This window comes from Delphinapterus leucas, chromosome X (genome assembly GCF_059928025.1).
Source record: "Delphinapterus leucas isolate spDelLeu-1000000601 "Yukka" chromosome X, BTC_Dleu_Yukka2, whole genome shotgun sequence".
Taxonomy (NCBI): Eukaryota; Metazoa; Chordata; class Mammalia; order Artiodactyla; family Monodontidae; genus Delphinapterus; species Delphinapterus leucas.
In genome coordinates this window covers 76,279,181-76,567,538 of record NC_143150.1, presented here as the reverse complement: position 1 = coordinate 76,567,538, position 288,358 = coordinate 76,279,181, and the positions used below count along the sequence as shown (strand labels likewise).

Below are 288,358 nucleotides of genomic sequence, written 5' to 3'. Positions count from 1 at the left end.
CACTCTCCTCCGAGGCTCTGAAGCTTCCCCCCTCCTCTACCTGCACTCTCAGCCTGCAAAGAGGCTTCCTAGTGTGTGGAAACCTTTTCTCCTTCACAGCTCCCTCCCAGAGGTGCAGGTCCAGTCCCTATTCTTTTGTCTCTGTTTTCTCTTTTTTGTTTTGCTCTACCCAGGTACATGGGGAGTTCCTTGTCTTTTGGGAAGTCTGACATCTTCTGCCAGCGTTCAGTAGGCGTTCTGTAGGAGTTGTTCCACATTTAGTTGTATTTCTGATGTATTTGTCAGGAGAAAGTTGATCTCCACGTCTTACTCTTCTGCCATCTTGAAGCTCCTCTCCAGAATATTGTTTTGATGAAGGTAGATAGCCAGGTAGAGCTCCTCTCTCTGTTTATCTGTTCTCCCACACAACAGAGAGTTTGAAGAGTTGGAAGATTGATGTTTGGTGTTCAGGAGTGTCTTCTCCTTTTGACAATGATCAATTTGTAGGTTTTGAAGTACATTCTTCCAAAAATAAACTAGAACATATCCTCTCAAGTCATCTGGCACTGAGTTTTCTGCTTTACCTCCTGAGGACTGGCTGGGGCCCCAAAATAAAGGAAATGTAAGGAACATTTATTTATTGTGCACCTACTAATTTCCAGACTCTTTCCTAAAACAACTCTGCAAATTACATAGTATTAATACTGAATTTAAATTTTATTGGTTTGTATATATGTGCTAAGATCATCATTATTTATGAGGAAACTGAGACTCAGAGAGAGGAAGTGACTTACTCAATGTCACACATCTTGGCCAGATCCAATATATAACCTAAGTCAGTCCGACACCCAAACTCTGTTCTTTTTCTACTATACCATGCAAACCAGCCATTATTCTCTGGTCCCTACAACTTCTGGATTAGAGGAAGGAATAAAGGTTTATATCAATATTTATGAAGTTTTAACATTAGCATTTTAGCCCCTTTAGAGTTCCTGGAGTGTTTCATTCTGGGGGTTTGGGGTACAGTGAGCCATGAGGCTTTTTTTTTTTTTTGGCCATGTGACATACCTTTTCGAAGACCCACTTGTTCCCTGTGAGCTTATTGCTCTACCCACTACAGTGTCATGTATGGTAACTGTCCCCAGCCCATCTCTGTACCATATTTTGGCCCTCTTAAAATTGTCATGCTTAGACTTTGGATGTGGTGTATCCCAAGCTGGAGTCTGTAAAGTTCCCCTCAGGAAAGTCTCAGGCCCTTCTCTATGACATAGAAGAGTAACAATTTTATTTTAAGATATATAACACATTAAGAAAAGTGACAGGAGTGAGGGAGAGAGAAAGGAAGGTACAGAGGGATTGAGCAAATGAGGAGAGGAATATAAATGACAATATACAATAATAAATAATAGTTTCCTTTCTTCTCTCTCTCTATAAACACTATAGTTTAGTTTAGCCTATTTTTAAATTTCATATGAATGGAATCATATACTATGTTCTCTTTTGTGTCTTGCTTATTTCACTCAATATTATGAATGTGAGATTCATTCAAGATTTTGGGTATTACAGTTATTCATTCATTCTTGTCAGTCATCATTTTATTGAACAAATATGCAAAATGTAGTATAACCTATGAATTTATATGTCCCCTTTATATAGGGCCATGCAAATCATGTACCTATTGCTCCTATTTTAGTTTATGTTCTGTGGAAGTGAGTATGAGCCTTAATTTCTTCATCAGTAAAGTGGAGATAACAGAACTAGCTAACTCATTAGTTTGTTGTGAGAATTAAGACTCAAGACAGATACAAGTTTAGCATGCATAATGCCTGGATGGTGCTCCTTTTCTTCCACAATGAGAAGCTTCAATTCACAGAACATGTGGCTTTGGAACCAATGCCAGATACTTGGCATTGATTTCTAGTTCCATTTCCTCTGTTGTCTTTTTCAAGCCTCAGTTTGCTCATCTGTAGGATGGAGATTAATAACATTCTCCACAATGGAGAAAAGATGGTCTCTTCAATATGTGGTGATGGGAAAACTGGACAACTACATGTAAAAGAATGAAATTAGAACACTTCCTAACACCAAACACAAAAATAAACTCAAAATGGATTAAAGACCTAAATGTAAGGCCGGACACTATAAAACTCTTAGAGGAAAAACATAAGCAGAACACTCTACACCATAAACAACAGCAGGATCCTTTATGACCCATCTCCTAGAGAAATGAAAATTAAAAACAGGGGGGGACCTTGAAGATGGCGGAAGAGTAAGACGCGGAGATCGCCTTCCTCCCCACGGATACACCAGAAATACATCTACACGTGGAACAACTCCTACAGAACACCTATTGAAGGCTGGCAGAAGACCTCAGACCTCCCAAAAGGCAAGAAACTCCCCACGTACCTGGGTAGGGCAAAAGAAAAAAAGAAAAAACAGAGACAAAAGAATAAGGACGGCACCTGCACCAGTGGGAGGGAGCTGTGAAGGAGGAAAAGTTTCCACACACTAGGAAGCCCCTCCGCGGGCGGAGACTGCGGGAGGCGGAGGGGGGAGCTTCGGGACCGCGGAGTAGTGCACAGCGACGGGTGCGGAGGGCAAAGCGGGGAGATTCCCGCACAAAGGATCGGTGCCGACCGGCACTCACCAGCCCGAGAGGCTTGTCTGCTCACCCGCCGGGGCGGGCGGGGCTGCGAGCTGAGGCTCGGGTTTAGGTTTTGGACGGAGCGCAGGGAGAGGACTGGGGTTGGCGGCTTGAACATAGCCTGAAGGGGTTAGTGCACCACGACTAGCCGGGAGGGAGTTCGGGGAAAAGCCTGCACCTGCCGAAGAGGCAAGAGACTTTTTCTTCCCTCTTTGTTTCCTGGTGCGCGAGGAGAGGGGTTTAAGAGCGCTGCTTAAAGGAACTCCAGAGACGGGCGCGAGCCGCGGGTAAAAGCGCGAACCCCAGAGACGGGCGCGAGCCGCGGCTAAAAGCGCGGACCCCAGAGACGGGTGCGAGCCGCGGCTAAAAGCGCGGACCCCAGAGACGGGCGGGAGACGCTAAGGCTGCTGCTGCCGCCACCAAGGGGCCTGTGTGCGAGCACAGGTCACTCTCCACACCCCTCTTCCGCGGAGCCTGTGCAGCCCGCCACCGCCAGGTTCCCGGGAACCAGGGACAACTTCCCCGGGAGAACGCATGGCGGGCCTCAGGCTGGTGCAACGTCACGCCGGCCTCTGCCGCAACGTCACGCCGCCTCTGACGCCGCAGGCCCGCCCCGCCCGCAGTGCCCCTCCTTCCCCCCCCTCACCCCCGGCCTGAGTGAGCCAGAGCCCCCGAATCAGCGGCCCCTTTAACCCTGTCCTGTCTGAGCAAAAAACAGACGCCCTCCAGCGACCTACACGCAGAGGCAGGGCCAAATCCAAAGCTGAGCTCCTGTGAGCTGTGAGAACAAAGAAGAGAAAGGGAAATCTCTCCCAGCAGCCTCAGAAGCAGCGGATTAAAGCTCCACAATCAACTTGATATACCCTGCATCTGTGGAATACATGAATAGACAAGGAATGATCCCAAATTGAAGAGGTGGAATTTAGGAGCGAGATCTATGATTTTTTTCCCTTTTCCTCTTTTTGTGAATGTGTACGTGTATGCTTATGTGTGAGATCTTGTCTGTATACTCTTGCTTCCACCATTTGTCCTAGGGCTCTATCCGTCCATGGTTTTTTAAAAAAAATTTTTTTCTCAATAATTAATTTTAATTGTAATAACTTTATTATACTTTACCTTCGTTCTTTCTTTCTTTCTTTCTTTCTTTCTTTCCGTCCTTCCCTCCTTTAGACAACGAATCACCCCAAATTGAGGAGGTGGTCTCTGAGAGCAAGATTTATGATTTTTCCCCCTTTACCTCTTTTTGTGAAGGTGTATGTGTATGCTTCTGTATAAGATTTTCTCTGTATAGCTTTGCTTCCAACATTTGTCCTAAGGTTCTATCCGTCCCTTTATTTTTTTTCTAAATATTTTTTAATTCAATAACTATATTATACTTTATTTTATTTTTACTGTATCTTCTTTCTTTCTGTCTTTTTTCCTTCTTTCCCTCCTTCCTTCCTTCCTTCCTCCCTCCCTCCCTCCTTTCTTTCCTTCTTTGCTTCTTTCTTCCTTCCTTCCTTTCCTCCTTTCCTTCTTTCTTTCCTCATACTTCTACTAATTCTACTTTTTCTCCCTTTTATTCTGAGCCGTGTGGATGAAAGGCTCTTGGTGCTCCAGCCAGGAGTCAGGGCTCTGCCTCTGAGGTAGGAGAGCCAACTTCAGAACACTGGTCAACAAGAGACCTCCCAGCTCCACATAATATTAAACGGTGGAAATCTCCCAGTGACCTCCATCTTAACACCAGCACCCAGCTTCACTCAACGACCAGCAAGCCACAGTGCTAGACAACCTATGCCAAACAACTAGCAAAACTGGAACACAACCCCACCCATTAGCAGAGAGGCTGCCTAAAATCATAATAAGGCCACAGACACCCCAAAACACACCACCAGACGTGAACCTGCCCACTAGAGAGACAAGATCCAGCCTCATCCACCACAACACAGGCACTAGTCCCCTACACCAGGAAGCCTACACAACCCACTGAAACAACCTTAGCCACTAGAGACAGACATCAAAAACAATGGGAACTACGAATGTGCAGCCTGCAAAAAGGAGACCCCAAACACAGTAAGATAAGCAAAATGAGAAGACAGAAAAACACACAGCAGATGAAGGAGCAAGATAAAAATGCACCAGACCTAACAAATGAAGAGGAAATAGGCAGTCTACCTGAAAAAGAATTCAGAATAATGATAGTAAGGATGATCCGAAATCTTGGAAGTAGAATGGACAAAATGCAAGAAACAGTTAACAAGGACCTAGAAGAAATAAAGATGAAACAAACAATGATGAACAACAAAATAAATGAAATGAACACTACTCTAGATCAGATCAATAGCAGAATAACTGAGGCAGAAGAACGCATAAGTGACCTGGAAGATAAAATAGTGGAAATAACTACTGCAGAGCAGAATAAAGAAAAAAGAATGAAAAGAACTGAGGACAGTCTCAGAGACCTCTGGGACAACATTAAACGCACCAACATTCGAATTATAGGGGTTCCAGAAGAAGAAGAGAAAAAGAAAGGGACTGAGAAAATATTTGAAGAGATTATAGTTGAAAACTTCCCTAATATGGGAAAGGAAATAGTTAATCAAGTCCAGGAAGCACAGAGAGTCCCATACAGGATAAATACAAGGAGAAATACGCCAAGACACATACTAATCAAACTGTCAAAAATTAAATACAAAGAAAGCATATTAAAAGCAGCAAGGGAAAAACAACAAATAACACACAAGGGAATCCCCATAAGGTTAACAGCTGATCTCTCAGCAGAAACCCTACGAGCCAGAAGGGAGTGGCAGGACATACTGAAAGTGATGAAGGAGAAAAACCTGCAACCAAGACTACTCTACCCAGCAAGGATCTCATTCAGATTTGATGGAGAAATTAAAACCTTTACAGACAAGCAAAAGCTGAGAGAGTTCAGCACCACCAAACCACCTTTACAACAAATGCTAAAGGAACTTCTCTAGACAAGGAACACAAGAGAAGAAAAAGACCTATAATAACGAACCCAAAACAATATAGAAAATGGGAATAGGAACATACATATCGATAATTACCTTAAATGTAAATGGACTAAATGCTCCCACCAAAAGACACAGATTGGCTGAATGGATACAAAAACAAGACCCTTATATATGCTGTCTACAAGAGACCCACTTCAGACCTAGAGACACATACAGACTGAAAATAAGGGGATGGAAAAAGATATTCCATGCAAATGGAAACCAAAAGAAAGCTGGAGTAGCAATTCTCATATCAGACAAAATAGACTTTAAAATAAGGACTATTACAAGAGACAAAGAAGGACACTACATAATGATCAAGGGATCGATCCAAGAAGAAGATATAACAATTGTAAATATTTATGCACCCAACATAGGAGCACCTCAATACATAAGGCAAATACTAACAGCCATAAAAGGGGAGATTGACAGTAACACATTCATAGTAGGGGACTTTCACACCCCACTTTCACCCATGGGCAGATCATCCAAAATGAAAATAAATAAGGAAACAGAAGCTTTAAATGATACATTAAACAATATGGACTTAATTGATATTTATAGGACACTCCATCCAAAAACAACAGAATACACATTTTTCTCAAGTGCTCATGGAACATTCTCCAGGATAGATCATATCTTGGGTCACAAATCAAGCCTTGGTAAATTTAAGAAAATTGAAATTGTATCAAGTATCTTTTCTGACCACAATGCCATGAGACTAGATATCAATTACAGGAAAAGATCTGTAAAAAATACAAACACATGGAGGCTAAACAATACACTACTTAATAATGAAGTGATCACTGAAGAAATCAAAGAGGAAATAAAAAAATACCTAGAAACAAATGACAATGCAGACACAACGACCCAAAACCTATGGGATGCAGCAAAAGCAGTTCTAAGGGGGAAGTTTATAGCAATACAAGCCCACCTTAAGAAGCAGGAAACATCTCGAATAAACAACCTAACCTTGCACCTCAAGCAATTAGAGAAAGAAGAACAAAAAAACCCCAAAGCTAGCAGAAGGAAAGAAATCATAAAAATCAGATCAGAAATAAATGAAAAAGAAATGAAGGAAATGATAGCAAAGATCAATAAAACTAAAAGCTGGTTCTTTGAGAGGATAAACAAAATAGATAAACCACTAGCCAGACTCATCAAGAAAAAAAGGGAGAAGACTCAAATCAATAGAATTAGAAATGAAAAAGAAGAAGTAACAACTGACACTGCAGAAATAAAAAAAATCATGAGAGATTACTACAAGCAACTCTATGCCAATAAAATGGACTATCTGGAAGAAATGGACAAATTCTTAGAAATGCACAACCTGCCAAGACTGAATCAGGAAGAAATAGAAAATATGAACAGACCAATCACAAGCACTGAAATTGAAACTGTGATTAAAAATCTTCCAACAAACAAAAGCCCAGGACCAGATGGCTTCACAGGTGAATTCTATCAAACGTTTAGAGAAGAGCTAACACCTATCCTTCTCAAACTCTTCCAAAATATAGCAGAGGGAGGAACACTCCCAAATTCCTTCTACGAGGCCACCATCACCTTGATACCAAAACCAGACAAGGATGTCACAAAGAAAGAAAACTACAGGCCAATATCACTGATGAACATAGATGCAAAAATCCTCAACAAAATACTAGCAAACAGAATCCAACAGCACATTAAAAGGGTCATACACCATGATCAAGTGGGGTTTATTCTAGGAATGCAAGGATTCTTCAATATACGCAAATCTATCAATGTGATAAACCATATTAACAAATTGAAGGAGAAAAACCATATGATCATCTCAATAGATGCAGAGAAAGCTTTCGACAAAATTCAACACCCATTTATGATAAAAACCCTGCAGAAAGTAGGCATAGAGGGAACTTTCCTCAACATAATAAAGGCCATATATGACAAGCCCACAGCAAACATCATCCTCAATGGTGAAAAACTGAAAGCATTTCCACTAAGATCAGGAACAAGACAAGGTTGCCCACTCTCACCACTCTTATTCAACATAGTTTTGGAAGTTTTAGCCACAGCAATCAGAGAAGAAAAGGAAATAAAAGGAATCCAAATCGGAAAAGAAGAAGTAAAGCTGTCACTGTTTGCAGATGACATGACACTATACATAGAGAATCCTAAAGATGCTACCAGAAAACTACTAGAGCTAATCAATGAATTTGGTAAAGTAGCAGGATACAAAGTTAATGCACAGAAATCTCTGGCATTCCTATATACTAATGATGAAAAATCTGAAAGTGAAATCAAGAAAACACTCCCATTTCCCATTGCAACAAAAAGAATAAAATATCTAGGAATAAACCTACCTAAGGAGACGAAAGACCTGTATGCAGAAAATTATAAGACACTGATGAAAGAAATTAAAGATGATACAAATAGATGGAGAGATATACCATGTTCTTGTACTGGAAGAATCAACATTGTGAAAATGACTCTACTACCCAAAGCAATCTACAGATTCAATGCAATCCCTATCAAACTACCACTGGCATTTTTCACAGAACTAGAACAAAAAATTTCACAATTTGTATGGAAACACAAAAGACCCCGAATAGCCAAAGCAATCTTGAGAACGAAAAAAGGAGCTGGAGGAATCAGGCTCCCTGACTTCAGACTATACTACAAAGCTACAGTAATCAAGACAGTATGGTACTGGCACAGAAACAGAAAGATTGATCAATGGAACAGGATAGAAAGCCCAGAGATAAACCCACGCACATATGGACACCTTATCTTTGATAAAGGTGGCAGGAATGTACAGTGGAGAAAGGACAGCCTCTTCAATAAATGGTGCTGGGAAAACTGGACAGGTACATGTAAAAGTATGAGATTAGATCACTCCCTAACACCATACACAAAAATAAGCTCAAAATGGATTAAAGACCTAAATGTAAGGCCAGAAACTATCAAACTCTTAGAGGAAAACATAGGCAGAACACTCTATGACATAAATCACAGCAAGATCCTTTCTGACCCACCTCCTAGAGTAATGGAAATAAAAACAAAAATAAACAAATGGGACCTAATGAAACTTCAAAGCTTTTGCACAGCAAAGGAAACCATAATCAAGACCAAAAGACAACCCTCAGAATGGGAGAAAATATTTGCAAATGAAGCAACTGACAAAGGATTAATCTCCAAAATTTACAAGCAGCTCATGCAGCTCAATACCAAAAAAACAAACAACCCAATCCAAAAATGGGCAGAAGACCTAAATAGACATTTCTCCAAAGAAGATATACAGAATGCCAAGAAACACATGCAAGAATGCTCAACATCATTAATCATTAGAGAAATGCAAATCAAAACTACAATGAGATATCATCTCACACCAGTCAGAATGGCCATCATCAAAAAATCTAGAAACAATAAATGCTGGAGAGGGTGTGGAGAAAAGGGAACACTCTTGCACTGCTGGTGGGCATGTGAATTGGTTCAGCCACTATGGAGAACAGTATGGAGGTTCCTTAAAAAACTACAAATAGAATTACCATATGACCCAGCAATCCCACTACTGGGCATATACCCTGAGAAAACCAAAATTCAAAAAGAGTCATGTACCAAAATGTTCATTGCAGCTCTATTTACAATAGCCCGGAGATGGAAACAACCTAAGCGCCCATCATCGGATGAATGGATAAAGAAGATGTGGCACATATATACAATGGAATATTACTCAGCCTTAAAAAGAAATGAAATTGAGCTATTTGTAATGAGATGGATAGACCTAGAGTCTGTCATACAGAGTGAAGTAAGTCAGAAAGAAAAAGACAAATACCGTATGCTAACACATATATATGGAATTTAAGGGGAAAAAATGTCATGAAGAACCTAGGGGTAAGACAGGAATAAAGACGCAGACCTACTGGAGAACGGACTTGAGGATATGGGGAGGGGGAAGGGTGAGCTTTGACAGGGCGAGAGAGAGTCATGGACATATACACACTAACAAACGTAGTAAGGTAGATAGCTAGGGGGAAGCAGCCGCAAGGCACAGGGATATTAGCTCGGTGCTTTGTGACAGCCTGGAGGGGTGGGATAGGGAGAGTGGGAGGGAGGGAGATGCAAGAGGGAAGACATATGGGAACATATGTATATGTATAACTGATTCACTTTGTTATAAAGCAGAAACTAACACACCATTGTAAAGCAATTATACCCCAATAAAGATGTTTAAAAAAAAAAAAAAGAAAATTAAAAACAAAAATAAACAAATGGGACCTAATGAAACTTAAAAGCTTTTGAATAACAAAGGAAACCATAAACAAGATGAAAAGACAACCCTCAGAATTGGAGAAAAGATTTGCAAATGAAGCAACTGACAAAGGATTAATCTTCAAAATATATAAGGAGCTCCTGCAGCTGAATATCAAAAAAACAAACAAGCCAATCCAAAAATGGGCAGAAGATCTAAATAAACATTTCTCCAAAGAAGATATACAGATTGCCAACAAACACATGAAAAGATTCTTAACATCACTAATCATTAGAGAAATGCAAATCAAAACTACAGTGAGGTATCACCTCACACCAGTGAGAATAGCCATCATAAAAAACTCTACAAACAATAAATGCTGGAGAGGGTGTGGAGAAAAGGGAACCCTCTTGCACTGTTGGTGGGAATGTAAGTTGGTAGAGCCACAATGGAGAACAGTATGGAGGTTCCTTAAAAAACTAAAAATAGAACTACCATAAGACCCAGCAATCCTACTACTGGGCATATATCCTGACAAAACCATAATTCAAAAAGAGTCATGTACCAAAATGTTCATTGCAGCTCTATTTACAATAGCCAGGACATGGAAGCAACCTAAGTGTCCATTGACAGATGAATGGATAAAGAAGATATGACATATATATACAATGGAATATTACTCAGCCATAAAAAGAAATGAAACTGAGTTTTTTGTAGTGAGGTGGATGGACCTAGAGACTGTCATACAGAGTGCAGTAAGTCAGAAAGACAGAAACAAATACCGTATGCTAACATATATATGTGGAATCTAAAAAAAAGTGGTTCTGATGAACCTAGGGGTAGGACAAGAATAAAGACACAGACGTAGAGAATGAACTTGAGGACACGGGGTGGGGGAAGGGTAAGCTAGGACGAACTAAGAGAGTAGCACTGACATATATACACTACCAAATATAAAATAGATAGGTCGTGGGAAGTAGATCCAGGGAGAGCAGCTTGGTGTTTTGCAATGACCTAGGGGCTTGGGATAAGGAGGGTAGGATGGAGATGCAAGAGGGAGGGGACATGGATATATACATATGCATGTTGCTGATTTACGTTGTTATACAGCAGAAACTAACACAACACTGTAAAGCAATTATACTCCAATAAAAATGTTAAAAAATTAATATCCCCAATCATCAAAATATATACAAATATTGAATCATTATGATATACATGTGAAACTAATATATTATGTCAAATATATCTCAATAAAAATCCCCCAACCAATTTTTGTTACAGGTTTCCTATTAAAAAAAGTATGATACCTGGCAATATGGTAGGCAGTTGGCAGAGTTGATTTTTTAGACACTCTAGGCTGTGGTTTTTAGAAACTACACCGTACATATGGTAAGAGAGTATCAATCTCACAGCTTAGCACAGACAGGCAGCAGCTAACTGTGAAAATGAAGCACATTGAAATGGTGAGGCTATTTACCTGTGGTCTGACCTAACCTTGTTTAGAGAGGGGAGGGAGGACAATTTGGAACAGGATCCTGCAAAAAAATAAAGAAAGTCTAACCCAAGATGCATTTTTTCTCTGAGTGGGGGATTCTAATGAGTGAGTGATCTAAAGAAAGTATTGTTATTTTTACATTTGTCTTACTGTGATAACCAGACATGAACTGCACAACACTGAATCCTAAAGAGTTATATGTTGGCCAATCAGAAAGAGTTTTGCCAGGTGTTATTAATTATTGTACAAAAGTTCTTCCTTCCTCCTCGGGAAATTGACTCAACCCTGTCAACACTTTCTATTTGCCTTTATGAGTGATAAGCAGTGTGAGGCCTGGACTACTTTTTTTTTTTTTTTTGCGGTATGCGGGCCTCTCACTGTTGTGGCCTCTCCCCTTGCAGAGCAACAGACTCCGGATGCGCAGGCTCAGCGGCCATGGCTCACGGGCACAGCCGCTCCGCGGCATGTGGGATCTTCCCGGACCGGGGCACGAACCCGTGTCCCCTGCATCGGCAGGCGGACTCTCAACCACTGCGCCACCAGGAAAGCCCATGTTTTTGTTTTTGTTTTTTTTCCTGGACTACTTTTATACCCTCCCCACCAAATGATTTTTATCACAGTGGGGTGAGTTATCTGTTTTACCTCTTCCATGTCCTAGAAGCCAGAGCCTGGACCTTTTCCACTGAACCAGGTCATCCTTAACATACATCAAATCCTAAAGGTCATTCTGTTTTTTTCTCAACACTCTCCCTACATATTCTCCCACCTTGCTGTACTCCACCCTGCTCTATCGCCTAGACATGAATAAAATAGCTGTTCAGAAGCTGTGTTGTAGCAGAGTATGAAAGATCAACTGATGGTCAAAGGGAGGCCTCAAGAAAAGCTCTGGTCTGCCAGAGATTCAAGAGGCTTGAGTCTTCCATTAGCTCACCTTTGATAAGTCACTCCTGTATTCTAGGCCTCAGCTTCTCCATCTGTCAAGTGGACATAATAATATTTTCCCTGCTCTAAGAGCATTGCTGAGGATAGCTGTAAAAAACTTCTTCAAAATAGAAGCCCTCAGTATATGTAAGGTATAATGGCAACAACCAACATTTATTAAGTGATTTATTAAGTGCTTACTATAAACTAGTCACTCTGCTATGTTCTTTATACACAATATCTTATTTATCCCTCAAAACATGAGGCAAACAAGATTACCATCTTAAATGTATGAAAGTAGTTTAGGCTCAGAGAGATGCAGTTACTTGTCCCAAATCATATGGCCAGTAAGTGGGAGAGCTAGGTTTAAAGCCAGAAAGTTGGACTGTAGGCCCCCATCCTCCTAACCACTTGCTACACTGGCTCTTTACTGTTATTACTACATTACTCATGCCTTCTTATCTGCTAAAGTCCAGCTCAAGTCCATCCCTTTCAGGAAGCCTTGTCTAACCAATCCAGCCATTAGTATATACTCCATCCTCTGAGCCGTTATTTATGGTATGTGGCTAATTTGATGTCTAGCCCTATTGCCTTATCACCTTTATCATATTGTTATTTAGGTTTTTCATAGATGTTAGACTGACCTTCTCACATATACTTTAAGGTCACTGGAACACATATCATATCTTACACTTCAGTATTCCCCATAGTATCAAGGACAAGGTAGCATCACAAACTCTTGGAAGTGGAAGGGATCTGAAAGATCTTTTAACTGGGGCTCTTTTCTCTTTTGTCTAACTTTGGTGAAATTTTTAAAAAAAGTAATAAAATCAGGAAGATTATCTTCCATCCTCCTAAAGATGCACATTTTTATTAGTACACTCATGAGTTGTTCATGCATTCATTCATTCGACCAACAATGCTGTGGTATCAAGTGTTATGGCAAGCAGTAAATTAAAACAGAATCAAAACAAAACCCCTGCCCTAAAGGAGCTTACAACTTAATAGAGGAAGGTAGATGTGTATGTTAATATGTGATACAAAATATTTAAGAAAATACTTAAATATTTAAGGAAATATTCCAACTGGAGTGGGATAAATAGTTTGAGGAGTGGGTGAAAATTTTGGTATACCTGATGTAGGGAACGGGAAGGCGGGCTGACCTAGGACACATTAAAATGATTGTGAAGTGTAGCAATGAAAGCCCAGTTAAGGATGGAGCACATAGATTTTGTAGGGCCCTAATATGGTGAGAAGGGAGCAAACAGCAAGGGTTCTCAAACTTTTCCCACTGAAATATTCCTGAAGTGTGTGTGACAGGAACAATAATTAACAATTTCTGAGCACTTACCATCCTCCAGGCACTGTTATAAATGCTTTACATATGCTCATTCATTTAGTCATTACAACAATTCTAGGGTTAAAGAGTCTATTCTATTCTCATTTTACAGACAAAGAAACAGAAATGCAGAGGTTATCTACACTGCTAGCAAATGAAAAAAAAAAAAAAATCAGGATTCAAACACAGGTGGTCTCAATCTGAGTCCACACTTGTAACTACAACACTACAACTGTCGCTTATTACAGGGCAGTGAATATCAACCCAGGCTGGAGTGGGTGTGGAACAGAATCTCTGGGAAGGAGTTATATTGACTTTGAATATTCCTTCCTCACTTCACCCTACCCCTCTGGACCCACCATCCTGGATATTCTGAGATAATCCTTGGCTGAGAATCTTTTATCAGCGTGAGTGTATGTAAAATACAAGTGGATTATGTCATTAAAGTTATGGTTAATATGATGTGTTGTGGGGTCTAAGCTCCATAGGGAAAGAGGTAGAGCCATACAAGATTAATTGACTAGGAGGAAGTACCAGGGTAATCAGACTGGTGTTAAAGAGGAAGAAAATACATTGAGTAGGAACCAAGGAGAAAGCTAGAAGGATAAAGGATTGTGGTCCAAGGAAGAAAATGTTATTTAAGATTCTGTAAGTGGATCAATTCCAGGTGATGACAAGATCCAAAGGGTACCCTGAAATCCATATGATATTCATTTTTCTTTTTTAATAGGCATATCACACTGTTTATTCTTACTGAACTTTCTGACAACCAAGATTCCTAAGTTAAACTTTTCACACATACTGGGCTATACCATACCACTTTCAACCTGAACTTAGACAATTGTATTTTTGGATTCAAATGGAGAATTTTACTTTATAATCATTACTGTATTTGTCTTAATTAGATCAGTTTGTGGACATATTTTTTTAGACCCTCTTTTGTCATCAAGCTTATTTTCTCTTCCTTCCAGCTTCATAATATTCCCACATTGGACATACATACCTTCCAGACATGCCTCCAAGTAGGAATTAAATGAATATTAATCAAGCAAGTTAATTAGAGAAAAAAGTCTGTCAGTACCATCCATGTGCAAACCCCTATATTAGATGCTACTGAAGGGCATGAAATAAATATTCAATCCACTAATTAACAAATGTCATGATAAGTTTCACTCTGGGAGAAGTATCAAGAGATGAGGCACTGACATTTATTAAGTGCCTATGATGTGCTAGCCAGTAAACTAGGCAAGTTACCTATGATAGCTCATTTATTTGTCACAATAACTATATGTGACATATATGGAAACTAAGGCTCACAAGGGAATAAACATTTTAAAGTCATGAAGATACCTAAGGCAGCCCAGGGACTTAAAACTAGTTCTCTCTGGCCCTAATGTTCACCTTTCTTCCATTACAGCACAGGAAGGAAGATAAAATTCCTGCATTGGGGCTGCTCACATCCTAATTTAAAAAATAATTGTTCTCTAATTATTTCATATAAAAGTTTTAAGGGGTAAATTGTCTCTGCCCAAAGAGAAGTGACTACCCATTTTCGACAAACTAGGAGTCAAGTGTAGTAATTAAAAACACTGATTATGCAGTCAGATAGCACTAGATTCATCTATCAGACATAAGTTGAGTGCTTACTATGCATTGGGGACAATACATAGATATAAACAAACATATGAAATCCCTGGTTTTATGGAGCTTATAGTCTGGTACGGGAGAAAGGCAATAAATAAGTCAAAAAATTAAGAGACCTTTAGAATGATATCAACTACAAGAATGAAAGAAAGGGAGGAAGGGAGGGAGGTGGGAGAAAGAGAGGAAGGAAGGAGGAAGGAAGGAGGAAGGAAGGAAGAAAGAAAGAAAGAAAGAAAGAAAGAAAGAAAGAAAGAAAGAAAGAAAGAAAGAAAGAAAGAAAGAGGGAGGGAGAAAGAAAGAAAGAAGGAGAGAAAGAAGAGAATGAAAAAAAAGCAGGGAAAGCAGGGTCGGGAAAAAACAGTGATGGGGTATGTGTATATGTATGCTATTTTAGAGGCAAAGAAAGCCTCAAAGTGACATCTGAATTGAGATTCAAATGCGTAAAGGAGTCAGCCATGAGAATAAATCTGGGGGAATAGAGTTCCTTACAGAGGGAATAGCAAATATAAAGACTGTGAGGTGGGAACACATTTGAAGCATCTGAGGAACAGCAAGAAATATTATATTGAGCAAGTTAAACCTGGTCCTCATCATCATGTGTTTGTTAAATTCACGGCTCTCTACTCTGACTCTAGCCCACTGGCTCAGCAAGAAAGCCAATGGTCTGGGGCAGGATGCAGGGAGAGGGGGAGTTGTACTAGATGATATTTATGATGTAGGCAAGAATTTATTTTTCCTCTTCTGTAAAGTGGGGATAATAATAGTACTTACAAGGGGTAGAGCAAGGACTAAATAAGATAATGCATGTTAAGAGCTTGATCCAAATCCGGTGCATGGTAAGTGCTCAAAAAATGATACATGTCATTATTGTTATTATTATCAGGCTGACCATGCCTAGTTTTGCCACACAAGTGGCAAGGTCTGAATTAGAGGCATGACTTGGTGAAGGAGACACGTGTGAAGCAGGCAGAGACCAGAGCATTAGCAGAGATGAGGCAGCCAGAAATAGGAAGTAAGATCTGCATCTTTCACTGGCACAAACAGACTGGAGTGATGTCATATAGAATGACCCATATTTGGGATGGGGAAGAAAGACTGGAACATTGGCAACAGGGCTGAAGACTACTACATCATGATGGTTCACAGGAGGAAGGGCTCTTGCCTGAGAATTAGGAGGCTTTATCTTCTCATCTGTAAAATAGGAATAATAACTACCTCACTGAATTGATAAGATTAATGAAAGCACCTTGTGCACACTAGACATGTACGAGGGGCAGAAAACATTTTTTTTGTATTCTTCCTGCTTCCTCCCATCCTTGGGATGGAATAAAAAGGCCAGTTGTCTATTGTCAAGAACTGGTGTGTACGAAGGAGCATTTGGGGCTACAGCACGCTGTTGTTTATATGATATATGCCCCACAGATGCAAATCACAATTACTAGATGACATTTAAGACAATTGTTTCATACTTCCTCTGTTCTCATCCTCATTTGTTTATTAAATTTATGTATTTCTACTCTGACTCCAGCCCATAGCTCTGACCCTATCAGAATTAAGAATTCTCCCACACTTCCTCCTTTCTGCATTTGGGCCCCTGACTTCCCTACATTTTGATTTTCCATGCCTCTCTTGTCCTCTGTGCCTCCTTATTGTTTAGAGGGATGATGATAATTTCCTGGCCCTAAATAATCCACCTTCACTCTTCCTTCCATACTGAGGCAAGGAAGTAAGAGAATGGAATGTGTGCATCTGTCTATACATGGTCCCCACCACCAGAACAGGGCCACATTGTCATTGCCTAAATGTTCATTGTCTGTGAATCCATCTAACAGGGAAGATGACTCAATACTAAGCCTTCCCATCTCACAGCCTCCAAACACACAAATAGATTTATTTATTTATTTATTTATTTGTTTACTTACTTATACTTAGGTAAGTAGGGAGGTGTACGGGAAAGACTTCTTCGGTAATTCTTTCCTGAAGCCAAAATTAGTCTGCACTGCAAGGAAGAGATGAGCTTAAATGTGGAGGGATTAGTAGAGCTAGCTTCGACCAAAGTCAAGAGAATAGAGCCAGGAGGAATGATGCAAGAGGATACACATCATTTTAGCTACTTCCTGGAGCTATATAAGGTATAAACAATAAGTAATTAGAAAGCACTTTGGATTAGGGCCTTCAGTTTGTGTCTAACTACTGGCTGAATCTCCTCTCTGCCCTCCAGACCACAGGTAATTGACCTTAGCTTGAAATCTCTGGAAAAAGAAATTAACCAGCTGTGTCACTGGTACCTGGGAATGTATGTTGACACAAACCAGAATACTAAAGAAAAAGTGCATTAAATACATTATTCCGGGTTGACTGAAGTTTGTGGTTTGATAGCTTTACTCTGGGCTCCAACAAACAGATCCTCAGTCCATCAAACAACATTAAGGAAACTGTAGTATTTTGAGTCTGAATAAGGAAAAGGTTTTCTATAAATGCATTTGTTTTATTTTCCTGTACCTCACTTATGCTTTTTATGTACAGTGTTGATATTTGCTTGCTAAGATTGTTGAAAGTGTTTATAAGCAATGTTCACTTTGATATGGAACTCATATCAGTATGATGACAAAGGGTCTGCTGTATATCATCTTGTGAGGAGATGCAGGAAAGGAAGTTCAGGAAACGATGAAATGAACTGGATCCTTAGAAAAGAGGGAAAATGGTATGTAAAACACAAATTTTACAATTCCAGTAAGAAGTGAGAACTGGCTGAAGATCAGGATATATTGGAAATTAACCAACAAATTTTTGGGGATTACATATAACCTAGGCTGTCTGCCAACTTCAAAGAACAACTTTTCTGGTATAACCCTATTAGATGACACTCAGGGCAATGTAAAATGTCTCCTTGCCCTTGCACTCTTCTTGCCAGAACAGATCCAGGGCCCTTTGAAGAGAAGATAGTCACTTTCCCAGGTCTGAGAAAAGACTGTGTTTCAGGTGTCTCACTGTTGTTACAAAGCAATGGTGCTGGTATCCATTTTTGGGAAGGCAATTTTGCAATATGTAGTAAAAAATGTTAGAAATATTCATGGGCATTGATCTAGTAATCCCACTTCTGAGAATCCATTCTAAGGAACCATAGAAAAGGTATAGACATAATTTATTCATTAAGATGTTCATTACAGTGGTGAGGTTTATAATAGTAACACTTTGCAAACAATTTCATCGCAAACAATTTCAATGTCCAATAAACCTGTTCAGGTTTAAATGAATCATAGCTTGATGGGGTATTATGTAGCTATTAAAATGATGTTTACATGGAACTTTAAAAGCAAAATTAGAGTATATTTCTCATATAAAGTCATATAAAATCACACAAATATACATATAGTATGAATGCAACTATGTAAACAGTAATGTATAGAAAACAGATTAGAAGGAAACATATCTAAACATTAATGATGATTTTCATTATTTAGTAGGACAATGAATGATTTTTCTTTCTTTCTTTAATTTTTGTATTTTTCAAATGGTCTGTGGTGAGCATATATTGATCTTAAAATCAGGGAAAAAAAGGCTGTCTATATATATCAGTTTTAAGGAAAACAATGGAACAGAGACCTTCAAGATGGCAGAGGAGTAAGACATGCTGATCACCTTCCTCCCCACAAATACATCAGAAATACATCTACATGTGGAACAACTCTTACAGAAAACCTACTGAATGCTAGCAGAAGACCTCAGACTTCCCAAAAGGAAAGAAACTCCCCATGTACCTGTGTAGGGCAAAAGAAAAAACAAAAAAACAGAGACAAAAAATAGGGATGGGACCTGCACCACTGAGAGGGAGCTGTGAAGGAGGAAAGGTTTCCACACACTAGGAAGGCCCTTCAATGGCGGAGACCAGGGGTGGAGGTGGGGAAGCTTCAGAGCCACAGAGGAGAGCACAGCAAATGGGGTGCTGACGGCAAAGTGAGGGGTTCCCACACAGGGGTCAGTGCCGACCAGCACTCAACAGCCTGAGAGGCTTGTCTGCTCACCCACCAGGGTGAGTGGGGGATGGAAGCTTAGGCTCAGGTTTTGGAGGTCAGACCCCAGGGAGAAGACTGGGGTGGGCTGTGTGAACACAGCCTGAACGGGGTTAGTGTGTCACAACTAGATGTGAGGGAGTCCAGGAAAAAGTCTGGAACTGCATAAGATGCAAGAGACCATTGTTTCAGAGTGCGCAAGGAGAGGGGATTCAAAACACCACCTGAACAAGGTCCAGAGATGGGTGCGAGCCACAGCCATCAGTGCAGACACCAGTGATGGGCATGAAATGCTAAGGCTGCTGCTGCAGCCACCAAGAAGCTGGTGTGCAGGCACAGGTCACTATCCACACCTCCACTCCTGGGAGCCTGTGCAGCCCGCCACTGCCAGGGTCCCGTGATCCAGGGACAACTTCCCCGGGAGAACACACGCACCTCAGGCTGTTGCAATGTCATGATGGGCTCTACCGCCAAAGGCTTTCCCCCCCTTCCGTAACCCTCTCTCCCACCCACCCAGTCCTGAGTGACCCAGAGCCCCTAATCAGCTGCTACTTTAACACCGTCCTCTCTGAGGTAAGAACAGATGCCCTCAGGCGACTTACACTCAGAGGTGGGGCCAAATCTAAAGCTGAACCCAAAGAGCTTTGCGAAGGAACAAAGAAGAGAAAGGGAAATTTCTCCTAGAAGCTTCAGGAGCAGCAGATTAAAACTTCACAATCACCTTGATGTATGCTGCATCTCTGGAATCCGTGAATAGACAATGCAGCATCACAAAATTGAGGCGATGGACTTTGTGTGATTTTGTATGTATAGCTTTGCTTTTACCATTTGTCCTAGGGTTCTGTCTGTCCATTTTTCATTTATTTTTGGATAGCTTTTTATCACTTGTTATCATTGGTGGATTTGTTTTTTTGTTGCTCTCTTCTTTCTTTCTTTTTTTAAATTACTTTTCAATTGTTTTTAATTTCAATAATTTTTTGATTTTTTATTTTAATAACTTTAATTTAATTTTGTTCTTCTTTTCTTTCCTTTTTTCTTCCTTTTCTTCTGAGCTGTGTGGCTGATAGGGTCTTGGTGTTCCATCTGGGTTTCAGGCCTGTGCTTCTGAGGTGGGAGAGCCGAGTTCAGGACATTGGTCGACCAGAGACCTCCCAGCCCCATATAATATCAAACAGCAAAAGATCTCCCAGAGATCTCCATCTCAACACTAAGACCCAGCTCAACTCAATGACCAGCAAGCTACAGTGCTAAATACCATACACCAAACAACTAGAAAGACAGGAACACAAAGCCACCCATTAACAGAGATGCTTCCTAAAATCATAACAAGGTCATAGACAACCCAAAACACACCACCAGATGCGGTCCTGCCCACCAGAAAGACAAGATCCAGCCTCATCCACCAGAATACAGGCACCAGTCCCCTCCATCAGGAAGGCTACACAACGCACTGGAACAAACTTAGCCGCTGGGGGCAGACACCAAAAACAATGGGAACTACCAACATGCAGTCTGTGAAAAGGAGACCCCAAACACAATAAGTTAAGCAAAATGAGAAGACAGAGAAACACACAGCAGAAGGAGCAAGATAAAAACCAACAAGAACAAACAAATGAAGAGAAAATAGGCAGTCTACCTGAAAAAATAATTCAGAGTAATGAGAGTAAAGATGATCTAAAACCTTGGAAATAGAATGGAGAAAACATAAGAAACGTTTAACAAGGACCTAGAAGAACTAAAGAGGAAACAAACAATAATGAACGACACAAAATATGAAACTAAAAATTCTCTAGAAAAAATCAATCTTAGAATAACTGAGGCAGAAGAATGGATAATTGAACTGGAAGATAAAATAGTGGAAATAACTACCACAGAGTAGAATAAAGAAAAAAGAAAGAAAAGAATTGAGGACACACTCAGAGACTTCTAGGACAACATTGAATGCACGAACATTCGAATTATAGGGGTTCCAGGAGAAAAAGAAAGGAACTGAGAAAATATTTGAAGAGATTATAGTTGAATACTTCCCTAATATGGGAAAGGAAATAGTTAATCAAGTCCAGGAAGCACAGAGAGTCCCATAGATGATACATTCAAGGAGAAACAAGCAAAGACACATATTAATCAAACTATCAAAAATTAAATACAAAGAAGAAATATTACAATCAGCAAGGGAAAAACAACAAATAATATACAAGGCAATCCCCATAAGGTTAACAGATGATCTTTCAGCAGAAACTCTGCGATCCAGAAGGGAGAGGTAGGACTTATATAAAGTGATGGAGGGAAAAACCTACAAGCAAGATTACTGTACCGAGCAAGGATCACATACAGATTCAATGAAGAAATCAAAACTTTACAGAGAAGAAAAACCTAAGAGAATTCAGCACCACCAAACCAGCTTTACAACAAATGCTAAAATAACTTCTCTAGGCAGTAAACACAAGAGAAGGAAAAGACCTACAATAACAAACCCCCCAAAATTTAGAAAATGGTAATAGGAACAAACATATCGATAACTACCTTAAATGTAAATGGATTAAATGCCCCCATCAAAAGACATAGACTGGCTGAATGGGCACAAAACCAAGATCCATATATATGCTGTCTACAAGAGACCCACTTCAGACCTAGGGACACATACAGACTGAAAGCAATGGGATGGAAAAAGATAGTCCATGCAAATGGAAATCAAAAGAAAGCTGGAGTAGCAGCTCTCATATCAGACAAAATAGATTTTAAAATAAAGACTATTACAAGAGACAAATGACACTACATAATGATCAAGGGATCAATCCAAGAAGAAGATAGAACAGTTGAAAATATTTATGCACCCAACATAGGAACACTACAATACATAAGGCAAATGTTAACAGCCATAAATGGGGAAATTCGTAGTAGCACAATCATAGTAGAGACCTTTAACACCCTACTTTCACCAATGGACATATCATCCAATATGAAAATAAATAAGGACAAACAAGCTTTAAATGACACATTAAACAAGGTGGACTTAATTGATATTTATAGGACATTCCATCCAAAACAACAAAATGCACTTTCTTCTCAAGTGCTCAGGGAACATTTTCCAGGATAGATCATATCGTGGGTCACAAATCAACCCTTGGTAAATTTAATAAAATTGAAATAATATCAAGTATCTTTTCTGACCAAAGTGCTATGAGACTAGATAACAATTACAGGAAAATACATGTAAAAAATACAAACATATAAATGCTAAACAATACACTACTAAATAACCAAGAGATCACTTAAGAAATGAAAAAGGAAATCAAAAATACCTAGAAACAAAGGCCAATGAAAACACAATGATACAAAACCTATGGGATGCAGCAAAAGCTATTATAAGAGGGCAGTTTTTAGCAATACAATCCTACTGCAAGAAACAAGAAACATCTCAAATAAACAACGTAACCTTACACCTAAAGCAACTAGAGAAAGAAGAACATAAAACCCACAAAATTAGCAGAAGGAAAGAAATCATAAAGATCAGAACACAAATAAATGAAAAAGAAATGAAGTAAACAGTAGCAAAGATCAATAAAACTAAAAGCCCATTCTTTGAGAAGATAAACAAAATTGATAAACCATTAGCCAGACACATCAAGAAACAAAGGGAGAAGACTGCAATAAATAGAATAACTAATGCAAAAGGAGAATTAACAACTGACACTAGAAATATAAGGGATCATGAGTGATTACCACAAGCAACTATATGCCAATAAAATGGACGACTTGGAAGAAATGGACACATTCTTAGAAAAGCACAACTTTCTGAGACTGAACCAGGAAGAAATGAAAAATATAATCAGGCCAATTACAAGCACTGAAATTGACACTGTGATTAAAAATCTTCCAACAAACAAATGTCCAGGACCAGATGGCTTCACAGACGAATTCTATCAAAAATTTAGAGAAGAGCTAAAACCTATCCTTCTCAAACTCTTCCAAAATATAGAAGAGGGAGGACACTCCCAACGTATTCTATGAGGCCACCATCACCACGATACCAAAACCAGACAGAGATGTCACAAAGAAAGAAAACTACAGGCAAATATCACTGATGAATAATGATGCAAAAATCCTCAACAAAATATTAGCACACAGAATCCAACAGCACATTTAAACGATTATAAACTATGATCAAGTGGGGATTATCCCAGGAATGCAAGGAGCCTTCAATATATGCAAATCAATCAACGTGACACACCATATTAACAAATGGAAGGAGAAAAAGCATATGATCATCACAATAGATGCAGATAAAGCTTTCAACAAAATTCAACACATATTTATGATAAAAACACTCCAGAGAGTAGGCATAGAGGGAAATTTCCTCAACATAATAAAGGCCATATATGACAAACCCACAGCCAGCATCACCCTCAATGGTGAAAAACTGAAATCATTTCCACTATGATCAGGAACTAGACAAGGTTGACCACTCTCACCACTATTATTCAACATAGTTTTGGAAGTTTTAGCCACAGCAAGCAGAGAAGAAAAAGAAGAAAAAGGAAGCCAAATTGGAAAAGAAGAAGTAAAGCTGTCACTGTTTGCAGATGACGTGATATTATATATAGATAATCCTAAAGATGCTACCAGAAAACTACTAGAGCTAATCAATGAATTTGGTAAAGTAGCAGGATACAAAATTAATGCACAGAAAGCTGTGGCATTCCTATACACTAACAATGAAAAATCTGAATGAGAATTTAAGGAAACACTCCCATTTACCATTGCAACAAAAAGAATAAAATACCTAGGAATAAACCTACCTAAGGAGACAAAAGACCTGTATGCAGAAAACTGTAAGACACTGATGAAAGTAATTAAGGATGACACAAACAGATGGAGAGAAATACCAAGTCTTAGATTAGAAGAATCAACATTGTGAAAATGAGTGTACTACCCAAAGAAATGTACAGATTCAATGCAATCCCAATCAAACTACAAATGGCATTTTTCACAGAACTACAACAAAAATTTCACCATTTGTATCGAAGCACAAACACCTTGAATAGCCAAAGCAATATTGAGAAGGAAAAACGGAGCTGGAAGAATTAGGCTCTGGACTTCAGACTATACTACAAAGCTACAGTAATGAAGACAGTATGGTAAAGGCACAAAAACAGAAATATAGATCAATGGGACAGCATAGAAAGCCGAGAGATAAACCCATGCACATATGGTCACCTTATCTTTGATAAAGGAGGCAAGAATATACAATGGAGAAAAGACAGCCTCTTCAATAAGTGGTGCTGGGAAAACTGGAGAGCTACATGTAAAAGAATGAAATTAGAACACTCCCTATTACCATACACAAAAATAAAGTCAAAGTGGATTTATGACCTAAATGTAAGGCCAGACACTATAAAACTCTTAGAAGAAAAACAGCTGGAACACTCTATGACATAAATCACAGCAAGATCCTTTTTGACCCACCTTCCAGAGAAATGGAAATAAAAACAAAAATAAACAAATGGGACCTAATGAAACTTAAAAGCTTTTGCACAACAAAGGACAACATAAACAAGATGAAAAGACAACCATCAGAATGGAACAAAATATTTGCGAATGAAGAAACTGAGAAAGGATTAACCTCCAAAGTTTACAAGTAGCTCATGCAGCTCAATAGAAAAAAAAAAAAGAAAGAAAAACGTAATCCAAAAGTGGGCAGAAGACCTAAATAGACATTTCTCCAAGGAAGATACACAGATAGCCCACAAACATATGAAAGGATGCTCAGCATCATTAATCATTACAGAAATGCAAATCAAAACTTCAATGAGATACCCTCTCACACTGGTCAGAATGGCCATCATCAAAAAATCTACAAAAAATAATGCTGGAGAGGGTGTGGAGAAAAGGGAACCTTCTTGCACTGTTGGTAGGAATGTAAATTGATACAGCTACTATGGAGAACAGTATGTAGGTTCCTTAAAAAACTGAAAATAGAACTGCCATACGACCCATCAATCCCACTACTGGGCATATATCCTGACAAAACCATAATTCAAAAAGAGTCATGTACCAAAGTGTTCATTGAAGCTCTATTTGCAATAGCCAGACATAGAAGCAACCTAATTGTCCATCGACAGATGAATGGATAAAGTAGATGTGGCACATACATACAATGGAATGTTACTCAGCCATAAAAAAACGAAACTGAGTTATTTGTAGTGAGGTGGATTGTCCTAGAATCTGTCATACAGAGTGAAGTACATCAGAAAGAGAAAAACAAATACCGTATGCTAACACATATATATGGAACCTAAAAAAAAAAAGTTTCTGAAAAACCTAGGGGCAGGACAGGAATAAAGACATAGACGTATAGAATGGACTTGAGGACACGGGGTGGGAGAAGGGTAAGCTGTGACAAAGTGAGAGAGTGGCATGGACATATATACACCACCAAATGTAAAATAGATAGATATTGGGAAGCAGCCACAAAGCACAGGGAGAGCAGCTCGGTGCTTCGTGACCACCTAGAGGGGTGGGATACGGAGAGTGGGAGGGAGATGCTAGAGGGAGAAGATATGGGGATATATGTAGATGTATAACTGATTCATTTTGTTATAAAGCAGAAACTAACACACCATTTTAAAGCAGTTATACTCAAACAAAAGATGTTTAAAAAAAGGCAATGTAATGTAGCCAAATTTGCAGAAAAGTAAGAATAAAAGATAAGTTTAAGATAAAATGCACCCAATAAAAAATAAAGAAAACAGTTGTTCCTTGAAATTTATTTTTTTTCCCCTACGTGGGCCTCTCACTGTTGTGGCCTCTCCAGTTGCGAAGCACAGGCCCCAGAGGCGTAGGCTCAGCGGCCATGGCTCACGGGCCCAGACACTCCGTGGCATGTGGAATCTTCATGGACCAGGGCACGAACCCGCGTCCCTTGCATTGGCAGGCAGACTCTCAACCACCGCACCACCAGGGAAGCCCGAAAATTTTTTCTTTTCTTTTCTTTTTTTTTTTACATCTTTATTGGAGTATAATTGCTTTACAATGGTGTGCTAGTTTCTGCTTTACAACAACGAGAATCAGTTATACATATACATATGTTCCCATATCTCTTCCCTCTTGCATCTCCCTCACTCCCACCCTCCCTATCTCACACCTCTAAGTGGTCCCAAAGCACCGAGCTGATCTGCCTGTGCTATGTGGCTGCTTCCCAATAGCTATCTATTTTACATTTGGTAGTGTATATATGTCCTTGCCACTCTCTCACTTTGTCACAGCTTATCCTTCCCCCTCCCCATATCCTCAAGTCCATTCTCTAGTAGGTCTGTGTCTTTATTCCAGTCTTACCTCTAGGTTCTTCATGACATTTTTTTCTTAAATTCCATATATATGTGTTAGCATACGGTATTTGTCTTTCTCTTTCTGACTTACTTAACTCTATATGACAGATTCTAGGTCTATCCACCTCATTACAAATAGCTCAATTTTGTTTCATTTTAGGGCTGAGTAAAATTCCATTGTATATATGTGCCACATCTTCTTTATCTATTCATCCAATGATGGACACTTAGGTTGTTTCCATCTCCTGGCTATTGTAAATAGAGCTGCAATGAACATTTTGCTACATGACTCTTTTTGAATTATGGTTTTCTCAGGGTATATGCTCAGTAGTGGTATTGCTGGGTCATATGGTAGTTCTATTTGTAGTTTTAAGGAACATCCTTACTGTTCTCCACAGTGGCTGTATCAATTTACATTCCCACCAACAGTGCAAGAGGGTTCCCTTTTGTCCACACCCTCTCCAGCATTTATTGTTCCTAGATTTTTTGATGATGGCCATTCTGACTGGTGTGAGATGATATGACATTGTAGTTTTGATTTGCATTTCTCTAATGATTAATGATGTTGAGCATTCTTGCATGTGTTTCTTGGCAGTCTGTATATCTTCTTTGGAGAAATGTCTATTTAGGTCTTCTACCCATTTTTGGATCGGGTTGTTTGTTTTTTTGTTACTGAGCTGCATGAGCTGCTTATAAATTTTGGAGATTAATCCTTTGTCAGTTGCCTCATTTGCAAACACTTTCTCCCATTCTGAGGGTTGTATTTTGGTCTTGTTTATGGTTTCCTTTGCTGTGCAAAAGCTTTGAAGTTTCATTAGGTCCCATTTGTTTATTTTTGTTTTTATTTCCTTTACTATGGGAGGTGAGTCAAAAAGGATCTTGCTGTGATCTATGTCATAGAGTGTTCTGCCTATGTTTTCCTCTAAGAGTTTGATAGTTTCTGGCCTTATATTTAGGTCTTTAATCCATTTTGAGCTTATTTTTGTGTATGGTGTTAGGGAGTGATCTAATCTCATACTTTCACAGGTACCTGTCCAGTTTTCCCAGCACCATTTATTGAAGGGGCTGTCCTTTCTCCACTGTATATTCCTGCCACCTGTATCAAAGATAAGGTGACCATATGTGCGTGGGTTTATCTCTGGGCTTTCTATCCTGTTCCATTGATCTGTATTTCTGTTTTGTGCCAGTACCATACTGTCTTGATTACTGTAGATTTCTAGTATAGTCTGAAGTCAGGGAGCCTAATTCCTCCAGCTCCGTTTTTCATTCTCAAATTTGCTTTGGCTATTCAGAGTCTTTTGTGCTTCCATACAAATTGTGAAATTTTTTGTTCTAGTTCTGTGGAAAATGCCAGTGGTAGTTTGATAGGGATTGCATTGAATCTGTAAATTGCTTTGGGTAGTACAGTCAGTTTCACAATGTTGATTCTTCCACTCCAAGAACAAGGTATATCTCTCCATCTATTTGTATCTTCTTTAATTCCTTTCATCAGTGTCTTATAATTTTCTTCATACAGGTCTTTTTTCTCCTTAGGTATGTTTATACCTAGATATTTTATTCTTTTTGTTGCAATGGTAAATGGGAGTGTTTCTTGATTTCACTTTCAGATTTTTCATCATTAGTGTATAGGAATGCCAGAGATTTCTGTGCATTAATTTTGTATCCTGCTACTTTTCCAAATTCATTCATGAGATCTAGTAGTTTTCTGATAGCATCTTTAGGATACTCTGTGTATAATATCATGTCATCTGCAAACAGCGACAGCTTTACTTCTTCTTTTCCGATTTGGATTCCTTTTATTTCCTTTTCTTCTCTGATTGCTGTGGCTAAAATTTCGTAAACTATGTTGAGTAAGAGTGGTGAGAGTGGGCAACCTTGTCTTGCTCCTGAACTTACTGGAAATGCTTTCAGTTTCTCACCATTGTGGACAATGTTGTCTGTGGGTTTGTCATATATGGCTTTTATTATGTTGAGGAAAGTTTCCTCTATGCCTACTTTCTGCAGGGTGTTTATTACAAATGGATGTTGAATTTTTTTGAAAGCTTTCTCTTCATCTATTGAGATGATCATGTGGTTTTTCCCCTTCAATTTGTTAATATGGTGTATCACATTGACTGATTTGTGTACATTGAAGAATCCTTGCATTCCTCGAATAAACCCCACTTGATCATGGTGTATGATCCGTTTAATGTGCTGTTGGATTCTGTTTGCTAGTATTTTGTTGAGGATTTTTGCATCTATGTTCATCCATGATATTGGCCTGTAGTTTTCTTTCTTTGTGACATCCTTGTCTGGTTTTGGTGTCAGGGTGATGGTGGCCTCAGAGAATGAATTTGGGAGTGTTCCGCCCTCTGCTATATTTTGGAAGAGTTTGAGAAGGATAGGTGTTAGCTCTTCTCTAAATGTTTGATAGAATTTGCCTGTGAAGCCATCTGGTCCTGGGCTTTTGTTTGTTGGAAGATTTTTAATCACAGTTTCAATTTCAGTGCTTGTGATTGGTCTGTTTTAATTTTCTATTTCTTCGTGATTCAGTCTTGGTAGGTTGTGCATTTCTAAGAATTTGCCCATTTCTTCCAAGTTGTCCAATTTATTGGCATAGTGTTGCTTGTAGTAAACTCTCATGATCATTTCTATTTCTGCAGTGTCAGTTGTTACTTCTCCTTTTTCATTTCTAATTCTATTGATTTGAGTCTTCTCCCTTTTTTTCTTGATGAGTCTGGCTAATGGTTTATCAATTTTGTTTATCTTCTCAAATAGCCAGCTTTTAGTTTTATTGATCTTTGCTATCGTTTCCTTCATTTCTTTTTCATTTATTTCTGATCTGATCTTTATGATTTCTTTCCTCCTGCTAACTTTGGGTTTCTTTAGTTCTTCTTTCCCTAATTGCTTTAGCTGCTAGGTTACGTTGTTTATTCGAGATGCTTCCTGTTTCTTAAGTTAGGATTGCATTGCTATAAACTTCCATCTTAGAACATGTTTTGCTGCATCCCATAGGTTTAGGGCTGTCGTGTCTCCATTGTCATTTGTTTCTAGGTATTTTTGGATTTCCTCTTTGATTTCTTCAGTGATCACTTTGTTATTAAGTTGTGTATTGTGTACCATCCATGTGTTTGTATTTTTTAAAAAAATCTTTTCCTGTGATTGATATCTAGTCTCATAGCATTGTGGTTGGAAAAGATACTTGATACAATTTCAATTTTCTTAAATTTACCAAGGCCTCATTTGTGACCGAAGATATGATCTATCTTGGAGAATGTTCCATGAGCACCTGAGAAAAATGTGTATTTTGTTGTGTTTGGATGGAATGTCCTATAAATATTAATTAAGCACATCTTGTGTAATGATCATTTAAAGCTTGTGTTTTCTTATTTATTTTCATTTTGGATGATCTGTCCATTGGTAAAATTGGAGTGTTAATGTTCCCTAGTATGGTTCTGTTACTGTTGATTTCCCTTTTTATGGCTGTTAGAATTACCCTTATATATTGAGGTGCTCCTATTTTGGGTGCATAAATATTTACAATTGTTATATCTTCTTCTTGGATTGATCCCTTGATCATTATGTAGTGTCCTTCTTTGTCTCTTCTAATAGTCTTTACTTTAAAGTCTACTTTGTCTGATATGAGAATTGCTACCCCAGCTTTCTTTTGGTTTCCATTTGAATGGAATATCTTTTTCCATCCCCTCACTTTCAGTGTGTATGTGTCCCTAGGTCTGAAATGGGTCTCTTGTAGACAACATATATATGGGTCTTGTTTCTGTATCCATTCAGCCAGTCTGTGTCTTTTGGTGGGAGCATTTAATTCATTTATATTTAAGGTAATTATCGATATGTATGTTCCTATTCCCATTTTCTTAATTGTTTTGGGTTTGTTATTGTAGGTCTTTTCCTTCTCTTGTGTTTCTTGCCTAGAGAAGTTCCTTTAGCATTTGTTGTAAAGCTGGTTTGGTGGTGCTGAACTCTCTCAGCTTTTGCTTATCTGTAAAGTTTTAATTTCTCCATCAAATCTGAATGAGATCCTTGCTGGGTAGAATAATCTTGGTTGTAGGTTTTTCTCCTTCATCTCTTTAAATATGTCCTGCCAGTCCCTTTGGGATTGCAGAGTTTCTGCTGAATGATCAGCTGTTAATCTTATGGGGATTCCCTTGTGTGTTATTTGTTGTTTTTTCCCTTGCTGCTTTTAAAACATATATTAATATGTTTTCTTTGTATTTAATTTTTGACAGCTTGAATCATATGTGTCTTTGTGTGTTTCTCCTTGGATTTATCCTGTATGGGACTCTCTGTGCTTCCTGGACTTGATTAACAATTTCCTTTCCCATATTAGGGAAGCTTTCAACTATCATCTCTTCAAATATTTTCTCAGTCCCTTTCTTTTTCTCCTCTACTTCTGGAAGCCCTACAATTCAAATGTTGGTGCGTTTAAAGTTGTCCCAGAGGTCTCTGAGACTGTCCTCAGTTCTTTTCATTCTTTTTCCTTTATTCTGCTCTGCAGTAGTTATTTCCACTATTTTATCTTCCAAGTCACTTATCCGTTCTTCTGCCTCAGTTTTTCTGCTATTGATCCCTTCTAGAGTATTTTAAATTTCATTTATTGTTTTGTTCATCATTGATTGTTTCATCTTTAGTTTTTCGAGGTCCTTGTTAAATGTTTCTTGCATTTTCTCTCTTGTATTTCCAAAATTTTGTATCATCTTTACTATCATTATTCTGAATTATTTTTCAGGTAGACTGCCTCTTTCCTCTTCATTTGTTAGGTCTGGTGGGTTTTTATCTTGCTCCTTCATCTGCTGTGTTTTTCTGTCTTCTCATTTTGCTTATGTTACTGTGTTTGGGGTCTCCTTTTTGCAGGCTGCAGATTCGTAGTTCCCTTTGTGTATGGTGTCTCTCCTCAGTGGCTAAAGTGGTTCATTGTGTTGTGTAGGCTTCCTGGAGGAGTGGACTAGTGCCGGTGTTCTGGTGGATGAGGCTGGATCTTTTCTTTCTGGTGGGCAGGTCCACATCTGGTGGTGTGCTTTGGGGTTTCTGTGGACTTATTATGATTTTAGGTAGCCTCTCTGCTAATGGTGGGTTTGTGTTCCTGTCTTGCTAGTTGTTTGGCATACGGTGTCTAGCATTGTAGCTTGCTGGTCCTTGAGTGAAATTGGGTGTTGCTGTTGAGATGGAGATCTCTGGGTGAGTTTCACCATTTGATATTACATGTAACTGTTAGGTCTTCTGTGGACCAATGTCCTGAAGTTGGCTCTCGCACCTCAGAGGCCCGGCACTGACTCCTGGCTGCAGCACCAAGAGCGTTTCATCCACACGGCTCAGAACAAAAGGCAGAAAATGTAGAAAGAAAATAAAAATGAAAGAGGATAAAAGAAAATAAAATACAGTAAGGTAAAATAAAGTTATTAAAATAAAAAGTAATTATTAAGAGAAAAAATTTTTTTAAAGTTAAAAACAAACAAACAAAACCTGGACGGATAGAACCCTAGGACCTATGGTGAAAGCAAAGCTATACAGACAAAATCTCTCACAGAGGCATACACATACACATTCACAAAAAGAGGAATAGGAGAAAAAATAATGAATCTTGTTCTCAAAGTCCACCTCTTCAATTTGGGATGATTCATTTTCTATTCAGGTATTGCACAGATGCAGGGTACATCAAGTTGATTGTGGAGCTTTAATCCACTGTTTCTGAGGCTGATGGGAGAGATTTCCCTTTCTCTTCTTTGTTCGCACAGTTCCCAGGTTTCAGCTTTTGACTTGGCCCCGCCTCTGGGTGTAGGTTGCGGGAGGGCATCTCTTCTTTGCTCAGACAGGACGGGGTTAAAGGAGCTGCTGATTCAGGGGCTCTGGCTCACTCAGGCCTGTGGGAGGGAGGGGCATGGAGTGCAGGGTGAGCCTGCAGCGGCAGAGGCCGGCATGACGTTGCACCAGCCTGAGGCGTGTTGTGTGTTGCCGGGGAAGTTGTCCCTGGATCCTGGGACCCTGGCAGTGGCAGGTGCACAGGCTCCCTGGAAGGGAGGTGTGGATAGTGACCTGTGCTCGCACACAGGCTTCTTGGTGGCGGCAGCAGCAGCCTTAACGTCTCATGCCCGTCTGTGTGGTCTGCACTGTTAGCCGTGGCTTGCGCCCGTCTCTGGAGCTCCTTTAACAGTGCTCTTAATCGTCTCTCTTCACGCAGCAGGAAACAAAGAGGCAAGAAAATGTCTCTTGCCTCTTCGTCTGGTCCAGACATTTTCCCGGACTCCCTCCCGGGTAGCCATGGTGCACTAACCCCTTCAGGCTGTGTTCACGCTGCCAGTCCTCTCCCTGCACTCCCACCGAAGCCCGAGCCTCAGCTCCCAGCCCCCGCCCCCCATGGTGGGTGAGCAGAGAAGCCTCTCGGGCTGGTGAGTGCTGGTCGGCACCGAACCTCTGTGCGGGAATTTCTCCAGTTTGCTCTCTGCACCCCTTTTGCTGTGCTCTCCTCCGCGGCTCCAAAGCTTCCCCCCTCCACCACCCGCAGTTTCTGCCCATGAAGGGGCTTCTAGTGTATGGAAACCTTTCCTCCTTCACGGCTCCCTCCCACTGGTGCAGGTCCCGTCCCTATTCTTTTGTCTCTGTTTATTCTATTTTCTTTTGCCCTACCCAGGTACGTGGAGAGTTTCTTGCCTTTTGGGAGGTCTGAGGTCTTCTGCCAACATTCAGTAGGTGTTCTGTAGGAGTTGTTCCACGTGTAGATGTATTTCTGGTGTATCTGTGGGGAGGAAGGTGATCTCTGCCTCTTACTCTTCTGCCATCTTCCCCTAGATCCTCTAAAATTTTCTTTATTAACTTGTGGTGTGTTGGGATGGAAAAGAGAATTCCTAGAAAAAGGAGGAGTCTGAAGTGGAAGTAGTTAGTGGTTCTGCAGTGTCTCCCTAGGCATAGAGACCTGAGTCTTCTAGAAACATGTACAGTGACCTGAAAAACTTTGGTACAATTTGTATTGATACCACTTCAGCTTATCTCAAGTTCCTTGTCAAGTATGAAGACACAATTCAACTTCCTGGTCATCTAATACAGCTAATCATGAATATGTATTAGAGAATTCCTGTGTCATTCAAATAAAACTCAGATGTCTCGTCTAGGATTAAATAACTTTGGTGTCTTCAGCAGTATGAGAGATTGAGTTTCCTCACTTGTCCAAGACCAGAATCTTGTATCTATAGCCTAAAGAGACCAAATTCTGTGGTCCACTATCAGAGTGAATGAACTAGAAATATGTTTTATCCTGGTCAAGTATTACAGTTGATAAAAGTGTCAGTTGTCCCTGTGTTATAATTAGGTTGACTATGTCCCTAGATCCTTCCTGCCAATCAGCCCATGGTTGGGTGAAACAATGTGGCCAGCTTGTGTGAAAAATCTTAGCCAGTTCAATCTACTGACTCTGTAGTCCATTGTTTTCTAGTCTTGAATCTTGTGGTTAATGTTGAAAAATCAAGGTGAAAGATTACCACTGCCTATGTAAGCCTTTGTAGGTATTTGGCTGTAAGAGAACTTTATCGGCCAGATGTTGATCATAAGGGGGAGTCTTTCCCCCTGTTCTAAAATGGATCAGTTACAACAAATAATAATAATGGTTACATGACCATCACCTGATGGCCATATCTATTAACAAAAGATCCTACTCCTGGGCTTCCCTGGTGGCGCAGTGGTTGAGAGTCCACCTGCCGATGCAGGGGACGCAGGTTCATGTCCCAGTCCGGGAGGATCCCACATGCCGTAGAGCAGCTGGGCCTGTGAGCCGTGGCCACTGGGCCTGCGTGTCCAGAGCCTGTGCTCCGCAATGGGAGAGGCCACAGCAGTGACAGGCCTATGTACCACAAAAATAAATAAATAAATAAAAATCCTTCTCCCTTAAGATCTGAGTGTGCAAACATGAAGATATTCATTTTTACATCACACACTTAGAATGAGAAGAGAAGGGAAACCTCTCTAAAAAAACCCCCCCAAAACAAAAAAGATACCACTAACAAATACAGAAGAGATGATAGAATTAAAAAGCAGAAGAAAAAATGTTAAGAGCAACTAAAAAGTAGAAATAGGGAAGGAGATCAAAATGGTGGAGTATAGGACGTTGAGCTCACATTCCCCCAAAAACACATCAAAAATACATCTATAGGTAGAGCAGGTCTCTCTGAAAGCAAGCTGAGGACTGACAGAAAGGGTCTTCTACAACCACAGCTATAAAGAAAAATCCACACAGATTCAGGAAGTAAGGGAAGAGATGCAATCAGGTAGGGACCCACACCCCTAGCAGTGGACACAGAAGAGGAGGGGGATATCATGGGCTCAGGGATCTTCCCTGGGGAAAGAGGGGTTAGAGCCACATATTGGGCACCTCAGCCCTGGAGTCCAACAATGGAAAATCAGTCCCCTTAGCTGGCTTGAAAACCAGTGGGACTTACAGGAGGGCTGTAAGAAACCAAGACTCCATTTGTGAAGAGCACATGCACACACTTGCTTACTCCCAGGAACAAGGGAGAGGAAGCAGAGTGAAAACATCTGGGGCTCTAGCCACATTCCCATGACTGCCCCAGAAAACACCTCAGCCTGCACTGAGTGCCTGCTCCAGCCCCTCTTGCTCCCTCACAGCTCTCCATAAAGGTGAAGGCTGCCATCGCCAAGGAGAGAGTGCACATTTAGAGAGAACATAGCCAGCTTGGACCTCACCCTGCCTCTGAACAGGGTGAAGGCAGTCATTACCAGTACACATGCAGAGGCAGCAGATTGAAAACTGCCTGGGGCTCTGACTGACTAGCCTGGATCATCCCAGCACAGACCCTGGCCCATGCCAGCTGCTGGGTCCAGCCCCCCGGCTCTGGCACCACTCGCCATTGGGGTGAAGATGCCATTGCCGAGGAGACTGCACTCAGACCTGGTCTTGCCTCTGAACAGGGCCAGAGTGGCCATTGCCAGGGTGCACGCAGAGGCAGGAGATTGAGAGTTGCCTGGGGCTTTGAATAGCTTGCCAAGACTGTCCCATAGAATGCCTCACTCACATCAGGCACCCACTCTGTTCCTTCTTGCTCCAGCACTGCTCCCCACTGAGGTGGAAGTGCCATTGTGGGGTGGGGGGAGTGCATGCACTTGGAGAAAGTGGAGCCCGCTTGGACCTGACCCTGCCTATGAATGCCGAGAGGGAGGCCCTTGCTGGCACATGGCAACAGTGTACTGGAAACTACCTGGGGCTTTAACTGGTTTTTCTGAACTGTCCCAGCACATACCCTGACCCACACTGCCCACCTACCCCAGCCCCTCTTGCTCTAGTGCTGCTCTACAATAGGGAAGAGGTGCCTTTGCAGAGGGGGAGGGGAGGGAACCTACACTTAGAGGGAATGGAACCAGCTTGGACTCAGCCCTCAGGGCTTCTGCTCCAGCACCTTGGGCTACAAATCCACCTCATATAGGGCAGTGACTGCCACTGAACACAGGAGAAGTCCTGGCTCATACCTGGCTCTGGATCTAGTCCCTCCATCTCCATCCCTACCTCCCACCAAGGTGGTAACTGCCAGCAAACCCTGGGTGATGACCTGACCTGTGTTCACTCAGATCTGGCTCTCCCACCAAAGCCACTGGGTACATGCAGACTGCACAGGGACACTCTCACACAAGGACATCCCTTCAAACTCATGATAAGTAACTGTTTCACCTACTTTCATAAAGACAGATAAAATTAAGCAAAATGAGAAGAGAAATGTATTTCAAACAAACAAAATAAAAGACACGAAAAAAATCATGAAAACCCTACTAAAAGAAGAGATAATTTACCAGATAAAGGTTAAAGCATTAGTAATAAGAATGCTAACTGAACTTGGGAAAAGAATAAATACAGTGAGAATTTTAACAAGGAAATAGAAAATATAAAAAAGAACCAATCAGAGCTGAAGAATACAATAACTGAAATGAAACATACACAAGAAGGAACTAACAGTAGACTAGGGGATATAGAAGAACATATAAGTGATCTGGAACATAGAATAATAGAAATCACCCAATCAGAACAGAAAGAAGAAAACTTTTAAAAAATGAGGACAGTCGAAGAAACCTCTGAGACAACATAAAAACATACTAACGTTCACATTATAGGGGTCACAAAGGAAAAAAGAGAGAAAAGGATAGACAATATATTTGATAAAATTATGCCTAAGAACTTCATGAACCTGAAGAAGGAAACAGATATCCAGGTATAGGAAGCATAGAGTTCCCCAAACAAGAATGAACCCAAAGAGACTCACACCAAGACAAATCATAATTAAAGTGGAAAGTTAAAGATAAAGAGAGAATTCTAAAGGCAACAAGAGAAAAAGAGTCACGTACAAAGGAACTCCGTAAAACTATCAGCTGATTTTTCTGCAGAAACTTTGCAGGCCAGAAAGGAGTGGCATTATATATTTAAAATGCTGAAAGGGAAAAACCTACAGCCTAGGATACTCTACCCAGCAAAGTTACCATTCAGAATTGAAGGAGAGATTGGAGAACTTCTCAACAAGCAAAAACTAAAAGAATTCATCAGTACTGAACTGATCTTACAATAAGTGTTAAAAGGTCTTCTTCAAGTGGAAAAGAAAAGGCTACAACAAGAAGAATTTATAGGAAATGAAAAATCCAATTAGTAAAGGCAAATATATAGTAAAGGCTGTGGATCAACCACTTAAATAAATTAGATTAAAAGATAAAAATTGTAAAAGCAGCTGTAATTATAATAAACAGTTAAGAGATAGACATGACAATGTAAAATACAGCATCAAAAACACAAAACGTGGGGGAATGGAATAAAAAATGTGGAGCTTTTATAATGTGTTTGAACTTAAATGATTATCAGTTTAAAACAAGTATATATAGTTATGGTTCAATATATATGAACACCATGGTAACCAAAAACCAAAATTCTACAATATATATGCAAAAACTGGAGAGAAAGGAATACAGCATACCACTAGAGAAAATCATCAAACCATAAGGGACTAAACTAAAAAAAAGAGGAAAAGAACAGAGAACTACAAAAACAACCAGAAAACAAGTAACTAAATGGCAATAAGTACATACCTACCAATCATTACTTTACATGTAAAAGGACTAAATGGTCCAATCAAAAGACACAGAATGTCTGAATGGATAAAAACACAAGACCCATATATATATGCTGCTTACAGGAGACTCACTTCAGAGATGAAGACACACAGTGAGAGGATGGAGAATAATATTCCATGCAAATGGAAATGACAAGAAACCTGGGGTAGTAATACTCATCTCAGAAAAAGTAGACTTTTTTTAAAGTCTATAACAAAACACAAAGAAGGGCATTATATAATGATAAAGGGATCACTACAAAAAGAGACTATAGCATTCATTAACATATATGCATCTAATATAGGAGAACCTAAATATATAAAGCAAATATCAACAGATATAAAGGGAGAAATTGACAATAATACAATAATAGTGGGAGACTATGACACCCCACTGACATCAACAGATAGATCATCCAGACAGAAAATCATTAAGGAAAGAGTGGCCTTAAATGATACATTAGACCAACTGGACTTACTAGATATCTACAGGACATTCCATCCAAAAACAGAAGAATACACATTCTCTTCAAGTGCACATGGAACATTCTCCAGGAGAGATCACATGTTAGGCCATAAAACAAGTCTCAACAAATTTAAGAGAACAGAAATTATACGAAAAAACTTTTCTGAACACAACATTATGAAAATAATCAATTATGAGAAGAAAAATGGGAAAAACACAAACACGTGGAGACTAAATAGGCAACTAAAAAGCCAATGGGTCAATGAAGAAATTAAAGAGGAAATAAGTAAATACCTCAAGACAAATTAAAATAAAAACACAACTTTCCAAAATCTATGGGACACAGTAAATTCATTTCTAAAAGGGAAGTTTATAGCAATACAGGCATACCTCAAGAAATGAGAAAACTCTCAAGGAAACAACTAACCTACCATCTACCATTTAAAGGAATTAGAAAAAAGAAGAACAAACAAAGCCCGATGTCAGCAGAAGGAAAAAAAATAATAAATATCAGAGAGGAAATAAATGAGACAAAAAAATAGAAAAGATCAATGAAACCAAGAGTGTTTTTAAAAATATAAACAAAATAGATAAGCCTTCATCAGGCTCATTAAGATAAAAAGAGAGGACCCAAATAAATAAACTAAAAAAAGAAAGAGGAGAAATAATAACCATTATCAGAGAAATATAATCTTAAGAGAATACTACAAACAGGTGTATGCCAACAAATTTGGCAACCTAGAAGACACGGATAAATTCCTAGAAACATACAACACCCAAAACTGAATCAGGAAGAAATAGATAATCTGAACAGACTGATCACTACACTGGACAGCTTCACAGGGGAATTCTACGAAACATATAAAGAAGAGTGAATATCTATCCTTTTCAAACTATTCCAAAAAATGAAAGAGGAGGAAAAACTCACAAACTCATTCTATGAGGCCACCATTACCCTGATCTGAAAACAAAGACACTACAAATAGAAAAATATTACATTTCAAGATCCCTGATGAATATGAATGCAAAAATCTTCAACAAAATATTAGCAAACCAAATTCAACAATATATACAAAGGGTCATACACCACGATTAAGTGGGTTTTATTCCAGGGATGTAAATATGGTTCATTATCCACAAATCAATCCATTTGTTATACCACATTAACCAAAGGAAGGATAGTGATCACCCTAATAGACAGAGCAAAAGCATTTGACAAAATCCAACATCCATTTATAATAAAAATTCTGAATGAATGTGTTATAGAGGGAACACAACTCAACATAATAAAGGGCATTTATAACAAAGCCACAGCTTACATCATACTCAGTATTGAAAAGCTGAAAGCTTTTCCTCTAAAATCAAGAATGAGACAAGGATGTGCACCTCACCACTTCTATTTAACAAAATACTGCAAGCCCTAGCCACAGCAATCAGACAAGAATAAGAAATAAATGGGATCCAAAGTGGAAGAAAATAAGTAAAACTGTCACTGTTTGTAGATGACATGACACTATGTATAGAAAGCCATGAAGTCTCCACCAAAAAAGCTATTAAAAGTAATATATGAATTCAGTAAAGATGTAGGATACAAGATTAATACATAGAAATACATTGCTTGTCTATACACTAGTATGAACTATCAGAAAGAGAAAGCAAGAAAACAATCCTACTTAAATTGTATCAAAAATAATAAACTAGGAATAAAAAAGACCCATATTCTGAAAACTATAAAACTATGAAGATAACCCATGTTCATGGATTGCAAGGATTAATAATGTTAAAAGAGCCATACTACCCAAAGCAATCTACAGATTTAATAAAATCCCTATCAAAATACCCATGACATTTTTCACAGAACTAGAACAAATAATACTAAAATTAATATGGAACCACAAAAGATCCCAAATAGCCAAATCAATCTTGAGAAAAAAGAGCAAAGTTGGAAGTATCATGCTCCCTGATTTCAGACAGACTACAAAGCTACAGTAATCAAAACAGCATGGTACTGGCACAAAAATGGACACATAGATCAATGGAAAAGAATAGAGAGCCCAGAAATAAACCCATGCACTTATTGTCAATTAGTCTACAACAAAGGAGGCAAAAACATAAAATGGGGAAAACACAGTGTCTTCAATAAGTGGTGCTGGGAAAACTGAACAGTTACATGAAAAATAATGAAATTAGAACATTTTCTCACACTATATACAAATGCAAGCTCAAAATGGACTAATGACATAAATGTATGACTGAAAACCATAAAACTAGAAGAAAACATAAGCAGAACACTCTTTTACATAAGACACAACAATATTTTTTGGATCTGTCTCTTCATGCAAAGATAAAGACAAACAAAAATAAACAAGTGGGACATAATTAAACTTAAAAGCCTTTGCTCAGCAAAGGAAACCATCAACAAAACAAAAAGACAACCTACTGAATGGGAAAAGCATTTGCAAGTGATATGTCCAATAAGGGATTAATACATAAAATATATAAATGGCTCATATAACTTAATCTAAAAAAACCCAAACAACCTGATTTCAAAATGGGAAGAAGACCTGAATAGACATATTTCCAAAAAAGACATATGGATGGTCAACAGGCACATGGAAAGATTCTCAAAGTCAGTAATAATCAGGGAATTGCAAATTAAAACCAAAATGAGGTATCATCTCACAACTGTCAGAATGACTATCATCAAAAATACCACAAATAACAAATTTGGGTGGGGATGTGGAGAAAAGGGAACCCTAGTAGTGGGAATGTAAATTGGTACAGCCACTGTGGAAAACAGTATGGAGATTCCTCAAAAACCTAAAAATAGAACTACCAAATGATCCAGTAATTCCATGTCTGAGTATATAGTCAAAGAAAACAAAAACACTAGTTTGAAAAGATATATGCACCCCAATGGTCATAGCAGCATTCTTTACACTAGCCAATATATGGAAGCAATCTAAGTGTCCATCAACAGATGAATGGATAAAGAAGGTGTATACATATATACAATGGAATATTGCTCAGCTGTAAAAAAGAGTGAAGTCTTGCCATTTGCAACAACATGGATGGATCTGGAAGGTACAGTGCATAGTGTATTAGTGTAATACGATATGCAGAGAAAGACAAAAACTATATGTTATCACTTATATGTGGAATCTAAAAACCAAAGTGAATGAATAAACAACAGAAACAGACTCAGATATAGAGAACAAATGAGTGGCTACCAGTAGGGAGACAGAAGCAGGGAGGGGCAAGACAGGGGTAGGGTATTAAGAGGTACAAACTGCTATGTATAAAATAAATAAGATACAAGGATATATTGTACAGCATGGGGAATATAGCCAATATTTTATAATAACTTTAAATGAGTGTAATTTATAAAAATATTGAATCACTATGTTGGACACCTAAGACTAATATAATATTGTAAATCAACTATGCTCTAAAATAATTAATTAAGTAATCAATTAGTTTTTAAAAAAGAAAATAAAACAGGGATTTCACATCCCCTTCCTGTTCTTTCTCTGTCTTTTTGCCAGTTCATATCCCTCTCCTGGATATTTAAACATTAGAAATCCTCAAGTCTCAGGCCTCTGCTCCCTTTTTTTCTGAGTCTGTATTCTCTCCCTGGGTGATCTCAACCATGTTCTTGGTTTCATCAAGAAAATTTAACTAAAATTAATGTCATCCATTGCAAGAGGCATTATTATTTTATGTATCACCAAGAAAGTAAAAAATGTTTCCAATTAAGTTATGATATCTAAAATCATCTATTTGCACCCCAAATTTGTTTATCTTTGTAGTATTCCAAACTCAGAAAATGATACCACCATTTACTTAGTTGTTCAAGATAAAAACTAGGAACCTGGGACTTCTCTCTACCTCGCCACCTCCTACCCTCATATCTAATCTGTCTCTATGTCCTATTACTTTTACATCTTAATTAATCCCTTAATATACTCCTCTCTCTGACCCTTACTGTCACAAATCCAATAGAAGCCACCACCTCTCTTGCCTCATTTACCTCAAAAGCATCCTAACTTGCCTCCCCAATCTTCTGATATGCTATTCAGCAGGCAGAGTGATCTTTTCAAAACCCAGATTTGGCCATGTCATTTCCCTGATGAAAACTCTTTAATAGCTTCTCATTAATCTCAAGAAAAAGTCCAAATTCTTTCTGTGGCCTATAAAGCTCCTACCCACCTCTCCACCCTTGTCTCATGACACTCTGTCCTGTGTTTCTCTACATGCCAACTACACACTGGTCTTATTTTTGATCCTCAAATACATCACCCTCCTCACTGCCTCAGGGCTTTGTACACATGCTCTCTCCTCTGCCCATACTCTCTTCCCTCTCTTTATCTAATTAATTCCTATTCATTCCTCATCCTTCAACTCAAACATCACCTCCTCAGGGAATTCTTACATGATCCCAGATTATGTGCTCTCATAGCACATTATTATTCTCATTTTCAAAATTTAAAATTTTGATTAATTTAGTATGTGAATCACAGCTTAATACTGAGCTTGGTACTTGAATGAAAGTTGCATGAAGGCAGGGGCTTTGCTAGGGACTGATCTAGATGCTATATCCTCATCACATAGCATAATGCTGGGAACAAAGTAGGTACTCAGTATTTGTTAAATGAATGGGTAAATTGATGATATATAAGAGTTAAGGTAGGGCTTCCCTGGTGGCGCAGTGGTTGAGAGTCCGCCTGCTGATGCCGGGGACACGGGTTCGTGCCCCGGTCTGGGAAGATCCCACATGCTGCGGAGAGGCTGGGCCTGTGAGCCATGGCCGCTGAGCCTGCGCATCCGGAGCCTGTGCTCCGCAATGGGAGAGGCCACAGCAGTGAGAGGCCCGCGTACCGCAAAAAAAAAAGAAAGAAAGAAAGAAAGAAAAAAGAAAAAGAGTTAAGGTAGAAAGAGGAATCAAAAATTATAGCCAGGTTTCTGGCTTTGGTGACTAAGTTGGATGGTAGCACTTCAGATACGAGGCAAGGGTAAAATGATTAATTTGGTTTTAGAAGAATGAGTTGGAGTTGCTTGTGAAATATATGGTAGGCAGTTTGATATATGAGTGTGGAGTTGGGGAAAAGAGCCTGGGATGTGGACATAAATTTAATAGCCATTAGCTCCAGGTGTTGAAACTGAGTGAGGGGATGAGATTATCCAGGGAATGAATGTGACATAAGAAAGATAGAAGGCCAAGGGCATATCTTTGTAAATAAGGATTAGACAGAGGAAAATAAACCATAGAAGAAAATGGATAAGGAAAGGACAGAGAAGCTAAAGAAAAATGAGAACAGTATGGTACCTTATAGGTCAACAGGGTTAAAAGTAGCATAAAGGGGGCTTCCCTGTTGGTGCAGTGGTTGAGAGTCCGCCTGCCAATGCAGGGGACACGGGTTCATGCCCCGGTCCGGGAAGATCCCACATGCCGCAGAGCGGCTGGGCCCATGAGCCATGGCCGCTGAGCCTGTGCGTCCGGAGCCTGTGCTCCGCAACGGGAGAGGCCACAACAGTGAGAGGCCCGCATACCGAAAAGAAAAACAAAAACGTAGCATAAGGGTCAAAAGAGTGTCTACTAGCTTTGCCAATGAGAAGGACACTGATAGAATGCTTAGGGACGTGAGTTGATAGGTGAAGCAGAAAGTGAAAGCTTTGAAATCCTGAATAAACAGCCCTTTTCTTGAAGCCTGCTGAGAAGAGAAGGGAAGGAGGTGATAGCTGGAGAGAGACCAGTGTCAAGGAAAACTTCTGGTTTTCCTTTAACACGTGAGAAACTTGCACAAGTCTGAATGTTAATAGGTCAAATTACAATGAAGTTACCCTTCTATAAATGAGATTGGGTTGCCAAATATGCAATTTGTTCCGTGACACATGTATTCAAGCCCAGGCTGGATACAGAACCACCTGAGGATTTCTTTTCTCAACTCTAAAATGAGAGTCAGGGTTAGACTGACTCTAGTCAGTCAGTCAGGGTTTAACCCACGTTTCCATAAGGTCTTTTGCACAAGTCCATCATGGCATAATGAAAAGAGCACTAGGCCAAGAATCTGGCAGACCTAGTTCTAGAATCTCAAATCAGTCACTGACCAGGACAACCTTATATATGTTATTTAGCCTGTCTCTGTCTCAATTTTCTTTATGTGTAAACCAACCTCATAAAATCATAAGGAGGATCAAAGGACAGAATGGATGTTGAAAGTGTAATAACATGATACATATATATATATATATGTATATTATATATATATATATATATATACACACACACTATAATGCTGCCAAGGGTTACTAAACTCTTGGGGAAGCCATAAAAATATTTTTAGTTAATGTATGCTTATTATAAAAAATTTGAGTTCATAAACTCATTTTATAACAACCCTCAGAGGTAGGCATTGGTATTATCCCCATTTTACAGATGAGGAACTGAAGTACAGACAGGTTAAGATGGTTGCTTAAGGTCATCCAGCTAGGGATCTTAGTAAAGATGTGAAACCAGAGAGTATAGCTCTAAAGTTTTGCATAATCATTATGGTATGGTATCCTTGGCCTAAAACCTAATCTTTTTTTTTTTTCAAATAACATAGACATTTATTTTTCCATCACATAAAAAAGATCTAGTAGTAGGCTGTTCAGGGCCGGTATGGTGACTCCATTATCCTTAGCACATGGTTTTCATCCTTAAGGTCACAGATCTCCCTGTGCTATGTGGTTGCTTCCCACTAACTATCTATTTTACATTTGGTAGTGTATATATATCCATGCCACTCTCTCACTTCGTTCCAGCTTACCCTTCGCCCTCCCCATGCCCATTTCTTCAAGTCCATTCTTTACGTCTGCGTCTTTATTCCTGTCCTGCCCCTAGGAGAACCTAATCTTTTAAAGGAAGGATCACCAACTCTTTTGGAAAAATCTGATGAAAGCTTTGGACCCTCTCTCCCCCGAAATACACAGAAATTCACACATATATGTTTTTACATACTATTTCAAGGAGCTCACTAACTGATCTTTACAACTGCCATAAATCCCTGCCATGTGGCTCATATAGGTATCTCAGATTAAAACTCCTTCCTTTAAAGTCTAAATTCCACCAATCTTAAACTCTAATTTAGCCTCAAATCTTGTCATTACAGCCCAGTTCTAGAAATGAATAGGGATCAGCTGAGGCTCCCATGCTACACTCTACCGCTGCCTACTGGACTGTCTGCTGTAATGACAACAACATCGCCATACCTGTAGCTTAGAGACCTCTTTAAATTTTCCAAAGCGCTTTCACAAGAAGGTGCTGTCACAGCTTGGTGGTCCAAAACCCCAAACTCAGCGGCCAGCGCCCGGGGTCCATCCTCCAGTCATTGCTGCTGAATCCTTCCCGTCATCCTCCACAGTACGGCGCGTGGGGGCGTCGCCACCATTTTGGCTTCTCCTACTGTCTGCGTCAGCAATAGCTAGGGAGACCAGCTTTTAGGATTCAGCAGAGGGCGCTGGAGTACCTCTTTCGAGGTGGAGCCTGTGGTTAGCCAAATAGGCAGAAACCTCAGCTTTCTGACCTGTTCTTTAGGGATTGGGCCACATTTTTTTCTTCTCAGACAGAATAAGCTTCCTTAGCACGCACTCCCTCAAACCCTCTTACCACTAACCATTCTTGGTCTTCTGACCAAGGGATGTTCTTTTGTCTGTTTTTAGTAGTAAAGTTTGCAAAACTCTGTAGTTAAAAATGTGGAAAAAACAAAGCCGTCCCCCCAAGAACCCAGCTTAACACCTCCTCCTCTGATCTTTCATTTTCTTGCTCTTCACACTTGCTATGCCCATCCCTGTAGTCGTTTTTTGCTGATCACACTTAAGTTCAAAACCAGGGAGTAGTAATCAAGGCACTAGACTGAGAATCAGGGCAGACCTTCAGATTTAAACTTTGTCACTTTATTATCTGTGTGATCAGTTCACTTGACCTCTCTAGGGTCTCAGTCCATAAAACTGAAAGGGTTGATTAATATTGGAGGAACTTTATGAGCCTTTTGTGACCTGTTAGGATTCTAAGTCTTCTCTTTTCTTTACACTTCCAAACTAGGCCACCCTTACCTTAATTCCCAGAGCAACATCTCTAAAATAGGTTTGCACACCCTTTTTTAAATCCCCTAATCCTTCCCTTTTGCCCACGAGAAAGCTCAAATCCCATATTGTGACATTAAAGACCTTCACAATCTTGTCTCTTCTTCCCTCTCTGACCTCCACCTTTGCTGTTTTACTCACAAACACCACAGTTTAGGTGGCATGGCTCCTATTGCCAAAACAAAATGGGTTAGATGCTGATTTAATCTTCACCCCAACATTGTCAAAAAGTACCATAATTATCTGTTTAGTTATCTTTCCCCCAGTCTAGGCTGTGAGCTCCTTGAAGACAGGAACCACTGCTGTATCTCCAGCTCCCAGAACAATGTGAGACACTTTGTAATTGTTGAATAAATACTTGTTGAATGAATGAATGATTATATGTTGCTGTGTCCCCAATACCTGGCACCATGCCAGGCATATAGTAGGTGTTCAATGAATACTGAATGAATAAACTAATTTGCAAAATATCATCAGCCTCCACAATATCTCTTTCATCCTGTTCTTCCTTCTTCAGTACCTTGTCAGGCACTAACCACTTCTACCTGGATTATGCGGAAGCCTTTTAACTAGTTTCCCATACCTAGTCTTTCTCCCATTAAGAGAATATTCCTTAAAATACAATTCTGCAATATTATTATTTGTTCCAAAATCTTCCAGGACTTTTTATTGCCTACGTGATTAAGTCTGAACTCTTTCACCAGGCAATCAAGACCCTTAACCAACCTGACTCGTCGTTAGTCTGGTGCTCCAGGCAAACAAGATTACTTCCTATACCTCAACCTATGCTCTACTTGTCCCAATCCATATACAGTAAGACCAGGTGAGAAATAATAAAGACTCAAATGAGGTCCCAGGAAGTGGGGATGAAGAATAGGGGATGGATTTGAAGACATACACACTTAAAAGGTAAGTTTCTCTTAGTTCAGTCTACTTCTTCATTTCACAAGCACTACCAGACTTCTTTAGGGAAATCGTCCCCTCATTCTGGAAATAATACAAGCCAACATTCTTCAGGAGCTTCTTGTGTGTCAAACATTGTTATAAGTGCTCTGCATGCATTAATGTATTTAATATTCACAGTAGCCTTTAAGGTAGATACTATTGGTGTCCTCTATGTATAAAGGCACTGAGGCATATTTAGGATTGTAACCTGCTCAGTGTCATGTAACCAATGAAAATAGCAGATCTGGAACTTAACCCAGGTAGACATACCCTGGGGTTGTGGTCTGAACTACTACACTACATTATCAAACGCTTCTCTTGGCTGTCATGGTTCTGCTTATTTAGAATTTTCTATTTCCTTTTGTGATAGTATCACCTTCCTCTTTTTTTTCTTTTTTGGAAAAGGGATTTTAGTTTTTAAAGATTTTCTATTTTCTATTGGAGTATAGTTGATCAACAATGTTGTGCTAGTTTCAGGTGTACAGCAGAGTGATTTGGCTATACATATACATGTAACCATTCCTTTTCAAATTCTTTTCCCATTTAGGTTGTCACATAATACTGAGCAGAATTCCCTGGGCTATTCCATAGTTCCTTGTTGGTTTTCCATTTTAAATGTAGCAGTGTGTATGTGTCAATACTAAACTCCCTAACTATCCCTCCCCCCATCCTTCCCCCTTGGTAACCACAAGTTCATTCTCTAAGTCTGTGGGTCTGTTTCTGTTTTGTACATAGGTTCATTTGTATCATTTATTTTAGATCCCTCATATAAGTGATGTCATACGATATTTGTATTTCTCTGACTTACTTCACTCAGTATGACAGTCTCTAGGTTCATGCATTTTGCCACAAATGACATTGTTTCATTCTTTTTAATGGCTGAGTAATAATCCATTGTATATATGTACCACATCTTCTTTATCCATCCCTGTGTTGATAGACATTTAGGTTGCTTCCACGTCTTGGCTATGGTAAATAGTGCTGCAATGAACATTGGGGTGCATGCTTCCTTTGGGAACATGTTTTTCTCTGGATATATGCCCAGGAGTGGGATTGTAGGATCATATGGTAGCTCTATTTTTAGTTTGTTGTGGAACCTCCATTCTGTTCTCCACAGTGGCTGCACCAATTTACATTCCCACCAATAGTGTAGGAGGATTCCCTTTTCTCCACACCCTCTCCAACATTTATTGTTTGTAGATTTTTTGATGATGGCCACTCTGACTGGTGTGAGGTGATATCTCATTGTAGTTTTGATTTGCATTCCTCTAATAATTAGCGATGTTGAACATCTTCTCATGCGCCTCTTGGCCATCTGTATGTCTTCTTTGTAAAAATGTCTCTTTTGGTCTTCTGCCCATTTTTTGATTGGGTTGTTTGTTTTTATGACACTAAGCTGCATGAGCTGTTTGTAAAATTTTGGGACTAATCCTCTGTCGGTCGCATCATTTGCAAATAATTTCTCCTCTTCTGTTGGTTGTGTTTTCGTTTTGTTTATGTTTTCCTTTGCTGTGCTAAAGCTTTTGAGTTTAATTAGGTCCTTTTTTTTTTTGCTGTACACGGGCCTCTCACAGTTGTGGCCTCTCCCGTTGTGGAGCACAGGCTCCGGATGCGCAGGCTCAGTGGCCATGGCTCACAGGCCAAGCCACTCCATGGCATGTGGGATCTTCCTGGACCGGGGCATGAACCCGTGTCCCCTGCATCGGCAGGCGGACTCTCAACCACTGCACCACCAGGGAAGCCCTAGGTCCTATTTTTTTAATTTTTGTTTTTATTTCTATTACTCTGGGAGATGAATCAAAAAAGATATTGCTGCGATTTATGGCAGAGTGTGTTCTGGCCTATGTTTTCCTCTAAGTGTTTTATAGTGTGTGGTCTTACATTTAGGTTTTTAAACTATTTTGAGTTTATTTTTGTGTATGGTGTTAAAGAGTGTTTTACTTTTATTTTCTTACATGTAACTGTCTAGTTTTCCCAGCATCACTTATTGAAGACACTGTCTTTTCTCCATTGTATAGTCTTGTCTCCTTTGTCATAGATTAATTCACCATAAGTGTGTGGGTTTATTTCTGGGCTTTCTATCCTGTTCCACTGATCTGTATTTCTGTTTTTGTGCCAGCATCATACTGTTTTGCTGACTGTAGCTTTGTAGTATGGTCTGGAGTCAGGCAGCCTGATTCCTCCAGCTCCATTTTTCTTCCTCAAGATTGCTTTGGCTATTCGGGGTCTTTTGTGTCTCAATACAGATTTTAAGATTTTTTGTCTAGTTCTGTGAAAAATGCCATTAGTAGTTTGATAGAGATTGCATTGAATCTGTAGATTGCTTTGGGTAGTATAGTAATTTTGACAATATTAATTCTTCCCATCCATCTGTGTTGTCTTTGATTTCTTTCATCAGTGTCTTACAGTTTTTAGAGTAGAGGTCTTTTGTCTCCTTAGGTAGGTTTGTTTCTAAGTATTTTACTTATTATTTATTTTGATGCAGTGGTAAATGGGATTGTTTCTTTAATTTCTCTTTCTGATCTTTTGGTGTTAGTGTATAGAAATGCAACGGATTTCTGTGCATTAATTTTGTATCCTTCAACTTTATGAAATTCATTGATGAGTTCTAGTAGTTTTCTGGTAGTGTCTTCAGGATTTTTTATGTATAGTATCATGTCATCTGCAAACAGTGACAGTTTTACTTCTTTTCCAATTTGAATTCCATTTATTTCTTTTTCTTCTCTGATTGCCATGGCTAGGACTTCCAAAACTATGTTGAATAATAGTGGTGAGACTGGGCATCCTTGTCTTGCTCATGATCTTACAGGAAGTTCTTTTGGCTTTTCACCATTGAGTAAGATGTTAGCTATGTGTTTGTCATATATGGCCTTTATTAAATTGAGGTATGTTCCCTCTATGCCCTCTTTCTGGAGAGTTTTTTTTTTTGCAGTATGCTGACCTCTCACCGTTGTGGCCTCTCCCATTGCAGAGCACAGGCTCCGGACGCGCAGCCTCAGCGGCCATGGCTCATGGGCCCAGCCGCTCCGCGGCATGTGGGATCCTCCCGGACCGGAACACGAACCCGTGTCCCCTGCATCGGCAGGCGGACTCTCAACCGCTGCACCACCAGGGAAGCCCTGGAGGGTTTTTATCATAAATGTGGGTTGAATTTTTTCAAAAGCTTTTCCTGCATCTATTGAGATGATCATATGGCATTTATTCTTCAATTTGTTGATGTGGTGTATCACACTGATTGATATGCAGATGTTGAAAAATCTTTGCATCCTTGGGATAAAACTCACTTGATCATGGTGTATGATCCTTTTAATGTATTTTTGGATTCAGATTGCTAGTATTTTGTTGAGTATTTTTGCATCAATGTTCATCAGGGATATTGGCTTGTAATTTTCTTTTTTTTGTAGTATCTTTGTCAGTTTTGCTATCAGGATGATGGTGGCCTCATAGAATGCATTTGGAAGTTTTTCTTCCTCTGTGAGTTTTTGGAACAGATTCAGAAGGACAATAGGTAACTCTTCTCTAAGCGTTTGGAAGAATTTGCCTGTGAAGCCATCTGGACCTGGACTTTTGTTTGCTGGGAATTTTAAAATTAGTTTCAATGTCAATACTTGTGATTGGTCAGTTCGTGTTTTCTATTTCTTCCTGGTTCAGTCTTGGGAGACTGTACCTTTCTAAGAATTTGTCCATTTCTTCCAGGTTGTCCAATGTATTGGCATACTGTTGCTTGTAGTAGTCTCTTATGATCTTTTGTATTTCTCTTATGTCAGTTGTAACTTCTCCTTTTTCATTTCTAATTTTATTGAGTCCTCTCCCTGTTTTTCTTGATGAGACTGGCTAAAGGTTTTCAATTTGGTTTATCTTTCCAAAGAACCATCTTTTAGTTTCATTGATTTCTTAAAAATTTTATATACAACACGGTTTCTTTTACTTTTAGGAAGAAAGTTGTCTCGAGACTTGCCCTTAGAAGTTAAGTATGGTAAGTGTTTTTTTAAGCTGATTTTGGAACAATGGATCTAATATGATCCTATAAATAAATAAATAAATATATATATATATATATAATGATCACTATATGTACTACATGTGTACTGGTATGTGTGTGTGTGTGTATACATGCCACGGAGAAATAGTGGAAGGTAATATTTTCTTCTTATTTTCCATATTTCAACATTGTTTTTTTGTAAAAAACATGAATTATTTTTTAATAATAATTAGCATTTATTTTTAGAAAGGTAAGAATTCAAGCCAAGGGCTTTGCAAGGCAACACCTGTGCAAAGGGCTACAGGCGTCATGCCCTTGAATACTCTTCACTTGAACAAAACCTCATTTCTATGCCTGGAATGTTGTCCTTTAAGCAAAAAGGAAAGAGTACTCTGCATGTGATGGAATACTCAGGCTGTTTGGGGTTATATTCTACCTTACGGACCATAGTAATACAGCTCTTACCTAGTTTTCCTAATCCTCTCCCCTCTCCCCTGCTTCCTACTTACATTAGACTGTAGATTAACAAGCATATGAACTATCTTGCTTTCCCTTTTTTTCTCTGCCATGCCACACGTGGCTCCTGTATATAATGATCATCTGCTAAGTGTCTGCTTGATTGACATTATGAGGTTAAAATATTGGTATCTAGTGGATATATGAACACTCTTCAATGACTATTTCCTTTAATCTTTCTGTTCAGTCTTTTTTTTTTTTTTTTTTTTTGTGGTACGTGGACCTCTCACTGTTGTGGCCTCTCCCGTTGCGGAGCACAGGCTCCAGACACGCAGGCCCAGCGGCCATGGCTCACGGGCCTAGCCGCTCCACAGCATGTGGGATCTTCCCGGACTGGGGCAGGAACCCGTGTCCCCTGCATCGGCAGGTGGACTCTCAACCACCCTGCCACCAGGGAAGCCCTATTCAGTCATTTTTGCTTTAGTTATTTATTTCTCGCTTTTCCATTAGGATGAAGAGTAGCACCTGGTTTTGGCATTGGTTATCTCCAAAATTTTTTGTCACACTAAAGGCCAAATTGATTAATGACATCTATGTAAGGTATCTAGAGACAGTATAGATTAGAGCAAAGAGCATAGGTTTTGGAATCAAACAGGCATGAATTCAAATTGCTCTTTAATTTACCAGCTGTTTGACTTGGGATAAAATCCTTCTCATATTTGAGCCTCAGTTTTCTAATTTGCGATAACAACAACTAATTTTAGGGGTCTGAGAATTAAGCAATATATATAGAATGCCTGGCATTTAGTTGAAGTTTAATAAACAATAGCTCTGTTCCCAGTTTATCCCTGTTCCTCTATCTCTCCTATCTCCATGCCCAAACATCAAATGTGTTCAACTGGTCATAAATCAAATAGTGTTTTTAAATAACTTTTTATTGGAGTATGGTTGCTTTAAAATGTTGTGCTAGTTTCTACTGTACAGTAAAGTGAATTGTCTATACGTATACATATATCGCCTCATTTTTGCATTTCCTTCCCATTTGGGTCATCACAGAACATCTAATAGAGTTCCCTGATCTATACAGTAGGTTCACATTAGTTATCTATTTTATACATAGTATCAGTAGTGTATATATGTCAATCCCAATATCCCAATTCCTCCCACTCCCCTTTCCCACTTAGTATCCATACATTTGTTCTATACCTCTGTGTCTCTACTTCTGCTTTTCAAATAAATCATCTACACTATATTTCTAGATTCTACATATATGCGTTAATATGTGATATTTCTTTTCCTCTTTCTGACTTACTTCTGTATGACAGAATCGAAGTCCATCCACGTCTCTACAAATGACACAGTTTAATTATTTTTATGGCTGAGTAACATTCCATTGTATACATGTACCACACCTTCTTTATCCATTCCCCTGTTGATGGACATTTAGTTTGCTTCCATGTCCTAGCTATTGTAAATAGTTTTGCAATGAACAATGGGGTCCATGTGACTTTTTGAATCATGGTTTCCCTGGGTATAAGCCCAGTAAGGGGATTTCTGGGTCCTATGATAGTTCTATTTTTAGTTTTCTAAGGAATGTCCATGTTGTTCTCCATACTGGCTGTATCAATTTACATTCCCACCAACAATGTAGGAGGATTCCCTTAGCTCCACACCCTCTCCAGCATTTATTGTTTGTAGATTTTTGATGATGGCCATTCTGACTGGTGTAAGGTGATACCTCATTGTAGTTTTGATTTGCATTTCTCTAATAATTAGTGATGTTGAGCATCTTTTCATGTGTCTGTTGGCTATCCCTATGTCTTCTTTGGAAAAATGTCTATTTAGGCCTTCTGCCCATTTTTTGAATGGGTTGTTTGTTATTTTTAATATTGAGCTGCAAGTGCTGTTTGTATATTTTGAGATTAATCCTTTGTCAGTTGCTTCATTTGCATATATTTCCTCCCATTTTGAGCGTTGTCTTTTCTTTTTAACATTTTTATTGGAGGATAATTGCTTTACAATGGTGTGTTAGTTTCTGCTCTATAACAAAGTGAATCAGTTATACATACGCATATAACCCCATATCTCTTCTCTCTTGCATCTCCCTCCCTCCCATTTCCACCCGTCTAGCTGGTCACAAAGCACCGAGCTGATCTTCCTGTGCTATGTGACTACTTCTCACTAGCTATCTATTTTACATTTGGCAGTGTATATATGTCCATATATACACTACCACTCTCTCACTTTGTCCCAGCTTACCCTTCCCCCTCCCCATGCCCTCAAGTCCATTCTCTAGTATGTCTGCATCTTTATTCCCATCTTGACCCTAGGTTCTTCATGACCTTCTTTTTTTTTTTAGATTCCATATATATGTGTTAGCATACAGTATTTGTTTTTCTCTTTCTGACTTACTTCACGCTGTATGACAGACTCTAGGTCCATCCATCTCACTACAAATAACTCAATTTCGTTTCTTTCTATGGCTGAGTAATATTCCATTGTATATATGTGCCACATCTTCTTTATCCATTCATCTGTCGATGGACACTTAGGCTGCTTCCATGTCCTGGCTATTGTAAATAGAGCTGCAATGAACACTGTGGTACATGACTCTTTTTGAATTATGGTTTTCTCAGAGTATATGCCCAGTAGTGGGATTGCTGGGTCGTATGGTAGTTCTATTTGTAATTTTCTAAGGAACCTCCATACTGTTCTCCATAGTGGCTGTATCAATTTACATTCCCACCAACAGTGCAAGAGGGTTCCCTTTCTCCACACTCTCTCAAGCATTTATTGTTTGTAGATTTTTTGATGATGGCCATTCTGACAGGTGTGAGACGATATCGCATTGTAGTTTTGATTTGCATTTATCTAATGATTAACGATGTTGAGCATTCTTTCATGTATTTGTTGGCAATCTGGTATATCTTCTTTGGAGAAATGTCTATTTAGGTCTTCTGCCCATTTTTGGATTGGATTGTTTGTTTTTTTGATATTGAGCTACATGAGCTGCTTGTAAATTTTGGAGATTAATCCTTTGTCAGTTGCTTCATTTGCAAATATTTTCTCCCATTCTGTGGGTTGCCTTTTCATCTTGTTTATGGTTTCCTTTGCTGTGCAAAAGCTTTTAAGCTTAATTAGGCCCCATTTGTTTAGTTGCAGCATGCAGGACCTTCGATGCTTCATGCGGGATCTTCGATGCTTCATGTGGGATATTCGGTGCGGCATGTGGGATCTTTAGTTGTGGCATGTGGGATCTAGTCACCTGACCAGGGATCTAACCTCAGCCCCCTGTATTGGGAGTGTGGAGTCTTACCCATTGGACCACCAGGGAAGTCCCCAGAATTGTGCCATTTGCAGATGTACTCTTGATGTACTTATGAGGAATGACGAATTATGTGTCCTCCTATTCCTCCATCTTGACTCCTCCCTCAGTTTCATTGATCTTTGCTATTGCTTTCTTCACCTTTATTTCATTTATTTCTTCTCTGTTCTTATGATTTCTTTGCTTCTACTAACTTTAGTTTGTTTGTGTGTGTGTGTGCTTTTTCTCTAGTTGCATTAGGTGTAGGGTTATGTTGTTTATTTGAGATTTTTTCTTGTTTCCTGAGGTAAGATTGTATTGCTATAAACTTCCCTCTTAGAACTGTTTTGCTGCATCCCATAGGTTTTGGATAGTTTAGTTTTAGTTTTCATTTGTCTCTAGGTATTTTTTGATTTCCTCTTTGATTTATTCAGTGATCCATTAGTTGTTTAGTAGCATATTGTTTAACCTCTATGTGTTTGTGTTTTTTACAGTTTTATTTTTCTTGTAGTTTATTTCTAATCTCATAGCATTTGGTTGAAAAAGATGCTTGATATGGTTTCAATTTTCTTAAATTTACTGAGGCTCAGTTTGTGGCCCAGCATGTGGTCAATCCTGGAGAATGTTCCACATGCACATGAGAAGAATGTGTATTCTGCTGCTTTGGGATGGAATGCTCTATAAATATCAATTAAGTCATCTGGTCTAATGTGTCATTTAAAGCCTGTGTTTCCTTATTGATTTTGTCTGGATCAGCTTTCCATTGATGACAATGGGGGTTAAATCCCCCACTATTACTGTGTTACTGTCAACGTCTCCCTTTATAGCTGTTAATATTTTCATTATATATTGAGGTGCTCCTATGTTGAGTGTACATATATTTACAATTGTTATATCTTCTTCTTGGATTGATCCCTTAATCATTATGTAGAGTCCTTCTTTGTCTCTTGTAACTTTTCTTTATTTTAAAGTCTATTTCATCTGATATGAGTATTGCTACTCAGCTTTCTTTTGCTTTCCATTTGCATGGAATACCATTTTCCATCCCCTCTCTTTCAGTCTGAATATGTCCATAGATCTGAATTGGGTCTCTTGTAGACAGCATATATATGGGTCTTGTTTTTGTATCGCTTCAGCCAGTTTATGGCTTTTGATTAGAGCATTTAATCTGTTTACATTTAAGGTAATAATTGATATGTATTTTCTTATTGCCATTTTGTTACTTGTTTTGGATTTGTTTTTGCAGGTCTTTTTTCTTCTCTTCCTCTTTTGTTCTCTTCTCTTGTGATTTGATGTCTAACTTTAGTGTTTTCTTTGGATTCATTTTTCTTTTTTTTGTGTGTGTATCTACTATTGATGTTCAGTTTGCAGTTACCAGGACGTTTTGATATAGCAGTCTATATATAAAAAATATAGTTTTTTAAATTGCTGGCCTTTTAATTTCAAATGCATTTCCAATATCCTGCATTTGTGGTCTCCTCAGAATTGCTGTTTTTGATATCATATTTGTGTGTGGATGATTTTCTACCTTTACTGTATGTTTGCCTTTATTGGTGAGCTTTTCCATTCCCAATTTTCTTGTTTCTAGTTGTGGTCTTTTCTTTTCAGCTTAGAGTAGCTCTTTTAAGCATATGTTGCAAAGCAGGTCTGGTGGTGCTGAATTCTCTTAGCTTTTCCTTCTCTGTAAAGTTTTTGATTTCTCCCTCAAATCTGAATAACAGCCTTACTGGGTAGAGTATTCTTTGTTGTAGCTTCTTCCCTTTCATCACTTTAAATATATCGTGCTACTCCCTTCTGGCCTACAGAGTTTCTACTGAGAAATCAGCTGATAACCTTATGGGAGTTCCTTTGTATATTAATTGCCATTTTTCTCTTGTTGCTTTTAATATTTTTTGACTTTAGTTTTCTTCAGCTTGATTACTATGTGCCTCCGCGTGTTCCTCCTTGGGTTTATCCTTCCTGGGTGCCTTCTGGACTTAGGTCACTGTTTCCTTTCCCATTTTAAGGAAGTTTTCAGCTATTATCTTTTTAAATATTTTCTCAGGTCTTTTCTCTCTCTCTTTTCCTTCTGGGACTCCTCTAATGTGAATGGTGGTATGTTTAATGTTGTCCCAGAGTTTTCTTAGAATGTTTTCATTTCTTTTCATTCTTCTTTCTGTATCTTTTCCATGGCAATGATTCCCACCATTCTGTCTTCCAGGTTACTTATCCAGTCTTCTATCTCACTTATTCTGCTATTGATTCCTTCTAGTGTATTTTTCATTTTAGTTATTATATTGTTCATCTCTGTTTATTTGTTCTTTCGTTCTTCTAGGTCTTTCTTAACTATTTCTTGCATCTTCTTGATCCTTGCCTCCATTCTTTTCCCAAGGTCTTGGATCATTGTCACTACCAATATTCTGAATTCTTTTTTTTGGAAAGTTGCTTATCTCCATTTAGTTGTTCTTCTGGGGTTTCATCTTGTTCCTTCATCTGGGAAATATCCTTCTGCCACCTTATTTTGTTGAACTTTCTGTGATTGCAGTTTCCATTCAACAGGCTGCTGGATTGTAGTTCTTGCTTCTGCAGGAGACCCTCTAATACTAGCAGATAAGTCTGGCCCAGTCACTTATGGGGTCGCTGCATTTTCCCCTGGATCCTGGTGCACATGAGACTTTGTGTGCACCCTCCAGGAGTGAAGTTTCTGTTTCTGTCAGTCCTCTGGAAGTCCTGTGATCAAACCCCTCTGGCCTTCAAAGCAGATTCCCTGGGGACTCATCTTCCCCTTGCTGGACCCCCAGGCTGGGAAGCCTGACATGTGCCTCACAACTTTCACTCCTGTGGTATAACCTCTGTGGTATAATTGTTTTCCAGTTTGTGGGTCACCCAGCTGGCAGGTATGGGATTTGATTTTATTGTGATTGCACCCCTCCTACCATCTCACTGTGGCTTCTTTTTCTGTTGTTGTAGGGAATCTTTTTTGGCAGGTTCCAGTGTTTTTTGCCAATGGTTGTTCAGCAGTTAGTTGTGATTTTTGATGTTCTTATAAGAAGGGAGTGAGCTCACATCCTTCTAGTCCACCATATTCGAAATCTCTGACTATCCTTCTTTATTGGCTTCTGCCATTCCCAAATATAGAAGTCCCACAAAGTTCTGTTCTTTGCTCCTCTTTCTCTATATGCTCAGGTAGGTAGCATTTATTGAACATATTGTGTGTCAGAGGAAGCCTTGGCATACATATATGCTTTATCTCATTGATGGTTTTCAACAGCCCCTTGAGGTATGTGCTATTATTATCTCTATTTCACACATGAGGAAACAAAGGCACAGAGAAATGAGGTAATTTGATTGATTTCACACAACTGGCAAATGTCAGAGCTTGAACTGAAACCCAGGCAGTCTGAAACCAGAGAGCACACTTATGTGGTCCCTGCATTTGTGATTTGTTTTATGATTAAGAGTCAGACTATAAAACTAGACTGGTGGGTTCAAATCCCAACTTCACCATTTTCTAGCTATATGACTGTGAGCAGGTGACTTCACTTCCATGAGCTTGTTTCCTTACCTGTAAAATGGGAAAATAATAGTAAGGATGATTGAAGATTAAATGATCTCATTTATGGAAAACACTTAAAACACTATCTGACATCAGGTAAACAATATAAAAATATTGCCTATAATTATTATTTTATTTTTATATCTCTCTGAACTTTCAATATTTATATAGGCTACATATTTTCATCAGTTTCATTGAGATATTATTGACATAAAACATATGTAAGTATAAGGAGTAAAAAGTGATGATATGATACCTCTATAGATTGTGAAACCACAATAGAGTTAGTTAATTTCTCCATCCCCTCACATAATTACCTTTTTCTGGTGGCAATACTTTTAAGGTCTACTCTCTTAACACTTTCAAGTATATAATACAGTACTCTTAATTAATAATAGTCACAATGACATATGTTTGAACACCAGAACTTATTCATTTGACTGTATGAACTTTATATTTCTATAAGATAAGCTTTTTTAGATTCCACATTAAAGTGAGAGTGTACAGGAGACCTTCAAGTTGGTGGAGGAGTAAGACATTGAGATCACCTTCCTCCCCACAAATACATCAGAAATACATCTACATGTGGAACAACTCCTATAGAACATTTACTGAACACTGGAAGAAGACCTCAGACTACCCAAAAGGAAAGAAAATCCCCACATACCTGTGTAGGGCAAAAGAAAAGAGAAAAAAAAACAAAGACAAAAGAATAGGGATGGGAACCACACTTCTGGAGGGAGCTGTGAAGGAGGAAAAGTATCCACACACTAGGGAGCCCCTTCACTGGTGGGGATGGAGGGTGGGTGGGGGGAGGGTTCAGAGCCACAGAGGAGAGTGCAGCAACAGGGGTGCAGAGGGAAAAACAGAGATATTCCTGCACAGACGATTGGTGATGACCAGCACTCACCAACCTGAGATGCTTGCTCACCCACTAGGACAGGTGGGGGCTGGGAGCTGAGGCTTGGGCATTGGAACTCAGACCCCAGGGAGAGGACTGGGGTTGGCTGCGTGAAGACAGCCTACAGTGGGTTAGTGCACCACAGCTAACTGGGAGGGAGTCAAAGATAATGTCTGGACCTGCCAAAGAAGCAAAATACCATTGTCTCTGGGTATGTGAGGAGAGGGGATTCCTGCTCTTTGTGCACACAGAAGGCAGAGCACTGCGTAAGCAAGCTCCAGAGATGGGCACAAACCACGGCTATCAGCTTGGGCCCCAGAGACGGGCATAAAATGCTAAGGCTGCTTATGCTGCCACCAATAATCCTCTGTGCAAGCACAGGTCACTATCCACACCACCCCTCCCGGGAGCCTGTGCAGCATGCCACTGTCAGGGTCCTGAGATCCAGGGACAATTTTCCTGGGAGAACACACGGCATGCCTCAGGCTGTTGCAATGTTATGCTGGCCTCTACTGCCACAGGTTCGACCTGCATTCCAATTATGACTACCGTACCCCTCCCTCTCCCCGAACTGAGTGAGCAAGACAGTCCTAATCAACCACTGCTTTAACTCCCTCCTTTCTGGGTGGGGAACAGAAGCCTGAGGCCAGCCAAAATTCAGAGGCAGGGCCAAAACCAAAGCTGAACACCAGGAGCTGTGTGAAAAAAGAAGAGAAAGGGAAATTTCTCTGTTCAGCCTCAGGAGCAGCAGATTATATCTCCACAATCAATTTGAAGAACCCTGCATCTGTGGAATACCTGAATAGACAATGAGTGTTCCCCAAACTGAGGTGGTGGATTTTGGGGAGCAACTGTAGACTTGGGGTTTGCTTTCTGCTTCTGATTTGTTTCTGGTTTTTATGTTAATCTTAGTTTGGATTTCAGTGCATGTTATCATTGGTAGATTTGTTTATTGGCTTCATTGCCATCTTCTTTTTTTTATTTTGTATTTTATTATATTTTAATATATTTTATATTTTTTTTCCTTTTTTCTCTTTTTGTGAGGGTGTATGTATATGTTTCTTTGTGTGATTTTGTCTGTTTAGGTTTGCTTTCACAATTTATCCTATGGTTCTCACTGTTCTTTTTTGTTGTTGTTGTTTGTTTACTTTTTTTAAGAGTGTGTGTGTGTGTGTGTGTGTATGTTTCTTTCTATGATATTGTCTGTTTAGTTTTCCTTTTACCATTTGGTTTGAGGTTATATCTGTTCATGATTTTTCTTCCGTTTCTTCCAAGCCACGTGGTTGGCAGTGTCTTGCTGTTCCAGCTGGGTATCAGATCTGAGTCTCTGAGGTTGGAGAGCCAAGTCCAGGACATTGGGCCACCAGAGACCTCCTGACTCCAAGTAAAACAAAACAGTGAGAACTCTACAAGAGATCTCCTTCTTAACACTAAGACCCAGGCCTACCCAATGGCCAGCAAAATCCAGTGCTGGATACCCCTTGCCAAACAACTAGCAAGACAGGAACACAGCCCGACCCATTAGAAGGGAGGTTGCCTAAAATCATACTAAGTTCACAGACATGCAAAAACACACCACTGGACATGGGCCTCCCCACCAGAAGAAGAAGGACAAGATCCAGCCACACACACAAGAACACAGGGACCAGTATCTCCACAAAGTAGCCTAAAAAAGTCACTGAACCAACCTCACCCAGTGGGGGCAGACAATAAAACAATGGGAACTACGAACCTGCAGCCTGAAAAATGGAGACCCCAAACACAGTAAGTTAAACAAACTAGGAACACAGAGAAATATGCAGCAGATGAAGGAGCAAGATAAAAACCCACCAGACCAAAAAAATGAAGAGGATACAGGCAGTATACCTGAAAAACAATTCAGAGTAATGATAATAAAGATGATCCAAAATCCTGGAAATAGAATGGAGAAAATACAAGAAACGTTTAACAAGGGCCTAGAAAAACTAAAGTGCAAACAAACAGTGATGAACAACACAAAATGAAATTAAAAATTCCCTAGAAGGAATCAATAGCAGAATAACTAAAGTACAAGAACAGATAAGTGACTTGGGAGATAAAATAGTGGAAACAACTGCCACAGAGCACATTAAAGAAAAAAGAATGAAGAGAATTGAGGACTGTCTCAGAGACCTCTGGAGCAGCACTAAACGTGCGAACATGTGAATTATAGGGGTCCCAGAAGAAGAAGAGAAAAAGAAAGAGTCTAAGAAAATACTTCAAGAGATTATAGTTGAAAACTTCCCTAACATGGGAAAGGAAATACTCAATCAAGTCTAGTAAGTGCAGAGAACCCTACACAGGATAAATCCAAGTAGAAACATGCCAAGACACATATTAACCAAACTATAAAATATTAAATACAAGGAAAAATATTAAAAGCAGCAAGGGAAAAGCAAAAATAACATACTAGGGAATCCCCTTAAGTTAACAGTTGAACTTTCAGAAGAAACGCTGCAAGCCAGAAGGGAGTGGCAAGACATATTTAAAGTGATGAAAGGGAAAACCTACAACCAAGATTACTCTACGCAGCAAGGATCTCATTCAGATTCAATGGTGAAATTAAAATCTTTACAGGCAAGCAAAACTTAAGAGAATTCAGCACCATCAAACCAGCTTTACAACAAATGCTAAAGGAACTTCTCTAGGCAGGAAACACAAAAGAAGGAAAACACCTACAATAACAAACCCAAATCAATTAAGAAAATGGTAATAGGAACATACATATCTATAACTACCTTAAATGTAAATGAATTAAATGCTCCAACCAAAACACATAGACTGGCTGAAGGGATACAAAAACAAGACCTGTATATATGCTGTCTACAGGAAACCCACTTCAGACCTAGGGACACATACAGACTGAAACTGAGGGGATAGAAAAATATTCCATGCAAATAGAAATCAAAAGAAAGAAAGCTGGAGTAGCACTACTCATATCAGACAAAATAGATTTTAAAATAAAGACTATTACAAGAGGCAAAGAATGACACTACATAATGATCAAGGGATTAAACCACGAAGAAAATATAACAATTGGAAATATTTATGCACCCAACATAGGAGCACCTCAATACATAAGGCAAATGCTACCAGCCATAAAAGGGGAAATCAGCAGTAACACAATAATAGGTGACTTTAACACCCCACTTTCACCAATGGACATATCATCCAAAATGATAAAAAATAAGCAAACACAAGCTTAAAATGACACGTTAGACAAGATGGAGTAAATTGATATTTATTGGACATTCCATCCCCAAAAAAGGAGAACACACTTTCTTCTCAAGTGTTCATGGAATATTCTCCAGGACAGATCATATCTTGGGTCACAAATCAAGCCTTGGTAAATTTAAGAAAATTGTAACTGTACAAACACATGGACGTTAAACAATACACTACTATATAACCAAGAGATCATTGAAGAAACTAAAGAGGAAATCAAAAAATGCCTAAAATGGAATGACAATGGAAACACGACGACCCAAAACCTATGGAATGCAGCAAAAGCAGTTCTAAGAGGGAATTTTTATCAAAACAATCCTCGCCTAAGAAACAAGAAAAACCTCAAATAAGCAACCTAACCTTACATCTAAAGCAATTAGAGAAAGAAGAATTTAAAAAACTCAAACTTAGCAGAAGGAAAGAAATCATAAAAATCAGATGAGGAATAAATGAAAAAGAAATGAAGGAAACAATAGCAAAGAACAATAAAACTGAACAGTGGTTCTTTGAGAAAATAAACAAAATTCATGAATCATTAGCCAGACTCATCAGGAAAGAAAGGGAGAAGACTGAAATCAACAGAATTAGAAATGAAAAAGAAGTAACAACTGACACTGCAGAAATGCAAAGGAGCAGGAGAGAATACTACAAGAAACTATAGGCCAATAAAATGGACAACCTGGAAAAAGTGGACAAATTTTTAGAAAAGTGCAACCTTACAAGGTTGAAGCAAGACAAAATAGGAAATATGAACAGACCAATCACAAGCACTGAAATTGAAACTGGGATTAAAAGGCTTCCAACAAAAGCCCAGGACCAGATGGCTTCACAGGTGAATTCTATCAAACATTTAGAGAAAAGCTAACACCTATACTTCTCAAACTCTTCCAAAACATAGCAGAGGGAAGAACACTCCCAAACTCATTCTATAAGGCCATAATCACCCTGATACCCAAAACAGACAAAGATGTCACAAAAAAAGAAAACCACAGGTCAATGTCACTTATGAACATAGATTTGAATATCCTCAACAAAATACTCACAAACAGAATCCAATAGCACATTAAAAGGATCATGCACCATGATGAATTGTGGTTTATCCCAGGAATGCAAGGATTCTTCAGTATACGCAAATCAATCAATGTGATACACCATATTAACAAATTGAAGGACAAAAACCGTATGACGATCTCAATAGATGCAGAAAAAGATTTCAACAAATTTCAACACCGATTTATGATAAAAATTCTCCAGAAAATAGGCATAGAGGGAACCTACATCAATATAATAAAAAGCATATATCACAAAGCCACAGACAACATATTTTTCAATGGTGAAAACTGAAACAATTTCCTCTAAGATCAGGAACAAAATAACGTTGCCCACTCTCACCACTATTATTCAACATAGTTTTGGAAGTTTTAGCCACAGAAATCGGAGAAGAAAATGAAAGGAATTCAAATCGGAAAAGAATTAAAACTTTCACTGTTTACAGATGAAATGATACTATACATAGAGAATCCTAAAGATGCTACCAGAAAACAACTAGAGCTAATCATTGAATTTGGTTAAGTAAGAGGATACAAAATTAATGTACAGAAATCTCTTACATACGTATGCACTAACGATGAAAAATCTAAAAGAGAAATTAAGGAAACACTCCCATTTACCATTGCAACATAAAGAATAAAATACCTAGGAATAAACCTACTTAAGGAGACAAAAGACCTGTATGCTGAAAACTATAAGACACTGATGAAAGAAATTAAAGACAATACAAAAAGATGGAAAGATATACCACGTTATTGGATTGGAAGAATCAACATTGTGAAAATGACTATACTACCCAAAGAAATCTAAACAATCAATGCAATCCCTCTCAAATTACCAGTGGCATTTTTCACAGAACTAGAACAAAAATTTTACAATTTGTATGGAAACACAAAAGACCCCGAATAGCCAAAGCAATCTTGAGAAAGAAAAACGGAGCTGGAGGAATCAGGCTCCCTGACTTTAGACTATCCTACAAAGCTACAGTTATCAAGACAGTATGGTTCTGGCACAAAAACAGAAATATAGATCAATGGAACAGGATAGAAAGCCCCAAGATAAAGCCAACCACATATGTTCTCCTTATCTTTATTAAATGAGGCATGGATATATAATGAAGAAAAGACAGCCTCTTCAATATATGGTGCTGGGAAAACTGGAAAGCTACATGCAAAAGAAAGAAATTAGAACACTCCCTAACACCATACACAAAAATAAATTTGAAATGGTTTAAAGACCTAAATGTAAGGTCAGACACTATAAAACCATTAGAGGAAAATATAGGCAGAACACTCTATGCCATAAATCACAGCAAGATCCTTTTTGACCCACCTCCTAGAGAAGTGGAAATAAAAACAAAAATTAACAAATGAGACCTAATGAAACTTAAGAGATTTTTCACAGCAAAGGAAAGTATAAACAAGACGAAAAGACAAACCTCAGAATGGAGAAAATATTTGAATTTCAAGCAACTGACAAAGGATTTATCTACAACATATAGAAGCAGCTCATGCAGCTAAATATCAAAAACCGAACATCTCCGTCCAAAAATGGGCAGACAACCTAAATAGACATTTCTCCAGAGGTATACACATTGCCAGAAAACACATGAAAGGATGCTCAACATCACTAATCATTAGAGAAGTGCAAATCAAAACTGCAATATGGTATCACCTCACACCAGTCAGAATGGCCATCATCAAAATATCTACAAACAATAACTGCTGGAGAGGGTGTAGAGAGAAGGGAACCCTCCTGCACTGTTGGTGGGAATGAAAATTGTATGATACTTAAAGAGCTACTGAATTCAGTTTGCTAATTTTTGGTTGAGAATTTCTACATCTATATTCATCAGGGATATTGGCCTGTGGTTTTTTGTTTGTTTGTTTGTTTTTTCCCATAGTGTCCTTATCTGGATTTGGTATCAATATAATGTTGGCCTTGTAAACTGAGTTTGATTGTGTTCCCTTTTCAATTTTTTGGATGAGTTTGATAAGGATTGCTGTTAATACTTCTTTAAATGTTTGGTAGAATTTATCAGTGAAACTATCTGCTCCTGGGCTTTTCTTTGTTGGGAAATTAGTATTTAAATCCCTTTACTTGTTATAAGTCTGTTCACATTTTCTATTTCTTCCTGATTCAGACATGGTAGGTTATATATTTCTAGAAATGTATGCATTTTATCTAGGTTATCAAATTTGTTGGTGTTTAATTATTGATAGTACTCTCTTATGATTCTTTGCATTGCTGTGTTGTCAGTTGTTATGTCTTCTCTTTCATTTCTGATTTTCTTTTTTTTATTTTACTTTTTATTTTTTTGTTTTTTTTAACATCTTTCATTGGGGTATAATTGCTTTACAATGGTGTGTTAGTTTCTGCTTTATAACAAAGTGAATCAGTTATACATATACATATGTTCCCATATCTCTTCCCTCTTGTGTCTCTCTCCCTCCCACCCTCCCTATCCCACCCCTCCAGGTGGTCACAAGGCACAAAGCCGATATCCCTGTGCCATATGGCTGCTTCCCACAACCTGTCTACCTTACGTTTGTTAGTGTATATATGTCCATGCCCCTCTCTCGCCATGTCACAGCTCACACTTCCCCCTCCCCATATCCTCAAGTCCGTTCTCCAGTAGGTCTGTGTCTTTATTTCTGTCTTACCCCTAGGTTCTTCATGACATTTTTTTGCTTAAATTCCATATACATGTGTTAGCATACGATATTTGTCTTTCTCTTTCTGACTTACTTCACTCTGTATGACAGACTCTAGGTCTATCCACCTCATTACAAACAGCTCAATTTCATTTCTTTTTATGGCTGAGTAATATTCCATTGTATATATGTGCCACATCTTCTTTATCCATTCATCTGATGATGGGCACTTAGGTTCTTTCCATCTCTGTGCTATTGTAAATAGAGCTGCAATGAACATTTTGGTACATGACTCTTTTTGAATTTTGGTTTACTCAGGCTATATGCCCAGTAGTGGGATTGCTGGGTCATATGGTAGTTCTATTTGTAATTTTTTAAGGAACCTCCATACTGTTCTCCATAGTGGCTGAACCAATTCACATTCACACCAGCAGTGCAAGAGTGTTCCCTTTCCTCCACACCCTCTCCAGCATTTATTGTTTCTAGATTTTTTGATGATGGCCATTATGACTTGTGTCAGATGATATCTCATTGTAGTTTTGATTTGCATTTCTCTAATGATTAATGATGTTGAGCATTCTTTCATGTGTTTGTTGGCAATCTGCATATCTTCTTTGGAGAAATGTTTATTTAGGTCTTCTACCCATTTTTGGATCGGGTTGTTTGTTTTTTTGTTACTGAGCTGCATGAGCTGCTTATAAATTTTGGAGATTAATCCTTTGTCATTTGCTTCATTTGCAAATATATTCTCCCATTCTGAGGGTTGTCTTTTGGTCTTGTTTATGGTTTCCTTTGCTGTGCAAAAGCTTTGAAGTTTCATTAGGTCCCAGTTGTTTATTTTTGTTTTTATTTCCATTTCTCTAGGTGGTGAGTCAAAAAGGATCTTGCTGTGATTTATGTCATAGAGTGTTCTGCCTATGTTTTCCTCTAAGAGTTTGATAGTTTCTAGCCTTACATTTAGGTCTTTAATCCATTTTGAGCTTATTTTTGTGTATGGTGTTAGGGAGTGATCTAATCTCACACTTTTACATGTATCTGTCCAGTTTTCCCAGCACCACTTATTGAAGAGGCTGTTCTTTCTCCATTGTACATTGCTGCCACCTTTATCAAAGATAAGGTGTCCATATGTGCGTGGGTTTATCTCTGAGCTTTCTATCCTGTTCCATTTATCTATCTTTCTGTTTTTGTGCCAGTACCATACTGTCTTGATTACTGTAGCTTTGTAGTATAGTCTGAAGTCAGGGAGCCTGATTCCTGCAGCTCCGTGTTTCGTTCTCAAGATTGCTTTGGCTATTCGGGGTCTTTTGTGTTTCCATGCAAATTGTGAAATTTTTTGTTCTAGTTCTGTGAAAAGTTCAGTGGTAGTTTCATAGGGATTGCATTGAATCTATAGACTGCTTTGGGTAGTAGAGTAATTTTCACAAGATTGATTCTTCCAATCCAAGAACATGGTATATCTCTCCATCTATTTGTATCATCTTTAATTTCTTTCATCAGTGTCTTATAATTTTCTGCATACAGGTCTTTTATCTCCTTAGGTAGGTTTATTCCTAGATATTTCATTCTTTTTGTTGCAATGGTAAATTGGAGTGTTTTCTTGATTTCACTTTCAGATTTTTCATCATTAGTTTATAGAAATGCCAGAGATTTCTGTGCATTAATTTTGTATCCTGCTACTTTACCAAATTCATTGATTAGCTCTAGTAGTTTTCTGGTAGCATCTTTAGGATTCTCTATGTATAGTATCATGTCATCTGCAAACAGTGACAGCTTTACTTCTTCTTTTCCAATTTGGATTCCTTTTATTTCCTTATCTTCTCTGATTGCTGTGGCTAAAACTTCCAAAACTATATTGAATAAGAGTGGTGAGAGTGGGCAACCTGGTCTTTTTCCTGATCTTAGTGGAAATGCTTTCAGTTTTTCACCATTGAGGATGATGTTGGTTGTGGGCTTGTCATATATGACCTTCATTATGTTGAGGAAAGTTCCCTCTATGCCTACTTTTTGGAGGGTTTTTATCATAAATGGGTGTTGAATTTTGTCAAAAGCTTTCTCTGCTTCTATTGAGATGATCATATGGTTTTTCTCCTTCAATTTGTTAATATGGTTTATCACATTGATAGATTTGTGCATATTGAAGAATCCTTGCATTCCTGGAAAAAACCACACTTGTTCATGGTGTATGATCTGTTTAATATGCTGTTGGATTCTGTTTGCTAGTATTTTGTTGAGGATTTTTGCATCTATGTTCATCCATGTTATTGGTCTGTAGTTTTCTCTCTTTGTGACATCCTTGTCTGGTTTTGGTATCAAGGTGATGGTGGCCTCGTCGAAGGAATTTGGGAGTGTTCCTCCCTCTGCTATATTTTGGAAGAGTTTGAGAAGGATAGGTGTTAACTCTTCTCTAAATGTTTGGTAGAATTCACCTGTGAAGCCATCTTGTCCTGGGCTTTTGTTTGTTGGAAGATTTTTACTCACAGTTTCAATTTCAGTGCTTGTGATTGGTCTGTTCATATTTTCTATTTCTTCCTGATTCAATCTTGGCAGGTTGTGCATTTCTAACGATCTGTCCATTTCTTCCAGATTGTCCATTTTAATGGCAGAGAGTTGCTTGTAGTAACCTCTAATGATCTTTTTTATTTCTGCAGTGTCAGTTGTTACTTCTCCTTTTTCATTTCTAATTCTATTGATTTGAGTCTTCTCCCTTTTTTTCTTGATGAGTCTGGCTAATGGTTTATCTATATTTTTTATCTTCTCAAAGAACCAGCTTTTAGTTTTATTGATCTTTGCTATCGTTTCCTTCATTTCTTTTTCATTTATTTCTGATCTGATTTTTATGATTTCTTTCCTTCTGCTAACTTTGGGTTTTTTTTGTTCTTCTTTCTCTAATTGCTTGAGGTGCAAGGTTAGGTTGTTTATTCGAGATGTTTCCTGCTTCTTAAGCTGGGCTTGTATTGCTATAAACTTCCCTCTTAGAACTGCTTTTGCTGCATCCCATAGGTTTTGGGACGTTGTGTCTCCACTATCATTTGTTTCTAGGTATTTTTTTATTTCCTCTTTGATTTCTTCAGTGATCACTTCATTATTAAGTAGTGTATTGTTTAGCCTCCATGTGTTTGTATTTTTTACACATCTTTTCCTGTAATTGATATCTACTCTCATGGCATTGTGGTTGGAAAAGATACTTGATACAATTTCAATTTCTTAAATTTACCAAGGGTTGATTTGTGACTCAAGATATGATCTATCCTGGAGGATGTTCCATGAGCTCTTGAGAAAAATGTGTATTCTGTTGTTTTGGATGGAGTGTCCTATAAATATCAGTTAAGTCCATCTTGTTTAATGTATCATTTAAGGCTTGTGTTTACTTATTTATTTTCATTTTGGATGATCTGTCCTTTGGTGAAAATGGGATGTTAAAGCCCCCTACTATGAATGTGTTACTGTCGATTTCCCCTTTTATGGCTGTTAGTTTTTGCCTTATGTATTGTGGCGCTCCTATGTTGGGTGCATAAATATTTACAATTGTTATATCTTCTTTTTGGATCAATCCCTTGAGCATTATGTAGTGTCCTTCTTTGTCTCTTCTAATAGTCTTTATTTTAAAGTCTATTGTGTCTGATATGAGAATTGCTACTCCAACTTTCTTTTGGTTTCCATTTGCTTGGAATATCTTTTTCAGTCCCCTCACTTTCAGTCTGTGTGTGTCCCTAGGTCTGAAGTGGGTCTCTTCTGGACAGCATATATATGGGTCTTGTTTTAGTATTCATTCAGCCACTCTGTGTCTCTTGGTGGGAGCATTTAATCCATTTACATTTAAGGTAATTATCGATATGTATGTTCCTATTTCCATTTTTTAAATTTTTTTGGGTTTCTTACTATAGGTGTTGTCCTTCTCTAGTGTTTCTTGCCTAGAGAAGTACCTTTAGCATTTGTTGTAAAGCTGGTTTGGTGGTGCTGAACTCTCTCAGCTTTTCCTTGTCTGTAAAGATTTTAATTCCTCCATCAAATCTGAATGAGTTCCTTGCTGGGTAGAGTAATCTTGGATGTAGGTTTTAACTTTCATCTCTTTAAATATGTCCCGCCACTCCATTCTGGCCAGCAGAGTTTCTGCTGAAAGATCAGCTCTTAAGCTTATGGGGAATCTCTTTTATATCATTTGTTATTTTTCCTTTGCTGATCTTAATATATTTTCTTTGTATTTAATTTTTGATAGTTTGATTAACGTGTGTCTTGGCGTGTTTCTCCTTGGATTTATTTGGTATGCGACTCTCTGTGCTTCCTGGACTTGATTAACTATTTCCTTTCCCATATTAGGGAAGTTTTCAAATATTCTCTCTTCGAATATTTTCTCAGTCCATTTCTTTTTCTCTTCTTCTTCTGGGACACGGATAATTTGAATTTTGGTGCGTTTAATGTTGTCCCAGAGGTCTGAGAGTGTCCTCAGTTCTTTTCATTCCTTTTTCTTTATTCTGCTGTGCAGTAGTTATTTCCACTATTTTATCTTCCAGGTCACTTATCCGTTCTTCTGCCTCAGTTATTCTGCTATTGATCCCTTCTAGAGTACTTTTAAATTCATTTATTGTGTTGTTCATCATTGCTTGTTTTCTATTTAGTTCTTGTAGGTCCTTCTTAAATGTTTCTTGCATTTTCTCTATTCTGTTTCCAAGATTTTGGATCATGTTTACTATCATTATTCTCAATTCTTTTTCAGGTAGACTGCCTATTTCCTCTTCATTTGTTAGGCCTGGTGGATTTTTTCCTTGCTCCTTCATCTCCTGTGTGTTTTTCTGTCTTCTAATTTTGCTTATCTTACTGTGTTTGGGGACTCCTTTTTGCAGGCTGCAGGTTTGTCATTCCTGTTGGTTTTGGTGTCTGTCCCCAGGGGCTAAGTTTGGTTCAGTGGGTTGTGTAGGCTTCCTGGTGGAGGGGACTAGTGCCTGTGTTCTGGTGGATGAGGCTGGATCTTGTCTTTCTGGTGGGCAGGTCCACGTCTGGTGGTGTGTTTTGGGGTGTCTGTGGCCTTATTATGATTGTAGGAAGCAAATCTGCTAATGGATAGGGCTGTGTTCCTGTTTTGCAATTTATTTGGCATAGGATGTACAGCACTGTAGCTTGCTGGTCATTGAGTGAAGCTGGGTGTTGGTGTTGAGATGGAGATCTCTGGGATGTTTTCGCCATTTGATATAACGTAGAGCTGGGAGGTCTCTTGTGGACCAGTTGGCTCTCACACCTCAGAGGCACAGCACTAACTTCTGGCTGGAGCACGAAGAGCTTGTTATCCACACGCCTCAGAATAAAAGGGAGAAAAAATAGGAAGAAAGAAATATGATAAAATAAAATAAAGATAAAATAAAGTTATTAAAAATAATTATTAAGAAAAAATTTAAAAATTAAAAAAAGAAAAAAAACCAGACAGACAGAACCCTAGGACAAATGGTGAAAGCAAAGTCATACAGACAAAATCTCACACAGAAGCATACACATACCCACTGACAAAATGAGGAAAAGGGGAAAAAGTAATAAATCTTGCTCCCAAAGTCCACCTCCTCAATTTGGGATGATTCAATGTCTATTCAGGTATTCCACAGATGCAGGGTACATCAAGTTGATTGTGGAGTTTTAATCTGCTGCTTCTGAGGCTGCTGGGAGAAATTTCCCTTTTTCTTCTTTGTTCACACAGCTCCCGGGGTTCAGCTTTGGATTTGGCTCTGCTTCTGCATGTAGGTTGCCTAAGGTTGTCTGTTCTTCCCTTAGACAAGACGGGGTTAAAGGAGCAGCTGATTTGCCGGCTCTAGCTCACTCAGGCCGGGGGGATGGAGGTGTATGGAATGCGAGACAGGCCTGCAGTGGCAGAGGCTGGCCTGACGTTGCAGCAACTTGATGTGTGCCGTGTGTTCTCCCAGGGTAGTTGTCTGTGGTTCTCGGGACCCTGGCATTGGCGGGCTGCACAGGCTTCCAGGGGGGGAGGTGTGGATAGTGACCTGTGCTCGCACACAGGGTTCCTGGGGGTGGCAGCAGCAGTCTTAGCATCCCATGCCCGTCTCTGGGTTCTGCGCTGATAGATGCGGCTCGCGCACGTTTCTGGAGCTCCTTTAATCAGCTCTCTTAATCCCCTCTCCTCACACACCAGGAAACAAAAAGGCAAGAAAATGTCTCCTGCCTCTTCGGCAGCTCCAGACTTTCCCGGACTCCCTCCCAGCTAGCCGTGGTGCACTAACCCCTTCAGGCTATGTTCACGCCGCCAACCCCAGTCCTCTCCCTGCGCTCCGACCTCTCCCTGAAGCCCGAGCCTCAGCTCCCAGCCCCGCCCGCCCCGGCGGATGAGCAGAGAAGCCTCTCGGGCTGGTGAGTGCTGGTCGGCACTGATCCTCTGTGCGGGAATCTTTCCGATTTGCCCTGCACACCCATGTTGCTGTGCTATCTTCCGCAGCTCTGAAGATTTCCCCCTCTGCCACCCGCAGTCTTCGCCCGCGAAGGGGCTTCCTAGTGTGTGGAAACTTTTCCTCCTTCACAGCTCCCTCCCACTGGTGCAGGTCCAGTCCCTATTCTTTTGTCTCTGTTTTTTATTTTTTCTTTTGCCCTACCCAGGTACGTGGAGAGTTTCTCGCCTTTTGGGAGGTCTGAGGTCTCTGCCAGCATTCAGTTGGTGTTCTATAGGAGCAGTTCCACGTGTAGATGTATTTCTGATGTATCTGTGGGGAGGAAGATGATCCTAGCATCTTACTCTTCTGCCATCTTCTCAAATCCCTGCTCTAGCACATCTTCTTGATCCATGCCTCTGTTGATGGGCATTTAAGTTGCTTCCATGTACTGACTACTGTAAATAGTGCTGCAATAAATATTGGGGTGCATGTGTCTTTTTGAATTTTGGTTTTCATGGCATATATGCCCAGTAATGGGATTTCTGGGTTATATGGCAGTTCTATATTTAGATTTTTAAAGAACCTCCATACTGTTCTCCACAGTGGTTGTATCCATTTACATTCCCACCAACGGGGTAAAAGGGTTCCCTTTTCTCCACACCCTTTCCAGCATTTATTGTTTGTAGATATTTTGATAATGGCTATTCTGACCAGCGTGATGTGATACCTCATACATTTTCTTAGTTGTTTTAGGTTTGTTTTCATAATTGTTTTTTCTTCTTTTGTGTTTCTCACCTAAAGAATATCCTTTAGCATTTGTTGTAAAGCTGGTTTGGTGGTTCTGAATTCTCTGAGCTTTTGCTTGTCTGTAAAGCTTTAGATTGCTTCATCAAATCTGAATGAGATCCTTGTTGGGTAGAGTAATTTTGGTTGTAGGTATTTCCCTTTCATTACTTTAAATATATCCTGCCGCTCCCTTCTGGCCTGCAGTTTCTGTTGAAAAATCAGCTGATAAACTTATGGGCATCCCCTTGTATGTTATTTGTTGCTTTTCCCTTTTTACTTTTTTTTAAGTAGGAATAAAAAGCAAACTTTTTTTTCTACAGGAACATCTCAATAGGCATATATAATGATTGATACATAACTTGCTCTACAATAAGATCTGATTGTATTAGGGTTTTACAGACATCTATACAGAAATCATAACACTGATTATAGTTTGGTTTTGAATTTTGATTTGCATGAGTTATTCATTCATTTGTTTCCCCTTAGAGACAATAATAAGGGCCAAGTTACAACTGGACAATATGTAACAAATTGAAAATGTTTTTCTACATTATATTTCCTTGGATTTTTTATAGTGTTAATTTTTTTAACATCTTTATTGGAGTATAATTGCTTTACAATGGTGTGTTAGTTTCTGCTTTATAACAAAGTGAATCAGTTATACCTATACATATGTTCCCATATCTCTTCCCTCTTGCATCTCCCTCCCTCCCACCCTCCCTATCCCACCCTTCTAGGTGGTCACAAACCACCAAGCTGATCTCCCTGTGCTGTGCAGCTGCTTCCCACTAGCTATCTATTTTACATTTGGTAGTGTATATATGTCCATGCCACTCTCACTTTGTCACAGCTTACCCTTCCCCCTCCCCATATCCTCAAGTCCATTCTCTAGTAGGTCTGTGTCTTTATTCCTGTCTTACCCCTAGGTAAGTGTGTGGTTTTCATCATTTTTGTTTGCTCTTTAGGTCCTTGTTAAACTTTTTTTGGTATTTTCTGCATTCTATTTCTGAGATTTTGGATATCTTTACTATAATTACTGTGAATTCTTTTTCAGGTAGACTGCCTATTTTCTCTTCATTTGTTAGGTCTGGTGGGTTTTTGCCTTGCTCCTTCATCTGCTGTGTACTCCTCTGTCTTCTCACTTTGCTTAACTTACTGTGTTTGGGGTCTCCTTTTCACAGGCTGCAGGTTCATAGTTCCCATTGTTTTTGGTGTCTGCTCCCAGTGGCTAAGGTTGTTTCAGTGGATTTTGTAGGCTTCCTGGCTGAGTGGACTGGTTCCTGTGTTCTGGAAAATGAGTCTGAATGTTGTCTTTTTGGTGGGCAGGACCACATTCGGTGGTGTGTTTAGGGCTGTCTGTGACCTTATTATGAGTTTAGGCAGCCTCTCTACTAATGGACATGGTTGTGTTCCTATCTTGCTAGTTGCTTGGCATAAGCTGTCCTGCACTGTAGCTTTCTGGCCATTGAGTGGAACTGGGTATTAGCGTTGAGATGGAGATCTCTGGGAGAGCTTTCACTATTTAATATTACATGGAGCCAGGAGGTCTCTGGTGGACTAGTTTCCTGATCTCAGCTCTCCCACCTCATAGGCACAGGCCTGACACCCAGCAGGAGCACCAAGACCCTGTCAGCCACACGGTCAGGTACATGGGGCTTTTCTTGCCTTTTGGGAAGTGTGAGGTCCTCTGCCAGTGTTTAGTAGGTGTTCTGTTGGAGTTGTTCCACATGTAGATGTATTTCTGATGTATTCATGGGGAGGAAAGCGATCTCCGCGTCTCACTCCTCTGCCATCTTTGAAGTTCTCAGTCCAAGCCTGCATACTTTTACTGAGGAATTCTTAAACATTTAACAATGAAATAACACCAATTCTCTACAATCTCTTCCTTATTTTCTTTTCCTCTGTGCTCAGTCTAGGACCTGCTCATAGGGGGCCATGTTCATAGGCCTCATCCCCTGCACTTCAGATCATACTTTCTTGTGAGAAATCAAGAACATGGATTTTTATGTTTTTTGCTGATGTAGTCCAGCATCTGGTACAGCCCCTGGCATGTAGTAGGCCCTCTGTAAGTATCTGCCAGCTGTCTTCACAGTAGCAGTGCCGATTGCAGCTCTGTCATCCTCCCCGCCAAGGGCCTGGACTTGCGCCAGGGCTTCCAAAGGACAGGGGACAGTCTCTCGGGCTGCTGGATCAGGGTGTGCTGAGGAACCTGGGCCCCCATGATGGGAACGCCAAAGTCGAGGGAGGCTAGGCTGGGGCGGCAGTAGCGGCATCCTGCTGCCAGTGCGAGTCCACTCACTTCAGCTTTCCTCACAGCACCTCACGCCCGGAAGTGGAAGGTACCTGTGCCACTGCAGTGTGCACTGGGACTTCACTAACATGCTTACGTCCTTCAACCCACCAGTCGGCCCCACAGGCGCCTTCCCCCACCACTGTCTCACCTGTATATTTTCTTTACATCTTTTTCACATGGTCTTACATAGAGCAAACTTTTTTATTTTGATGAGATTCAATTAATCGTTCTTTTCTTTTATGAACTGTGCTTTTGTTGTCAAAACTAAAATCTCTGCCTAGCCCTAGATCTCCCAAAATTTCTCCTTTGATTTTTCTAAAAGTTTTATAGTTTTACTTTTAAATTTGAATCCATTATCTATTTTGAGTTAATTTTTGTATAAGTTGTGTGGTATAGGTACAATTATTTTTACTTATATATTTCCCATTATTCCAGTACTATTTGTTGAAATGTTGTCTTTCCTCCATGGAATTGATTTCATACCTTTGTCAAAAATCAGTTGAGCATATTGTATGTGTCTATTTCTGGGTACTCTATTATTATTTTTTTAATGATTGGGCTAAGTGGCTTTATTAAAGACAGCCAAAATTACAAAGGACTTAAGAGTTGGCATTATGGCCCTTCTTCTTGCCAAAGGTAGGCACAATATTCACAAAGCACCGGTTGTACTGCATATGCCTCTTGGCCCAGCCCATCTTCTTCTTCTCTTGTTTGGCCACCTTGGAAGTCTGACCTCTTATTTTCCTGGCAGCGGCCATGGAACCATGGACTTTACCTCCAATCATGTGGCCGGCTACTTCCAGAGTGCTCAGAGCCTCCACCCCACACTGGCCCAGGGTAGCCTCATCCTCTAGGGGTGCACATTCCAGGAGCAGGACTTGATCTTCTGTAGTGATGCCCTCCAATGTGACTACATGAGCTTTGATCTGGGTGACAGTCTCCTGGTCAGTCACCTCGAGAGTGTGTAGCTCCTGGGTGTGGACAAAGAGATGCATGTTGGTGACTGAACCATGTATACCACTGCCACTAGTGTACTCTACTCTGTTCCATTGATCTACATGCCTATTTATCCACAAATACCACAGTGTTTTGAATACTCTGGCTATATATGAAACCTTAATATCAAGTAGATTGATTCGCCCTATACTTTATCCTTCTTTGTCAACATTGTTTTAGGTATCCTAGGACCATATACACTTCAGGGTAATCTTGTATATGTCTACCAGGAAACCTTCCTGGAATTATTTTGAGAATTAAATTAAACTTATCCATCAATCTGGGGAGAAGTTACATCTTTAGTATGTTGACTTGTTCAATCCATGAATACAGTATTTTTTCCCAAGTATTTAGGTTTTAGATTTCCTGTCATCAGGAAAATTTTGCAATTTTCAACATACAGGTCCTGTACATATTTTGTTACATGTATACTTACATATTATATTTTCTGTTGAGAAACTTAAATCTATTAAAATTTATTTTAATTCTGGTTTACACATATTTATGGTTAGTGTATAGAAGTGTGATTTGATTTCTTTTAGTTCACCTTGCTGTATTCATTATTTCTATTTTTTGTATATATTTTTAAAGTAGCCAGTCATATAAGGACAGTATTATTTATTTCTTTTAAAACTGTAAACCTTTTATTTGATTTTCTTGCCTTACTGTGTTGGCCAGAACTTCCAGTACTATGCTGTATAAGAGTGATGAAAGTGGTTATCTTTGCCTGATCCCCAATTTAAGAGGGAAAGCTTTCAGTATTTCAACATTAGTGTTACTTGTAAGTTTTTGTAGATGCCTGTTGTCAATTTGAAGTAATTTCCCTTTCTTCATAACTTCATAGAGTTTTAATAAGAAATAAGCATTGAGCTTTTCAGGTGTTTGCTACATCAAATAATATGATCATATGATGTTTCTTTTTAGGCTTTTTTTTTTTTTTACTGAGGTACAATTGACATAATATTGTATGACTTTCATGTGTACAACAAAATGATTTGATATTTGTACATATTACAAAATGACTACCACAATAAATCTAGTTAATATTTATCACCATACAGAGTTATAATTTTTTTCTCAAGAAGAGAACTTTTAAGAATTAATCTCTTAGCAACTTCCAAATATGTAATGCAGTATTATTAATTATAATCACCGTGTTATACATTACATCCCCATTACTTATTTGTTTTATAACTAGAAGTTTGTACCTTTACCTATTTTGCCCATCCGACCCCCCTCCCAAACTCTAACAACCACCAATTTGTTCCCTATATGAGTTCATGTTTTGTTTGTTTGTGTTTCTTTAGATTTCACATGTAAGTGAGATCATATGGTATTTGTCTTTCTCTTTCTGAATGTTGAGTTGTATGAGTTCTTTGTATAGTTTGGATAGTAACCACTTATTTGATATATCTTTTGCAGATATCTTCTCCCATTCAGTAGATGTTCTTTTCATTTTGTTGATAGTTTCCTTTGCTGTTCAAAAGCTTTTAGGTTGATGTAGTCCCATTTGTTTATTTTTGCTTTGGTTTTCCTTGCCTGAGGAAACATACAAAAAATATTGTTAAGACTGATGACAATGAGTGTACTGCTTATGTCTTCTTCTAGAAGTTTAATGGTTTCAGGTCTTACATTCAAGTCTTTAATCCATTTTGAGTTAATTTTTGTATAAGGTATAAGATTGTATTCTTTTTTAATTCATTTGCAAGTGGCTGTTCAGTTTTCCCAACATCACTTTTTGAAGAGACTATCCTTTCTCCATTGTATAGTCTTGCCTCCAATAGTTGTGAAGTAACTGATCATATATTTGTGGGTTTATTTCTGGGCTCTGTATTCTGCGCTATTGATTTATGTGTCCTGTTCTATGCCAATACCATACCATTTTGATTGCTATAGTTTTGTAATATAGTTTGAAATCAGGAAGAGTTACGTCTCCATATTCATCTTCATTGTAAAGATTGCTTTGGCTATTTGAGTTTTTGTATTTCCATACAAACTTTAGGATTGTTAGTTTTATTTCTGTGAAAGATGCCATTGAAATAAATTACACTAAGAAAACTGGAAAATCCACAAAAATATGGAGATTAAGAAATATGATATTGAACAACTAATACTTCAAAAAGAAATAAAAAAGATATAAAATAAATACATTGAGACAAATGAGAGTGGAAATACAATATACAAAAACTCAAGGAATGCAGCAAAACCAATTTTAAGATGGATGTTCATAGTGAAAAATACCTACATGAAGAAGCAAGAAAAATCTCAAGGAAACGACCAAACTTTACACCTCAAAGAACTAGAAAAATAAGAACAAGTGAAGCACAAATATAGTAGAAGTCAATTATTGAAAGAAAAATAAGGAAAGAACAAAAGCTTGGAGACTAAACAACATGCTACTAAAAAACCTATGGGTCAATGAAGAAATCAGAAAATACCTTAAAACAAATTAAAATGAAACAACAACTTTACAAAATCTATGGGATGCAGCAAAAGCAGTTCTAAGAAAGAAGTTCACAGCAAAGTAGACCTTCTTCAAGAAACAAGAAAAATCACAAATGAACAACCTAACATACAACACAAAAAAAGTTTGAAAAAGAAGAACAAACAAAACCCAAAGTCAGTAGAAGGAAGGAAATAATAAAGAAAAGAGAGGAAATAAACAAAATAGAGATTAAAAAAAGATAGAAAAGAGCAATAAAACCAAGAGCTATGCTTTTGAAAAGATGAACAAAATTGACAAACCTCTAGCCAAGTTGACCATGAAGAAAGGTAATACAAAAAAAAATCATAGGAGAATACTACAAAAAGTCATAGGCCAACAAATTGGACAATTTAAAAGAAATGGACAAATTTCTGTAAACATACAGCTTACTAAGACTGAGTCAAGAACAGGCAATTTGAATAGACTGATCACTAGACGTGAAGTATAATCTATTAAAAAACAAACCTTCCCTACAAACAAAAATCCATGATTTCAATGGAGAATTCTACTAAACATATGAAGAATTAATATCTATCCTTCTCAAATTATTCCAGAAAATTGAAGAAAAGGGAGCACAAACACTCCAAAATTCATTCTATGAGGCCACCATCACACTGATACTAAACGAAACAAAACACTACAGAAAATGAAAATTACAGGCCAATATATTTGAAGAATATAGATGCAAAAAGCCTCAACAAAATGTAGCAAACCAAATCCAACAATATGTAAAAGGGATAATGTACCATGATCAAGTTAAATTCATTCAAGGGTCACAAGGATGGTTCAATATATGTAAATCTATCAATGTGATACACCACATTACCTATAGGAAAGATAGAAACATCATGATCATCTCAACAGACACAGAAATAGCATTTGAAAAAATTCAACATCCATTCATAACAAAAACTCTCATTGAAGTGGGTATAGAAGGAACATCTCTCAAAATAATAAAGGCCATTTAAAACAAACCCACAGCAAACATAATACCCATTGGTGAAAAGCTGAACGATTTCCTGCTAAATTCAGGAAAAAGACATGGATGCCAACTCTTACTGCTTCTATTTACCATACTACTGGAAGTCCTAGACACAGCAATTACACAAGAAAAAGAAATAAAATGTATTCAAGTTGGAAGGGAAGAGGTAAAACTGGCAATATTTGTTGATGACACAATAATCTATATAGAGAACCCTAAAGTCTCCACACAGAAACTATTAGAACTAATAAATGACTTCAGCACAGTAGCAGGGTACAAGATTAATATAAAAAATCCTGTTGTGTTTCTATACAATGATAATAAAATATCTGAAAGAGAAAGTAAAAATATCCCATTTAAAATCATATATATGTATATATATATACATATATAACATGTAGGAATAAATTTAAACATGGAGGCAAAAGACCTATATGCTGAAAACTATATAAAACATGGGTAAAGGACATTGAAGATGATTCAAAGATATGGAAAAATATCCCATGCTCTTGGATTGAAAGAATTCATATTGATAAAATGGCAATACTACCCAAAGCAATCTGCAGATTTAAATCAATCCCTATCAAAATATCTAAAATATCAAAATTAGAATAAATAATTCTAAAATTTATATGGTACTACAAAAGACTGAGAATTGCCAAAGCTATCCTGAGTAAAAGAACAAAGCTGGAAGTATAACCCTTTCAGACTTCAGACTCTATTACAAAGCTACAGCAATAAAAACATTGATCTGTTGGCACAAAAACAGACATATTGATCAATGGAACAAAATAGAGCCCAGAAGTAAACCCACACACCTATGGTCAATTAATCAATGACATATGAGGCAAGAATACACGATGGAGAAAAGACAGTCTCTTCAAAAAATGGTGTTGCAAAAACTAGAGAACTACATGCCAAAGCATGAGATTAGAACATAAACTCATACCATATACAAAAATAAACTCAAAATGATTTAAAGACATAAATGTAAGGCCTTGAAACAATTAAATCCCTAGAAGAGAACAGAAACCACTGTTTGATATATATCACAGCAGTATTTCCTTCTATCAGTCTCTGAGGCAAAAGAAATAAAAACAAAAATAAACAAATGGGACCTAATTAAACTTAGAAGCTTTTGCAACAAAAGAAACCATTGACAAAGGGAAAAGACAACCTGTGGAATGGGAGAAAATATTTACAAACAATGGGACTGACAGAGGGTTAATATCCAAAATATGCAAATAGCTTACACAACTCAATATTTAAAAAGTAAAAATAAAAAATGAGCAGAAGGCTACTTTGTTGAATATGGTGGAGTAGAAGGACGTGCACTCACTCCATCTTGCAAGAGCACCTAAATCACAATGAACTGCTGAACAATCATCGACAGGAAGACACTGGAACTCACCAAAAAAGATACCCCACATCCAAAGACAAAGGAGAGGCTTCAATGAGATGGTAGGCGGGGAGCCATCACAATAAAATCAAATCCCATAAGGGCTGGGTGTGTGACTCACAAACTGGACAACAATTATACCACAGAAGTCTACTCACTGGAGTCAAGGTTCTGAGCCCCATGTTAGGCTTCCCAACCTGAGAGTCTGGCAAAGGGAGGAGGAATTCCCATAAAATCACACTTTGAAGGCTAGCAGAATTTGACAGCAGGATTTCAACAGGAGTGGGGGAAACAGAGACTCCACTTTTGGAGGGCACACACAAGGTAGTGTGCACATCAGGACCCAGGGGGAAGGAAGAGTGACCCCATAGGAGACTGAACCACACCTACCTGCTAGTGTTGGAGGGTCTCTTTCAGAGGTGGGGGAGTGCTGTGGATCACCAAGAGGACACAGACACTGGCAGAAGAAGTTCTGGGAAGAACTACTTGACATGAGTATTCCCGGGGTCAAACATTAGCCCTTCCAAAGAGCACATAGGCGACAGTGCTGGGTCACCTCAGGCAAAAAAAACAGCAGAGAGGGAACACAGTCTCACCCATCAGCAAACAAGAGGTTTACAGTTTTACTGAGCTCTGTCCACCAGAGCAACACCCAGCTCTACCCACCACAAGTCCCTCCCATCAGGAAGCTTGCACAAGCCATTTAGATAGCTTCATCCACCATAGGGCAGAAAGCAGAAGCAAGAGGACCTACAACCCTGCAGCCTGTGGAACAAAAGCCACATTCACAGAAAGACAGACAAAATGAAAAGGCCAAGGACTATGTAGCAGAGGAAGGAAAAAGATAAAACCCCCAAAAATAACTAAATGAAGTGGAGAGAGGCAACCTTCCAGAAAAAGAATTCAGAATACTGATAATGAAGATGATCCAGGACCTCAGAAAAGAATGGAGGTAAAGATTGAGAAGATGCAAGAAATGTTTAACAAAGACCAAGAAGAATGAAAGAACAAACAGAGAGGAACAATACAATAACTGAAATTAAAAATACACTAGAAAGGATAAACAGCACAATAACTGAGGCAGAAGAACTGATTATGTGACCTGGAAGACAGAATGGTGGAATTCACTGTCGTAGAACAGAATAAACAAAAAGAATGAAAAGAAATGAAGACAGCCTAAGACACCTCTCGGACAACATTAGACACACCAACATTCGCATTATAGGGGTCCCAGAAGGAGAAGAGAGAGAGAAAAGACACAAGAAAATATTTGAAGAGATTATAGTTGAAAATTTCCCTAACATGTGAAAGGAAATAGCTACCCAAGTCCAGGAAGAACAGAAAGTCCCAGGCAGGATAAACCCAAGGAGAAACACACCGAAACACATAGTAATCAAAGTGACAAAAATTAATGACAAACAAAAATTATTAAAATCAGCAAGGGAAAAATGGCAAATAACATACAAGGGAACTCGCTAAGGTTCACAGCTGATTTCTAAGCAGAAACTCTCCAAGCCAGAAGGGAGTGGCATGACACATTTAAAGTGATGAGAGGGAATAACCTACAACTAAGATTACTCTGCCTGGCAAGGATCACATTCAGATTCGATGGAGAAATCAAAAGGTTTACAGACAAAGAAAAGCTAAGAGAATTCAGCACCACCAAACAAGCTCTATAACAAATGCTGAAGGAACTTCTCTAAGTGGGAAACACAAGAGAAGAAAAGGACCTACAAAAACAAACCTAAAACAATTTAGAAATGGTAATAGGAACATACATATCGATAACTACCTTAAATGTAAATTGATTAAATGTTCCCACCAAAAGACATAGACTGGCTGAATGGGTACAAAACCAAGACCCATATATATGCTGTCTACAAGAGACCCACTTCAGACCTAGGGACACATACAGACTGAAAGTGAGGGGATGGAAAAAGATATACTATGCAAATGGAAATCAAAAGAAAGAAGAATTAGCAATACTCATATCACATAACATAGACTTTAAAATAAAGAATGTTACATGAGGCAAGGAAGGACACTGCATAATGATCAAAGGATCAATCCAAGAATGAGATATAACAATTATAAATATAGATACACCCAACATAGGAGTACTGTCACACATAAGCAAATGCTAACAGCTGTAAAAGAGGAAATCGCCAGTAACACAATAATAGTGGGGGACTTTAACACCTCACTTACACCAATGACAGATCATCCAGACAGAAAATTAATAAGGAAACACAAGCTTTAAATGATACAAAAGACCAGATAGATTTAATTGATATTTATAGGACATTCCATCTGAAAACAGCTGATTACACTTTCTTCCCAAGTGCACATGCAACATTCTTCAAGATGGATCATATCTTGGGTTACAAATCAAGCCTCAGTAAATTTAAGAAAATTGAAATCATATTAAGCTTATTTTCCAACAAATATACTATGAGATTAGAAATCAATTACAGTGAAAAAACCCGTAAAAAATACAAACACATGGAGTCTAAACAATACGTTACTAAATAACCAATAGATCACTGAAGAAATCAAAGAGAAAAAAAAATACCTAGAGACAAATGACAACAAAAACCCCGATGATCCAAAACCTATGGGATGCAGCAAAAGCAGTTCTAGGAGGGAAGTTTATAGCAATACAATCCTATCTCAAGAGCAAAGAAAAATTTCAAACAAAAATTCTAAGCTTACACCTAAAAGAACTAGAGAAAGAAAAACAAATCCCAAAGTTATTAGAAGGAAAGAACTCATAAAGATTAGAGCAGAAATAAATGAAATAGAAACAAAGAAAACAGTAAGAAAGATCAGTAAAACTAAAAGCTGGTTCTTTCAGAAGATAAACAAAATTGATAAACGTTTATCCAGATTATCAAGAAAAAGAGGGAGAGCACTCAAATCAATAAAATTAGAAATGAAAAAGAAGAAGTTACAGTGGACACCACAGAAATACAAAGGATCATAAGAGACTACCACAAGCAACTCTATGCCAAGAAAATGGACAACCTGGAAGAAATAGACACATTTTTAGAAAGGTATAACCTACCAAGACTGAACCAGGAAGAAAGGAAAATATGAACAGACCAATCACAAGTAATGAAATTGAAACTGTGATTAAAAATCTTCCAACAAACAAAAGTGAAGGACCAGATGGCTTCACAGGTAAAATTTATCAAACATTTAGAGAAGAGCTAAAACCCATCCTTCTCAAACTCTTCCAAAAAGTTGCAGAAGAAAGAACACTCCGAAAATCATTCTACAAAGCCACAATCACACTGAAACAAAAACCAGACAAAGATAGTATAATAAAAGACAATTACAGACCAATATCACTGATGAATATAGATGCAAAAATCTTCAACAAAGTACTAGCAGACAGAATCCAACAACACATTAAAAGGATCATACACCATGATCAAGTGGGATTTATCCCAGGGATGCAAGGATTTTAAATATATGCAAATAATTCTATGTGATACATTATATTAACAAATTAAGGAATAAAAACCATATGATCATCTCAATAGATGCAGAAAAAGCTTTTGATAAAATTCAATGCCCATTTATGATAAAAACTCTCCAGAAAGTGGGCATAGAGGGAACCTACCTCAACATAATAAAGGCCATATGTGATAAACCCACAGCAAACATCATTCTCAATGGCAAATAACTGAAAGCATTTCCTCTAAGATCAGGACCAAGACAAGGATATCCACTCTCACCACTATTATTCACCATGGTTTTGGAAGTCCTAGCCATGGCAATCAGAGAAGTAAATGAAATAAAACGGATACAAATTTGAAAAAAATAAGTAAAACTGTCACAGTTTGCAGATTACATGATACTATACATAGATTATTCTAAAGATGCCACCAGAAAACTACTGGAGCTAATAAATGAATTTGGTAAAGTTGCAGGATACAAAATTATGCTCAGAAATCTCCTGCATTCCTATACACTCACAACAAAAGACCAGAAAGAGAAATTAAGGAAAGAATGCCATTCACCATCGCATCAAATAGAATGAAATACCTAGGAATAAGCCTACCTAAGGAGACAAAAGACCTGTACTCAGGAAACTATAAGACACTGATGAAAGAAATCAAAGATGATAAAACCAGCTGGAAAGATATACCATGTTCTTGGACTGGAAGAAACAATACTGGGAAAATGACGATACTACCCAAAGCAATCTACAGATTCAATGCAATCCCTATCAAATTACAAATGGCATTTTTTACAGAAGTAGAACAAAAAAAATTAAACTGTATAGAGACACAGAAGACCCCAAATAGCAAAAGCAATGTTGAGGGAAAAAAAAGGAGCTGGAGGATACAGACTCCCTAACTTCCGACTACACTACAAAGTTACAGTAATCAAGACAATATGGTACTGGAGCAAAAACAGAAATATAGATCAATGGAACATGATAGAAAGCCCAGAGATGAACCCACACACCTATTGTAAACTAATCTGTGACAAAGAAGGCAAGTATATACAATGGAGAAAAGACACTCTCTTCAATAAGTGGTGCTGGGAAAACTGGACAGCTACATGGAAAAGAATGAAATTAGAACACTCCCTAACAACATACACAAAAATAAAGTCAAATTGGATTATACACCTAAATGTAAGACTGGACACTATAAAACTCTTAGAGGAAAACACAGGAAGAACACTCTTTGACATAAATCACAGCAAGATCTTTTCTGACCCACCTCCTAGAGTAATGGAAATAAAAACAAAACTAAACAAATGGAACCTAATGAAACTTAAAAGCTTTGCACAACAAAGGAAACCATAAACAAGATGAAAAGATAACCTTCAAAGTGGGAGAAAATATTTGAAAATGAAGCAACTGACAAAGGATTAATCTCCAAAATATGCAAGCAGCTCTTGCAGCTCAATATAAAAACAAACAAACAACCCAATCCAAAAATGGGCAGAAGACCTAAATAGACATTTCTCCAAAGAAGATATACAGATTGCCAACAAACACATGAAAGAATTCTCAACATCATTAATTATTAGAGAAATGCAAATCAAAACTACAGTGAGGTATCACCTCACACCAGTCAGAATGGCCATCATCTAAAAATCTACAAACAATAAATGCTGGAGAGAGTGTGGAGAAAAGGGAACTCTCTTGCACTGTTGGTGGGAATGTAAATTGATACAGCCACTATGGAGAACAGTATGGAGGTTCCTTAAGGAACTAAAAATAAGACTACCATACGGCCCAGCAATCCCACTACTGGGCATATACTCTGAGAAAACCATAATTCAAAAAGAGTCATGTACCCCAGTGTTCATTGCAGCTCTATTAACAGTACCCAGGACATGGAAGCAACCTAAGTGTCCATCAACAGATCAATGGATAAAGAAGATGTGGCACATTTATACAATCGAATATTACTCAGCCCTGAAAAGAAACAAAATTGAGTTATTTGTAGTGAGGTGGATTGAATAGAGATTGTCATACAGAGTGAAGTAAGTCAGAAAGAGGAAAACAAATACCATATGCTAACACGTGTATATGGAATCTTAAAAAAAAAAAAAGGTTCTGAAGAACCTAGAGGCAGGACAGGAATAAAGATGCAGATGTAGAGAATGGACTTGAAGACACGGGGAGGGGTAACTCTAAGCTGGGACGAAGTGAGATAGTGGTGTGGACTAATATACACAATATCAAATGTAAAAGAGATAGCTAGTGGGAAGCAGCCACATAGCACAGGGAGATCATCTCGGTGCTTTGTGACCACCTATAGGGGTGGAATACAGAAGGTGGGAGGGAGATGCAAGGGGGGAGTGATATGGGGGCATATGTATACATATAGATGGCTCACTTTGTCATACAGGAGAAACTAACACACCATTGTAAAGCAATTATACTCCAATAAAGATGTTAAAAGTTTTTTGTTAACTTTTATTATTTTTATACCAGAAATACCTACTCATTATACGTACTTAAATGCATGCACATCTACATACCTAGAAAAGGGAAGCAAAAAGGAAAAAAAATAGCTTAAATAAACTTCTCACGAATAACCAGTATTAACATTTTCTGCATATCTAGAAATTTCCTATGCATATAAATATGTATTTTTACAAAATGGGATCAAATAAAAATGTTGTTTGATAACTTTCTTCTATGTCAATAACTACATTTCTACATTATCATTTTAAATTTGGATACACCAGCATTTATATAGGTAACTATATTTTTTCTAGTTCTTTCATGATTTCATTTTTCATATTTAAATATTTAATTAATCTGGTATAGATTTGGTATACAGTGGGAGGCAAGGGGCTAACTAAAATTTTTATCTTTATTTTCCAAAATGGCAATGGCATGAAGAGTGCTGAGAATAACAGGGGCTCAAAGCCCTATTTTCCACTTCTTCTTGTGTCACAGAAAAGCTCCCAGAGAGCTTCTATCTATTCAGTGGACATTTGGCATATCCCTCAGAAGAAAATGAGGATGAAAAAATATGGACAAGGGCTTCCCTGGTGGCGCAGTGGTTGAGAGTCTGCCTGCCGATGCAGGGGACATGGATTTGTGCCCCGGTCCGGGAAGATCCCACATGCCGTGGAGCAGCTGGGCCCGTGAGCCATGGCCACTGAGCCTGCACGCCCGGAGCCTGTGCTCCACAACGGGAGAGGCCACAACAGTGAGAGGCCCGTGTACAGCAAAAAAAAAAAAAAAATATATATATATATATGGACAAGATTATCCTTAGATTTTATCACACTTCCCCCAGGTGCTAGTGAGTACATCATCTCAGCAGTATAGAAGTTTAGCTCCCCAGGATTTTCTTTCTAGAAGACGGAAAACCACCATGGCCAGTAAATAATTCTTATGAGTTTCAACATGGTCCTCTAAACCCTGGTTCTGTATCTGCCATTCTCATTTCTTTTGCTTGAGGCCATTGTGTCTTTCCGTCTTCTAGAGAGAAAATACCAGGGAGCTAGAACTATCCCATATTAGATATGAGCATCTTGACCAGAGCAAAAGCAGTAACCTCTGCTGAGTTCTATACCTTTTTAGATATATTAATTTATTTTCTCTATATGCTTCAGAACCTTTTTTCATACCTACTCAGAGCACTACCACCGTCACATGTCGGTTTCTGTGATAACATGCTACATTTCTCTATCATTATAATGCCCTCTATTTGTAACCATCATGCTTTCTGCAGGCAAACCCCACAAATACATCAGAGTGGGACAGACAGATGTGCAGTCCCTGGGACTGCTTTTATAGTAGTAAATTTGAGATCTGACAGGTTTTGATCTATGTGGCCAGGCTGTTTGCCATCTGATATTAAGAAAAGGGGTCTTGTAATAGCATCAGGGCCATGGAAGCCAGCAGCAGTCCTAGCCTGAGTCTGGTCCTGACTTAATCACAAACTGACAATAAGGCAAGTGGGCCATTTTCTTCTGATTTTTCATCTTCTAAATTAGGGAATACTTTGTACACTTTGTCTCTATTCAAGCCTAGGGTTCTGATGAAGATAAATGACACCATAACTAAAGCTAACATTTATTGAATATATATGAGCCATGCACTGTGCTAGATGCTTTACATATCTCATTTATGTCTTATAACAATCTAGCAAGGTAGTTATTATTATGCTTATTTTATAGATGAAGAGATGGATTAAATTAATTGTGCAAAGTCACACAGCCTGTACATATTTTCAGGTAAGCTGAAACTTCAGAAAGATTCATGTTTTTCTAGATGTGTTTTGAAAATTAAAAATATAAATGTATATACTTCCAATTTCTGGCTTCAAGTTTCAAGCACTTGAAAGCCATCACTCCCATACTCACAATAAGAACAAAGCTGAGCAAACTTAAAATCACTTCTTCGATCCATCAGAGAATTGAGATCACAAAGCAAACTGCTGTTCTGTAAGATGGAGAGACAGACCGGTGGATATAGAGACTCATATCTGACTAGGAGTAGAAGCCTGCAGCTGAAGCCAGTATCAGTAAGAACACTTTAAAACTGTAATTGACAGATTGCTAGATGATCAGTATGGACTAGATCAAGGGCTAAATATCCACAGTGGGCCCAGCCTTAGGGGGTTCTCCACACTTTTATGCATTTTACCTGCGAGAACACTACCAGGTTCTCACTGTGAAGACTGGAGAAAAATTCTCCTGTCCTTCCAGCAAGGGGAGAGAAAAAGTAGCCATTTGGAAATATATCCAGACCTCTCTATTCTCTTCAACAAGGCCTGCCCTCAAGGTAAGGTTTTTTCAGAGCCTAACTGACTGGGGTTTTACCAGAGCTGAACTGACCTGGGAGATAGGAAATACTCAACTCAGGCACACAAAAAGATTGAGACCTAATCAAAAGACTAGTGAATGCTTCCATTCTACTCACACTTTATCACTATTACTCCTATATATCACTATTACTCCTATATATCACTAGTACTCCTATATAATAACAGGGGATTACAGCTAAAAACACTGCAAGAGCTTTATTTACAAAAGCCAGGACACGGAAGCAACCTAAGTGTCCATCGACAGATGAATGGATAAAGAAGATGTGACACATATATACGATAGAATATTACTCACCCATAAAAAGAAACAAAATTGGGCTTCCCTGGTGGCGCAGGGGTTGAGAGTCTGCCTGCCGATGCAGGGGACACGGGTTCGTGCCCCGGTCAGGGAAGATCCCACATGCCGCGGAGCGGGCTCGCTGAGCCTATGCTCTGCAATGGGAGAGGCCACAACAGTGAGAGGCCCACGTACTGCAAAAAAAAAAAAAAAAAAAAAGAAACAAAATTGAGTTATTTGTAGTGAGGTGGATGGACCTAGAGTCTGTCATACAGAGTGAAGTAAGTCAGAAAGAGAAAAACAAATACCATATGCTAACACACATATAAGGAATCTAAAAAAAAAAAGGTTCTGAAGAATGTAGGGGCAGGACAGAAATAAAGACGAAGACATAGAGAATGGACTTGAGGACACGGGGAGGGGGAAGGGTAAGCTGGGACGAAGTGAGAGAGTGACATGGACATATATACACTACCAAATGTAAAATAGATAGTTAGTGGGAAGCAGCCACATAACACAGGGACATCAGCTTGGTGCTTTGTGTCCTCCTAGAGGGGCGGGATAGGGAGGGTGAGAGGGAGATGCAAGAGGGAGGCGCTATGGACATATATGTATATGTATAGCTGATTCACTTTGTTATACAGCAGCAACTAACACAACATTGTAAAGCAATTGTACTCCAATAAAGATGTTAAAAATATCTAAAAATAAAACTTCCATATGATCCAGCAATCCCACTCCTTGGTATATATCCAGAAAAAAAGAAAACTCTCATTTGAAAAGATACACGCAGATAAATATAATGAAATATTACTCAGTCATAAAAAAGAATAAAATATTGCAATTTGTAGCATCATGGACAGACCTAGAGAATATTATGCTTAGTGAAATAAGTCAGACAGAGGAAGACAAATACTATATGATATCACTTATGTGTGGAATATAAAAAGTAATACAAATGTATCTATATGCAAAACAGAAGCAGACTCACAGACATAGAAATAAACTTATGGTTACCAAATGGGAAGCGGGTGGGAAGGGACAAATTAGGAGTATGAAATTAACAGATACAAACTACTATACATAAAATAAATAAGCAAGAATGATTTACTGTGCAGCACAAGGAATTACACCCAATATTTTGTAATTATAAAATATAATTTGCAAAAATACCCCAAAACAAATTGTGCTGTACGCCTGAATCTAACAAAATATTGTGAACCAACTTTTCTTCAGTTAAAAAATAGTAGAAGTAAGGAAATATAAAAAAGTCATAGAAGAAATGAGTGTATTGTGAACAAATACATGCCAACAAATTTGACAACCTGGAAGAAATAGATACATTCCTAGAAGCATACATCTACCAAGAATGAATCATGAAGAAATAGAACATTTGAACAAACTGATTACTATTAAGGATATTGAATCAGTAATCACAAACCTCCCAATAAGCAAAAGTGCAGGAAAAGATTGATTCACTAGTGAATTCAACCCAACATTTAAAACAGAATTAATACTAATACGAAACTCTTCCAAAAATAGAAGAGGATGGAACACTTCTAAACTCATATTACCCTGATACAAAAACATACAAGACACCACAAATAACTAAATATTTCAGGCCAATATCCCTGATGAACATAGATGCAAATGTCCTCAACAGAATATTAGCTAACGAAATTTAACTATACACTAAAAGGATCATACTCTATGATTATGTGGGATTTATTCCAGGGATACAATTATAGATCAACATCCACAAATCAATCAATGTGACGCAACACATTAACAAACTTGAAGATAGAAAACCTATGACCATCTCAATAGATACTGAAAGAGTATTTGACAATATTCAACATGCATTTATGACAAAAACTCTCCAGAAAGTGGGCAAAGAGGGAACCTACCTCAGCATAATAAAGACCATGTATGACAAACCCACAGCTAACATCATACTCAATGGTGAAAAGCTGAAAGCTTTTTATCTAAGATCAGGAACAGCAATGATGCCCACTCTTGCCACCTTTATTCAACATACTATTGGAAGTCCTAGGCAGAGAAATTAGTAATAAGAAGAAATTTATGTTATCCTATTTAGATAGAAAGATGTAAAACTCCCTATTTTCAGATGACGTGGTATTACACACCAAAAGCCCTGAAGACTCCACCAAAAAACATGTTAGAACGGATAAACAAATTCAGTAAAAGCAAGATACAGAATCAATATAAAAATTTTCTATACACTAATAATAAAATATCAGAAAGAGAAATGAAGAAAACAATCCCCTTTACAAATGCATTAAAAAGAATAAAATATATAGGAATAGATGTAAGGAAGGAGGTAAAAGACCTGTACACTGAACACTATAAGACAATGATGAAAATATTGAAGATACAAATAATGGAAAGATATTCTATGCTCATGGATTGGAAGAATTATTATTGTCAAAATATCCATACTACCCAAAGCAATCTACAGATTCAATGCAATCCCAAACAAAATTCCAATGGTGTTTTTAAAAGAAATAGAACAAACAATCCTAAAATTTGTATGGAACTACGAAAGACCCCAAAATACAATGGTTTTAGTATATTGATCTTGTATACTGCAATCCTCTTGAACTTGTTTATAAGTTCTAATATTTTTTAGTGGATTAATTACCGTTTTCTATATATAAGATGATGTCTGTGAATTGTTTTATTTCTTCCTTTCCAATTTTGATGCTTTTTATTTTTTTTCTTGCCTAATTGTCCAGTAGAGAAGCTCTAGCACAATGTTTAATAGAAACAGCAAGAGTGAACATACTTATTGTTTTCCTGAGCTTAGGGAGAAAACGTTCATTCTTTTACAATTAAATATGATGTTGGTTGTGGGGTTTTTATAGATGCGTTTTATTGAGAAAGTTTCCTTGTTTTTATTTTGTTGAGGGCTTTTATCATGTTACCGTGTTAGATATTGTCAAATGCTCTTTCTGCACTTACTCTGAGGATCATGTAATTTTTGTCCTTTAGCCTATTTTTGTGGTATACTACATTAATTGATTTTCAGATGTTAAACTCACCTTGCATTCCTGGCATAAATCCAACTTGATCATCCTGTGTAATCCTTTTTATGTATTTCTGGTTTCGATGTGCTATAATTTTGTTGAATATTTTTGCTTCTATATTTATGTCTTATTGGTCTATAATTTATTTTCTCGTGTATCTGGGTAACCCTGGTTTCATCAAATTGTGAAGTTTTCTCAAGTTGAGATTTTCCAAGTTCTTGGTATAATAAATGATTTTTCATTGTACCCTGAACTTTTTGGCTATTTTGTTATGAGACTCTGAATTCTATTAAATCATCTTTTTTCTCCTTAGAAATTCACCTTTTTAGGTATAATGCACAGACCCAGGTTCAAGTGGATGGTTAGTTTTCTGCTGGACTCACTGCTATGACCCTGGCAAATGCCGAACTTGGATTCCCCCCACCTTGCCCTACCTCATTGTCAGCAGGTGGTGGTTGAAGTTCATTATCCTTCTTGGCCCTGCTTATACCTCTCAGCAGAGCACTAACTCATAGTACTCATTGTTTCTGTGTGAGAGCTGGAAGTTCAGCTCGCAATTCGGCCCCACTGATGTGAATGAAGGGCAGAGGATGGCAATAGAGGAAAGAAAAGTGCAAACAATCACCACCTGGCACTGCTTCTTTCTGCCCCATTACCAGTGGTTTGGAGTGGAAAATCAGCTCCCTGTTTTGCCTCACTGATACTGGGAGGGGTGAGCAGGAAATGGAGTACTGAAAATCACTTCCTAGCACTATGTTAATCTACCTTGTTGCCAGGTGGAGGTGACAGCTCAGCTACCCTCTGGACTCTGCTGATATGGAGCTGGGAGGAAGAAGAGTTTCAATGAGTATCACTTCTCTCTACTTCTTATTGCCTCGTTCTGCCCTGTTGCTGCCTGGTAGACTTGGAATCTCAGTATCCCCCTGGTTTCTGCTGATAATGGAGCAGGAGTGGGAAGTAAGTGCTGACCAGGACTTCCCTATACCACTTTACTCCATTTTACTGTTGCTGAGTGTAGACTGAAATTCAGCAACACCACCCCCACACCCTACTGACACCACCTCTGCAAAAACAGAGCACTGACTTACACTATCTTGCACTGAAGAGAGGTGGAAGTTCAGCTTCCAGATAGGCCCTGTTCATACTACATTGGCAGGAAGAGTGGAGTGCTGGCTAGCACTGCCTTGCACCACCTTGTTCTGCTTCTTTGTCACTGGGTAGGTTTAGGAGTTCAGATCCCTGATTGGTATTTCTGACAATGGATGGGGATAGTGTGTGGAGGAAGTTTTTCTTTTGGTGTTTGGCTGGATTAAGGCAGATATTATGTTTTCATAAAAGGTTTTCTGTTCTGTGTGCCACATTTATTCCAATCCTTTGGCTACAGTGAGCAGGATTTTCTTGTAGCTTTTTTTGGTGTGTGCCAGTTGTTTGTGCCAGGTTGCACACTTCTCACAGTGTCCCATAGGGGTATATGAGAGCCTAAAAGGAAACCCGGGGAGCTTCCCACCACACTGTTTCTCAGATCCTGAAGTCTCTAGGTAGTCCTTATTCTTTCTACTTTTCAGTCTTTTTATGTTTGTTTGTTATGTCCAGAATTTTTTAGTTGTAAGAGGGAGGGCTAGTGAGGAACTGGGTGATTACTTTGTCTTGACTGGAATTGGAAGTCATAAATCTGTTTTAACAAGCCCTCCAGGCAATTCTAAGGTATGATCAAGTTTGAGAACAATTGCTTTGCATAGTCTCTCAACCTGTCCCTCCCCCCATGATGCCAATTTCAGTTTCATTTGGAAACTTGGACTCTCAGTGTTGGGTGAATCTGTCAAGACCTCCCTTCCATACCCCAAACATATGATTCTTGGAACATTAAAAACTAGTCCTGAGTACTCAGCTTAGATACATCTTGTGATGGCGAGGTCACTTGATATCAAGAGGCTATTTCTTTTAGAAAGTTCTACTTTGTTCCAAGTTGAAAATCATCTCTATGTGGCTTATATCCATACATCCCAGCTTGGACCCTCTGTGAGGTGTCATGCCTTCAGAGCTCAGAAGACAGAAACCAAATGTCCCCGAGTATACTGCAAGCCAACCAGCCCCCAGATCAAGGGAACTTGTTTCTTATCTCCTCATGACCCAGTGACCTCCATGTGGATATATTCCATTACATATGTTTACTCTTAAAATATGGGACCCAGATAGTCTGAATAGATAGAGTATCACCTTTGTGGTTCTGGATCAGCATTTCCTGAAGTGCATTTTTACTGAACACTGGTCACATAAAATGTTCTACAGAAAAAAATTCCTGCGGTCAAATAAGTTTAGGAAACAATGCATCTATAATTCCTTCATGGAGAGTCACAATGCAATTTGCATATTAGAGAATTGAGAAGTCTATAGTCAAAGAAAGATTTTAATTTTCTTTAGATTGGAATTTCACAAAAGTGTTTTCATATAGAGTTGTTTTTTTTTTAACTAACTCTTACTAACAACTCACAGAAGGAACTTCCTTTTAGAATACCTGTAATATAAATGATTTTAAAATTACTTTATTCAATCTTTCAAATAAATATGTATTGCCTAGTATTTGCTAGACTGAGTACTATGAATGTTCAAACATTATTTAGTTAATGTTTCTATTTATACAGCTTGCATTACTATTTCTTCTGTTAGCCACATCTTTTTATTAACTGAGTTTGCAGGTGGGTACATTCCCTAAGTTTGTTTATAGATGCCAGTGATAAGTCTCATCTCCTTTCTCTGAGACCATTGTTTTTGGTGATTGTTTTCTGTTTGTTTTTTGTGCTAGACACAAGTGCATAATCTTACATGCATATTTCAGTTGAACTTCTTGGTTTTGGCTCATAATCCCAGCCTTTTCAGACTGCTTTTAGCTACTTAATTATATCCAAAGTCTTTGTTCCACAATGAGTCCTGCAAAGTGAGTTCTTAATAAATGTGACTTAATTGATTTAACTCACATGAGATAGGGAGAGTTTCATGCCAACCACAACTAAGATGAGTTCAGCAAACCCATTTGTTGGTTACAGAGTGAATCTTTGACTGAGAATACTGATAATGACAATCAGGTATATATCTGTATGGAAAGACTCTCTAGAGCCCGGGGGTGGGTCTAATTAGTGAAAGTCTTGAGTCATGTTGAGCTAAAAATTCTGTAAGATTGAAACCATAACTTAGAATAATGGTAATAGCAATAATGTTTCAAGTCCTTACATTTGCACAGCACTTTACAGTTTTCAAATCATTTTCCACATTGATTATCTAACTTGATCCTCAGAACAACAAATGCAATAGGAAAAGTAGGTTATGATTGGCGTGAGCACTGGGTAGCACTTTTTCCTCTTGAATTACAGACTCAGATTACAGGAGTCCACTGTGGTTTATTTGGATCAAACCTCTGCCTGTGTGTAGGACCCACTTAACCATACTACATATGGGTATAACATAGCAGTTGTTAACAACAGATGTGTATTAATTAAGCAATATTTTTTACCACATAGTGAGTACATAATACAACTTCTGAGATTGACTGACTGCATCCATTTGTGGTCTGAGCCATCTCCCTTCCTCTGATACCTTATTAGACATTCACCTTTAATGTTCATTCTAAGCTAACTCTCAGTATAACTCTGAGTGGGTATGTTTACCCTTTTAAACTTTTGTTCCTACATCTATAAAATGTTGGAGACTGAATCAGAGGGAGTTGGACTAGCCATGGAACCATGGATTTTCATGGAGGACATCTCAGGGAGTGAAAGGGGGCTAACAAGGCAGGAATTACATAATTCTTAAGATTCCTTTCAATTTTCACTTTTTATGGTTCTATAATCTAGAATCCAAGATGAGCAGTGGCAGAGTAGAAAAAAATATGGGCCTCTGTATCTGTAACCAAGCTTGGATTTGGAGACTGGGACTTAGAAGCTGTGTGCTCTTAAGCAAGTTATTTAACTCACTGACCTTAGTTCTCCCATCTCTTAAATGGAGATGAGTTTCTTATTTGGGGGGTTAATGAGATGATGTTTACTGTTCATTCAATTCTTATTCATGTCAGACTCATGTCAATTGTTTCACATATATCACAATTTTCTTCATAACACTTTTCACTACCTGATGTTATATATAGTGGAGCCTTGAACACATGAATTTGAATTGTGTAGGTCCACTTATATACGGATCTTTTCAATAGTACAAGACTACAGTACTACACAATTCACAGTTGGTTGAATCAACAGATGCAGATACGGAGGTACTGAACCATGTATATGGAGGGCTGACTATAAGTTATAAAGGATTTTCAACTGCACAGAGGGTCAGCGTCCTAACCTCTGCATTGTTCAAAGGTCAACTCTATTTTTATGTCTTATTTTTTGTCTGCCTTTAACCACTCCTTGAAGAGGAAAGTCAACCATCTTGTTCAATAAATTGCCACATCTAATTTAATACACACAATGACTCTATGAAGTATTATTACCATTTAAAAGTTGAAGAAGTCTAGATTCAGAGGTAAAATAATTTTCCCCAAATCACACAATTTGTAAGTGTTCAAACTCAGATCTGCATGACTCATAGCAATACTTTTAACCTCTATGCTCTGTGGCTCTACCAGCTGGTGCTGTAAAATTTGTATAAAATTTGTCCCACATATTTACCCCCAAATGTCATTGGAACTCTGGGCATATAACTGTAGTAACAAAGTCTTCTCTTTTCTCCTTCTACCCTTTGTTCTCATGTTGCCTAATTGTAACTCGCTGACTGCTTTGACCACAACAGTCTGATGAAAGTTATCCTATCCTGTTTCAGAACCTAGGCCTTAATCGACTAGTAGCTTCTAATTCCTGTCCTTTAAATACTTTCTAGGGACCCTTGCTAATTCCTATCTCTTGAACACTCTCTAGGAACTCTGAGCTATCTTGTAAACAGTCTTAGTAGCATAACAACACCTTGCTGAAAAGGTCACACATTAGCAGTCTAATCTACAGTCCCAGCTGAGCCCAGTCTTCCAGCATTCCCAGACAAGGAATCAGATATATGAGTGAAGCTATCTTGTACCCTCCAGGGCAGTCCATTTCCCAGCTGAATACCACCAAGTGACTTCAGTCAACACCAAGTGGAGCAGAAGAATCACCCAGCTAGACCCTGCCTAAATTCCTAATCAACAAAAATAATATAAAAAAATGGTTGTGTTTTAAGCCACTAAGTTTTGGGGAGTAATTTTGTTCACAGTGATAGTCGCTATAACAATTAGAGCTATGCAAAGATCAACTGGGCTGCCTCTGGTCCCTGGAGGTGATTATCTTCCTGTCACTAGAAACGTACAAGAAAGATTTGGATAGCAACTGGAGAAGATGCTTTAGAAAGGATTTCAGTAACAGAAAATACTTTTGAACAAAATTATTAGTTTGTAAACAAGGGTACCCCTCAGAATCTCCTGGAATATTTGTTTTAGAATACAGATTCTTGTCCCCCCAGTGTATTAGTCAAGGTTCTCAGAGAAACAGAACCATAGGATATGTATAAATAAAGAGATTTATTTTGAGGAAATGGCTTACATTACATGATTGTGGAGGCTTGGTGAATCAAAAATCTGATGTGAGAGACCATCAGGCTGGAAACTCAGGAAAGAATTGTAGTTTGAGAATGAATGCAATCTGGTGGAGAATTCCCTCTTGTTCAGGGGATGTCCACATTTTATTATATTCAGGCATTCAGTTGACTGGATGAGGCTTACCCACATTATAGAGAGCAATATGATTTACTCAGAGTCCACCAATATAAATGTAAATTTTATCCGAAAATACCCTCACAGCCGTCTCCACTAGCTCAGTCCCTGTGACCTTACTCTGTAAGGACAACATTTCAGATGGACATCTAGGTGAACAGCTTAGTTCTCTGGTCAGTATCACAGACTTAGGACCCAAACTGAACCACCTGAGCTCTTTACTGTGAAAGGAAAGAAGTCATTATTACATACAAGACTACATTTTCGTCTTCAGAGAAGGAGAAGTATGTGGCCTCCATCCAAAGAGAAATATGGTTTTCTTCTATTAACCTAGCCCATGTAATTAGTCTTCTATCCTGAATGCCAGCTAACTATATTTGCTGAGCCTTGCTACTTGAATGATTGGAGAAAATAATTATAATAATTGCTAACACTTGTTATACATTTACTATATTGTGGGCAGTCCTCTAAATGCTTTAGAATTCACTTAACACTTAAAACAACCCTATGAGATATGTACTCTTATCACTCCCATTTTTCACTTTAGGAAACTGACAGGGAAGTGAAGTAGTTTTCCATATCTATGAAACTAGTAATGACAAAATTACAATTTGAGTCCAGGCAACTAGGCTCCTGAGCCTGTGTTTTAAATTATTATGTTAATCCTTTTCTGGTTTCAGAGACCTACTTCTCCTGAAGGTAAGTTTCCATAAGGAGTTAATCAAGCTCTACTGGTTTCCACAAGATTTACTCTACAAGCTTCCATTTCCAGGCAGAACCTCCAAAACTTGGACACTCCCAGGAGTGCCTGGATAAATTACTTAGGCAACCCTACTTTCCAGATCCACTATAAAGAATCAGAGAACCATAGACCTTTAGTGCTAGAGTCATTCAATCCAGTAGTCCCAAACTAGGATGATTATTACAATAACCAGTGAAACAGGTTAAAATTACTGATTCCTAGACACCACCCAAACCTACTGAATCAGAACCTTTGCAGCTGGGGATCTGGAACCTGCATTTTTACAGGCTATTGTAATGATCAGTCAGGTATAGGAAATGTTCTACTTGAATACTCTCCCCTTTAATCTCTCTAAAATGTTCCTACTGCATATTATTTCAGCCCCTGTTTGTACCTTCTGTTCTTTGCCACTCCCCGCCACCACCAATACTCACACATTCTTACTCACAAACATACCACAGATCTGATGAATCTCAGGACAGCTCCACCAGAAGGTTTCTCCCCCCTTAAGTTTACCTGAAAACACCCTCCTTATATCTTCATTTTTGGTCCTGATTCTGCCATTAGAAGCCAGAGATAATGTCTATCACAACTGCAAATAAATAGTCCTCTGTATCTTTGAGGAGAGCTATCAAATTTTCTCTAAGTTTTCTCTTATTGGGGGTAAATATCTTCAGTTCATTTACTGTTCTACATATGACAATTTTTTTAATCATACAATATACATTTGTTAGCTAGGGTAGTGTATGAGGAGTGTACAAATACAAGGACCTTATAACTTGGTCACTAACATGTTCCCAATGCCAAGAACAGCACTTGGCATATAGTAGGTGTTCAATAAATATTTGTACAATATATATTTTACATCTTTATTGGAGTATAATTGCTTTACAAAGGTGTGTTAGTTTCTGCTTTATAACAAAGTGAATTAGTTATACATATACATATGTGCTCATATCTCTTCCCTCTTGTGTCTCCCTCCCTCCAACCCTCCCTATCCCACCCCTCTAGGTGGTCACAAAGCACTGAGCTGATCTCCCTCTGCTATTCAGCTGCTTCTGACTAGCTATCTATTTTACATTTGGTAGTGCATGGACATATGTACATGCCACTCTCTCACTTTGTCACAGCTTACACTTCCCCTTCCCCATATCCTAAAGTCCATTCTCAAGTAGGTCTGTGTCTTAATCCTGTCTTACACCTAGGTTCTTCATGACATATTTTTTCTTAAATTCCATATATATGTGTCAGCATACAATATTTGTCTTTCTCTTTCTGACTTATTTCACTCTATATGACATACACTAGGTCCACCCACCTCATTACAAATAGCTCAATTTTGTTTCTTTTTATGGCTGAGTAATATTCCATTGTATATATGTGCCACATCTTCTTTATCTATTCATCCGATGATGGACACTTAGGTTGTTTCCATCTCTGGGCTATTGTAAATAGAGTGCAATGAACATTTTGGCACATGACTCTTTTTGAATTATGGTTTTCTCAGGGTATATGCCCAGTAGTGGGATTGCAAGGTCATATGGTAGGTCTATTTGTAGTTTTTTAAGGAACATCCGTACTGTTCTCCATAGTGGCTGTATCAATTCATATTCCCACCACCACTGCAAGAGTGTTCTCTTTTCTCCACACCCTCTCCAGCATTTATTGTTTCTAGATGTTTTGATGATGGCCATTCTGACTGGTGTGAGATGATATCTCATTGTAGTTTCGATTTGCATTTCTCTAATGATTAATGATGTTGAGCATTCTTTCATGTGTTTCTTGGCAGTCTGTATATCTTCTTTGGAGAAATGTCTATTTAGGTCTTCTGCCCATTTTTGGACTGGGTTGTTTGTTTTTTTGTTATTGAGCTGCATGAGCTGCTTGTAAATTTTGGAGTTGAATCCTTTGTCAGTTGCTTCATTTACAAATATTTTCTCCCATTCTGAGGGGTGTCTTTTAGTCTTGTTTATGGTTTCCTTTGCTGTGCAAAAGCTTTGAAGTTTCATTAGGTACCATTTGTTTATTTTTGTTTTTATTTCCATTTCTCTCGTAGGTGGGTCAAAAAGGATCTTGCTGTGATTTATGTCATAGTGTTCTGCCTATGTTTTCCTCTAAGAGTTTGATACTTTCTGGCCTTACATTTAGGTCTTTAATCCATTTCGAGTTTATTTTTGTGTATGGTGTTAGGGAGTGATCTAATCTCATATTTTTACATGTACCTGTCCAGTTTTCCCAGCATCACTTATTGAAGAGGCTCTCCTTTCTCCACTGTACATTCCTGCCTCCCTTATCAAAGATAAGGTGTCCATATGTGCGTGGTTTATCTCTGGGCTTTCTATCCTGTTCCATTGATCAATCTTTCTGTTTCTGTGCCAATACCATACTGTCTTCATTACTGTAGCTTTGTAGTATAATCTGAAGTCAGGGAGCCTGATTCCTCCAGCTCCGTTTTTCGTTCTCAAGATTGCTTTTGTTAGCCGGAGTCTTTTGTGTTTCCACACAAATTGTGAAATTTTTTGTTCTAGTTCTGAGAAAAATTCCAGTGGTAGTTTGATAGGGATTGCATTGAACCAGTAGATCGCTTTGGGTAGTAGAGTCATGTTCACAATCTTGATTTTTCCAATCGAAGAATATGGTATATCTTTCCATCTATTTGTATCATCTTTAATTTCTTTCCTCAGTGTCTTATAATTTTCTGCATACCGGACTTTTGTCTCCTTAGGTAGGTTTATTCCTAGATATTTTATTCTTCATTTTTTTTTTTAGTGGTATGGAACAGATTTATTGGACAACTGAGGGAGTCTACCTTGCTGGTTTATGATCTTGGGAATAATAGACTTTATAGGTGAATTATATCTAGGTAGATTTTCTTTTCTTTTTTTAAACATCTTTATTGGGGTGTAATTGCTTTACAATAGTGTGTTAGTTTCTGCTTTATAACAAAGTGAATCAGTTATACATAAACATATGTTCCCATATCTCTTTCCTCTTGTGTCTCCCTCCCTCCCACCCTCCCTATCCCACCCCTCCAGGCAGCCACAAAGCACCGAGCTGATCTCCCTGTGCTATGCGGCTGCTTCCCTCTAGCTATCTACATTACGTTTAGTAGTGTATATATGCCCATGCCTCTCTCTTGCTTTGTCACAGCTCACCCTTCCCCTCCCCATATCATCAAAACCATTCTCTAGTGGGTCTGTGTCTTTATTCCTGCCTTACCCCTAGGTTCTTCATGACACTTTTTTCTTAAATTCCATATATATGTGTTAGCATACGGTATTTGTCTTTCTCTCTCTGACTTACTTCACTCTGTATGACAGACTCTAGGTCTATCCACCTCACTACAAATAGCTCAATTTCGTTTCTTTTTACGGCTGAGTAATATTCCATTGTATATATGTGCCACATCTTCTTTATCCATTCATCCAAAGGTGGGCACTTAGGTTGTTTCCATCTCTGTGCTATTGTAAATAGAGCTGCAATTAACATTTTGGTACATGACTGTTTTTCAATTATGGTTTTCTCAGGGAATATGCCCAGTAGTGGGATTGCTGGGTCACATGGTAGTTCTATTTGTAGTTTTTTTTTTTAACATCTTTATTGGGGTATAGTTGCTTTACAATGATGTGTTAGTTTATGCTTTATAACAAAGTGAATCAGTTATACATATACATATGTTCCCATATCTCTTCCCTCTTGCATCTCGCTCCCTCCCACCCTCCCTATCCCACACCTCCAGGTGGTCACAAAGCACCGAGCTGATATCCCTGTGCCATACGGCTGCATCCCACTAGCTATCTACCTTATGTTTGTTAGTGTATATATGTCCATGACTCTCTCTCACCCTATCACAGCTCACCCTTCCCCCTCCCCATATCCACAAGTCAGTTCTCCAGTAGGTCTGTGTATTTATTCCTGTCTTACCCCTAGGTTCTTCATGACATTTTTTTCTTAAATTCCATATATATGTGTTAGCAAATGGTTATTTCCTTTTCTTCTCTGATTGCTGTGGCTAAAACTTCCAAAACTATGTTGAATAAGAGTTGTAAGAGTGGGCAACCTTATCTTGCTCCTTATCATAGTGGAAATGCTTTCAGTTTTTCAACATTAAGGATGATGTTGGCTGTGGGTTTGTCATATATGGCCTTTATTATGTTGAGGAAAGTTCCCTCTATGCCTACTTTCTGCAGGGATTTTTCTCATAAATGGGTGTTGAATTTTGTCAAAAGCTTTCTCTGCATCTGTTGAGATGATCATATGGTTTTTCTCCTTCAATCTGGTAATATGGTTTATCACATTGATTGATTTGCTTATATTGAAGAATCCTTGCATTTCTGGAATAAACCCCACTTGATCATGGTGTATGATCTTTTTAATGTGTTGTTGGATTCTGTTTGCTCGTATTTTGTTGAGGATTTTTGCATCTATGTTCATCCATGATATTGGTCTGTAGTTTTATTTCTTTGTGACATCCTTGTCTGGTTTTGGTATCAAGGTGATGGTGGCCTCATAGAATGAATTTGGGAGTGTTCCTCCCTCTGCTATATGTTGGCAGAGTTTGAGAAGGATAGGTGTTAGCTCTTCTCTAAATGTTTGATAGAATTCGCCTGTGAAGCCATCTGGTCCTGGGCTTTTGTTTCTCGGAAGAGTTTTAATCACGGCTTCAATTTCAGTGCTTGTGATTGGTCTGTTCATATTTTCTATTTCTTCCTGATTCAGTCTTGGCCGGTTGTGCATTTCTAAGAATTTGTCCATTTCTTCCAGGTGGTCCATTTTATTGGCATAGAGTTGCTTGTAGTAATGTCTCATGATCTTTTGTATTTCTGGATTGTCAGTTGTTACTTCTCCTTTTTCATTTCTAATTCTATTGATTTGAGTCTTCTCCCTTTTATTTTTGATGAGTCTCACTTATGGTTTATCTATTTTGTTTATCTTCTCAAAGAACCAGCTTTTAGTTTTATTTATCTTTGCTATTGTTTCCTTCATTTCTTTTTCATTTATTTCTGATCTGATGTTTACTATTTCTTTCCTTCTGCTAACTTTGGGGTTTTTTGGTTCTTCTTTTTCTAATTGCTTTAGGTACAAAGTTAGGTTGTTTATTCGAGATATTTCCTGTTTCTTAAGGGGGGCTTGTATTGCCATAAACTTCCCTCTTAGAACTGCTTTTGCTGCATCCCACAGGTTTTGAGTCATCGTGTCTCCATTTTCATTTGTTTCTAGGTATTTTTTGATTTCCTCTTTGATTTCTTCAGTGATCACTTCGTTATTAAGTAGTGTATTGTTTAGCCTTCATGTGTTTGTATTTTTTACAGATCTTTTCCTGTAGTTGATATCTAGTCTCATAGCATTGTGGTCGGAAAAGATACTTGATACAATTTCAATTTTTTAAAATTTACCAAGGCTTGATTTGTGATCCAAGATATGATCTATCCTGTCGAATGTTCTGTGACCATTTGCGAAAAATGTGTATTCTGTTGTTTTTGGATGGAGTGTCCTATAAATATCAATTGAGTCCATCTTGTTTAATGTATCATATAAAGCTTGTGTTTCCTTATTAATTTCATTTTGGACGATCTGTCCATTGGTAAAAGTAGGGAGTTAAAGTCCCCTACTGTGAATGTGTTACTGTTGATTTCCCCTTTTATGGCTGTTAGTATTTTCCTTATGTATTGAGATGCTCCTATGTTGGGTGCATAAATATTTACAATTGTTATATCTTCTTCTTGGATCAATCCTTTGATCATTATGTAATGTCCTTCTTTGTCTCTTGTAATAGTCTTTATTTTAAAGACTAGTTTGTCTCATATTGGAATTGCTACTCCAGCTTTCTTTTGTTTTCCATGTGTATGGAATATGTTTTCCATCCCCTTACTTTCATTCTGTATGTGTCTCTACGTCTGCAGTGGGTCTCTTGTAGGCAGCATGTATATGCGTCTTTTTTTTTAATCCATTCATCCAACCTATGTCTTTTGGTGGGAGCATTTAGTCCATTTACCTTTAAGGTTACTATCGATATGTATGTTCCTATTCCCATTATCTAAATTGTTTTGGGTTCGTTATTGCAGGTCTTTTCCTTCTCTGTGTTTCTTGCCTAGAGAAGTTCCTTTGGCGTTTGTTGTAAAGCTGATTTTGTGGTGTTGAACTCTCAACTTTTGCTTGTCTGTAAAGGTTTTAATTTCTCCATCAAATCTGAATGAGATCCTTGCTGGGTAGAGTAATCTTGGTTGTAGGTGTTTCTCCTTCATCACTTTAAATATGTCCTGCCAATCCCTTCTGGCTTGCAGAATTTCTGCTGAAAGATCAGCTGTTAACCTTATGGGGATTCCCTTGTGTGTTATTTGTTGTTTTTCCCTTGCTGCTTTTAATATGTTTTCTTTGTATTTAATTTTTGACAATTTGATTCATATGTGTCTTGGCGTATTTCTCCTTGGATTTATCCTGTATGGGACTCTCTGTGCTTCCTGGACTTGATTAACTATTTCCTTTCCCATATAAGGGAAGTTTTCAACTATAATCTCTTCAAATATTTTCTCAGTCTCTTTGTTTTTCTCTTATTCTTCTGGAACCCCTATAATTCGACTGTTGGTGCATTTAATGCTGTCCTAGAAGTCTCTGAGACTGTCCTCAGTTCTTTTCATTCTTTTTTCTTTATTCTGCTCTGCAGTAGTTATTTCCACTATTTTATCTTTCAAGTCACTTATCCGTTCTTCTGCCTCAGTTATTCTGCTATTGATCCCTTCTAGAGTATTTTAAATTTCTTTTATTTTGTTGTTCATCATTGCTTGTTTAGTTCTTCTAGGTCCTTGGTAAACGTTTCTTGCATTTTCTCTATTCTATTTCTGAAATTTTGGATCATCTTTACTATCATTATTCTGAATTCTTTTTCAGGTAGACTGCCTATTTCCTCTTCATTTGTTAGGTCTGGTGGGGTTTTATCTTGCTCCTTCATCTGCTGTGTGCTTTTCTGTCTTCTCATTTTGCTTATGTTACTGTGTTTGGGGTCTCCTTTTTGCAGGCTGCAGGTTTGTATTTCCTGTTGTTTTTGGTGTCTGTCGCCAGTGGTTAAATTTGGTTCAGTGGGTTGTGTAGGCTTCTTGGTGGAGGGGTCTAGTGCCTGTGTTCTGGTGGATGAGTCTGGATCTTGTCTTTGTGGTGGGCAAGTTCACGTCTGATGGTGTGTTTTGGGGTGTCTGTGGACTTATTATGATTTTAGGCAGCCTCTCTGCTAATGGGTTGGGTTGTGTTCCTGTCTTGCAAGTTGTTTGGCATAGGGTGTCCATCACTGTAGCTTGCTGGTCACTGATTGAAGCTGGGTGTTCACGTTGAGGTGGAGATCTCTGGGAGATTTTCGCCATTTGATATTATGTGGAGCTGGGAGCTCTCTTGTGGACCAGTGTCCTGAATTTGGCTCTCCCACCTCAGAGGCACAGCACTGACTGCTGGCTGGAGCACCAAGAGCCCTTCATCCACACGGCTCAGAATAAAAGGTAGAAAACTTAGAAAGAAAGAGGATAAAAGGAAATAAAATAATGTAAGGTAAAATAAAATAATGTTATTAAAATAAAAAAATAATTATTAAGAAAACAAAAATTTTTAATTAAAAAAAACAAAAGCAAAATAAAAAAAACTGACAGATAGAACCCTAGGAGAAATGGTGATAGGAAAGCTATACAGACAAAATCTCACACAGAAGCATACACATACACACTCACAAAAAGAGAAAAAGTGGATAAAATAATAAATCTTGCTCTCAAAGTCCACCTCCTCAATTTGTGATGATCCTTTGTCTATTCAGGTATTCCACAGATTCACAGTACATCAAGTTGATTGTGGAGATTTAATCCGCTGCTCCTGAGGCTGCTGGGAGATATTTCTCTTTCTCTTCTTTGTTCACACTGCTCCCGGGGTTCAGCTTTGGATTTTGCCCCACCTCTGCGTGTAGGTTGCCAGAGGGCGTTTGTTCTTCCCTCAGACAGGACGGGGTTAAAGGAGCTGGTGATTCGGGGGCTCTGGCTCACTGAGGCCGGGTGGAGGGAGGGGCACGGAGTGCGGGGCGACCCTGCGGTGGCAGAGGCAAGTGTGACGTTCCAGCAGCTTGAGGTTCCCCATGCGTTTTCCTGGGGAAATTGTCCCTGGATCCCAGGACCCTGTCAGTGGCGGGCTGCACAGGTTCCTCAGAAGGGATGTGTGGAGAGTGACCTGTGCTCGCACACAGGCTTCTTGGTGGTGGCAGCAGCAGCCTTAGCGTCTCATGCCTGTCTCTGTGGGCCGTGCTGTTAGCCGCGGCTCATGCTTGTCTCTCCATATGACAGTTTTGATTCCCTGAATTCTTCTCACTCCCCTCTGTACCTGTTCCACTTTATAGTTTGGTCCCACTTAGAATATGGTATCTTTATCTGGACAAAGTAATTTAGATGTGGTCTTATCATTGCTGACAATTGTCTCTTTCCACATTCTGAACATTCTATACCTATTAATACAGCCTAAAATGGTGTTAGTGTTTGGAGCAGCCTATCACTCTCTGTACTCGCAAGGGCTTGCAAACATCTATCCACCTCCTTTAAGTCTTTTTCACATTAGGACATGAGTGTCATCATCTTATGTGAAAAAGCTGTGGTAGGTTGAATAATGCCCTCCTAAAGATGTTCACATCCTAGTCCCCAGAATCTGTGAATATGTTACATTACATGTCAAGAGAGACTTTATAAATGTGATTAAGTTAAATATCTTAAGTTAGGAAGATTACCTGAATTATCTGGGTGGCTTCTATGTAATCACAAGGGGGAGAAAGGAGGTTCAGAATGAGAGAGAAATTTGATGTTTCTACACTGCTTGCTTTGAAGATGGAGAAAGAGGCCACAAGCCAAGAAATGCAGATGATCTGTAGAAGCTGGAAAAGCAAGGAAATGGATTCTCCCTTAGAACATCCAGAAAGTAACTCTGCCTTGATGACTCCTTGATTTTAGTCCAATGAGATCTGCATTTGACTTCTGACATCAATAACTATGACATGATAAATTTTATTGTTTTAACCCAGTAAGTTTGTGGTAACTTGTTAAAGCAGCAATAAGAAACTAATACAAATGCATCATTTTTTTGTAGGAACTTTAGAATGACAGAGTTGGAAGCGTACCAATAGATCATCTAGTACAACTAATAGGAATACAGAGGCTCAGAAAGGGAAATATACTTACCCAAAGTCACACAGAAAGTAATTTGTAGGTCTGGGACTAGAATTCAGGTTTCCTGCCTTTTGGGCTAGGGCTGTTTTCTCGCCTCTACACCACCCTTTAACTACCTCTCATGGAATAAGAGAAATTTCAAAAGGACCTAAGAAAGAATTATGGGATTGAGAATCTAACACTTTAGGAACATGAAATGTGATCCAGGTAAGGAAAGGAACTAATTTGAGGTGTCACAATGAGTCAGTGCCAGAGCCAATCAGTGACTCACATCTCCAGATCTTAGGTCTCACTACTGTGTCACAGTGCCTGTCTTTGGACACACATTTTGCATTTCCTTTAACCATTTTCAGCCATTTTACTACTCTAGTTCCTTATAACTCTATGTAGCTCTGATTAATGGTAGGAGCTGAGGAGTAGTGAGGGTAAAAATCACTAGTCTGGTTTCTGTGCCAACACAGTTTTTCTACAGTTACTGAGCACTTGACACTTGGAAACATTTCACTTTGCAGATGACCTTTGTAATTGTATTTTGTCTTGGTTTTGTTTAATAGGAAAATAAAATTTAATTTTAAACTCCCAAGTTTTCTTTAGCACATTTTGCCTGCAGCGAATGAATGCAAATAATTTCACTATTTGCTTCTTTTCCAAGCTACTGGGTCTTTTAGAGCTGGTGGAAAACTAAGGGGGGTTGATGAGCATGTTCAAATAATGCAGAGATAGAGAGGGAGGATGACTGACAGATTTTCTTTGTAGGATTCTATCACAGGTCCTGGAGTGAGACAGATTTAGGTTCAAATCCCAATTCCATGACTTATTGGTTCATCAATTTTAGCAGGTTCCTTCATTTCCGGATGAGTTTCCTCATGTGTAAAGTGGGGATGGTAATGGTATTTATCTTTTAGAGTTGTTAAGAGGATTAAATAAGATAGTGCACATAAAAGACAGCAAATTATTTGATACAGAGGAAGCACTTAAGAAATGGTAGCTGTTCTAATTTTGGTATTGTTTTCACATTGCAGGAATGACAATGTCTGGGGTGTTCAAACAACCTGATGAGAGAAGAGAAACCACCTAATTCTTTCCCTAGATCCAGCAAGTGCTCATTGTTCTGGCCTTGGTAGTCATCTTGGCTCAATAGATATTTGTTTCAAGGGTCAGCTTAGGGTCAAATGGTACACTAGATAGGTAGAACTGTGACCTGGGAATCAGAATCCTTGGTTCTAGTCTCATATTGGTCACTGACTTGCTCAATGATCATGACCAATTTACTGCCTTCTCTAGGCTTTAATAGCCTTATCTGTAAAATGGGAGGAGGATTAATTAAGTTATTCATTCATTTACTCATTTAATCATTCTAGCATATCTCACAACTGATAACCATACCCTAGTTGAGAATGTACCAACAATAAGAAGCACTTTGATGGGTTAGTGAAATGTCCAGATTTATATTTCTTTGATAGATCACTCTGGAAAATGTAGAGAGTGGCCTGGAAGTTGAGAAAAGGGGCAGAGTGAATGAAGTATATAAGGAGATGAGTGAGATTAATCTAATGGGTGAGACATTATAAAAGTAAATAAGAAATTTCAGAAAATATGGAAATAAAAGTAAAGTCCCAAATCTCACCATTTAATTACAACCTCTATTAGTATTTGGGCCCACTGACTACTTTTTAAAAAACATTTACTTGTTAAAATATTTATAACCAGTATCCTGCTTATCTTATAAGCATTTCCATATGCCTTAAGCTTTATTTTAAATGGCAACATAATATTCTATTAAATGTATGCTATTGTCTGACATTTGTATTGTTTCCTACTTTTCAGTATCTTAAATAACACTGAAGCAGATATCTTTTGCCCATAAACTTATTATATTTACAGAATTTCAGACATAGTTATCATTTTCTAATAATTTGTTATGTAATTTTAGATGTCAAAACACACAAAGATATTGAGAGCAACAGTACACATATTTCTTCTTCTGTGATTGAGCTGACTATAGTAAGAGGGTCTTCACTGCAAAATGCTTTTACTATATTGTAATTAATGTCTTGATTGCAATTAATAAGCACTTTTTGCTAAAACATAGAAAATCGAACAAAACATCCTTAGGAAATCTGCCAAAAACTTTAAAATACATTCCAAAAAAAAAAGAGAAATGAAAAAATGTATCCACAAGGATCCAAAGAGTCCCATTATTCATAAAATGGCACAAACATGATAAAAACCTGTGAGAAATACAAAATTAAGCTAAAAGTGACTGTGGCAAAGATGAAATAACTACTTAATAATATCTCTGTTCTTACTGAGCACACATGTAGACTATGTTTCTAAACTTCTCTTGCAGCTAATTGTGGCCATTTGCCTGAACTCTAACAGAATGTGAATGAAGGTGATTCATTCACTTGACGCTTCCAGGCCTGACCCAAAACACCTTCCACACACGACCTTCCACATTCTGTCTCTTTTCACTGGCTTGATACAAATGATCACATTTGGGAAGCTATGTGTTAAAGATGGAAGAGTTGTGTATGGAAAGAGCATAGGTCCCTAAATCACCATTTGGAGAAGATATATCGGTTGATAACAATACCCATTTTGACCTCTTTGGAGTAAGAAATAAACATCTATCATGTTTGGAATACTATTTAAATATTTGGTGGTTTGTTTGTTATAGTAGGTAGTATTGCTTTAACTTATACATGCTCGTCAGCAAAATGCATACAATGCCAAAGAAGTTACCAAAAATGACTAATCCACTTTATGGGATTGCACCAGTATTAAAATTAAGATATCAATAGAATTTTAGATGAAGCGATTATTAGATAAATTTGCCTAGTAGCAGGACCAAAGGTGTTGGGGAAATAGGGGAAGAGTTATGATAGGAATAAAAAGGGTTGGGTTAAGAGGATTTAATTTAATTGAAGTATAATTGACTTACAATATTATATTAGTATCAGGTGTACAACACAGTGATTTGATATTTTTATACATTACAAAATTATGACCACAATAAGTCTAGTTACCATCTGTCACCATACAAAGTTTGTATGTATTGTACAATATTTCAATATAGACTATATTCCTTATGCTGCACATTATATCCCCATGACTTATTTATTTTATAATTAGAATTTTGTATCTCTTAATCGCCCTCAATTATTTCATTCATCTGTCCATCTTTCTCCCCTCTGAAAACTGCCTTTGTTCTCTGTATCTATGAGTCTGTTTTTATTGTGTTATGTTGGGTCATATGTTTTGTTTTCAGATTCCACATATAAGTGAGTTAATATTGTATTTGTTTTTTACTTATTTCACTTAGCATAATAGCCTCTAGGTCCATCCATATTGTTGCAACAGGCAATATTTCATTATTTTTATAGCTGAGTAATATCTCATTGTGTATACACACACATATTTATTCTTTATCCATTCATCTGTCAATGGACACCACAGTTGCATCCACATCTTGGCTGTTGTAAATAACGCTCTAATGAACATAGGTGTATATATATATTTCCAAACTAATGTTGTTTTCTTCGGAAAAAAAAATACCTGGTAGTGGAATTACTGGGCTGTGTGGTAGGTATATTTTAAATTTTTTAAGGAAATTGCATACTGTTTTCTATAGAGGCTGTACCATTTTTATTCCACCAATAGTGCAAGAGGGTTTCTTTTCTCCACAACCTCACCAATACTTGTTATTTGCTGTCTTTTTGATAATAGACATTCTGAGAGTTGTGAGGTGATATCTCATTGTGGTGATATCTCATTGTGGTTTTGATTTGCATTTCCCTGATGATTAGTGATGTTGAGCATATTTTTCATGTGCCCGTTGGCCGTCTTTAAGTCTTCTTTGGAAACATGTCTATTCAGGTCCTCTGCCCATTTGCTAATAGGTTTGCTTGTTTTTTTGATGTTGAGTTGTGTGAGTTCTCAGTGTATTTTGGATATTAACCCCTTAACAGATATATCAGTTACACCTACCTTCTCGCATTCAGTAGGAGGCCTTTTAATTTTGTTGATAGCTTCCATAGTCCCATTTGTTTATTTTTGCTTTGGTTTCCCTTGCCTGAGGAGACGCATCCAAAAAAAAATATTGCTAAGACCAGTGTCAAAGTGTGTACTGCCAATATTTTTTTCTAGGAGTTTTATGGTTTTCAAGTCTTTCATTTAAGGCTTTAATCCATTTTGAGTTAATGTTTGTCTGTGGTGCGGGAAAGTGATCCAGGTTCATTCTTTTGCATGTAGGTGTCCAGTTTTTTCAACACCATTTATTGAAGAGGCTTTCTTTTCCCCATTGTATATTATTGTCTCCTTTGTCATAGATTAATTGACCATATATGTGTGGGTTTATTTCTAGACTCTCTATTCTTTTTTTTAACATCTTTATTGGAGTATAATTGCTTTACAATGTTGTGTTAGTTTCTGCTTTATAACAAAGTGAATCAGCTATACATATATGTATATCCCCATATCTCCTCCATCTTGCATCTCCCTCCCACTCTCCCTATCCCACCCCTCTAGGTGGTCACAAAGCACCGAGCTTATCTCCCTGTGCTATGCGGCTGTTTCCTACTAGCTATCTATTTTACATTAGGTAGTATTTATAAGTCCATGCCACTCTCTCACTTCGTCCAAGCTTACCCTTCCTCCTCCCCGTGTCCTCAAGTCCACTCTTTATGTCTGCATCTTTATTCCTGTCCTGCCCCTAGGTTCTTCAGAACCATTTTATTTTCTCTTAGATTCCATATATATGTATTAGTGTACAGTATTTGTTTTTCTCTTTCTGACTTACTTCACTCTGTATGACAGACTCTAGGTACATCCACCTCACTACAAATAACTCAATTTCGTTTCTTTTTATGGCTGTAGACTCTATTCTGGTACATTGATCTACACATGTGTATTTGTGCCAGTATCATACACTTTTGATTACTGTAGTTTTGTAGTATAGTTTGAAATCAGGCAGCATGATATCTCTAGTTTTGCTCTTCTTTCTCAAGATTGTTTTAGATACAGGGTTTTTTGTGTTTCTATACAAATTTTAGAATTTTTGGTCCTAATTCTGTGAAAAATGCCATTGTTAATTTGTTAGGGGTTGCATTGAATCTGTAGATTGTCTTGGGTAGTATGGTCATTTTAACTATATTAATTCTCCCAACCATGAGCATGGTATATCTTTCCATTTGTTAGTGTCATCGTCAATTTCTTTAATCAATGTCTTATAGTTTTCTGAGTTCAAGTCCTTTACCACCTTAGATCTGTTCCTAGGTATTTTATTCATTTTGATGTAATTGTAAATGGAGTTGGTTTTTTTAAATTTCATTTTCATGTTGTTAGTGTTTAGAAATGCAACAGATTTCTGTATGTAAATTTTATATCCAGCAAATTTACTGAATTCTAATTTTTCTTTGATAGTGACTTTGGGATTTTCTATATGTGGTATCTTATCATCTGCAAATGCAACAGTTTTACTTCTTTCTTTCTAATTTGGATTCCTTATATTTATTTTCTTGTCGGAATGCCTCGGCTAGGACTTGCAATGACATGTTGAATAAAAGTGGCAAGAGTGGGCATGCTTTGCCTGTTTTTGTCCTGATCTTAGAGAAAATTCTTCCAGCTTTCAACCATTGAGTACAATGTTGGCTGTAGGTTTGTCATATAAGGTCTTTATTATGTTGAGGTACTTTCCCTCTATACCCAAGTTGTTGAGAGCTTTTACCATAAGTGGATCTTGAATTTTCTCAAAAGATTTTTCTACATCTATATAGATGATCCTCGGATTTTTATTCTTCAATTTCTCAGTGTGGTGTATCACACTGATAGATTTGTGGATATTGAACCATCCTTGCTTACTTGGGATAAATCCTACTTGATCAAAATGTATGATTCTTTAATGCGTTTTTTTTTATTGATTGAAGTATAGTTGACTTAGAATATTATACTAGTTCAGGTGTATGGCACATAGTAATTAAGTATTTTTACAGATAATACTCCATAAAAAGTTATTACAAGATAATGGCTATATTTTTTATGCTATACAATAATCCTTTTGCTTATATATTTTACACATACTATTTGTATTTCTTAATTCCATAACCCTATATTGCCTCTTTTCTCTTCCTTCTCACCACTAGTTTGTTTTCTATGTCTGTGAATCTCTTTCTGTTTTGCATATGCATTAGTTTGTATTATTTTTCCACATATAAGTGATATCATACAGTATTTGTCTTTGTCTGACTTATTTCACTAAGCATGATACATTATATGTCCATCCACATTGCTCCAAAGGGCAGATGAATTACATTTACTTTTTGACTGTATGATATTCCATTACATATGTGTGTGTGTGTGTGTGTGTGTGTGTATACCAAATTTTCTTTATCCATTCTTCTGTTGATGGGCACTAGGGTTGCTTCCATAACTTGGCTATTGTAATTAGTGCTTCTATGAATATTTGGGGTGCATGTATAATTTCGAATTTGTGTTTTTGTTTTGTTTATATATATATATATATAATTCCACCTATGAGTGGAATTGCTGGATCATGTGGTAGTTCTACCTTTAGTTATTTGAGGAACCTCCATACTGTATTCTATAGTGGCTGCCACAATTTATATTTCCACTAAGAGTGTACAAGTGTTACATTTTCTCCATATCCTACTCAACATTTGTTATTTGTAGACTATTTGATGATAGCCATTCTGTCAGGTGTGAGGTGATATCTCTTTGTTTTGATTTGTAATTCTCTACTAATTGGTGACGTTGAGCAACATTTAATGTTCATGTTAGCCATCTGTATGTCTTCATTGGAAAAATGTCAATTCAGGACTTCTGACTTTTTTTGCATTTTTTTTTGATATTGAGTTGCATGAACTCTTCATATATTTTGGATATTAACCTATTGTCAGTTATATCATTTGCAAATATTTTCTCCCATTCCATAGGTTGTCTTTTTGTTGATGGTTTCCTTTGTTGTACAAAATATCTTAAGTTTAATTACATCCTATATGTTTATTTTTTCTTTTCCTTAGAAAACAGATCCAAAATATGTTGCTATGTTTTATGTCAAAAAGTGTTCTGCTTATGATTTCTTCTAGGAGTTTTATGGTTTCACGTCTTACATTTGAAGTTTATTTTTGTATATGTTATGTGGAAATGTTCAAATCTCATCCTTTTATGTGTAGCTGTCTAGTTTTCCCAGCACCACTTGTTGAAGGGACAATCTTTTCTCCATTGTATATTCCTGCCTCCTTTGTCATAGATTAATTGACCATCAGTGTATAGTTTTATTTCTGTGCTCTCTATTCTTTTCCTTTGATCTATGTGTCTGTTTTGTGCCAACAACATGCTGTTAGATTACTGTAGCTTTGTGATATAGTCTAAAGTCTGGGCGTATGATACCGTTAGTTTTATTTTTCTTTCTCAAGTTTCTGTGTGGAGATTTTTGGATTTTCTATATAAAGTATCATGGCATGTACAAACTGTGACAGTTTTACTCCTTACCTTCCAATTTGGATCTGTTTTTATTTCATTTTCTTTACTGATTGCTGCAACTAAGATTTCCAATACTATTTTAAATAGAAGTGGTAAGAGTGGGCATCTTTTTCTTGTTCCTGATATGAGAATAAAGTCTTTCAGCTTTTCACCATCGAGTATGATATTAGCTGTGGCTTTGTCATAAATGGCCTTTCTTATGATGAATTGTGCTCCCTCTATATCCACTTTGATGAGAAGTTTTATCATGAATCAATGTTGAATTTTGTCAAATATTTTTTCTGTGCTTATTTGGATGGTCATGTGATTTTTATCCTTTCTTTTGTTAATGTGATGTGTCACAATGACTGATTTGTGTATGTTGAACCATGCTTGTGACCCTGGAATAAATTCAACTTGATGATAGTGTATAATCCTTTTTTTATATTGTTGCAATTGATTTGTGAATATTTATTGAGGGTTTTGCATGTATATTAATGTAAAAACATTGTTCTGTAACTCTTTTTTTGTAGTGACTTTGTCTGGTTTTGGTATCAGGGTAATGGTGACCTCAAAGAATGAATGTGAAAGTCTTTCATCCTCTTCAATGTTTTTGAAAATTTTTTAAAGGTTAAGTATTAGCTCTTCTTTGTGTTTGGTAGAATTCCCCTGTGAAGCCATCCAGTTCTGCACTTTCATTTGCTGGGAGTATTTAAATTACAAAATCTACTTCACTACTAGTGATTGGTCTGTTCAAATTGTTTCTACTTGAAACTGCTTTTGCTGCATCCCATAGATTTTGTAAAATTGTGTTTCCATTTGTCTGAAGGTGTTTTTGGATTTCTTCTTTGATTTCTTCAGTAATCCATTGGTCGTTTCATTAAACATGTTGTTTAGCTTCTACCTGTTTGGGGTTTTTTTGAAATTTTTCTTGAATTTTTTCCTAATCTCATACCATTTTATTCAGAAAAGACCCTTGATACTATTTCATATTCTTAAATATATTCAGATTTGTTTTCTGGATTACCATGTGTCTGTCATGGAGAATTGGAAAGAATGTATATTCTGATGCTTTTGGATGGAGTGTTCTCTTTATATATATATATATATATATATATATTTACTTCATTTGGTCTATTGTGTCACTTAAAGCCAATGTTTCCTTATTGACTTTCTGTCTGGATCATCTGACTATTGATGTTAGTGGAGTGTTAAAATTCCCTACTATTATTGTTTCATTGTAAATTTCTCCCTTTATGTTTCTTAACATTTGATTTATATATGTAGATGCTACTATATACATTTACTATTTTTATATCTTATTTTCTGATTGATCCCTTTATCATTATGAAATGTCCTTCTTTGTCTCTTGTGACTGTCTTTGTTTGAAAGCCTATTGTTTTCTGATATTAAGTATTGCTACCCCAGCTTTCTTCTTGTTTCCATTTGTATGTAATATGTTTTTCCATCCTCCTGCTTTTACTCTGTGTGTGTCTTTGATATCAAGTGAGTCTCTTATCTGCAGCATATATTGGTCTTGCTTTTGTGTCCATTCTGCTACTCAGTATCTTTTGATCGGATTATTTAGATCATTTATATTTAAATAAATTATTGATAGGTATGTACTTATTGCCATTTTGTTAATTTTGAGGCATAGTTTTTGTAGTTTCCTTTTGTTCCTTTCTTCTTTTGCTTTTTTAACTTGTGATTTGATGACTATCTTTAACGTTATGTTTGGAATCCTTTCCATTTTTGTGTGTGTGTATTTTTATATACCATTAGTTTGTGGTTATCATGTGGTTCATATATAGCAATCTCTCTATATATGCTATATTTTAAGTTGCTGAACTCTTAAGTTCAAACATGTTCTAAAATCTATGTATTTTTACCCCTTGCCATGTTTAATGTTTCTGACATTTATTTTACATCTTTTTATTATGTGTATCCCTTAACTATTTATTGTGGATATAGATGATTTTACTACTTTTAACTTTTAACCTTCTGACTAGCTGTATAAGTGGTTGATCTACTACATTTATTGTTTGTTTGCTTTTAAACTAGTGACTTTTTCTTTAATCTTTTTTCATATTTCTAGTTGTGATTTTATTTTTCTGCTTGGAGAAGTCACTTTAAGATTTCTTGTAAAGCTGGTTTAAGGGAGCTTAACTCTTTTAGCTTTTGCTTGCCTATAAAAATCTTTATCTCTCCTTCAAATATGAATGATAGCCTTACTGGGTAGAATATTATTGATTGTAGGTTTTTTCATTCATAAATTGAATATAGCATGCCACTCCTTTCTGGCCTGCAAAGTTTCTGTTGAAAATTCATCTAAAGATAGAAAAGTCCATCTAAAATTATTATAAATATACTGGCTGCATTTCCTTGTGCTGTACAATATATCCTTTTTGCTTATTTATTTCATAAATAATAGTTTATATCTTTCTTTATATTTTTTAAAAATCTTATTGGGGTATAATTGATTTACCATGTTGTGTTAGTTTCATGTGTACAACAAAGTGAAACTCTTATACACATATATATATCCATTCTTTTTTTAGATTCTTTTCTCATATAGGCCATTAGAGTGTATTGAGTAGAGTTCCCTTTGCTATACAGTAGGTGCTTATTAGTTATCTATTTTATATATAGTAGTGTGTATATGTTAATCCCAATCTCCCAATTTATCCCTCCTCCCCTTACCCCTTGGTAACCATAAGTTTATTTTCTACATCTCTAACTCTATTTCCATTTTGTAGATAAGTTTATTTGTAGCTGTTTTAGATTGCATATAGAAGTGATATCATATGATATTTGCCTTTCTTTGACTTACTTCACTCAGTATGAAAATCTGTAGTTCCATCTATGTTGCTGTAAATGGCATTATTTTGTTCTTATTATGGCTGAGTAATATTCCATTGTACCACATCTTCTTTATCCATTTCCCTATTGATGGACATTTAGGTTGCTTCCATGTCTTGGCTATTGTGAATATTGCTGCACTGAACATTGGAATAAATGTATCTTTTCAAATTATTGTTTTCTCTAAATGTATGCCCAGTAGTGGGACTGCTGGATCACATAGTTGCTCTATTTTCAGTTTTGAAGGTACCTCCATATTGCTCTCCATAGTGGCTGCACCATTTTGCATTCCCACCAACAGTGTAGGAGGGTTCTCTTTTCCTCACACCCTCTCCAGCATTTATTGTTTGTAGATTTTTTGATGATGGCCATTCTGACTGGTGTGAGGTGATACCTCATTGTAATTTTGATTAGCATTTCTCCAATAATTAGTGATGTTGAGCATCTTTTCATGTACTTTACTGCCATCTGTATGTTTTCTTTAGAGAAATGTCTATTTAGATGTTCCACCTATTTTTTGATTGGGTTGTTTATTTGTTTTTTGATATTGAGCTGTGTGAGTTGTTTCTATATTTTGGAGGTTAACCACTTGTTAGTTACTTCATCTGCAAATATTTTCTCCCATTCTGAGGGTTTTCTTTTCATTCTGTTTATGGATTCCTTTGCTGTGCAAAAGCTTTTAAGTTTAATTACATCTTATTTGTTTATTTTTGTTTTTATTTTCTCTATTCTATAAGGTGGGTAGAAAAAGATCTTGTTGCAATTTATGTCAGAGTGTTCTCCCTATGTATTCCTCTAAGAATTTTATAGTCCAGCCTTACATTGTCTTTAATCCATTTTGAGTTTATGTTTGTGTATGGTTTTAGGGTATGTTCTAATTTCTTTCTATTACAAGTAGCTGTCCAGTTTTCCCAGCACCACTTATTGAAGAGACTCTCTTTACTCCATGTATATTTTTGCCTCCTTTGCCATAGATTAGGTGACCATAAGTGCATGTATTTATGTCTGGACTTTCTATCCTGTTCCATTGATCTATATTTCTGTTTATGTGCCAGTACCATAATGTTTTGGTGATTGTAGCTTTGTTGTATAGTCTAAAGTCAGGGAACCTGATTCTTCCAGCTCCATTTTATTTTCACAAAATTGCTTTGGCTTTTTATGGTCTTTTGTGTCTCCATACAAATTGTAAATTTTTTTGTTCTAATTCTGTGAAAAATGCCATTGATAATATGAAAGAGGATGCATTGTGTCTATAGATTGCTTTGGGGGTTCCTTCGGTCTCCTTGGGCATCAGAGTCCCCTACCAGTGGCTGGCAGGTGCCCTAGTTGTGCGGAGAGGTGAAGCACACCTCTTCAGACACCACCAACTTGACTCTGCCTCCGCCATTGGTAAGTTTTTTTGTTTGTTTTGTTTTGTTTATTTGGGGTTTTTTTTTTTTTTTTTGCGGTATGCGGGCCTCTCACTGTTGTGGCCTCTCCCGTTGCGGAGCACAGGCTCCGGACATGCAGGCTCAGCGGCCATGGCTCGCGGGAACAGCCGCTCCATGGCATGTGGGATCCTCCCGGATCAGGGCACGAACCCGTGTCCCCTGCATAGGCAGGCGGACTCCCAACCACTGCGCCACCAGGGAAGCCCCGCCATTGGTAATTTGATAGGGATTGCATTGAATCTGTTGATTGCTTTGGGTGGTATAGTCATTTTCATAATATTGATACTTCCAATCCAAGAACATGGTATATTTCTGCATCTGTTTGTGTCATCTTTGATTTCTTTCATCAGTATCTTATAGTTTCTGGAGTACAGGTCTTTTGCCTCCTTACTTAGGTTTATGCCTAGGTATTTTATTCTTTTTGATTCAGTGGTGAATGGGATTGTTTCCTTACTCTCTCTTTCTTATCTTTCATTGTTAGTGTATCAGAATGCAAGAGATATCTGTGAATTGATTTTGTATCCTGCAAATTTCCAAAATTATTGATGAGCTCTAATAGTTTTCTGATTGCATCTTTAGCATTTTCTATGTATAGTATCATGTAAACTGCAAACAGTGACAGTTTTACTTCTTCTTTTCCAATTTGGATTCCTTTTATTTATTTTTCAGCTAGGACTTCCAAAACTATGTTCAGTAAAATTGGGGATAGTAGATATCCTTGTTTTTTTCTAGATCTTAGAGGAAATGTGTTCAACATTTCACCACTGAGTATGATGTTAGCTGTAGGTTTATCTTACATACCTCCATATTATATTAAGGTAGATTCCCTCTACGCCCACTTTCTGGAGAGTGTTTATCATATAGGTGTTGAAATTTGTCAAAATGTTTTTTCTGCATCTATTGAGATAATCATATGGCTTTTGTTCTTCAATTTGTTAATGTGGTGTAACACATTAATTGACTTACTTATATTGAAGAAAATTTGCACTCCTTGGATAAATCTCAATTAATCATAGTGTATGATCATTTTAATGTGTTGTATTTTGTTTGCTAGTATTTTGTTGAAGACTTTTCAGTCTATGTTCATCAGTGATACTGGCCTGTAATTTTGTTTCTTTTTTTTTCTTCTTCTTGATATTGTTGGTTTTGGTGTTAGGGTGGTGGTGGCCTTGTAGAATGAGCTTGAGAGTATTCCTTCTTTTGCAATATTTTTAAAAAACTTTTATTGGAGGATAATTGCTTTACAATTGGGTGTTAGTTTCTGCTTTACAAAAAAATGAATCAGTTATATATATATACATACGTTCCCATATCACTTCCCTCTTGCATCTCCCTCCCTCCCACCTTCCTCATCCCACCCCTCCAGGCGATCACAAAGCACCGAGCTAATCTCCCTGCACGACGTGACTGCTTCCCACTAGCTATCTACCTTAAGTTTGGTAGTGTATATATGTCCATGCCTCACTCTCGCTTTGTCACAGCTTACCCTTCCCCCTCCCATATCCTCAAGTCCATTCACTAGTAGGTCTGTGTCCTTATTCCTGTCTTACCCTAGGTTCTTCATGACATTTTTTTCTTAAATTCAATATATATGTGTTAGAATACAGTATTTGTCTATCTCTTTCAGACTTACTTCACTCTGTATGACAGACTCTAGGTCTATCCACCTCATTACAAATAGCTCAATTTCATTTCTCTTTATGGCTGAGTAATAGTCCATTGTATATATGTGCTACATCTTCTTTATCCATTCATCCGATGATGGACACTTAGGCTGTTTCCATCTCTGGGCAATTGTAAATAGAGCTGCAATGAATATTTTGGTACATGGCTCTTTTTGAATTATGGTTTTATCAGGGTATATGCCCAGTAGTGGGATTGCTTGGTCATATGGTAGTTCTATTTGTAGTTTTTTAAGGAACCTCCAAACTGTTCTCCACAGTGGCTATAACAATTTACATTCCCACCAAGAGTGCAAGAGGGTTCCCTTTTCTCCACACTCTCTCCAGCATTTATTGTTTCTAGATTTTTTGATGATACCCATTCTGACTTGTGTGAGATGATATCTCATTGTAGTTTTGATTTGCATTTCTCTAATGATTAGTGATGTTGTGCATTCCTTCATGTGTTTGTTGGCAGTCTGTATATCTTCTTTGGAGAAATGTCTATTTAGGTCTTCTGCCCACCTTTGGATTGGGTTGTTTGTTTTTTTGTTATTAAGCTGCATGAGCTGCTTATAAAATTTGGAGATTAATCCTTTGTCAGTTGCTTCATTTGCAAATATTTTCTCCCATTCTGAGGGTTGTCTTTTGGTTTTGTTTATGGTTTCCTTTGCTGTGCAAAAGCTTTGACGTTCATTAGGTCCCATTTGTTTATTTTTGTTTTTATTTCCATTTCTCTAGGAGGTGGTTCAAAAAGGATCTTGCTGTGATTTATGTCATAGAGTGTTCTGCCTATGTTTTCCTCTAAGAGTTTGATAGTTTCTGGCCTTACAATTAGGTCTTTAACACATTTTGAGCTTACTTTTGTGTATGGTGTTACGGAGTGATCTAATCTCATGCTTTTACATGTACCAGTCCAGTTTTCCCAGCACCACTTATTGAAGAGGCTGTTCTTTCTCCACTGTACATTCCTGCAGTCTTTATCAAAGATAAGGTGACCATATGTGCGTGGGTTTATCTCTGGGCTTCCTATCCTGTTCCATTGATCTATCTTTCTGTTATTGTGCCAGTACCATACGGTCTTGATTACTGTAGCTTTGTAGTATATTCTGAAGTCAGGGAGCCTGATTCCTCCTGCTCCATTTTTTGTTATCAAGATTGCTTTTGCTATTCGGGGTCTTTTGTGTTTACATACAAATTGTGAATTTATTTTGTCCCAGTTCTCTGAAAAATGCCAGTGATAATTTGATAAGGATTGCACTGAGTCTGTAGATTGTTTTGTGTAGTAGAGTCATTTTCACAATGTTGATTCTTCCAATCCAAGAACATGGTATATCTCTCCATCTATTTGTATCATCTTTAATTTCTTTCATCAGTGTCTTATAATTTTCTGCATACAGGTCTTTTGTCTCCTCAGGTAAGTTTATTCCAAGATATTTTATTATGTTTTTTGCAATGGTAATTGGGAGTGTTTTCTTGATTTCACTTTCAGATTTTTCATCATTAGTGTGTAGGAATGCCAGAGATTTCTGTGCATTAATTTTGTATCCTGGTACTTTACCAAATTCATTGATTAGCTCTAGTAGTTTCCTGGTACCATCTTTAGGATTCTCTATGTATAGTAGCATGTCATCTGCAAACAGTGACAGCTTTCCTTCTTCTTTTCCAATTTGCATTCCTTTCATTTCCTTTTCTTCTCTGATTGCTGTGGCCAAAACTTCCAAAACTATGTTGAATGAGTGGTGAGAGTGGGCAACCTTGTCTTGTTCCTGATCTTAGTGGAAATGCTTTCAGTTTTTCACCATTGAGAATGATGTTAGCTGTGGGTTTGTCATATATGGCCTTTTTATGTTGAGGAAAGTTCCCTCTATGCCTACTTTCTGGAGGTTTTTTTTTATCATAAATGGGTGTTGAATTTTGTCGAAAGCTTTTTGTGCATCTATTGAGATGATCATATGGTTTTTCTCCTTCAATTTTTTAATATGGTGTGTCACGTTGATTGATTTGCATATATTGAAGAATCCTTGCATTCCTGGAATAAACCCCACTTGATAATGTTGTATGATCCGTTGAATATGCTGTTGGATTCTGTTTGCTAGTATTTTGTTGAGGATTTTTGCATCTATGTTCATCAGTGATATTGGCCTGTAGTTTTCTTTCTTTGTGAGATCCTTGTCTGGTTTTTGTATCAGGGTGATGGTGGCCTCGTAGAATGAGTTTCAGAATGTTCTTCCCTCTGCTATATTTTGGAAGATATTGAGAAGGATGGGTGTTAGCTCTTCTCTAAATGTATGATAGAATTCACCTGTGAAGCCATCTGGCCCTGAGCTTTGGTTTGATGGAAGATTTTTAATCACAGTTTCAATTTCAGTGCTTGTGATTGGTCTGTTCATATTTTCTCTTTCTTTCTGATTCAGTCTTGGCAGGTTGTTCATTTCCAAGAATTTGTCCATTTCTTCCAGGTTGTCCATTTTATTGGCATAGAGTTGCTTGTAGTAATCTCTCATGATTCTTTGTATTTCTGCAGTGTCAGTTGTTACTTCTCCTTTTTCATTTCTAATTATATTGACTTGAGTCTTCTCCCTTTTTTTCTTGATGAGTCTGGCTAATGGTTGTCAACTTTGTTTATCTTCTCAAAGAACCAGCTTTTAGTTTTATTGATCTTTGCTATCATTTCCTTCATTTCTTTTTCATTTATTTCTGATCTGATTTTTATGATTTCTTTCCTTCTGCTAACTTTGGGTTTTTTTTTTCTTCTATCTCTAATTGCTTTAGGTGCAAGGTTAGGTTGTTTATTCGAGATGTTTCCTGTTTCTTAAGGTAGGATTGTATTGCTATAAGCTTCCGTCTTAGAAATGCTTTTGCTACATCCCATAGCTTTTGGGTCGTCGTGTCCCCATTGTCATTTGTTTCTAGGTATGTTTTAATTTCCTCTTTGTTTTCTTCAGTGATCACTTAGTTATAAAGTAGTGTATTGCTTAACCTCCATGTGTTTGTATTTTTTACAGATATTTTCCTGTAATTGTTATGTAGTCTCATACTTTGTGGTCAGAAAAGATACTTGATACAATTTCAATATTCTTAAATTTACCAAGGCTTGATTTGTGACCTAAGATATGATCTATCCTGGAGAGTGTTCCATGAGCACTAGAGAAAAATGTGTATTCTGTTGTTTTTGATTGGAATGTCCTATAAATATCAGTTAAGTCCATCTTGTTTAATGTATCATTTAAAGCTTGCGTTTCCTTATTTATTTTCATTTTCTATAATCTGTCCATTGGTGAAATTGTAGTGTTAAAGTCTCTTACTATGAATGTGTTCCTGTCGATTTCCCCTTTTATGGCTGTTAGTGTTTGTCTTATGTATTGAGGTGCTCCTATGTTGGGTGCATAAATATTTACAATTGTTATATCTTCTTCTGGGATCGATCCCTTGATCATTATGTAGTGTCCTCTTTGTCTCTTCTAATAGTCTTAATTTTAACGTCTATTTTTTCTCATATGAGAATTGCTACTCCAGCTTTCTTTTCGTTTCCATTTGCATGGAATATCTTTTTCCATCCCCTTACTTTCAGCCTGTATGTGTCTCTAGGTCTGAAGTGGGTCTCTTGTAGACCACATATATATGGGTCTTGTTTTTTTATCCATTCAGCCAATCTGTGTCTTTTGGTGGGAGCATTTAGTCCATTTACATTTAAGGTTATTATCCATATGTATGTTCCTATTCCCATTTTCTTAATTGTTTTTGGTTCGTTATTGCAGGTCTTTTCCTTCTCTTGTGTTTCTTGCCTAGAGAAGTTCCTTTAGCAGTTGTTGTAGAGCTGGTTTGGTGGTGGTGAACTCTCTCAGCTTTTGCTTGTCTGTAAAGGTTTTAATTTCTCCATCAAATCTGAATGAGATCCTTGCTGAGTAGAGTAATCTTGGTTGTAGGTGTTTCTCCTTCATCACTTTAAATATGTCCTGCCAGTCTCTTCTGGCTTGCAGAGTTTCTGATGAAAGATCAGCTGTTAACCTTATGGGGATTCCCTTGTTTGTTATTTGTTGCTTTTCCCTTGCTTCTTTTAATATATTTTCTTTGTGTTTAATTTTTGACAGTTTGATTAATATGTGTCTTGGTGTATTTCCCCTTGGATTTTTCCTGTATGGCACTCTCTGTGCTTCCTGGGCTTGATTAACTATTTCCTTTCCCATATTAGGAAAGTTTTCAACTATAATCTCTTCAAATATTTTCTCAGTCCCTTTCTTTTTCTCTTCTTCTGGAACCCCTATTATTCGAATGTTGGTGTGTTTAGTGTTGTCCCAGAGGTCTCTGAGACTGTCCTCAGTTTTTTTCATTCTTTTTTCTTTATTCTTCCCTGCAGTAGTTATTTCCACTATTTTATCTTCCAGGTCACTTATCTGTTCTGCCTCAGTTATTCTGCTATTGATCCCATGTAGAGTATTTTTCATTTCATTTATTGCATTGTTCATCATTGTTTGTTTCATCTTTCGTTCTTCTAGGTCTTTGTTCCTTTGCAATTTTTTGGAAGAGTTTCAGAACAGTAGGTGTTAACTCTTCTGTAAATGAATGATAGCCTTTGACTGTGTAGCCATCTGGTCCTGGACTTTTTTTTGTTGGAAATTTTTAGTCACAGTTTCAACTTCAGTGTTTGTGATTAGTCTGTTCATGTTTTTTTTCTTCCTGGTTCAGTCTTGAAAGGTTGTACCTTTCTAATATCTTGTCCATTACTTCTAGGTTGTCCATAATATTGGCAGAGTTACTTTTAATAGTCTCTTATGATTCTTTGTATTTCTCTGCTTTCAGTTGTAACTTATCTTTTTCATTTCTAATTTTATTGATTTCAATCCTCTCCCTTTTTTTTGTTAAGTCTGGCTAAAGGTTTATCAATTTTGTTATCTTCTCAAAGAACCAGCTTTTAGTTTCACGGAACTCTGTTATTTTTTTCTTCATCTCTATGTCATTTATTTCTGCTCTGATCTTTATGATTTTCCTTTTACTAAGTTTATGTTTAGTTTGTTATTCTTTCTCTAGTTGCTTTAGGTCTAAGGTTCGGTTGTTTGAGATTTTTCTTGTTTCCTGAGGTAAGATTGTGTTGCTATAAACTTCCTTCTTAGAACTTCTTTCACTTCATCTCATAGGTTTTGGGTCGTCGTGTTTTCATTGTCATTTGTTTCTAGGTATTTTTTGATTTCCTCTTTGATTTCTTCAGTAATCCATTGGTTATTCAGTAACATATTGTTTTGCCTCCATGTGTTTGTGTTTTTCCCTGTTTTCTTTTTTTCTGTAATTCATTTCTAATCTCATAGCGTTGTGGTCAGAACAGATGCTTGATACGATTTCAATTTTCTTAAATTTACCAAGGTTTGATTTGTGACCCAAGATGTGATCTATCCTGAAGAATGCTCCATGTGCACTCGAGAAGAAAGTATATTTTGCTGCTGTCAGATGGAATGTCATATATATATATATATATATATATATATATATATATATATACAAATTAAAAGTATTTGGTCTAATATATCATTTAAGGTTTGTGTTTCATTATTGATTTTCTGTCTGGTTGATCTGTTCATTGGTGTAAGTAGGGTGTTAAAGTCCCCCACTATTATTGTGTTACTGTCAATTCCCCTTTTTATGGCTAAATGGTTAACATTTGCCTTATATATTGAGGTGCTTGTATGTTGGGTACATATATGTTTACAATTGTTATATCTTCTTCTTGGATTGATCATTACTTGATCATTATGTAGTGTCTTTCCTTGTCTCTTGTAACAGTCTTTATTTTAAAGTTTATTTTGCCTGATATGAATATTGCTACTTGCTACTCCAGCTTTCCTTTGATTTTCATTTGCATGGAATATCTTATTCCACGCCCTCACTTTCAGTCTGTATGTGTCCCTAGGTTTGAAGTGGGTCTTTTGTAGGCCACATATATATGGGTCTTGGTTTTGTATCCATTCAGCCAGTTTGTGTCTGTTGGTTGGTGTACTTATTCCATTTACATTTAAGGTAATTATCGATATGTATGTTCCTATTCCCATTTTCTTAATTGTTTTGGGTTTGTTTTTTTAGGTCTTTTTCTTTTCTTGGCTTTCCTGCCTAGAGAAGTTCCTTTAGCATTTGTTGTAAAGCTCGTTTGGTTGTGCTGAATTCTCTTAGCTTTTGCTTGTCTGTAAAGCTTTTGATTTCTCTGTCAGATCTGAATGAGATCCTTGCTGAGTAGAGTATTCTTTGTTGTAGGTTTTTCCCTTTTATCACTTGAATTATATCATGCAACTCCTTTCTGTCCTGCAGAGTTTCTGCTGAATGGTCAGCTGATAACCTTATGGGGATTTCTTTGTATGTTATTTTTGCTTTTCTCTTGCTGCTTTTAATTTTTTTTCTTTTTGTTTAATTTTTTTAGTTTGATTAATATGTGTGTTGGCATATTTCTCCTTGGGTTTATCCTGTATGGGGCTCTCAGCAATTCCTGGACTTAGTTGACTCTTTCCTTTCCCATGTTAGGGAAGATTTTGACTATTATCTTTTTAAATATCTTCTCAGAACCCTTCTCTTTCTCTTCTAATTCTGGGACCCCTATAATTTGAATATTATTACACTTAATGTTGTCCCAGAGGTCTCTGAGACTGTTCTCATTTTTTTCATTATTATTTCTTTATTCTGTTCCATGGAAGTGATTTCCACCATTCTGTCATCCAGTTTACTTCTGTTTTTCTGCCTTGGTTATTCTGCTATTGATTCCTTCTAGTGTATTTTTTATTTTATTTATTGTATTGCTCATCACTGTTTTTTTGTTCTCTAGTTCTTCTAGGTCTTTGTTAAACATTTCTTACATCTTCTTGATCTTTGTCTCCATTCTATTTCCAAGATCTTGGATCATGTTTACTATCATTACTCTGAACTTTTTTCAGGTAAATTGACTATCTCCTCTTCATTTAATTGGTCTTGTAGGTTTTTACCTTGTTCCTTCGTCTGCAGCAAAATCCTTTGTTGTCTTGTTTTGTCTAACTTACTGTGTTTATGGTCTCCTTTCTGTGGCTGCAGGGTCGTATTTCCTCTTGCTTCTGGTTTCTGTCCCTGGTAGGTGAATTTGGTCCAGAGGTTTGTGTAGGCTTCCTGGTGGGAGGACTTTGTGCCTACACTCTGTTGGTTGGAGCTGGCTCTTGTCCCTCTGGTGTACAGTGCCATGTCAAAGTGTTTGTTTTGTGGTGTCTGTGAGCTTAGTATGAGTTTAGGCAGCCTGTCTGCTGATGGGTGGGGCTGTGTTCCTGTCTTTCTGGTTACTTGGCCTGACACCTCCTGCACTGGAGCTTGCGTGGAGCCAGGGCTTGATTCCGAGATGGAGATATCTGGGTGAGCTCATGCTGAACACTCTATGGCCGGGTGTTCTCTGGTGGTCCAGTGTCTAGCAGTCTGTGGTCCCACGATGGGGACTCAGGTTCAACCCCTGCATGGGGAACTAATACCCCAGAAGCCATGTGGTATGCCAACAACAAAAAAAGGAAGAGAAAACAGTCAAACAAAAACCAAGATGAATATCAAAAACAAAACAAACAAAAACAAAACACAAAGAATACAAAACAGAAAACAACCAAAGAAACAAGAATACCCAGAAACCAAAACAAATAATAAAAAAATAACAAATTAAAACAAAAACAACAAAAAACAAAGAAAACAAAATACAAAACAACAACAAAACAAAACCAAAAAAACAAACAAAAAAATGAAAAAAAAGTAAAACCACCCCAAAATCAAAAGAGACAACAAAAACAAAAATAAGAAAGTAAAAGTTGACAAAAATATATTTAAAAATTAAAATATAATAAAATAAATTTAAAAAATTGAAATGACAACAAAACAAAACAGTTCCCTGTGCCCTCCACTATCAGTATCCTAGTCCACATCATGAGCCACTGCCCACTCCCACCTCCCCAGGAGGCCTTCCAAGACCTCTAGGTATGTCTCTGGACCTGCTCTGGGCAATTTGGGGGCAGCTCAAGCTCTGACCTTGCTCGGTTCCCATGTGTTCATGCTCCCAAAATCCACAGCTGCTAAAGCTGGACTGGTCTCTGTTGTGGGAATACTCATTGTCTATTCAGATATTTCATAGGTGGTGGATACACCAGGCTGATCATGAGGGTTTAATCCACAGTTTATGCAGCTTCACAGAGTGCTGTCTCTTCCTCTTCCTTAATCACACAGCCCCTGGGGCTCAACTTTGATTTTGGTCCCACCTCTGCTTCTAGGCCACCCTAAGATATCTGCTCCCCGCCCAGGTGAGAGGGGACGAAGGCATCAACTGAGTGGGGCATGCTTGCTCTCTTATGTGGGAGGGCCAGAGATGGTGTGTGATTGGGCTGTGCATGCTTGCTCAGGAGGATAAGGCATGTATGACTAGGGCACAAATGCTCACTCTGTTGGGAATCCCTCCTGGTGACCACAGAGGAAGGGGTTGGCATGTGGGGAGAGAGTCTGTTATGGCATCCCCACTCTTTGCATGCCACTCCACAATGACGCTCACTTTCAAGGCATTCCACGTTTCCTCCTGGATCATTCCTGGCTGCGGAGCTCATCACTCCCTTCCCCTCAGGCTGTCTCCACGTAGTCAACAGCAGTCCTCTCCTCGGTTCTGCTCTCCTAACCCCATGGTTCAATACCCAGTCCACGTCTGCATTGGCTGACACCCATCTCAGCCTGGGGTGCACAAGGCTGTGGTACAGACTGTCTGTGAAAGTTTTTCTTTGTCCTGCCTGCCACAGACTGGCCACTTCACTTTCTTCCTGTAGCCCCTGAAGACCCTGGTGAGGGGGTTTCTCTGGGTGCAGTAACATCTCCTCTCCTTTAACTCCCCCCAGGGCTGTGTGTCACATCCTTTTTCCTCTTTTATTTTTCTTTCCTTTCTCTCCTTCATCCTACCTGGTTGTGCAGGGATCTTTTCGTATCCTTTTAAGTGTCTGAGGTCCTCTGCTAGTGTTCAGAAGGTGCTCTGTGTGAATTGTTCCACTTCTAGATGTATTTTTGATGTACTTGTGGGGAGAAGTGAACCCCAAGTCTTATTCTGCCATCCTGACCCCTTTCCCTAGTTTGTGTCTTTTAACCATGTACCTTGTCATGCCCCTCCTGCCTTCCCTTTCCATGGTAACAACTAGTATGTTCTCTATGCCTATGAGTCTGTTTCTGTTTTGTTATATATATTCACTTGTTTTATTTTTTAGATTCCACATACAAGTGATAAAATAGAGCATTTGTCTTTCTCTGCCTGACTTATTTCAATAGCACAATATTCTCTAAGTCCATCCACGTTGCTTTAAATGACAGTATTTTATTCTTTTTAATGGCTGAGTACTATTACATTTTATATATATATATATATACACACACACACACACACACACACACAAACACACACATAATATATCACATCTTCTTAATCCAATCATCTGTTGATGGGTACTTGGGTTGTTTCTGTGTCTTCACTATTGTAAATAGTGCTACTGTGAACATTGGGTGCATGTATCTTTTTGAATTAGTGGTTTTGTATTTTCTGGAAATATACCCAGGAGTGCAATTGCTGGATCATATGGTACTTTTATTTTTAGTTTTTTAAATAAACCTCCATACTGTTTTCCACAGTGGCTGTACCGATTTACTTACCCCCCAACAGTGTACAAGTGTTCCCCTTTCTACACATGCTTGCCAACGTTTGTTATATGTGGAAGTTTTGATGATAGGCATTCAGAAAATTTTGAGGTGATATCTTCTTGTGGTTTTCATTTGTATTTCTCAGATGTTTAGTGATATTGAGTATATTTTTATGTGCCATTTAGCCATCTGTATACCTTCTTTGTAAAAATGTTTATTTATGTCTTCTGCCCATTATTTTTATTGGGTTGTTTGTTTTTTGATATTTAGTTGGATGTGGTGTTTATGTATTTTGGATATTAACCCCTTATGAATCATATTATTTGCCAATATTTTTTTCCCATTCAGTAGGTTGTTTTCTCATTTCATCAATGGTTTCCTTTGATGTGAAAAAGCTTTTAAGTATAATTAGGTTCCATTTGTTATTTTTGCTTTTATTTCTTTTGCGTTAGGAGACAGATCCAAAAAATTTTTCTATGATTAATGTCAAAGTGTGTTTACCTATATTCTCTTCTAGGAGTTTTATGGTTTCAGGTCTTACATTTAGGTCTTTAATACATTTTGAGTTTATTTTTGTATATGCTGTGAGTTTATGTTCTAATCTCATTCTTTGACGTGTAGCTGTCCATTTTCTCAGGTTTATTCATTGAAGAGCTTGTCTTTTCTCTATTGTGCATTCTTGACTCCTTTGTCATGGATTAATTGATCATAAGCATGTGGGTTTGTTTGTTTGTTCTCTGTTCTGTTCTATTGATCTATGTGTCTGTTTTTGTGCCAGTCCCCTGCTGTTTTGATTATTGTAAGTTTGTAGTATAGTCTGAAGTTAGGGAGCATGAGACCTCAAACTTTGTTTTTTCTCAAGGTTTCTTTGGCAATTCAGGTTGTTTTGTGATTCCATTTGTATGGTCATTTAAAAAATATTAATTCTTCCAGTCCAAGAATATGGAATTTCCTTCCATTTCTTTGTGTCATTTTCAAATTACTTCATCAGTGTTTTACAGTTTTCAGAGTGTTGATATTTTACCTACTTTGTTAAGTATATTCTTAGTTATTTTATTCTTTTGATGTGATTGTAAATGGGATTGTTTCCTACATTTATCTTTCTGATAGATCATTATTAGTTTATAGAAAAGCATCAGGTTTCTGCATAATAATCCTGTTTCCTACAACTTTACTGAATTCATTTATTACTTCTAATAGATTTTAGGGGGAGATTTTTGGATTTTCTATATGAAGACTCATGTCATGTACAAATAGTCACTGTTTTATTTCTTTATTTAAAATTATTAATTTTATTAAATCTTCACCCTAACATATACCTCTTTTTTATAAAGCCATTTTAAATTAATTAATTAATTTATTTATAGTCATGCCATGTAGCATGCAGGATCTTAGTACCCCAATCAGGGATTGAACCCACAACCCCTGCACTGGAAGTGAAAGGTCTCAACCACTGGACCACCAGGGAAGTCCACTTGCCTTCCAATTTGGATGCTTTTTATTCTTCTTGCCTGACTTCTGTGGGTAGAATTTTCAATATATGTTAAATAGAAGTGGTCAGAGTGGGCATCCTGTTTTGTTCCTAAGTTTAATGGGAAAGCTTTCAGATTTTCACTGTTGACTTTGACATTAGCTGTGGGTTTCTTATAAATTGACTTTATTTTGTTCAATTTTATTCCCTCATACCCACTTTGATGAGAGTTTTTATTATGAATGGACATTGAATTTTGTAAAGTGCTGTTTCTGTATCAATTAAGAAGATTGTGATTTTTATCATTCTTTTTGTTAGTGTCGTGTATTGCAATGATTAATTTGCAAATGTTGAACCATGCTTGTAACCCTGGAATAAATCCAACTTGATCATAGCATATCATCCTTTATATATGTTGTTTGACTTGATTTGCTAAAATCTGTTGAGGATATTTACATTTATATTCATGAAAGATATTGGCCTGTAATTCTTTATAGGCTCTTTGTCTGATTTGGTTTCAGGGTAATTGTTGCTTACTAGAATGAGTTTGGAAGTCTTCCATTCTCACCAATTTTGGGGAAAAGTTTGAAGATAGTAGGTATTAGATCTTCTTTAATGTTCGGTAGAATTCCCCTGTGAAGCCATTTCGTCCTGGATTATGTTTGCTGGGAATTTTAATACAAATTCATTTTCACTTCTAGTGATCATTCTGTTCAGATCACCTCTTTCTTCTTGATTCAGTCTTGAGAGTTATGTGTTTCTAGACATTTGTCATTTGTCCTAGGTTATCCAATTTTTTTGGTATATAACTGTTCAAAGTATTCTACTGTGAATTTTTAAAATTGAAGCATGGTTTATTTACAACGTGTGTTAGTTTCAGATGAACAACAAAGTGATTAAGTTATACATATATATATATGTAGCTATGCTTTTTCAGAATTTTTCCCTTATTGTTCACTACACAATATTGAGTACAGTTCCCTGTGCTATACAGTATGACTATTTTATATATAGCCGTGGGTTTATGTTAATCCCAAACTCCTACAGTATGACTATTTTATATATAGCCATGCGTTTATGTTAATCACAAACTCCTAATTTATCCCTCCCCCTCATTCCCCTTGGAAAACTACAAGTTTGTTTTCTATGTCTGTGTGTCTACTTCTGTTTTTATGTAAGTTCATTTGTATCATTTTTCTTAGATTCCACATATAAATAACATACACAATTTGTCTTTCTCTGGCTTTCTTCAGTTAGTATGATAATCCCTAGGTCTATCCATGTTGCTGTAAATTGTATTATTTCATTCTTTTTTATGGATAATATTCCTGTGTGTGTGTGTGTGTGTGTGTGTGTGTGTGTGTGTATAATCTTTATCCATTCATCTGTCAATGAATATTTAGGGTACTTCCATGTCTTGGCTATCGTAAATAGTGTTGTAGTGAAAATTGGGGTGCATGTATATTTTGAAATTATGGTTTTCTCCAACTATATGCCCAGGAATGGGATTACAGGATCATATAGTAGTTCTATTTTTAGTTTTTTTTAAGGAACCTCCATACTGCTCTCCATAATGGCTGTATCAATTTACATTCCCACAAACAATGTAGGAGGGTAAATTTTTCTCCACACCCTCTACAGCATTTATTATTTGTAGACTTTTTCATGATGGCCATTCACACTAGTGTGAGATGACACCTCATTGTGGTTTTGATTTGCATTTCTCTGATAATTAACATTGTTGAGCATCTTTTCATGTGCCTTTTGGCCATCTGTATGTCTTCTTTGGAAAAAGGTCTATTTAGACCTTCTGCTCATTCTTTGATTCAGTTCTTCGTTTTTTCACTATTGAGCTGTATGAGGTCTTTGTGTATTTTTGAGATTAATCCCTTGTCAATTACATTGTTTGCTGATATTTTCTCCCATTCTGTAGATTGTACTTTTGTTTCATTTATGGTTTCCTTTGCTATGCAAAGCTTTTAAGTTTAATTAGGTGCCATTTGTTTATATTTGCTTTTACTAACATTAGAAGATGGAACAGACAAAATATTACTGCGATTTATGTCAAAATGTGTTCTGGATATGCTTTCTTTGAGGAGTTTTTATAGTATCCAGTTTTACATTTAGATATGTAATCCATTTTGAGTTTATTTTTGTGTATGGCATTAGAGAATGTTCTAATTTTATTCTTTTACATGTAGTTGTTCAGTTTTCCCTGCAAGAGACTGTCTTTTCTCCATTGTATAATCTTGCCTCCTTTGTTATAGATTAATTGACCATATGTGCATGGATTTCTTTCTGAGCTTTCAATATTCTTCCATGGATCTATGTGTCTGTTTTTGTGTCAGTAACATATGGTTTTGATTACTGTAGCTTTGTAGTATATTCTGAAGTCAGGGGACCTGATTCATCCAACTCCATTTTTCTTTCTCAAGATTGCTTTGGCTATTCAGGGTCTTTTGCCTTTCCATATAAAATTTTAAAAAATTGTTCTAGTTTGTGAAAAATGTCATTGATAATTTGATAGGGATTGTACTGAATCTGTAGATTGCCTTGGGTAGTATAGTAATTTTGACAATATTGATTCTTCCAATCCAAGAATATGGTATATGTTTTCCTTCTGTTTTTGTCATTTTTGATTTCTGTCATCAGCTTCTTGTAGTTTTTGGAGTACAGGTCTGTCATCTCCTTAGGTAGGTGTATTGCTAGATATTTTATTCTTTTTGATGCAATGGTAAAGGGGATTGTTTCCTTAATTTCTCTTTCTGATCTTTCATTGTTAGTGTATATAAATGCAAAAGATTTCTGTGTATTAATTTTGTATCCTGCAACTTTACTGAATTCATTGATGAGCTCTGGTAGTTTTCTGGTAGTGTCTTTAGGATTTTCTACATAGAGTATCATGTCATCTGCAAACACTGACAGTTTTACTTCTTCTTTTCCAAAGGAATACATACATATATATATATATATATATATATATATATATATATATATAATTTTAATTTCTTTTTCTTCTTTGATTGCTGTGACTATGACTCCCAAAACTGCGTTGGACAAAACTGGTGAGAGTGGACATCCTTGTATTCTTTCTGATCCTAGAGGAAATGCTTTCAGCTTTTCATTGTTGATTTTGTTATTACCTGTGAGCTTGTCATCTATTGCCTTTATTATGTTGAGTTAGGTTCCCTGTATGCCCACTTTTTGGAGATTTTTTTAATCATAAATGGAAGTTGAATTTTATCAAAAGCTTTTTCTGCATCTTTTGAGATGATCATGTGGTTTTTATTCTTCAATTTGTTAATGTGGTGTATCACACTCATTGATTGCATATATTGAAAAATTCTTGCATCTCTGGTATAAACCATTTGATCATGGTGTATGATCCTTTTAATGTATTGTTAGATACAGTTTGTTAGTATTTTGTTGAGGATTTTTGCATCTATTTTCATCCGAGATATTGGCCTGTAAATTTTTTTGTGTGTGATATCTTTGACTGGTTTTTGTATCAGAGTAACAGTGGCCTAATAGAATGTGTTTGGAAATATTCCTTCATCTATAATTTTTTGGAATAGTTCAGAAAGATAAGTGTTAATTTTTCTCTAAATATTTGGTAGAATTTGCCTTTGAAGCCCCCTGGTCCTGGACTTTTGTTTATTGGGAGTTTTTAAGTCACAGGTTCAATTTCAGTACTTGTAATTTGTTTCTTCATATTTTCTATTTCTTCCTTGTTCAGTCTTGGGAGACTGTACCTTTCTAAAAATTTGTCCATTTCTTCTAGGTTGTCCATTTTATTGGCGTATAATTACTTGTAGTTGTGTCTTATGGTCCTTTGTATTTCTGTGTTGCCTGTTTTTGTGTGTCTCCTTTTCATTTCTAATTTTACTGATTTGGGCTGTCCCCCTTTTTTCCTATATGAATCTGACTAATGGCTTATCAATTTTGTTTAATTTTTCAAATATCTCTTAGTTTTATTGATATTTTCTATCATTTTCTTGGTCTCTATTTCATCTATTTCTGCTCTGATCTTTATGGTTTCTTTTCTTCTACTATGTGTTTTGTTTGTTCTTCTTTCTTTAGTTGTTTTAGGTATAAGGTTAGGTTGTTTGAGATTTTTCTTGTTTCCTGAGAAAGCTTGTCTTGCTCTAAATGTCCCTCTTAGAACAGCTTTTGCTGCATCCCATAGGTATTAGATAGTCGTGTTTTCATTTTCATTTGTCTCTAAGTATTTTTTGATTTCCTCTTTGATTTCTTCACTGATCCATTGGTTATTTAGTAACATGTTGTTTAGTATCCACATTTTTGTGTTTTTGTAGTTTTTTCTTGTAGTTAATTTCTAATCTCATAGCATTGCTATCACAATAGATGCTTGAAATTATTTCAATTTTCTTAGATTTACTGAGGCTTGCTTTCTGGCCCAGCATGTGATCTATCCTGGAGAATGTTCCATGTGCACTTGAAAAGAATGTGTATTCTGCTGCTTTTGGATGGAATGCTCTATAAATATCAATCAAATCCATGTAGTCTAATGCATCATTTAAGGCCTGTGTTTTCTTATGGATTCTTTGTCTAGATGATCTGTTCATTGATGTAAGTGAGGTGTTTAGGTCCACAACTATTATTGTGTTACTGTCAATTTCTCCTTTCACATCAGTAGCATTTGCCTTGTATATTGAGTTGGTCCTATATTGGGTGCATATATATTTACTACTGTTATATCTTCTTGGGTTGATCCCTTGATCATTATGTAGTATCCTTTATCTCTTATAACAGTATTTATTTTAAAGTCTATTTTGTTTGCTATGAGTATTTCTACTTCAGCTTTCTTTGATTTCCATATGCATGGAATACATTTTCCCATCCCCTCACTTTCAGTCTGTATGTGTCTAGATCTGAAGCGGATCTCCTGTAGGCAGCATATACAGGTCTTTTTTTGGTATCTATTCAGTCAGTCCATGTCTTTTGGTTGGAGCATTTAATAGATTTACATTTTTTTCATGTTCTGGGGTCTTTTTTATGATTTAATTTTTTTATACAGCAGATTCTTATTAGTTATCTCTTTTAAACATATTAGTGTATATATGTCAATCCCAATCTTCCAATTTATCCCACAACCACAACGCCCCTCCCCCAAACCATTCACATTTAAGGTAATTATTAATATATATATGTTATTATTGCAATTTTGTTAATTGTTTTGGATTTGTTTTTGTAGAACTTTTTTCTTACTTTCCTCTTGTTCTTTTGTCTTGTGATTTGATAACTGTCTTTAGAATCCTGTTTGGATTCCTTTTTCTTTTATGTGCATATATCTATTATAGATTTTTGATTTGCAGTTACCAAGAGGTTTTTGCTTATCAGTCTATATATATATACATGATTTGTAAAGATTTGCTGATATCTTAATTTGATATGCACTTTAAGTATGCTGCGTTTGTACTCTCGTCCACTCATGATTACTTTTTTAGATATCATATTTATTTTTTGATGATTTCCTACCTTTACTGTATGTTTGCCTTTACTTGTGAGCTTTCCCATTTCATTATTTGGCTCTTTGTAGTTGAAGCCTTTTCTTTTCAGCTTAGAGAAACTCTTTTAGCATTTGTTGTAAAGCTGGTTTGGTGGTGCTGAATTCCCTTAGCTTTTGTTTGTTTGTAAAGCTTTTGCTTTTTTTCTGTCAAATCTGAATGTGCTGGGTAGCGTATTCTTTGTTTTAGCGTTTTCCCTTTCATCACCTTAAATATATTGTGCCACTCCCTTCTGATGTGCAGAATTTCTGCTGAAAAATAAACCAACAGCCTCATGGAAATTCCCTTTTATGTCATTTGTTTCTTTTCCCTGTTGCTTTTAATATTTTCTCTTTGTCTTCAATTTTTGTCAGTTTGATATCTATGAGTCTCAGCATGTTCCTCCTTGGGTTAGTCCTGTGCGGGACTCTCTGCACTGCCTGGATGTAGGTGACTGTTTCCTTTCCCATATTAGGGAAGTTTTCAACTATTATGTCTTCAAATATTTTCTCAGGTCCTTTCTTTGTTTCTTCTCTTCTGGGACTCCTATACTGAGAATGTTGGTGCATTTGACATTGGCCCAGAAGTCTTTTAAACTGTCTTCATTTCTTTTCATTCTTTTTTTTCCCTTTTATTCTGTTCTATGGCAGTGATTTCCACCACTCTGTTTTACAGCTCACTTATCCATTCTTCTGCCTCATTTATTCTGCTATTGATTTATTCTATTGCAATTTTTAAATTTCAGGTACTGTATTCTTCAACTTTCTTTGGTTTTTCTTTATATTTTCTAATTCTTTGTTAGAAACTTCTTGTAACTTCTCACTCTGTGCATCCATTCTTTTCCTGAGTACTTCGATTATCTTTACAATCATTACTGTGAACTTTTTCTTGGGTAGATTGCCTATCTCCACATCACTTTGTTGTTTTCCTCATGTTTCATCTTGTTCTTTCCTCTGTCACATATTCCTCTGCCCTCTCATTTTTTCTAAGTTTTTATTTCTATTTTTATGCATGTGGAAAGTTAGTTATGTTTTTTGACCTTTGAGAACTGGCCCTCTGTATGGGATATCCTATGTGTCTAAGCAGTACACTTTTCTCTCTTCCCCCAAAGGCCAGGCATCAGCTGGTCCCAGGGTAGGTTTTATTTCCAGTCTTGGTCCCACAGGCTCCCAGATTGTAGTTTTCTTGCTTCTGGTGTCTGCCCCCAGGTGGAGGAGACTAGTCTAGAGGCTTGTGTAGGCTTCCTGGTGGGAGAATCCAATGCCTGTCCACTGGTAGATGGAGCTGAGTCTTGGCCACCTGGTGGGCAGGGCTATGTCAAGTGGTTTGTCTCCAGGGGGCTGTGGACTCAGGAAGTCATTAGGCAGCCTGTCTGCTATCTGCTGATAGGTGAGTTTCTTTTTCAATTCTGTTGGTTGTTTGGCCTGCAGCATCCCAGCATTGGAACCTACAGGCTCTTGGCTGGTGCCAGGTCTTTGTGCTAATTACTCAAGCAAGATATCTGCCCCCAACATGAGTTCAAGTAGATTAACATTCCCTGATATTTCCACCACCATCTTTTATGACCACAGAGAGAGCCACAGCCACCCCCTTTCTTTCCAGGAGACCCCCTAAGTCCAGCAGATAGTTCTGACTCAGTCTCCTATGAAATCACTGCTTTTGCCCTGGGTACCAGTGTGCATGAGACCTCGAGTGAAGCCTCCAAGTGAGGAGTCTGTGTTTTCTCCTGTTCTGTGGATTTCCTGCACTCAATCCTTGCTAGCATTCAAAGTCAAATGCTCTGGGGGCTCCTCCTCCCGATGCAAGGCCCCCAGGCTGGGGAGACTGACATGGGGTTCAGAACTCTCACTCTTGTGGGAGAACTTCTGCAATATAAGTGTTCTCCAGTTTGTATGTCACCCACTCTGGGGGTGGAGGATGGGATTTGATTATATCAGAGTATGCCCCTTCTACTGTCTCTTTGGGTGTCTTCTTTATGTCTCTGGATGTAGAATATCTTTTTGGTAGGTTCCGTTGTTTGTTCTCATTGGTTGTTCAGTGGTTAGTTTTGATTTTTGTGTTCACATGAGAGTTGAGCTCAATATCCTACTCCACCATCTTGTCTCCTCTTTTAAGAACTAATCTGAAAGTGTTTGAGATTTGCTGGAGAAGTCTTCTGAATTGGGTAAGTTGATCCAAAGAGTCTAGTTGAAGGCAGTGCTTGAAAAAATAATGAAACTGATTCCTGATTGTACCCTCTCAAGTCCAGTCTGTCCAATAAACCATCTGGGCCTGGGTTGGTGTGCACAGCATTCAGTTACCCCTCCTCTTCATTCTATTATGATCTGATTTTTCTCTTTGATATCAGTTGCTATTTATCCTCTTTCATTTCTTATTTTGATTTTATGGGTCCTCTTTCTTTTATGCATGATGAGCCTAGCTAAAGATTTATCAATTTAGTTTATCTTAAAAAAAACAAAAAGCCCAGCTCTTGGATTCATCATTTTTTTCTATTCTTTTTTTTTTTTACATCTTTATTGGAGTATAATTGCTTAACAATGGTGTGTTAGTTTCTGCTTTATAACAAAGTGACTCAGTTATACATGTACATATGTTCCCATATCTCTTCCTTCTTGCATCTGCCTCCCTCCCACCCTCCCTATCCCACCCCTCTAGGTGGTCACAAAGCACCGAGCTGATCTCCCTGTGCTATGCGGCTGCTTCCCACTAGCTATCTATTTTATGTTTAGTAGTGTGTATATGTCCATGCCACTCTCTCACTGTCACAACTTACCCTTCCCCCTCCCCATATCCTCAAGTCCATTCTCTAGTAGGTCTGTGTCTTTATTCCTGTCCTATCCCTAGGTTCTTCATGACATTTTTTTTTCTTAGATTCCATATATATGTGTTAGCATATGGTATTTGTCTTTCTCTTTCTGACTTACTTCACTCTGTTTCTTTATCTCTATTTTATTCATTTCCTGTCTGATCTTTATTGGTTTCCTTCAGCCTACTGACTTTGGGCTTTGTTCTACTTTTTCTTAGTCCTCTAGATGGATGGTTACATTGTTTACTTGAGATTTTTCTTGTTTCTTGAGGTATTCTTGTGTCACTATAAACTTTCTTATTAGAACTACTTTTGCTGAACCCCACAGATTTTGGAAAGTTGTGTTTCCATTTTCATTGTTGTCAAAGTATTTTCTTGTTTCCTTTTTCATTTCTTTATTAAAAATTTTTCAGGGGTTTTCTCTTACTCTTTCAATTGAGGCAAATTCCTCTGTCTTCTCACTTTTCTTATCTTTCTCCATCTCTGTGAAATTAGGTGAAAGAGTTACCTATGGCAGTCTTCAAGAGGTGTCCTTTTGTTGGAGCATCCTTATACAGTCTGCCTTTGCCCAGTGCATTTTGTGGTATAGCTGGATTTGATGTGAACACAAGGCACACCTTTCCTCAGGTTAGTGCTGGCAACTATCACCTTGGTAGGAGGTGGGACTGGAGATGGAGGGGCAAGGGCTGGAGCCCAGTGTGAATGGAGCTCCCTCTTTGTTCAATGATTATCACCACCTACTGGGAACTGGGTCAGGTCTCAAGTTGCTGGAGCAGGGTCCTGAAGTTCGAGTCTGAGCTGGCTCAGTTCCCTTTAAGTGTGTGCCTTTCCCCCTCTCAGCACTGGCACTCTCTCCCCAGAGAGCAGAAACACTGGAGCAAGAAAGGATGGTGTGTATTTTCAGTGAGGATCATGACATTCTGGTTGCCATCTGAAATCTGTTCAGCCTCTGATGGGCTGCCTGTGTACTTCCCAGTAATGGCTGCCCCCTCTTTGCTTAGACATTTCTTAGAGTTTGAGCCACCACAGCATCTCATGGTCAAGCTTTTTCCTTGGTCATGTCAGTCCTTGCTCCTGGGTGGAGCTTCACTGCTAGGCAAGTTATGCTGGAGTTTTTCCTTGGCTCAGGGTGTGGTGTGTGCCTGTATGGTCACAGGAAACCAGTAAGCTAGCTGTAACCAGTAAGATAGCAATTTACTCTCTCTGCTCTGCTTCAGGGGCAAGCAAGCATTTATGCCCTCTTCACAAACGGAGTGCAGGCTTCCTACAGCCCTCATGTTGTCCTACCAGCCCTGCAACCAGCCAAGGGAGTTCATGTTCCCTTATTGTATCCCAGAGCTGGGGCGCCCATTACATTGCGCAAATTGCTCACTTCTCAGGGAAGGTCTACTTGTGTAATCTCTCTTTTCCTTAGAGTTCCCTCCCAGGGGCACAGGTCTGGACTTGATTGCTTCTCTTCCCTTTTTACCCAATGTTGTGAGAATATTTCTTATAGGCTTGGTTGTAGAGGATTCTTTCTACCAGTCTCCGGTGAGTTTTTAGTGAGAATTATTCCACATGTAGATGTATTTTTGATGTGTTCACAGGGAAGGTAAGTTCCGTGTCTTCTTACTCTGCCATCTTGTTTCCAGTCCTCTCCCTTGCTGCTTTTAAGATGTGTCTTGTTATGGACTTACTTGGGTTGATCTTGTTAGTAGTCTTTATGCTTCCTGGACCTGGATGTCTGTTTCCATTCCCATGTTAAGGAATTTTTCAACTATTATTTCTTCAAAAGTGTTCTCTCTCCTTTTCTTCTCCTATTGGAACCCCTATAATGTGAATGTTATTATGTTTGACATTGTCTCAGATCTCTCTTAAACTAGCCTCACTTTTGCTCTTTTTTTTTTTTTTTCAGCTTGGGTGAATTTCCACTACTCTCTCTTCCCATTCACTGATCCATTGCTCTATTTACCTAATCTACAGTTGATTCATTATTTACAGATAGTTTCAGTTATTTTATTCTTCAGTCCTGCTTGGTACTTCTTTATATTTTCTAACTCTTGGTTAAAGTTCTCTCTGTTTTCATCCATTTTTCTCTCAAATTCATTGAGTATGTTTATGATGATTGCTTTGAACTCTTCATTGGGTACATTGCTTATCTCCACTTCCCTTAGTTCTTCTTTAGGGGTTTTATATTATTTTCTTTGTTGGAACATATTCCTCTGTCTCCTCATTTTGCCCTAACTCTGTGTTTTTCTATGTATTAGGTAGGTTGCTTATGTCTCCCCATATTGGAGAAGTGGCATTATGTAGAGGATATCTTATGGGTCTCAGAAGAACACTCACTTATGGCCACCAGAGATATATGCTTTAGGGGTGCCCCCTATGTGGGCTGTATGGGCCCTTCTGTTGTAGTGGGGTCAACTATTGTGAAAGTGCTGGTAGGTGGAACTGGCCCCACCCAGTTGGCTGCCAGGATCTGGCTCACACTGTGTCTCTGGTCCACTGGTATGAGCCAGGTTCCAGTGTAGTTGGCTGCATGGCCCAGGGGCTCAGAGTTCTTTCCAGCCCACTGGTGGGCAGTTCTAAATCCTGGAGCAGATGGCTGCATAACCCACTGTGTTCTGCAACTTGTGATGGCCTGCTACTGGGCAGATAAGCCTCTAGTGTTAGATTTGGAGCATGTGGCATTTTTTGCATGTCCTTTAAGAACAAAGTCTCTGTTTCTGACAGCCCACCAGCTCTCTTGTACACAAACTCAGCTGGCCTTCAAATCTGGATGTTGTGGATGTTTGTCTTACTGGTTCAGTACCCCTGGACTGTGGAGCCCAATGAGGGCCTCAGTTCCCTTCATTCTTGGGAGTAACCTCTGTCTTTGTGAACATTCTCCCATTTGTGGATGTCCAACTCTGTGGGGGGGTTGGTTTTGAATACACTGCATCTCTGTCTCTCCTTCCTATCTCATGGTTTCTTATTTATATATTTTGTTGTGGAAAATATTATGTTAGTCTTCAGGTCATTCTTTTTTTTTAACATCTTTATTGGGGTATAATTGCTTTACAATGGTGTGTTAGTTTCTGCTTTATAAAAAAGTGAATCAGTTATACATATACATATGTTCCCATATCTCTTCCCTCTTGCATCTCCCTCCCTCCCACCCTCCCTATCCCACCCCTCCAGGCGGTCACACAGCACCGAGCCGATATTCCTGTGCCATGTGGCTGCTTCCCACTAGTTATCTACCTTATGTTTGTTAGTGTATATATGTCCATGTCTCTCTCTCTCCCTGTCACAGCTCACCCTTCCCCTCCCCATATCCTCAAGTCCGTTCTCCAGTAGGGCTGTGTCTTTATTCCTGTCTTACCCCTAGGTTCTTCATGACAATTTTTTTTCTTTTCTTAAATTCCATATATATGTGTTAGCATATGGTATTTGTCTTTTTCTTTCTGACTTACTTCACTCTGTATGACAGACTCTAGGTTTATCCACCTCATTATGAATAGCTCAATTTCGTTTCTTTTTATGGCTGAGTAATATTCCATTGTATATATGTGCCACATCTTCTTTATCCATTCATCCGATGATGGGCACTTAGGTTGTTTCCATCTCTGGGCTATTGTAAATAGAGCTGCAATGAACATTTTGGCACATGACTCTTTTTGAATTATGGTTTTCTCAGTGTATATGCCCAGTAGTGGGATTGCTGGGTCATATGATAGTTTTATTTGTAATTTTTTAAGGAACCTCCATACTGTTCTCCATAGTGGCTGAACCAATTCACATTCCCACCAGCAGTGTAAGAATGTTCCTTTTCTCCATATCCTCTCCAGCATTTACTGTTTCTAGATTTTTTGATGATGGCCATTCTGACTGGTGTGAGATGATATCTCATTGTAGTTTTGATTTGCATTTCTCTAATGATTAATGATGTTGAACAATCTTTCATGTGTTTGTTGGCAGTCTGTATATCTTCTTTGGAGAAATGTCTATTTAGGTCTTCTGCCCATTTTTGGATTGGGTTGTTTGTTTTTTTGTTATTGAGCTGCATGATATGCTTGTAAATTTTGGAAATTAATCCTGTGTCAGTTGCTTCATTTGCAAATATTTTCTCCCATTCTGAGGGTTGTCTTTTGGCCTTGTTTATGGTTTCCTTTGCTGTGCAAAAGCTTTGAAGTTTCATTAGGTCCCATTTGTTTATTTATGTTTTTATTTCCATTTCTCTAGGAGGTGGTTCAAAAAGGATCTTGCTGTGATTTATGTCACAGAGTGTTCTGCCTATGTTTTCCTCTAAGAGTTTGATAGTTTCTGGCCTTACATTGAGGTCTTTAATCCATTTTGAGCTTATTTTTGTGTATGGTGTTAGGGAGTGATCTAATCTCACACTTTTACATGTATCTGTCCAGTTTTCCCAGCACCACTTATTGAAGAGGCTTTCCTTTCTCCACTGTACAGTTCTGCCACCTTTATCAAAGATAAGGTGTCCATATGTGCGTGGGTTTATCTCTGGGCTTTCTATCCTGTTCCATTGATCTATCTTTCTGTTTCTGTGCCAGTACCATACTGTCTTGATTACTGTAGCTTTGTAGTATAGTCTGAAGTCAGGAAGCCTGATTCCTCCAGCTCCGGTTTTCATTCTCAAGGTTGCTTTGGCTATTCGGGGTCTTTTGTGTTTCCATACAAATTGCGAAATTTTTTGTTCTAGTTCTGTGGAAAATGCCAGTGGTAGTTTGATAGGGATTGCATTGAATGTATAGATTGCTTTGGGTAGTAGAGTCATTTTCACAATGTTGATTCTTCCCATCCAAGAACATGGTATATCTCTCCATGTATTTGTATCATCTTTAATTTCTTTCATCAGTGTCTTATAATTTTCTGCATACAGGTCTTTTGTCTCCTTAGGTAGGTTTATTCCTAGATATTTTATTCTTTTGGTTGCAATGGTAAACGGGAGTGTTTTCTTGATTTCACTTTCAGATTTTTCATCATTAGTATATAGGAATGCCAGAGATTTCTGTGCATTAATTTTGTATCCTGTTACTTTACCAAATTCATTGATTAGCTCTAGTAATTTTCTGGTAGCATCTTTAGGATTCTCTATGTATAGTATCATGTCATCTGCAAACAGTGACAGCTTTTCTTCTTCTTTTCCGATCAGGTCATTCTTATAAATAATTGTTCTGTAAATAGTTGAAATTTTCTTTTGCTCATGGGAGGAGGTGAGCTCAGAGTCTTCCTATGATGACATCTTGGCCACCTCCATGTTAAGAGGATTTTGAATGGAAAAAAAATCCACCTTTTTTAATAGCTAGAGCAAACACTTCAAATATAATTAAATTCTGTATCAGTGTCAATTAAAGTGGAGTAAAAAAGAAAGGAAGGATGAATTAGAGGAAGTGGGGGTGATGTGAGAGAGAAATAAAAGAAATTGGAATAAAGATATAGATAAGTAACTGATTGTCTACTCTAATGAACATGTCATATTTCGTTCTGCTTTGCCCATAGCAGTACTTTTCTAAGAATATCTTCCTTGGCTGAGGTCTCCTTTTGGAAATGGTGGTCTAAAATATTTCACCAAAATTTGCTTTCAGATAATCCTGGCATTATGACCACAGCTAATTAGATCCAGATTTGGAGCCACCTGAGGCAAAGGCAATTATCCATGTGCTATTCATGGCCAATGACATACTCTGACAGAAGAACTCTGTCTAATCCAGGTATTCTAAACCTGGTTTGTACCTCCTGAGATCCTATTCTTTGGAATGTCTAAATCCAAGACATATGAAAGGTCAGTTAGGCAATAGCACCAAGACCAGTAGAAGTAGAAACAGAGAGTTACCACATAGTAAAATACAAGATCAGGAACAAGAGCTACCTGCTTTGGAAGGTCAACACTATACATCACTGAGTCACCTTCTATTCTGTATAACCCAGTGGTTTCTATTCTAATTTATTTCTCCATATAGCCTTAAAAGAACTTTCCATTACATGAAGCAAAGCAAGCTTCTCTCTATGCCTTGCTAACAACAACAACAAAAAAAATCTCTAAAACATCCATTACAGCATAGAAAAAGACAACATGATGTTTAGAGGGAAAGTTGGGATTTTTAACTTGAGCTCTAGTATGGTAGAAATACAATTAATTCCATGAAATTTTACCTGGAAATGTAATGGTGGTCAATGAGAAAAATTATGTGCTTTTGTGTGCTATATGCTAAAAACTCCTAAAACTTATCTCTATGCAGCATCTCTTCACTGAACTCTAGACTTGTGTCTATAACCATCTACTTTACACCTTAGCCTAGATGTACAATAAACATCTCTCACTTGCTACATTCTAAGTTGAACTCCAAATCTCCACCCAACATTGTTCCCACCCCAAATTTTTTCATCTCAGTAACTACAACACTCTAGTTGCTCAGGAAAAAAACCTTGAAGTTATGACTCCTCTCACACCACCACATCATATCTACCAGCAAGTTCTATTTACTTCTCTTCCAAAATATATCTAGAATCTGACCACTTCTCACCACTATCATTGGTATCACCTTGGTCTAAGCTGCCATCATTTTCCACCTGAATTTATGTAATAGTTTTCTTATTAATCTCTATTCTTCTACTCTTGTTCTTTTATGATTTTAGTCTTCATACAGAATCCAGAAGACAAGATGGCTTAGGCCAGTTTTCCTTACCTTCCTAGTTAAGTACAATTTTAAATCCTGGAAATAATGAAAGAGGCAACCAAAAGAGAACTATAAAAGGTAAAAGAGGAAGGGAAACTGGTTAGAGGTCTTAAAACTAGAGAAACAACATAGTAGCATGGCGTCATATGATTCTCCCCTTATCCAAAAGAAGAAGGAAACACAGGCCAACTGTTTCCCAACCCAAATATAGCAGGATGATGGCTCAGATATGCTTATTTTTCTCTCAGATCAAACAGAAGTCCACTGATAATACTTAGAGATCCTGGCAACACCAGCAAGGGAGATTAATTAGGAGCCTCACTAGTGATAAGTAGACAGAGGAAAAACTTTCCTTCTGTGCTGGGTCTCAAATTCCCCTTCTGTCACCAAGAGACACTAAGCAACTGATGACACTGGCAAGAGGTGTCTCACCACAAGTGGTTTAGCCTGGGAAGTGCTCTCCTTTCTAGTAGGCATGAGAGTCCCTTCTCTCAACTTAGATGTAATAGGTGACTTGGCCCAGGGAAACATCTTCTGTCCTTCAGGCAGCACAAACAGAAATTAGTGGGAATATCAGCAGCACCAGATAAGTCAAGTAGACCAAAATAACACCACAAAGGAGCCAAAAATTAAATTGTCACTGGAACCAGAGCCACAAAAGACAAAAGTAGGCCAAGACCTACAAGCTAAACCTAAGCAGAATAACAGTCAGCAAAAGCAAACAAAAAAACATAGGATGACTATTCTCCTAGTGTAATACCCCAAATCTAGAGGATACAATAAAAAATTACTTTCCATATCAAGAACCAGGAAAATCACAATTTGAATGATAAAAACCTCAACAGACACCAATACCAAGTTGAATCAGATATTGGAACTATGCTGCAATGATTTTAAAGCAGCTATCATTAAAGCGCTTCAATGATCAATTATAAAAATTCCTGAAAGACATGAAAAAATAGAAATTCTCATCAAATAAACTTAAGTTATAAAAAATCAAATGGAAATTGTAGAACTGAAAGATACAATAACAGAAATTAAAAACTCATTGGGTGGGCTCAAGGTAGAATGGATATAACAGTGAATAGAATCAGTGAACTCGAGGGCATATCAATAGAATTTACCCAATCTGACCAACAAAGAGAAAAATAGACTGAAAAAAAAAATTGAACAGAGCCCAAGGAACCTGTGGGATAATAACAAAAGATCCAACATTTTTATAATCAGAGCCCTAGAAAGAAAGGAAAAAAGGATAGGACTGAAAGAGTATTCAAAGAAATAATGGCTGAAAATTGATGAAAAGACCATAAGATTCAAGAGATTCTACTCCCAAAGAGGATAAACCCAAAGAAATGTATTGCAAAGCACAACATAATTAAACTTTCAAAAAATAAAGACAAAGAGAAGATCTTGAAGTCAGAAAGAGAAGCAACGTCTGACATATAGAGGAACATCTATTAGAATGATGAGATATCTCATTAGAAACCATGGAAACCAACAGAATGTGACATAAGTTGCAAAGGAAAAGAATAGTCAACAGCAATTTCTATATCTTGTAAAACTCTTCTTTAGGAATAAAGACATTTTCAGACAAGGGAAAACTAAAAAGAGTGTGTTGCTAGTAGACCCACCCTTAAACAATGCCCAAAGGAAGTTCTTCAAAAAGAAAAGTAGTGATAAATGATAAAAGAAGGAATCTCATTTCATCAGGGAGGAAGAAATGGCAAAAAGGAACATAAATAAGTACAGGCAATAAACTATCTTTCTCCTCATTAATTATATTTGATTAATGAAACAAAAATTATAACACCATTTGATTTGCAAAGCCCCACACAACCTTGAACCCCTGCCTCATTCTCTCTCTAACCTAATTTTTTTTTACCACTGTTTCTGTCACTGTCTTTGCTCCAGCCACACTGGCTTTCTTGCTGTTCCTCAAATACATCAGGTATGCTCATGCTTTTGGTCTTTGGCACTCACAGTTCTTTCTGCTTGGAGTATTCTTCTTTCAAAATTCCACTTGGTCTTTGCTCAAACATCACCTCCTCAGTGATGCCTGACTATTTACTTTAAAATTGATCCCCTGCACCCCTAGCACATTCTATCCACATTTCTTGTTTTATTGTCTACTTTACAAGAATTTCAGCTCCATGAATGAAGAGATTATTGTCTTTTTATTCACTTTTGTATCTCCAATGCTTAAAACAGTATGTAGCATATACCCGAGACTCATATGTTTGAATGAATGAATGAATTCATTAACAAATCCAAGACTCTTCTCTCTGGGAACCCTGGGAATAACTTAATGCCACATTTGGAACAGATTGCATGCCTCCCCTTTTCCTAGGCTGAGAGAGAAATCATTACAGTCTAGAAGGCCCAAAAAGATGGAGAACATTTACATTTATATAAATATTTATAAATTCATGAACATCTTCCTTTTCATCCTGATTTCACCATCTCCTATTTATTGAGCACCTCCTGTTTTATTGACCTTTATATAAAAATCTTATTTAACACTTGCAACAATCTTATGAAGTAGGCATTGTCATAACTTGAAAAAATATTAGATGCTACAGATTGAAAAATTAATTTCATAAGTTTTTTTTAGGAAAAGAAAGAATTAAAAAAGTATGAGGACAAGAAGGAAGGACAGACTCCCATAGTAAATATGCATATAGATTTTAGGATGCTTTCCAATTTCAGAAGCTTTAAAATATTATAACATTTGAAGCAATATGTTATTAACTCCCTTTCACAGAGGAATAAGTTGAAGTTCGGCGAGGATAAGTATCTTTCTTTGAGTCACAAAGCCAAGTAAATGGACGAATTCAAATACAGGGCTACCTGATCCCAAAGCCTGTGCTGTATCCACTACAGTTCCCAGTTTCCTAAGAGGTTTTCCGAGTGGTTCTCAACCAGTATTCTTAAAGGACTTTTAGAGATGTGGGTTTGATGACTTAATAACTTAAGAATACTTCTGGTATTTAGTAGATGGGGGCCAGCGAGGTTAAATAGTCATACAATGCATGGGAAATTTTTACCCAACAAAAAATTGTGCCACCCCAAAATCACATGGCAGAATAATCAACAACATTTACTGAGAGCCCAATCTGTACCAGTGATGGGTTAAGTGCTGGAAATACAAAGATGAATAAAACCTGGTTCTTATCCTCAGGAAGCTCATCAGCTAGTAGGAGACTCAAGCAAACAAATAATTTTATCTCATACAGCACAATAAGTAATTTATCAAAATCATGAACAAAGTAACATGGGCTTACAGAGACACTTAGTCTTTCATAATCTTAGTCTGACAGAGTCAGAGAGGTAATAAGCAGGATAAGTCAGGAAAGGCTTCAGTGAGGGGGAGATCTTTGGTTTGAGTTGTGAAGAATAAGTGTGAGCTTTTGATTTAGAAAAAGGGAGGTGAATGTCTTCAAGAATATATGATAGCATACGTGAGGGCACAAGTGTTAAAGGATATGTCAGGAAATGCAGTTATATGATGTATGGGCTGAAAGTGCAGCTCTAAGGCATAGCTGCATTCATATTTTGCCTTTGCTACTTCCTAGCTGTGAATCTGAAAGCAAACTACTGAACATCCCTCTGTTTCAGTTCCCTTCTATGTAAAATATGGATAATAATAATAGAATATATCTCATGAGATTGGTGGGAGAGTAAAAGATTTAATATATGTGAAATATTTAGAATGACAACTAGCACATAATAATCTTTCAATTAATGTTAGCTATTTATTATTTTAAAAACAGATTTGTTTGTCTTATTGTTTATACTCTGTTCTACCAAGGATTTAATATAGATGATTGATGGATGGATAGATAGATGATAGATAGATAGATAGATAGGTAGATAGATAGATAGATGTAAAGGAATAAAGATCTGGAGATATTGGAATTGAGGAAACTTTAAGATGTCTGTTTTAACCAAAGCTTGAGTTAGAGTGCATGAGAATGGAAAGGTAGAGTCAAGTTCAGATCACATATGTCTCTATATTTATAACATAAAATACATGTTTAAGTTTTATCCTATAAGAAATGGGGAGCCATGGATGGATCTTAAGCAGAACAGTGGCATGATCAGATTTGTGTTCTTAGATTACTCTGACTCCAGTGTGAAAGATGGACTGGATGGGAGAGACTTAAAACAGGGAGACCAAATAGGAAGCTGTTGAATAAATCCAGGATAGAAATGATAATACCTAACCTCAGGCAATGGTAGAGTTTCAAAGAGGGGATGGATTTGTAAAGAAATCACAATCCACAAGACGGTTTTTGATTGATCAGGGTTGGAGTAGTATGAAAGAAGAGTGGAAGAATTCAGATCTGGAAGTCTCTTGACTTTCTTCCAATGCTCTTACCATTTCTCTAAGCTGTTTACTTTTCCCTGCTGCTGCTATTAGCTTGTGCTGGACCTCTTCCTTGGCACACGGGCCTGCTGAATATCCTGTGTATTCTTCTTGTCTCTATTATTATACTAAAGGGCTCTAAGCTGGAAGTGCAACTTATCCCTTTTCTCTAAGTTCAGAGATTCTCATTAATGGAAGCATTCCTGGAGGTTGGCCATCCATTACTCAGGAGCCCTTAGGCCTATGAGTGGCCTGGGCATAGGGACAAGGATTGAGGAAGGTGCCTAGAGCCCTCTGCTGCCTAATGGCACAGTTCTTTGGGATCTACTTCTGTGTCTTCGTGGGAAATCTCTGCAAATACTGTGTGATCCCAGCTCCCCTGGAGGCTTTGCCCAAACAGAGAGTGCTCTTGGCTGAGCTGCTGCTCCTTCCATTTCTAAACTTTGTATATTTCAAGGGAAATCTGATCTGGACCCTTCTGATTCATTTACACTTAAATCATCCAAGGGCTCTGTTGTAAAAGTGGATTCAGCTCCAAAAATATCTTATAAGCTTTGGTTATAAAACTCCCTAAGATTTTGTGGGCTAGAATATTTTTACTCCCCTTTTCTTTGAAACAAGATGTTGTGACTTTGCCAAGAGTAAATGGATTTCCAACCTCAAAGAGGTCGTGTTTGGTTCAAGAGTCAAAAATCATGAAGCTCAAAGACTCAAATGCATTCTTCAGGAACTGGTAATAATGAACCCCAGGGGAATGGGATAAATGATGGGATACATGATAAATCTAGGAGGCTGTGGATGAAAGGGTGACAGGGGGCATTCATTTTACCCTTTTGGCTCAGTGCCCAAAAGCCTCAAAACTTTTGTCCCTTAACTGGGGAAACAGGGCCATGAGAGAACACACTCCTACAAGGCACAAGCAAAATTAGGCAGAGAAACAACTCTCATTTTGAACAAGTGCCTGACAGTTTAGAGAGTTCTTTTCACAGTTTTTCCTGTCATTTAATCCTTCAATAACCCTGTGAACCAGGGAAAATTACCCCCATTTTCCAGAGGAACAGAATGAGGTTCAGAGGAACTAAAATGACATATCCAAGGTCACAGAACTGATCTAAGCCAAGTCAACAATTCTCTTTAATTAACTTCAGACTGCAATAGGCTGGGGAGAGATAAGAGGTAATCACTTACCTTGAGGAGCTGACAGACAAGAAGGCAACTATGACAGAATGGCTATCACACTAAAATTGTTCTTAAACAAAATTGGATATGTGGAGTACCAATTCCAATGATGTGCATATGTAGAGTGTGCATGTTTTCTTACTTTTACATGTACTTAGAAATTTGTCTCTACTCCTTTGCTCCTATGTTGCCTTACTTTTGTATTGACTTCTTTAGCCTATCATAGTGGTTAGTAAAAAGTAGGTATTTGGGCAGTAATAAACAAATGAGTTAATGGATGCACAGAAGAATGGGTGATAGGTTACAGTGACTGGTTTAGTGTAGGTTAGTGTTTCTCAAACTTCCCTTGTGATAAAAATTACTTTGAGCACTAGTTAAATAACAGATTACTACACTTCTTCCCTGGAAATTCTGATTTAGAGGTCTTGGGTTTGGATTCAGGAATCTGTACTTTAACAAGTTCACCAGGTGATTCCCAACATCAGATAAGCTTTGGACACAGGTCTAGAGAAGTTCCAGCTTAAATTTTACTTAGGTGAGTTCAGTTTTACCTGTCTCCAACACAGTGGAGATTGAGATAGGGACTCAGAGTAGGGTACACATTTAAAAACAACAATATGATATCTCCTAATATGTACAATTCCTCACAATTGAACAAAAACTTCTTTCTACATTGATGTCAGAGATTTTTGGTACTATTGGTACTCATGAATATTCATGTTTTTATCTTTTTCCTGGGCATAAAGGTAGACTACATTTCCAAGACTTCTTTGCCCTTAGATGCAGCTATATGACTGAGTTTGGTCAATAGAATACAAGAAGTAATGTGCATAATTTTGAATATTAACCCTAACAAACTCTAGTGTGCAATCATTCCTCACTTTACTTATTGATCACTTGAATGGAGAGTACTCTAAGTACTAAGAGGAGTGTAGAGCTACAAGATGGAATAAGTCTGGAGCTCTGAATGACTGTGTAGAGAAGAGTCCCCTGCTAACCTGTTTTGGATTGTGAAATAAGTGGGAAAAAAAAGTATTATTGTTTTAAGTAACACACTTTTAAAAATTTGTTGTAGATTTTTATGAAAGCAATTAACCTACCTGGACTAATATAACATTCATCATAGCGACTGAACATCCAAAATTTCAACTGAGCTTCATTACAGTCTTGTAACATAAAAACACCACCACTATTTTGTAGACAGGAAAACTGAGCCTCAGTGAGAAGGTATTTGCTTACCAAAGGCATTTAGCTATTAAACAATAAAACTGGGATTAAAGAACAGCTTATCTGTCATGTCTTTGGTTTCTTAGGCATATCTTTCAGCCCAAATTCATCCCCAAAGAGCTGGGATAAGTTATGAAAACAAGAAATAATTATGAAATCCTATTTTTTCTTTAGAGCCATTATCTAATGAGATCTCCAGGAAGTTCTTCTTCGATATCCTCTGCTAAGAGTTGTCTCTTGCTGCATTGTAGCCCCACAGGAAGTTTGTTCATGCATTTATAGAGGATGTTTAATATGTTACCTTTGTCTTACAGTTAGTTGTGTATTTATCTTATAAACTTTATACTCATTAGTCTCCACACTTTACCAGTCTACAAGCATCTCAAAGGCTGAAATGTACCTTATTCATCTTTCTGTCCAGTTTCTAGTTCAGTGTCAGGCACAGGATAGGGTTGTCTCCCAATAATTGTTGAATAGATATACGTTTAGAGAGTGAATATGTGAGCATGAACAGATATAAATGTGTGTGTAGGTTGTTATGTGTTTGTGAGGGTGTGAGAATGAATGCATTTTAGAGATGTATAGACCTTGGTGGTGGGGATGAGTGTGTATTTGTGTCAGAAAACTGGAGCTATGTGTATGCATGTGTGTCTGTGTGTATACTGGGACAATGCAATTCCGTGAGTGTGCTTTGGGGTGAGGTCTGGACAATTTTTTTCCCTGGGACTGGTTAGGAAGGAGACTTTGGGTTTGCTGAAATAATTCTTTAACAAAACCAAAGGGTTTTATGGCTGCTGCTCAGCCCTGAAAGTGACAAAGGCCAGCCCTAAAGGCATGTCCAAAGTCTCTGCTGGTGATTTCCCACAGGGAAATGGGTCACAAAACCAGGAATTAGAAAAAAATGAAGTCAGAAAATTTACACTTAAGGCCCTTACTTCCCCTTTCTGTGGCCTTTATTGCACCCTCCCTCTCCACACAGAGCCCCTAGGGCCCTCAAGTTGTAACACGTCTCTTGGACAAAGATATAAGTAAGGTTGTGCAGATAGAGACACAAGGTCTTCCTTTCAAAACTGAAGACTTTCAGGTTCTTCTGGGCTGCTGCTAATTTCCTCCTGCCACCACTCATATGTTCCAGGAGCAACTACAAATTTTCTAAAACCTCTGACCTCTGAGATATAGAGAAGTTGGTTTGGGAAGATAGAAGCCATCTGACAGGATCTTCCTTATTTTTGCATCAATAAATCTGTAAATCTATTTACAACTGGACCTATTTTCTCGCTACACTTCCTATTACAATGAAAGAAGGATTTCTTATACTATCTAAGACCAATTTTTCTAGCTATATTTTGGATCCTAGCCCTTCTCACATTACCAAAGGCTTATTCATTTTCCATCCATGTCCCTCTTCCATATTTTCTCTCCTACTGGATCATTATCTTCAAGCATGCTCTAGTGTCTTTCTGTTACAGAAATATTTTCCCTTTATCCCACATTCCCCTTTTACTGCCCTCTCTAGCTATTTCTTTGTTCCACTGAACCATGTTGAGAAATCCAATGGATATTTTTCTATCTTTAAATTACTAAACCTCACAACAAATTTTACATGTTGATCACTCCATTCTTAACTATTAATTCTTTCAGCTCCCGTGATGCTACACTCTCTTGGCTTTCTTTCTGTTTTACTCATTTTATCCTGGGCTCCTCTGATGGCTCATCTTCCTTAAACATTGAGTTTCTCTAGGGCACTCATATGGGTCTGCTTCTGTTCTCTCTTCACCCTCCCTGCATAGTTAATGCTTTCTAGCACCACAGTTTTTAACTCCATCTATTGATGTATTCACTATATATATATATATATATATATATATATATATATATATATATATATATATCCATGTTTGATTTTTCCCTGAGATCCAAATTCATATATCTATCTGCCTACTTGTTATCTCATTATAGATATCTCATTGGCATCTCAAACAAAAACTTGGCCAAAATAGAACTCTTGATCCTCAACTTTAAACCTATTCCTCACAGTCTTTCTCATCACAGTAAATGGGAAAAGTATCCACCCATTTGCTCAAGCCAAAAATGTAAAAGCCATCCTTAATTACTCTCTCTTCCTTATCTCCCACATCCAACACATTAGTATGGCCTGTCAATTCTGCCTCTAAATATAGAGTTCTAATCCTTTCACTTCTCTTTATATCCATTGTTATCATTCTCTCTCATCTGGAGCACTTCTTGATTTTACTTTCCCACTGCCCCAACCAAATCCATTTTCAACAGAGCAGCTGTAATGCACATGTCACCCTCTTGCTTAACACACTTCAAAAGCATCTTATTGCATTCAAAATAAATTCCAAACCTCTTACCAAGGCCTACAGAGACCTCTATGACCTTGGCCTTGGTCTACGTTTCAAACATCTTATCCCACTCTCTCCCTCATTTACTATGGTCCAGCCAAATTGGTCTCCTGACCTTTCAGACTATTTTTTCAATCAAGCTTTTGTCCTTATGTTTCCTATACTTGGAATCCTCTTCCTCTATATTTATCATTGTTGGATCCTTTTTATCCTACAAGTCTAAGTTTATATCTACCTCCTTAGAGTAAGTCTTTCCTGGGCAATCTCTCTAAAGTGTCAGTCCCAAATCCTTATCATTACTATCTCCCACATCGTTTTTTTTCTTCATAGTGCTTATTGTAATCTGTGCATTTATTATCTTTTTTATTTATCTATGTGTTTAATATACAATTGTTTCTACTAGACTATAAGCTCTATATGAGCAGGGACTTTTTCCCATTCAATGTTGTATCCCTAGCATTTAATACAGTGTCTAGCACATAGGAAATGTTCAATAATTAATTTTTGAATAATGTCCAAGGTGCTATATTCAAAAGTATCTGGATTCTTAGCAAAATAATCTATCACATAATAGAAATTGCTTCTCCATAGCAGTTAGGTTACTGACCATTTCTTATTATGCCAAATGACTTAAGTGAATAAAGTATTTATTTCAAATGTATGCAGAGAAGTTCTGGTGAAGGAAATTATCCTTTGTTTCTTATGTTTAGAACTTTCACTGCAATATGTAAGGTCTTGCTTTTGACATTATACCAGCTCATTACCTGGCCTATGGCAACCTATCCTCTTCTCCCACTCACAGATACGACCTTGAAGAAGATTCTCTATTTCCTGTAAAGATAACACCACATCAATGATTCCTAGATCCTTTATGGTCTCACATCTTAATTATACAAGCCCTATGACACAACCTTCCACACGAACCCTGCTTTCTGTGAAGTTAAAATGATTACCCAACTCCAAGCTATAGTGGATGTTATACTTTTTTCCTTTCTGTTTTCTGGCCTCTCTCTGACTTTTCTCTTGTCACATTATCCATAGGTAGGCATTTCTGAAATTGGTCTCACTGATGCATCAACAAGGGAGTAGTAGATGATGGGATGAAGTATTCAGTGGGAAGCAAATATTTGGCAGGGTGATGAGAGGTATCTTTCTCTTATAGGGCAGAGGATAGAGATGAATAAAAAGGTTAGAATGGGAGAAAAGCAGAGCAGGCAACAATCATGAAATCCAAGGGAGGACACTGGCCAAATAAATTTCCTTCAATAAATCAGAAAATAACACACCATTGTAAAGCAATTATACTCCAATAAAGATGTTAAAAAAAAGAATACATCAATCAGGCTGTACTTTGCTAACCAAGGAGTCAGAGCAACTTAATAGTGGATTGGAAAATTTTGCAGTTTGAATCCAGGAAAGGGGGAATTATTAGGCGGCAGGGTAACTTTGGTAGAATATGGAAGGAGAGAGACTGGATTTATGAGAAATGTACATATTTTGACTCCTCTCATGTACACAGACCTTTGCCAAAAGGTTTTCCCATCCATTAGCTCACTGATTCCTCCTATACACCATATACCTGAAGTGCTCAAATTCTTCATTCTCATATCCTGATCAGTCTTTAAGTGAAACTAGGGTAGAAGCACCCCCAATAGCTGGTCAGTGTAGAACCATATGCTAATTAGTTAGGGAAAGATTTATGAGCAGCTTCATTTTAAAGATAGGCAAATGAATCTTGGGGATGTGACTTGATTTGGTTCAGGATATTCTGTTAGTTATTGATACAGCCCAAGTTTCTCCTAATATTCATCCCTCCACACCTTGCAATCTGCCTCTCTGGGAAGAATTGTCATCCAGAACGTGTTGAGGGGTGTCAAAAGGAAAAGGACTCCAAGAAAGCCTGTGTGAGGATCAAGTAGGATAAGGAGCCAGGTTGACAGAAGTGTCCTTACCAGTAAAGGAGATTGACTTCAACTACAACCCAAGCTGGCTATGCCACAGGCAATATTCCCTTTGCACTTGAATTTAACTGAAAAATAAATCTAAAACTCAGAACCAAACAACTCATTACCACAAAGTTTCTGTTTGTTTGCTCTTAGAGCTTGAACACAATATAACATTCATTATTCCAAAAGATTTCCTCCTTTGTACTGCCTCTCTCTCATCATTCCCCTGTCCACATTCCTCACTTCACTCCTGTCCCCAGCCAACTACTAATGTTCTTTGTGTCATTATAAATTAGTTTGTATTTTCTAAAATTTTTTATCAATAGAATCATTATAATTTGTACATTTTTTGATCTGGCTTCTTTCAGTCAGCATAATTATTTTGAGATTTATCTATGTCATAATGTGTATCAATAGTTCATTCCTTTTAATTGCTGAGTAGTGTTCCATTGCATGGATGTACCACAATTTATTTATCCATTCACCTGTATGTGGACATTTGTTTCCCATTTTGGGTTATCACAAACAAAGCTACTATGAATATCTATGTACAAGTCACTGTAAGGGCATATGCTTTTATTTCTTTTGGTTAAATACCTAGGAATAAAAAGGCACATGGTAGAGTAGACAGATGTTTAACTTTTTAAAGAAACTTCTAAATCCTTTTTTTCCTCTTTGGTGTCTTTTTAAAAACCTTCCATTATGTGCACTTTCAAAAACAAACACTAAGTAGGGAGACTGGCATAATTAACCCCGCAGCACACACATACTTATGGGGTGCAGATGTTCAATGTTAGTATCTTGCTTCATATAATGAGCCTGTATTTTCTCTTAGAATATTTTAAAGAAAATCCCAAGCATTATGTCATTTCACCTTTAAATTTAAGCTTTTTTGCACAAGTTTTAAAAAATTATGTATTTTGAAATAAGAATTTTATGTATTTAAGGTATACAACATGATGATTTGGTACATGATTTGGTGAAATGAGTACTACAGCCAAGGTAATTAACATGATCATCTCATATAATTAACATTTTTGTGTGTGATGAGTGCACGTGTAATCTACTTTTAGCATATTTGTAGTATTTAATGAAGTATTATTAACTATAATATCATGCCAGTACATTAGATCCCTAGGCTTATTCACCTGCATAATTGCAGCTATGTATCCTTTGGTACTTCTCCTCATTGCCCCCAGCCTAACCTCCCCAGCCCTCGGTAACCAGCATTCTACACCCTGCTTCTATGAGTTCATAATATTTTTAGATTCCGCGTATAAGTGAGATCACACAGTATTAGTCTTTTACTGTTTGGTTTATTTTACTTAGCATAATGTTCTCCAGGTTCATCCATGTTGTCACAAATGATAGGTATTCCTCTTTCTCAAGGTTGAATGATATATTCCATTGTTTATATACACTACTCCTCCTTTTCCATTGCCATTGATCTATCAATGGAATTTTGGGCTGTAACCACATCTTGGCTATTGTAAATAATTCTGCAATGAACATGGGAGTGTAGATATCTCTCTGAGTTACTGATTTAAATTCCTTTGAATATATACTAAGAAATGTGGTTGCTTGATCATATGGCAGTTATATTTTTAATTTTTTGAGGAATCTTCATACAGTTTTCCATAATGGCTATAAAAATTTACATTCCCATGATCATTGTACAAAGGTTTCCTTTTCTCCACATCCTCACCAACACTTATTGTTTCTTCTCTTTTTTATAATAACCACTCTAACAGGTGTGAAGTGATATCTCATTGTGGTTTTGATATGCATTTTCCTAATAATTGGTGATGTTGATCAACTTTTCATATATCTGTTGGCTATGTGTATGTCTTTTTTTGAGAAATGCTTATTCAGGTCCTTTGACCACTTTTCAATCAGGTTTTTTATTGCTGATGAGTTGAGTTTGGATACTGATCCTTTATCAGATGTATGATTTGCATGTACTTTGTTCAATTTCATAAGTTGTCTCTTCACTATGTTGATTGGTTCCTTTACTGTGCAGAAGTTTTTAGCTTGATGCAACCCCATGTATCTATTTGTACATTTGTTGCCTGTGCTTTTGGGGTCATATTAAAAAAAAAATTAGCCACGGCGTCCCTGGTGGCACAGTGGTTGAGCGTCCGCCTGCTGATGCAGGGGACACGGGTTCATGCCCCGGTCCGGGAAGATCCCACATGCCACTGAACGGCTAGGCCCATGAGCCATGGCCACTGAGCCTGCGCTTCCGGAGCCTGTGCTCCGCAATGAGAGAGGCCACAACAGTGAGAGGCCCGCGTACCGCAAAAAAAAAAAAAAAAATTGCCCAGACCAATGTCAAGAAGTGTTTTCCTTATCTTTTCATCTAATAGTTTTATAGTTGTATGTCTTACATTTAAGTCTTTTATCCATTTTGAGTTGATTTTTGTGTATCATGTGAGATAAGGATCCAATTTCATTCTTCTGCATATGGAAAACCAGTTTTCCCAGAACGATTTTTTGAAGAGATGAAGAGACTGTCCTTTCCCCATTGTGTGTTCTTGGCACCTTTACTGATGCTCAATTGACCATAAATGCATATACAAGTACCATGTTCTTTTAATTATTACTAGCTCTGTGGTATATTTTGAAATCAACTAATATGATGCCTCAAACCTTTTTATATTTGCTCAAGATTGCTTTGACTGTTTGAGGTGTTTAGTGATTTCATAAGAATTTTAGGATAGATTTCTCTATTTCTGTGAAAATTTTTACTGGACTTTTGATAAAGATTGCATTTAATCTGTAGATTGCTTTGAGTAATATGGACATTTTCACAATATTAATTCTTCCAATACATGAATACTGGATATCTTTTTATTTACTTGTGTCATCTTTAACTTATTTCATCAGTATTTTATAGTTTTCAGTGTACAGATCTTTCACCTCCTTGGATAAATTAGTTCCTAAATATTTTTCAGATGCTGTTGTAAATGGGATTCCTTCTTAATGTATTTTTAAGATAGCTTGTTGTTAGTGAATAGAAATGCAACTAGATTTTTTAGTACATATTTATATCCTGCAACTTTACTGAACTCATTTATTAATTCTGACAGCTTTTTTGGTAGAACATTTAGAGTTTTCTGTATATAAGATCATGTCACCTGCAAACAGAGATAGTTTTATTTCTTCCTTTCCAATTTCAATGCCTTTTATTTCTTCTTCTTGCTTAATTGCTCTGCTAAGACTTTTAGTACTATATTGAATAGAAGAGGTAAAAATGGACATCTTTGCATGTTTATGATATTAGAGGAAAAGCTTTCAGATTCTCATCATTGACTATGATATTAGTGGTGGGCTTGTCACATGTGGTCTTTATTGAGTTTATTCCTTCCATACCTAATTTGTTGAGAGGTTTTATCATGAAAAAATGTTGAATATTGTCGAATGCTTTTTATGTATCTATTGAGAGGATCACATGACTTTTATTAATCATTCTGATAATGTGATGTATCACTTTTACTGATTTGTACATGTTAAACCATCCTTGCACCCAGCTAACACATTCCACTTGATCATGGCGCATAATACTTTTAATGTGCTGTTGAATTCTGTTTGCTAGTACTTTGTTCAGAATTTTTGCATCTGTGTTCATCAGAGATACTGGCCTGTATTTTTTCCTTATAGTGTCCTTGCTTAGCTTTGGTTTGAGTGTTATAATGGCTTTGCAAATAAGTTTGGAAGTGTTCACTTCTCTTCTATTTTTTTGGAAATGTTTGGGAAGGATTGGCATTAATTTTTCTTCGAAAGTTGTGTAGAATTCTCTAGCGAAGTCATCATGTCTTAGGCTTTTATTTTTTGGGAAACTTTTGATTATGGATTCAATCTTTTTACTTGTTGGCCTATTTAGATGTTTGTTTCTTCACTATTCAGTCTTGCTAAGTTGTATGTTTCCAGGAACTTATCCATTTCTTCCAGGTTATCAAATTTTTTGGCATATAAATGTTTATAGCAGTCACTTATAAACTTTTTATTTCGTGGTATCAGTTGTAGTGTCTTTCCTTTAAATAATAATTTTATTTATTTGAATCATTTCTTTTTTCTTAGTCTAGCTAGTGTTTTGTCAATTTTGTTCATCTTTTTTAAAAAGCAACTCTTAGTTTTATTGACATTTTCCATTGTTTTTCTAGTTACTAGCTCACTTATTTAATGTTCTTAACCTTATTATTTCCTTCCTTTTGCTAACTTTTGATTTAGTCTGTTCTTTGTCTAGTTCCTTGAGGTAAGCAAAAACAAGGGAGAAAATGGAATACGTAACTTGAAAATCAAGACAGTTTAGTATGGCTGAATCATGGGGTAATAATGCAATAAATAAAAGCTAACCTATCCATATCAACTCATTTAATACTTGTGGCAACTCTTTCAAATAGGTACTATTATTGTCTTCATTTTACAGATGAGGAAAATGAGGTTCAGAGAGATTACTTAATTTACTAGATGTCCCACAGATAAAAGGTGAAGAGGATAAGAGATGAACCAAGAATGATGGTTCTAGAGCTCATGTCCTTAACTGATGAAAAATGTTTGGACTTTACTGTTAGTAAGAGGAGCTACTGGAAGTTTTAAATAGTGAATTGAATTAAGCCAAGTTAGAATTTTCTTAGGTCTCCCTGGTAACAAGGTGGAGGTTGGATTGGAGGGAGACTGGAAGCATGTTTGTGATTAGAGGGCAGTGGTAATATTGGTGGCTTGGACATGTAAGTGGCAGAAAGGATGGAAAAACACTAGATGGGTTTGAGAGACAGAGTGGTTATTTCAATAAATACTGAACAAAGACTTAGGTTTGAATAATAGATTGAAGAGTAATACAAGACCAGCAAAGTAGAACAGTTCAGAGCCTCTGTCCCTGAAATCAAATCCAGTTTTAGACTCTGTGACTTGCACTTTCTACATATGTATGGATTGACTCTGCAAAAAGTAAGGTGATATTCGCAAGTTCCCCAGCTTGAAAGTGGCTAAACCAGAATTTAAACCTAATTGAAAATACTCTTAAATCCCAAACACTTTCTACTTATAGTGCACAACAAACTACAGTTACATAGGTATAGATTATAACACAAACGTGAGTCAGGAGTTCTAGACTCTAGTCCTGGTTTTGTACTGTGACCTTGGACAAGTCCTTTTACCACTCTGAACTTCAGGTTCCTCATCTAAAAAGTGAAAATTATAATATCTATTTACACATGTTGTTGTAAGCTAATGATCAAGGCAGACAAATCTCACCATAATCAAAGTGCAAGGTAGAAAACACATCAGAGAGGATTAAGATAAATAAGGAGAGGAAAAGACAGGCTCTGAGTCTTATTCCTGTTTTTCTGACCTTCTAAGGATTGAAGTCTAATGGTTTTTATTTATTTTTACACAAAATCTTACCTGAAAGCCTGATTTTTTAACATCTTTATTGGAATATAATTGCTCCACAAAGGTGTGTTAGTTTCTGCTTTACAACAAAGTGAATCAGCCATACATATACACATATCCCCATAATTCTTGTCTCTTGCGTCCCCCTCCCACCTTACCTATCCCAACCCTCTAGGTGGTCACAAAGCACCAAGCTGATCTCCCTGTGCTATGAGACTGCTTCCCACTAGCTATTTTATATTTGGTACTGTATATATGTCCATACCACTCTCTCACTTCATTCCAGCTTACCCTTCCCCTTCCCCGTGCCCTCAAGTCCATTCTGTATGTCTGCATCTTTATTCCTCTCCTGCACTTTGGTTCTTCAGAACCACTTCTTCTTTCTTGATTCCATATATGTGCATTAGCATACAGTATTTGTTTTTCTCTTTCTGACTTACTTCACTCTGTATGACAGACTCTAGGTCCATCCACCTCATTACAAATAACTCAATTTCATTTCTTTTTATGGCTGAGTAATATTCCATTGTATATATGTGCCACATCTTCTTTATCCATTCATCTGTCGATGGACACTTAGGTTGCTTCCATGTCCTGGCTATTGTAAATAGAGCTGCAATGAACACTGTGGTACATGACTCTTTTTGAATTATGGTTTTCTCAGGGTATATGCCCAGTAATGGGATTGCTGGGTCGTATGGTAGTTCTATTTTTAATTTTTTAAGGAACCTCCATATTGTTCTCCATAGTGGCTCTATCAATTTACATTCCCTCAAACAGTGCAAGAGGGTTCTCTTTCCTCCACACCCTCTCCAGCATTTATTGTTTATAGATTTTTTGATGATGGCCATTCTGACTGGTGTGAGGTGATACCTCATTGTAGTTTTGATTTGCATTTCTCTAATGAGTAGTGATGCTGAGAATCCTTTCATGTGTTTGTTGGCAATCTGTATCTCTTCTTTGGAGAAATGTCTATTTAGGTCTTCTGCCCATTTTTGGATTGGGTTTTTGTTTTTTTGTTCTTTTTTTTTTTTGATATTGAGCTGCCGGAGCTTCTTGTAAATCTTGGAGATTAATTCTTTGTCAGTTGCTTCATTTGCAAATATTTTCTCCCATTTTAAGGGTTGTCTTTTCATCTTGTTTATGGTTTCCTTTGCTGTGCAAAAGCTTTTAAGTTTCATGAGGTCCCATTTGTTTATTTTTGTTTTTATGTCCATTTCTCTAGGAGGTGGGTTGAAAAGAATCTTGCTGTGATTTAGGTCATAGTGTGTTCTGCCTATGTTTTCCTCTAAGAGTTTGATAGTGTGTGGCCTTATATTTAGGTCTTTAATCCATTTTGGGTTTATTTTTGTGTATGGTGTTAGGGAATGTTCTAATTTCATTCTTTTACATGTAGCTGTCCAGTTTTCCCAGCACCACTTATTGAAGTGGCTGTCTTTTCTCCACTGTACATTCCTGCCTCCTTTATCAAAGATAAGGTGACTCTATGTGCGTGGGTTTATCTCTGGGATTTCTATCCTGTTCCATTGATCTATATTTCTGTTTTTGTGCCAGTACCATACTCTCTTGATTACTGTAGCTTTGTAGTATAGACTGACGACCAGGAGCCTGAGTCCTCCAGCTCCGTTTTTCTTTCTCAGGATTGCTTTGACTACTCGGGGTCTTTTGTGTTTCCATACAAATTGTGAATTTTTTTGTTCTAGTTATGTGAAAAATGCCATTGGTAGTTTGATAGGCATTTCATTGAATCTGTAGATTGCTTTGGGTATTATAGTCATCTTCACAATGTTGATTCTTCCAACTCAAGAACATGGTATATCTCTCCATCTGTTTGTATCATCTTTAATTTCTTTCATCAGTGTCTTATAGTTTTCTGCATACACGTTTTTTGTTTCCTTAGGTAGGTTTAATCCTAGGTATTTTATTCTTTTTGTTGCAATGGTAAATGGGAGTGTTTCCCTAATTTTTCTGAAAGCCTGATTTTTAAAAGAAAGAAAATCAGATCTGTTCAGAGTGGAATAGAGAGTCCAGAGTTCACTCTATCCAGATACTACCAACAGACCCCAAAGGTGGTGCTTTGTGGTTTGCAACCCAATAGTGGCCTTAAAATAAATTTTCTGAGTTAAGATCAGTACTTTAAAAATGAAATAGAGGAGAGAAAGTGGCCCAAGCTGGGGGTATAGGAAAACATTGAGCCCACTTTCTACCATGGCCACACAAAATCTACGGCTACATGTGGGTCAATTCCTCCTGAAGGACTGAGGGCTGATTGTAAAGCTACTGCATGAAGAAAAGCCTCATTGAAATGGATAGGACAGACAGAGACACGGTATCCATGAGAACCCTACTAATGACACAGCTAACTTTAGTAGGAAGGGATATTGCTGAGAGGCCCAAACACAGACTCACCCACCATAAGACTCAGCAAAAAGAACAGCAATTTAAAGGCCACCTAGATTATACTAACTCTGCACCTTCTTCCAAATGGGCAGGGAACTTCCAGAGACCTGTCCAGAGTCAGAGGTGCTGGACTGCACTACTGAGTACTCCTTGGGTCTCCCCATGGTCTGCATCCACTCTACATGCAGCTGCCCTGTCAAGATGGCCTCAGGCGTGGTGCTCCCCATGGACTTCCCCCAGACCAGGTCCTCTCCAGCTCCAGTGGCCCGTCAAGGTGACCTTAGTTATGATTTTCTCTGGGGACTGTCCTTGGCCTGCATCTGCACCAGGTCCAGCTGGCCTGCTAAAACATCCAGGCAAAAACGGTCTACACTAAGCCACTCTTTCAAGGCAAATAGAGGTAGATTTTTCACCTAATTTGTAGAAAAAAAAACCCAAAATGTCAAACAAAATGCAGAGACAGAGACATGTGTTTTAAATGAACAAGCAAAATAGAATTACTGGAAAAAATCCCTAGAGAAATGGAGATAAGTAATTCACCTGACAAAGAGTTCAAAGAAATAGTCATAAGAATGCTCACCAAACTTAGGAAAAGAATGCGGAAGCTCAGTGAGGACTTCAACAAAGACTTAAAAAAATATAAGAAAAAAAATCAGAGTTGAGGAATATGATAACTTAAATTTAAAAATACACTAGAGAGAATCAACAGCAGATTACATGATACAGAAGAATGGATAAGTGATCTGGAAGATAGAGTAGTGGAAATCACCCACTCAGAACAGCAAAGACAAGAAAAGATTTTTTTTAAAATGAGGACAGATTAAGGGACTTCTAGGACTATATCAAGTGAACTAACATTCACATTATAGAGGTCCCAGAAAAAGAAGAGAGAGAAAGGGACAGAAAACTCATCTGAGGAAATTATGGCTGAAAACTTCCCTAACCTGGGGAAGGAAATAGACATCCAGTTACAAGAATCAGAGAGTCCCAAACAAGAGAATCTCAAAGAGATCCACACCAAGACATATTATAATTAAAATGCAAAAGTTAATGATACATAGAGAATCTTAAGGGCCACAGGAGAAAAACAACTAATCATATACAATGGAAATCCCATAAGACTATAAGCTGATAATTAGGGAGGAACTTTATAGGACAGAATGGAATGGCAGGATACATTTAAAGTATTGAAAGGAAAAGAAAACTTACAATCTAGAATACTCTATCTGGCAAGGTTATCATTCAGAATTTCAGAATTGAAGGAGATATAAAGAGTTTCCCAGATAAGCAAAACCAAAAGAGTTTATCATCATTAAAGCAGCCTTACATGAAATATTAAAAGGTCTACTTTAAAGAGATAAGTCAAGGCCATGACCTGAAATTAAGAAATATATGAAAGAAAAATTCTCACAGGTAAAAAAAATCAGCTACTTAGAATGTTAATATGAAAGTTAAAAGGCAGAAGTATCTGATTCACTTTGTTATACAGCAGAAACTAACACATTGTAAAGTAATTATACTCCAATAAAGATGTTAAAAAAAAGACAAAAGTAATATAAGCAAGATTAACTAACTACAGCAGGAAGGTAAAAGATACACAAAATAAAAAGATGTAAAGTGTGACATCAAAAACATAAAATGGGGGGGAGGAAAAATCTAGTGCTTTTAGAATGCCTTTGAACTTAAGAGATTATCAGCTTAAAATGGCTATATATACAGGTTGATATATATGAAACACATGGTAGCCACAAATCAGAAAATTGCAAGGGATACACAAAAAATAAAGACAAAGAATCCAAACATAACACTGAAGGAGTTCATCAAACCACAATAGAAGAAACCGAAGGAAGAGGAGAGGAATAGAGAAGAGCTACAAAAATGAACAAAACAATTTAAAAATGGCAATAAGAACATACCTATCAATAACTACTTTAAACATAAATAGGCTAAATGCACTAATCAAGATGCATAGAATAGTGTTTGGTCAAGATGGCAGAGTAGCAGGACATAGAACTCACCTCCCTGTATGAACACATTAAAAATACTCTATATGTGGAACAATTCTTACTGAAAACTAACTGGAAACTGTCAGAAAGACTCCAATACAACCAAATCCTTAAGAAAGATCCACACATAATTGGGTAGGAAGAGAAGAAAAGTAATCAGTTTGGGACCTGTGCCCCTGGGAGGGGACTCAGAGGAAAAGGGAGATTACAGAGTTATATAAGTCCAAAAGACAAAAACAAATATCATATATTAACACATATATGTGGAATCTAGAAAAATGGTGTAGATGATCTTATTTGCAAAGCAGAAGTAGACATGGACATATGGGACAAACGTATGGATTCCAAGGGGGGAAAGGGTGGGGTTGGAGGAATTGAGAGTTTGGGATTGACACATATACATTATTTATGCTATGTATAAAATAGACAACTAATGAGAACATACTGTATAGCACAGGGAAATCTACTTAATGCACTGTGGTTACCTAAATGGGAAAGAAATCCATAAAAGAAGGCTATGTATATATATATATATATATATATATATATATATATATATATATAATTCATTTTGTTGTACACTAGAAACTAACATAACAATGTAAAACAAGTATACTCCAATAAAAATTAATTTAAAAACAGGGATCAATATAAGAAGAGGATATTACATTCATTAACATATACACAACCAATACAGGAGCACCAAAATACATAACGCAAATATTAATAGCCTTAATGGGAGAAATTAGCAGTAATGCAATAATAGCAGGAGACTTTAACACCACAGTTACATCAATGGACAGATCATCCAGACAGAAAATCAATAAGGCAGAAGTGGCCTTAAACGACACAATGGACCAGTTGCACTTAATGAATATCTACAAGAAATTCCATCCCTAAACAGAATAATACATATATTTTTTTCAGGGCACGTGGAATGTTCTCTAGGATAGATTCCATGCTAGGCCACAAAACAAGTCTCAACATATTTAAGAGGACAGAAATTATATCAAGCATTTTCTCCAACCACAATGTTATGAAATTAGAAATCAGTTACAAAAAGAAAAATTGGAAAGAGCAAACACATGGTGACTACACAACATGCTACTATAAAACAGTCAATGAGGAAATAAAAGAGGAAATCAGATAATACCTTGAGACAAATGAAAATGGAAATTAACTTTCCAAAATCTATGGGATGCAGCAAAAGCAATTCTAAGAGTGAAGTTTATAGCAATACAATAATACCTCTAGGAACAAGAAAAATCTCAAATAAACAATTTAAACCAGCATTTAAAGAAATGAGAAAAAGAAGAGTAAGGAAGTCCAAAGTCAGCATAAGAAAGGAAATAATAAAGATCTGAGAGGAAATAAATAAAATAGAGATGGAAAACGTATAGAAAAGATTAATGAAACAAAGAGCTGTGTTTTTGAAAATATAAAAAAATTGATAAATCTTTAGTCATGCTGACCATGAACAAAAGAGAGAGGACCCAAATAAACAAAATAAGAAATGAAAGAGTAGAAATAAGAACCAACACCACAGAGATACAAAAAAATCATAAGAGAAAACTATGAACAGTTATATGCCAACAAATTGGACAACCTAGTAGAAATGGACAAATTTCCACAAATGTCATACAACCTGCCAATACTCAATGAAGAACAAAACAGCAATTTGAATAGATTGGTCACAAGTAGTGAAATTAAAATTGTAATAAAAAAATCCCAACAAACAAAAGTCCAGAACTGGATAGCTTCACAGCAGAATTCTACCAAATATATAAAGAAGAGTTAATACCTATCCTTCTTAAACTATTCAAAAAAATTGAACAGAATGGAACACTCTCAAATTCATTATATGAGGCCACCATTACCTGATACCAAAACCAGACAAAGGCTCTACAAAAAAGAAAATTACAGACCAATATCTTTTAGGAATTCCCATGTAAAAATCCCCATAAAATGTTAACAAACCGAGTCCAACAATATATTGAAATGATCATATACCATGATCAAGTTAGATTTATTCCAGGGATGCAAGGATGGTTCAATATTTACAAATCACTCAATGTGATACACCATATTAACAGAAGAAAGGATGAAAACCACATGATCTTCTCAATACTACAGAAAAAAACAGTTGAAAAAGTTCAACATCCATTAATGATAAAAACTCTCAAAGTTAGGATGGGAAAAAATCTTAACATAATAAAGGCCATTTACGACAAGCCCACAGGTAACATCATACTAAACAGTGCAAAGCTGAAAGCCTTTCCTCTAATTTAGTAATAAGGCAGGGATGACTACTCAGGCCACTTCTATTTAACATCGTATTGGAAGTCCTAGCCATTCAAATCAGGCAAGAAACAGTAATAAAAGACATCCAAATCGAAAGGGAGGGAGTTAAATTTTCACTATTTTCAGACTTCATGATGCTACATATAGAAAACCTTAATGTCTCAACCAATAAACTATTAGAACAAATAATTGTATTCAGTAAACTTGGAGGATACAAGATTAAAATGCATAAATCTGTTGCATTTCTAAACACTAAAAATAAAGACCTATCATAAAGAGAAAACAAACAAAAAACAATCCTGTTAAAATAGCTTCAAAAAGAATAAAATACCTAGAAATAAACGTAACCAAGGAGGTGAAAGACCTATATGCTGAAAACTATAATACACTGATAAAGGAAATTGAAAATGATTAAAAGAAATGGAAATATATCTGTGCTCTTTGATTGGAAGAATTAAAATCATTAAAATGGCCATACTACCCAAAGCAATCTATAAATTTAATACAATAAGTATCAAAATACCCATGACATTTTTTATGGAAATAGAACAAATTAATCTAAAATTTATGTGGCCCAGAATTGCCAGAGCATCTTGAGAAAAAAGAACAAAGCTGGATGTATCACATGCCCAGACTTCAAAGCTATACTACAGACTATATTACAAAGCTACAGTAATCCAAACAGTATGGTAGTGAGGACCTTCAAGATGGCGGAGGAGTAAGACGAGGAGATCACCTTCCTCCTCACAAATACATCAAAAATACATCTTCATGTGGAACAACTCTTATAGAACACCTACCGAATGCTGGCAGAAGACCTCAGACTTCCCAAAAGGCAAGAAAATCCCCATGTAACAGGGTAGGACAAAGGAAAAGAGAAAAAAACAGAGACAGAAGAATAGGGATGAGACCTACACCTCTGGGATGGAGCTGTGAAGGAGGAAAGTTTCCACACACTAGAAAGCCCCTTCACTGGCAGAGACGGGCCTGGGTGGGGGGGAAGCTTCAGAGCCATGGAGGAGAGCACAGCAACAGGGTTGCAGAGGGCAAAGCGGAGAGATTCCCACACAGAGGTTTGGTGCCGACCAGCAATCACCAGGCTGAGAGGCTTGTCTGCTCACCCACTGGGGTGGCTGGGGGCTGGGAACTGAGGCTCAGGGTTCAGCAGTCAGACACTAGGGAGAGGACTGGGGTTGGCTGCCTGAAGACAACCTGAAGGGGACAAGTGCAATACAACTGGCTGGGATGGAATCAGGGAAAAAGTCTGGACCTGCCAAAGAGGAAAGAGACCATTGTTTCAGGGTGCACAAGGAGAGGGAATTCCTTCCCCATGTGCCCACAGGAGGCAGAGCACTGCCTAAGTGAGCTCCAGAGATGGGTGTAAACCATGACTATCAGCTTGGACCACAGAGACGGGCATGAAACACTAATGCTGCTGCCACTGGCACCACAAATCCTGTGTGGAAGCCCAGCTCATTACCCACACCCCCCACAAGAGCCTGTGCAGCATGCCACTGCCAGGGTCCCTAGATCCAGGGACACCTTCCCCAGGAGAACATACAGGATGCCTCAGGTGCTGCAATGCCACCCTGTCCTATGCCATCACAGGCTCACCCTGCCTTCCAGTTATGACTACTGTACACATCCTGCTCCCCAGCCTGAGAGAGCAAGAGAGCCATAATTAGCCACTGCTTTAACCCCCTCCTGTGTGGGTGTGGAAAAGACACCAGAGGGCATCATACACACAGAGGCATGGCCGAAATGAAAGCTGAAATCCAGGAGCTGTTCAAAAAATGAAGAGAAAGGGGAATTTCTCCAGACAGCCTCAGGAGCAGTGGATTAAATTCCCACAATCAACATGATAAAACCTTCATCTGTGGAATACAAAAATATTAGACAATGAATGTTCCCAAAATTGAGGAAGTGGATTTTGGGAGCAATTGTATATTTGGGGATTGCCTTCTGTGACTGATTTCTTTCTGATTTTAATGGTTATCTTACTTTAGTTTCTAGTGCTTGTTATCATCGGTGGTTTTGTTCATTGGTTTGGTTGTTCTCTTCTATTTTTTATTTTTAAATTAAAAAAATTTTATTTTATAAACTTTCTAATTTTATTATTTTTAATTTACTTTACCTTATTTTATTATTAGTTTTTTCTTTCTTCCTTTTCTTTCTTCCTTTTCTTCTGAGAAATGTGGCTGACATTGTCTTGGTCCTCTGGCAGGGTGTCAGACCTGAGCCTCCAAGGAGGGAGAGCAAAGTTCAGGACATTGGACTACCAAAAACCTCCTAGCCCTATGTAATATCAATTGGCGAGAGCACTCCCAGATATTTCTGTCGCAACACTAAGACCCAGCTCCACCCAACAGCCAGCAGGTTTCAGGGCTGGACATCCTAGGCCAAACACGTATCAAGACAGGAACACAATCCCATGCATTAGCAGAGGCAGCCTAAAATCATACTAAGTTCACAGGCACCCCAAAACACACCACTGGACATGGACCAGACCACAAAAAGACAAGATACAGTCCCACCCACCAGAACACAAGCACCAGTCCCCTCCAACAGAAAGCCTACACAATCCACTGAACCAACAACACTCACTGTGGGCAGACACAAAAAACAACAGGAAATACAAACCTGCAGCCTGAGAAATGGAGACCACAAACACAGTAAATTAAACAAATGAGAGGACAGAGAAATATGCCCCAGATGAAGGAGCAAGGTAACACCCAACAAACCAAACAAATGAAGAGGAAATAGGCAGCCTACCTGAAAAATAATTCAGAATAATGGTACTAAAGTTGATTAAACATCTTGGAATTGGAATGAAAAACATACAAGAAATTTTAACAAGGACCTAGAAGAACTAAAGAGGAAACAAACAGTGATGAACTACAAATTAATGAAATTAAAAATTCTCTAGAAGGAATCAGTAGGAGAATAACTGAGGCAGAAGAACGGATAAGTGACTTGGAAGACAAAATAGTGGAAATAACTGTCACAGAGCAGAATAAAGAAAAAATAATGAAAAGAACTGAGGATTGTCACAGAGACTTCAGGGACAATATTAAACACACCAATATTCAATAATAGGGGACCCAGAAGAAGAGAAAAAGAAAGGGGCTGAGAAAATATTTCAAGAGATGATAGTTGAACACTTCCCTAATATGGGAAAGGAAATAGTCAATCAAGTGTAGGAAGTGCAAAAAATCCATAGAGGATAAATCCAAGGAGAAACATGCCAAGACACATATTAATCAAACTATCAAAAATTAAATACAAAGAAAGAATATTAAAAGAAGCAAGGGAAAAACAACAAATAACACACAAGGGAATCCCCATAAAGTTAACAGCTTATCTTTCAGCAGAAACTCTGCAAGCCAGAAGAGACTGGCGAGAAATATTTAAACTGATGAAGGAGAAAAACCTACAACCAAGATTACTCTACCCAGCAAGGATCTCATACAGATTTGATGGAGAAATTAAAACCTTTACAGACAAACAAAAGTGGAGAGAGTTCAGCACCACCAAACCAGCTTTACAACAAATGATAAAGGTACTTCTCTAGGCAAGAAACAGTAGAGAAGGAAAACAACCACAATAACAAACCCAAAACAATTAAGAAAATGGGAATAGGAACATACATATCGATAATTACCTTAAATGTAAATGAATTAAATGCACCCACGAAAAGACACAGAGTGGCTGAATGAATACTAAAACAAGACCCGTATATATACTGTGCAGAACAGACCCACTTCAGACCTAGGGAAACATGCAGACTGAAAGTGAGCAGATGGAAAAAGATATTCCATGCAAAAGGAAATCAGAAGAAAGCTGGAGTAGCAATTCTCATATCAGATACAATAGACTTTAAAATAAAGACTAATAGAAGAGACAAAGAAGGACACTATATAATGATCAAGGAATCATTCCAAGAAGAAGATATAACAATTGTAAATATTTATGCACCCAACATAGGAGCACCACAATACATAAGGCAAATACTAACAGCCATAAAAGGGGAAATTGACAGTAACACATTCATAGTAGGGGAATTTAACACCCCACTTTCACCCATGGACAGATCATCCAAAATGAAAATAAATAAAGAAACACAAGCTTTAAATGATATATTAAACAGGATGGACTTAATTTATATGACATTCCATCCAAAAACAACAGAATACATATTTGTCTCAAGTGCACATGGAACATTCTCCAGGATAAATCATAACTTGGGTCACAAATCAAGCCACAGTAAATTTAAGAAAATTGAAATTATATCAAGTATCTTTTCGGACCACAACACTATGAGACTATCAATTACAGGAAAAGATCTGCAAGAAATACAAGCACATGGAGCCTAAACAATACACTACTCAACAATGAAGTGATCACTGAAGAAATCAAAGAGGAAATAAAAAAATACCTAGAAATAAATGACAATGGAGACATGACGAGCCAAAACCTATGGGATGCAGCAAAAGCAGTTCTAAGACGGAAGTTTATAGCAATACAATTCTACCGTAAGAAACAGGAAACACCTCGAATAAACAACCTAAACTTGCACCTAAAGAAATTAGAGAAAGAAGAACAAGAATAACCCAAAGTTAGCAGAAGGAAAGCAATAAAGATCAGATCAGAAATAAATGAAAAGAAATGAAGGAAACGATAGCAAAGATCAATAAAACTAAAAGCTAGTTCTTTGAGAAGATAAACAAAATTGATAAACCATTAGCCAGACTAATCAACAAAATAAGGGAGAAAACTCAAATCAATAGAACTAGATATGAAAAAAGAGAAGTAACAACTCACACTGTAGAAATGAAAAGATCATGAGAGATTACTACAAGCAACTCTATGCCAATAAAATGGACAACGTGGAAGAAATAGACAAATTCTTAGGAATGCACAACCTGCCAAGACTGAATCAGGAAGAAATAGAAAATATGAACAGACCAACCACAAACACTGAAATTGAAACTGTGATTAAAAATCTTCCAACAAACAAAAGCCCAGGACCACATGGCTTCACAGGCAAATTCTATCAAACATTTAGAGAAGAGCTAACACCTATCCTTCTCAAACGCTTCCAAAACACAGGAGAGGGAGGAACACTCCCAAACTCATTCTACGAGGCCACCATCACCCTGACACCAAAACCAGACAAGGATGTCACAAAGAAATAAAACTACAGGCCAATATCACTGATGAACATAGATGCAAAAATCCTCAACATAATACTAGCAAGCAGAATCCAACAGCATATTAAAAGGATCATACACCATGATCAAGTGCGGTTTATTCCAGGAATGCAAGGATTTTTCAATATATGCAAATCAATCAACGTGATACACCAAATTAACAAATTGAAGGAGAAAAACCATATGCTCATCTCAACAAATGCAGAGAAATCTTTCAACAAAATTCAACACCAATTTATGATAAAAACCCTGCAGAAAGAAGGCATAGAGGGAACTTTCCTCAATATATTAAAGACCATACATGACAAGCCCACAGCCAACGTCGTCTTCAATGATGAAAAACTGAAAGCATTTCCACTAAGATCAGGAACAAGACAAGGTTGCCCACTCTCACCACTCTTATTCAACATAGTTTTGGAAGTTTTAGCCACAGCAATCAGAGAAGAAAAGGAAATAAAAGGAATCCATAACAGAAAAGAAGTAAAGCTGTCACTGTTTGCAGATGACATGATACTATACACAGAGAATCCTAAAGATGCTACCAGAAAACTACTAGAGCTAATTAATGAATTTGGTAAAGTAGCAGGATACAAAATTAATGCACAGAAATCTCTGGCATTCCTATACAATAATGATGAGAAATCTGAAAGTGAAATCAAGAAAACGCTCCCATTTACCATTGCAACATAAAGAATAAAATATCTGGGAATAAACCTACCTAAGGAGACAAAAGACCAGTATGCAGAAAATTATAAGACACTGATGAAAGAAATTAAAGATGATACAAATAGATGGGGAGATATACCATGTTCTTGGATTGGCAGAATCAACATTGTGAAAATGACTCTACTACCCAAAGCAATCTACAGATTCAATGCAATCCCTATCAAACTACCACTGGTATTTCCCACAGAACTAGAACAAAAAATTCACAATTTGTATGGAAACACGAAAGACCCCGAGTAGCCAAAGCAATCTTGAGAGTGAAAAGTGGAGCCGGAGGAATCAGGCTCCCTGGCTTCAGACTATACTACAAAGCTACAGTAATCAAGACACTATGGTACTGGCACAAAAACGGAAAGATAGATCAATGGAACAGGATAGAAAGTCCAGAGATTTACCCACACACATATGGCCACCTTATCTTTGATAAAGGAGGCAGGAATGTACAGTGGAGAAAGGACAGCCCCTTCAATAAGTGGTGCTGGGAGAACCGAACAGGTACATGTAAAAGTATTAGATTAGGTCACTCCTTAACCAAAAAAAGGTCAAAATGGATTAAAGACCTAAATTTAAGACCAGAAACTATCAAACTCTTAGAGGAAATCATAGGCAGAACACATTATAGCATAAATCACAGCAAGATCCTGTTGACCCACCTCCTAGAGAAATGGAAATAAAAACAAAAATAAACAAATGGGACCTAATGAAACTTAAAAGCTTTTGCCCCGCTAAGGAAACCATAAACAAGAACAAAAGACAACCCACAGAATGGGAGAAAATATTTGCAAATGAAGCAAGTGCCAAAGGATTAATCTCCAAAATTTACAAACAGCTCATGCAGCTCAATAACAAAAAAAAAAACAATCAACCCAATCCAAAAATGGGCACAGGACCTAAATAGACATTTCTCCAAAGAATATATACAGACTGCCAACAAACACATGAAAGAATGCTCAACATCTTTAATCATTAGAGAAATGCAGATCAAACCTACAATGAGATAGCATCTCACACCAGTCAGAATGCCCATCCTCAAAAAATCTAGAAACAATAAATGCTGGAGAGGGTGTGGAGAAAAGGGGACACTCTTGCACTGCTGGTGGGAATGTGAATTGATACAGCCACTATGGAGAACAGTATGGAGGTTCCTTAGGAAACTACAAATAGAACTACCATATGACCCAGAAATCCCACTACTGGACATATTCCCTGAGAAAACCATAATTCTAGAAGGGTCATGTACCAAATTTTTCATTGCAGCTCTATTTACAATAGCCAGGAGATGGAAACAACCTAAGTGTGCATCATCGGATGAATGGATAAAGAAGATGTGGCAGGTATATACAATGGAATTTTACTCAGTCCTAAAAAGAACCAAAATTGAGCTCTTTGTAATGAGGTGGATGGACCTAGAGTCTGTCATACAGAGTGAAGTAAGTCAGAAAGAGAAAGAAAAATACTGTATGCTAACACATATATATGGAATTCAAGAAAAAAATATGTCTTGAGAAACCTAGGGTTAAGACAGGAATAAAGACACAGGCCTACTAGAGAATGGACTTGAGGATATGGGGAGGGGGAATGGTAAGCTGTGCCAAAGCAAGAGACTGGCATGGATATATATACACTACCAAACGTAAAATAGATCGCTAGTGGGAAGCAGTCGCAAAGCACAGGGAGATCAGCTCGGTGCTTTGTGACCATATAGAAGGGAGGGATAGGGAGGGTGGGAGGGAGGGAGACGCAGGAGGGAAGAGATATGGGAATATATGTATATGTATAACTGATTCACTTTGTTATAAAGCAGAAACTAACACACCATTGTAAAGCAATTATGCTCCAATAAAGATGTAAAAAGAAAAAAACAACAAAAAACCCTGGGAAACTCGGGCAGATAGTATAGAACACACATCACAGAGTTAAGGCAGCCCAAAGAGAGAGATGGGCTGCTAATCTATCAATTCTTTTTTTTTTTTTTACTGTATATTTACTGCATCCTTTATTATGGAAAAAAATGATATTCCACGCAAATGGAAATCAAAAGAAAGCTGGAGTAGCAATTCTCATATCAGACAAAATAGACTTTAAAATAAAGACTATTACAAAAGACAAAGTAGGACACTACAGGGGGGTCAAGGGATCAGTCAAAGAAAATGATATAAAAATTGTAAATATTTATGCACCCAACATAGGAGCACTTCAGTACATAAGGCAAATGCTGACAGCTATAAATGGGGAAATTGACAGTAACACAATAATAGTAAGAGGCTTTAAAATTCCACTTTCACCAATGGACAGATCATCCAAAATGAAAATAAATAAGGAAACAGAAGCTTTATATGACACATGAGACAAGATGGACTTAATTGATATTTATAGGACATTCCATGTCAAATAGAATACATTTTCTTCTCAAGTGCTCATGGAACATTCTCCAGGATAGATCATATCTTGGGTCACAAATCAAGCCTTGGTAAATTTAAGAAAATTGAAATCGTATCAAGTATCTTTTCTGACCACAGTGCTATGAGACTAGATATCAATTACAGGAAAAAAATTGTAAAATATGCAAACACATGGAGGCTAAACAATATGCTACTAGATAACAAAGAGAACACTGAAGAAATCATGGAGGAAATCAAAAAATACCTAGAAAAACATCACAATGATAACACAACGACCCAAAATCAATGTGATGCAGCAAAAGCAGTTCTAAGAGGGAAGTTTATTGTAATACAATAAACCAAAACCAGAAATATAGATCAATGGAACAGAATAGAAAGCGTAGAGATAAACCCACACACTTATGGTCATCTTATCTTTGATAAAGTAAGCAAGAATATACAATGGAGAAAAGACAGCCTCTTCAATAAGTGGTGACAGGAAAAGTGGACAACAACATGTAAAGGAATGAAGGTAGAACACTCCCTAACATGATACACAAAATTAACTCAAAATGGGTTAAAGACCTAAATTTAAGGCCAGACATTATAAAATTCTTAGAGGAAAACATAGGCAGAACACTGTATTACATAAATCACAGCAACATCCTTTTTTACCCTCCTCCTGGAGAAATGGAAATAAAAACATAAATAAACAAATGGTACCTAATTAAACTTAAAAGCTTTTGCACAGAAAAGGAAACCATAAATAAGAAGAAAAGACAACCCTCACTATGGGACAAAATATTTTCAAACGAAGCAACTGACAATGGATTAATCTCCAAAATATAGAAGCAGCTCAATATCAAAAAATCAAACAACCCAATCCAAAAATGGGCAGAAGATCTAAATAGATATTTCTCCAAAGAAGATATGCAGATTGCCAACAAACACATGAAAGGATGCTCAACGTCACTTATCTTTAGAGAAATTCTAATCAAAACAGCAATTAGGTATCAGCTCATACCAGTCAGGATGGCCATCATCAAAATATCTACAAACAATAAATGCTGGAGAGGGTGTGGAGAAAAGGGAAACCTGCTTGCACTGTTGGCGGGAATGTAAATTTATACAGCCACTCTGGAGAACAGTATGGATGTTCCGTAAAAAACTAAAAATAGAACTACCATGTGACACAGCAATCCCACTGCTGGGCATACACCATGAGAAAACCATAATTCAAACAGAGCCATGTACCACAATGTTTATTTCAGCTCTATTTACAATAGCCAGGATATGGAATCAACCTAATTGTACATCAACAGATGAATGGATAAAGAAGATGTGGCACATATATACAATGGAATATTACTCAGGCATAAAAAGAAACGAAATTGAGTTGTTTGTAGTGAGGTGGATGGACCTAGAGACTGTCATACAGAGTGAAGTAAGTCAGAAAGAGAAAAAGAAATACCGTATGCTAACACATATATATGGAATCTAAAAATAGAAAATGTTTCTGAAGAAACTAAAGGCAGGACAGCTATAAAGATGCCGATGTAGAGAATGGAATTGAGGGCATGGCAAGGGGGAAGCGTAAGTTGGGACGAAGTGAGAGAGTGGCATGGACATATATACACTACCAAATGTAAAATAGATAGCTAGTGGGAAGCAGCCACATAGCACAGGGAGATCAGCTCGGTGCTTTGTGACCACCTAGAGGGGTGGGATAGGGAGAGTGGGAGGGAGACGGAAGAGGGAGGAGACATGGGGATATATGTATATGTATAGCTGTTTCACTTTGTTATAAAGTAGAAACTAACAGACCTTTGTAAAGCAATTATACTCCAATAAAGATGTTAAAGAAATATATGAGAAAACTGAAACCAATAAATAAAAAACATTAAAAATGAAACAGTAGTATGAAATAGAGAATAAAATATCAGAATGCAGCACACATTGGGTGGGTAGTTATGAAAGTTTGTTTCAGTTATATGTGTATGTGTCAGGTCAAATATAAAATGTATTTTATATTTACAGAGTATAAAATTTTGAAGATCACTTTCTTTACGGACTCTTTTGAACTCAGTTTATAAACCATATTTTAATAGATGAAGTAACAGTAGTGTACAGCCAACTAGAATACATAGTTTACAGCCATGGGTACTAGAATAGAGGCCCACATTCTTGTCATTTATGTCAGGAGAGAGGTTTCAAGAATGTGCCGAGGACATGGAATGATAGAATATAATTTCATGGGCAAGGGGAAGGACTTCTACAACAATGATGTGGTGACTTCTTTACTTCAGCATCTTTAATCAAATGGGCTCCTGTCACGTAGAAAGGCTTGGACACACTGAGATATGTAGATGGTGATAGCTGTCTCTGTCCTCTGGATGGGAGAGGCAATGCAGTGATCTGGAAGGCTCCAGGCTTGAGAACTTGGAAATCCAGACTCTAGGGAAATTGGAACAGCATAGCCTTTGGAATTGGACTCTGGGTAACTTACTCTCCATCTCTGATCCTATCTCTTCAACTATGTGTGAATATTAAGAGCTATCTTTTATTGTACACTTATATTCCAGATATTATTCTGAGTGTCTTTCATATATTTTCTCATTAAATCTACTCCAAAATCAATTTTATAGATGAGGAATCGTGCCGTTTTACTAATGAAAATACAGATATAGAGGAGTTAAGTAACTTGGCCAAAATCACACAACTAGGAAATGCTAGAGCCAAGGTTTAAACCCAGATGGGCTAGAATAGGTTAGCTCTTAAATATTACTCTGTATGCAGCTTGAGCCCAACTATATCATTCAAACACATTTAGCCAATCTGTAAGGTGCATCCACTAGAAATCACGTGGTATAAAAGACACAGAGGAGCTTTCTGAGAAAAATAAAACCATTCTAAGGGAAAAGTTATTGAAAAGATAAGTTTGGCCCATTCACAAAACCTTGGGTGTCAAAGAGGGCAAGGGCTGTAAATACACTGGTAATTTGGTCCTCTCTCCCTAGCCAAGCCTTTCCTTGGGGACTTCAACACAATGTCACAGTGCCTAGAGACAGAAGAAATTCCTAATCATAATGCTGGGCTGTAAACACTACGTAGATGACCATAGTAGCAACAGTGAGAATCGTGAAGTGCTCTCAGGTAGCATCTTGGGTGGTTAGGTGACCTCACTAAAGGGTGTTAAAGTAGTAAAGGAGAAAATTTGTAGGCCTCACAAAATTGAGGGATAGGGGAAGCAGCTACTTATTAATTGGTATGGAAGTACTTCAGCATTTGATGTGTATGTGAGTGTGTGGAGGCTGTAGTGAAAAGGACATGAGCTTAGGAGTCCAAATGATGCAGTCAATAGAGGTAACCTCTAAGGGAGCACAACATGGTATTGGAGGGTAAAGAGTGTATCTAGGAGAGCTAATAAAGAATAACCAGCACAACTGGGGTTCAAACTCATTTCATCCTTGGACTCCTTATCTGCTTGGTATGAGATGGAGAAATAGAGGGAAGCTAGTTTCTGGGAAGTTTTAATGGGTCAAGGCTGAAAGTCATGCATATCACTTCCACACATCTCAGTTATATGACTATACCTAACTGCAAAGGAGCCTGGGAAATATAGAATATCTGTATGACCAGGAGGAAAAGGGAATGTTTTGTAAACAGCTAGCCAGTCTCTGCCATAGCACCATCCTTAACACTTTACCTATGCCATCTGGTGCCATCCTCCAATAACACTTTAAAGGTGATTATTATTATTTTCTCTATTTTACAGGTGATCAAACTTATAAGGCATAGAGTCATATGCTCATCATCAGTCAGCTAGTACATGGAAAACTTGGGATTCAGATCTATTGAAATTCTGAAGAATAAGCTTTTTTATGTCTACAAAAAACTCAGGAATTTCAAAAATAATTGAATTAAACCTATAGATTAATTTGGGGGAGAAATGACATATTTACTATGTTGTCATCCAATCCATAAACACAGTGTGTCTATCCCCACTTATTTAGGTTTTCTTGATTTTTTCACCATTTTGTAATTTTCATTATATATAACCTATACACGTTTTGTTAAGTGTATATCAAAGTATTTCATTTTATTTAGAGTGACGGTAAGTGTTTTTAATTCTGGTTTATTACCCATTGTCATTTTTAGCACGTAGAAATGTCTTGATTTCTGTGTGTTGATCTTGTATCCTGAAACCTTGTTGAAATCACTTATTATTTTTATAGATTCATTGATATTTCTACATAAAATAATCATGCTGTCTCTAAATAAGAACGGTTTTATTTCTACATTTCCAATCTTTATGCCTTTTATTGATTCTTCTTGCTTTATTTAAGTGGGCAGAATTCCAATTTATATGTTGGATTAGTGATAAGAGTGGGCATCCTTGTCTTGTTCCGAGCATAGGAGGAAGCTCTCCGTCTTTCACCATCAAATATGATGTTAGCTGTAGGATTTTGGAGATGATTTTTATCAAGTTCTAATTATTCCTATTCTTAATTTCTTGAGAGTTTTTATCATGAATAGATGCTTTTCTGCATTAATTGATATCACCATATGATTTTTCTTCTTTAGCCTATTGATATGGTGGATTTTGTTCACTGATTTTCAAAAGTTGAACCAACATTGCATACCAGGAATGAATCCCATTTGGTCACATTGTTGGATGTGGTTTGCTAATATTTTGTTCTGCACTTTTGTATCTATGTAGTTTACTTTAAAAATATTGACATTTTTTGTCTGGCTTTGGTATCAGAGTAATACTGTTCTCATAAAATAAGTTGGGAAGTGTTTTTCTCTTCTATTTTCTTGGAGAGAATATGGAGAATTGGTGCTTGTTTGATAATACAGTGAAAATATACATGTAAGGAAATTTAGTTTTTGGAGTTTTTAAATTCTAAGTTCAACTTCTTTCGGTTATAAGACTATTGAGAAAACCTCTTTTATCTTGGTTGAGATTTGGTAGTTTGTAGTTTTCAAGGAACAGATCCATTTCTTATAAGATGTCAAAGTTGAGTACTCCATTATTATCCTATTAATGGCTGGGAGATCTATAGCATTATTCCCTATTTCATTCCTAATGTTAATGTTTTGGTCTTCTCTCTTATTTTTGTCGGTTTTGTTAGAGGTTTAGAAATTTTACGGATTTTCTTTCAAAGGAACAACTTTTTGTATTATTGGGTTTTTCCTATTGTTATGCTGATTTCAATGACATTGATTTCTGCTCTCATCTTTGATATTTCCTTTATTCTGCTTATTTTGGGTTTAGTTTGATCTTTTTTCCCCCTAGTTTATTGAGTTAGGAACTTAAAGTATTGCTTTGAGAATTTACCTTGTTTATAAATGTAAGATTTAGATTTATGAATTTCACTCTTAGCACTACTTTAGGTTCATCACACCTCTTAAATAATTTTATCAGATATTAATTTAGCCACTTCTGCTTTTTATTATTAATATTTTGGGTATATTTTGTTTCTTCCTTTTATATTCAATTTCCCTGTCTTTGCTTTCAAGTGTGTTTCCTTGAATAGCATGCAGTTGGGTCATATTTTTAATTACTCTGCTAGTTTCTGTCTTTCGGTTAGCGTAAGTAGTTTACATTATGGTTTACATTTACATTTAAGGGAATTATTGATGTAGTTGAGCTTTTTTACTGTTTACTGTCTGCTTTTTTACTGTTTCCTGTTTGTTTCCTCTATTTCTCATTCTTTTCTTGCCTGTGGATTACTTGAACAGTTTTTTAGAAATCCATATTGATTGACTGATAGTGCTTTTTTTTAGTGTTAATACTTTGTATAGTTTTTGCAGTGGTTGCTCTGTGTATTACCCTAAATCTTATCAGTCTATTGGTATAAACTAATATTAACATTTTATCACTATGTGCGAAGAGTAGAAATCTTCCTCACTGTAAATTATCATTGTGTTGAGTATCAGATAGTGTTATAGTTTTTTCTAGTCATCAAAAATGATTTAAAAACTCATGAGGCAAAGGATAATCTATTGTCTGTACTCAAATTTCTCCTCTTTCTCTGTTGCTTCTTCTTTCTTGATGCTCTAGGATTCTTTTTTTTTTTAATGTTTCCTTATATTTGAAGAATTTCCTTTGGCAAATGTTTAAGGGTATATCTGCTAGTGGCAAATTCTTTTAGTTTTCCTTTGTCTGACTATGTTTTATTCCCCTTTTATTCCTGAAGGATTGTTTCACCAGATATAAAATTAATGATTGATGGGATTTTTTCTTTCATCACTTAAAAATATTATGCCATTTCTCTCTGGCATCCATGATTTCAGCTGAGAAATCCATTGTTTTTACTCTTGGCCTTTTTGTATAGTTATTGCCTCTTTTCTCTCTTGGCTGCTTTAAAAATGTTATTTTTCTTTAGTTTTCAGAAGTTTAATTGTGATGTTTCTTGTCATAAATTTCTTTGGGTTACTTCTGTTTGGGTTCTCTCATTATCTTGCATCTGTAGGTTTGTATCTTTAGTCAAATTTGAGAAGTTTTCAGCTGTTATTTCTTCTAATACTCTTTTAGTCCCACTCTGTTTTTCTTCCCTTTCTAGGACTCTAATGATACAAATGGTGCACCTTTTGTTATTATCCCACAGGTCCCCAAGGTTCTGTTCATTTGTTTTTCTGTCTATTTTATCTCTGTTATTAAGATTGAGTGCTTTCAATTTATCTTTCCTCAAGTTCACTAATTCCATCCTCTGCCATTTCCACTGTACTATTTAGCTCATAAAGAAATCTTTTTGTTTCTATTATTTTTCAGTTCTAGAATTTTTATTTGATTCTTGAGCATGTCTGTCATTTTACTATTTATTTCCTGATTCATATTTTTTATTGAGATTTTTAAGTATTTTTTCATGTTTTCAAGAGAATTAAAAAATTTCCTAGAGGGGTGGGATAGGGAAGGTGGGAGGGAGATGCAAGAGGGAGGAGATATGGGGATATACGTATATGTATAGCTGATTCACTTTGTTATAAAGCAGAAACTAGCACACCATTGTAAAGCAATTATACACCAATAAAGATGTTAATTTTTTTTCTTTTATGATGGCTGCTTTAAAATCTTTGATGTTTTGACATGTGATTCATTTTTATGTTGGCATCAGTTGGTTGTGTTTTCTCACTTATGTTGTGATTTTTCTTGGTTGTCATTTTAATGGGTGATTCTCAATCTGTATCCTGGAATTTTGTCTATTATTTTAGGGGACCCTTGATCTTATTTAAACATTTTGTTTTAGCAGGCAGTCACCTTGTTTAGGTTCACCTTGTTTAGGTAGGTCCTGTTATACTTTTGTTGCTCTGGTTTTGAGCAGAACCTTTGTGGTGTTATTTTGGTGTTGATGGGATCTCTATTTGGTCTCTGCTGTTGCTGCCCAAATGATGGAATGTGTTTGCCCAGGCAGGGTCATTTGCTATCTCTCTTTGGGAGAGGGGAGTTTGAGGATCATGAAGTTACAGGAACAAAGAATCTTCCTGGCCCTTGGACGCTTGTTTGGTAGGAAATCCCTGCCTGTGGCAGATGCATAGTTGTTCCCAGGCTAGGTGCTTATTGTGTCAGGGTCCCTTTTGCTAGTTCCACCTGGCTGCTCTGGTAAGACCCATGGGGAAAAAGACCTTCTGGGCAAGGCTTTGCTTATGATTAGGGTGGGGTGGTGAGGGTCAGAGTTGGGGGGATGTTGTCAGTCCCCACCCCTCATCTCATCCTCAGGAGGTTTTGACATGTAATCTTAGTTAATAACCCCTGGACTGTGATCCCTGAGGCTCTCTCATCTGTGATTCTGTAAATTTTTGTGAGGAGAATCTTGACCCTCAAAAGGAGGCTCTGGGTAGTTAGAAGATTGATCTTGAAAGGAATCCCCTGTTTTCACTGTGCTTAGGAGCAAACAGGAGCACACAGGCTCATATGCAACAGAAGCTGTCACTCTATGATCTGTCCTGCAGACTGAGCAGGAGCCTACACAAACAACGAGACATAATGTTTAGACTGCTTTGAAGGCTGTAATAAGGTTTAATTGAGATTGAGTGATATGAAAGTGCTTTGTGAATGCTCACAGCTCAAGAAGTGCAAATTATGAAACAAGAATATTAAATTCTATATTTCAGAATGCTTTTGAGAATGAAATTGAATCATACAAAAGTTCTTGGCATGAATTGGAATCATGTAGATGGCATGACTGTGGTGTGGGCACATATCACACAATTGTTAAGTAGCCCCAGTTGTGTACTATGCATTTACACATCAGTTAGTAAAGTCCTCAGATTTCAGGATCCTAAAATGTCTCTGGGTATATTCCCTCAGAATGCCAAATGGTTACTCCATAGTCATAAATTTGCCCATTGAATAAAGAATCAGAGCCATGGAAGTTCAATGAATTTATGAAATGTTCCTGAAGTAGCTATGGACAAAATTAGGATGGTTTTGTAAATTAAACCAGAATATGTAAAATTTGGGGACCAGTGCATCGTTTCCCCATTTGGTGCCCATACCAGACCCTTTGTTTCTGTTTTGTTTTTATAACAGAGAGGTTCTTCCCCACACACTCTCCACCTCAATCTCTATGACCTTTTCTAATAGACACATTAAAAAAAATAAACATATACATTCAGTTGTTTTCCTCTTGTTCTTTAAGGCAGGAGATTTAAACTAAAGTACATGGTAAAACACAATTTTTTGTAAATCAATATTTTTTTAAGGAGCAGGAAGACCATAGATTTTGACCAACTATCAAAGGAGTCTGTGATCTAGAAGGTTTAGGAACTACCAGTTTTAAGATTACTTAAAATTTTAAGATGACAACTTTACTTCCTTCCATTCAGAGTTCTCAGAAGTCTCTTAACTAATAACCAAGGTCACACAGCTAGGAAATGAAGCTCCTAAGGTTTGAATCTAAATTTAATGGGGTTAAATGAAGGTCAGAAGCCATTCTTAGTCAAAAACCCAGGTCACTTTCACAAAACACTGTTCTGGAATGATGTGGTGGCATCTTGCCAGCTGCTGGCTCATTCTAGCCCTTCCTAATCTAGGGCAAGGCCTGGGCAGCCCCAGGTTTCCCAGAATGCTTATCATACTTTTATCTTTCTCAAATTGAAATGTTTTCCACAGCCTAAGTTATAGATCTCAGCATTTTCAAGAACATCATTAAGTCTATCCCCCCTGCCCACAGGATCATATAAAAGATTCATGTATCTATTGAAGTGTCAGATAACTTCCAAAATTTTCTCTGAAAGTAACCAACAAAATCAGATGTCCCTATTTTAAGTTGTTTTCCTATGAGTCCAGTACTTTCTCAGATTCTTAGAAAATCAGAACCTGAGGGATCCTGAGCCAGAAGAGACCATTTTACAGGTAAAGATGGGAAGAGACTTATCCAGAGTCATTGAGTAAGTTAGCAGAAGGTAAATCAGAAACCAGAATCTTTGGCTCCCAGTCAAATGCTCATCAATAGATGAGTGGCACAGCTTCTTACCAACTTTCCCTTTCTCCCCTGCCCCACTTTCCACCAACTCACCACCAACCTTTAACTTATGCCAGTTGCTGGTGTGGGGAAATGTATGAGAAGTGCAAAGGGAGAGGTAATAAGTACAAAAGAATGGGCCAAGGAAAGAGTCATGCTCTGGCCAGTAGACTTCCTTGGGGTGGTAGGCCTTTTTCTGTCTTCCAGGAATCCCTGGGACAGTCTGACCTCACTGTAACCAAGCTTAGCTTATTAGGGCATCAGATCATCATCTTGTGGGAGTGGAAGAGTACAGTCACTCCACCAAGCTGCCCATGGAAACCCCTGGGGGCTAATACAGTGAGCAGGGGACTGAATAAGATTTCATAACAATTAGCAAAAATACCTACTATATGATAGACCATGTGAGAGGTACATTTAATATATTTAGCTCATCTATTTTTCTATATACCTTGGAAAATACATACTGTTAATATCTCAGTGAGAAAACTGAACTCCCAATTAATGATCTGACTTGCTCAAGGTTACACAGTCAGTAAATGCCAATGTTGGAACTAAAACCCAGAGAGCTGCCTGCAATAAGCATGCAGTTTCTCGATAATATTTAATTTTTTACTGTGTGACAGGCACTGTACTAGGCTTTTTGATGTAGTATTAAAATATTTGCAATAAACCTGTGAGTTATATATTGTTACTCTCATTTTACAGGGAAAGACGTGGAGGTTCAGAGGGTAAATGTGACTTGCCTAAGATCCACAGAGCTAGTAAATATTGTGCTGTCCAAAAAGTTCGTTCGGGTTTTCCATGTTATGGAAAAGCCCAAACGAACTTTTTGGACAGCCCAATAGATGATCAGGATTTTAAGCCAGATTTATGTGACTTTGAAGCTCATATCTTCCACCATGCTGCCTCTTTCAGAGATTTGGGAGCGTGGTATAGAAAGGATGAATGAGGCTTTCAAAGGAGAGGCTCCTCTTGATGACTTTGGGGATAGATTAAATCTTACATGCTCAATCTATATTGTAATTCTAGGAGTCAGGAACAAACTCAAGTAATAAGATTGGGTGGCTGTGATGTCTGGATCCCAGAGTACTGATAAGTCTTTCAGCCATACTCTTCATTCTAGAAACACTTGGATACAATCAAATTGGGCAAATGAACAGATTGGGAAACTGAAGGAACTCCCACTGGGGTCAAAATGAACTGAGACCTCTTAAGAGTCTAAAGATCAACTCCACCCTTAGAGCAGTATGCTGCATTGTGCTTCCAGGGGCTGCTACCCTGGAGTGAATTGTTATAAGTAAGGACACTTGTTGCTGATTTTCTGCTACTTCTATTCAACTGATTCATTTCAGTCTGTAAAGCACTATCTATCACCTCAGCTTGTGTAGCAGTTTTCCAAATCAGATAAATGCCACCTGTGCTCTACCGCTCTTAGACTTAATCTTCAGAAGGGAGAGCTAAGGCCTTGCTGCTGGCCCATAGGTTTCCATATTTATGGTAAATCAATCCCTTTTAATTTTTACAGGAGCTTCTGGGTTTCAGTATAATCCTCTGTAAAATTATGGGTGATGAGTTTATGATCTCTTTAATAGCGTGGTGGCCTGGTTTTGCACTTTGGAGCCCCAGTAATTTAGCATAGTGCCTGGCCCCAAATAGTTCTCAGATGTTAGATAAATGAATAAAATCAACTTCACAAAGCACTTTTCTGTCTTCTGTCTAGTAGGCAGGGCAGGCAAAACAGAAGCTCAGGATTTGACCAAACCTCCAAATTCAGCTTATCTAATCCCAAACTTGATTCCTTCTAAGCATTTCCACACAACCAGTCTTTCAAGCCCTGCTTGGAAACCTACAGTTACAGGAACTCATGAGTAGACATCTCCTTACAAAGGTTTTCCTAGTGAAGAATGAACTCTTTCACTCTGTGGCTTCCACCTATGGGTTGTAGCTCCTTGGTACCACACAGACTCTGTCTTTTCTGTCTGCCCTGTCACAAGGCCTGAGCTCCAGTTCATTCAATGACTCTACATAGAGCCTGGGACCTTGCCAACTCTTCACCCTACTGACCTCTCATCTGTACCCACTCTACTTTTTCTGTATCATTTTTGAAGAGTGAGGGCCAGAGCTGGAAACAGAATACTTGTTGGACAATATAGAATAAAGAAGAATGTCACCTCCTCTGCTCTGAAAAATCTCTATTAATAAATAACTAACTATATACTATATACTAACTAAATAACTCTATTAATAAATCCTAAAATGAAATTTGTTTTTTAGGAAACCATTTCACCTTCTTGACCAGAGATCTACAAATTATAACATATGTGCCAAATATGGCCCACTGCCTATTTTTGTAAATAAGGTTATACTACAACACAGCCATGCCCATTCATTTACTTATTATGTATGGCTGCTTTAATGCTCTAAGGGCAGAAATGAGTAGTTGCTACAAAGACCATATGCCTCACAACAACAAAGATATTTACTATATGACCCTTTAAAATTTTGTCAACCCCTATTCTTGATTTATACTGGGGTCCTCATACCAAGCTCATTGGTAAAAACAAAAATGAAAACATAAAATGAGACTCAGAGAGCTGAAATGAGTTGCCCAATTCACACAGCTCGAATATGACGAGGTCTCGAACCCAGGTCTCTTGGTTCACAGTCTGTGTTCCTTCACCTCATGGTCCCTTAAGTGTTCACCACCAACTACTTCAAGCTGGGACATGCTGTGGTGCTATGATTTTATGGTTTCTAGTTACCCTAGTTGAGTTCTCACTATCAGCCAATGCTTGCCTAGATCAAAGCTGCTGGGCTCAGGTCAGTTCTTGTCAGTCATTCCCTTGTTCCATCCATGTTTACCTTGCTGCTGGGGTCACAGTGTTCTTGGCCAGCGATCAGAATACGCTTTCTAGAGAATAAGCCATTCAGGACTCTTTTCCTACAGTGGTAAGGAAACCAGGCTGGCTGAGCCTCAAGGCACAACAGGGCAAGGAGGGAGCCCCACACAATCTGTGTCACAGTCCAGGAGAAGAACTAAGGGCTGACTGATGGGGTCATCTCTCAGTCACCATCACTCATGTCCTTGACTCTAGAAATATTTCTAAGGAATAAAAAATGAGGAGAGAGATAGAGATAGAGAGAGAGAGAGAGAGAGAGAGAGAGAGAGAGAGAGAATGAGAATGGATATATACCTGATCAGCAAGAACAAATTCCTTTGATTTATTCATTTCCTTATTAATTAATCCTACTGTTTGTAGCTGAGCACACATTTAGAAAATTTTCTGGCTTCTAGCAGAGCTGGCATGGCTGACTAGACATTTCTCCCCATACTCTGATAGGACCTGGCTGGACCTCAAGAAAGGGGCCCATCCATGTCCAGTTCTATATGGGCAGTCCTACTCCAGGACACACAGGCTACTGGGGTGGGGGAGGGCAGTCAAAGCAACCAGTGTAGGTTGCTATGAAACCTTCCCTCATCCGTGATCCCCTCTCCCCAACCCCACATTCATCCACAAAAGTCCACAGCAATGAAAATCAGGGATGAACAGGAATACTAGGAGAAAGGCATTATAGGTACACATCTACCATCTAAACTGTAGTACTAAAAAATACCAGAACTCAAGAGGCCTTTAGAGATCATATTGTCCAACCATCTAATTTTACAAATTGGACAACTCATGCTGGAGAAGTGAAATGATCCACCTAAGGTCACACAGAGATCAATTCACAAGCACAGAATCATTGGATTCTTCAAGCTGAAAGAGTCTGTAGATGTCATTTGTCAAACTTCTTCATTTTAAAGATGGGGAAACTGAGGCAAATCTCCAGGACAGAAATTGTGTCTGATTCATTTATGTATCCCCACACATAACAAAGTGCATTGCATAGAGCAAACACTCAAAAAATCTTTCTCGAAATAAAGAGGCATCAAATCTTAAGAAAGTATCTTTTACACTGTGTTTTGTCCACTTCTCATTTTATAGGTGAATAAATCAAGGCTCAAAGAGGGAAATGGTTTGCCCTACATCCAGAAAGAATTAGAGCTGAGACAAGAACTCAGTTATCCTAAGGTTAAGCAATGTGCCCAAGGTCCCACTCTTAATATGTGACATTGCAAAATGAGCCCATTTTTTTCCCTTGCAGTATTTTAACATTTATGCCTTCATTTCTTCCTCTCTTTCTCTTTTCCTTCCTGAAACATCTCCTGAGCATCTGTCATGCATGGGGGAATACAGTAATCATAAGATCCAGTTCCTGCCAACAAGTATTTACAAAATGCACTCCAGTTGAGATCTGGAGGCAGGAGTGCTTAAATCAGAATGGAAGAACCATGGACAATTTCTCAGAGAGACAGACATTTGAACTGGTGGGATTATAGGAGCTTACAAATAATATAAAGTGGGAAAGGACATGTCTGGTAGAAAAAATAGGAAGTAAAAAGGCATGATGTATTTGCAGAATATTGAATAGTAAAGCCAGGCTGCCACATAGGATACCTTGGGCAAGGGAGGAAGAAACTTTCAAGGGGAAAGAAAAATGAGAAAACCAGATTATAAGAGCCGTGAATGACAGGATAAGGAGCACAGCATTTAGTCTGAAGATCAGTAGGAAAAGTTTTGAAACAGGTGATGGATGTAGTCAGTTTTGTGGTATAAACTGACCATTATATAAGAGTAGAGGCATCTCTTATCTCTGTCATAAGATAGCTTTGACTCTATTTTTGTTTACTCTTCCCCAGTGTTTGGTCCATAGGGAGCTTAGTAGGCACTAAGTGTAAGATCCTCACAATGCTTTTCAAGACTTTTCTATCTTTAGGCCACGCAGAAACTTCTCTCCTCTTACACTGCCACCTCTGATTGCTTCTTTCTTTCTTTCTTTTTTTTTTTGATGATAAGGAATGTTTATTTTTAAAGTAAAAATTTGTGTTTCATATTTTTTAACACCTTTATTGGAGTATAATTGCTTTACAATGGTGTGTTAGTTTCTGCTTTATAACAAAGTGAATCAGTTATACTTATACATATGTTCCCATATCTCTTCCCTCTTGCATCTCCCTCCCTACCACCCTCCCTATCCCACCCCTCTAGGTGGTCAAAAAGCACAGAGCTGATCTCCCTGTGCTATGTGGCTGCTTGCCACTAGCTGTCTATTTTACGTTTGGTAGTGTATATATGTTGTGCATTTTTCACACTTTATTATCCTAAAGAGTTTTTAGGAAACAATAATATTTTTATTTTGTTGTTTTAGGGTACGGACAAGGGACGGATAACATATCTTTTTGTTTATAGTTTTACTGGATCATGGGAAACCATATCTGGGGTTGAAGGGGATGACTGCAAGGTACCCAAAGATTCTGGACTTTGTGATAGATGCAGTAACTCGATGGAACTTTGGGTTGTCTCTTTTGGGGAGGAATTGAATATATTCTATGTGGGTTGAGAAGTGTATGTGAGTCGGCAGACTGTGGCAGAGTCTGCTGGTTGTCCAACAATCTCCATTTCCCCCTTTTTCCTCTAAGGGAAAAGCTTAAAATTTAGATGGGCACATAGCCACACACTGAGAGACTATATTTCATAGTGTTCCTTGGAAATTATTATCTCTGTTTTCAAAAGAAGGAACAGAGGCTCTGAGAGGTTAGGTAGTTTAACAAAAGTAAACTGCTTTAAACTGTTAAGTGGCTGAGTTGGGATCCAAGTGAAGAGTTGTCTCATTGCTGCCTTTATCCTCCTCAGTTTTTATTCACAATCATAGGCTAGTTTGATGGATTGAGGGGATGAAGTGTGTGGAATTAATCTAAGACTGAAAGGGATTTATCATTTGTGATAACCATAATATTTCTTCCAAGACCAGATTGCTTAACCGCTTTCTTTCCAGATTGTGATTCTCAGTTACTTGCTATGAATCTCAGAATGTAAGGGCTTTCAAAAAGTATTTAATTGTTTCTGTATAGATGGAAATTCTGAGGTCTAGAGAGGAGAAATGATTTGCCCAAAGTCACAAGGCAGTTTTGGTAGACTAAGGACTACAGTAACGTCTGATTCCCAGCGTGGTGCTCTTTATCCTCCAGTTTAGTTGTCACTCTTGGTGTTGTTAGAGCTAGAAATACCTTCAAACCATTGAGTTCAGCATTCCCAAAACTGTGTTATATAGACTTGATAGGTGTCATACAACAAAAAAATTCTTCACTCAGATAAGTTTTTGAAATTCTGGGTTAAACAAGCATCCAGACAAAATTAAATAGGTTTTCTTTCTGGTTCTGCTATGTTGCCATAGCCAAGTAGCTTAATCTCTCTGTGCTCTGTTTCCTCAATACTAAAATGGGGAAAATGAAAGTATTTACTTTGTTTAGTTGCTGATAGTATTATATGAGTTAATATTTTCAAATTTCTTTGTCAATTAAAAAATAGTTATCATGCATAAATAAATCACAATATTTTTATACAATGGAATGCTACATGACGACGAAGATGAACAAGTACTGGTATACTCAATAACATGGATGAATAACACACATAATGTTGTGTAAATGGAGCCAGACACAAAAGAGTACAAATTGTGTAACTCCATTTGTGAAAAATTTAAAAACAGAAAAAGATATCTAATCTATAGTGATAGAAGTTGTGATATTGGTCACCTCTGAGAATGTGTAGAGGTTATTACTAGAAAGATGCTCAAACAGGGCTTCCAGGATGTTAGTAATGTTGTTTCTTGATATAAGTTCTGGTTAGATGAATGTGTTCACTTTGTGAACATTTTTTTTTGAGGTACACGGTCCTCTCACTGTTGTGGCCTCTCCCATTGCGGAGCACAGGCTCCGGACACGCAGGCTCAGTGGCCATGGCTCACGGGCCTAGCCGCTCTGTGGCATGTGGTATCTTTCCAGACCGGGGCACGAACCCGTGTTCCCTGCATCGGCAGGCAGACTCTCAACCACTGCACCACCAGGGAAGCCCCTTTGTGAACATTTTAAAGCTATACTATCATGGTTTGTGCTTGCTTCTCCAATTTCCTCAGGTATTTACTAAAATGCACGAAGGTATCCCTGGCTAGTCTCTCTAAACTTGCAACCTTATCCCATGTACACAAGTCCTATCTCACTTCACTTTATAGTATGTATCATTAACTACTATATATTTAACTTTTTATATCTTGGGGTTATGTTTCCCCCTACAGAATGTAAGCTCTGTGATGATGTTGCTACTGAGTTCACTATTTTAGAACTCAGAACTCCATAGAGTCTGACACATGGTAGGTGACTGGTAATTATTTGTCAAATGAATGAATGAATGATTGAATAAATTGGATACCTGATGGATCTGGTGAAGATAATCAGACATGAGATGAGGCAGTTGGAAAAATCATCCTATGCAGCAGGAGCAGCATTTACAATGTCCCATAGGTCAAAGAGAAATTTTGGTGAGCTACAGATTGTTCAGAATGGCTAGAGTATATTAATGTAAAAACAAGAGAGGAGAGAAATGAAACAGGAGCTAAATCTTGAAGTGTTCTGTAGACCACAAAAAGGATCATAGACCTAATCCTAAAGGCAACGCTGAGCCAGTGAATAGTTGTAAGTAGGGGAGAAGCAAGGTGAGGTTAACCCTTAGCAATACCTTTAAGCCCTTGAGTGGTTTATGCCCTTAATAAATGAGAACATTGATTTATAATAGCCATATGAATAACAAAATTGTTGTGATTGGAAAATAATTCTAGACTCAGTTTCATCTGTTAAAGAGAAACAATGAAAATACTTACCTCATGTAGTTGTCACAAGTTTTAAATTAAGAAAATCTCCTAGTTCAAATATGAAGCATATATTAGGTGTTTAATAAATGATTGTTGACCAAGAAGCTCTTCTCCCCAGTTTTCTTTTGGAGAAGTAGTACATTGCCACAAGTGGAAGAAACTCAAGAGTTTCTGAGTCATACATAGATGGACTCCAATTACATCTCTGCTATTCCCTCACTGTGTGGCTTTTGGAAGCTACATACTTTTGACTCTCAGCTTTCTCCTTTTTACGAAAGTGATAGAAACACCTGACTACTCCCAGCTAAGGGGCTGAAGTCACAACTTTCTTATGCTACATTGAGTTGCTGGGCTGGGGTGCAGCACTGACAGGAACTTGATGATGGAAATTAAGACATGAACAAGGAAGAGTTAAAGACACATGCACTCTGCCAGTCTTGGTAAAAGCCCCTGCCTGCTAATATCTCAACCCAGCCACTGTTTACACTTCAGCATCACTGTCCCAAAACTACAGCATCAAAAGGTAGAAAGCATGAGGTTCTCAAAATGGTTCACTTGATATTTGTCTTTCTTATAAAAAAAGGGTACAAATAAATTTATTTACAAAACATAAGTAGAATCATGGACGTAGAAAACAAGCTTATGTTTACCAGGGGATAAGGGGGAAGGAATAAACTGGGAGATTGGGTTGACATATATACATTATTATTTATAAAATAGATAACTAATAAGGACTTAATCTATAGTGCAGGGAACTCTACTCAGTACTCTGTAATGGCCGATATGGAGAAAGAATCTAACAACAACAAAAGAGTCGATATTTGTATATATATAATTGATTCAGCTTGTTGTACACCTGAAACTAAAACAACATTGTAAGTCAAATATATTCCAAAAAAATTTTTTTTAGTTAAAAATAAAAAATGAAAACCATGAGAACATTTCTAAAAAACAGAAAAAGGTAAAAATGGTTCACTTGTAAAAAAATTCCCAGTGTTAAACATAACAAATGATACAGTATTGGATTTAATCTCACCAACAAATCAGTAGTGGTAAAGCCTAGACACTCATTAAGAATGATCTAAGGGGTTTTTAAAAGCATAATTATTTGGACCCCACCTTCAGAAATACTGACTTAGTTGATCTGGAATGAGTCAAATGTCATATAGGGTGAAAAATACATGTTTAAAGACCTGTGTTGGACCAGACTTGAACTCACTGAATCTTTACAACACACTAGCAATGTAAGTTTTATGTACCCCATTTTACTGAGGGAAATGAAGCTCAAATAACTAAAATAAGTTGTCCAATATCACACAGAGAGTAGGTGGAAGAGCCAGAATTCTAGCTTAAGCCTATCTGAGTTCTAGCCCTCCAGCTGCCTACCATAAACTCTGCAAGCCAGAAGGGACTGGCAGGACATATTTAAAGTGATGAAGGAGAAGAACCTGCAACCAAGATTACTCTACCCAGCAAGGATCTCGTTCAGATTTGATGGAGAAATTAAAACCTTTACAGACAAGAAAAGCTGAGAGAGTTCAGCACCACCAAACCACCTCTACAACAACTGCTAAAGAAACTTCTCTAGGCAAGAAACACAAGAGAAGGGAAAGATCTAAAATAACGAACCCAAAACAATTAAGAAAATGGGAATAGGAACATACATATTGATAATTACCTTAAAGGTAAATGAACTAAATACTCCCACCAAAAGACACAGATTGGCTGAATGGATACAAAAACAAGACCCATATATTTGCTGTCTACAAGAGACCCACTTCAGACCTAGAGACACATACAGACTGAAAGTAAGGGGATCGAAAAATATATTTCATGCAAATGCAAAACAAAAGAAAGCAGGAGTTGCAATTCTCATATCAGACAAAATAGACTTTAAAATAAAGACTATTAGAAGAGAAAAAGAAGGACACTACATAATGATCAAGGGATTAAACCAAGAAGAAGATATAACAATTGTAAATATTTATGCACCCAACATAGGAGCACCTCAATACATAAGGCAAATACTAACAGCCATAAAAGGAGAAATTGACAGTAACACATTCATAGTAGGGGACTTTAATACCCCACTGTCACCAATGGACAGATCATCCAAAATGAAAATAAATAAGGAAACACAAGCTTTAAATGATACATTAAACAAGATGGACTTAATTGATATTTATAGGACATTCCATCCAAAAACAACAGAATACACATTTTTCTCAAGTGCTCATGGAACATTCTCCAGGATAGATCATATCTTGGATCACAAATCAAGCCTTGATAAATTTAAGAAAATTGAAATTGTATCAAGTATCTTTTCCGACCACAACGCTATGAGACTAGATATCAATTACAGGAAAAGATCTGTAAAAAATACAAACACATGGAGGCTAAACAATACACTACTTAATAACGAAGTGATCACTGAAAAAATCAAAGAGAAAATTAAAAAATACCTAGAAACAAATAACAATGGAGACACGACGATCCAAAATCTATGGGATACAGCAAAAGAAGTTCTAAGAGGGAATATTATAGCAATACAATTCTACCACAAAGAAACAGGAAACATCTCAAATAAACAACCTAACCTTGCACCTAAAGCAATTAGAGAAAGAAGAAGAAAAAACCCTCAAATTTAGCAGAAGGAAAGAAATCTTAAAAATCATATCAGAAATAAATGAAAAAGAAATGAAGGAAACGATAGCAAAGATCAATAAAACTAAAAGCTGGTTCTTTGAGAAGATAAACGAAATTGATAAACCATTAGCCACACTCATCAAGAAAAAAAGGGAGAAGCTGCAAATCAATAGAATTATAAATGAAAAAGGAGAAGTAACAACTGACACTGCAGAAATACAAAAGATCATGAGAGATTACTACAAGCAACTCTATGCCAATAAAATGGACAACCTGGAAGAAATGGATAAATTCATAGAAATGCACAACCTGCCAAGACTGAATCAGGAAGAAATAGGAAATATGAACAGACCAATCACAAGCACTGAAATTGAAACTGTGATTAAAAATCTTCCAACAAACAAAAGCCCAAGACCAGATGGCTTCACAGAATTCTATCAAACATTTAGAGAAGAGCTAACACCTATCCTTCTTAAACTCTTCCAAAATATAGCAGAGGGAGGAACTCTCCCAAACTCATTCTACGAGGCCACAATCACCCCGATACCAAAACCAAACAAAGATGGCACAAAGAAAGAAAACTACAGACCAATATCACTGATGAACATAGATGCAAAAATTCTCAACAAAATACTAGCAAACAGAATCCAACAGCACATTTAAAGGATCATACACCATGATCAAGTGGGGTTTATTCCAGTAATGAAAGGATTCTTCAATATATGCAAATCAATCAACGTGATACAGCATATAAAAAAATTGAAGGAGAAAAACCATATGATCATCTCAATAGATGCAGAGAAAGCTTTCGACCAAATTCAACACCCATTTATGATAAAAACCCTGCAGAAAGTAGGCATAGAGGGAACTTTCCACAACATAATAAGGCACATATATGACAAACCCACAGTCAACATCGTCCTCAATGGTGAAAAACTGAATGCATTTCCACTAAGATCAGGAAAAAGCCAAGGTTGTCCACTCTCACCACACTTATTCAACATAGTTTTGGAACTTTTAGCCACAGCAATCAGAGAAGAAATCTAAATAAAAGGAACCCAAATCAGAAAAGGAGAAGTAAAGCTGTCACTGTTTTCAGGTGACATGCTACTATACATAGAGAATCCTAAAGATGCTACCAGAAAACTACTAGAGCTAATCAATGAATTTGGTAACGTAGCAGGATACAAAATTAATGCACAGAAATCTCTGGCATTCCTATACAATAATGATGAAAAATCTGAAAGTGAAATCAAGAAAACGCTCCCATTTACCACAGCAACAAAAAGAATAAAATATCTAGGAATAAACCTACCTAAGGAGACAAAAGACCTGTATGCACACAATTATAACACACTGATGAAAGAATTTAAAGGTGATACAAATAGATGGAGAGATATACCATGTTCTTGAATTGGAAGAACCAACATTGTGAAAATGACTCTACTACCCAAAGCAATCCACAGATTCAATGCAATCACTATCAAACTACCACTGGCATTTTTCACAGAGCTAGAATAAAAGATTTCACAATTTGTATGTAAACACAAAAGACCCCGAATAGCCAAAGCAATCGTGAGAATGAAAAACGGAACTGGAGGAATCAGGCTCCCTGACTTCAGACTATACTACAAAGCTATAGTAATCAAGAGAGTATGGTACTGTCACGAAGACAGAAAGATAAATCAATGGAACAGGATAGAAAGCCCAGAGATAAACCCACGCATATATGGACACCTTATCTTTGCTAAAGGTGGCAGGAATGTACAGTGGAGAAAGGACAGCCTCTTCAATAAGTGGTGCTGGGAAAACTGGACAGGTACACATAAAAATATGAGACTAGATCTCTCCCTAACACCATACTCAAAAATAAACTCAAAATGGATTAAAGACCTAAATGTAAGGCCAGAAACTATCAAACTCTTAGAGGAAAACATAGACAGAACACTCTATGACATAAATCACAGCAGAATCCTGTTTGACCCACCTCCTAGGGAAACTTAAATAAAAACAAAAATAAACAAATGGGACCTAATGAAACTTAAAAACTTTTTCACAACAAAGAAAACCATAAACAAGACCAAAAGACAACCCTCAGAATGGATGAAAATATTTGCAAATGAAGCAACTGACAAAGGATTAATCTCCAAAATTTATAAGCAGCTCATGCAGCTTAATAACAAAAAAACAAACAACCAAATCCACAAATTGGCTGAAGGCCTAAATAGATATTTCTCAAAGAAGATATACAGACTGCTAACAAACGCATGAAAGAATGCTCAACATCACTAATCATTAGAGAAATGCAAATCAAAACTACAATGAGATAACATCTCACACCAATCAGAATGGCCATCAACAAAAAATCTAGAAACAGTAAATGCTGGAGTGAGTGTGGAGAAAAGGGAATCCTCTTTCACTGTTGGTGGGAATGTAAATTGATACAGCCACTGTGGAGAACAGTATGGAGATTCCTCAAAAAACTACAAATAGAACTACCATATGACCCAGCAATCCCACTACTGGGCATATACCCTGAGAAAACCATAATTCAAAAAGAGTCATGTACCAAAATGTTCATTGCAGCCCTATTTACAATAGCCTGGAGATGGAAACAACCTAAGTGTCCATCATCAGATGAATGGATAAAGAAGATGTGGCACATATATACAATGGAATATTACTCAGCCATAAAAAGAAATGAAATTGAGCTATTTGTAATGAGGTGGATAGACCTAGAGTCTGTCATACAGAGTGAAGTAAGTCAGAAAGAGAGAGACAAATACCGTATGCTAACACATATATATGGAATTTAAGGAAAAAAATGTCATGAAAAACCTAGGGTTGAAACAGGAATAAAGACACCGACTTACTAGAGAATGGACTTGAGGCTATGGGGAGGGGGAAGGGTAAGCTGTGACAAAGCGAGAGAGAGGCATGGACATATATACACTACCAAACGTAAGGTAGATAGCTAGTGGGAAGCAGACGCATAGCACAGGGAGATCAGCTCGGTGCTTTGTGACCGCCTGGAGGGGTGGGATAGGGAGGGTGGGAGGGAGGGAGACGCAAGCGGGAAGAGATACGGGAACATATGTATATATATAACTGATTCATTTAGTTGTGAAGCTGAAACTAACATACTTTTGTAAAGCAATTATACTCCAATATAGATGTTAAAATTAAAAAAAAAAAGAAATACATATTCCAAAGTCACCTCACACCCCTGCTGTTGCCACCTCTGAAGACATGGTTCTGATTAGTACAAGCAATGTAAAATGGAAGATATGCTACTTCAATACATAAAACCTCAATAAAACTTCTAACCTGGTAATGCAACCAAGAAAATAATGGCACTTAAGCAGCCCTACACTTCCCAAGTGGAAATGAATAGACAGAAAAGGTGGAAGAGCAGCTCTGCATGAGAGAGAAGGAAGAAAACAGAAACACTGGGCTTGTAAAGATCAAAGCCTGACTCTGTCACTTGGATTAAATAATAAGCTTACTAATATCATTTATCCCAAAACCTTGGTCATCTAAGGGAAAGAGAAGTGGGATGAAAGGACTTGAACCACAATTGAAAAACATTTTTATTTTTTATAATAACAACTGACATTTATATAGAGTTTTACACGGTTACTTAGCATGCAGTGAATCCTCAGGAAATGAGAATTTTATTGTGGCTGCTGTTAGTATTTCTTTGTTACTCTTACAGATGGGGGGAAAATTTAAGGGACTTGTTCAAGGCCATATAATACAAGCGATGAATTGGGGAGCAAAGGCTGGAAGCCAGGGCTTCTGCCTGACTCCAAAACTTAATTATTTTCACCATACCAGTTTCTTATGGCATTTTAAAAGATACTGAAGCAAGCCAAATGTGTAACTAATATTCTCCAAATTGTACACTACAATTGTGTACTACAAGATTTTCACAGATATTCTGTAAGAAACAAAATGCTTCCTTGGCCAAATAAGCTTGTAAGTGCTGTGTTAAACATTAAACACATTTCTTTTTTATTCTTTTTTTTTTTTCGCTGCATTGGGTCTTCTTTGCTGTGCACAGCCTTTCCATAGTTGCAGCGATCAGGGGCTACTCTTTGATGTGATGCATGGGCTTCTCATTGCAGTGGCTTCTCTTGTTGTGGAGCATGGGCTCTAGGCGCGTGGCCTTCAGTAGTTGTGTCTCGCAGGCTCTAGAGCGCAGGCTCAGTAGTTGTGGTGCACAGGCTTAGTTGATCCGTGGCACGTGGGATCTTCCTGGACCAGGACTCCAACCCATGTCCCCTGCATTGGCAGGTGGATTCTCAACCACTATACCACCAGGGAAGTCCTAAACACATTTCTTTATGAAAAGACTCCTCGGAGTGTTTTAAATGTGTTGGTTTTTATGAGTCACCACAGAAGACTAGAAAATCCAGGCTTTTCCAAACATATTTGACTGTAAAATCTTCTGTTCTCTAGTACACTTTTTGATACTTTTCAGAATTCTAGTATTCTACTGAATGCAATTTGGGAAACACTGCTCCAAAGATGCCTTGAGATTTGCTAAGGGAAATTCTACCAGCTTTTTCCAAGTGAATAGTCTCACTCCTCAACTGGTAGGCACTATGGAGATGGGCAGGGGGAGAGTGTCAGAAGTTTCAGTATTACACAGGATTTGCAATAAAGAAGGGTCAATCATGTTCAAAAGCCTTTGGTGATTCCAAAAGCTGGACACCAGAGCCAGGAAAGGGTGATCAGGAAATAAGGCCAAGTCAAAACAAGTTAGGAATCCAAAATCCAGGGCAATAATGGGTAGCAGAGTTTAGTGAGAGGACCAGGCCCAGGGATGGGTCAGGAATGTTTTCAGAGCCAGCACAAACCAACTTTATCTAATTTTTTAAAATTTAGTTTTACAGTCAATTTCCATAGGAGCACAGCTGACCCCACTGAAAGGGGTACCTCAGATTAAATGGATTTTGGCATTTGAGGTCTCTATTGGGGAAGATTCCACAAGCCTTTGATTGATGGGTGATATAAGAACACAAAGTGAGAAAATTGGACAAATGGAATTATGAAGCATCCTTATATAATATCAATAACATATGAAACGCAAAAGACACAATAAGTGTACCGGCAATCCTGTACCCACCTAACTGGGAAGCTAAGTTTTTGGCTCTAGATAACACAGGGAGCAACTGCAACTTCTTCAGCTTCTGTTGAGGCTTGTTTAGACCCAAATAGTTTCTTACCTGGACTCCTAATTAATTTCCTTGTTGTCTACTTACATGCCACAAATACAAGCACTACACTTCTACCAGAGTATGTTTGCCCATCATAACTTTCACTATATTATTTTCCTGTTTAGGAGTCTCATCATTGCTTTCTGGGTTGCCTGACATGTCTTTTGAGTATCTTCTTTATCCTGACCTTGCTTTCCCCCAGGTCTCTTCTTAATTCATCATACTGTAGCTTTTAACTCTAGTATTTCTATTTGATTTGTGCCTTTGCTTAAGTTCTCCTAATGCCTGTGGTGCCCCTACCTCACCCTACGCTGAACCACGTCCTTTGTGAATTGGTAAATTCTGTTCATCCTTCAAATGGTCTCCATGTCCTTCCTGAAATATTCACTCACCACTCTTGTTTCTTCTACCACTTCTGGGCTGGGTTCTCCCAAATGTGGTCGCATATTACTCTGTGCTTATATTCATCTTTGCACTTATCACATTGTATGGAACATTTTTCTCTGTGTACCTGTTTCATTCATTACAGTGTCTTATTCACTAGACTGAGAGTAGGGACATAGGTGGATGGTTCAAGCCAGTAGGAAAACTTTCACCTGTTCATCTCTATTGGCACCAGCATCTACCATCTCCTAGCCTACCATCACTTTGCTTTAATTTAGTCAATGTGCTGTGCATCTCAGAGACTATGAACTTTCTCTTTTTCAGAGGAAGAGAGGATGATGAATTTTGTATCAAGAAGTAGAACACTGTGTTTATAAGAATTCCAAGTAGGGTAAGGAAAGGTAGACTGGCCTAGCAAGGCTGTTCCCAGAGAAAGGAACAATCAGAGAGAAAGTGATAGGAGTAGAGTTCCCAGGAGGCTGCGTCTGGTGGAGAAGGTCGCATTTCAGATCTATAAACCTGTCAGCAAAGGGCCAAACCAAAACAACATGGATGGGGCTGGAGTAGAGAGAAGAGTTAATTTCAGGGACACATTCTCATATATATTAAGACATAAATACAGAGTATTTTAAGGCATCCACATATATATCGATATATTCTATACTTATATAAATATGTATAAAATATGTATACTTATATAAAGACTAAGATATTCTGATATAAATATGCCTGTTTAAGAAATATTCTCCATTTTTGGGGGAAAAATCCACCATTTGATTTTAGTTTATCTGAAAAATGACTGCCTATTTTTGAAGTACACCCTAGGTGATATCAAAGAAAATTTCAAGCACATGATGAACCTATATTGTAAGGTAGATCATCCTGAACATATTCTCTAAATTTAATGAAAATACGGCTAACAGTATTTCCCCAAATAAATATAAAATTTTCTTTTGATTTATATAGATTTAATACTCACAAAGCCTTATAAAATACTTTTAACTTCTGTTTTTTACACATGAAGAAACTCAGACTCAGACTCAGATTGGTGAAAAGACAGAACTTGAACCCTGGTATGTTTTAATTCTGAATCCATGGTCTTTCAATGCCATCATGCTATATCTTCAAACATGTTTGTCAGATTTTGTCTTGTACAGCACAGTATTTCCATGGAGTGTTTTTCAAAGCTTAGCCACTTGAAAATCTTTTTTTTTAAATTGAAGTATATTTGATTTACAATACTATATTAGATTCAGGTGTATAACATAATGATTCAATATTTTTTATAGATTTTACTCCATTTGCAGTTATTATAAAATATTAGCTATATTCCTTGTGCTGTACAATATATCCTTGTAGGTTATTTATTTTATACATCATAGTTTGTACCACGTAATCCCCTACCCTTATTGTGCCCCTTCCCCCTTTCCTTCTCCCCACTAGTAACCACTAGTTTGTTCTCTATATCTGTGCATCTGTTTCTGTTTTTTTACATTCACTCATTTGTTTTATTTCTTAGATTCCACATATACATGATAATATTCAGTATCTGTCTTTCTCTGACTTATTTCAGTAAGCATAATACCCTCCAGTTTCATACATGTTGTTTCAAATGGCAAATTTTCATTTTTTTATAGATAATATTCCACTTTCCTTCTTTCCCTCCTTCCCTCCCTCCCTCCCTCCCTCTCTCTTTCTCTCTCTCTGTAGATAGATAGAGAGATAGACCGCAGCCTCTTTATCCATTCTTCTGTTGATGGACACAAGTTGCTTCCATATCTTTGCTATTATAAATAGTGATGCGATGGACATTGGGGTGCATGTATCATACAAAATTAGTGTTTTCATTTTCTTTGAATACATACCTAGGAGTGGAATTGCTTGATCATATGGCATATACATTTTCAGTATTTTTGAGGAAACTCCATACTGCTTTCCACAGTGGTTACACCAGTTTACATTGCCCTGTACAAGGGTGCCCTTTTCTTGGCATCCTCACCAACATTTGTTATTTGTAGATTTTTGATGATAGCCATTTGGACAGGTATGAGGTGGTATCTCATTGTGGTGGTTTTTTTTTTCATTTTACTTTAAAATTGTATTTATTTTTTAAATTTATTTTCATTGAAGTATAGTTGATTTACAATATTATGTTAGTTTTGGGAGTACAGCATAGTGATTCAGTATTTTTGCAGATTATACTCCATTATAAGTTAATATAAGTTAATATAGGATAGTGGTCATAATTCCCTGTGATGTACAGTACATCCTTCTTGCTTACTTATTTTATAAATAGTTGTTTGTGTATATGTTTGTTAATCATATACCCCATCTCACCCATCCCCCTTGCCCACAAGGGTAGCAACTAGTTTGTTCTCTATGTCCGTGAGTCTGTTTCTGTTTTGTTATATACATTCACTTGTTTTATTTTTAGATGCCACATATAAGTGATATCATATAGCATTTGAATTTATCTATCTGACTTATTTCACTAAGCATAATATTCTCCAGACCTATCCACATTGCTGCAAATGTCAGTATTTCATTCTTCTGTTTTTTTTTATGGCTGAGTAATATCCTATCATATACAGAGGGCTCTGTGCACACAGGGGGTGGGGACTGACCATCGCGTCACTGGCTACTCCCATTCACCCTGGCTTTTTGCAGTGCCACCCCCACCACACCCATGGTTAGATCCATGATTCTCCCAGAGCTGTGATAGGGTGAGGGTGGAGAAGCATTTGTTATTAGATGGCTGTTGTTTTGCAGCCAATTGAAAATGTATATTGTTGTCCAAAAACTTTGTTTGGGTTTTTCCATTACATCTTACAGAAAAACGTGGACAAACTTTTTGGACAACTATCTATCTATCTATCTATCTATCTATCTATCTATCTATCATCTATCTATATCTGCCACATCTTCATAATCCATTTGTTTGTTGATGGACACTAGAGTTGATTCCATATCTTTGTTATTGTAAATAGTGCTGCTATGAATATTGAGGTGCATGTATCTTTTTGAATTAGCATTTTTGTTTTTTCCAGGTATATACCCAAGAGTAAAATTGCTGGAGCATATGGTAGTTCTCTTTTAGTTTTTTGAGAACCTCAATACTGTTTTCCATATTGGCTGCACCAATTTACATTCCCACCAACAGTTTATAGTTGTTCCACTTTCTCCACATCCTCTCCAAATTACATGTGTAATTTGTAGACAATTTCATGATAGCCATCTTGGCAAGTGTGAGGTGATATCTCATTGTTGTTTTGATTTGCATTTCTCTAATAATTTAGGGATACTGAGCATCTTTTCACAGGCCTGTTAGTTATCTATATGTCTTCACTGCAAAAATGTCTATTCAGTTCTTTGGCCCATTTTTGGAGTGGGTTGTTTGGTTTTTTGATATTCAGTTGGATGAACAGTTTGTATATTTTGTATGTTTACCTCTTGTAAGTTGCATCATTTGTAAATATTTTCTCCCATTTCATAGACTGTTTTGGGGTTTTTTTTTGGTTTCCTTTGCTGTGCAAAAGTTTTTAAGTTTAATTAGGGATGATTTGTTTATTTTTGCTTTTATTCCCTTTGCCTTAGGAGAGATATCCAAGAAAATATTGCTGTGGTTTGTATCAAAGTGTGTTCTGCCTATGTTCTCCACTAGGAGTTTCAATGGTTTTAAGCTTTTAAACCATTTTGAGCTTAATTTTTTTTTAAGATTTTTAGAAATTTCATGTAATGTCTGAAACACTTATATTAACATATTTCCATACAAATAACCCAAAGGAAATATAGTATTAGTTGTTTTGTTTATTTGTTTGTACTGCAGGTTCTTATCAGTCACCAATTTTATACACATCAGTGTATACATGTCAATCCCAATCGCCCAATTCAGCACACCACCATCCCCATCCCACTGCAGTTTTCCCCCCTTGGTGTCCATATGTCTGTTCTCTACATCTGTGTCTCAACTTCTGCCCTGCAAACCGGCTAATCTGTACCATTTTTCTAGGTTCCTCATACATGTGTTAATATACGATATCTGTTCTTCTCTTTCTGACTTACTTCACTCTGTATGACAGTCTCTAGATCTGTCCACATCTCAATAAATGACTCAATTTCCTTCCTTTTTATGCCTGAGTAATTTTCCATTGTATATATGTACCACATCATCTTTATCCATTCATCTGTCGATGGGAATTTAGGCTGCTTCCATGACCTGGCTATTGTAAATAGTGCTGCAACGAACATTGGGGTGCATGTGTCTTTTTGAATTATGGTTTTCTCTGGGTATATGCCCAGTAGTGAGATTTCTAGATCATATGGTAACTCTATTTTTAGATTTTTAAGGAACCTCCATATTGTTCTCCGTAGTGGCTGTATCAATTTACATTCCCACCAACAGTGCAAGGGGTTCCCTTTTCTCCAAACCCTCTCCAGCATTCGTTGGTTGTAGATTTTCTGATGATGCCCATTCTAACTGGTGTGAGGTGATACCTTATTGTAGTTTTGATTTGCATTTCTCTAATAATTAGTGATGTTGAGCATCTTTTCATATGCTTCTTGGCCATCTGTAGGTCTTCTTTGGAGAAATGTCTATTTAGGTCTTTGGTCGATTTTTGGATTGGGTTGTTTGTTTCTTTAATATTGAGTTGCATGAGCTGTTTATATATTTTGGAGATTAATCCTTTGTCCGTTGATTCATTTGAAAATATTTTCTCCCATTCTGACGGTTGTCTTTTCATCTTGTTTATGGTTTCCTTTACTGTGCAAAAGCTTTTAAGTTTCATTAGGTCCCATTTGTTTATTTTTGTTTTTATTTCCATTACTCTAGGAGGTGGATCAAAAAAGATCTTGCTGGGGCTTCCCTGGTGGCACAGTGGTTGAGAGTCTGCCAGCTGATGCAGGGGACACGTGTTCATGCCCCAGTCCGGGAGGATCCCACATGCCATGGAGCAGCTGGGCCCATGAGCCATGGCTGCTGAGTCTGCGTGTCCGGACCCTGTGCTCCGCAACGGGAGAGGCCGCGGCAGTGAGAGGCCCGCGTATCGCAAAAAAAAAAAAAAAAAAAAAATGATCTTGCTGTGATTTATGTCAAAGAGTATTCTTCCTATGTTTTCCTTTAAGAGTTTTACAGTGTCTGGTCTTACATTTAGGTCTCGAATCCATTTTGACTTTATTTTTGTGTATGGTGTTAGGGAGTATTCTAATTTCATTCTTTTACATGTAGCTGTCCAGTTTTCCCAGCACCACTTATTGAAGAAACTGTCTTTTCTCCATTGTATACCTTTGCCTCCTTTGTCATAGATTAGTTGATCATAGGTGCGTGGGTTTATCTCTGGACTTTCTATTTTGTTCCATTGATCTATGTTTCTGTTTTTGTGCCAATACCATATTGTCTTGATTACTGTAGCTTCGTAGTATGGTCTGAAGTCAGGGAGTCTAATTCCTACAGCTCCGGTTTTTTACCCGCAAGACTGCTTTGGCTACTAAGGCTCTTTTGTGTCTCCATACAAATTTTAAGATGATTTGTTCTAGTTCCGTAAAAAATGCCATTGGTAATTTGATAGGGACTGCATTGAATCTGTAGATTGCTTTGCATAGTATAGTCATTTTCACAATATTGATTCTTCCAATCCAAGAACATGGTATATCTCTCCATCTGTTGGTATCATCTTTAATTTCTTTCATCAGAGTCATATAGTTTTCTGCATACAGGTCTTTTGTCTCCCTAGGTATTTTATCCTTTTTGTTGCAATGGTAAATGGTAGTGTTTCCAAAATTTCTCTTTCAGATATTTCATCATTAGTGTATAGGAATGCAAGAGATTTCTGTGAATTAATTTTGTATCCTGCTACTTTACCAAATGCATTGACTAGCTCTAGTAGTTTTCTGGTGGCATTTATATGACTGTCTATGTACAGTATCATGTCATCTACAGACAGTGACAGTTTTATTTCTTCTTTTCCAATTTGTATTCCTTTTATGTATTTTTCTTGTCTGATTGCCATGGCTAGGACGTCCAAAACTATGTTGAATAATAGTGGAGAGAGTGAAAATCCTTGTCTTGTTCCTGATCTTAGAGGAAATGCTTTCAGTTTGTCACCATTGAAAATGATGTTTGCTGTGTGTTTGTCATATATGGCCTTTATTATGTTGAGGTAGGTTCCCTCTATGCCCACTTTCTGGAGAGTTTTTATCATAAATGGGTGTTGAATTTTTTCAAAAGGTTTTTCGGCATCTATTGAGATGATCATATGGTTTTTATTCTTCAGTTTGTTAATATGGTGTGTCACATTGATTGATTTGTGTATATTGATGAATCCTTGCATCCCTGAGATAAATCCCATTTGATCGTGGTGTATGATCCTTTTAATGTGTTGTTGGATTCTATTTGGTAGTATTTTGTTGAGTATTTTTGCATCTATATTCACCAGTGATATTGGTCTGTAATTTTCTTTTTTTGTAGTATCTTTGTCTGGTTTTGGTATTAGGGTGATGGTGGCCTCATCGAATGAGTTTGGGAGTGTTCCTTCCTCTGCAACTTTTTGGAAGAGTTTGAGAAGGATGGGTGTTAGCTCTTCTCTAAATGTTTGATAGAATTTACCTGTGAAGCCATGTGCTCCTGGACTTTTGTTTGTTGGAAAGTTTTTAGTCACAGTTTCAATTTCAGTACTTGTGACTGATCTGTTCATATTTTCTGTTTCTTCCTGGTTCTGTCTTGGGAGGTTATACCTTTCTAAGAATTTGTACATTTCTTCCAGGTTGTCCATTTCATTGGCATAGAGTTGCTTGTAGTAGTCTCTTAAGATGCTTTGCATTTCTGTGGTGTCTGTTGTAAATTCTCCTTTTTTTATTTCTAATTTTATTGATTTGAGTCCTTTCCCTCTTTTTCTTGATGAGTCTAGCTAATGGCTTATCAATTTTTTTTATCTTCTCAAAGAACCAGCTTTTAGTTTTATTGATCTTTGCTATTGTTTTCTTTGTTTCTATTTCATTTATTTCTGCTCAAATCTTTAGGATTTCTTTCCTTCTGCTAACTTTGGGTATTGTTTGTTCTATTTCTCTAGTTCCTTCATGTGTAAGGTTAGATTGTTTACCTGAGATTTTTTTGTTTCTTGAGGTAGACTTGTATAGCTATAAACTTCCCTCTTAGAACTGCTTTTGCTGCATCTCATACATTTTGGATCATCGTGTTTTCATTGTCATTTGTCTCTAGGTGTTTTATGATTTCCTCTTTGATTTCTTCAGTGATCTCTTGGTTATTTCATAACGTATTGTTTAGCCTCCATGTGTTTGTGTTTTTACATTGTTTTCCCTGTAACACATTTCTAATCTCATAGTGTTGTGGTCAGGAAAGATGCTTGATATGATTTCAATTTTCTTAAATTTACTGAGCCTTGATTTGTGCCCCAAGATGTGATCTATCCTGGAGAATGTTCCATATGCACTTGAGAAGAAAGTGTAATCTGCTGTTTTTGGATAGGAATCTCCTATAAATATCAATTAAATCTATCTTTTCTATTGTGTCGTTTAAAGCTTCTGTTCCCTTATTTATTTTCATTTTGCATGATCTGTCCATTGGTGTAAGTGAGGTGTTAAAGTTCCCCACTATTATTGTGTTACTGTTGATTTCCTCTTTTATAGCTGTTTGCAGTTGCCTTATGTATTGAGGTGCTCCTATGTTTGGTGCATATATATTTATAATTGTTCTATATTCTACCTGGATTGATCCCTTGATCATGATGTAGTGTCCTTCTTTGTCTCTTGTAACATTCTTTATTTTAAAGTCTATTTTATCTGATATGAGTATAGCTACTCCAGCTTTCTTTTGATTTCCATTTGCATGGAGTATCTTTTTCCATCCCCTCACTTTCAGTCTGTATGTGTCCCTAGGTCTGAAGTGAGTCTCTTGTAGACAGTATATATAAGGGTCTTGTTTTTGTACCCATTCAGCAAGCCTGTGTCTTTTGGTTGGAGCATTTAATCCATTCACGTTTAAGGTAATTATCTATATGTATGTTCCTATGACCATTTTCTTGATTGTTTTGGGTTTGTTTTTGTAGGTCATTTTCTTCTCTTGTGTTTCCCTCTTAGAGAAGTTCCTTTAGCATTTTTTGTAGAGCTGGTTTGGTGGTGATGAATTCTCTTGGCTTTTGCTTGTTTGTAAAGCTTTTGATTTCTCCATCAAATCTAAATGAGACCCTTACTGGGTAGAGTAATCTTCGTTGTAGGTTCTTCCCTTTCATCACTTTAAGTATATCATGCCCCTCGCTTCTGGCTTGTAGAATTTCTGCTGAGGAATCCGCTGTTAACCTTATGGGAGTTCCCTTGTGTCCTATTTGTCATTTTTCCCTTGCTGCTTTCAATAATTTTTCTTTGTCTTTAATTTTTGCCAATTTGGTTGCTATGTGTCTCGGCGTGTTTCTCCTTGGGTTTATCCTGTATGGGACTCTCAGCATTTCCTGGACTTGGGTGGATATTTACTTTCCCATGTTAGGGAAGTGTTCAACTATAATCTCTTCAAATATTTTCTCTGGTCCTTTCTCTCTCTCTTCTCCTTCTGGGACCCCTATAATGCGAATGTTGTTGCATTTAATGTTGTCCCAGAGTTCTCTTAGGCTGTCTTCATTTATTTTCTTTCTTTTTTCTTTATTCTGTTCCACAGCAGTGAATTCCACCATTCTGTCTTCCAGGTCACTTCTCCGTTCTTCTGCCTCAGTTTTTCTGCTCTTGATTCCTTCTAGTGTAGTTTTCCTTCCAGTTATTGTATTCTTCATCTCTGTTTGTTTGTTCTTTAATTCTTCTAGGTCTTTGTTAAACATTTCTTGCATCTTCTTGATCTTTGCCTCCATTCTTTTTCCGAGGTCCTGGATCATCTTCACTATCATTATTCTGAATTCTTTTTCTGGAAGGTTGCCTATATCCCCTTCATTTAGTTGTTTTTCTCGGGTTTTATCTTGTTCGTTCATCTGGTATATAGCCCTCTGCCTTTTCATCTTGTCTATCTTCCTGTGAATGTGGTTTTTGTTCCACAGGCTGCAGGATTGTAGTTTTTCTTGCTTCTGCTGTCTGCCCTCTAGTGGATGAGGCTATCTAAGAGGCTTGACGGGAGTCTCTCTTGAGTTTACTTTTGTATATGGTCTGATGGAATGTTCAAATCTCATTGTTTTGCATGTGGCTGTCCAGTTTTGCCAGCACCACTCAAAAATATTTATTGAATTATAGTTGATTTACAGTGTTGTGTTAGTTTCAGGTGTACAGCAAAGTGAATCAGTGATAACACATACATATATCAACTCTTTTTTATGTTCCCTCCCCCATAGGTCATTACAGAGTACTGAGTAGATTTCCCTGTGCTATACCATAGGTCCTTATTAGTTATCTATTTTATATATAGTAGTGTATATATGTCAATCCAAATCTCTCAATTTATCCCTCCCCCACCCCTTTCTCCCCCAGTAACTATAAGTTTGTTTTTTACATCTGTGACTCAACTTTTGTTTTGTGAATAAATTTCATTGTACCATTTTTTTTGGCTCCACATATAAGTGATATCATATGATATTTGTCTTTGTCTGACTTACTTCATTCAGTATGACAATCTCTAGGTCCATCCATGTTGCTGCAAGTGGCATTAGTACTTTCTATTTTTATGGCTGAGTAATATTCTATTGTATATATGTACCACATCTTCTTTATCCATTCCTCTGTTGATGGACATTTAGTTTGATTCCATGTCTTGGCTATTGTAAATATTGCTGAAATGAATATTGGGGTGCATGTATATTTTCAAAATATGGTTTTCTCTGGATAAATGCCTAGAAGTGGGATAGCTGCATCATATGGTAGCTCTAATTTTAGTTTTTTAAGGAACATCCATACTGTTCTCCATAGTGGCTGTACCAACTGACATTCCAACCAACAGTGTAGGAAGGTTCCATTTTCTCCACACACTCTCAAGCATTTATTCTCTGTAGATATTTTGATAATGGCCATTTTGACAGCTGTGAGGTGATATCTCATTGTAGTTTTCATTTGCCTTTCTCTAATAATAAGTGATATTGAGCATATGTTCATGAGCTTTATGGACGTCTGTATGTCTTCTTTGGAGAAATATTGATTTAGATCTTCTGCCCATTTTTGAGTGGGTTTTTTTTTATATTGAACTCCATGAGCTGTTTGTATATTTTGGAGATTAATCCACTGTTGGTCGCTTCATTTGAAAATATTTTCTCTCATTCTGAGGGTTGCCTTTTCATTTTGTTTATGGTTTCCTTTGCTGTGCAAAAGCTTTTAAGTTTCATTAGGTCCCATTTATTAATTGTTCTTTCTATTTTCATTACTCCAGGAGGTGGATCACAAAAGATACTGTTGCAATTTATGCCAGAAACTCTTCTGCCTATGTTTTCCTCTAGGAGTTTGATAGTATCTTGCCTTACATTTAGTTCTTTAATCCATTTTGCATTTATTTTTGTGTATGGTGATAGGGAGTTTTCTAATTTCATTCATTAAAATGTAACTGTCCAGTATTCCCAGCACCACTTATTGCAGACATTGTCTTTCCTTTTTGTATATTCCTGCCTACTTTGTCATAGATTAGGTGACCATAAATGTATGGGTTTATCTCTTGACTTTCTATCCTGTTCCATTGACCCATATTTCTGTATTTGTGTAAATACCATGCTGTTTTGATGAATGTCACTTTATAATATAGTTTGAAGTCAGGGGCCTGATTCCCCCAGCTCTGTTTTTCTTTCTCAAAATTGCTTTGGCAATTCAAGGTCTTTTGTGTTTCCATAAAATATGCAAAATTTTTTGTTCTAATTTTGTGAAAAATGTCACTGATAATTTGATAGGGATTGCACTGAATCTGTAGATTGCTTTGGGTAGTATAGTCATTTTCACAATATTGATTCTTCCAATCCACAAAAATAGTATATCTCTCCATCTGTTTACATCATCTTTGATTACTTTCATCACTATCATATAGTTTTTGAGTAGAGGTATTTTGCCTCCTTAGGTAGACTTATTCCTACATATTTTACTCTTTTTGATGCAATGGTAAAGAGATTGTTTCCTTAATTTCTCATCTTTCATTGTTAGTGTATCAGAATACAAGAGATTTTTGTGTATTAATTTTGTACCCTGCAACTTTATCAAATTCATTCATGAGTTCTAGTTGATTTCTCATAGTATCTGTAGGATTTTCTATGTGTAGTATCATGTCACATGCAAACAGTGACAGTCTTACTTCTTCTTAAGTTTGGATTACTTTTATTTATTTTTCTTCTCTGATTGCCATGACTAGGACTTCCAAAACAATGTTGAATAAAAGTGGTAAGAGAGAATTTCCTTGTCTTTCTCCTGATCAGAGAGGAAATGCTTTCCGTTTTTCACCACTGACAATGATGTTTGCTGTGGGTTTGTCAAATATGGCCTTTATTATATTGTGGAATATTCCCTCTATGCCCACTTTCTGGAGAGCTTTTTTCATAAATTGGTGTTAATTTTTTTTTTTTTGCTTTCCTTAATGTAAGGTTTTAATATGCCTTAATATGTTTTTTCTTACATCTTTATTAGAGTATAATTGTTTTACAATGGTGTGTTAGTTTCTGCTTTATAACAATGTAAATCAGTTATATATATATATATATATATATTCCCATATCTCTTCCCTCTTGCGTCTCCCTTCCTCCCACCCTCCCTATCCCACCCTTCTAGGTGGTAACAAAGCACTGAGTTGATTCCCACTAGCTATCTATTTTACGTTTGGTAGTGTATATATGTCCATGCCTCTCTCTCGCTTTGTCACAGTTTACCCTTGCCCCTCCCCATATCCGGAACTCCATTCTCTAGTAGGTCTGTGTCTTTATTCCTGTCTTACCCCTAGGTTCTTCCTGACATTTTTTATTCTTGAATTCCATATATATGTGTTAGCATATGGTATTTGTCTTTCTCTTTCTGACTTACTTCACTTTGTATGACAGACTGTAGGTCCATCCACCTCATTACAAATAGCTCAATTTCGTTTCTTTTTATGGCTGAGTAATATTCCATTGTATATATGTGCCACATCTTCTTTATCCATTCATCCGATGATGGACAATTAGGTTGCTTCCATCTCCTGGCTATTGTAAACAGAGCTGCAATGAACATTTTGGTACATGACTCTTTTTGAATTATGGTTTCCTCAGGGTATATGCCCAGTAGTGGGATTGCTGTGTCATATGGTAGTTTTACTTGTAGTTTTCTAAGGAACTTCCATACTGTTGTCCATAGTGGCTGTACCAATTCACATTCCCACCAGCAGTAGAAGAGTGTTCCCTCTTCACCACACCCTCTCCAGCATTTATTGTTTCTAGATATTTTGTTGATGGCCATTCTGAGCGGTGTGAGGTGATATCTCATTGTAGTTTTGATTTGCATTTCTCTAATGATTAATGATGTTGAGCATTCTTTCATGTGTTTGTTGGCAGTTGGTATATCTTCTTTGGAGAAATGTCTATTTAGGTCTTCTGCCCATTTTTGGATTGGGTTGTTTGTTTTGTTGTTATTGAACTGCATGAGCTGCTTATAAATTTTGGGGATTAATCCTTTGTCAGTTGCTTCAATTGAAAATATTTTCTCCCATTCTGAAGGTTGTCTTTTGGTCTTGTTTATGGTTTCCTTTGTTGTGCAAAAGCTTTGAAGTTTCATTAGGTCCCTTTTGTTTATTTTTCTTTTAATTTCCTTTTCTCTAGGAAGTGGGTCAAAAAGAATATTGCTGTGATTTATGTCGTAGAGTTTCTGCCTATGTTTTCCTCTAAGAGTTTGAGAGCTTCTGGCCTTACATTTAGGTCTTTAACCCACTTTGAGCTTATTTATGTGTATGCTGTTAGGGAGTGATCTAATCTCATACTTTTACATGTACCTGTCCAGTTATCCCAGCACCACTTATGGAAGAGGCTGTCCTTTCTCCATTATACATTCCTGCCACCTTTACCAAAGATAAGGTGACCATATGTGCATGGGTTTATCTCTGGGATTTCTATCCTGTTCCATTTATCTATCTTTCTGTTTTTGTGCCAGTACCATACTGTCTTGATGACTGTAGCTGTGTAGTATAGTCTGAAGTCAGGGGTCCTAAATCCTCCATCTCCATTTTTCGTTCTCAAGATTGCTTTGACTATTTGGGATCTGTTTTGTTTCCATACAAATTGTGAAATTTTTTGTTCTAGTTCTGTGAGAATTGCCAATGGTAGTTTGATAGGGATTGCATTGAATCTGTAGATTGATTTGGGTAGTGGAGTCATTTTCACAATGTTGATTCTTCCAATCCAAGAACATGGTATATATCTCCATCTATTTGTATCATCTTTAATTTCTTTCATCAGTGTCTTTTAATGTTCTGCATACAGGTATTTTGTCTCCTTAGGTAGGTTTATTCCTAGATATTTTATTCTTTTTGTTGCAATGGTAAGTGGGAGTGTTTTCTTGATTTCACTTTCAGATATTTCATCATTAGTTTATAGGAATGCCAGAGATTTCTGTGCATTAATTTTGTATCCTGCTAGGTTACCAAATTCATTAATAAGCTCTAGTAGTTTTCTGGTAGCATCTTTGGGATTCTCTGTGTATAGTATCATGTCATCTGCAAACAGCAACAGCTTTACTTCTTCTTTTCTGATTTGGATTCCTTTTATTTAGGTTTCTTCTCTGATTGCTGTGGCTAAAACTTCCAAAACTATGTTGAATAAGAGTGGTGAGAGTGGGAAACCTTATCTTGTTTCTGATCTTAGAGGAAACGGTTTCACTTTTTCACCATTGAGGACAATGTTGGCTGTGGGTTTGTCATATCTGGTCTTTATTATGTTGAGGAAAGTTCCCTCTATGCCTACTTTCTGGAGGGTTTTTATAATAAATGGTTGTTGAGTTTTGTTGAAAGCTTTCTCTGCATCTATTGAGATGATGATATGCTTTTTCTCCTTCAATTTGTTAATATGGTGTATCACATTGATTGATTGAGTATATTGAAGAATCCTTGCATTCCTGGGATAAACCCCACTTGATCATGGTGTATGATCCTTTTAATGTGTTGTTTGATTTTGTTTCTTGGTATTTTGTTGAGGCTTTTTGCATCTATATTTATCAGTCATATTGGCCTGTAGTTTTCTTTCTTTTTGACATTCTTGTCTGATTTTGGTATCAAGGTGATGGTGGCCTCATCGAATGATTTTGGGAGTGTTCCTCCCTCTGCTATATTTTGGAAGAGTTTGAGAAGGATAGATGTTAGCTCTTCTCTAAATGCTTGATAGAATTCTCCAGTGAAGCCATCTAGTCCTGGGCTTTTGTTTGTTGGAAGATTTTTACTCACAGTTTCAATTTCAGTGCTTGTGATTGGTCTGTTCATACTTTCTATTTCTTCCTGATTAAGGCTTGGCACGTTGTACATTTCTAAGAATTTGTCCATTTCTTCTGGGTTGTCCATTTTATTGGCATAGAGTTGCTTGTAGTAATCTCTCATGATCTTTTGTATTTCTGCAGTGTCAGTTGTTACTTCTCCTTTTTCATTTCTAATTCTATTGATTTGCAGCTTCTCCCTTTTTTTCTTGATGAGTGTGGCTAATGGTTTATCAATTTTGTTTATCTTCTCAAAGAACCAGCTTTTAATTTTATTGATCTTTGCTATCGTTTCCTTCATTTCTTTTTCATTTATTTCTGATCTGATTTTTATAATTTCTTTCCCTCTGCTAACTTTGGGTTTTTTTTGTTCTTCTTTCTCTAATTGCTTTAGGTGCAAGGTTAGGTTGTTTATTTGATATGTTTCCTGTTTCTTAAAGTAGGATTGTCTTGCTATAAACTTCCCTCTTAGAACTGCTTTTGCTGCACCCCATAGGTCTTGGGTCGTCGTGTCTCCATTGTCATTTGTTTCTAGGTATTCTTTTATTGCCTCTTTGATTTCTACAGTGATCACTTCAGTATTAAATAGTGTATTGTTTAGCCTCCATGTGTTTGTATTTTTTACACATCTTTTCCTGTAATTGATATCTTGTCTCATAGCGTTTTTGTTGGAAAAGGTACTTGATACAATTTCAATTTTCTTAAATTTAGCAAAGCTTAATTTGTGACCCACGATATGATCTATCCTGGAGAATGTTCCATGAGCACTTGAGAAAAATGTGTATTCTGTTGTTTTTGGATGGAATGTCCTATAAATATCATTTAAGTCCATCTTGTTTAATGTATAATTTTAAGCTTGTGTTTCCTTCTTTTTCATTTTGGATGATCTCTCCATTGGTGAAAATGGGGTGTTAAAGTCCCCTGCTGTGAATGTGTTACTATTGATTTCCCCTTTTATGGCTGTTAGTATTTGCCTTATGTATTGAGGTTCTCCTATGTTGGGTGCATAAATAGTTACAGTTGTTACATCTTCTTCTTGGATCAATCCCTTGACCATTATTTAGTGTCCTTCTTTGTGTCTTCTAATAGTCTTTATTTTAAAGTCTATTTTGTCTGATATGAGAATTACTACTCCAGCTTTCTTTTAATTTCCATCTGCATGGAATATCTTTTTCCATCCCCTTGCTTTTAGTCTGTATGTGTCTCTAGGTCTGAAATGGGTCTCTTGTAGACAGCATATATATGGGTCTTGTTTTTGTATCCATTCAGTCAATCTGTGTCTTTTGGTGGGAGCATTTAGTTCATTTACCTTTAAGGAAATTATCAACATGTATGTTCCTATTCCCATTTTCTTAATTGTTTTGGGTTTGTTATTTTAGGTCTTTTCCTTCTCTTGTGTTTCTTGTTTAGAGAAGTTCCTTTAGCATTTGTTGTAAATCTTGCTTGATGGTGCTGAACTCTCTCAGCTTTTGCTTGTCTTTAAAGTTTTTAATTTCTCCATCAAATCTGAACGAGATCCTTGCTGGGTAGAGTAATCTTGGTTGCAGGTTTTTCTCCTTCATCACTTTCAATATGTCCTGCCAGTCCCATCTGACTCGCAGAGTTTCTCCTGAAAGATCAGCTGTTAACCTTATGGGGATTCCATTGTGTGTTATTTGTTGTTTTTCCCTTGTTGCTTTTAATATGTTTTCTTTGTATTTAATTTTTGAGACTTTGATTAATATGTGTCTTGGTGTATTTCTCCTTGGATTTATCCTGTAAGGTACTCTCTGTGATTCCTGGACTTGATTAACTATTTCCTTTCCCATATTAGGGAATTTTTCAACTATAATCTGTTCAAATATTTTCTCAGTCCCTTTCTTTTTCTCTTCTTCTTCTGGAACCCCTATAATTCCAATGTTGGTGCATTTAACGTTGTCTCACAGGTCGCTGAGACTGTCCTCAGTTCTTTTCATTCTTTGTTCTTTATTTTGCTCTGCAGTAGTTTTTTCCACTATTTTATCTTCCAGGTCACTTATCCGTTCTTCTGCCTCAGTTATTCTGCTATTGATCCCATTTAGAGTACTTTAAATTTCATTTATTGTGTTGCTCATCATTACTTTTTTCCTCTTTATTTCTTCTAGGTTTGTTAAATATTTCTTGCATTTTGTCTATTCTATTTCCAAGATTTTGGATCATGTTTATTATCATTATTCTGAATTCTTTTTCAGGTAGACTGCCTATTTCCTCTTCATTTGTTAGGTCTGGTGGGTTTTTATCTTGCTCCTTCATCTGCTGTGTGTTTTTCTGTCTTCTCATTTTGCTTATTTAACTGTATTTGGTGTCTCCTTTTTGCAGGCTGCATGTTCATAGTTCCCGTTGATTTTGGTGTCTGTCCCCAGTGGCTAAAGTTGGTTCAATAGGTTTTGTAGGCTTCCTGGTGCAGGGGACTAGTGCCTCTGTTCTGGTGGATGAGGCTGGATCTTGTCTTTCTGGTGGGCAGGTCCACGTCTTGTAGTGTGTTTTGGGTTGTCTGTGGACTTATTATGATTTTAGACAGCCTCTCTGCTAATACATGGGGTTGTGTTCCTGTCTTGCTAGTTTTTTGGCATAGGGTGTCCAGCACTCTAGCTTGCTGGTCGTTGAGTGAAACTGGGTTCTGGTGTTGAGATGGTGCTCTCTGGGAGATTTTTGCCATTTGATATTATTTGAAGCTGTGAGGTCTCTTGTGGACCAGTGTCCTGAATTTGGCTCTCCCACCTCAGAGGCACAGCACTGACTCCTGGCTGCAGCACCAAGAGCCTTCCATCCACACAGCTCAGAATAAAAGGGAAAAAAATAGAAAGAAAGAAAGAAAGAAAGATAGAAAGAATGAAAGAAAGGAAGAAAGAAAGAAAGAAGGAAAAGAAAGAAAGAAAGAAAGAAAGGAAGGAAGGAAGGAAGGAAGGAAGAAAGAATCGAAAGAAAGAAAGGAGGGAGGGAGGAAGAAAGGATAGAAGGAAGGAAAGGAAGAAAGAAGATAAAATAAAGTAAGATAAAATAAAATAAAGTTATTAAAATAAAAATAATTATTAAGGAAAAATTGTTTTTAAAAAAGAAAGAAACAAAAACAAAAACGGACGGACAGAACCCTAGGACAAATGGTGGAAGCATAGCTATACAGACAAAATCTCACACAGAAGCATACACATACACTTTCACAAAAAGCAGAAAAAGGGGAAGAATGAATAAATCTTGCTCTCAAAGTCCACCTCCTCAATTTGGGATGACTCATTGTGTGTTCATGTGTTCCACAGATGCAAGGTGCATCAAGTTGATTGTGGAGGTTTAATCCGCTTCTTCTGAGGCCGCTGGGAGGGATTTTCCTTTCTCTTGTTTGTTCTCACAGCTCCTGGGGCTCAGCTTTGGATTTGGCCCCGCCTCTGCATGTAGGTTGCCGGAGGGTGTCTGTTTTTCGCTCAGACAGGACGTGGTTAAAGGAGCAGCTGCTTCAGGTACTCTGCCTCACTCAGGCTCAGGGGAGGGAGGAGTATGGAGTGCCTGGCAAGCCTGTGGCGGCAGAGGCCGGTGTGATGTTGCAGCAGCCTCAGGTGCACCGTGTGTTCTGCTGGGGAAGTTGTCTCTGGATCCCGGGACCCTGGCAGTGGTGGGCTGCACAGGCTCCCCGGGAGTGGGGTGTGGATAGTGACCTGTGTAGGCACACAGGCTTCTTTGTGGTGGCAGCAGCAGCCTTAGCATCTCATGCCCATCTCTGGGGTCCGCACTTTTAGCCATGGCTCGCGCCTGTCTTTGGAACTCCTTTTAGCAGTGCTCTTAATCCCCTCTCCTCCTGCACCAGGAAACAAAGAAGGAAGAAAAAGTCTCTCGCCTCTTTGGCAGGTCCAGACATTTCCCCGGACTCCCTCCCGGCTAGCCGTGGTGCACTAACCCCCTGCAGGCTCTGTTCATGCTGCCAATCCCAATCCTCTCCCTGCACTCCAACCGAAGCCCTAGTCTCAGCTTCCAGCCCCGCCCACCCTGGCAGGTGAGCAGACAAGCCTCTGGGGCTGGTGAGCGCCGTTCGGCACCGATCCTCTGTGTGGGAATCTCTCTGCTTTGCCCTCCGCACCCCTGTTGCTGTGCTCTCCTCCACAGCTCTGAAGCTTTCCCCCTCTGCCACACGCAGTCTCTGCCCGCGAAGGGGTTCCTAGTGTGTGGAAACCTTTCCTCCTTCACAGCTCCCTCCAACTGGTGCAGGTCCCGTCCCTATCCTTTTGTCTCTGTTTATTCTTTTTTCTTTTGCCCTACTGAGGTACGTTGGGACTTTCTTGCCTTTCGGGAGGTCTGAGGTCTTCTGCCAGCGTTCAGTAGGTGTTCTGTAGGAGTTGTTCCACGTGTAGATGTATTTCTGGTGTGTCTGTGGGGGAGGAAGGTGATCTCCGCCTCTTACTCTTCCGCCATCTTCCCCTCGTCCCCCTGGTGTTAAATTTTGACAAAAGCATTTTCTGCATCTATTGAGATGGCCATTTGGTTGTTATTCTTCAGTTCATTGATGTGGTATATCACACTGATGGATTTGTGGATATTGAAGCATCCTTGCATCCCTGGGGTAAATCCCACTTGATCATGGTGTATGATCATGTTTAATTTGTTGTTGGATTAAGTTTTCTAGGATTTTCTTGAGGATTTTTGTGTCTATGTTCATCAGTAATATTGGATTGTAATTTTTTTTGTGATATCTTTGTCTGATTTTGGTATCAGGGTGATGGTGGCCACGCTGAATGAGCTCGGGAGCTTTCCGTCCTCTGCAATTTTTTGGAAGACTTTCAGAAGGGCAGGTGTTAACTCTTCCCTAGATATTTGATTGAATTCACTTGTGAAGCTGTCTCGTCCTGGATGGTTGTTCATTGGAAATTTGTAAATTACAGTTTCAACCTCAGAACTTTTGATTTGTCAGTTCATATTTTGTATTTATTCCTGGTTCAGTCTTGGAAGGTAGTAACTTTCTATGAATTTATCCATTTCTCCTAGGTTGTGCAATTTATTGGCATATAGTTGGTTTCAGTAGTCTCTTATGATCTTTTTTTTTTTTTTTTCGCGATAAGCAGGCCTCTCACTCTTGTGGCCTCTCCGTTGCGGAGCACAGGCTCCAGATGCGCAGGCTCAGCGGCCATGGTTCACAGGCCCAGCTGCTCTGCAGCATGTGGGATACTCCCGGACCAGGGCACGAACCCATGTCCCGTGCATGGGCAGGCAGACTGTCAACCACTGCGCCACCAGTGAAGCCCTCTTATGATCTTTTGTGTTTCTTTGGTGTCAATTGTAACTTCTCCTTTTTCATTTCTAATTTTATTGATTTGAGTCTTCTCCCTTTTTATCTTGGTGAGTGTGGCTAAAGATTTATCAACTTTATCTTCTCAAAGAACCAGCTTTTAGTTTCATTGATCTTTGCTATTGTTTTCTTTGTCACTATTTCATTTATTTCTGTTCTGATTTTATGATTTCTTTCCTACTACTAACATTGGATTTTGTTTGTTCTTCCTTCTCTAGTTACTGTAGGTGTAATGTTAGACTGTTTATCTGATAATTTTCATGTTTCCTGAGGTACGATTATATTGCTATAAACTTCGCTCTTAGGACTGCTTTTTCTGTGTGCAATAGGTTTTGGATCATTGCACTTTTATTGTCATTTGTCTTTAGGTCTTTTTTGATTTCCTCTGATTTCTTCAGTGACCCATGGTTTGTTTAGTAACATATGGGTTTTCCTCCATGTGATTGTGTTTTCTTTGTTTGTTTTTTTTGCGGTACGTGGGCCTCTCACTGTCATGGCCTCTACCGTTGTGGAGCACAGGCTCCAGACGCACAGGCTCAGTGCCCATGGCTCATGGGCCAAGCCACTCCACGACATGTGGGATCCTCCCAGACCAGGGCACGAACCCATGTGCCCTGCATCACCAGGCGGACTCCCAACCACTGTGCCACCAGGGAAGCCCCATGCGATTGTGTTTTTTACCACTTTTCCCTGAAATTGATTTCTAATCTCATAGAATTTTAGTCAAAAATGATGCTTGAGGGCTTCCCTGGTGGTGCGGTGGTTGAGAGTCCACCTGCCGATGCAGGGGACATGGGTTCATGCTCTGGTTTGGGAAGATCCCACATGCCGTGGAGCGGCTAGGCCCATGAGTCATGGCCACTAAGCCTGCGCATCCGGAGCCTGTGCTCCGCAACAGGAGAGGCCACGACAGTGAGAGGCCCGCATGCCACAAAAAAAAAAGAAAAAAAATGATGCTTCATATGATTTCAATTTTCTTAAATTGACCAAGGCTTGATTTGTGACCCAAGATGTGATATATGCTGGAGAATATTCCGTGTGTACTTGAGAAGAAAATGTATTCTGATGCTTTCAAAAAGAATGTCCATTAAATATCGAACAAGTCTATATGGTTTAATAGGACATTTAAGGCTTGTGTTTCCTTATTAATTTTCTGCCTGGGTGATCTGTTCATTGATGAAAGTTAGGTGTTAAAGTGCCCTACTATTATTGGGTTACTGTTGATTTCCGCTTTTATGACTGTTAGCTTTTGCATTATCAATTGATGTGTTCCTATGTTGAGAGCATAAATATTTACAATGGAGGGGGACCTTGAAGATGGCGGAAGAGTAAGACGCGGAGATCGCCTTCCTCCCCACGGATACACCAGAAATACATCTACACGTGGAACAACTCCTACAGAACACCTACTGAAGGCTAGCAGAAGACCTCAGACCTCCCAAAAGGCAAGAAACTCCCCACGTACCTGGGTAGGGCAAAAGAAAAAAAGAAAAAACAGAGACAAAAGAATAAGGACGGCACCTGCACCAGTGGGAGGGAGCTGTGAAGGAGGAAACGTTTCCACACACTAGGAAGCCCCTCTGTGGGCGGAGACTGCGGGAGGCAGAGGGGGGAGCTTCGGGACCGCGGAGTAGTGCACAGTGACGGGTGCGGAGGGCAAACCGGGGAGATTCCCGCACAGAGGATCGGTGCCCACCGGCACTCACCAGCCCGAGAGGCTTGTCTGCTCACCCGCCGGGGCGGGCAGGGCTGCGAGCTGAGGCTCGGGTTTCGGTTTTGGATGGAGCTCAGGGAGAGGACTGGGGTTGGCGGCTTGAACATAGCCTGAAGGGGTTAGTGCACGACAACTAGCTGGGAGGGAGTTCGGGGAAAAGCCTGCACCTGCCGAAGAGGCAAGAAACTTTTTCTTCCCTCTTTGTTTTCTGGTGCGCGAGGAGAGGGGTTTAAGAGCGCTGCTTAAAGGAAAGGAACTCCAGAGATGGGCGCGAGCCGCGGCTAAAAGCGCGGACCACAGAGACGGGCGGGAGACGCTAAGGCTGCTGCTGCCGCCACCAAGGGGCCTGTGTGCGAGCACAGGTCACTCTCCACACCCCTCTTCCGCGGAGCCTGTGCAGCCCGCCACCGCCAGGTTCCCGGGAACCAGGGACAACTTCCCCGGGAGAACGCACGGCGGGCCTCAGGCTGGTGCAACGTCACGCCGGCCTCTGCCGCAACGTCATGCCGCCTCTGACGCCGCAGGCCCGCCCCACACGCAGTGCCCCTCCTTCCCCCCCCACCCCCGGCCTGAGTGAGCCGGAGCCCCCGAATCAGCGGCTCCTTTAAACACGTCCTGTCTGAGCAAAAAACAGACGCCCTCCAGCGACCTACACGCAGAGGCAGAGCCAAATCCAAAGCTGAGCTCCTGTGAGCTGTGAGAACAAAGAAGACAAAGGGAAATCTCTCCCAGCAGCCTCAAAAGCAGCGGATTAAAGCTCCACAATCAACTTGATATACCCTGCATCTGTGGAATACCTGAATAGACAAGGAATGATCCCAAATTGAAGAGGTGGAATTTAGGAGCGAGATCTATGATTTTCTTCCCTTTTCATCTTTTTGTGAATGTGTACTTGTATGCTTCTGTGTGAGATCTTGTCTGTATACTCTTGCTTCCACCATTTGTCCTAGGGCTCTATCCGTCCATGGTTTTTAAAAAAAAATTTTTTTCTTAATAATTAATTTTAATTGTAATAACTTTATTATACTTTACCTTCGTTCTTTCTTTCTTTCTTTCCTTCCTTCCTTCCCTCCTTTAGACAATGAATCACCCCAAATTGAGGAGGTGGTCTCTGAGAGCAAGATTTATGATTTTTCTCCCTTTACCTCTTTTTGTGAAGGTGTATGTGTATGCTTCTGTGTAAGATTTTCTCTGTATAGCTTTGCTTCCAACATTTGTCCTAAGGTTCTATCCATCCCTTTTTTTTTCTAAATATTTTTTAATTCAATAACTATATTACACTTTATTTTATTTTTACTGTATCTTCTTTCTTTCTGTCTTTTTTCCTTCTTTCCCTCCTTCCTTCCTTCCTTCCTCCCTCCCTCCCTCCCTCCTTTCTTTCCTTCTTTGATTCTTTCTTCCTTCCTTCCTTTCCTCCTTTCCCTCTTTCTTTCCTCATACTTCTACTAATTCTCTCTACTTTTTCTCCCTTTTATTCTGAGCCGTGTGGATGAGAGGCTCTTGGTGCTCCAGCCAGGAGTCAGGGCTCTGCCTCTGAGGTAGGAGAGCCAACTTCAGGACACTGGTCAACAAGAGACCTCCCAGCTCCACATAATATTAAATGGCGGAAATCTCCCAGAGACCTCCATCTTAACACCAGCACCCAGCTTCACTCAACGACCAGCAAGCTACAGTGCTGGACAACCTATGCCAAACAACTAGCAAAACAGGAACACAAACCCACCCATTAGCAGAGAGGCTGCCTAAAATCATAATAAGGCCACAGACACCCCAAAACACACCACCAGACGTGAACCTTCCCACTAGAGAGACAAGATCCAGCCTTATCCACCACAACACAAGCACTAGTCCCCTCCACCAGGAATCCTACAAAACTCACTGAAACAACCATAGCCACTGGAGACAGACATCAAAAACAATGGAAACTACGAACGTGCAGCCTGCAAAAAGGAGACCCCAAACACAGTAAGATAAGCAAAATGAGAAGACAGAAAAACACACAGCAGATGAAGGAGTAAGATAAAAATGCACTAGACCTAACAAATGAAGAGGAAATAGGCAGTCTACCTGAAAAAGAATTCAGAATAATGATAGTAAGGATGATCCGAAATCTTGGAAGTAGAACGGACAAAATGCAAGAAACAGTTAACAAGGACCTAGAAGAAATAAAGATGAAGCAAGCAATGATGAACAACGCAATAAAAGAAATTAAAAGTACTCTAGATGGGATCAATAGCAGAATACCTGAGGCAGAAGAACGGATAAGTGACCTGGAAGATAAAATAGTGGAAATAACTACTGCAGAGCAGAATAAAGAAAAAAGAATGAAAAGAAATGAGGACACTCTCAGAGACCTCTGGGACAACATTAAACGCACCAACATTCGAATTATAGGGGTTCCAGAAGAAGAAGAGAAAAAGAAAGGGACTGAGAAAATATTTGAAGAGATTATAGAAGAAAACTTCCCTAATATGGGAAAGGAAATAGTTAATCAAGTCCAGGAAGCACAGAGAGTCCCACACAGGATAAATACAAGGAGAAATACGCCAAGACACATATTAATCAAACTGTCAAAAATTAAATACAAAGAAAGCATATTAAAAGCAGCAAGGGAAAAACAACAAATAACACACAAGGGAATCCCCATAAGGTTAACAGCTGAACTTTCAGCAGAAACCCTACAAGCCAGAAGGGAGTGGCAGGACATACTGAAAGTGATGAAGGAGAAAAACCTGCAACAAAGACTACTCTACCCAGCAAGGATCTCATTCAGATTTGATGGAGAAATTAAAACATTTAGAGACAAGAAAAAACTGAGAGGGTTCAGCACTACAAAACCAGCTTTACAACAAATGCTAAAGGAACTTCTCTAGACAAGAAACACAAGAGAAGGAAAAGACCTATAATAACGAACCCAAAACAATATAGAAAATGGGAATAGGAACATACATATCGATAATTACCTTAAATGTAAATGGACTAAATGCTCCCACCAAAAGACACAAATTGGCTGAATGGATACAAAAACAAGACCCTTATATATGCTGTCTACAAGAGACCCACTTCAGACCTAGAGACACATACAGACTGAAAGTAAGGGGATGGAAAAAGATATTCCATGCAAATGGAAACCAAAAGAAAGCTGGAGTAGCAATTCTCATATCAGACAAAATCGACTTTAAAATAAGGACTATTAAAAGAGACAAAGAGGGACACTACATAATGATCAAGGGATCGATCCAAGAAGAAGATATAACAATTGTAAATATATATGCACCCAACATAGGAGCACCTCAATACATAAGGCAAATACTAACAGCCATAAAAGGGGAGATTGACAGTAACACATTCATAGTAGGGGACTTCAACACCCCACTTTCACCCATGGACAGATCATACAAAATGAAAATAAATAAGGAAACACAAGCTTTAAATGATACATTAAACAAGATGGACTTAATTGATATTTATAGGACACTCCATTCAAAAACAACAGAATACACATTTTTCTCAAGTGCTCATGGAACATTCTCCAGGATAGATCATATCTTGTGTCACAAATCAAGCCTTGGTAAATTTAAGAAAATTGAAATTGTATCAAGTATCTTTTCTGACCACAACGCCATGAGACTAGATATCAATTACAGGAAAAGATCTGTAAAAAATACAAACACATGGAGGCTAAACAACACACTACTTAATAATGAAGTGATCACTGAAGAAATCAAAGAGGAAATAAAAAAATACCTAGAAGCAAATGACAATGGAGCCACGATAACCCAAAATCTATGGGATGCAGCAAAAGCAGTTCTAAGGGGGAAGTTTATAGCAATACAAGCCCACCTTAAGAAGCAGGAAACATCTCGAATAAACAACCTAACCTTGCACCTCAAGCAATTAGAGAAAGAAGAACAAAAAACCCCCAAAGCTAGCAGAAGGAAAGAAATCATAAAAATCGGATCAGAAATAAATGAAAAAGAAATGAAGGAAACGATAGCAAAGATCAATAAAACTAAAAGCTGGTTCTTTGAGAAGATAAACAAAATAGATAAACCACTAGCCAGACTCCTCAAGAAAAAAAGGGAGAAGACTCAAATCAATAGAATTAGAAATGAAAAAGGAGAAGTAACAACTGACACGGCAGAAATAAAAAAAATCATGAGAGATTACTACAAGCAATTCTATGCCAATAAAATGTACAATCTGGAAGAAATGGACAAATTCTTAGAAATGCACAACCTGCCAAGACTGAATCAGGAAGAAATAGAAAATATGAACAGAACAATCACAAGCACTGAAATTGAAACTGTGATTAAAAATCTTCCAACAAACAAAAGCCCAGGACCAGATGGCTTCACAGGTGAATTCTATCAAACGTTTAGAGAAGAGCTAACACCTATCCTTCTCGAACTCTTCCAAAATATAGCAGAGGGAGGAAGACTCCCAAATTCCTTCTACGAGGCCACCATCACCTTGATACCAAAACCAGACAAGGATGTCACAAAGAAAGAAAACTACATGCCAATATCACTGATGAATCTAGATGCAAAAATCCTCAACAAAATACTAGCAAACAGAATCCAACAGCACATTAAAAGGATCATACACCATGGTCAAGTGGGGTTTATTCCAGGAATGCAAGGATTCTTCAATATACGCAAATCTATCAATGTGATAAACCATATTAACAAATTGAAGGAGAGAAAACATATGATCATCTCAATAGATGCAGAAGAAGCTTGTGAGAAAATTCAACACCCATTTATGATGAAAACCTTCCATAAAGTAGGCATTGAGGGAACTTATCTCAACATAGTAAAGCCCATATATGACAAGCCCACAGGAAACATCATCCTCAATGGTGAAAAACTGAAAGCATTTCCACTAAGATCAGGAACAAGACAAGGTTGCCCACTCTCACCACTCTTATTCAACATAGTTTTGGAAGTTTTAGCCACAGCAATCAGAGAAGAAAAGGAAATAAAAGGAATCCAAATCGGAAAAGAAGAAGTAAAGCTGTCACTGTTTGCAGATGACATGATACTATACATAGAGAATCCTAAAGATGCTACCAGAAAACTACTAGAGCTAATTAATGAATTTGGTAAAGTAGCAGGATACAAAATTAATGCACAGAAATCTCTGGCATTCCTATATACTAATGATGAAAAATCTGAAAGTGAAATCAAGAAAACACTCCCATTTACCATTGCAACAAAAAGAATAAAATATCTAGGAATAAACCTACCTAAGGAGACGAAAGACCTGTATGCAGAAAATTATAAGACACTGATGAAAGAAATTAAAGATGATACAAATACATGGAGAGATATACCATGTTCTTGGATGGGAAGAATCAACATTGTGAAAATGACTCTACTACCCAAAGCAATCTACAGATTCAATGCAATCCCTATCAAACTACCACTGGCATTTTTCACAGAATTAGAACAATAAATTTTGCAATTTGTATGGAAACACAAAAGACCCCGAATAGCTAAAGCAATCTTGAGAACGAAAAAAGGAGCTGGAGGAATCAGGCTCCCTGACTTCAGACTATACTACAAAGCTACAGTAATCAAGACAGCATGCTACTGGCACAAAAACAGAAAGATAGATCAATGGAACAGGATAGAAAGCCCAGAGATAAACCCACGCACATATGGACACCTTATCTTTGATAAAGGAGGCAGGAATGTACAGTGGAGAAAGGACAGCCTCTTCAATAAATGGTGCTGGGAAAACTGGACAGGTACATGTAAAAGTATGAGATTAGATCACTCCCTAACACCATACACAAAAATAAGCTCAAAATGGATTAAAGGCCTAAATGTAAGGCCAGAAACTATCAAACTCTTAGAGGAAAACATAGGCAGAACACACTATGACATAAATCACAGCAAGATCCTTTCTGACCCACCTCCTAGAATAATGGAAATAAAAACAAAAATAAACAAATAGGGCCTAATGAAACTTCAAAGCTTTTGCACAGCAAAGGAAACCATAATCAAGACCAAAAGACAACCCTCAGAATGGGAGAAAATATTTGCAAATGAAGCAACTGACAAAGGATTAATCTCCAAAATTTACAAGCAGCTCATGCAGCTCAATAAGAAAAAAGCAAACAACCCAATCCAAAAATGGGTAGAAGACCTAAACAGACATTTCTCCAAAGAAGATATAGAGACTGCCAACAAACACATGAAAGAATGCTCAACATCATTAATCATTAGAGAAATGCAAATCAAAACTACAATGAGATATCATCTCACACCAGTCAGAATGGCCATCATCAAAAAATCTAGAAACAATAAATGCTGGAGAGGGTGTGGAGAAAAGGGAACACTCTTGCACTGCTGGTGGGAATGTGAATTGGTTCAGCCACTATGGAGAACAGTATGGAGGTTCCTTAAAAAACTACAAATAGAATTACCATATGACCCAGCCATCCCACTACTGGGCATATACCCTGAGAAAACCAAAATTCAAAAAGAGTCATGTACCAAAATGTTCATTGCAGCTCTATTTACAATAGCCCGGAGATGGAAACAACCTAAGCGCCCATCAACAGATGAATGGATAAAGAAGATGTGGCACATATATACAATGGAATATTACTCAGCCTTACAAAGTAATGAAATTGAGCTGTTTGTAATGAGATGGATAGACCTAGAGTCTGTCATACAGAGTGAAGTAAGTCAGAAAGAAAAAGACAAATACCGTATGCTAACACATATATATGGAATTTAAGGGGAAAAAAATGTCATGAAGAACCTAGGGGTAAGACAGGAATAAAGACGCAGACCTACTGAAGAATGGACTTGAGGATATGGGGAGGGGGAAGGGTGAGCTTTGACAGGGCGAGAGAGAGTCATGGACATATACACACTAACAAACGTAGTAAGGTAGATAGCTAGGGGGAAGCAGCCGCAAGGCACAGGGATATTAGCTCGGTGCTTTGTGACAGCCTGGAGGAGTGGGATAGGGAGAGTGGGAGGGAGGGAGACGCAAGAGGGAAGAGATATGGGAACATATGTATATGTATAACTGATTCACTTTGGTATAAAGCAGAAACTAACACACCATTGTAAAGCAATTATACCCCAATAAAGATGTTTATAAATAAATAAATAAATAAATATTTACAACTGTTATATATTCTTCTTGGATTGATCCCTTGATCATTGTGTGGTGTCCTTCCTTGTCCTTTGTAAAAGTGTCCATTTTATTTTGTATATTTATTAAACTTTTTTAAATTTTTTAAAATTTATTTTTTAACAACTTTATTGCAGTATAGTTGCTTGACAATGGTGTGTTAGTTTCTGCTTTATAACAAAGTGAATCAGCTATACATACACATATATCTCCTTATCTCCTCCTTCTTGCATCTCCCTCCCACCCTGCCTATCTTACAACTCTAGGTGGTCAAAAAGCACTGAGCTGATCTCCCTGTGTTATGTGGCTGATTGCCAATAGCTATCAATTTTACATTTGGTAGTGTTTATTTGTCAATGACACTCTCTCACTTCGTCCCGAAATACCCTTCCCCCTTCCCATGTCCTTAAGTTCATTCTCTACGTCTGTGTCTTTATTCCATCATGCACCTAGGTTCTTCAGGACCTGTTTTTTTTTTTTTTTGGATTCCATATATATGTGTTAGCATATGGAATTTGTTTTTCACTTTCTGACTTACTTCAATATGTATGAGAGTCTTTAAGTCCATCCATAGCTCTGCAAATTGCACAATTTACTTCCTTTATATGGCTGAGTAACGTTCCATTGTATATATGTACATCTTCTTTATCCATTCTTCTGTAGATGGAGATTTAGGTTGCTTCCATGTCCTGGCTATTGTAAACAGAACTGCAATGAACATTGTGTTGCATATGTATTTTTTAATTATGGTTTTCTCAGAGTATATTCCCAGTAATGGGAATGCTGGGTCATATGGTAATTCTATTATAGTTTTTTAAGGAACCTCCATACTGTTCTCCATAATGGCTGTATCAATTTACATTCCCACCAACAGTGTAAGAGGGCTCCCTTTTCTCCACACCCTCTCCAGCATTTATCGTTTGTAGATTTTTTGATGATGGCCATTCTCACCGGTGTGAGGTGATACCTCATTGTAATTTTGATTTGCATTTCTCTAATGATTAGTGATGTTGAGCATCCTTTCACGTGTTGGTTGGCAATCTGTATATCTTCTTTGGAGAAATGTTTTTTAGGTCTTCTGCCCATTTTTGATTGGGTTGCTTATTTTTTGGTATTGAGCTTCATGAGCTGCTTGTATATTTTGGAGATTAATCCTTTGTCAGTTGCTTCATTTTCAAATATTTTCTCCCATTCTGAGGGTTATCTTTTCGTCTTGTATATGGTTTCCTTTGCTGTGCAAAAGTTTTTAAGTTTCATTAGGTCCCATTTGGGTTTTTTTTGTTTGTTTGTTATTATTTCCATTCTCTAGGAGGTGCCTCAAAAAGTATCTTGCTGGGATTTATGTCACAGAAAGTTCTGTGTATGTTTTCCTCTAAGAGTTTTATAGTGTCTGGCCTTATATTTAGGTCTTTAATCCAAATTGATTTTATTTTTGTGTATAGTGTTAGGGAGTGTTCTAATTTCATTATTTTACATGTAGCTGTCCAGTTTTCCCAGCGCCACTTATTAAACAGGCTGTCTTTTCTCCATTGAAATTTCTTGCCTCATTTATCAAAGATAAGGTGACCATATGCACGTGGGTTTATCTCCTGGCCTTCTATCCTGTTCTGTTGATCTATATTTCTTTTTTTTTACAAGTATCATGCTGTCTTGGTTTCTGTAGTTTTGTAGTATACTCTGAAGTCAGACAGCCTGCTTCCGCCAGCTCCATTTTTCTTTCTCAAGATTGCTTTGGCTCTTTGAGGTCTTTTGTGTTTCCATAATAAATGTGAATTTTTTAGTTCTAGTTCTTTGGAAAAATATTATTGGTAGTTTGATAGTGATTGCATTGAATATGTAGATTGCTTTGGGTTTAATAGTCACTTCCACAATTTTGATTCTTCCAATCCAATAACATTGTATATCTCTCCATCTGTTTGTACCATCTTAAATTCTTTCAGCTGTTTCTTATAGTTTTCTGCATAAAGGTCCTTTGTCTCCTTAGGTGTGTATATACCTAGGTATATTATTCTTTTGATGCAAAGGTAAATGGGAGTGTTTCCTTAACTTCTATTTCAGATATTTCATCATTAGTGTATAAGAATGTGAGAGAGTTCTGTGCGTTAATTTTGCATTCTGCTACTTTACCAGATTTGTTGATTAGCTGTAGTAGTTTTCTGGTAGCATCTTTAGGATTCTCTATGTATAATATCATGACATCTGCAGACAGGGACTGTTTTACTATTTCTTTTCCAATTTGGATTCTTTTATTTGTTTTTCTTCTCTGATTGCTGTGGCTAAAACTTCCAAAGCTATATGAATAATAGTGGTGAGAGTGAGCAACCATGTCTTCTTCCTGATCTTAGTGTAAATGGTTTCAGTTTTTCACCGCAGAGAAAGACGTTGGCTGTGGGTTTTGTCATATATGGCCTTTATTTTGTTGAGGTAAGTTCCCTCTATGCCTACTTTTTGGAGGGTTTTAATCATAAATGGGTGTTGAATTTTGTCAAAAGATTTTTCTGTGTCTACTGAGATGATCATATATTTTTTCTCTGTCAATTGTTAATATATACACTACCAAATGTAAAATAGATAGCTAGTGGGAAGCAGCCACATAGCACAGGGAGATCAGCTCCATGCTTTCTGATCACCTAGAGGGATGGGATAGGGAGGGTGGGAGGGAGGGAGATGCAAGAGGGAAGAGATATGGGCACATATGTCTATGTATAACTGATTCACTTTGTTATAAAGAAGAAACTAACACACCATTGTAAAGCCATAATACTCCAATAATGATGTAAAAATGTTATTATGGTGTATCATATTGATTGATTTGTGTATATTGAAGATCCTTGCATTCCTGGGATAAACCCCACTTGATAGTGGTGTATGATCCCTTTAAATTGCTGTTGGATTCTGCTTGTTAGTATTTTGTTGAGTGTTTTTGCATCTATGTTCATCAGTGATATTGGCCTGTAGCTTTCTTTTCTAGTGACATATTTGTATGATTTTGGTATCATGGTGATGGTGGCCTCGTGGAATGAGTTTGGGCATGTTCCTCCCTGTGCTATATTTTGGAAGAATTTGAGAAGGATAGGTGTTAGCTCTTCTCTAAATGTTGGATAGAATTCTCCTGTGAAGCCATCTGGTCCTGGGCTTTTGTTTGTTGGAAGATTTTTAATCACAGTCTCAATTTCAGTGCTTGTGATCGGCCTGTTTATATTTTCTATTTCTTCCTGGTTCAGTCTCAGCAGGTTGTGCTTTTCTAAGAATTTGTCCATTTTTTCCAGGTTGTCCATTATTTTGGTATATATTTGCTTGTAGCAGTCTGTCATGATACTTTGTAGCTCTGCAGTGTCAGTTGTTACTTCTCCATTTGATTTCTAATTCTATTAATTTGAGTCTTCTCCCTTTTTTTCTTGATGAGTCTGTATAATGGTTTATCAATTTTGTTTATTTTCTCAAAGAACCAGCTTTTAATTTTATTGATTTTTGTTATCATTTACTTCATTTTTTTTCATTTGTTTGTGTTCTGACCTTTATGATTTCTTTCCATCTACTAACTTTGGGGATATTTATTATTCTTTCTCTTATTGCTTTAGGTGTAAATTTAGGTTGTTTATTTAGATGTTTCTTCTTTCTTGAGATAAGTTTGAATTGCTCTAAACTTCCCTCTTAGAGCTGCCTTTGCTGCATCCCATAGGTTTTTGGTTGTCATGTTTTCATTGTCATTTGTTTCTAGGTACTTTTTGATTTTCTCAGTGGTCTCTGGGTTATTTAGTAGTGTATTGTTTAGCCTCCATGTGTTTATAGTTTTTACAGATTTTTTCCTGTAATTGATATCTAGTCTCATAGTGTTGTTGTCGGAAAACATACTTGGTACGAGTTCAAATATCTTATATTTACCAAAGCTTGTTTTGTGACCCAAGATATGATCTATCCCGGAGAATGTTCCATGAGCACTTGAGAAGAAATTGTATTCTGTTGATTTTGGGTGGAATGTTTTATAAATATCTATTAAGTCTGTCTTGTTTAATGTGTCCTATAAAGCTTGTGTTTCCTTGTTTAGTTTCATTTTGGATGATCTGTTCATTGGTGAAACTGGGGTTTTAAAGTCCCCTACTATGATTGTGTTTCTGTCGATTTCCCCTTTTATGGCTGTTAGCCTTTGCCTTATGTACTGAGGCACTCTTATGTTGGTTGCAAAAATATTTACAATTTTTATATCTTCTTCATGGATTGATCCCTTAATCATTATGTAGTGTTCTTCTTTGTTTCTTGTAATAGTCCTTATTTTAAAGTCTATTTTGTCTGATATTAGAATTGCTACTCCAGCTTTCTTTTGATTTTCATTTGCATGGAGTATCTTTTTCCATCCCCTTTCAGTCTGTATATGTTCCTAGGTCTGATATAGGTCTCTTGTAGACAGCATATATATGGGTCTTGTTTTTGCAACCATTCAGCCAGTCTATGTCTTTTGGATGGAGCAATTAATCCATTTACATTTAAGGTAGTTATCGATATGTGTGTTCCTAATATAATTTTCTTAATTGTTTTTGGTTTGTTATTGTAGGTCTTTTCCTTCTCTTCTTTTTCCTGCCTAGAGAGTTTTCTTTAGGACTTGTTGTAAAGCTGGTTTGGTGATGCTGAATTCTCTCAACTTTTGCTTGTCTGTAAAGGTTTTAATTTCTCTCTCGAATCTGAATGAGATCCTTGCTGGGTAGAGTAATCTTGGTTGTAGGTTTTTTGCTTTCATCCATTTAAATATTTCCTGCCAGTCCCTTCTGGCTTGCAGAGTTTCTGCTGAAAGATCAGCTGTTAACATTATGGCGATTCACTTGTATGTTATTTGGTGTTTTTCTCTTGCTGTTTTTAATATTCTTTCTTTGTATTTAATTTTTGATAGTTTGATTAATATGTGTCTCAGTGTGTTTCTCCTTGGATCTATCCTGTATGGGACTCTGCCCTTCCTGGACTTGATTGATTATTTCCTTACCCAAGTTAGGGAAGGTTTAAACTATATTCTCTTCAAGTAATTTCTCGGTCCCTTTTCTTTTTCTCTTTCTCTTCTGGGACCCCTATAATTCAAATGTTGGTGCATTTAATCTTGTCCCACATGTCTCTGAGATTGTCCTCAATTCTTTTCATTCTTTTTTCTTTATTTTACTCTGCAGTATTTATTTCCACTATTTTATCTTCCTAGGTCACTTATCCGTTCTTCTGCCTCAGTTATTGTGCTATTGATTCCTTTTAGAGAATTTTTAATTTCATTTATTGTGTTGTTCATCATTGTTTGTTTGCTCTTTAGTTTCTAGGTCCTTGTTAAATATTTCTTGTAGTTTCTCCATTCATTTCCCATAATTTTGAATCATCTTTACTGTCATTACTCTGAATTCTTTTTCAGGTACACTGACTATTTACTCTTCATTTGTTTGGTCTGGTGAGTTTTTATCTTGCTACTTCATCTGCTGTGTATTTCTGTCTTCTCATTTTGCTTAACTTACTGTGTTTGAGGTCACCTTTTGCAGGCTACACATTCATAGTTCCCATTGGGTTCGGTGTCTTCTCCCTGTGGGTAAGTTTGGTTCAATAGGGTGTGTAGGATTCCTGGTGGAGGAGACTGGTGCCTGTGTTCTGGTGGATAAGGCTGTATCTTTTCTTTCTGGTGGGCAGGACCACTTCTGGTGGTGTGTTTTGCTGTGTCTGTGAACTTATTATAATTTTAGGCAGCCTCTCTGCTAATGTGTGGGGTTGTGCTCCTGTCTTGCTAGTTGTTGGCATAGGGAGTATATCACTGTAGCTTTCTTTTCATTGAGTGGAGCTGGGTCTTTGCGATGTGGTGGAGATCTCTGAGGTGCCATTTGATATTACATTGGGATGGGAGGTCTCTGATGGACCAATCTCCTGTACTTGGCTCTCCTAGATCAGAGACTCAGGCCTGACACCAGGCTTGCATACCAATACCCTTTCAGCCACACAGCTCAGAAGAAAAGGGTGAGAAAAAAAAGAAAAAATATTAAATAAAATAAGGTTATTAAAATTAAAAGTATTAAAAATTATAAAAATTATAATAAAAAAGAAAGAGGGAAATAAAGAAGAGAGCAACCAAACCTAAAAACAAATCCAACAGTGATAACAAGCACTAAAAACTGTACTAAAAAAAAAAAGAAAAATTGGAGAGACAGAACCCTAGAACAAATGGTAAAAACAAAGCTATACATAAAAAATCACACAAAGAAGCATAAACATACACACTCACAAAAAGACAGAAGGGGAAAAAAATATATATATATATATATAAGAAAACTGGAAGTGAGCAACCAAATCAATAAACAAATCTACCAATGATAATAATCTCTAAATACTAAAATACACATAAAACCAGAAACAAATTTCATGCAGAAAGCAAACCCCAAGTTTATAGTTGCTCCCAAAGTCCACCACCTCAATTTTGGGATGATTCATTGTCTATTCAGGCATTCCACAGATGCCATGTTCTTCAAATTGATTTTCAGATTTAATCTGCTGCTCATGAGGCTGCTGGGAGAAATTTCCTGTTTTCTTCTTTGTTTACACAGCTCCTGGCATTCAGCTTTGTGTTTGTCTCTGCCTCTGCGTGTAGGTCACCTAAGGGCATCTGTTCCCTGCCCAGACAGGAGGAGTTAAAAGAGACGCTGGGGGCTTCCCTGGTGGCGCAGTGGTTGAGAGTCCCCCTGCCGATGCAGGGGACATGGGTTCATGCCCCGGTCCGGGAGGATCCCACTTGCCATGGAGCGGCTAGTCCCGTGCGCCATGGCAGCTGACCCTGCGTGTCCGGAGCCTGTGCTCCACACTGGGAGAGGCCACAACAGTGAGAGGCCTGTGTACCGCAAAAAAAAAAAAAGAGACACTGATTAGGGTGCTCTGGCTCACTCAGGCCAGTGGGAGGGAGGGGTACAGTTTGCTGGATGAACTTGTGGTGTCAGAGGCTGGTGTGACGTTTAACCAGCCTGTGGTATGCCATGTGTTCTTCCAGGGAAGTTGTCCCTGGGTCACTGGACACAGGTAATGGCAGACTGCATAGCTTCCTTGCAGGGGAAGTGTGGATTGTGACATGTGCTCACACACAAGATTCTTGATGGCTGCAGCAGCAGCCTCAGCATCTCATGCCTGTCTCTCATATCTGTGCTGATAACCACAGCTCACGCCCTTCTCTGGAGCTCTTTTAGGTGGTGCTCTGGATCCCCTCTCCTCACGCACTGTGAAACAATGGTCTCTTGCCTCTTCAGCGGGTCCAGAGATTTTCCCCTGGCTCCTTCCCAGCTAGCTGTGGTGCACTACCCCCCTTCAGCCTGTGTTCACACAGCCTATCCCAGTCCTCTCCCTGGGATCTGACCTCCAAAGCCCAAGCCTCAGCTCCCAGCCCCAAACTGCCTCAGCAGATGAGCAGACAAGCATCTCAAGCTGGTGAGTTCTGGCCAGCACGGATCCTCTGGGAGTCTCTCTGCTTTGCCCTCTGCACCCATGTTGCTGGACTCTCCTCTGTGGCTCCAAACCTTCCCCCCTGCCCACTCCCCATCTCCACCAGTGAAGGGGCTTCCTAGTACATGGAAACTTTTCCCCCTTCACAACTCCCTCCCAGAGGTGCAGGTCCCGTCCCTATTCTTTTGTCTCTGCCTTTCCTTTTTTCTTTTGCCCTACCCATGTACGTGGGGAGTTTCTTGCCTTTTGGGAAGTCTGATGTCTTCTGCCATGGTTCAGTAGGTGTTCTGTAGGAGTTGTTCCTCATTTAGATGTATTTTGGATGTATCTGTGGGGAGGAAGTTGATCTCCACATCTTAGTCCTCCACCATCTTGAAGGCACCTCAACAGTGTTTATTTTAAATCTATGTTGCCTGTTATGAGTATTGCTACTAAAGCTTTCTTTTGGTTTACATTAGCATGGACTATCTTTATCCATCCCTTCACTTTCAGTCTGAATGTGTCCTTAGATCTGAAGTGGGTCTCTTGTAGACTGCTTATTTATGGGTCTTGTTTTTGTATCCATTCAGCCAGCCTATGTCTTTTGGTTGGAGTGTTTAATCCATTTATATTTAAGGTAATTATCAGTATGTATGTTCCAATTGACATTTTCTTAATTGTTTTGGGTTTGTTTTTGTAGGTCTTTTTCCTTCCCTTCCTCTTTTGTTCTCTTCCCTTGTGATTTGATAACTCTATTTGGTTTGTGTTTTGTTTGCTTTTCCTTTTCGTGGGTGTGTGTGTGTATCTATTGTAGCATTTTGGTTTGCCATTCATGAGGTTACGTTATAGCTGTATATATGTGTACAAGATTGTCTTAAGTTCCTGGTATCTTTCCTGCCTAGAGAAATTCCTTTCACATTTGTTTTAAAGCTGATTTGGTGGTGCTGAATTCATAGTTTTTGCTTGTCTTTAAACTTTTGTTTTCTCCATTAAATCTGAATGACAGCCTTGCTGTGTAGAGTATTCTTGGTTGTAGGTTTTTCCCTTTCATCACTTTAGATGTATTGTGCCACTATCTTCTGGCCTGCAGAGTTTCTGCTGAATATCAGCTGATCACCTTATGGGGATTCCTTTATATGTTATTTGTTGCTTTTCCCTTGTTGCTTTTAATAGTTTTTCTTTGTCTTTAATTTTTGTTAATTTGATTAATATGTGTTTCAATTTTCCTCCTTGGGTTTATCCTTTATGGGACTCTCTGCACTTCCTAGATTGAGTTCCTATTTCCTTTCCCATTTTAAGGAAATTTTTGACTATAATCTCTGCAAATATTTTCTCAAATACTTTCTCTTTCTCTTCTTCTAGGACCCCTATAATGAGAATGTTATTGGGCTTAATGTTGCCCCAGATATTTCTGAGACTGTTGTCATTTATTTTCATTCTTTTTTCTATATTCTGTTTTGTGGCAGTGATTTCCACCATTCTATCTTCCAGGTCATATATTCATTCTTCTGCCTCAGTTATTATGCTATTGATTACTTCTAGTGTATTTTTCATTTTAGTTATTTTATTATTCATCTCTGCTCTTTAGTTCTTCTAGTTCTTTGTTAAACATTTCTTGTATCTTCTTTATCTGTGCCTTCATTCTTTTTCTGAGCTTTTTGATCATCTTTACTATCACTACTCTGATTTTTTTTTTCTGGTAGCTTGATTATCTCCTCTGCATTTAGTCTTTCTTATAGGTTTCTATATTGCTTCTTCATCTGGGACATATTCCTCTGTCATCTCATTTTGTCTAACTTACTGTATTTGTGGCCTCCTTTCCACAGGATGCAGGATTATAGTTCCTCTTGCTTCTGATATCTTCCCCCTGAGGTGTGGTTGGTCCAAGGGCTTGTGCAGGCTTCCTTGTGGGAGGGGTTGGTGCCTGTACTCTGGTGGGCAGAGCTGCATCTTGTCCCACTGGTGGGGAAGGCCATGCCAAGGAGTGTATTTTGGTGTGTCTGTGAACTTAGTATGAGTTTAGGCAGGCTGTCTTCTGAAGAGTGGGTCTTTGTTCCTGTCTTGAAGGTTGCTTCACCTGAGGAATTCCAGGATTGTAGCCTGCAGGCTGTTGGGTGGGGCTGGGTCTTGGTGCAAAAATGGGGACCTCCAGAAGATTTCTTGTTGGGTACTATTCCCTGGGACCTCTACTACCAGTCCCCTTGCCCCCACAGTGACTTACAGCCAACCCCCTGCTCCCCAGGAGACCCTCCAAAGCTCCTAGGTAGGTCTAGCCCAGGTTACTATGGAGGTACTGCTTTGTGCTTCATCCCAGTGCATGTGAGACCTTGTGCAGCACCACTTGTTGAAGAGACTATCTTTTCTCCATTGTATATTCTTGCCTCCTTTGTTGTAGCTTAATTAACCATAGTTGCATGAGTTTATTTCTAGGCTGTATATACTGTTCCATTGACCTATATGTCTGTTTTTGTTCTGGAATCATGCTGTTTCAATTACTGTAACTTTATTCTATATTCTGAAGTCTGAAATGTTTATACCTCCTGGTTTGTTTGCTCTTTTTTCTCAATACTTCTTTGGCAATTTGGGTTTTTTTGTGGTCCTGCGTGAATTTTACAATTATTTGTTCTAATTCTGTTAAAATGTCAGGATTAAAATTTCATTAAACCTATAGAGTGTTTTGGGTAATATGGCCATTTTAAAAATATTAATTCTCCCAATCTGGGGTGTAACATCTTATGGAAAACCCCCAACAAATGTTTTGTCAAACTCAATATCATGTTATTTGCAAGTAGTGACAGTTTTACTTCTCAGATTCCAATTTGGATGCTTTTTATTTCTTTTTCTTATCTGATTGTTTTAGCTAGGACTTCTAATTCTATGTTAACTAGAAGTGGGGAGAGTGAACATACTTGTCTTGTTCCTGATTTTAGAGGAAAACCTCAGCTTTTTACAATGGAGTATGATGTAAGCTCTGAGTTTGTCATCAATGGCCTTTAATATATTGAGATATGCTCCATCTATACCAACTTTGATGAAAATTTTTATCATGAGTTGATGTAGAATTTCATCAAATAATTTTACTCTGTCTATTGATGTAATCATGTAATTTTCATTCTTACTTTTGTTAATATTGTGTATCACATTGCTTGATTTGCAGATATTGAACAATTGTTCTAACCCTGGACCTGGAATAAATTCCACTTGATCATAGCGTATGATCATTTTTATATATCTTTGTATTAGGTTTACTAATATTTTGTTGAGGATATTTGCATTTATATACATCAGATATATTGGTCTCTAATTTTCTTTTTCTTTCTTTCTTTCTTTTTTCTTTTTTTTTGTAGTACCTAGGTCTGGTTTTGGTATCAAGGTAATTGTGGCCTCATAGAAGAAAATTTGGGAATATTACTTCCTGTTCAATTTTTTGAAATAGTTTGAGAAGGACAAGTAGCTCTTCTTTATGTTTGGTATAATTCCCCTGTGAAGCTTCATTTGCTGGGAGATTTGATTACTAATTCATTTCACTACTAGTGATAAATCTGTTCATATTGTCTATTTATTCCTGATTCAGTCTTGGAAGATTTTATGTTTCTAGAAATTCATCCATTTCTTCAAAGTTGTCGAATTTCTTGACATATGACTGTAGTATTCTCTTATGATCTTTTTGAATTTCTGTGATATTGCTTCTAATTTGTCCTCATTCATTTCTTATTTTGTTTATTTGGTACTTTCTCTTTTTTTAAGTGACTGTGGCTAAAATCTTATTAATTTTGTTTATCTTTTCAAAAAGACAGCTCTTGGTTTATTGATTTTTTTTTTTTGGTCTCCATTTTATTTATTTTACTCGATCTTCCCTCTTAGAACTCTTTTATCTGTGTCACATAGATAGTGGAAACTTGTACTTTAATTTTCATTTGTCTTGAGGTATTTTCTGATTTCCTCTTTGATTTTTTCATTGATCCATTTTGTTTTTTAGTAGCATGATTTTTAGCCTTGATATGTTTGCTTCTTTGTTTTTCCCATTTGTCTTCCTGTAATAGACTTCTAGTTTTACACAATTGTGGTCATAAAATATGCTTGATAGAATTTCTATCCTCATAAACTTTTTGAGACTTGTTTTGTAGTCTAGTGTGTGATCTATTCTTGGAAATGTACCATGTGCACCTGAAAAGAATGCATATTCTGCTGTTTGTGGGTGAAAAGTCCAGGCAATGTCTAATTCAGTGAATCTGGTCTAATGTTTCATTTAAAACCAATTTTTCAGTATTGTTTATCTGTTTAGAAGATATATCCATTGATGTAAGTCCATTACAGAATTGTATTACTGTCAATGTCTCCCTTTATCTCTGTTGATACTTGCTATATGGATTGAGGTGCCCCAGAATTGGGTGTGTATATGTTAACAAGTGTAAGATCCTCCTCTTGTATTTACATCTTTATCATTATATAATTCCCTTTTCTGTCTTTTCTGGTAGAATTTTTTTTAAGTAAGCTTATTTTATTTTATTTTATTTTATTATTTTAATTTTATTGGAGTATAATTGCTTTACAATGGTGTGCTAGCCTCCACTTCACAACAAAAGGAATCAGTCACATATACACACATGTTCCTACATCTCCTCCCACCCACATCTCCCTCCTTCCAACCCTCCCCATCCCACCCCTCCAGACGGCCACAAAGCACCGAGCTGATCTCCCTGTGCTATGCAGCGGCCTCCCACTAGATATCTACCTTATGTTTGGTAGTGTATATATATCCATGCCTCTCTCTCACTTTGTCACAGCTTACCCTTCCCCTTACCCATATCCTCAAGTCCATTCTCTAGTAAGTCTGTGTCTTTTTTCCTGTTTCACCCCTAGGTTCTTCATGACATTATATTTTCTAAAATTCCATATATATGTGTTAGCATACGGTATTTGTCTCTCTCTTTCTGACTTACTTCACTCTGTATGACAGACTCTAGGTCTATCCACCTCATTACAAATAGCTCAATTTCATTTCTTTTTATGGCTGAGTAATATTCCATTGTATATATGTGCCACATCTTCTTTATCCATTCATCCGATGTTGGACACTTAGGTTGTTTCCATCTCTGGGCTATTGTAAATAGAGCTGCAATGAACATTTTGGTACATGAATCTTTTTGAATTATGGTTTTCTTAAGATATATTCCCAGTAGTAGGATTGCTGGGTCATATGGTAGTTCTATTTGTAGTTTTTTAAAGGAACTTCCATACTGTTCTCCACAGTGGCTGTATCAATTTACATTCCCACCAACAGTGCAAGAGGGTACCCTTTTCTCCACACCCTCTCCAGCATTTATTGTTTCTAGATTTTTTGATGATGGCCATTCTGACTGGTGTGAGATGATATCTCATTGTAGTTTTGATTTGCATTTCTCTAATGATTACTAATGTTGAGCATTCTTTCATGTGTTTGTTGACAGTCTGTATATATTCTTTGGAGAAATGCCTATTTAGGTCTTCTGCCCATTTTTGGATTGTGTTGTTTGTTTTTTTGTTATTGAGCTGATTATAAATTTTGGAGATTAATCCTTTGTCAGTTGCTTCATTTGCAAATATTTCCTCCCATTCTGAGGGTTGTCTTTTGGTCTTTTTATGGTTTCCTTTGCTGTGCAAAAGCTTTGAAGTTTCATTAGGTCCCATTTGTTTATTTTTGTTTTTATTTCCATTTGTCTAGGAGGTGGGTCAAAAAGGACCTAGCTGTGATTTATGTCATAGAGTGTTCTGCCTATGTTTTCCTCTAAGAGTTTGACAGTGTCTGGCCTTACATTTAGGCCTTTAATTGATTTTGAGTTTATTTTTGTGTATGGTGTTAGGGAGTGTTCTAATTTCATTCTTTTAAATGTAGCTGTCCAGTTTTCCCAGCACCACTTATTGAAGAGGCTGTCCTTTCTCCACTGTATATTCCTGCCTCCTTTATCAAAGATAAGGTGACTGTATGTGCATGGGTTTATCTCTGGGCTTTCTATCCTGTTCCATTGATATATATTTCTGTTTTTGTGCCAGTACCATACTCTCTTGATTACTGTAGCTTCATAGTATAGTCTGAAGTCAGGGAGCCTGATTCCTCCAGCTCCTTTTTTCGTTCTCAAGATTGCTTCGGCTATTCGGGGTCTTTTGTGTTTCCATACAAATTGTGAAATTTTTTGTTCTAGTTCTGTGAAAAATGACAGTGGTAGTTTGACAAGGATTGCACTGAATCTATAGATTGCTTTGGGTAATAGAGTCATTTTCACAATGTTGATTCTTCCAATCCAAGAACATGGTATATCTCTCCATCTATTTGTATCATCTTTAACTTCTTTCATCAGTGTCTTCTAATTGTCTGCATACAGGTCTTCTGTCTCCTTAGGTAGGTTTATTCCTGGATATTTTATTCTTTTTCTTGCAATAGTAAATTGGAGTGTTTTCTTGATTTCACTTTCAGATTTTTCATCATTAGTGTATAGGAATGCGAGAGATTTCTGTGCATTAATTTTGTATCCTTCTACTTTACCAAATTCATTGATTAGCTCTAGTAGTGTTCTGGTAGCATCTTTAGGATTCTCTATGTATAGTATCATGTCATCTGCAAATAGTGACGGTTTTACTTCTTCTTTTCCGATTTGGATTCCTTTTATTTCCTTTTCTTCTCTGATTGCTGTGGCCAAAACTTCCAAAACTATGTTGAATAAGAGTGGTGAGAGTGGGCAACCTTGTCTTGTTCCTGATCTTAGTGGAAATGCTTTCAGTTTTTCACCATTGAGGACGATGTTGGCTGTGGGTTTGTCATATATGGCCTTTATTATGTTGAGGAAAGTTCCCTCTATGCCTACTTTCTGGAGGGTTTTTATAATAAATGGTTGTTGAGTTTTGACAAAAGCTTTCTCTGAATCTATTGAGATGATTATATGGTGTGTCTCCTTCAATTTCTTAATATGGTGTGTCACGATGATTGATTTGCGTATATTGAAGAATCCTTGCATTCCTGGAATAAACCCCACTTGATCACGTTGTATGATCATTTTAATGTGCTGTTGGATTCTGTTTGCTAGTATTTTGTTGAGGATTTTTGCATCTAGGTTCATCAGTGATATTGGCATGTAGTTTTCTTTCTTTGTGACATCCTTGTCTGGTTTTGGTATCAGGGTGATGGTGGCCTCATAGAACGAGTTTGGGAGTGTTCCTCCCTCTGCTATATTTTGGCAGAGTTTGAGAAGGATAGGTGTTAGCTCTTCCCTAAATGTTTGATAGAATTCGCCTGTGAAGCCATCTGGTCTTGGGCTTTTGTTTGTTGGAAGAATTTTACTCACAGTTTCAATTTCAGTGCTTGTGATTGGTCTGTTCATATTTTCTGTTTCTTCCTGATTCAGTGTTGACAGTTGTGCATTTCTAAGAATTTATCCATTTCTTCCAGGTTGTCCATTTTATTGGCATAGGGTTGTTTGTAGTAGTCTCTCATGATCTTTTGTATTTCTGCAGTTTCAGTTGTTACTTCTCCTTTTTCATTTGTAATTCTATTGATTTGAGTCTTCTCCCATTTTTTCTTGATGAGTCTGGCTAATGGTTTATCAGTTTTGTTTATGTTCTCAAATAACCAGCTTTTAGTTTTATTGATCTTTGCTATCGTTTCCTTCATTTCTTTTTCATTTATTTCTGATCTGATTTTTATGATTTCTTTCCTTCTGCTAACTTTGAGGTTTTTTTGTTCTTCTTTCTCTAATTGCTTTAAATGCAAGGTTAGGTTGTTTATTCGAGATGTTTTCTGTTTCTTAAGGTAGGATTGTATTGCTATAAACTTCCCCCTTAAAACTGTTTTGCTGCATCCCATAGATTTTGGGTTATCGTGTCTCCATTGTCATTTGTTTCTAGATATTTTTTGGTTTCCTCTTTGATTTCTTCAGTGATCACTTCGTTAATGAGTAGTGTATTGTTTAGCCTCCATGTGTTTGTATTTTTTACACCTCCTTTCCTGTAATTTATAGCTAGTCTCATAGCGTTGTGGTCGGAAAAGATACTTGATACAATTTCAATTTTCTTAAATTTACCAGGGCTTGATTTGTGACACAAGATATGATCTATCCTGGAGAATGTTCCATGAGCACTAGAGAAAAATGTGTATTCTCTTATTTTTGGATGGAATGTCCTATAAATATCAATTAAGTCCATCTTGTTTAATGTATCATTTAACGCTTGTGTTTCCTTATTTATTTTCATTTTGGATGATCTGTCCATGGGTGAAAGTGGGGTGTTACAGTCCCCTACTATGAATGTGTTACTATCGATTTCCCCTTTTATGGCTGTTAGTATTTGCCTTATGTATTGAGGTGCTCCTTTGTTGGGTGCATACATATTTACAATTGTTATATCTTCTTCTTGGATCGATCCCTTGATCATTATGTAGTGTCCTTCTTTGTCCCTTCTAATAGTCTTTACTTTAAAGTCGATTTTGTCTGATATGAGAATTGCTACTCCAGCTTTCTTTTGGTTTCCATTTGCATGAAACATCTTTTTCCATCCCCTTACTTTCAATCTGTATGTGTCTCTAGGTCTGAAGTGGGTCTCTTGTAGACAGCATATATATGGGTCTTGTTTTTGTATCCATTCAGCCAATCTGTGTCTTTTGGTGGGAGTATTTAGTCCATTTACCTTTAAGGTTATTATCGATATGTATGTTCCTATTCCCATTTTCTTACTTGTTTTGGGTTCATTATTGTAGGTCTTTTCCTTCTCTTGTGTTTCTTGCCTAGAGAAGTTCCTTTAGCAGTTGTTGTAAAGCTGGTTTGGTGGCGCTGAACTCCCTGAGATTTTGCTTGTCTGTAAATGTTTTAATTTTTCCATCAAATCTGAATGAGATCCTTGCTGGGTAGAGTAACCTTGGTTGCAGATTTTTCTCCTTCATCACTTTAAATATGTCCTGCCACTCCCTTCTGGCTTGCAGAGTTTCTGCTGAAAGATCAGCTGTTAACCTTATGGGGATTCCCTTGTGTGTTATTTGTTGTTTATCCCTTGCTGCTCTTAATATGTTTTCTTTGTATTTAATTTTTGACAGTTTGATTAATATATGTCTTGGTGTATTTCTCCTTGGATTTATCCTGTATGGGACTCTCTGTGCTTCTTGGACTTGATTAACTATTTCCTTTCCCATATTAGGGAAGTTTTCAACTATAATCTCTTCCAATATTTTCTCAGTCCCTTTCTTTTTCTCTTCTTCTTCTGGAACCTCTATAATTCGAATGTTGGTGTGTTTAATGTTGTCCCAGATGTCTCTGAGACTGTCCTCAGTTCTTTTTATTATTTTTCCTTTATTCTGCTCTGCATTATTTATTTCCAGTACTTTATCTTCCATGTCACTTATCCATTCTTCTGCCTCAGTTATTCTGCTATTGTTCACATCTAGAGTATTTTTCATTTCATTTATTGTGTTGTTCATCATTGTTTGTTTCATCTTTAGTTCTTCTAGGTCCTTGTTAAATGTTTCTTGCATTTTGTCTATTCAATTTCCAAGACTTTGGATCATCTTTACTATCATTCTGAATTCTTTTTCAGGTAGACTGCCTATTTCCTCTCATTTGTTAGGCCTGGTGGGTTTTTATCTTGCTCCTTCATCTGCTGTGTGTTTTTCTGTCTTCTCATTTTGCTTATCTTACTGTGTTTGGGGTCTCCTTTTTGCAGGCTGCAGGTTCGTATTTCCTGTTGTTTTTGGTGTCTGTCCCCAGTTGCTAAGGGTGGTTCAGTGGGCTTTGTCAGCTTCCTGGTGGAGGCGACTAGTGCCTATGTTCTGGTGGATGAGGCTGGATCTTGCCTTTCTGGTGGGCATGTCCACATCTGGTGGTGTGTTTTGGGGTGTCTGTTGACTTATTATGATTTTGTACAGCCTCTCTGCTAATGGGTGGGGTTGTGTTCCTGTCTTGCTAGTTGTTTGGCATAGAATGTCCAGCACTGTAGCTTGCTGGTCGTTGAGTGAAGCTGGGTGCTGGTGTTGAGATTGAGATCTCTGGGAGATTTTCGCCATTTGATATTATGTGCAGCTGGGAGGCCTCTTGTGGACCAGTGTCCTGAAGTTGGCTCTCCCACCTCAGTGGCACAGGACTGACTCCTTGCTGCAGCACCAAGAACCTTTGATCCACACGGCTCAGAATAAAAGGGAGAAAAAGTAGAAAGAAAGAATTAGTAGAAGTAGAAAGAAAGCAAGAAAGAAAGATAGGAGGGAAGGAGGAAGGGAGGGAAGGTGGGAGGAAGGAGGGAGCGTTGGAGGGAAGGAAGAAAAAAGAAAGAAATACGATACAATAAAATAAAATAAAGTAAGATAAAATATAATAAAGTTATTAAAGTAAAAAAATAATTATTAAGAGAAAAAAATACAAAAAACAAAAAAACGGATGGGTAGAACCCTGGAACAAATGGTTTAAGCAAAGCTATACAGACAAAATCTCACACAGAAGCATACACATACACACTCACAAAAAGAGGAAAAGGGGAAAAAATCATAAATCTTCCTCTCAAAGTCCACCTCCTCAATTTGGATGATTCGTTGTCTAAAGGAGGGAAGGAAGGAAAGAAAGAATGAAGATAAAGTAAAATAAAATAAAGTTATTAAAATAAAATGTAATTATTAAGAAAAAAATTTTAAAACAAACAAACAAACAAAAAACGGATGGATAGAACCCTAGGACAAATGGTGGAAGCAAAGCTATACAGACAAAATCTCACAGAGAAGCATACACATACACACTCACAAGAAAAGGAAAAGGGGAAAAATAATAAATCTTGCTCTCAAAGTCCACCTCCTTAATTTGGGATGGTTCATTGTCTATTCATGTATTCGACAGCTGCAGGGTACATCAAGTTGATTGTGGAGCTTTAATCTGCTGCTTCTGAGGCTGCTGGGAGAGATTTCTCTTTCTCTTCTTTGTTCTCACAGCTCCCAGGGACTCAGCTTTGGATTTGGCCCCACCTGTGCGTGTAGGTTGCCGGAGGGCGTCTGTTCCTTGCTCAGACAGGACGGGGTTAAAGGAGCCGCTGATTCGGAGGCTCTGGCTCACTGAGGCCTGGGGTAAGGAGGGTCACGGAATGCAGGGCAAGCCTGTGATGGCAGAGGCTGGCATGACATTCCACCAGGCTGAGGCACGCCGTGCATTCTCCCGGGAGAGTTGTCCCTGGATCACGGGACCCTGTCAGTGGAGGGCTGCACAGGCTCCCTAGAAGGGGTGTGTGGGTAGTGACCTGTGCTCACACACAGGCTTCTTGGTGGTGGCAGCAGCAGCCTTAGCGTCTCATGTCTGTCTCTGGGGTCCGCACTTTTAGCCGCGGCTTGCGCCTGTCTCTGGAGCTCCTTTAAGCAGCATTCTTTATCCCCTCTTCTCATGCACCAGTAAACAAAGAGGGAAGAAAAAGTCTGTTGCCTCTTCGTCAGGTCCAGACTTTTCCCCGGACTCCCACCCGGCCAGCCGTGGCGCACTAACCCCCTTCAGGCTGTGTTCACGCCGCCAACCGCAGTCCTCTCCCTGTGCTCCGACTGAAGCCCAAGCCTCAGCTCCCAGCCCCGCCCACTCCGGCAGGGGAGCAGACAAGCCTCTCGGGCTGGTGAGTGCCAGTCAGCACTGATCCTCTGTGTGGGAATCTCTCCTCTTTGCCCCCAACACCCGTATTGCTGTGCTCTCCTCTGCAGCTCTGAAGCTCCCCCCCTCTGCCACCTGCAGTCTCCGCTTGTGAAGGGGCTTCCTAGTGTGTGGAAACCTTTCCTCCTTCACAGCTCCCTCCCACTGGTGCAGGTCCTGTCCCTATCTTTTTGTCTCTGTTTATTCTTTTTTCTTTTGCCCTTCCCAGGTACGTGGGGGGTTTCTTGCCTTTTGGGGGGTCTGAGGTCTTCTGCCAGTGTTCAGTAGGTGTTCTGTAGGAGTTGTTCCACGTGTAGATGTATTTCTGGTGTATCTGTGGGGAGGAAGGTGATCTCCGTGTCTTACTCTTCCGCCATCTTCCCAGAAGTATTATTTTAATTTATTTTATTTATTTTGGCCATGCTGTGCAGCTTGTGGGATCTTAGTTTCAGAACCAGAGATCAAACGTGACAGAATGCTAGCTACTGGACTTCCAGAGAACTCCCTAGACATTGTTTCAAAGTCTGCTTTGAGGGCTTCCCTGGTGGCGCAGTGGTTGAGAGTCCACCTGCCGATGCAGGGGACACAGGTTCATGTCCTGGTCCGGGAAGATCGCACATGCTGCAGAGTGGCTGGGCCCATGAGCCATGGCCACTGATCCTGCACATCTGGCGCCTGTGCTCTGCAACGGGAGAGGCCAGAACAGTGAGAGGCCCACGTACTGCAAAAAAATAAAAAAGTAAAAAAAAATAAAGGAGAAGACTCAAATCAATAGAATTAGAAATGAAAAAGGAGAAGAAACAACTGACACTGAAGAAATACAAAAGATCATGACAGCAACTATATTCCAAAAAAAAGACAACCTGGAAGAAATGGACAAGTTCTTAGAAATGCACAACCTTCCAAGACTGAACCAGGAAGAAATAGAAAATATGAACAGACAAATCACAAGCACTGAAATGGAACTGTGATTAAAAATCTTCCAACAGGGGCTTTTCTGGTGGTGCAGTGGTTGAGAGTCCACGTGCCAATGCAGGGGATATCAGTTTATGCCCTGGTACAGGAAGATCCCACATGCCGCGGAGTGTCTGGGCCCATGAGCCATGGCTGTTGAGCGTGTGCAGCCAGAGCCTGTGCTCCACAATGGGAGAGGCCACTACAGTGAGAGGCCTGTGTACAGCAAAAAAAAAAAAAACACAAAAATCTTCCAAAAAACAAAATACCAGGACCAGATGGCTTCACAGGCGATTTCTATCAAACACTTAGAGAAGAGCTAACACTTATCCTTCTCAAACTCTTCCAAAATATAGCAGACGGAGGAACACTTCTAAACTCATTCTATGAGACCACCACCACCCTGATACCAAAACCAGACAAAGGTTAACGAAAAAAGAAAACTACGGACCAATAACACTGATGAACATATATGCAAATATCCCCAACAAAATACTAGCAAACAGAATCCAACAGCACATTAAAAGGATCATACACCATGATCAAGTGGGGTTTACCCCAGGAATGCAAGGATTCTTCAATATACGCAAATCAATCAATGTGATACACCATATTAACAAATTGAAGGAGAGAAAACATATGATCATCTCAATAGATGCAGAAGAAGATTGTGAGAAAATTCAACACCCATTTATGATGAAAACCTTCCATAAAGTAGGCATTGAGGGAACTTATCTCAACATAGTAAAGGCCATATATGACAAACTCACAGGCAACATCGTTCTCAATGGTGAAAAACTGAAACCATTTCCACTAAGATCAGAAACAAGACAAGGTGCTCACTATCATCACTATTATCCAACATAGTTTTGGACATTATAGCCACAGCAGTCAGAGAAGAAAAAGAAATAAAAGGAATCCATATTGGAAAATAAGAAGTAAAGCTGTCACTGTTTCCAGATGACATGATCCTATACATAAAGAATCCTAAAGATGCCACAAGAAAACTGCTAGAACTAATCAATGAATTTGGTAAAGTTGCAGGATACAAAATTAATGCACAAAAATCTCTTGCATTCCTATACACTAATGATGAAAAATCTGAAAGTGAAATTAAGGAAACACTCCCATTTACCATTGCCAAAAAAAGAATAATATACCTAGGAATAAACCTACCTAAGAGACAAAAGAGCTGTATGCAGAAAATTATAAGACACTGATGAAAGAAAATATAGAAGATACAAATAGATGGAGAGATATACCATGTTCTTGGATTGGAAGAATCAACATTGGGAAAATGACTCTACTACCCAAAGCAATCTACAAATTTAATGCAATCCCTATCAAACTACCACTGGCATTTTTCACAGAACTAGAACAAAAAATTTCACAATTTGTATGGAAACACAAAAGAGCCTGAATAGCCAAAGCAATCTTTTTTTTTCTTTTTATTGTATTTCACTTTATTTATTTTTTAACATCTTTATTGGGGTATAATTGCTTTACAATGGTGTGTTTTTTTCTGCTTTATACCAAAGTGAATCAGTTATACATATACATATGTTCCCATATCTCTTCCCTCTTGCGTCTCCCTCCCTCCCACCCTCCCTATTCCACCCCTCCAGGCGGTCACAAAGCACAGAGCTGATCTCCCTGTGCTATGCGGCTGCTTCCCACTAGCTATCTACCTTACGTTTTTTAGTGTATATATGCCCATGCCTCTCTCTCGCTTTGTCACAGCTCACCCTTCCCCCTCCCCATATCCTCAAGTCCGTTCTCTAGTAGGTCTGTGACTTTATTCCTGTCTTACCCCTAGGTTCTGTATGACATTTTTTTTCTTAAATTTCATATATATGTGTTAGCATGTGGTATTTGTCTTTCTCTTTCTGACTTACTTCACTCTGTATGACAGATTCTAGGTCTATCCATCTCATTACAAATAGCTCAGTTTCGTTTCTTTTTATGGCTGAGTAATATTCCATTGAATATATGTGCCACATCAATCTTGAGAATGAAAAACGGAGCTGCAGGAATCAGATTCCCTGCCTTCAGACTATACTACAAAGCTACAGTAATCAAGACAGTATGGTATTGGCACAAAAACAGCAATAGAGATCAATGGAACAGCATAGAAAGCCAAGAGAAAAACCCACGCACTTATGGTCACCTTATGTTTGATAACAGAGGCAAGAATATACAATGGAGAAATGACAGGCTCTTCAATAAGTGGAGCTGGGAAAACTGGAGAGCTACAACACTCCCTCACACCATACACAAAAATAAACTAAAAATGGATTAAATACCTAAATGTAAGTCCAGCCACTATAAAACTCTCAGAGGAAAACATAGACCAAGCAGTCTATGACATACATCACAGCAAGATTCTTTTTGACCCACCTCCTAGAGAAATGGAAATAAAAACAAAAATAAACCAATTGGACCTAATGAAACTTCAAAGCTTTTGCACAGCAAAGGAAACCATAAACAAGATGAAAAGAAAACCCTCAGAATGGGAGATAATATTTGCCAATGAAGCCACTGACAAAGGAATAATCTCCAAAATTTACAAGCAGCTCATGCAGCTCAATATCAAAAAAAAAAAAAAACAATCTGAAAATGGGCAGAAGACCTAAATAGACATTTCTCCAACGAAGATATACAGATTGTCAACAAACACATGAAAGAATGCTCAACATCATTAATCATTAGAGAAATGCAAATCGAAACTACAATGAGATATCATCTCACACCAGTCAGAATGGCCATCATCAAAAATCTAGAAACAATAAATGCTGGAGAGGGTGTGAAAGAAAGGAAACCTTCATACACTGTTGGTGGGAAGGTAAACTGATACAGTCACCATGGAGAACAGTATGGAAGTTCCTTAAAATCCTAAAAATAGAACTACCATAGTACCCAGCAATCCCACTACTGGGTATATACCCTGAGAAAACCATAATTCAAAAAGAATCATGTACCACAATGTTCATTGCAGCTCTATTTACAATAGCCAGGACATGGAAGCAATCTAAGTGTCCATCGACAGATGAATGGATAAAGATGTGGCACATGTATACCATGGAATATTACTCAGCCATAAAAATAAACAAAATTGAGTTATTTGTAGTGAGTTGGATGGACCTAGAGTCTGTCATACAGAATGAAGTAAGTCAGAAAGAGAAAAACAAATACCATTGCTAACACATAAGTGTGGAATCTAAAAAAAAAAAAGGATCATGAAGAACCTATGGCAATACGTGAATAAAGATGCAGACTTACTAGAGAATGGACTTGAGGACACGGGGAGGGGGAAGTGTAAGCTGGGACAACGTGAGAGAATAGTAGTGTATATGGGGACATATATACACTACCAAATGTAAAATAGGTAGCTAGTGGGAAGCAGTCTCATAGCACAGGGAGACCACCTCAATGCTTTGTGACCAGCTAGAAGGGTTGGATAGGGGGGCTGGGAGGGAGGGAGATTCAAGAGAGAAGAGATATGAGGATATATGTATATGAATAACTGATTCACTTTGTTATAAAGCAGAAACTAACATTCCATTGTAAAGCAATTATACTCCAATAAAAATGTTGTACAAAAAAATAAAGTCTGCTTTGTCTGATATGATTATTGTTACCCCAGATTTCTTTTCTTTTTCATTTGCATGCAATATCTTTTTCCATCCCCTCACTTTCAGTCTGGGTGTGTCTTTAGATCTGAAGTGAGTCTCTTGTAAGCAGTATAAAGATGGGTCTTTTTTTTTTTTTAATGCAATCAGCCGTGCTATGTCCTTTGATTGGAGCATTTAGTCCGTTGACATTTAAAATGATGGTTGATATGTGTATACTTATTGCCATTTTGTGACTTGTTTTGTGGTTGTTTCCATATTTGTTCTCTGTTCTTTCTTCTTTCAGTTTCTTCCCTTGTGGTTTGATGATTATCTTTAACTGTTTGCTTTCGTTCCTTTCTCTATATTTTTTGGGTGTCTACTGCTTTTTTTTTTTTTGTGGTTGCCATGGGGTCCATATATGTTGACCTATAACTATATCTACTTGTTTTAAACTGGTAGTCATTTAAGTTCAGTGATTGATCCATAGCCTCTATTGTATATTTGCTTCTACTAGTGGGATTTTTCCTTTCCTATAAATTCATACATCTTGTTGTAACATTTTCTTTTCCACCTAGAGAAGACCCTTTAACACCTCTTTTAGGGTAAGTTTAGTATTGGTGAACCCTTTTAATATTTGCCTGTCTGAGAAATTTTTTTATCTCTCCTCAATTCTGAATGATAATCTTGCTGGCAGAGTATCTTAGGTTATAGGTTTTTCCCTTTCTGCACTTTAAATATATTATGCCACTCCCTTCTTTTTTGTGAAGTTTGCAATGAAAAACCATCCAATAGCCTTATGGGGCTTCCATTCTTTGTGACCTCCTTTTTTTTCCTCTTGCTGTCCTTAGAAATCTTTCTTTAACTTTTGCATTTTTATTATGATATGTCTCCTGTTTTCTGTTAATTCCTTCTTTTGTGTTTTTTATTCCTGTTTTTGTATTCTTCATCTTTGACTGGTCGTTTTTTATATTTTGTAGTTCCTTGTTAAAATTCTCACTGTGTTTATCTATTCTTTCCCAAGGTGAGTTATCCTTTTTATTAGCAATGCTTTGAACTCTTTATCTGCTAAATTATGTATCTCTGCTTCATTAGTTGCTTTTGGATTATTTCTGGGTTTTTTTATCCTTTCATTTGAAACAACTTCTTCTCTCATTTTTTTAAACCTTCTCTGTCTATATGAAATTATTTGAAACAGTTACCTATCATGGTCTGGAAAGGATGTCATTGTTTGGAACTGACCCTATGCAGTCCGTGTGTGCCCAGTATCTTTGGTGGGAGAGCTGGTTCTGAAGTAAGCACGGGTCATGTCTTTCCTGAAGGTGTGTTTGTAGGTATCACCTTGATGGGAAATGGGGTTGGAGATGGAGGGGCTAAAGCCAGATCCACGTGTGATCTGGAGCTACTTCTCTATTCAATGGTCATCACTGCCCTACTCAGGGAAGGCTCAGGTCCCAAGTAGTTGGAGCAGAAGTCGTGAGGTTCAGGTCCAGGCTGGCTCCATTCCCTGTATGTGTGCTCTCTCCCCACTCCCAGAAATGACACCTTTTCTCCAGAGGTAAGTAGAGCTGGAGAAAGAGGGTCTGGAGCATGTGCCCAGTACAGGCCAGTACATGTATTGGGACTGTCCTACTTGCCTGTCAAAGCTCTAGACAGCTCCCTATCCACAGACTTTGCCACCTTGCTCAGATGCTGTGCTGGGTCCACACCTATTCTGCTCACCCCAAGTGCTCAGTGTTCACCCCAAGTGCTCACTCTTCTTGACTACTACAGCTTTTGTCTTAATAGGGAAGCTGCACCACAGCTAGAGGTTCAGGATGCATGCTACTGCAGTCATGAAAAACTAGCGAGAACCCAAGGCAGTTTCAATCTGCTTCTTCTACCTTGTTACCTGGTGTAAGCAAGCAAATGTACACTCTTCAGGAGTGGAGTCTAGGTTTCTTACAGCCTTCCTGTTATTTATTTATTTTTTATTTGATTTTCAATCCAGCTAAGAGGACTCATCTTCCCAGTGTTGGACCCCAGAGTTAGGGTGTGCAGTATATGTTCAAACTGCTCACTCCTCAGTGAGGAACTCTGAACCCTTGATATCCCTCTCCTCTTCTGTGTCCCCTCACACATCAATCCCAACCTGATCCATTCTCTTCCTTTCCTGCCCAAATTTGTGTGTATCTTTCTTTAGAGCCTTGGTTGTAGAAGAGTCTTTCTGCCAATCTCCAGTTTGTTTTCAGTGAGAATTGCTCCAGATGTAGATGTATTTTTGATGGATTCGTGGGGGAGGAGGTGTTTGAGCTCAGCATCCTCTTACACTACCATCTTGAAACTCCCAGCTGCTTGAAAACCTTACTCAGCCCTAATGCTTTTCTGTGTTGTCTCCTATTTCCATATTGGTTTAGATAGGGTTTGCTTCATCTAAACAACAATAGGTTGGCATCTACTTTTGTGACTCTCATCTTGACTGTTCTAGACTTTATTAGATGGCTAAGGTTGTTGGACCCCAAGAGGAGGTTCCCCCATCCTGATGTAGAGTTTGTCACTTTTGGTCATCTGAGTATTCAGAGAATGTTCTTTTATTTTATTTCTTCCCATGGTCTAACTCCAATCTCTGTCTGACCCTAACTCTTACCTCCATCCCCATCCACACACTCAAATTACTGTATAAATATTTCAAACATGAGTATTTAGCTCACACTTCTTAACATGCAGAGGCTTTCATAATTTGTTCTAAGCTTATCTATCTAGCCTCACTTCCCACTATTCTTTCCCTCTACACACCCTACCCTCCAGCCACTGTGACCTCACTTTTCTCAATACAGACCAAGTCTTTTCATGCCTCTCCCAGTGATGTCATTCCTTTCTTTTTCATGCAAACTACACTCATAATTCAAGGCTTAGCTCAAAGATTGATTCCTCCGCCTTCCCTCTCTCCTCTTGCACTCCATCCTATATTATAGGCCTGTAGTCCCTTGTATGCAACTGCTGATGCCAAATGTGTTTCAAAGTTTAAATTGTTTTGGATGGTAAAAATGTAACACAGTGCTTTCATTGTTTATTAGGCAATCTTTCCTTTAGGGTTTGGGGAAGCATCACATAGTCAAATGCTTTAATATTTAAGTAGCAAAACATATGAAGAGTAACACTAATTAGGATAAATATAACCTATAAATAATCTTGCATAAAGTCAGATTCACTTTTGCTGCTAAGTTCACTGTTTTTGACCTTCAGAGAGTTTTGAACTTTATAATTATGAATGAAGTATTGGAGACTTTGTATTGCTGGATTAATTATATCAAGAAAAATTAGAGTCATTCTACAGATGCAATAACTGTTTAATATTAAAGAATATATATCAGTTAGTTTGCCAATTTCCTTTCCATTTATTTCATTTTGTAGGTTTTTAAGTTGCTCTTTAGTCTGTAACATAATTTTTGTCATCTCATTTTTTTTGATGGGTGGGGCTGTGTTCCTGTCTTGCTGGTTGTTTGGCCTGAGGCATTCCACACTGGAGTTTGCAGGCAGTTGTGTGGATCCAGGTCTTGGGGCTGAGATGAAGACCTCTGGGAGAGCTCACATTAATTAATATTCTCTGGGGTCTGAGATTCTCTGATAGTCCAGAGGTTGGGACTTGGAGCTCCCACCACAGGAACTCAGGCCTGAACCCTGGCCTGGGAACCAAGACATTGCAAGCTGCATGGTGCGACAAAAAGAAAAAAAAAAGGCAACAAACAAAAAGGAGAAAAATAATAAAATAAAATTTGAAAAATAAAAAAGTATATTAGAAAAATGAAATAACAACAACAAAGCAAAAGAGAACCATGACAGCAAAAAAAAAAAAAAAAAAGGGAAAAGGCCTTGGCAGTGGGGTGTGGGGGGTGTGGGGCTCAGGTCCGGGGACCTTCGTGGCTGGAGGAGGCCCTGGGAGAAGCTTAGATCCAGGACCCACACAGCCAAAAAAGGCCTTGGGGAGGAGGGGAAAGGCTTAGGCTTAAGCTTAGGACCTGTGCAGCCAGGAAAGGCCCTGGGAGAGTGGGGCTTAGATTCAGGACGCCCATGAATGGAGAAGGCCATGGTGGTGGTGGTGGTGTGGCTCACGGTCAGGACCTCCATGGCCGGAAGAGGCCTTGGTAGGGGATCTTAAGCTCAGGAACCATGCAGCTGGAGGGAGACCCAGAGGGCAGAGGTCCAGGCCCAGAACCATTGCAAGCTCACTGGGACCAAGCGGGTGTGGGAAACACTGGCTGCAATCCCCTCTGACCCCCCAACCCCATGAAGGTCTCTCCCTATCTCTGCTGATCCCCTCACTGTGAGAGGGCCCCTCCAAGTGTGGAAACCACTTCTCTCCACTGGCACCCCTCAAGCTCTGGTCCTGTCCTGCCTCCACTTTTCAACCTAACTCCTTACCCCCCACATCTTACCCAATAGCACAGGGATTCCTCCTGTCCACATAGGTGTCCGAGGTCCCCCACTGGTGCCTGGTAGGTGCCCTATTTGTGAGGAGGTGCGAACTCTATGTCCTCCTACCACACCATCATGAAGGAGCAAGGTAAAAACCTACAAGACCAAATAAATGAAGAGGAAATAGGCAACCTGCCTGAAAAAGAATTCAGAGTAATGATAGTAAAGATGATCTAAAATCTCAGAAATACAATGGAGGCACGGATTGAGAAAATACAAGAAATGTTTAACAAGCACCTTAGAGAACAAAAGAACAAGCAAAGAGTGATGAAAAACACAATAACTGAAATGAAAAATACACTAGAAGAAATCAATAGCAAAATAAGTGAAGCAGAAGAATGAATAAGTGAGCTGTGAGATAGAATGGTGGAAATAACTGCAATGGAGCACAGAATAAACAAAAAAGAATGAAATAAATGAGGACAGTTTCAGAGACCTCTGGAACAATATTAAACACACCAAAATTTGAATGATAGGGGTCCCATAAGAAGAAATGATAGAGAAAGGTTCTAAGAAAACATTTGAAGAGATTATAGTTAAAAACTTCCCTAAAACATGGGAAAGGAAATAGCCACCCAAGTACAGGAAGCACAGAGAGTCTCATACAGGATAAACCCAAGGAGAAACATGCTGAGACACATATTAATCAACCTAAAAAATTAAATTCAAAGAAAAAATATTAAAAGCAGCAAGGGAAAAACAACAAATAACATACAAGGGAATCCTTCTAAAGGTTATCAGCTGATTTTTCAGCAGAAACTCAGCAGGCCAGAAGGGAGTGAAGGATATATTTAAAGTGATGAAAATGAAAAACCTACAAGCAAGATTACCCACAAGGATATCATTCAGAATTGATGGAAAAATCAAAAACTTTACAGAAAAGAAAAGCTAATAGAATTAATTACCACCAACCCAGCTTTACAATGAATGATAAAGGAACTTCTCTAGGTGCGAAACACAAGAGAAGAAAAAACCCACAAAAACAAACACAAAACAATTAAGAAAATGGTAACAGGAACATACATATCAATAAATACTTTGAATGTGAATGGCTTAAATGTTTTGACCATAAGACACAGTCTGCTGAATGGATACAAAAACAAGACCTGTATATATGCTGTCTATGAGAGACACACTTCAGACCTAGGGAAACATACAGACTGAAAGGGAGGGGTTGGAAAATGATATTCCATGCAAATGGAAATTGAAAGAAAGCTGGAGTAGCAATACTCATATCAGAGGACATAGACTTTAAAATAAAGAAAGATACAAGAGACAAAGAATGACACTACATAATGATCATGGGATCAGTCCAAGAAGAAGACATAACAATTGTAAATATTTATGCACCTAACATAGGAACATCTCAATAGATAAGGCAAATGCTAACAGCCATAAAGGCAGAAATTGACTGTAAAACAATAATAGTTGGGGAATTTAACACCCTACTTACCCCAGTGAACAGATCATCCAGACAGAAAATAAATAAAGAAACACAAGCTGTAAATGACACAATAGAGCAGCTAGATTTAATTGACATTTATAGGACATTCCACCTGAAAGCAGAAGAAAACACTTTCTTCTCAAGGGCTTACAGAATATTCTCCAGGATAGATCACATCTTGGGTCACAAATCAACCTTGGTAAGTTTAAGAAAATTGAAATCATATCTAGCACATTTTTCAGCCACAATGCTATGAGATTAGAAATGAATTACAGGGAAAAAAACCTGTAAAAAACACAAACACGGAAGCTAAACAGTAAGCTACTAAATAACCAAGAGATCACTGAAGAAATCACAGAGGAAATTAAAAAACACATAGACACAATGACAACTAGAACACGATGACCCCAAACCTTTGGGATGCAGCAAAACCACTCTAAGCGGGAAGTTTATAGCAATTCAATCTCACCTCAAGAAACAAGAAAAATCTCAAATAAACAATGTAAACTTACACTTAAAGCAACTAAAGAAAGAAGAAAAAACAAAACCAAAGTTAGTAGAAGGAAAGAAATCTTAAAGATCAGAGCAGAAATAAATGAAATAGAAATGAAGAAAACAGGAGCAAAGATCAATAAAACTAAAAGTTGTTCTTTGAGAAGAAAAAAAATTGATAAACCTTTAGCTACACTCATCAAGGAAAAAGGGGAAAGAACTCAAATCAATAAAATTAGAAATGAAAAAGGAGAAATTACAACTGACACCACAGAAATACAAAGGATCATAAGAGACTACAACAAGTAACTATGTGCCAAAAAATGGGCAAGCTGGAAGAAATGGACAAATTCTTAGAAAGGTACAACCTTACAAGACTGAATCAGGAAGAAACAGAAAATATAAGCAGTCCAATCAGAAGTCATGAAATTGAAACTGTACTTAAAATTTTTCCAACAAACAAAACTCCAGGACCAGGTGGCTTCACAGTCGAATTCTATCAAGCATTTACAGAAGAGCTAACACCCTCTCAAACTTTTCCAAAAAAATTGCAGTGGGAGGAACACTCTCAAACTTGTTCTACAAGGCCACCATCACCCTGATACCAAAATCAGATAAAGGTATCACAAAAAAAGAAAATTATAGACCAATATCACAGATGAACATAGATGCAAAAATCGTCAACAAAATACTAGCAAACAAAAGCCAACAACACATTAAAAGGATCACACACCATGATCAAGAGGGATTTATCCCAGGGATGCAAGGATTCTTCAATATACACAAATCAATCAATGTGATACACCATATTAACAAATTAAATAATAAAAACCATATGATCATCTCACAGGGATTCCCTGCTTGCACAGTGGTTAAGAATTTGCCTGCCAGTGTAGGGGACAAGGGTTTGAGCCCTGGTCTGGGAGGATCTCACATGCCATGGAGCAACTAAGCCCACGTGCCACAGTTTCTGAGCTTGCACTCTAGAGCCTGTGAGCCACAACTACTGAGCCTGCATGTCACAACTACTGAAGCCCACATGCCTAGAGCTCATGTTCCACAACAAGAGAAGCCATTGCAATGAGAAGCCCACACACCGCAACAAAGAGTGGCCCCTGCACATTGCAACTAGAGAAAGCCCACATGCAACAATGAAGACCCAAAGCAGCCAAAAATAAATAAGTAAAATAAATAAATTTATAAAAATACCGCATATGATCATCTCAAAAGACACAGAAAAACTTTTGGCAAAATTTACCACCCATTAATGGTAAAAACTCTCCAGAAAGTGGGCCTAGAGGGAACCTACCTCAACATAATACCGACCATATATAACAAACCCACAGCAAACATCATTCTCAATAGTGAAACAGTGAAAACATTTCCACTAAGATCAGGAACAAGACAAGGATGTTCACTCTCGCCACTGTTATTCAACATAGTTATGGAAGCCCTAGCCATGGCAATTAGAGGAGAAAAAGAAATAAAAAGAATACAAATTTAAAAAGAAGATGTAAAACTGTCACTGTTTTCAGATGACGATACTATACATAGAAAATCTTAAAGGTGCTACCAATTAATGCACAGAAATATCTTGCATTGCTATACACTAACAATGAATGATCAGAAAGAGAAATTAAAGAAACAATCCTATTTACCATTATAACAAAAATAATAAAATACCTAGGAATAAACCTACCTCAGCAGGCAAAAAACCTGTACTCAGAAAACTATAAAACACTGAGAAAAGTAATCAAAGATGACACAAACAGATGGAGAGATATACCATGTTCTTCGATTGGAAAAATCAATATCGTGAAAATGACTATAACACCAAAAGCGATCTACACATTAAAGACAATCCCTATCAAATTACCAATGGCATTTTTCACAGAATTAGAACAAAAAAATTTACAATTTGTATGGAAACACAAAAGACCCCGTATAGACAAAGCAATCTTGAGAAAGAAAAACAGAGCTGGAGGAATCAGGTTCCCTAACTTCAGACAATACTACAAAGCTACAGTAATCAAGACAGTATGGTACTGGTACAAAAACAGAAATATAGATCAATGGTACAAGATAGAAAGTCCAGAGGTAAACCCACAGCCCTATGATCACCTAATCTATGAAAAAGGAGGCAAGAATATACAATGGAGAAAAGATAAAAGATAGTCTCTTCAATAAGTGGTGCTGGGGAAACTAGATAGCTACATGTAAAAGAATGAAAATAGAATGTCACCTAACACCATACAGAAAAATAAACTCAAAATGGATTAAAGACTTAAATGTAAGCCTGGACACTATAAAACTCTTAGAAAAAAACATAGGAAAAACATTCTTTGACATAAATCACAGTAAGATATTTCTTGACCCGTCTCCTAGAGTAAGGAAAATAAAAACAAAAATAAACAAAAGACACCTAATTAAATTTAAAGGCTTTTGCACAGCAAAGGAAACCATAAACAAGACAAAAAGACAACCCTCAGAATGGGAGAAAATATTTGCAAATAAAGCAACTGACTAAGGATTAATCTCCAAAATATAAAAACAGTTCATATGGTTCAATATCATAAAAACAAACAACCAAGTCAAAAAATGGGCAGAAGACTGAAATAGACATTACTCCAAAGAAGACATACAGATGGCCATAAAGCACATGAAAAGATGCTCAACCTCACTAGTTATTAGGGAAATGTAAATCAAACTACAAAGAGGTATCACTTGACACCAGGCAGTATGGTCATCATCAAGAAATCTACAATCAATAAATGCTTGAGAGGGTGTGGAGAAAACGGGACCCTCTTACACTGTTTGTGGGAATGTAAATTGACACAGCCACTGTGGAGAACAGTAAGGAGGTTCCTTCAAAAATTAAAAATAGTACTGCTGAGCTTCCCTGGTTGCACAGTGGTTAAGATTCCACCTACCAATGCAGGGGACATGGGTTCGATCCCTAGCCTGGGAAGATCCCACATGCCATGGAGCAACTAAGCCTGTGTGCCATAACTACTGAGCCTGCATTGTAGAGCCTGTGCTCTGCAACAAGAGAAGCTACAACAATGAGAAGCCTGCACACCACAATGAAGAGTAGCCCCCACTTGCCTCAACAAGAGAAAGCCCATGCACAGCAAAAATAAAAACAAATAAATAAATAAATTTATTAAAAAATAAAATAAAACTGCCATATGACCCAGCAATCCCACTACTGGGCATATACCCTGAGAAAACCATATTTCAAAAATACACATGTACCCCAATGTTCATTGTAGCACTATTTACAATAGCCAGGACATGGACACAATCTAAATGTTCGTCAATTGATGAATGGATAAAGAAGATGTGGTACATATATACAATGGACTATTACTCAGCCATAAAAAGGGACAAAACTGGGTCATTTGTAGAGATGTGGATGGACCTAGATTTTGTCATACAGAGTGATGCAAGTCAGAAAGAGAAAAACAAATACTGTATATAAATGCATATATATGGAATCTAGGAAAATGGTACAGAGGAACCTATTTTCAGGGCAGGAATAGATATGCAGACATAAAGAATGGACATGTGGACATGGGGGAGGAAGGGAAGGGTCAGATGAATTGGGAGATTAGGATTGACATATATACACTATTATTTGTAATATAGATGGCTAGTGGGAACCTGCTGTATAGCACAGGGAGCTCAGCTCAGTGCTCTATGATGACCTAGATGAGTAGGATGGAGGGGGAGGGTGGGAGGGAGGTCCAAGAGGAAGGGGATGTGTGTATACATATAGCTAATTCACTTCATTGTACAGCAGAAACACAACATTGTAAAGCAATTATACTCAAATAAATGCAGAATATGTTAATATAGTGCACCATATTAATAACTCAATTGAGAAAAATTATGTGATGTCTCCATAGTTTTCAAAAGGCATTTGACAAATTCTAATATGCATTACTGACTTCCTTAAAAAAAGGTATATGTGCATACATAAAATATATATGCATGGGTCACCCTTAATGGTATAATATTTAAAACTATTTCCATCTAATGGAACAGGACATGAATGCAACTTATCTCCATTATTATTTAATGGTGTTCTAGAAGTGTTAGCCACTGCAATTAGACAAGAGAAAGAAAGTAAAGTTATTAATATTAGAAAATTATTTTCATTTCATTTACAAATATATAGGATTGTATACCACAAAATGATAAATTACTAGAAATTATTCAAAGCATAGCATAATTCAGTAACATGGCTTGTTACAAATTTATTACCTAAAATCAGTAGATTTTCTATACACAGTCAGGTGGAAGATATAATATTATAATATTATATTTATAATATTAACCCAAGGGAAAAAATCCTAAGGAATAAACACAAAATGTGCATAACCTATACAAAGAAAAAGGGGTCATAAAAGAAGACATAAAAGAATGAAAAGATACTACTCTATTTTTTCTGAAATTTTAATATAACATTAAATGTATGTCATGAAGAACCTAAGGGTAAGATGGGAATAAAGACAAAGACCTACCAGACAATGGACTTGAGGATATGGGGAGGGGGAAGGTTAAGCTGGGACAAAGTGAGAGAGTGGCATGGACATATATACACTACCAAACGTAAAATAGAGAACTAGTGGGAAGCAGCCGCATAGCACAGGGAGATCAGCTCAGTGTTTTGTGACCACCTGGATGGGTGAGATAGAGAGGGTGGAAGGGAGGGAGATGCAAGAGGGAGGAGATATGGGAACATATGTATATATATAACTGATTCACTTTGTTATAAAGCAGAAGCTAACACTCCATTGTAAAGCAATTACACTCCAATAAAGATGTAAAAAATAAAAAAATAAATGTAACTTACAATAGAAATATTGGCAAGGATGTTGGAGGGAATTTGAAAAAAATGGCACTAAATTTAATATGCAAAATATCCAGAAAAATTCTGAACTCGAATAGTAATATAAGGGACAAGAGCCATGAGAGAGGGAGATCAGGATGTCAGCCCTACCAGATGTTTAAGAAAAATACATTATGAAGCTATAAATATTAAAACAGTTTGGCACTGGAAAAGAAATGGAGAAATCAGTGCAACAAAATAGAGTCCTGAAATAGATCCAAATATTTTTGAAAATTTAGCATATTATTAAGTTTATATTTCTGATCAGTGGTGGAAGGAGTGTTTGTTTAATAAATGGTCTTGGAAAAACTGACTAATTATTTGAAAAAAAAAACCTTCATTACCTACACCAAAAATAAATCCCAGATGTATTAAATATATAACATTAAAAAAACAAAAATTCTCTAGGATGACATTAGCAAATATATTTATAATCTTGGAGTAGTAAAGACCTTTCTAGTAAGGGACAAACTCTAGAACTCATACATGAAATTATCAATACATTCGACCATATTAAAATAATAATTTAGAAATCTGCTCTGTATGGCCAAAAATATTTGAAACAAAGTTAAATATAGAAATGATGAAATAGGATAATAAAAATGGTGAACCAGAGAGAATATTTGGTAATATGCACATTAGATAAAGGGTTAATTTTCATACTCTTCAAAAACTCATACATCAATTAGAAAATGGCAATCATTCCAACAACAACCATAAAATGGATAAACTGTTTAAACAGTAGGTTCATGACAAAGGAATCTAAATGGTCAATAAACATTGGAAATGATGTCCTAATTGTTATAATTAAAAACAAGCAAGGCTTCCCTGCTGGCGCAGTGGTTGACAGTCCACCTGCCAATGCAGGGGACACGGGTTCATGCCCTGGTACGGGAAGATCCCACATGCCGCGGAGCGGCTGAGGCCGTGAGCCATGGCTGCTGAGCCTGCGCGTCTGGAGCCTGTGCTCCACAACGGAAGAAGCCACAGCAGTGAAAGGCCTGCGTAGAGCAACAACAACAAAAGAAAAACCAAGCAAACTGAAACAAGAAGATACCATTTCCACCTCTCAGATTGGCAAAAACAAGGTTTATTATATTCAGTGCTGGCAAGGATATAAATAAACAGATACTATCCTGTCCCTGGAGCTCATTAGACTTGGGTAATATCTTGTTAAGGAAGGGCATAGGGGTTTTATGTAACAAAGGAATCCCACATTTATCTAGAGGTGTATGGTTTCCAAGTGTGCTTTCATTTAATCTTTATAATGATCACATATCAGCATGAGAAAACCGAGATCTATAAAAGTTATTATGACTTATTCAAATTAATTTAGTTAGTGAGTGATAGAGCCATAATTTTAACTCTGATATTCTGACACAGTCCAAAACTTTCTCACTGACCCATAGTAGAAGCTGAATTGAGTGGGCATCTGAGTGTTTTTCAAATCTAAATCCCATCCCATTCAACCAGTGATTATTCACTGAAAATCTACTGTGTGTCATGCACTATTCTAGTTACTGGGGATACAACAGTGACCAAAACAAGGTCTCTGCCCTCATGGAGCCTATATTCTAGTGGAAGAGGGAGATAATAAATAAGTGAATATAAAGTATATAAGTTGGTGAAAAGTGTGATTAAGAACAAATAAAATAACAAAAGATAGGAAATGCTGGTGGGGGCAGCATGTTTCAAGTAGAGTGGTCAAACAGAAAACATCAACTAGAAAGAAGTATGTGAGCAAATATCTGAAGGAAGTGAAGAAATGAGCCATGTGGGTATCTGGGGAAGGAACCTAGCACAGATGTGGGAACAAATCAGGTGTGTTTGAGGAACAGCAAGAAAACCAGGTAGTTGGAGAGGAGTGAATAAGAGAGAGAGTAGCAGAAGAAAAGGTCAGAGAGTGAAGGAGGTGGAGGAGATGGATAGTGTAGGACCTTTGGCTTTTGCTCTGAGATGGGAAGTCATTGGTGGGCATGCCTCCTAAAAGAATATGTAGGCAGAAAGGATCACTATGTTGGTGGCCCTTGAGGGTCTATGCAATCACTGGAAACCTTGAGGGTCTATGCAATCACTGGAACCAACCACAACCTACCTTCCCACTTCTCAGCCTGCCTCATTACCTCTCTTCCAGAACTCGCTTATCTCTGCCTCCCAGGAGCAGTGGGTCTGGCTCTTTTCCTCCCATGACCCAGAGCTCCCCACCTGGTAAGACCAGAAACAGTCAGATTGGCAGTTAGGGAGTCACAAGCAGATGGTGGCAATATGATAGCAAGCAGCAAATTCCATAGAAATGAGCTGGTGAAAGAAAAGGATGACTGTCATGCTTATAAAGTAGGGGGCTTTATGAGGGAAAAGTTGCTAATCTCCAACCTGGCTGGTGATCAGTGACTGTAGATGAAGATATTACATGGACAGGAAAACTGCCAATATAGAGGAAAGATAAAGCAAAGATGTTCATTGCAGAAGCTGGGGTCCTTCTGTAGACATCCTGCTTTATGGGGAGTCTATTAGGATAAGAACAAAGAAACCCTTAGAATCTGTGGGCACAAGTATCACTTTGGAGTTGTTGCCATATTACTTGCATATCATTTGCAGCAAGCTGCTTAGTAAGTCTGAGGATTTGTGGTGATTACATGGTCTGAGAGATATAAAGAACTGAGCCCATTGCCCAGCACAGTAAAAGTTAGCTTTTAAAATTGCTGCTCTTGTTTTTGTTGTTAGAGCTGGAAGTAACCAGTGTGAAATCGTGTAAGCCTATAGATTTTCAAATTTGGGTTTGTTGTTGTTGTTTTCAGGAAGGTTAGTAATGAAACTGTTTATTCCAAATAATTATTACAAAGAACCCCAATATATATATGAAAATATAAAAGTAGTATTTTATTAGCAAAAAAGTATTTTTAAGTTCAAATTTATAATGTTTACTTATAAAATCAATCAATGAGAATGAAATTGTTTTGATGAGCAAAAAGAATGAGCATATAATTATTTTACTGTCCGTTTTTTCTAATTCATTTATCATCAATTTAATTCATTTATGTTCTTATTATAGTGGAAAATATATTTTAAAAAGGAATCCCAGGGCTGCTGGAGAAGATGGCGGAAGAGTAAGACACGGAGATCACCTTCCTCCCCACAGATATATCAGAAATACATCTACACATGGAACTGATCCTATAGAACACGCACTGATCGCTGGCAGAAGACCTCGGACCTCCCAAAAGGCAAGAAATTCCCCACATACCTGGGTAGGGGAAAAGAAAAAACAAAGACAAAAGAATAGGGACTGGACCTGCACCAGTGAGAGGGAGCTGTGAAGGAGAAAATTCCACACACTAGAAGCCACTTCACGGGCAGAGACTGTGGGTGGCAGAGGGGGGAAGCTTCAGAGCCACGGAGGAGAGCACAGCAACAGGGGTGCAGAGGGCAAAGTGGAGAGATTCCCGCACAGAGGATCGGTGCTGACCAGCACTCACCAGCCGGAGAGGCTTGTCTGCTCACCTGCCGGGATCGACGGGGGCTGGGAGCTGAGGCTCCGACTTCTTCAGTCAGATGCCGGGAGAGTACAGGCAGCGTGACACAGCCTGAAGGGATTAGTGCACCACGGCTAGCCAGGAGGGAGTCTGGGAAAAAGTCTGGACCTGTCGAAGAGGCAAGAGACTTTTTCTTCCCTCTTTGTATCCTGGTGTGGGAAGAGAGGGGATTAAGAGCACCGCTTAAAGGAGCTCCAGAGACGGGTGCAAGCCACAGCTATCAGCACGGACCATAGAGACGGGCATGAGACGCTAAGGCTGCTGCTGCTGCCACCAAGAAGCCTGTGTGCGAGCACAGGTCACTATCCGCACCTCCCCTCCAGGGAGCCTGTGCAGCCCGCCACTGCCAGGGTCCTGGGATCCAGGGACAACTTCCCCGGGAGAACGCACGGTGCGTCTCAGGCTGGTGCAAAGTCACGCCAGCCTCTGCTGCCACAGGCTCGCCCCGCATCCGTACCCCTCCCTCCCCCTGGCCTGAGTGAGTCAGAGCCCCTGAATCAGCGGCTCCTTTAACACTGTCCTGTCTGAGTGAAGAACAGATGCCCTCAGGTGACCTACACACACAGGTGGGGCCAAATACAAAGCTGCACCCCTGGAGCTGTTCTAACAAAGAAGAGAAAGGGAAATCTCTCCCAGCAGCCTCAAGAGCAGCAGATTAAATCTCCACAATCAACATGATGTACCCTGCATCTGTGGAATACCTGAATAAACAAAGAATCATCCCAAATGGAGGAGGTGGACTTTGGGAGCAAGAAATATTATTTTTTCCACTTTTCCTCTTTTTGTGAGTGTGTACATGTATGTTTCTGTGTGAGATTTTGCCTGTATAGCTTTCCTTTCACCATTTGTCCTAGGGTTCTGACTGTCCATTATTTATTTATTTATTTATTACTTAAAAAAAATTTTTTTCTTAATAATTATTTTAATAACTTTATTTTACCTTACTTTATTTTATTTTATCCTCTTTCTTTCCTTCTATTTTTTCTCCATTTTATTCTGAGCTATGTGGAGGACAGGCTCTTTGTGCTGCATCCAGGTGTCAGGGTAGTGCCTCTGAGGCGGGAGATCCGACTTCAGGACACTGGTCCACAAGAGGCCTCCCAGCTCCACGTAATATCAAACAGCAAAAATCTCCCAGAGATCTCCATCTCAACACCAGCACCCAGCTTCACTCAATGACCAGCATGCTACAGTGCTGGACACCCAAAGCCAAACAACTAGCAAGACAGGAACACAACCCCACCCATTAGCAGAGAGGCTGCCTAAAATCATAATAAGGCAACAGACACCTCAAAACACACCACCAGACCTGGACCTGCCCACCAGAAAGACAAGATCCAGCCTCATCCACCAGAACACAGGCACTAGTCCCCTCCACCAGGAAGCCTACAAAACCCACTGAACCAACTTTAGCCACGGGAGACAGACAGCAAAAACAACGAGAATTATTAACCTGCAGCCTGCAAAAAGGAGACCCGAAACACAGTAAGATAAGCAAAATGAGAAGTCAGAAAAACACACATCAGATGAAGGAGCAAGGTAAAAACCCACCAGAAATAATAAATGAAGGGGAAATAGGCAGTCTACCTGAAAAAGAATTCAGAATAATGATAGTAAAGATGATCCAAAATCTTGAAAATAGAATTGACAAAATGCAAGAAACATTTAACAAGGACCTAGAAGAACTAAAGAGGAAAAAAAGCAATGATGAACAATACAATAAATGAAATTTAAAATACTCTAGAAAGAATTAATAGCAGAATAACTGAGGTAGAAGAATGGATAAGTGACCTGGAAGATAAAATATTGGAAATAACTGCTGCAGAGCAGAATAAAGAATAAAGAATGAAAAGAACTGAGGAAAGTCTCAGAGACCTCTGGGACAACAGTAAATGCACCAACATTCGAATTATACGGGTCCCAGAAGAAGAAGAGAAAAAGAACGGGACTGAGAAAATATTTGAAGAGATTGTAGTTGAAAACTTCCCGTATATGGGAAAGGAAATAGTTAATCAAGTCCAGGAAGCACAGAGTGTCCCATACAGGATAAATACAAGGAGAAACATGACAAGACACATATTAATCAAACTACCAAAAATTAAATACAAAGAAAACATATTAAAAGCAGCAAGGGAAAAAGAACAAATAACACACAAGGGAATCCCCATAAGGTTAACAGCTGATCTTTCAGCAGAAACTCTGCAAGCCAGAAAGGAGTGGCAGGACATATTTAAAGTGATGAAGGAGAAAAAACTACAACCAAGATTATTCTACCCAGCAAGGATCTCATTCAGATTTGATGGAGAAATTAAAACCTTTACAGACAAGCAAAAGCTGAGAGAGTTCAGCACCAACAAACCAGCTTTACAACAAATGCTGAAGGAACTTCTCTACACAAGAAACACAAGAGAAGGAAAAAACCTACAATAGCAAACCCAAAACAATTAAGAAAATGGGAATAGGAACATACATATCGATAATTACCTTAAATGTAAATGGATTAAATGCTCCCACCAAAAGTCACAGGCTGGATGAATGGATACAAAAACAAGACCCACATATATGCTATCTACAAGAGACCAACTTCAGACCTAGAGACACATAAAGACTGAAAGTGAGGGGATGGAAAAACATTTTCCATGCAAGTGGAAATCAGAAGAAAGCTGGAGTAGCAATTCTCATATCAGACAAAATAGGCTTTAAAATAAAGACTATTATAAGAGACAAAGAAGGACACTACATAATGATCAATGGATTGATCCAAGAAGAAGATATAAAAATGGTAAATATTTATACACCCAACATAGGAGCACCTCAATACCTTCAGCAAATACTAACAGCCATAAAAGGGGAAATTGACAGTAACACTTTCATAGTAGGGGACTTTAACAACCCAGTTTCACTAATGGACCGATCATCCAAAATGAAAATAAATAAGGAAGAAATCTTTTATGATACAGTAAACAAGATGGACTTAATTGATATTTATAGCACATTCCATCCAAAAAAAAAAAAACAGAACACATTTTTCTCAAGTGCTCATGGAACGTTCTCCATGATAGACCATATCTTGGGTCACAAATCTAGCCTTGGTCAATTTAAGAAAATTGAAATCGTATCAAGTATCTTCTCCGACAACAATGCTATGAGACTAGATATAAATTACAGGAAAAGATCTGTAAAAAATACAAACATATGGAGGATAAACAATACACCATTTAATAACGAAGTGATCACTGAAAAAATCAAAGAGGAAATCAGAAAATGTCTAGAAACAAATGACAATGGAGACACAATAACCGAAAACATACAGGATGCAGCACAAGCAGTTCTAAGAGGGAAGTTTATCTCAATAAAATCCTACCTTAAGAACAGGAAACATCTCAAATAAACAACCTAACCTTGCACCTAATGCAATAAGAGAAAGAAGAACAAAAAAAGAGCAAAGTTAGCAGAAGGAAAGAAATCATAAAGATCAGATCAGAAATAAATGAAAAAGAAATGAGAGCAAACATCACTAAAACTAAAAGGTGGTTCTATCAGAAGATAAAAAAAATTGATAAACCATTAGCCAGACTCATCAAGAAAAAAAGAGAGAAGACTCAAATCAATAGAATTAGAAATGAAAAAGGAGAAGTAACAACTGACACTGCAGAAATACAAAGGATCATGAGAGCTTACTACAAGCAACTCTATGCCAATAAAATGGACAACTTGGAAGAAACGGACAAATTCTTAGAAATGCACAACATGCCGAGACTGAACCTGGAAGAAATAAAAAATATGAACAGGCCAATCACAAGAACTGAAAGTGAAACTGTGAGTAAAATTCTTCCAACAAACAAAAGCCCAGGACCAGATAGCTTCACAGGCGAATTCTATCAACCATTTAGAGAAGAGCTAACACCTATCCTTCTCAAACTCTTCCAAAATATAGCAGAGGGAGGAACACTCCCAAACTCATTCTACGAGGCCACCATCACCCCGATACCAAAACCAGACAAGGATGTCACAAAGAAAGAAAACTACAGGCCAATATCACTGGTGAACATAGATGCAAAAATCCTCAACAAAATACTAGCAAACAGAATCCAACAGCACATTAAAGTGATCATACACCATGATCAAGTGGGGTTTATTCCAGGAATGCAAGGATTCTTCAATATACGCAAATCAATCATAGTGGTGCACCATATTAACTAACTGAAGGAGAAAAAACCTATGATCATCTCAATAGATGCAGAGCAAACTTTTGACAAAATTCAACACCCATTTATGATAAAACCCTGCAGAATGTAGGCATAGAGGGAACTTTGCTCAAAATAATAAAGGCCATATATGACAAACCCACAGCCAACATCATCTTCAATGGTGAAAAACTGAAACCATTTCCACTAAAATCGGGAACAAGACAAGGTTGCCTACTCTCACCATTCTTATTCAACAATGTTTTAGAAGATCTAGCCACAGCAATCAGAGAAGAAAAAGAAATAAAACGAATCCAAGTCGGAATAGAAGTAAAGCTGCCACTGTTTACAGATGACATTATATCATACATACAGATTCCTAACAATGCTACCAGGAAACTACTAGAGCTAATCAATGAATTTGGTAAAGTAGCAGGATAGAAAATTAATGCACAGGAATCTCTGACATTCTTATACTATAATGATGAAAAATTTGAAAGTGAAATTAAGAAAGCACTCCCATTTACCATTGCAACAAAAAGAATAAAATAGGAATAACGCTACCTAAGGAGACAAAAGACCTGTATGCAGAAAATTATAAGACACTGTTGAAAGAAAATAAAGATGATACAAATAAATGGAGAGATAAACCATATTCTTGAATTGGAAGAATCAACGTTGTGAAAATGACTCTGCTATCCAAAGCAATCTACAAATTCAATGCAATCCCTATCAAACTACCACTGGCATTTTTCACAGAACTAGAACAAAAGATTTCACAATTTGTATGGAAACACAAAGACCCCTAATAGCCAAAGCAATATTGAGAATGAAAAATGGAGCTGGAGGAATCAGGCTCCTTGACTTCAGAATATACTACAAAGCTACAGTCATCAAGACAGTATGGTACTGGCACAGAAACAGAAATATAGATCAATGGAACAGGATAGAAAGCCCAGAGATAAACCCACGCACATATGGTCACCTTATCTTTAATAAAGGAGGCAAGAATATACAGTGGGGAAAAGACACCCTCTTCAATAAGTGGTGCTGGGAAACCTGGACAGGTACATGTAAAGGTATGAAATTAGAATACTCCCTAACACCATACACAAAAGTAAACTCAAAATGGCTTAAAGACCTAAATGTAAGGCCAGATAATATGAAACTGTTAGAGGAAAACCTAAGCAGAGCACTCTATGTCATAAATCACAGCAAGGTCCTTTTTGACCCACCTCTTAGAGAAATGGAAATAAAAACAAAAATAAACAAATGGGACCAAATGAATCTTAAAAGCTTATGCACAGAGAAGGAAAACATATGCAAGACCAAAGGACAACCCTCAGAATGGGATAAAATATTTGCAAATGAAGCAACTGACAAAGGAATAATCTCCAAAATTAACAAGCCCCTCATGCAGCTCAATAACAAACAAGTAACCCAATCCAAAATGGGCAGAAGACCTAAATAGACATTTCTCCAAAGAAGATATACAGATTACCAACAAACACATGAAAGAATGTTGAACATCATTAATCATTAGAGAAATGCAAATCAAAACCACAATGAGATATCATCTCACACCAGTCAGAATGGCCATCATCAAAAAAGCTAGAAACAATAAATGCTGGAGAGGGTGTGCAGAAAAGGGAGCCCTCCTGCACTGTTGGTGGGAATGTAAATTGATACAGCCACTATGGAGAACAGTATGGAGGTTCCTTAAAAGCCTACAAATAGAACTACCATATGATCCAGCAATCCTACTACTGGGCATATACCCTGAGAAAACCATAATTCAAGAAGAGTTATGTACCACAATGTTCATTGCAGCTCTATTTACAATAGCCAGGACATGGAAGCAACCTAAATGTCCATCGACAGATGAATGGATAAAGAAGTTGTGGCACATATATACAATGGAATATTACTCAGCCATAAAAAGAAATGAAATTAAGTTATTTGTGGTGAGTTGGATGGGCCTAGAGTTTTTCATACAGAGCGAAGTAAGTTTGAAAGAGAAAAACAAATACCATATGCTAACATATATATATATGGAATCTAAGAAAAAAATGTCATGAAGAACGTAGGGGTAAGACTGGAATAAAGACACAGACCTACTAGAGCATGAACTTGAGGATATGGGGAGTGGGAGGTGTAGGCTGTGACGAGGTGAGAGAGTGGCATGGACATATATACAGTACCAAGCATAAAGTGGGTAGCTAGTGGTAAGCAGCCACGTATCACAGGGCGATCAGCTAGGTGGTTTGTGACCACCTAGAGGTGTGGGGTACAGAGGGTGGGAGGGAGGGAAACACAGGAAGGAAGAGATATGGGAACATGTGTATATGTATAACTGATTCACTTTGTTATAAAGCAGAAACTAACACACCATTGTAAAGCAATTATACTCCAATAAAGATGTTTAAAAAAAAAAGGAATCCCAGACCAAGTATTTGCAATGCTTTTGAAATACCTCTCTTGCATATAAATCTTTAAGAAACACAATTTGAAAACCATAGATATGGGACAACACTTAAAACTGTGCTTATTGTTTTGGAGAAATACCCTCAATTTGTCTCTGGGATGAAGGGCAAGTGATGTTTCATCTTCTCTCTGCCCTCCAGCCCACTTGCTTTAGGCAGAACAGCTCTACTTTTGCATATTTTATATGTTAGGCTAGGGGTCTGCAACTCCCGGGCCACTGAATGGTACTGGTCCATAACCCATTAGGAACTGGGCCACGCAGCAGGAGGTGAGCGGTGGAGGAGCCAGCGAAGCTTCATCTGTATTTACAGCCACTCCCCATCGCTCACATTACCACCTGAGCTCTGCCTCCTGTCAGATCAGTGGTGGCATTAGATTCTCATAGGAGCATGAGCCCTACTGTGAACTGCACATGCGAGGGATCTAGGTTGTGCGCTCCTTATGAGAATCCAATGCCTGATGATCTGAGGTGGAGCTTAAGAGGTAATGCTAATGCTGGGGAGAAGCTGCAAATACAGATTATCATTAGCAGAGAGGTTTGACTGCACAGAGACCATAATAAATCAATTGCTTGCTTACTCATATCAAAACCCTATCAGTGAGTGGCAAGTGACAATTAAGCTGCATCTGCTGGCAGGGTTTAAATCAGAATCCCACACTTACTTTAGTCTGCACATGGGCCGCCCATTATTTTATTTACCACTTCCATCCGTACCTCGTTTTTGCACTGCACAGTTGTCTCAGTCACAGTTTTGGTAAGTCCACAAGCTAACCTTAGCCAAAATGAGTGAAAAACAAACATCACTGGAGAGCTTCTTACAAAAGGAGGAAAGATCCAATGATGAGACAGCAGAAGACTCTAAGACTGCCAACAAAAAGAAAGCTGCATTTAAAAGAAAATACCAAGAATCCTACTTAAATTATGGGTTCATTGCAACAGATGATTCACATTTTCCAAGAACGCTTTGTATAATATGTGGTGACTGGCTATCCAACAAAGCCATGAATCCTTCAAAACTGCTTCGCCACACGTAGACCAAGCACTCTGCATTAAAAGACAAGCCTTTGGAATTTTTCAAAAGAAAAAAATGTGAAAACAAAGAACAGAAGCAATTATTGAAGACCACCACTTCGTCAAATGTGTCTGCACTGAGATCATCATTCTTACTGACTAACCACATTGCTAAAGCTAAGAAGAACTTTACTATTGGTGAAGAGTTGATCCTGCTTGCTGCTAAGGACAGTTGTCATGAACTTTTAGGAGAGGCTGCAGTTCAAATGGTGGCACGAGTTCCTCTTTCGGCTAGCACCATCACTAGAAGAATTGATGAAATAGCAGAAGATACTGAGGCACAATTGTTAGAGAGGATTAATGAGTCACTGTGGTACGCAATCCAGGTTGATGAGTCTACAGATGTTGACAACAAGGCAACAATGCTTGTTTTTGTGTGATATATTTTTTCAGGAGGATGTGCATGAGGATATGTTATTTGCACTTTTTTGCCAACCAACACCACAGCTGCAGAATTACTGAAGTCTTTGAATTATTGCATATCAGGAAAACTGAACTGCTCATTTTCTGTTGGTATCTGCACAGACGGAGCGGCTGCCATGACTGGATGGCTTTCTGGTTTCACTACTCAGGTCAAAGAGGTTGCTTCTGAATGTGTCTATACACTGTGTTATCCATAGAGAAATGCTGGCTAGCCGAAAAATGTCATCTGAACTTAACAGCGTTTTGCAGGATGTGATTAAAATTATCAACCACATTAAAGTGCATGCCCTTAACTCACGTCTGTTCACGCAGCTCAGTGAGGAAATGGACGCAGAGCACACAGGTCTTATACACAGAAGTGAGATGGCTTTCTAAAGGTAGATCACTGGCCAGAGTTTTTGAGTTATGAGAGCCACTCCAGAGATTTCTTTTAGAAAAACAGTCACCACTGGCATCACATTTCACAGAGATTTTGAAAGAGACTGAGCCAGGGCCTTCTTTCTCCCAGCTGGTGCATGATCACCTATCTCAGCTTTCAAAAGTGTTTGAGCATTACTTCGCAACCACAAAATACCCCCAAACTGGGAAGGAATGATCTGCAACCCGTTTGTGAATAAGCCAGGTGAATTGACTTTGTCCGTGCTAGAAGAGGATCAACTGCTTGAAATCACAAATGACGGTGGCCTTAAAAGTATGTTTGAGGGCTTCCCTGGTGGCGCAGTGGTTGAGAGTCTGCCTGCCGATGCAGGGGACACAGGTTCATGCCCTGGTCTGGGAAGATCCTACATGCCATGGAGCGGCTGGGCCCGTGAGCCATGGCCACTCAGCCTGCGCATCCGGAGCCTTTGCTCCACAATGGGAGAGGCCACAACAGTGAGAAGCCCACGTACTGCAAAAAAAAAAAAAAAGTATGTTTGAGACAACTTCAAATCTCCATGTGTTCTGGATTAAAGATAGTCAAGTTGGAATATCCTGAGATTGCCAAAACAGCACTGAAAAGCCTGCTTCCATTGCCAACATCCTATCTTTGTGAAGCGTGTTTTCTGCAGTGACAGCAACCAAAACAAGATTATGGAGTAGACTGGATATAAGCAACACACTTCGTGTGTCACTGTCTCCCATCACCCCCATATGAGACCGTCTAGTTTCAGGAAAACAAGCTCAGGCCTCCCACTGATTCTGCATTATGGTAAGTTGTATAATTATTTCATTATATATTACAAAGTAATAATAATAGAAATAAAGTGCACAATAAGTGTAATGCGCTTGAATCATCCCCGCCTCCACTGGTCCGTGGAAAAATTGTCTTCCACAAAATGGATCACTGGTGCCAAAACGTTTGGGGACTGCTGTGTTAGACTTCCACTAAAAGTTTTATTTGATAGACACACTCCATCACTGTTAATGGCAGCATACTATTCCATTACATGAGATGGGGGGTAGTGGGAGGAGTTTCCTGGGCTTGAAAGAGTTTGAAAATAACTGATTCTCCCCCACATTCATTAAACAAGTGAAGAAACTGAGTCTCATATATGGGATTGGTCTTTCACCTAGGGTCACACAGTGCTTCAGTGGAAGAATCCATGTAAGAGTGGCTCTCTGCTCAATATTCTGCAAAGGCTCCTATCCCACTCAGAATAAAAATCAAAATCCACTTCCCTTTTCTTGTCATTATTTCTCTGCCTCCTTCTTCTACTGTTATCTCCCTCAGTCTTGCCACGTCAGCCACACTTGCCTGCTTGCTATTTCTTGTACACAACAGACAAGCTCCTAACTTACCCTTAAAAGCAGTTTCTATCTGAAATGCTCTTTTCCCAAATAGCTTTATGGCTTATTCCTTTCCCTCCTTCAAATATTTGTTCAAAAGAAACCTAATAAGACATGACCACTGTATTTAATACTGCAAACTGCCTCCATATCCAGCACTCCTGATGCTCTTTACCCAGTTTTGACCTTTCTCTTTTCCATATGATTTATCTTCTTCAAATATCTGATACAATTCACTTATTTATTAGCTTTACTGCTTATTGTCTTTCTTTCTCAATGGATTGTGAGCTCCAGAAAGGCAGACATTGTCTATTTTGTTCCCTCTGTGTCCTTAACATTTAGAATGGTGCTTGGCACATAGTAGGTGCTCAATAAATATTTGTAGTTGAATAAGATCTAGTCTCTCTGTCTAGGCTGTCTCCTAGAGCCTCTATTTCCTGCTCGATGTATTGTGATTCCCTGACACTTACTCTGAGTTTTGACCATCACAGAACACATGGCCTTCACCTGACAGGCCATGAAGTCCTCATGACATTTTGGGCTCTAGTCACTGTGGCTTTCACATATGGCTTGAATGTAGGGTTGTAAATAGTTTAAATGATCTGGATATGAAGATTATCATGGACTTCCTGTCTAAAACCAACCAAAAGGATTTGCTTCCTTTCATCAGAAGGCAGATGAGGTGAAATTAACTATGTAAATTGGCAGGAGTAATCGGACTCCCTCATCAGAGGGAGACCTCTCCCAAACAAGTAGCCATTAATGGGAAAATGTGCAATGGAATCATTTTATTAATTTTGTAGACCCCAAGGGTGAATTATGAAAGAAAGAAACCCAAGTCTCCTTTATACAATACTAGAGACCTATTAGTTTCAAGAAGTCTGGCCCCATGCTCTTCATCCTTCAGTCTATATTTAGCGAACATTAAGTCTAAGAAAAAAATTGTATGTCTGTGTTTTGGAGAAGTGCTTACTTTATGGTAATCAAGTAGAGGAAAAAGCAGACCCACATCTTTCACCCCTGGGAAAATAAACAGGAAATTTGAATGGTAGGATCCAAACCTATCCCCTTCCTTTGTGGGAAGTCAGCTCTGGTGGAAAGATGCACAAATCTGAAGCAATGGCATGGAGAAAATAAGGTGAGAAAGGAATGACGGGGATCAAACCAGACCACCTAATTATCCAGAAGGTCAAAAAATGGGAAGAAGGGTGGGACTTCATGGATCTCTTTAGTGAAATTGGGGTTGGGGTAGAAGAAGACGGTTTAGAGCAAGCAGAAAATAATTTTGTTGCCTTTCTTAAGCATAGGTAATAGGAGAAATCCTTCAACACTGTTCTTAGGATTTTCCAAATCCCTGGAAATATCCATATAGCATAATTGCAGGACCACTATTCCAAAGCAAAAAATTGCTAAAATAACTCTGGTGCTCCTTATGTGTTTATCTTTTGGCGAAAGGCCCAACCTTACCTCCATCACACACGTAGCTGAAAAGACTCATAGTCTTTGAGTCCCTACGTACCACATGAGATGCATTGGCTCAGTTTCGCTTCGCCTAAAGAATAACAGGACAGGAAATTAAGATATACATCCACACTCCCCAGGTGAAGGCTAATAATAGTTGCCACCCTCAATCACTAAGCTTCTTGCAGCTGTTGTGGATCTATTTACATTGAAATCTTCCCTCTCCATTCTCAGTGGTTCCATGATCATGCTTGTTCTATTTCTCTCAATGAACAAAGACAAGGAGATTCACGTTAACTCCAAATAATGTCTGCTTCCAAAAAATCCCTCTAGCTTTTCTCCTTTATCCAGCAGCCTCTGCTCCATGAGTAGTGCCATTCTTGTGACTCAGAAGACTCCTTGAAAGAACTGCTCCGCAGATGTATAGGGAGCAAATATATGGTTATGAGGGATGGGGGCAACTGGGAAGTCAGGGTAGAGGATGGCTTCTGGAAGAGGTTTGGAGAAAATCTTTTTAGTTTTGCCATCCCTGGTCCAGGGAAGGTCATGACCATAGATGTCAAAGCCAAACTTTATTTGAGATTTATGTCCAATTCTTTTTTTCTTTTTGTGTTACGTGGGCCTTTCACTGTTGTGGCCTCCCCCGTTGCGGGGCACAGGCTCTGGACATGCAGGCTCAGCGGCCATGGCTCACAGGCCCAGCTGCTCCGCAGCTTGCGGGATCTTCCTGGACGGGGGAACGAACCTGCGTCCCCTGCATTGGCAGGCGGACTCTCAACCACTGCGCCACCAGGCAAGCCCTATGACCAATATTTATTTACGACTTAGAACCAGTCGTTAACCATGGTTTCTTTTGATTGACTTCAGAACAGAAACTAAGCCTGGGACTTCCCTGGTGGCCCAGTGGTTGAGAGTCCGCCTACCGATGCAGGGAACACGGGTTCGTGCCCCAGTCCAGGAAGATCCCACAAGCCGCAGAGCTGCTGGGCCCGTGAGCCATGGCCGCTGAGCCTGCGCGTCCGGAGCCTGTGCCCCGCAATGGGAGAGGCAAAAAAAGAAACTAAGCCTGAGTTGATAATTGACTAATATAGAAATATCCCTTTTAAGAGAAAAAGAGTGGAGGTGGATGTGGGAAGGGGCAGGGAATGAACTCCCCTGGTTAACTAAGTGTTTTGGTTAATAGAGAGATTTCTGAGCACATTCTCCCACCATTCTTGGTCTTGAGTCATAAACACTCACGCTTATGATATTATTTACTCTTCATGAAACCCTAATGAGGGAATATTATTATCTCTTTTCTGTAGACAGAAGAAACGAGGCTCAGAGAGGCTTTAGCTGACTTGATGAAGGTCACATAATTACTAATTGAGCTGAGACTCAAAGCCAGTCTTTTGACTCCAAATCCAGTTTTTATTGTTATTTATAAATCAGGTTATGTCACTGTTCATCTAGGAAATGTTTACTGTAGAAGTAATGGAAGAATTGGAATATCAGAAAATACTCTTAAAAATGAATTTTTCAAAGCCATAGTGTAATCATGGACTCATAATAATGGCTGCCATTTACCAACTTCCTATGTTCTAGGCATTTTACATTTGTTATTTTGAATATACCCAATTTTATAGAGGAGGAACTGGTGGTTCAGAAAGGTTAACATACTGTATAATCTATTCATTTGTTATGTCTATTATTTATCATACTCCTCCCTGCCGTACATTAGTAGGTTGTAAACTCCATGAAGACAAGGATCCCCAGTGCCTAGAACAATTCTAAGCATACAGTAAGTGCTCTAATATAAAAGGTTTATATGTGAGTGCTGGTATGAATCAGGATTCTCCAGAGAAACAGAATCAATAGGATATTTATAATTTATTTTAAGGAATTGGTTCATACAGTTGTGGGGGCTGGTCAGTCCAAAATTTATATGACAGGCTGGCAGGCTGAAAACTCAGGCAGGAATTTATGCTGTAATCTTGACACAGAATTGCTTCTTCTTCAAGGAACCTCAGTTTTTGCTCTTAAGCCCTTCAACTGATTAAATGAGACCCACCCACTATTGAGGGTAATCTTTACATAAAGTCAACTGATTGCAGAGGTTAACCATATCTACAAAATACCGTCACCAGCATCACCTACATTAGTGTTTAATTAAACAACTGGGTACTATAGCCTAGACAAGTTGACACATAAAACTAACCATCACAGTGCTCAAGTTTATAAATTTAAGTAAGTAGTGCTGCTGGGACTTAAATCTAGGTCCTTGTGATTCTCGAGCCTATCATCTTTCCTTTACACCTCAAGAATGTCTAATCTGGAAGGAATTCTCCGGACCATCTAGTGTAATCCTACAATAATATATATGGGAATATCGAGGATGGGTAGAGAGAGGGAGGGGTAAGTCACAGGAAATTGCTCAAATTCAAACTCAGATTTCCAGACTTCCTACTCCCTCTATGATGACTGGGATAGGCAGAATCTGAATCTGTCCCGAATTCCTGCTGTTATGATCCAGGACTGGGGAGGACACTGGAGAGGGTGTCAAAGACTGTGCTGAATGTGTGCTAAGAATGACAAAGCCCATATTCTGGAAACAGATTTTGTAAAGTCTCTGAGCTTTTTGACTGTTATCTTCCTCTGTCTTTTTTTTTTTAAACATCTTTCTTGGAGTAAAATTGCTTTACAATGGTGTGTTAGTTTCTGCTTTATAACAAAGTGAATCAGTTATACATATACACATATCTCCATATCTCTTGCCTCTTGCGTCACCCTCCCTCCCACCCTCCATATCCCACCCCTCTAGGTGGTCACAGAGCACCGAGCTGATCTCCCTGTGCTATGCGGCTGCTTCCCACTAGCTATCTATTTTCCATTTTGTAGTGTATATATGTCCATGCCACTCTCTCACTTTGTCCCAGCTTACCCTTCCCCCTCCCCATAGCCTCAAGTCCATTCTCTAGTAGGTCTGCATCTTTATTCCGATCTTGCCCCTAGGTTCTTCATGACCATTTTTTTTTCTTACATTCATATATATGTGTTAGCATACGGTATTTGTTTTTGTCCTTCTGACTTACTTCACTCTGTATGACAGACTCTAGGTCCATCCACCTCACTATAAATAACTCAATTTCATTTCTTTTTATGGCTGAGTAATATTCCATTGTATATGTGTGCCACATCTTCTTTATCCATTCATCTCTCGATGGACACTTAGGTTGCTTCCATGTCCTGGCTATTGTAAATAGAGCTGCAATGAACATTTTGGTACATGAATCTTTTTGAATTATGGTTTTCTCAGGGTATATGCCCAGTAGTAGGATTGCTGGATCATATGGTAGTTCTATTTGTAGGCTTTTAAGGAACCTCCATACTGTTCTCCATAGTGGCTGTATCAATTTACATTCCCACCAACAGTGCAGGAGGGTTCCCTTTTCTCCACACCCTCTCCAGCATTTATTGTTTGTAGATTTTTTGATGATGGCCATTCTGTCCTCTGTCTTTTAAAGTTGACCCCATATACTTAATGCCACTGAATTTTATACCTTAAAATGGTTGAAATGTCATATTGTATGTTATGTATACTTTATACAATAAAAAAAGATTAAAAAAAGTTGATCACAGAGTGGGAATACAAACTTGAAATCAGAAATCAAGAGACTTATGTATTAGATGGGTGTCTACTGTATTCCAGGAATTTTACCTATACATATATATTACCTTACTTAATCTTTAAATCATCAATGTGAGGTAGTAAGTACTATAAAGAAACTTAGATCCAGAAAAGTTAAACAACTTGACCATAGTTGGGAGATAGGAGAGCCAGGACTTGAACTCCAGTGTCTTAACTCTTATCCATTTCAATACCAACCTGAAGATTAATGATGATGATGATAAGGTATTATATATATGGAGAACCCTTATTCAAAGACATGTTGAGCAGAAGACTAGAGTCACCTTTTATCATTTATTTATTTATAATTAGTAATATATAAAATTAATTATAATAATTTATTATATTTATCATTAATATTTTAATACAAATGTGTTTCTCAGACCAATTAAGTTACTTGGCAAGGCCTTGAACAAATGGAACACAAGAGAGGCAAGTATATCAGATAAGAAAGTACGCAGTTGTAGAATGTTGGGGAGGGCAGGCATTGATAGCACCATGTGGGGGAAAGCTGGGCATTTAATAGAGCAGGTAAATAAAACCTATGCTTGTCTTTCAGACATGCCAATAACTATAACTTTCAACTCCATTTCCTCCTTTAGCATGGACCAAAGGCAGCATGATCCTTGCATTATTGTTGCAAAGCAAAATTAGAAGTTAATTATCTAATAGTATCTGGAGTTGCCACCACTTCCACTGCTATTGCTCAGTTCTTACAGTGGCTGTTTATTTTCTGTTCTGGTTAGTGGGCACAACTGGGAAAACAGAAGTACTTCACAGGAAACTGATAGAACTGGATGGGAAAGAAATCAACTAAGCTCACTGGCTAAGAGTGACTCGTGTAGCCTAAATTGGGGCTGTGGCAGGTGGTAAGATTTGACTAGGGAAATGGATTCAGCAAGTCAAGGCAAAGGAAAA

At 37.9% G+C, this 288,358-nt stretch overlaps 1 long non-coding RNA gene and 1 pseudogene across 1 annotated transcript; one reads left to right on the top strand and one right to left on the bottom strand.

The window, feature by feature from the left end:
- Window positions 1-76,305: 76,305 nt before the first annotated feature.
- Window positions 76,306-76,830, bottom strand: LOC111169696 (ubiquitin-like protein FUBI pseudogene; annotated as a pseudogene).
- Window positions 76,831-143,274: 66,444 nt separating this feature from the next.
- LOC149744297 (uncharacterized) lies at window positions 143,275-279,428 on the top strand. The gene is made up of 4 exons (XR_016391356.1): window positions 143,275-143,331; window positions 160,492-160,546; window positions 167,431-167,612; window positions 271,899-279,428. It is a non-coding gene; the product is annotated as an uncharacterized LOC149744297 (long non-coding RNA).
- Window positions 279,429-288,358: the final 8,930 nt, after the last annotated feature.